Here is a 288,358-nt window from a genome sequence, read left to right as displayed (position 1 = left end):
AAGAGGGGGGCAACTGGGGAGCATGTTTTTTTAGGCATCCATTTTAGGAATAGACATGACACGCCCAAGACTCCATTACTGGTATTGACTAGGTATCTATTTGCTAAACGTTATCTATTATGCCATACCCAGATGTCTAGCATGGCTCCTGCACTATAGCTCCCATAGCCACTTGCAGTATAGCTGCAGCTCCCCCTGCTAGCCGTGCTGGGCTGTACTTGCAAGTCTGGCTGGAAAGTCCCTTCAAGTGTAGAAGGCATCTACAGGGTCTCAGCACTTAGCCTAGCCGTTCTCCGAGGGCCACACTTAGAAGGCAGTGAGCTGTGGCAGCTGACCCCCCCTGCTCCTTGCCACCTCCTCTGGAGCTGCTGGAGTGCACAGAACAGGAGCAGGAGCAGAGTGGTGTACAGAGCACCTCAACAACCCCCATAGTGTCGTATCTTGCTGTGACATCTCCTGGGACACCATCAGATAGGCAGAGATTGAATTTCTTCTCCCCCCAGATCCATATCTTATTTTCATACTAAACTATTCTCCCTCCAAGAACATTGCTCACATGCACTTCTCCCCGTAATTCGAAATTTTTTCTTTCCTCTGTAAATCACACGCACAATGCACTATAGAGCCCCATTTATGAAAACAAGATCTATAACGAAACCCTCTTAACACCAGTAAATCTTCTTTTAATGAATTGGGCCTGTAGCTTCAATTACGAAGCTGGGCTGTGACGGCTGCTGAGCGAGCCATGCCAACAACAACACCGAGGCAGATCACTGTCATAAGGGTGTTAGGAGAGTCTCAGGAAAGGCTTGGACGCTCCCTCTTTCCCTTCAAGCACTTTCACATCTGCACTGCATTATATCCCCGTCCAGATGACTTCGCTGGGATCTCCAGTGTTCTTGGGAGTATTTACATTATCAGAAAAGAAACCACTAATTTATTTGTTCAGTCTTCCACATAAATATACCCATAGCCCAGTGTGAAACAGCTCACATTTATCTGGTTTGCTTTGTTTTCAAATGGACCTACCCTGGATTTGCAGTTTTACAGTGTGTATAAAGAATTAAACTCTTTAATTAGATTGTAAACCCTCTGGATCATATTTTTACTGGTTTTGTGCATGACATACCATCAGAGACTACTCTCCTTCAGCATTATTAGAAATACAGCAATGCCAGGGATCCTGCGGGAGATGGATGGGCCAGTTACAGGGAGGGGCAGACCTAGTGGCTCCCACATGGACAGCTGATGTGGGGAGGCTGAAGATACTATTTCTCCTCTCCCTTGGGTGGTACATTTGGGCCATCCATAAGACAGAGTGTTGCAGAACCCTATTTTTCCTTCTCTGGCAGTGAGAAATTGCCAGTGGACACTGAAATAGCAGATGCTTCTATCCCTCTGGCCTTGAGCACAGAGAAAGGGGCAAAGCACAAAGTGAATGCTCACCCTCAAACCTTCCTGCCCTCCACTGGGACCAGTGTTGATGATAAAGGCGCTGGGCTGGCGGAACCTGATTACTTGCTCCTGCTCTGTGCAGGATCTCAGATTTCCATCTTTAATGTGGAGACCAGAATGATTTTCACCTATTCTTGTCATATTGATGCCAATTACAAGCTTTTCTTGCTACTTGCTTCTTCTGTTGGCCTCACAGAGTAGCTCTCTTGAGCTCAGTATTGCAGAGGACCTCTTTGGCCCCATTTTACTTTTAGACCGCCTGCACTTGTCCTGTTTTCTGTCTTCCTGCAGCAGGCTGAGTCATGTTGATTTAGTGATGGAAGATCCCTTGATGGAGAAATGGGAGAAAGGAATATTAAAACAATAAATTTCACTTACTGGAATGCTTGGCCTAGAGACCCCTGGTCCTGTGGGCTTTCATCACTGGAAGTGGATGCTGGTCCAAGTTGAGCTAGTGCAGCACATAGGCACTCTTGAGTGCTGCAAGGTGGACTGCAGGGTGGGGTGATGTCTGGATTGATGACAAAACCAGACACCTAGCTTGCTAAAACGGTCGCTGAGCACCGAGGAGAACTACTAAGGCTTTTTTGTGTTGTAGTATCTCCTTCCCCTAAGTTATGTGGTTTATTAGCACTGGTAAAGAAGAGAAAGATATTGAAAGTATGAACATTTCCAACACAATCGGCTGAAATTGGGCTTCTACACAATGTTAATGATCCAGCTTTGCTACTGCTTTTGTTTCTGTGAAAATGGCTGGCTTGGACAGGAGTTTCAGTCAGAGAAATTTGAGGAATATTTCTCTGCAGATTTTGAGGTTTTCTTAAAAAAAAAAAAGGTGTTTTGGTTTGGTTTGTTTTTTTTACGGATCACATTCAAAAATTCAAAATTTCAAATAGGGTTACTGCAAATATGTATTTCTATGCATTCCCTTACTTTAATTCAATCTTCCAAAAAAATGTGATGAAAACTGGGACATTCTGTGGGAAATGTCCCTCTGCTTAGCCTTACCCCAGTCCCAAATTAAAGCACAGTCCTGCACAGTGTTGCTTGGCTGGGGAGGGGTGGCTGTGCCTGGCTGTTCACGCAGGTCCATGCTGGCTCCCTCCTCCGGGTGCTCACAATGCTGGAAGAAAACCAACAGCTGTCACCTATGTACATACCCAAGAGCTGTAGAAAGGCTGCAGATGTTTAAGCTCCTGAAGGGCCACAGGGGTTTGGGGTACGGCAGAGGAGAGGCGTGTGGGTGTGCATTGGGCATGGCCTTCTGGTGGCATCCACGTGATGCCTATGGTGCTTGGGAATTTCAGGATGAATATTTCCCCTGATAGCTCAGTTCCTGAAAAGCAGCTGGGGGCACATCAGTAAGGTCAGGCGTTGCTCATGAGTCAAAAATGAGACAGTACTAAAGCTCACTTTTTATATAGCAAACACTAAACGTTCAGGTCTGGAAAATCATTTTGCTGGTTTAGACTAACTAGTAAAGGCCCCAGACTTGTGGTCAGCTGTATGACCCAGGAGGGGATTTAAGGGGAGGGTGTGACTGAGAAAGCAAGAGAAAAGCCCCTAGGACTGCGGCCAGTTTTAGTTAGAGGAACTGCTTTGTTATTGTATTACAGCTGCATGGTGTTTTTAACTATAAACCGTGCTTCAGACCCAGGCTGAAATGGGCTCGGGTGCTGCAGTGATTCATACAGCAAAACAATTTACAAATCCCACATGAAGCAGTGTTTGAAAGTCCTTTGAAAGCATTGTTTGGCCAGCAGCAGGGCTCTTTTCAAGCTCTAGTCTGGCTGCAACTCTTATTTCTAAAGATACAGCTATACAAACAAGTAACTGTGGGGATGTGCATTTACATCACATCATGTTTCCTGCAGCAAGGTCCCATTCACAACTTGTGGTAAGCCAAAAGTTGCCTAACCACTACGGGAAATTTGCTCCAAGGCAAGAGGATGCCTCTGAGAAGTTGCTACTAGCAGCTACACTGACACTGTAAATCCACACCTCCACTTCATTCAGAGTAATCTGTTTGCGTAGCTGTACCCTCCGTTACTAATACTCTTGCTAGAGGGGCAGTTTCACGACTGCAAGAAACCGCCATGCAGGAGGTACATGGGGGTGTGCTGAGTATTGGAAATGGATACAGGTACTCGAGCAGCCAACGGGGAAAGAGAAGTCCAGTGCGTCACTTTACAAGCCTCCTCCATCCATTGCTTGGAAAATTCTGGCTAGTGGGGTGTTTTCCAAATGAATCCTAATCTTGACTCTCACAATCAAAAGTAGATGGGCTGAGTTTGCTGTCTGCTCCATCAGACACAATACAGTAATTGGTCACGCCAACAGTGCGTGGAGCTAGCAGGAATCTGCTGGAGACACTTGGAGCCTCACAGGAAAACGGTTCCTGTGCTTCTGATGAGCTTCTATGGATACTGCATGGCCTGGGTTGGTGGAAACCTCATCTCATAGTGTGGAAAGACCATAGATTCAAAGCAGACTTCACTTTATGGACTTCATTCATAGACATTTTATCTGTTACCCTCTTTTATAGGAGCAAAAGGGAAGCTGTGCGTGAATGGGACAAGGATTATACTATTAAGTCTATTCATATTGCCTCACAGCTAAGATTTCTAGTGCCTCTAATTCCCTAAATTAGTGACGAGGTTAAATAATGCCAGAGAAATATGGGCTAAGGTTGGAGCTCCAGCCAGCCAATATCTAGGTAATAATTTAAAGTGTATTATTCATGATCACTTTATTAATGTTCACATTAAGTCATTATAATTCTTTCAGTACCAATGTCCCTGCTTCACATGAGAGGTGTTTAATATTAGCTGCTGTTCAGCCCTTTCCAGCCAAATAAAATCAGTCTTAGTTCATTCTGTCTCGCTTAGATCAACAAACATGGAACATAATGAACTCACCCTGCTCTATGACTTATCTTGCCAGGATGGGAAAGGGAATGTACCACAGCAAAACATTCCCCAGTGCTTTCCTTTGAGAGCACACAGTCCAACTCAAGCAAGGACCATGGCAGCGCCATGAGATACTACACCCTCTGCACTCCTCTGTCCGCTTGTACAGGACAGCCACCGTGCCTGCCCTCCCCACCGCTGGCTGCTTTGGAAGGCAGTACGGCAGCGCAGCAGGTCCTGAGGTTAGGCTGCTTTCCAGAAGGGCTTGAGGAGGGATATTCCCCAGCACCAACCTCTCTCCTGCCCTGTGGCCCCTGTGCAAGGCATGAGGTGGCTGCTGGGTTGGAGACTGTGTGAGCAGCCCTGGTGCTGGGCTGGTGACATGGGAGGTCCAGGCTCTGCAGCAAGTAACGGGAAACCAGCTCACCTCTTGAGTGAGTCCCACTCATAATGATGGAGATGATAGGAAATTTTGGGTATGGCCACCCTCGTCTCTGTTAAGAGTTTGAAAGTGGAGCACTGGGAATGTTTTTGAATTTTGAAAGCAATGCCAAGAACAAAACTGTAGAATAATGTCAGGTTCTCCTGATTAAATCTAAAATTTTCCCACTATTATTTGAAAATTAGAAGCAGACAAAACTATCCATCATGTTATAGATAACTTGGCTGCAGAAATATGGCATCAGCATATGCTGAAAAGTAAAAGCTAACATGATTAGTAGACTATTAATTCTAGCAGCAGCCTTGCCTGTAGAAAGTAAGGTCTTCAGAGCAAAGACCAGCTTTTCTGTGTATCTGTAAAGCAGGTGGCATAGGTCTGAGCATTAGACTAACAGTCTGGCGTTGCAAAACTGGCAATGACCTTTGAAAACGTTGGCCCATCTGAAGAGTTGCCAGAGTCTTGTGCTTCTATTGATCCAAAGTGTGATATCCCTAAGTTTCATTCCACCGAGCTGGTTAGGCTGACTTGGATCTGGCATCCAGATAGGTCCATCCAAAAACTAGGTTTTCAAAGCATATCACAGCTCCTGGAGTTCATTAAAGCTGTGATTACACAACTGGTAGTTGGTGCTCTACGTGGTGCAGTTTGCATGATAATGCGTTGGACACTGGCCCTCCCAGGTCTCCCAAGCCTCTATTTTTTGGGGGTTGGTGTTTCCCAAGTGCTTTAACGTAGCAGCTGCAAATACTCCTTTCCCCATTTGTGAAGGGAAAAAAAAAAAAAAGGACTTGATTAAAGACTGTTGAAGACTTGATACCTGTTCGTATGATTAACCCCACTGAACTGCAGTGCTTTTCTTTTCCCAGGGAAAATGGGAGAAGAAATTACATTCTGCTGAGCTTTGGCAACATTTTGGCAGGGGAAGATCCATAAAGAAAACATTATCAGCAAAGGTTTTGTGAAAAACAAACTTCCACATGACTTGATCCAAATAGTCCCGATAAATCATGTTGAATGTTTTCTATGCATCCGTGGAAGGGTATGACAGCTGGTGTCTCCATATCACTGCAGCCTGGGTTAAGTTACAAATTATACACATACCGTCCTCTGCCTGCCTCCTTCTCATGAATCCAGCTTGGCCCTTCCAAATCAATTTGGCTATAGCATTTCCTGGCCTGATCTTTAGTATTTTAACATAAATAATGTGTGTTGCAGTTCATCTGTCCTAGGATTCTCATTTCCTTGGTGGGATCCGTTCATGTTCCCTTTCCTGGGAAAGGCAGCAGTTTCCTTGTGGTGAGTGAAAGCTTGCCACCGCGGCCGCTCTCTGCCGAAATAGTTGTCCCTTACCCGGGAACATGCTGTGCTGTGCAGCTCCCAGCCGTGCCTCCTCTGACCTCCAGAAGCCACCCCGTACCATGGCGCAGTCATGGGAATTGTGACAGCCAGAGCAAACCCACAGGAGACCAGTAGACTCTTTCCTACCCGTGACCTCTCTGTCATTTTGATGTCACCACAATTCATTAATTCCAGCAATTTTTATGTTAAAAATCTTGTTTACAGGTGAAGAGGAAGATCACATTCTCCTAACTGAAACCTTAACAGTAATTCAGCAATCACTGCTAGTCTAGATCTAATTGTCACAGAAAAAGAAAGAATAACAGTGCATTTAAAATCATTTCACCCACTGAGTTTCTACCCCTTTTCCTGGTGTCAGGCTCACCCTTCCCCTGCTCCTCCGTGCCCTGAGGTGGATGGTCTCAGTCTGATGGTGCTAAGGGGGGTGTTGCAGCGAGTCAGGGGCGTCCGGAGTGTTTTGTGGGGAGGAGTGTGGTGGTCAGATTGACGGTGTCTCCTTCCTCAATCTAAGATCCACTTGGAGTCATTTTGGTAAGTTTTCTAACATGTTTTTTTACACCTTTCTCTTTCTTCACCAGGCTGCAGCTCCGTATTTCATCAGAATTTACTATATGTGGTGCCTTTTACGTATGTTAGGTACTATTTCTTTGTTCTCTTTTTTGCCCTAAAAGCAGTTTTGTCCAGCTCCACTTTTATTGAACTGACTATGGGAGAGATGTTTATAGCTGTGAGATCGCCAGTGCCAGCCTGTGCCCCATCTCATCCCACGATGTGCCATCATCCCATGCCTGTGCTCCTCTGTGCCTCATTCTGTGTCTCCACTTCTTGATGGCTGTTGTAGCAGACCTGTCCTCCACTATGCTACGTTATTATGTTACTCATAAATGTCTCATTCTGTATAGAATGACTGCTATCTCTATAAAAGTATGCTTGTACTATGCAAAGATATACAAAAGTAAAACAAATTAGCTTTGCACACACGGTCACTTAGAGAACTTGCTGTCACAGCTAAATGAAGCAAAACAAAGTAAAACAAAGCTGCAAGCAGGTCAAGAAAAGTTCAGACCAAGCGCAGCCCGAAAGCCTCAGTTCTGAGCCCTTACAAATTCGGTGCAAAGCTTCTGGCCTGCTCCCGAGAGGGGCAGCGCTGTACTCCAGAGCTCCATCACTGCGCCACACTCCGCTCCGCCTCACGGGCAATAGTTTTTCAGTGCCTCGCCCCAAAACCAGAGTGCTGGCTTTGGAGCACGCGAGGATGGATGACAGCGACACGCAAAGGCAAAGGCAACGGCACGTTTCACGCGTTATGCCAGCCTGGGCTTGCTTTTTTGATTAGCTGTTTGAAAGCTGCTAGTGGAGAAGTGCCGTTGTGGGTGATGGAACAGGTATCTCTCGCTTTTCATCTCCTGAGCTCTTGAGCTTCTGGCCTGTTTTAACAGAGGCAAAGGCTGGGTTTGACTGCCCAGCTGTGTCCCAGCAGGCCTGGGAAGGTGTACCTCCTCAGGCTTGCCCTGCTTGCTTCCAGGAGAGAGCAAAGCACTTCACGTTTGGCGTGGGCAGCTTGTCAAAATCCTTTTATTCTCCCTTTCAGACACGTCGTTTCCCAGGTAAAAAACTCCCAAGAACTTCTGGCACCACTGCATTATATTTGTGTCCTTTAAAGAGATTCGAGTGGCCGCGTCTGCATCAGGCTGGCTTTCACCGAGTTGGAGTCACGGGGCGCTCGGCGCTTTTAACCCAAGCTGTCACTAAGTCTCTTGCCCTGGCAGTCCTGCTGTAATAAGACACTTAGTGCCGCCGAGCGAGGAAAATGCCACTTCTGTTTGCAAAACGGACACACTTCCCTGGGTAATAAATGAAGCGAGTCACTGTCCGTATGGGCTGGCAGTTATCTTCTGCTCCTTGCTCCTTGATTTACTGTGTGTGCGAGCAGCTTAGCACATCAATATTGCAAATTAAATACCAAGCGGATAGTGATCTTTTGAGTTCGCATCTGGGAAGGAAACAACTTCCAAGCAGAGCTTTCAGCTCCCCTCTTCTTCTGTTCAAATCATGGCATGCAGCTGATCAAACAGTGCTTGATCAGTGATTTTCATGTGGCTCCAGACTGCAAAGTCTGTTCAGGGCTTTTTCTTTTCTCTCTCTCCCTTTTCCTCTCTCTGTTTCTCTCTTTCAATAGTTAAATTTTACATCAAAGGCTGGTTGGAGCTTTTACACTAGTATTACACCATTCACTGGTTAAGTGGAAGCTGCTTAAAATCCTGCGTAATTACACTATCTTTGCATATCTGTTTTCCTCGGTGGCCCTTGTGGCACGTGTAATCTGTGTGTTTCTTAGAACTATTGGGGCCAGGCACAGTTTAGCCAATGAAAATGCTAATTAGAATGGAAAAATATATTGTATGCTTCCCACATGTTTAGCTCTAAAAAAATGTGAAAAATCCTTAGCCTTAACACTCTAAAGATGTCAGATATTTCTCTCCGATGATGTCTTGGGAGCCCCAGTAAGCCTCAGCAGAGAGACATTATTTTGTTAATGCTGCCCCGATAATTAGATCCACGTGCACGCACGATACACCATGAGCCCTGCCTCGCTTTTCAGCTTCTGGCCTGTGACAGTGGTTTATGTTGAACTTCAGGGTGTGTTTTAAAATATAAAATAACACAAAAATACGTCTACTAAATATTGAAGCTACCAAATGAAGCCTCCAAGCTACGGAAGACCACTACCCTCCTGTGCCTCCTTGTTTCAGGTCCTGCACAGTGGCAGAGCCTCTGGTTCCACAACCAGATGCTGCATCTCCTGTAGGACCTCTGTCTCACCCAGGGTACAGCAGGCTACCGTTAATTAACCAACAGCTAATCAAGAGATTGGTTTCATCCCGTTCCTCAGAGGGTAACCCGGTGCCTTGGGAACTGCTCCCTGCTCGGCCGAGGGCAGGGTCAGCCCACAGATCCGGCAGCTGGAGCTCAGCAGCAAGTTGCCATCACCCAGGGGAGCCGCTGAGGATGTGGCTGTCCTCTCGCCTTCACCAGGCATTCCCATCCACCCCAACAGACCTGGCTCCTGCCTCTGTGTCATCCTTCCTTCCATCCCGAGGGCAGACCCTGTCGATCTCTCTCTGTCCTTCACTTCCCATGAAAGGCAGGATGCTGCACCCCACTCATTGCCACTCTGTTGGCAAAGGACATTTGGGACCCGAGGAGGGACCGTGTGCCTGGGCACAGAGGGACTGTGGGGCAGCCCGCCGCTGCTCGGTGCCTGCAGCAGCAGCATGGCCACCGCGGTGGCACAGGTCTGGGGCAGCGCCATGCAGCAGCGAAGGGGCAGCGGGGCAGGCTCGCTGCTGTGGCACCTCTGGAGCTTCGGTCTCTAACAAGCGTGTGAGAAGTGCAAGTTGTCGGAGGCAAGAGGGACCCTTAACTTGGGGAATGTTCTGGGGAGGGTGTATATCTGCAATGGCAATGCCAACCTGCTGCTCCAGCACATAGCAGTAGCTAGAGGAGGCTCATCAGAAAGGCTACAAGGAAGATTGTTAATGTTTACAGTGAGCTGAGCAGTGTATATTTTATTTTAGTCTTGCTCTTGGAAATGGGTTGTCAAGCATTGGAACAGGCTGCCCAGGGAAGTGGTGGAGTTGCCATCCCTGGAGGTATTTAAAAGACGGGTAGACGTGGTGCTGAGGGACATGGTTTAGTGGTGGACTTGGCAGTGCCAGGTGGATGGTTGGACTCAGTGATCTTAAAAGTCCCTTCCATCCTAGACAGTTCTATGATTCTGTGATTCTATGATTTTATACTGCGCTCTCTGGGACACAGGACCCCTTGCGATGCCAGCACTTCACTACCGACCATTTCTGAAAGACATGGGAGGTGAGACCACATCGCTACTCACTGGAGGAAGGGCGCACTTAGCCCCTTCCTTTTGCCTCCCTCCCTGTACCCCGCGTTGTGTCCCTGAAGCCACACGTGTGCCCAGGAGCCTGGCTCGCCGCTCTGGCATCAGTCGGTAGTGAAGAGGCACACGGGGACGATTTCCACCACACGCTTGGCGTGTGTCAGGACTCACCTTCCCTTCCCTCGGCCCCAGGGCTGCCGTGGAGACACAGAGTTTATGCTTTACTGCAAGAGGAGGGGATCCTATCCTTTGGAGGAGGAGAGCACTAAAACATAAATAACTGCAGAAAATGAAAATTATGCTAAGAAAACAAGTCCAAAGGTTTAACCGTTAAAGTGGAAAAATAACATTTCATAAACATGATCCTCCTAATACTGCATAATACACTGCTCTGTGTCACGCAGCGCAATAATTTCCTGTTCAGCTTCACTTTCTGAGCAAAACCAGAGCTGAAGATTGGCAAGCTCTGGCGGGAGAGTCGGGGCTCTCCCCGCAGCCCCAGCCGCCTGAGAGGGCCTGGTTTCTGCTGTCTTACACGCGGCATAAGCCGGTTCAGCCACCGGGTGATCCTCTTGAATCACTTTTTAACCAAGTCAAGAAGACTTCTATGGCAACAGCCTTGTTTGTGTGTGAGTAATGAAGGGGATTTCTAGCGAAGTAGTGAAGGGGGAGGGAAGAGAAGACATTTGGCCAAGACTGCTTGCACAAGTAAAAACCAGATTTCCTCCACATCTTGCTTCAGAGTAAGTTTTCGGAGAACCAGACCTCTATCAACATGTGATTACCATTTGCTTTCTCTACAGATGTCTTTTTTTTTTTTTTTTTTTTTTTTTTGTTGGCCATTGAGGGATGGCTGTTTCTTGCTCTGGGCGAAGCCAGCTTGCTCTGCAGACTGGAGTCCCCTCACATCTACCTGCTGCTGTGTTGGCAAGGGAGACCCGGTTCCCGCTCAGGGTCTGTCCTCCCTCCGCTGGCTCTCTCCTTCCCCCTCTGGGAAAGGAGGGGGACAAAGACCTGACTTTCGCAGGTTGTGCAGCACATCCTGGTACCTGAGGTGTGAGGAGGTTTGTTGATTGTACGGGGCTGAATCCAGATTGTTTTTCCATTTTGATAGAGCTATATTTAGGCTGCCCAGTAACTGCATCCTGGACTTTCTAAAATAAATCACTGCACAAGGCCCTGATTCAGCGGCCGCCTGTGCCGGCGCGGAGCCCTGCCGGCCCCCGGCTTGCCTGCAGTCTCCGGCGGCTTTGAACAGCCGCCGGCAAAGATCCGGTTGCAGGTTCAGGGTTTAACAAGTCTCTTCTCCTGTCCCACTCTGCCCTGGTGTCCTGCCTGCCAGCTGCTGACCTGCACTCAGGTTAATATAGCTCTGGAATGAATTCAGCTGAATTACAGATTTGCACCTAGGCCGAGCGGCTGCAGCTCCTGGGATGTTTTCCTATTTTAACCATCACTCGATACCCATTTAGATTTGTGGAAAAATAACTGCCCTCCTTCGACCTCTGTAGGAAACAAGTCAAACAAAACAATCTCTTCTATTGCAAGAAGCAGAGTTTGGTCCCAAATCTATATTTTTATCCCAGGGATCCGGTTATAAACTGAACCAAGGGTAAGGACTGTAATTTTCATAAGTTGTTCTGTAAAAATTGGAGAGCCAGTCACAAGGAATTTTCTCCTTGCTCGATGAAGACTTTTTTCTTTATTATGGGCTGGACACTGTGGAGCTAGTTAGAAATTTCAGTCTACAGGACTTAGGCCTGAAGGCTTAAATATGAATTCCCCCATATTTCAAAAGTACAAAGACCTGATTTGGGCCTGTGCCTTTTAGCCGCCGATAGCTGGGGTTTTAGCCACACACTGCCACTGCAACAGAGAATTCACACCGAGGAGTTTGTTCCAACTGTCTTTTCTGTGAAGACTTTTCTGTGTTTCTGTACATCTCGCTGGCATATTTCTCTTACGGACTAGCTAGCGATGCTCCCGGCCTGCAGCATCATTCAGCGGGTTTTGTGGACCAGGATCCCCACTGGGCTGGCCAGGCAGAGTGCCAGCGGCCGGGCTGGCCCCACGGGGGGCTCATCGCAGAGCGGAGTGGGGGATCTCCGGCGTGAAACTGAGTTTCATACTTAAAATGTCAGCCTTGAAGACAGCCACATTCTCCTTTATTTACAAGTCATTTGAGACAATGTTAGTGATTAATTGGCTGTTCAGTTTTTGTGGTTGAGATAGGATTTTTATCAAGCTTTCAGTCAGACAGCATTGAAATGGAAACATGCAAAACGTCTTCACACACCGCCCCCCCCCCCCCCCCCGGTCTATTCCAGCTCTGTGTCTCTTCTCATGCTGAAGTGTAATTGCAGTCTCCTTTTACCAGACCTCATGTAGCCTAAGTGCGTGTGGGTGACATTTATAAATAAAAGGTATCGTTGCTGTGGTCATGTGAATTTTGAACAGCACGCAGCTATTCACCGGGGTGCAAACTTGCCAAAATCAGGCAATGTGAACATCTAAAGTTCCAAAGAATGGTCAAAGTCTACCAAATTGCAACACTTCTCATAAATAAAAACGCTCCAGTGTATCAGCTGGCAGGAATTCAGTGCCTAATCTGTCCCATCATTGACTGGAGTGATAGGGACACTGCCGTTGGAAAGATGCCATTCTGCAAAGCTATCACATCTAGTCTGTAAATTAATTCTTGGAGATTTTCAACAGTTTTGTCTAATCAGCTTTTTTATTGTTGTTTTCTTTTTAAGAAATCTTGTGACTTCTGCTCCAGTGATCTGGCCAGACCCAAGGGTGAGGGGCTGAGAAGCTCCAAATCAAATCAGATGTGAGAGCTAAATAAATTGGGGGGTTCTTGGCAGGGCTTCTCAGAAACATCCAAACAGATGTAAAAAGAGGCACAGAAGAAACAGCAATGCCTCAGCTGCTCCTAATGAGAGCCCCAGCAGGGAGCTGGTTAATCCTGCTCAGGGGCTTGCAGGCTCCTGGCAAACCGAAGGAGAACCCAAAAAGGCAGTGTCAGCACATACAAGAGTTAAAATGGCTCTTACCAACCTTGTGAGCCGCCACCGCGTGCTGCTGTGGAACATATCCCACAGCCTAGCAAGGCTTCGCTTTCTGTCTTACGAGCTCTTGTGCAGTAACCATGAAATGGTCAGTTCAGCCATTTTTGGCAGAGCTTAACTAGGGAACATGCCTGAGAAAATGCATAGAGTGCCGCTGTCACCAGTGTGGCCTGTGCTGGCATGAAATTCAAGGTACAGGAAGGATTCAAGAAGAGTCATTTTCCAGTGGTGCCAGGTCTGGTGGGGGGTCTGTCTTGCTGTACCGATGGTGCCAGAAAACTGGAAGGAAAAAAAAAAAAAAAAGAAAATATGTCATAAGACCCTCCTCAGCAGAAAGGGTGCTGCTGCCCTCTGAATACGGGCTGGAAAAATTCCCATGCACTTCGAGTGCCTGTGGTTATATTAGTCATGCGAGGATGAGAAAATAGTCTGCGCCGGGGGCTAGGCTGGCGGTGGCGGGGGAGTGGGATGGAGCTGGCTTCCCCCAACTGCTCCACCTTTTCCTTCCCAACCGACACCGAAAGGAGGAAAAACCACTGGCAAATATGCACGGCAGCTCAGGTCTGAAAAGTCAGCGGGGCAGATCCGTTTCCGAAACCCTGCTGAGAAGGGCATGAGAGGAATACACGCACCGGGTATTTTCCAGTCCTGAGAAGCGGTATTTTAGCAACTATTTTGAAATGCAAACAGGGAGAGGTTTACTGTGTAACGTTTCCTGGGTTTGAGGTAATCTTTGTTACAAAAGCGAGTTGTCACTTGTAGATTTTGCTTCATTCCTGTTTAACCAAACTCCAGATTGCCCACATCTGAAATACTCCTATTTTGCGATTCTGTCATTGCTAGAAAAATAAAAAGAGAACTCTTGAGTGGCATAAAAGCTCTTTTCTTGCCTTTTTTGGTAGAGTGTCCTACTACAATAATTCTGTCGAAACACAAACAAAGGGCACTTTCTAATTGCTAAGCAAAAAGCAAAACTAAAACACTAAAATGCTCAGTGGGTTAACCCTTGCTTTAGAGATGGTATTTCTGAGCATAGTGTCGTGTTGTTGTACTAGTGGTAATGCTCTGCAGCTACTGTCGTGGTGAGGCTTGAAATGCTGATATCCAGCAAGCAGGTAGAGAACTAAATAATAATATAAAAAATTCATTTTTACATTATTATTTAGAATGGAAAAAATTATTAATTTTTTATGGAAAAAAAAAACACAAAAAACTAACCAAAGTTTGTCCTTATTTTTGTTGAAAACCAGGCATTTGAGTAAGCAAATTCTACGTATAGGTGCTGTGGCTCACATATTTCATGCCTATTCCAGTGCAGGGGTGTAGCTCCCGTGCTGGGGTAAGCCTCGCAGGGTGCCCCAGCGTCACTGCCTCCTAAGCTGGAGGGGCTCGGGGGGATGAGAGGGATCCAGGGGAACAGAAGCACAGGGCTTAATCCAACAGCACTTTAAGAATGGCAAAACTTAGAAGATTCCGCTTTCTTGTAGTTTCTAGGGGTCGTCTCGTTTCATATAAAGCCAACACTGTGAAAACTGAGTGGCACTAAAAATGGAATGTTCCCTGGAGGAATCAGACTGCCTGGAAAAGTGTTGGCCACCTGTAGTAACAAAAACAACACGTTGCTGTGCTGGTCCAGGGGTAGTACCCGCATCTCTGAAGATACCCCATAGTTAGGAGACTTTCCATGTACCTCCATGTTCTTGACCAGAAAGGAAGGGCCAAGCATGGACATAGTGGACCACAGCGGTATGCAAGGCGAGTCACGAGCTGCCACGAGGACGAGCAGATGGCCAGAGGTAGGTGTTTAGTACATCTGTCTCATGGTTTTACAAAGTGAATTTAAAGTACCTATATAAGGAGCAGCCGAGGTACTTATAATCCATTAAGTTTGACAAGGAACATTACTGGATATTGTATTCTCTCATAGTGGTCTTGCTGGGGTTAGAACCACTGTTGTAACAGCTATTCCTATTTCTCTTGTTATCCTTGCTAATCACCATTTAACTGCTCTCTTTCTTTTTGGTTGGTTGGTTGGTTTGTTTGTTTGTTTTTCCCCTGCATTTCTTTTAGTTAGTACTTGCAGCATCCTGTGGTATTGGGGAGGAAATTTGGACATTAAGTTTCACAGCAGGAAGAAAGGTCACTGTAGCAGTGAGAAGCAGCAAGAAAAGAGACAACATATATCTTATTTCTCGCTGCCTTGCCCTGGGTGGGCTGGTACAAATTATATCTCCTGCTAGACTACAAAAGGCAGAGAGGAAGCACGCTAGATACCAAGGGATTTAGCTAATAGGAATCAAAACGCGTTCATATTAATTGCTCAGTGCTCAAATGTGTTAAAAATATCCATATAACAATAACAGTCTATGTCATAGCTTATGTATGACTTGATATTTCCAAAGACAGTTAAGCAACAATTCTTGCTGAAGTCCCTGACAGCAGAGGACAGCTTGTATGCACACTAAAATGGATAGCTTGAATGCAAATAGACGTTAAATTTTCTGGCAGAAGTCCCAAACTCAGATCCAAAACTTGGGGAATTGATGAAGTTACGCATCCTAGCAGAAACTTTGGGAAAGTTTATCTTCAAGGAAGGCTACATTTGCTGAGAGTTGTGGTACTGCAGCCAGGGGGAGCATCTACAGATACAAAGCAAAAGAACACCAGCACAAAAAAAATGCAGGATATGAGCAGATCTCTCATATCAGCATGTTTTGTGAGTGTCCAGAATTGCTCTACATCTTTCCTTGTCAAAGTGTTGTCTCACTCATGTTGAAAACAGTAAGAAAATAAATTCGAAGTAAAACAAACTATACCAAAATTAAATGCTTTATGTCAGCAGTACTACAGCATCACAGAGGACATATGTTTGAATCTCTGTATAGTTGGACACGGCATTGACCTCCTTTGGGGAAAAAAAAAAAAAGTAAAACCCCTTTCCAGATAACGAGACAGCAGAGCAACTTGTTATTTGGAAAATGTTTTCTCACTGTGCCGCCGCGTCTGCAATGGGTTGAGCTAATCCCCAGTCCTAAACACGAGCAGGATTGATCTTGGCTGAACTTTGTGGCTCTAGTCTGTCACGCTTAGTGAGAGAGGAGCCAACAGTCCCTAAAATACCCCTTTCCCCAAGCCGCTGGGCAGTTGCCCTCCATCACTGGTGTGCCCGGAGAGCAGCAGTCCCGCTCCTCGCGTGCCGAGCTGCTGGTGCCGGGGCGAGAGGAGAGCGCTAGGGACCGTACGGCAGCTCTGCACATAGGAGGACTCCAGTGATGAAAAGTGACTCATCCAAATAGTTCAACTCTAGTTGGCCTTAAAAATAAGAATCAGGGAAAAGTATAAGAGTTCATTAAACATCCCAGGTTCGTCAGCATAGGCAGCAGTCCAACTGAGCCAACTTGGTCAAATCAAGGGAATGCAGCACAAGGGCTTGTGTGTCTCTCCAGCCTGCGTGTGCAAAGTGACCAACCCAAACTAAGTCAAATCAGTTTACAGCCAGTTAAGAGCACAGCACTTTGAAGTTATGTTGGTTTAGCTAACAGACCTTTGTGCCTTAACAGGACTTGCTCTTCTCAAAACATATGTTTGAGACCTTGAGAAATAAATCTGAGAAACTATAAAATGGTTAGAATAAATGTAGGTCTTCTTGGAATAGTTGCATTCTCTTGTGTGCCCCTTTGAAACATTTAACACCTTTACAACCTTTTCTGTAAAGTTTGTGGAACTTTATGGCCCTCATTTTTAAAGTTGTTGAAGTCTCTTTTCTTAGGGAGAGTCGGAATCCTTTCTCTGCTTCGCTTCACACTGAACCTGCATCAACTCTATTTGGTTTTACATTATTCCTTTCAAACATGACCCGAGCCCAGTCCAACATCAAATGAGAGAGAAAAGGTCAGAACCATAAATTTTTGACCTTGCTGGGTGAAAGCAGACAGTACGCTCAAATCCCTGTTACTAATGGTAACTATACTTCATGGCAGTGCAGGCAATGCTAAAGGGCACCAGCAATGACATCTTTCATCGCTTGCGCTAAAATGCTCTTCACTTACTGCCTCTTGCATGGGGTGCCAGTGAAATGAGATGTAAATTGATCTGTTGACAAACAGGTTAAATGTCAACACCCACGGTGATACGTTGTTAGGAGTAAAGGCACAAGATACTACAGAATTGTTTAAAAGGGGCAAGTGCTGAAAGGTGAGCAAAGTTGTCATCGCGGTTATTTACTGTGTAAGTACCATGGTTTGACTGGTTGGCTCTGGTTCAAGGCAGCCCTCTCCCTAATCTCCCTTTTCTTTCAGTCAGCCTCGTTCCAAGCTGTGCTGCTGTTTGTCCACATCCTTGCGGTTCCCCTGCTAGTGTTGCAATGCCAAAGGAGGAGTTAGAGGATGTACGCGGAGGCACCGAGTCCTCTTGGGACCAGTGATGGGGGACTAAAATGCCCTCTGTTTGCTGGAGGCTGTTCTGAGGGGTGGTGAGAGCTTCTGATAGGAGATGTCAGATACTGCGCTACTCGGGGCAGCTATTCGATGTAACACTCCTTCTGTGTGCTCTGACTTGTTTGCTTTAGAGGGAGGCTTTTTAATCACACTGGTATTTATATTGTTTTGCAATGTTTTTATTATTATTCTGCATCCCTATGCAAGGCTTGTGCTAGGCACAACTTAATCAATCCAGTTATTCTCATTTCCTTTTCTACTGTGAGAAGCACCTCGAGACACTGAGGGTTGCTACTGAGAGAAGCAAACTGAAAACCTCCCTTTATATGATGCTGAAATACGCTGTGTTTTTCATGGGGAAGGAGCCAGAGTGAGTGACTGCCGCTTGTTTCCACTGTGCCTCGGGCAAAGGAGGAAAGGTGCTACGGAAGTATGTTAGGAACATACACATACAACGTGATACTCATGATTGACTTACTATCTTCCAGGCAAAACAGTTTAGAAGCAGGACAGCAATTAGGCAAATGACCCATTCCTTTTGTAAAGCTGTTGTTACTGTGTTACATTTAATATACAGTCATGGCCCCATGTCCCTATTAAGGTCTGCCATCTTGGGTGCTGTGTAAGCCTGGTAATGTATATAACGGGCAAGATTAGACTTATTCCAGTCAGTTTTTGATGATTAAATGTTTTGATGGTATATTTTAATGATGCACATGGAGAAACTACACCACGAAAGGATGTCAGTATGAAATAGCCAAAGGGAAAAGCAACTTCTAACGAGATATGAGCAGCTCTGAAATCACAGGGTTTCCCGTCTTAAGCTGATGGATTTGTCACTTCCTCCCTTGGCTCTTTCCCAAATGTAGATGCCAAATGAAACAAAAACAATAATTTCAGCTGAAAATCTTCATAGATAATGACAAGAATCAGAAATCTCAATGCAGAGCATTAGGAAAGTATCTCCGTGAAAATATAACATCAGTAGAAAACTTATGTGTCTTACTAAAACAAGAAAATATATTAAATAATAAAAAGAAAGCATGACATGTAAGGTCAGCGGGAACTTCTGTAGAAACAGGGCTGGGTAATGTCTCAATCAGCCATCGCCTCAGATGTTCCTTACAACTAATCCTGAAATAACTTCTTCTTCAGTTAGAACAATGCAACTTTGAAAGGGGAAACCAGGGGAAAAGTGGGAATTCCTGGCACTGAAGAAAAAACAATACATATACTTGATAGTTTTTGTGCTTCAGAACAGATTTTATTCGGTGCAGTAATTAGTATGAATGCAGTGTTATTCTAAAGAGATTTTCAAATATGAGGATTAAATGGTGGTTTGAAAACCAATAATAATCACTTGCATTCTAGCATTAAACCAAATAAAGCTGAAAGATCAATGGGAAGGATCTAAACTTTGAGGCCATAGGGCAGAACCTCTCACCTCGCTCCTGGGGAAGCATCTGTTCCCTAATGTCAACTTCAGGCTTCATTCTTCCATGGCCATGGCTTCTGGCTCTTCTTCCACAGGAGGTGCCGGACTGCGAGTGTGATCCAGAGCAGTGGTTCCTTAGTCCCCCATAGAAGAAATAAGCTTCATGGAAATATCCCAGACATACTGGTGCCGAGACCTACTCGTTACACTACATGGCAGCTTCCAGTGCCCTGCCTGGCCTGCTCTCCAAGCTCTCTGCATCCTGTTTTGGATGCGTTCTCCAACTCCTCCTGGCTTTCTGCTTCATTTTGCATTTTCCCCATGTTATTCTTAGGGCTCCTTTGTTTTGCTCTCTAACCAGGCAGCTCCATCTGGCTCCTTCTAGTGCTTATTCAGTTTCATTACTTCTTTCTGTGTCCCTCAAAGAGCGTGAGGTAGGAGCATACCATCATTGGACAGCTCTCTTATTGTTTCAAGTAATAAGAAAGGGAGTTTATAGCTCTTTTATATGAAATTTCTTGCAGGATTTCAAAATTGCCCCCCTGCTGTGGTGCTAAAATGCTCTCACTCTACCTCAGGCTATATATTCTTGCCTGCCCCTCATCACAAATGGCTTCATCCTACATTAAGGGCAGTACCTGGAACCTGGCCATCTATGGGATGATTGAGTGCTCCCTGCTTCAGTATCGCATCAGTTTTGCTTCTACCTGCTCCTGCTTCTCTTTCTCTTTTCTCCATGCTGTGAGCCTGACCTTGCTTTCTTTGCCTGCTCATCTCTCCTGTGCCTCCTGGTCCGGTCCTGTCTCTTGCCATAGTCTCTACAAACCAAGTGACGCCCTTGCTGGACCTTCTCTCCAGACATCTGTGGAAGTCCAGGGTCTCTCCCATCTTTCCTGCCTTCTCTTCTGCCACTTCTTGGACCTCTCAGCAGTCACATGACATCTTTTTCCAGTTCCAGTTATCCATAGATGCAAACTTAATATTGTCTCTCAAACCCAGTAACAGCAGTAAATATTTATACTGTGTTAGCATCTTAACTGGTATTTAGGCTGTATTGAATTGCTGTACAAACTCAAAGGGAAACGATCTTTGGCCTGGCAGCAAAAGCTGCAGAAGGTGGCTTCAGCAGAGTGCCTGGGGCAGCACCTATCAAAGGGCGCCTGTGCCGTACCGCAGCACACTGCCTTTTCAAGCGGGAACTTTAGAAACTTTTGTGTACCATAAATTTACAGTCTGCATGCTGCTCTCCTGTCACTGGGTTTCCATACAAATCCCAGCCAAATAACTCAGACTGCATACTAAACATTGGTTAAAGAACACCACCCATAACATAAACTTACATAGACTCCTGAGGTTACCAAAGACTTAACTCCTCAGAACAACAATATTTAGCAGCTCTAAGACCGCGGTATGAACTTCCCCAGGAAATACCTCGTCACCTTCTGCCCTCAGTATAAACTCTGCTTCTTTGATGTTACCTTCTCTTAAATGTATAATAACATGTGTGTATTGTTAGAAAATTCAAATCATTGTGTACACTGGAAGAGAGAGTAAAAGAAAGCAAGCACATGAGGAGCTAATCCCAGCGGGGACCTCAGGACGGCGACATGCTCAGATGCGGTGATGCAGTGTGTAAGTTTAGGTGTAGGCAGGGCAGAGTAGCTGAGTGACTTGCAGGATGAAGCAGTGACTTGATACTGATGTGGGAAGGGACCCCACAAGGTCCGACTCCGGGCTCTTGGCTTGATGGGTTTTTGCAATTAAGACAAGTTGCCCCATATCTTCCTACTCTAACAGGCACTATTCAAAATCAGACCGTAATAACAAATGCAGCGGCATGTACCACAGCCTAACCCTAGGGCGAGGGTAGAGATAACATTGTTCCTGCGGTACTCCTCTGCGCTCAGCTGTGGCCCAACGCAAGGCTCCTTCACGATGACAGTGCTGACTCTAGGACGTGATAAGCTTGCCTTTATCGGTGAAGTCAGAGAATGTTATTAGCAAATGTATATGGACTCTGGGTTCTGCTATAGCCTATGTTTGTATAGCCATTTCTGACAGTTAAAGATGTGCTAAGTTTCCTTGACAGAAAACAGACATTTTAATAAAATGGCTGCCATTTAACTACAAACTCCTGGGCAGAGCTCTATGAGAAACAGTTCCCACGACCTTGGGGGGGGGGGAAGAAATGTTTGTCTTTTAATAGGGCTCCATACTGTAAAAAAAATCCTTACTCTGCAGTATACAGGCTTTTTCAACATAACCCTAACAATGCAAGTCCTGAGGAGCTGCATAAGCCATTTGCAGAAATGTACTGCAAATTTCACTCATCTTTACTTTCAGAAAAAGAAACTTTGAAATACTAGTTCAGAACAATGAATTCAGAACAGAGAATGAATCAGGTTCTTCTGTAATGCATCTAATTTCATTGTGTTACACATTTTAATCCTGAAATGACAATTACATCGATTTACTCACCCCATTTAAGCAGTTGACTGCTAGCCTTGTGTATCTGGGAATTCTCGCTTCTATTCTACGTGGGTTTCATTTTGGATCATATCTAAGTTCACATTTAATGTATTTATTTTTATTTAAAGCATGTTTTACAAAAGTAGCGAAACCCAGCTGTCTTTATTCAGTGTATTCAGTTCATGCTTAAGGGTCACCATCTTAAATTAGCTCCTTATTCAATGTTGGTTGTTTATAGGCTGCACATGTCACTGAGCAATTGTAAGAAAAGATTTATTTATGAGCTGCCCTACCTGGGAGTGCTCCCCAGCGGCAAGACAAGAAGTGAGCAACGGGAACTGAAGTTGCAAAGGAAGTTACACCATCTGTCTCAAAAGCAAGACACAAGTGAGGGACAAGGAAGGAATGAAAAGAGGCATTCATAAAAAGCTGATTCATCATTAATCTGCTTGCACTCAAACACAGACAACAATAGCTTGTTTTATGATAAGGTACTGCCCTTCCAAAGCTGTGTTCCACTTTGGGAGGGAGAGCGTACTACAGGCAGTGAACTCGGGGTGATTGGCTTCATTTCACCAAAGAGCCCGTGTTGAAACTCCACTTCTTGTTTGTGGTTGGCACACAAACAAAATGTATGTTCTGGGGCATGCAAGAAAGGAGAGAAGCTCCACAGAGTCCACCTGGAGTGTTGGCTCCTGAAAGGCTGTCCATTGACTAAGCTGGATGGACGGGGTGCCCATCCCAGCCCTGCTCACGCCGCCTGGACGCGACATCTGCCGTGTTGGGCAGTGTTGGCTCTGAGCCCACCGAGGGTCCCTGCTCGCCCCTTCAGCAGTGTCACTGCCCTTCCACATCTCCAGCGCAACCCCACGGCCTCATTTATGTACATGTTGTACAGCCTGTGGTTCTGTGCTGCCACCCTTTACAACTAGAATTCAGCAGGGGTAAAAATAACAGCAAATTTCTGTCTCTTTCTTGCACACATAAATATAAAGAGAATTTTGAAGTAAAGGTGCAGCATGGTCCCTTCTACCTGGCTTCTCTGGCAGGGGCTTTTGCAGGCGGTGTGCATTACCTTGGCGTTTGGTTTCCTGAAGAAGCAGCAGCCTTTCTCGCGATCTCCATGAGCAGGATGGGATGCTGGGCCCTGGGCACAGACCCCACCCCAACGTACTGATGGGCTGCTGCACCCACGGAGAGGGACCCCATTGCTCCAACAAAGGCAAACACCTTCCCAGCTGTCCTCCTGGCAGAGCAGCATCCGACCACGCTTGAGTCCTAAGGTTCTGGCTCAACCCATCGCTTATGCCTATGTAGAACAAGACTTGAATATGCACATAAGTGCCCACACTGTAAAGTCAGAGGAGTCTGAGTGGGCTGAAGTTTTTCTTTAGGCTTCTAGCAGCTGTGGAAAAAAAAATCCCTGTAGAAAAAAAAAAAAAGGCCTGTGCACTTTTTGCTGAGCCTGCTTTCCAAAGGAAACGAGGCTCACGTGGTTGCACTCTGCCTGTCGGACTCCCTTCCTCTCCTCCAGCCAGTGCCTTCCCAGCTCATGTGCCAATGCAGCCAGGTTGGAGCAGGATGAGGGTCCCAGAGAGGGCCTTCCCCCCCATCCCTTAAGACCTGGGGGCTGCACAAAGGACAGAGACCCAGGTCATTGCCTGTTCTTGGGGAAAAGCCCCCAGTGAGTGCTCAGCAGTTATCCACTCCATTTAGATCGCCTGTCGGCAGATCATGGTTATCCGTGCAGGTGGACACCTGAGATTTACACCAGAGAATATCCATTTCATTCATGGGTTGTGACAGGGGAAGGGGGAGCTGACTGGACTTCACAGGGTGACACCAGGCTGCTCAACTGCTGATTAAGTTGGATTTTCTGTTCAACAGGGAGAAAATCCCAGCATTTTAACAGATTTTAATTGCGGAACGAAGCAAAACCGAAACAGGGGTCTCCATTTTTCATCACATTTTTCACACCTGAAATAAGAATCACTGGGGCTTGAGGCTTTGACAGTTAAAACATAATAATATTGCAGACGTTTGTTTTTAGAGAAGGAAGCCAGGTAAGAAAATGGCATGCACGGGAAAAAATTTCTGGCTTGGTGTGTAAATAGCAAATACTATTGATAGAACAAAATTCAGGAGAAGGGAAGCATGAGAGGATAAGCGGAAATTAAGACCACAGCTCAGGAAAAGAGATCCCATAAACAACTAAAGTGAAAAAAACCCCAAAAACAGAATGAAAAGAAAGTGGAAAAGCAAAAGAAAGCTGGTACACAGCATTGCTGAGTAATGGTCCATGCACGTACCATGAGGTGATGCTAACCAGCAGACCATGTGTAATTCAGCCAATTAATTGACCTGCGTCAAGTCTGATATTTCTCCTGGCTCATCTCTAATACGTTGCAAATGGCAATGTATGCCAACTGCAGTGCAAAGTAAGTACCAGTGGTTATCAACCTATGGCTTACAGACTATGGCTTGTAGAAAGTAACAAAGAAAAGGAAGATTATCATAACAGGTTTCAACTAGCTAGAAGGTTCCTCTCTTCAAAAATATCAGAGCGACTCAAGCCATAAGGGGTTCAAAGACAGTGCAATATATAATTCCCAGTGGTGGCATCATCTGGTCAGTGTCAGAGGATGGCTCAGTAATCTGGTAAACACTGATGTACAATTTCCATGTAGCCAAAGATGAGGTTTTCTGATGACCATCTTTACCAAAAACATCAGGAGAGAGCAGAGGCTGCTCCAGAGTTTGCTGCTGCACCTATTCTGTGTCATCAGTCGTCATTCATCACTCAGCGCAGGCATTGCAGGAGTTTTTATGCTCACATGCAGTAACTACACCTGGATGACAGTAATGGTGCCAAAGTGAAAGGAGGGTATATATAAGGCACAGTCTGCTTACTGGGGTCTATTCCCTTCCAATTAGTGTCTCTCTGAAATTCACCTGGTAGCCTAACATCAGCAGATATAGTTGTACTATCCATAATTAGATGTGGTTTGCTGATATTACTATATTATAGTAAAGTATAATAAATGATATTCCTAGCAGTGCACAGTGCCGCTGCACAAAAGAAAATTCAGGAACAGTACATTAGTGTCTCAATGACATTCTGACGAGCTGTGACCTCTTTAATAGGAAGGCTCATTACACACGCTAGAGCTGCAGAATATCCCCCGCTTCCTTTCTTTGGTCGTGACTCCATTATGTTCCTGTGAATAGCTTCACACAGTGAAGAGCTCAGCTGAACAGAGGGCGCTTTTCTGCTGGCCACTTCATGGAGACACAACCACAGCCGCAGCTGCAGGACAGAAGAAACCTGGCCAACCTTTATCTCATTATTGCTGTAATCCGAATGCCGCCTCTGGAGAATAATTATGTCCCTAATATCTTTTTAGCTTGCACTTTAAGCCTTGATCTAAGCATGTTTGTAAACTTAAAAGGAAACTTTTGAAAAGGTTAAAAAACCGCTTTGATTACACCCTGAGGTGGAATGGGCTGCACAGGAAGGTGAGGCACCCAGACACAGAGGCCTGGGGCATTTATTACATACCTTCACATCCCTTTAGGAATCTGCACTTGCTCAAATTCATCCGGATGGTACAAACAAGGACTTTGTAATAAATCCTGTTATGTTTCTAGCCATACCCCTGGGACTTCGCAATAGTATGGGTGTCCCAGTACCAAAACTAGAAGCATGAGACACAGAGGGCAGAGCAAATATGGGAGTTCTAGCCCAATTAGTCCCCTTTGATCAAGTCATGCTTGAGTAGACAGCATTTCCTTCCCCCCTGCCTCTGTCTTGCACCTTTCATGGATAAATTCACCCATGGCTTTAAATAAGAGGTCGACATCCCAATTTTCTTTGAGGCGTATGTCTCAGCTGCAGTTCATATAGTATATTCCAGAGGCGGCTTTACGTTAGCAAGTTAGAGCTCCTGTTCACAGTGGGATTTCTGGGTATGGAGTTCAACACAGAGGCCACACTTCCCAGTACTTAGTTTCTCTAGATATTCTTCTGGGTTTAGGTTTTTGGAGTAGAACCCTTCTGCAACAAAATTTGTCCATCACTGAGCAAAACCAGATTCTAGTCAAGACTCAAAGGTACTAATTATGGAGTAAACACTGGTTAGCAAATTGGGGTGCAGGACTCCAGCAGCCACCTCTTTCTTAGGAGACCCTCATTTGCTGGAGGCCACAGCACGGTGCACAGATAAGTCCTTTTGGAAGGCCCTTCCTGCATCTTGGTGAGGTTCCACATCCCTAGGGTTTGTCAGAATTAACACAGAATAGGGCCTCCACAGGCTTGGACACCTCAGTAATAGTTTTCCCAGCCAAATCAGAGTGTGTGTGCGAGACTTGCACAGCAGGATCCCCCAGCACACCATCCTACAGCCATGCCCAGGTTCCACGTGTCCAACACAGGCGGTTCACATGCTCCACCACTGACCGGCTGTGTCTGCAAGGCTGGGTCATGAAACAGAAAGGGCTGTGGTGGCAACGCCACAGCCTGGAGTTATGCTGCCCAGCAGAGACTTTGCACAAAACCAGCAACCACGTTTCGTATAGGTGCATAGGCTCCCATCATACTGTAAAACATTTCCTTCATGGGATCCAACATAGGAATGCCTCATGTGTCAGAGAGATCACTACTGGTGTGTCTCATAGCCTAGTACATTCATGTTGATAATACAGCCCGGGAATAAAAGATGTGCTTCATCCTCGTCAAGGCCCCACGCAGCACCTCAGGATGCAGCAAAGTTAATCCCTACCACTGCTCTTGCCAGAGAAGACTCTTTTTTCCAAAGAGCAGAACCCTGCTGCTGGTGCTGAGGAGCTGGCCCAAGAGTTGGTTACAACATTAGGAGAGTGTGTGTCCCTGTGGCTCCTCTCAGCTTCCGTCAGCAGCTCCAGAGCCCTGTGAGGAAGGTGGTGAGGCAAGAGCAGAAGCAATGAGGCTTTATTTTTCAAAACCAGGTTAATCGTCAGAGGCAGTGATGAGAAAAAAATAACATAGCAGCTTCCAACTTGCATACTAACTTCTACTCTAGCTACTCTTCAATGAATAAGGAAGGTCTTCAGAGGTCCATCCAGGGGACTTGTGCTTTGATAATCTGCTCTATTGTGTTCCCCCAAATCCCTTTCCCTCTGTAATCAGATCATCGGTCACTACAAAGGATCAAAATTGCCACATATAAATACTATTCTCCTTGTGAGAAACTAACATCTGACCAAAGACTAACAGCGTGAAATACGTTTCTTGTTTTTGCAGTAAACCTTCATGTCCCTTGTTGTCGATCCAAGTTCATGGAGGTTTATTTTCAAAGCAAATCTCTTGTTTTCATTCCACCAGAGAGCTGTTATAAAGCCAACTGTTGTTACTTTAGAGTATAACTTTATGGTTTTTTTTGTCTAACTGCTAGAAGCAAATGGTTTTCATCAGGTAAAAAGTCATTGTATATGCGCATTGTATAGACAAGTCTTGGACACAACAAGCAGTTAATGGTTTTTAATTAAATAGAGTGAGACAGGACACTCAAGGAGTGACCCAGGGATTACTTGTAGAGGAAGTTTCTCTCATGACTAATAGCGACTACAAATAAGATGGGGTATTACAATAAAATTCAACTGCTGACAAAAATATTAACAGTAAACGACGACAGAGCTTTCATCTGGGACTAGGAGAGCATCTGGAATATATTAAGACTGTAAAATTTCCCTTTAAGTATGGATTGCTAAAGTTAAAGCCAGCCACCCAGAAACTATGGCACTCAGAGTAACTCAATATTTTTTTTCATTAAAAATTACTTAGGGAGATTTACATCTTCCCTTGGTTGACATCGTGATGTTCTGCTTGTCCAGACTTTGAGTCCTGAAAATATGTATGTGATGAGAAAGAATGGAGAAAAAAATGGTCTCGGATGTGTCCTGCCTATATTCATCTGGGAAAACAACCCCAGTTCCAGGCGTCCTTCTGCAATGCAATCAGTCAGATGCTCTTTGCCACCACTCTGTGCAGATACCCGCAGCTTATTAATACCATATGTGAGGTTGATGCATTATGTATCTAGAGATACAGTATAAGCACCAGATATTGACAGAGATAAACAGGACAGAAGTGGGATGGGCTCGGAGATCATTCCAGAAAACAGAAAAGTTTGCTTTAAACAAAAAGGCAGTGTGCTAAAAGAAGGATGAGATTGTAGCAAGGTTCTTATTTCCCATCCTCCTTTCTCCCTGTTGCCAGTTCTCGTGACATCTCTCACTGCAATCTTGTCTTAATTTAGACTGTGAGTTCCTGGAGACAGAAGTTATCCTGTAACTTGTATATATTGCACACAGTACAAGAAGTGCTCTTGTCTTGTCTGGATCCTCAAACAGTGTTTGGGAAGCAACCGCAGCATAAACAGGGGAGCTGGATGCCTAACAGCTGAACTCCAGAGCATGCACAGTGCCCAACGGGCAATGGTCCTAGGAGGGGACTCAGCCCCCCACTCCTGTAAAGCCATACCAACTGGTCTTGAGCCACTACATATTAGAAACAGCTAGCCCTTGGGTACAGACCCCCATTTTCAGAGTAAAACCCAGGAGATGACGTTGGTCTTCGCTACATTGGGAGCTCCCAAAAGACAAGCCAAGGTCTGTAGAACAAATTGAGAGACAGGGGCTGGCTCTGCCCTCCTGCCCTCAGCAAGCTGGGCCAAAACCCACAAAGCTCCTCAGAGTGGAATTCATCTCACCTCCTGGGAGGCCCCAGATCATGAAGATCTGGGGTAAATGGTTCTTCTTCCTTTTTTTTTTGCTTGCTCTAGTAGGAATGGAAATAGGAAGGACTAGGTGCTAAATAGTTACCTTGCAGCAGCTAGTGTTGAGTAAGATGAGGTCCATCCACTGCGTTCAGAAATCAGCCCTGCCAAAGAGCTTTCCTCCCCTACGTATTCCACCCTGAGAAGCTTCCCGGCTGTTTCTGCAGGAGTCTTGGCAAGGTGAGTGCAGCAAAGCTCAGCACGTGATGCAAGGGAGGCCTCACTCCGCCATTGGCATAGCAGTGGTAGGTCGCGTTCCCCCTTGGAGCTGAGCACCCCGCAGTGAACGACATGCACAAATACAGAACAGAAAGATGGTCAAGAATAAAAGCCAACTCACTGGGTGGCCTTGGTAAGCATCTGATGTCTCAATTGAATATTTATGGATTTATTTCCCCTTATGCATGAATAGGTCAGGGGTTTGCACGTCTTTGCTGTAAACCTTCAGCACAAATCCTAATGCTGAGGTAACAACCCATATCCACAGATCAAAGAACTGTGTTGGGAAAAAGAGGTGAATCTTCTCTCTCCTTTTCTTCCCACCACCCTCCAGCTGTCCTTTTCTCTTTCTTCTGACCATGTATTTGTGTGGCTGAAACATTCAAAAGTAGCTGTGGAAATACGATCAAGTTTTTCAGAAATTTGGCAGGGAGCAACTGTCACAGACTGGCAGCACACAGGATCTGAACTCTGATGAGACAGTAGCTACTTTTTTGGCATTTAAGAGGGAGTTTTGAAATGCCAGCCTGCAGTGTTAAGAAGGACAAAAATATCCGTATGCGTCTTCCAGCAGGGAAATCTGAACCTCTTGATCTACCCCACATCTCATCCCACCAAGAAGTTGGCGAATATTATCAAAAAAACAAAACACAGGGAGAAAGTCTGATCCTGGAGAAGTTTTGCAAGGAGGGAGATACAGATATATCCTGCCCTGAGCACCAGTCCTCACCACTTGGCCCCATTTCTGGGCATGGTAGTAAGGGGGTGGCGTGTGTGTATGTGCAGGAGACAAAGTAGGGGAGCTGGAATAAGCTGCTAATGTCCTCAAATTTTCCTTCCTATCAGTAAGCCGTTGCTGCTCAAGGCAATGAAGGAAACCTGCCAAATACAACAGCTAAAACCAACACCCTGAAAAACATAATATTTAGGGAAAGATGTGTGTGGTGGGGCCAGCTAGCACCAGCTGCCAAGTCTGCAACCGCGAGAGGCCTGGGGCACAGGGAGGTCTCCGGGAGAGTGCCCGTTGGTGGCCAGGCCCAGGACGACCCTCTGGCTCCTGTGCAGGTATGAGACCATGACCCTCACAGCTGATGGACAGTCCCGCTGATGGACAGTCCCACTGATGGTGTGGGCAGTCTGACTTCCCCTTCCTTCAAACCACTCGCTCTTTGCAAATGGAAATGCAGACAAATACTGATGCCAACCCCAGGGTGGCATGGGCTTGGCGAGCCATGGCTCAGATGAGGGCTGAGGTCATCACTCCAGCAGCAGCTCCCAGGGCGTTAGCAGGAGCTCAACGTCAGGCTGGAGCAAAATAAGGGCTTAAGGAAACCTTGGACCTACCAGGGTCTCCTGGGGGTCCATCAAAGAGAAATAGGGAAGGAGTTCTCCCTTTCCAGCACAGCCCTGGTAGGATTGGTGCGATGCAATTTCCTTGTCTGCACTTCAAGAGGGAAGTTGGGAGGGAGCCACAGAACAACACAGCGGTAGGAAAAACCTCCTAAGTCTTGAGAAGACAGGATGTGAAATGGGCAGGGAATTCCCTTGCTTTGATGCCTTCCCTATACACATACTTGGGGTCTAATTTGGGGCTCCATTGAAGATCTTTTCCCCTCATCAGGCTGACATTGCCTGGCTCCCCTGCTGGGAGATTTTGGCTGAGGAATTGGGTCTCACTATTAGTGGGGTGAATCTTGCTCTTTGCTAGTGGCAATTAGTAGCTTGGTTCCCTGAGGATTCACATGACTCATGTGAATGAGTCTATGCCTATGATCTCAGGTGATAAATAACTAGCCAAAACTTTACTGGCTAAGTGCCTAACCTGCAGGCTGTTTGGTGGTCTTCTGTCCTTAAACTCAATTAAATCCATGGCTTTGGGGCTACGTGATGTCCCCATCAGCTACTTCTGTCAGCCAGCCTTGCTGTCCTTGGCACTAGGGTCTGCTGAGAAGACTGAGACCTGAGGCCAGGGTGTGCAAAACCATTAGCAGTTTGGGATGACTAGTGGAGGTGTCTTTCAAAAGATGTGATCTTTGAAGCATCCTAAGCACCTGGTTCCTGGAGTCAGGCCTGTTCAGGTGTCAAGCAGAGCAGATGCATATCCAAGGCCTCAGAGTCACTGGTGTTCATGCGAGCTCTGCAAGGCTCCCACCCCACAGGACAGACCCTGTTGTGGCACAACAGCTCCTTTTGGTGAAGGTGGTGCTACAGCAACAACACAGTTCACTGCACCTCAGAAAAAAAATTAACCCACTCCTTTTTGATAGCCATCTCAGTCCAAAGAGTCATAAAACAGCTTGTACTAACTCCACAGCAAGTTCTTCCGAAGAGACGTCCTGAATTTTTCTGTATCTGAAGGCCCTTTTTCCCTGTAGGGCTCCTGGGAGCCATTGCAGTTGTTCCTGGCCTCGCTTCTCTGTGCAACTTCTATTTTGCGCAGGCTCTCGCTTGCCTGCTATGCCTGCGTTCATTTTTATCTTCATGCCAGGCTTGAGCTGTGGCTCATTGTAACAATATTTCCTCATAAGGCTGTGCTTAAAAAGTAAGGAGCTTGTATTTGTTGGTGCTGGGTGGCGGCATGTGAGGCTGCACAAAGGAAAACAAATGTTTGAGATGTTTGCGAAGGTGCTGTCATGAGACAAAACAGGGCACTGGGCCTGACATTGCTACGTTTACTTGTGCTTGGATGTACCAGAGCCTGTTCAGTCTCTGTAATAACACTCCCCCGGGGAACTTTCCATCACCTCCCTCCCCTCCCGCCGGCTCTGCTTGCCACCAGGAGAGAAGATGAGGAGATTGGTCCCTGCCTTGGAAAGAGTCTGACCAGCCATTGCCACCTTGCAAAATCAATTTCTTCAGCCCCGTTTGTCACACGGGTGACACAGATGGGAACACCTGAGCTGCTTGCAGCCACGCAGGGCTATGTTCACCCTCCTCCGGGGAAGCGAACCACTCAAACTCCACAGCTTTAAACACTGTAGACACTTTGTGCTGGCTCCAAGCCATTAAACTATCCCCCCTCTCCATGGAAATAAGGAGACAAATATCCCATTTACTCAGTTCAGTTGTAAAATGGAAAGTGAGTTGTAAAGTGGAAAGACAAAGCTCTGTTTCTCAGCCTTCCTCAGAAAGCAGCTATCTGTCCATCCAGGAGAAGTCCTCCCCAATACCACCCACCCACCACACGCCCTGGTGAGCTTCCTGAGAGCAGCATGTCCACCTTTGACAGACACTCTCCGGGCTGCCCATCCGCATACTCCTGCCAGGGGGGAGCAGAGGCAGAGATTGGCAAAATGGATTGGCCACTGCACCTAATTAAGCTTGCTTGCTGCTTATCCAGCCTGGTTTGGAAGCAGAGTTTAAAACCTGTTTGCGTGGGAAATCTGTTATAGTTATGGAAGCTATCACTGAAGTTACGCAGAGCAGCAGGGCAGAAGGTAAAACAATATTTTATTCTTAAGTTAAAGCACTTTCACAAGGGTAAAATAAGTAGTCTGCTCTGGCTGCGACTTGTGTAAGCAAGGGGTGCCGGCGGGGTGGGTTTGTAGAGCCCCGGTGTCGGGACTTTCTCCACGCCTGCCGGCGGGGTGGGCATGCTGCACCATCGGGACATCACATCACCCAGGGCCTCGTTCACGCTCCCTGTCCTCTGGAGACGCTGCCGATCGCTCTGGGCCAAGGAAAGGAAAGGGGAGTATTTCACTGGCCAGCCAAAGCTGGGGAAAAGGGCTCTGTTAAAGCCCTCAGAATATAAGACCTCTCTCCACATATCAGATTTACAGCTGTGAAGCTGTGATTGCTGGAAACATGGTGCCTTCTCATACATAATTATGAGTATGAGCTGGGAAACAAAGCACTACCCAGGTATTTAGGCAAAGGCTTTTTTTGAACTTGGAAAAGCTTGCTACTTTTGTGACCATCTGTTCTCTTCTTCTTTGAAATAACTGAAAACTCTCTCAGGCTTTTAGTTTTAGGGTTTGGTATTTCTTAGTTTCGCCTTCTTGTTTTTCCCTTCTAAAACTTCAGTACTAATTCCCCCTAGAAAAAAGACATGCAAAGGAAATATGCTTGGGGAAGAACCGTACTCTGAACATGGGAAAGTGAGGTTCCAGGAGCTGAAAGGACTCTCCCCAAGCCCTGTAGCTAGTCCCAAACTGTAGAACCAAAGGAACTTTCAAACCCCAATCCTTTGTCTTAGTTGTGATTTTCTTGCAAGTATTTGGGACTCAGATTTCAAAGTTCAAGCTGGGTTAATCACAAAGAATGCAGCTCTTCCTGCTCCACATACAAGGGCGTAAGGTAACAGCGGCTGTGGTGCCCACCCGGACACCCCGTGCATCTGCACGGGTTTCAAGTAACATCTGGTCTTTAAAGTCAGTATCGCACATACAGATTAATGATTATCTGCCTGCTGACCTGGCTTCCAATCAGTTCCACTTTATTGACTTACCCCGGGCTCGACAATGGTTTGTTAGTCTTGCCTTCGTGTGTACATAGCAGCCCTGTGGTGATTATATACTTCTCTCAGTCTTACTAACCAAGGTTATTAAGGTACTAAGGACTCTGTTAATTTGGGCTGCTGTTAACAGCCTGCGGACTGCATCCTAGATGTGATAGTTATGAGAGTGGGATCAAACTCCGCTGTGTGGGAAGTTCCCCATAAGGAGAGGTTTAATAATGAGACGCTGTCGCGTTTTGAGGAGAACAAGGGAATGGACCTGGGAGACTGTCAGAACCTGCAAGGATGCCGGTCCCTTGGGCCACCATCAGAGACTGTACAGCTGCCTGTCTCCGGCACCCTGGCACGGCGCCTGGGACTGACCCGCAGGGTCCGGCCTCTCCTCGGTGCCCAGCGGCAGAACTGCTCAGGGCCGGCGTCCGCCCCGCGCATCGCCTCGGCGTGCGCTGCCCCTGCCCTCGGGCTGCCTGCGGGATGGTGGGTGTCCCAGAGGCTCGGGGAGAGTCTCACCTGTGCGGCAGAGCTACCCGCCTGGCTGGAGGTAGCTAACTTGTTTGGGAAAGCTGCTCCCGGCCGTTCCAGAGAGCTCATTCCTGGAAACAGATAATTCAAAACATTTGTCTGGAGGATGGTTCGTGGGATAACCACAAGCATTTGTATCACGGGGCAAATACTTGAGGAGCATCCAGATCAGCTATTACCAATGTTATTGTTTTCAATCGTCTTTCGGAGGAGTCCCTGGGGGAGGCTGTGCTGGGAAGCGGCGGGGAGGACTGGGGCACGAGGTGCACCCCGGGCTCATGGCTCATCTGCTCTTTCCAGACGCGATGACCACTGCGAGCATGGATGCAAGAGCTGGGGACTGTGCGGCAGATCCTCCAAAGGTTTGTATTTTGGGAGGTAACCTGCATATGAGGAGAAACAAGAGCCTTTTATAAAAAAATCATGGGAATCAAATAGCAGCTGTAAAAACGAGAAACTCCAACAGTCAACAAACAGAAAATTACATTTCCCCTCATTGTGTTGAAGGGGCCAAGCTTCCAGCCAGCTGGGGAGGAAATACGGAGTTTATATTATTTTCAATGTCAGTGATGACCAATGTACATATTTCCTGTCTGGCTCCCTCTGCAGATTAACAAAACTTCGGCAAAGAATACATTTTGATTTCATTTCATTTCATTTCATTTTCCTGTTTCTGTGGGGAGAAGATGCACCCCAAGCAGAGCGGTCACAGAAGCTGTGACTGAGAAGGTGCCACAAGAAACTGAGCACACAAGGACCAAACAAAAAAGACAGAAATGCCCGTGATGTTGAAGCAACACAGATCTGCCCTGTACAGCTCTGGGTCCAGACAGAGCCACAGGTTGCAGGCGCGTGTCAATGTTTGTGGACTTGCAGATAAGCATATGTCATTTACTCACAAGCCCAAAGTTTTTCCAACACATGCATTGCCATGCAGAAAATTACCTCCCCCCAGTCATAGAATCATGGAATGGTTTGGGTTGGAAGGGACCTTAAAGATCACCTAGTTCCAACCACCCTGCCATGGTCAGGGACACCTTTCACTAGACCAGGTTGCCCAAAGCCCCATCCAGCCTGGCCTTGAACACCTCCAGGGAGGGGGCCTCCACAACTTCTCTGGGCACCCCGTTGCAGTGCCTCACCACCCTTATTGTGAAATTTTTTTTCCTGATATCTAATATAAATCTACCCTTTTCTAGTTGAAGCCATTCCCCCTCATCCTATCACTACATGCCTTTGCAAAAAGTCCCTCTCCAGCTTTCTCGCAGGTGCCCTTCAGATACCGGAAGGCCGCTATAAAGTCTCCTTGGAGCCTTCTCTTCTCCAGGCTGAACAACCCCAACTCTCTCAGCCTGTCCTCATAACAGAGGTGCTCCAGCCCTCGGATCATCTTCATGGCCCTCCTCTGGACCCGCTCCAACAGGTCCATGTCCTTCTTGTGCTCCAAAGCTGGAGACAGTACTCCAGGTGGAAATGTTTATTTCAAGTTTCAAAGCGTTCACATGTAAACTTAATTTATTAAAAGAAAAATTCTTTATTCTGTCTCAATGCTTGCTTATCCAGTCTGTGTAAGCAGAAATCATAGGCCATACTTGCGGAGATTTTTTGGTTTCTTCCTGTGCTCCAGCACGGGACATTTCAGCCTGCTGTGGGCAGAAACAGACCCCACAAGGCCCTTGGCCCTGGATGACGGCTGACATCCACACTGCTTTCCCCTCTGCTTCCAGCATCCCATGATTGTCAGCACTGGGCAAATGTGCACATTCAGCAAATTGCCAGTGAGGTGTATGTAAAATGAAGCAGTCAATAGTCATTAGCAAACTGCTCAGCACAGTGTGGGCTTCCTGAAGCATCATGAGGAATAGTCAGGGGTGCAGGAAGACCCCAGGCCAAGGACCCCAACATCACAAGCATCATATTCTCTCTGGTTTTCAGACAATCTCACCACAAATAAAACTGTTATTATCAGCTCCATCTGCCTGTCCAAAATTACAGCTTTTTGGTTCCTAATTTAAGGGCACCCCTGCTTGCCCTTCCCCTGTGTTTGAGGCATGCTGGCTGCTGGATCTCTGGTCTTAGTGTCTTGGAATAAATGGCAGAGCAGTCACTACCCTGTTCCCTGGACACGGAGTCATCAGGGAGCATTTCAGGCACCAGAAGGCAGAATATTTCAATATTTCTTCACTTGAGAGACAGGAAGAAGCATGGAGGAACCTCTGAATGAGAAGAGCTGGATTTCACCTATTGTAAATCTTCATGAACTATGGATGTGACCTAACACAACCGCTCTCACTTCTGTAACCGGACAGATTCTGTCCCCTGCCTGAGCTATGCTGTGACAGGAGTCCTGTCCCTCTGCCGTTGTGTGCTTGAGCATCTGTCACCCCTGTAGAATGGTCTTTTCCCTGCATCTCCCAGGGAGCTCTTGGGGGGAATGCCCAGGGCCACTGCTGCACAGGCGTGATGGGTGATGGCCAAGAGTAGGGGTCCAGGCTGAGGAAGGTGCTCCAGGAGGTGTTGAGAAGTGAGAGCACTAGCTAAAAACCAGTCGCTAGGAAAGAGACAGGGATCTGCTGTGGGAACAGCTATGAGGCTTGTTGGCTCCAGGGTCTTCCAAGCCCATTAACTTCTGGTGTGGAGCAGGCTCATTTGTTTACCTTCCCGGGAGATGAAAAACAGAGTGAGATTTTGCAGCCCTCAGATTCCCTGAATTTTTTTTAAGATTTTGATTAATCATGAGGCGTTTTGGCAGCCTCCTCGGATACTCCATAACCCCTATTTAATCAGTCACCGTCTAGTGCTTACTCTGTCTGGTCTCAACTGGCATGGCTTGACTGCACAAGGGGACTGGTGGGCCTCAAGGTGCTGGTGAGGCAAGCAGCTGGCTCCACTCAGGGTCCTTGCCAATAGCCCCTTGGTTTCTGTGAGGGGAGACCTCTTGACAAACGTCCTTACATGGATGTAAAACATGGAATGACCTTAATTTGTATTTGGTGATGTTGCGGTTGGCTTGTAGGGCTCAAGGGATAAAAAAGATCCAGATTTCATGGACCTGGAGACCATCACCGTTAAAGATGGAAAATTATGCCATCAGTATTGCAACTGTGAGAAGTTCACAGTATCACAGTATCACAGTATGGTAGGGATTGGAAGGGACCTCAAAAGATCATCTAGTCCAATCCCCCTGTCGGAGCAGGAACACCTAGACGAGGTTGCACAGGAAGGTGTCCAGGCGAGTTTTGAATGTCTCCAGAGAAGGAGACTCCACAACCTCCCTGGGCAGCCTGTTCCAGTGCTCTGTCACCCTCACTGAGAAGAAGTTTCTTCTCAAATTTAAGTGGAACCTCTTGTGTTCCAGCTTGAATCCATTACCCCTTGTCCTATCACTGGTCGCCACTGAGAAGAGCCTGGCTCCATCCTCATGACATTCCCCCTTTATATATTTATAAACGCTAATAAGATCACCCCTCAGTCTCCTCTTCTCCAAACTAAAGAGACCCAGCTCCCTCAGTCTTTCCTCATAAGGGAGATGCTCCACTCCCTTAATCATCTTAGTTGCCCTACGCTGGACTCTCTCCAGCAGCTCTCTGTCCTTCTTGAACTGAGGGGCCCAGAACTGGACACAATATTCCAGATGCGGTCTCACCAGGGCAGAGTAGAGGGGAAGGAGGACCTCTCTCGATCTGCTAACCACCCCCCTTCTAATACAGCCCAGGATGCCATTGGCCTTCTTGGCCACAAGGGCACAGTGCTGGCTCATGGTCATCCTGCTGTCCACCAGGACCCCCAGGTCCCTTTCCTCTACACTGCTCTCTAACAGGTAGCTCCCCATCCTATACTGGAACCTGGGGTTGTTTCTGCCCAGATGTAGGACCCTACACTTTCCCTTGTTGTATTTCATTAAGTTATTCCCTGCCCAAATCTCCAGCCTGTCCAAGTCTCTCTGGATGGCAGCACAGCCCTCTGGCGTGTCAGCCACTCCTCCTAGCTTAGTGTCATCAGCAAACTTGCTGATAGTACACTCAATTCCCTCATCTAAATCATTAATGAATATATTGAATAATATGGGCCCCAGTACCGACCCTTGAGGCACTCCGCTGGTTACCGGCCTCCAACTGGACTCTGCCCCATTAACTACGACTCTCTGGCTTCTCTCCTTCAGCCAGCTCGCAGTCCACCTAATTATCCGGTCATCCAGTCCACACTTCCTCAGTTTAGCCATGAGGATGCTGTGGGAGACCGTGTCAAATGCTTTACTGAAGTCAAGGTAGACCACATCCACCGCTCTGCCATCATCCATCCACCTCGTTATTTCCTCATAAAAGGCTATGAGGTTGGTCAAGCATGACTTCCCCTTGGAAAAGCCATGCTGACTGCCCCTAATAACCCTCTTATCCTTGATATGCCTTGAGAGGGCACCAAGGATAAGCTGCTCCATCAGTTTCCCAGGGATGGAGGTGAGGCTGACCGGTCTATAGTTACCCGGGTCCTCCTTCTTGCCCTTTTTGAAGACTGGAGTGACATTTGCTTTCCTCCAGTCCTCAGGCACCTCGCCCGTTTCCCAAGACTTGGTAAAGATGGTGGAGAGTGGTCCAGCAATGACTTCAGACAGCTCCTTCAGCACCCGCGGGTGCATCCCATCCGGACCCATGGATTTATGGATGTCCAGGTTGCTTAACTGGTCTCTGACCCAGTCCTCATCAACTAAGGCAAACCCATCCATTGACTTGACTTCATCTGGGGTCTCAGCAGAACAGGACTCCTCAGGACAGCCCCCGACAGAGTAGACAGAGACAAAGAAGGCATTCAATAGTTCTGCCTTCTCTGTATCTTCTGTCACCAGGGCACCCACCCCATTCAGTAGTGGGCCTACATTGCCTCTGGTGTTAGTTTTATCTGCCATGTATTTGAAAAAGCTCTTCCTGTTGTCTTTGACCCCTCTTGCCAGGTTTAACTCTAAGGAGGCCTTAGCTTTCCTAGTTGCCTCTCTACATCCCCTGACAGCAGCCCTGTACTCCTCCCAAGTGGTCAGCCACTTCCAAGTTGTGGAAGTGTTGCCAGATTGGTTATAAAAGAGGGGATTCACTGTCCCCTTCATCTCCTTGAGTGTCTCTGCTGTGCCAGGTGAACAGATGATGGCAGACCCCTGAGCTGGCTGTGACTCCACTAACAACCCAGTGCAGATCAGGACAGGACTTTTGAAGCAAAGGTCTCCATGTGCCATGCTTTGACTGGGATCACAGAAGAGTTTTGGAGGATGCGAACTGGATTCCTTTCAAGCAAGTGGGAATGTACTCCAGCCATGCACCCAGCAACACAGGGGCATTCTGTCCATGGGACCACATCCAGCCGGAGCAAACTAAGACCCCCTTGAAGGTGTTAGTGTGCAGGCACGGCCCTCAGGACAAACAAGTTCCACTCTACAATTTTGCTCCTATTGGGCAACACTGAATAGAGATAATGTTACATAGTCAGTACTGAATTGGTCAAAAAAAGGGATACCTTTTTCTTTTCCCCTCTGTATGGAGTAGGGTTTGTTTAGTGCAAGAAGGTGCTGGCTGGCACTTCTTGTTAGCAAAACACCTTTCTTGTGTTTTACTGAGATGGCAAAGCTGCTTCACAAAAGTGAACAGAAAGTGCAAACATGACTCTGGTTTGCAGAGGGACGATTTTTCTTATACAGAACACATGCTGTGCTTTATTTTTCCTTCTAAACCTTTCCTTGTCTAAACCAGGAAAAATTAACATTCTTCTTTCCAAGAAATCGAATCCCAGGAGTATGCCTAAAGATGTCACTTTCCAGACCTTGGGTAATAATATAGGCCACTGATTAGCTGAACAAAGCAAAGCCAAGCATGTCTGGAAAATCAGGATAAGCAAAAGTTGGCACAAAAATAAAAAGGAGAGCTTCTATAGAAGAAGAAATGTAAGTGCCATTTATTTTATCTCTTACAGTATAGCAGCATTAAAAAATGTACGATTCACTGCTGCTTCCGAGTCTATTCGGAATCATCACATTTGGGAATGTTTGGTTTCCACCTTCACCACATATCCATTTCTCGATTTCCTTCTGTGATGAGGACGGTGACTGGTATATGCACAGTATCAGAAGCGTCATCTGGCTCTTCTTCAGTAACTGAAGCACATTTTCCTACCAATCTTCTCTGTGCATCAGCTGCCACCATAGGGGTATAGTCTTCTAATTACCTGTTTACAAAAGTAACTCTCCTTTTTTTTTTTTTTTTTTGACAGCAAGAAGCTGATAAGCAGGTTCCTTTCTGATGTACGGCTTGCAGACCCTGGCTGACTGGTGGTGTACTTAGATGTTAAGCACGGAGTCCAAAGTATATAGCGGATTGCATCATCTTAAGACTTGAGCATTTCCATGTGAGGATGACATAGACATGGCTGAGAACAAGCAAAGCTCTTATGAGGAGGTTCAGTAGGTGTAGTTTGTAGACTTCCAGAACAAGCCCAGAAAAGCCAATATCTCAGTAGAATGAAATATCTGTGGAATCGTGTTTCTGACACAGTAAATGACAAAGCTTACTGTCATGTATGTTTCAGCCAATGAGTTGAGTATTCAGTGCTTTTCCCGTACGTACCAAAGGCGGTCTATGCACTGCACAGGTATTTGCAGGTATCAACAGATTGAGTTGTTCCTTGCCTATCTTTTAATCAGGGACATGGGTTTCCTCTTGAAGCGCAGGTGTTTTTCAGCGAGGCAGTGATTTTTCAGATAGATCCTTCTTGCATAACCCTTCAAATCCTATCATTTTCAGACATCAATTTTCCTAAAAAGAAGTGCTAACCTTCCTGATAGCCTGATAGTCACTCAAAGATTTACCACAGATGTCATAGCATACCTTGAATTTTTTTCAACATCCTGTATGTGTCCCAAGTCCTGATTCAGCATTAGGGGTCTTGGTTCTTTTCTGTAGTTTCTGCTGCTAATAATGTCTTAGAAACGAGTTTCCCAGAGCAAGGTCTGTGGTGGTGCCATGCAGGAACATTTTCCTGTCATTCATGAGTTCAGCCAATGTCCCTGAGTTTTGTGTTTGGGAATTCTCCAGCAAGTTGCGTGTACAAGAAAGTCTTCTGCTGTCTTTCTTCTCTGTTCCAGGCAGTAGGCAGTCATATCTACACACTGTCATCAGATTTTAGGTGCGCTACAGTCATCATTCTTTCTGCCAGTGATAAAACAATTTGTCTCTCATTCATCATTACAACTGAATGACATGAGAGTAGTAATGATGCAATCAATGAATGAGCAGCTGAGACAGTTGCAAATTTCATGTTAAATGACATCTAGTTAGTCATAAAAAGGCTTGTTCAGATAACCAAACATTCAGTTAACTGCCATGCAGGCAGCTTGCTGTGGGTGTGCTGGGATCCCTTTTTCCCACAATCGCTGAGTTACCAAACAAGTAAAGGACCATTTTCTTTTAAGATTTCCTTCATGGAGGTATTTATTAGCTAAAAAAAAAAAAAAAAAAAAAAAAAAAAAAAAGGGAATATTAACATCTAACTGCACAAAACTATTATCCAATTGAATACTCACACACTCTCTCCTCTGTGAAACACTTCTGTTTATTCTGCAGCTGTCAGAAATGGGATAGGCATATGTGATGTGAAAAATGCTGAAGGGATGACCACTCAGTTTTCCAGATCAGACCTGGAGCTGGTCCACACAGATGTGTAGTGAGACTCTTGTAGCCAAGAGTCATACAACTGGCACTGATTTTTCTTGAAGAACGCTCAAGCTTCTGGGACAAACTGTCCACATGTGAATTCAACCACCACAGTGGAAGAAATTATTCCCCTTGTCTTATTTGCTGCTGTCTTTGTAGTCTTGTAAAATTTGTAACAGTCATCTGTTGTGGTTTAGTCCAAATTGGCTATTGGGGACCTGGGGAACCCCAGATGGGACCAACAGATGCTCCCCTCTACCCCTCTTCAAAGAGAGAGGCAGAGGAGGGAAAAAGACAGTTTGTTCAGCAATTTTCTTGTGTCCACCTTTAGATATGAGAAACATCAAAACTGTGCTAAGCCAGAGCCATTTAAAAACTCTGAGGAGCCAGTGGAAAATCCCTAATGAGTAATTTGTACATGTGTGAATTTTGGTATTTTGATGCTGCCATCTTCCTTCCACTGCTGGTACACAGCACGGTAACTGCACTGCTGGGTAAGGGGAAAGAAACTTGGACCAGCGAGAACAAGAAGTAAGAAATACGCTGTTCAGTCCTCTTGCAGCTCCTGCTCTACAAATGCTGCTATGTCCTCTGTTTAAAGGTTGACGATACTTTTAAGGATGCAGCAGCCTAAGGTCCCTCGTGTGCTGTGCTGTCACTTTCTTTCTGAAATGGTGAAATGATGAGGAGAGAGTAATGATCCTCAAGCCTTCGAAGACTGAAAATATCAACTTTAATACACCATTGAATGTTTGGGACTTCCCTGAAGCTGACCTTGAACCAGCTTTAGCTCCTCAGTTCCCATTTGTATATTTGTATCACGACAAACCAGCACACCAGAGTGGCTCTGCAGCTCTGATCCTGGTTAACACATCCAATAAAGGACCTGAAAGGGCGGGGTGGGGGGTTGGGGTTTACTTCTATTTTAGATTCTTGGAAGGGTTTGCACCTTTTCATTGTGTGTGAGGGGGAAGTTTGCAGAACAACAGATCCATGATTCCTAGATCCAACCACTTCATTAAGAAACTAGAGGTGGGATTCAGGTCATGGATCAGGACATTTGTGCCCACAGGGGATCTAGGTGTCTAAACCCCATTATGGTCCTTAGCAATCTAGCCAATACACCAGTGGAGTAGGCAGTCATTTTGACTAGACGCCTACATGTGACCACCAAAGGCTCTCCAGCTCCTTTGATGTAGTAGGAGGATCTCATACACCTTCACCTGTAGACATCCCTGCTTTTAGGTGTCTGGCTCTGGGGGCTGAATTCCACCCCAGGATTCACAGCTAGATCTTGCTGCCTTTTGTTGGCAATCACCGAGAGGGCCTGAGGCTGGAGTACACACGCTGGCCACTGCGTAGCATCTTGAGGTGTGAACACCCATGTTCTCATAGTCCAGATTCGCTGTCCATGCTCATGCTGTCACCCCGACAGACTTGTAGTTACAAGCATTGAGTAGGTAATGCCATAGTGTAAGATCAAGAATAAGACCATCAAAATCTGGACCTCAGCTTGTGGATAGTAAGTTCAAAAGTCCACGGAGAAAACTGGAAACAAGAAATTATCCTTAAAAATTAATAAAATATGTCACCCACATTAAACAGGCAGCATAATACATATTTAAATACATCTGATAGACTGTAACTAGATGGAAAAACCAATTATATGTTCTACAGAACTGAAATGGAGACCTGGCTGGAAGTCTTCCAATGGAAAGATTTTTCTTGCAAAACGCTGACTACAGTTAACTGTCTTGAGGATACTTTTGGCCTTCAATAAAAAAAAAAATCAACTGATGAAAAAAATGGAAATATAATTTTAATAACATTTAACATTTTTCTATTTGGATATCTTTGTTCTTTTTCTTTGTATTATAAACTATAACCTCTTCCCAAGAGCTTATTTCAATCAAAGTCTTCATTTTTGTTAGCACAAGATGTTTTAACCATCTTGTATTTTTTCACAATTAGGATTCATTTGCAATATTCATTCTGGAATGAAAGAAACTTCAAAGTTGTAAAATGGTCTCTGCAGTGAAAAATCTAACTCCTGGTTTAGCTGTTATTTTCCTCCACTGAAATAACCTTCCCTTACTGGCTTGTTCTTTTATTTATATGAGAACATATTTCAGCTTTTTGAAAGCAAAGGACAGTCGTTGATAGGACATTCTTCTCACACCTTACAATATATCTCTATAGGAATGCAAGCAAATTTTACTTTTTTGATAAATACCATGTACCTACAAATAGTTATATGATAAACATGTGTCTAAGTAACTCAGATTTTTGAACTTTGCCAGAAGGTTTGAAAAGCTACATTTATTGAATTTATATTTAATTTTTCTTTTATTTGCTCATCCCTAAGACTCAGGCTGAAAATTTCTGCAGTCTATACAGAATCCCTAATGAAGACAAGCAAAAGATTTACATTTTTTAATCATGTGTCTGGATATTCTTTTTAATTTATGGGAATAGTAATGAAAAAGTATGCCCCCAGGACATGCACAGAACTTCTTTGACAGTACATCAACAGGGACTGCATATCTGAACATAAAAAAATGGAGAAAACAACTGCTTGACAGATTCCAGGGGAGGGAAGAAAGGGAAGAAGCCAAGGAGAGCTGGCATTGCCTCAAAGAAGTGATAGTAAGGGCACAAGGACAAACATCCCAATTAGGGTAATGACTAGCTTGGCTAAAACAGTGGGCTTGGGTGCTACAGGGCAACAAAAGAAGTGGAAACAACATTGTGTGAATTCGGCATAAAGTCTGAAAAAGAAAGGCAAGGCTGAGGCAAGAAAGAGGCAAGAGCAAAACAGGAACATCTCAAAAGGGGGCATGGCCATGATGGCTTTGCAAGTGGTGGTGGCCTACAGCATTTGGGACACTGACTTCGTACAGAGAAGTAGCATTGTTATTAGACAAGCTGATATGGCTGACAAAATGCATGAGCTCTTGGACATGCAGGTCCTTCCTGACGAGATAACAAAGAAGATCACAGGACACATCAAGTAGTAGCTACCAAGAGACATCTAGAAGAAGAGGAAGCCATTTGATGGATACACTTGGAGAAGGAAAAAGCCAAGAAATGCCTTGCTTCACAGCTCGCCAAGGTTGCAACTGTTGGCAAAAGACTTAAATTTATTGTACATTTTTTTTTAGCTGTCTTTGCTGCAACCAGGTAACCAGGGTGAACCATACTAATGAAAAAGAGGCAAGATTTTGGCCTTTAGTAGTTAATTTTAATCCTCTGGGAATTTTTTAATCAATACCAAGGAAATAATTAGCACTCAGCATGGATAAGTCAAGAAAAGATTTCTGAAATAAAGTGCATTTCATCCTGTGCTGAGGTAGCAGGCCTTGTGGGCAAGGGCAAGCGGCTTGACTTTAGCCAGGCACTGGATGCTGCATCTTGCCATTTTCATAAGCAAGACATGGAAATGTGGTGGTGACGGAGGGAGTGGACATCTTTGACAGCAGGCTGGACAAACATCCCTACAGAATGGGAAAACTTTTGTAGGAGTGTGAAGGGTACCTTCCCCCCTGTTTTTCTATGTTTCTGTGACTTTGTATGCACGTAAATGACTATTATTACCTGGGTTTGCATTCTGTTCTTGTCCTGCCCTGAATCCCTGAAGTTGTTTTTCCTTGTCTGATTGACACTGAGTTCTCCATTGTGCCTGTTGAATTCTATCACTAGTGTTTCTTAGTTCCAAGTGGCATCGAGCTCTGAGAGCCTCTTTTGCCAGAGGAGTTTCTTTTTTCTTTAAATTAATTACATGCAATGACACAAGGCAGAGAAAGGGAATTGTTATTTATCCCTATTTCGCAGACAAGGGAAACCAGACTCTACAGAACCCATAGCAAAGCTGGTAACTGAACCCAAATCTCCCAGATCTCCAGAGAGTATCTTATGTGCACGACTACCCTATTAATCCTGAGGGCAGGACAGGCTGTCACGAACCATTGATAAGCCTCACGTCAGCAATTGCCATCTTCTCTCTTTCTCAAGGTAAGTGAGTACAGGAGTGACCGGGCTGAGTGTGAATTGTGAAAGCCCAGGAAATAATCCTGGGGCTCAACCAGCCCAACAAATCCAAAGTTTAGATCTCAGCATTGCAAGCTAATGAGCCTTTCAAAGCTCCCCTCAGGTTGTCTGGAGCCACTCCCCAGCCACAGATTTAATTCTCTCTATACACTCTGAAAAAATGTAGTCTATTTAATATTCTACCCACAACTTGGCTTCGGGCTACTTGAAGCTATTGTTAAGGGTTTTTTTCTGGTCTGTTAATTATACCTGCAATTGGCAAACTACCATTTCTGACGTAAAGCTACATGTGATGTGTCCCCAAGCCAAATCGCATATGATCGTAGGCTGGGAAGCTAGCAGCTAGCAGCCAAACGCAGCAAAAACTGAGCTCTGGAGGTATCCCCTGAGCACATGTAGGCAGCAGCCAAGACAAAATGAGAAGATGCCAGAAGGGCAGATCCTGAAACGCTTATTTGGTTTTTAAGGCAACCCTTTACTCAGGCAAAATTCTCATTGGTTTTAGGGAAGTGAAGGCTTTGGAGCTCGGCTTTGCAGTGCTTATAGGCAGACTACTGTGAATCCAGAAGCCCCTCTGTGCTGCCTGTTTATGGTGGAGATGCTAACACCAGGCTGTGCTGCTTCTCACCCCACTGCATGGTGCACGGCACCCTGCCCCAGGTGCGGGCGAGAGTCCTGGGGATGACAGGACCAAAGCCAGTGCGGAGCCTTGATCTCCTGCTATTTGTGAATTCCACATGTACAACAGCCCAAGGTGACAGGGAATTTTCACTCAGTGCTTCCCCATGTTGCCACGGTGATGGATCAAGTGAAGCCCACCACTATTGCACGTCCTGCGTAGTCATGCTTCACTGTGGCCAGGTGGACCAGCAGAGAGGAAAAGGGTATGGACTCAAAGCTGGCGATGAGGTAAAGGGCAGCGCACCTCTGAATTCATACATTTCCCTGGGAAACCACCAGATTTGGCCACCAAGGTCTTTCCCATGGGAGAGAGAGACAAACAACCATGTCTCTCCTCCCAAGTGACAACCAGCCAGGAAAAACACAAGGATGTTTGTGAACCTTTCTCTTGCAGCCCACACCGGGAGGGACAACTCGGGCCTAAACAGTTATGACTTTTAGTGAATGCAATGAGAAACCAGAACAGAATAAAAACTAACCAGAATGGAATAAAAAATATTTTCATTTTGCAAAGCCTGAAGTGAACATTTTTTTTACATTTTTCACAATTTGTGGAATGTTTTCGAAGTATTTCAACTTTCTGGTAGTTTAGCTTTAGGTTTCTTATTTGCTGCCAAATATAATAAACTAAGTGGTGGCCACAGAGTAGCACTTTTCCCTAGTTTTTCACTTTTCCCTTTGTTACCCTAAGCTTTCAAGACATCATAAAAACGTGAAAGTTCTGAAAATTTAGAGAGCAGCAGAAGGAAAATGAAAAGCAAAGTGATGAGTGGGGAGAAGAATAGGGGTTATTCAAGAAGAAAAGATCAACGGGTTCTGATCCGGCAAATGGGCCTTTTCTCAGAAATTGGAACAGACAGAATAGGAGATCGGAGGGCCACTCTCACTTAGTTTGTGTAGCCTCTGACTCCACTGGCATATATGTTGTGGAGAGGCATGAAACAATTTGTGACACAATATTTGTGCCTTAATTACAAGTTCATTTCATGCCATACTTTGAAGAAGTCTGAGGCAACTTCATTTGGCCAATTAGTCTGAGACTGGGGCCTGTGAAGCCCCTTATGTAAACATATCAGAGACAGTGCAATCCGTTTCCTTCTTTGCACGAATAAACCTCTTTTTTTTCTGTAAAATTTAGAACACTGAAAGAAAAATTGGCAAGAACAAGTCCCTTGGTAGAAAGGCTGCTTTCTACAGCTACCCAAAAGAAGGTGTTTTACAAGCAAAACTGTAAAGTCATATAAAACAATGCTGCGGCCCCAACAACGAAACAGGGGGTGCACTGGCTTTCCACTTGTGCAGTGGCAAATTGATGGGGAGGGGAAGCCCAGCGATGGCTGGACCAGCAGCAGCCAGTGTGGTGGCTGTGCCGTTCTGGGTGGTCCCTGGTGGGTTTGGGGACCAAGGCTAGGCAGGCACAGCTGGAGGTCTCGCAGGGGACTGGACAGTACGGCAGTGCAAAGCTGTTTTCCCAATCTGGCATCTGTGACAGGGCTCAGGCTCAGGCCCAACTGCATACTTTGGTAGTAAATTTGCAAATATAATATAGAAATATAGATTTTTAAAAATGTATTTTATCTTTTTCCTGCCTGCTTTAATAAATTACTCAGCAGAATGTTTTGTCTGTAGAAAATAATAGAAACTTGACGACTGCTTTACTTCAAAAACTGGTCATTCCCATGTAAGTCTTGCATGATGCAGGATGGAGTCCGCCATGATCTGGCAAACAGCAAGAGAAGGGGAAAAGAAAAGACATGACAAAGGAGTCAGCATATTTGAGCATTTGCCTCTTGCCGAATGAATCTGGAGCAGCAGCATTGCTGGGAAATAAAATAATGTAAGAGAATTTACAGGGCAACATCTGTTTCAGTGTCAGAATTAGTGAGGAAAAGGGGAACTCAGGTACACCACGGGGATTTGGAAAATCTGAGATTACAAGCAAATGTGTCATTCAACGTCCTTTATTTTCTGTTTCTTGCAACTTTGCTCAACAGATCAAAAGAATTTGAGTCCAGCTAAAGAGCGTATGCAAAGCTTAAAAGTATTATGGTACTCATTATCCTTCATGCAATCCTCTTTAATGATTTGTTCTGTGGCCATATACAGGATCACAAGTGCAATAAAAGCGGGAAATGTTGAGTTAAAGCAACGGTCTGGCATAGTGATGTCATCTATACAATAAACAAATTTCAATGCAGAGCTATAAATATTCTTTTTATCGTAATCTTGAATTGATCCGATACCAGATGTATACACACTTCATGAAAATTCCTTAGCTTTGAAGAAAGAGGACAGTAATATGCAATATAAAGTTGGATATATTTATATGTTTGCTTCTCATGGGTAATATATGTTACAGGCAAGAGGGGACAGGGCCCTTGTCCTTCCTGCAAACAACGCCTGTATCTCTGTGCCAAGCACAACACGCTCCCGTGAGCACGGAGGATAAAAGAATCATTCTGGACTGGTAAAGCTCTCCCCAACAGCAGGCAGGCCTCAGAGGCACAGAAACATCTTTATACGGAACGTTTCATTTACTGGATGAGAGAGATCTGTTCTAGTTTACACAGGGAAACGCCCAGGTTCAAAACGCTACCTGTCCCCCAGCACACCTGAGCTTTCCCTCCGCGCGATGCGAAGAATGAAGTACACATTGTTGTGAAACATCACATAAACGTACATCCGCTCTGAAGTAGCAAACTTGGGCAGCTAAATCTGTCCTTTTGTCCCAGGCCTCTTTTTAATTCTGTTTCTATGAGATATTTCTGTCCAACAGAAGCTTTTACATTATAACAATTGCATTTAAAAAAAAAACAACACAACCCGTTGCATCAGTCTTGGGGCTGGCTCAAGCCAATGAGAATCTTTCCATTGACGTCATTAAGCTTTTATTCAGGCTCTTAATCTGCAATCAATCAGCCCTTAATATTATTCCACGCAGAACTCCATGCCTTCTTTTGGTGACAGAAAAAAACAAGACCAAATGCTCGTCCCAGCTACCAGCGCTGGCAAATTTGCCTGGGTCACGATTACATTTTCAGTGAGCCTCAGTCAGGAGTTATCCTGACGTGCACTGTTTTGCCGTTTCTCCTTTGTGTACATTCCTCTAGCTTCATGTTTTGGCTTTCGTGCTACACTGGACTGTCCCTGCTGGGGAGCCCGATCTTGTGGCATCCCGAGTGCTGCTGGGGACAGGCAGCCTGGGCCGTGGGCTGGCTCCGGGGGCACGCCGCGCTTCCCAGATGCAAGTTCTGGGATGTTAAATCCTCCTGCGGTAGCATGAGGTATTTACTAACAGTGCTGAGAAGCTGCATGAGACTGTCAGGATAAAAAGACCTACAAACCCCAATCTTCCTTGGCCTCTCTCAGTCAGTCCATCTCGTTAGCCTTTCCATCTCCCGTGGCTACGGCCACAGCTGCATTTTCTCGTGGGGTAGTGACTCTGTACAGGCTGCCACAACAAGGAGCATCCGTCTGGGGGCTCTGATGATAGGGACTTTATCTCTTGTTATGTTCTGGTGGTCTTTCTGGTATATCTTCATCATATGTCTTCTGTTAAAGGACAGGGAATGGATGCCCAGCTCTGCCCCTGCGGGGGCGGTTGCATAGGGCTATATACTGCTCACTAAATGTCACCCCCACCCCACCTGGGACTATGGTGTGGCTGTAACTGGGGTGAAATGAGTTTCCTCATTTAGCAGCAGAAAAGAACAGGCAAAAAGGAGGAACCAAAACATCAGGCATTGTCAGAGGTATCTGAAACATGGTCTGGGTACACTGGACATTGAGAGGTCACCTGGAAGAAGAGTGACACAAGGGAAGGCTGCACCCCAGAGATACGTTCAAGCACAGGCAATGTGGAAACAACGCACAACAGCGACCACAGAGGTGCCAGAGACTGCAAGGTCACGGGTGGGAATGGTGGCCTGCTGCTTCCTATTACAGCTACATCACTTACACTTGGAAATCATTCAACAAAGCCTTGGCCATACTTGCTTCAGTGCTTAGGTGTCCCTGAAAGAATAAAATTTAACGAGCAACCCCATGAGGTCAGAGAACGGGGAGAGTGGCTTTAACCTTACACTTTAAAGGGCATGGCATTCAGGATTGCTCTTGGGGCTTAGGACAGCAGAGCCACAGGTACCCACCTGTACCCGAAAATGTCAGAGTCTTTTCCCAGTGACTAAGCTGGAGACCAAAGGGGCAGATTTAGAAGAATACAGAGCACCCAGATCCAGACTGCAGGTCCAGAGCGCGTCCACATACCTAAGGTAGACAGGAGCAGAGCAGGCACCACTTCCAGGTCTCTTATTCATTCACATCTTATTCATGCTGACTCCCTCAGTCATGCCGTGGATTGAGGGATGAAGTGTGCACATTTGGGACAGGAAGGGAAACTATCGTGGGACAGAGAGTTGCAGGGCTCAGGGCTGGTCCGCCCTGCTAGCAGAAGGTAGCATTCTCTCAAACCAGTGAGCAAATGTTGCCCAGCACTGGTTTTGTCATCCTGGGAGGCAGAAGTCCCCCAAGGGCTGAACTGGGGGTCAGCGAGAAAGGAGAGGAGCAGCTAAACTCAGAAGCACGCTTAAGGTGCTGACACATCTGGGTGAGGGTAAAGATGGTCTGGGCTCTCTCACAGTAGCCTTTTTTTTCTAGGCAGCATGTAGGAAACGGGTCATGGGCCTGTCTAACCTTTCACTGGGAAGAAGTGCTGCAGGCACTCAGAAGTAAACACCGGTTCTTTCTGTTCAGTAAAGAACCTTGCTGCATGAGTAGCTCCGCTACAATCCCAAAGATTACATACTTGTAACCTAAGACTTAATTTGTGGTGAAGCCATAAATTAAATTATTCTCGTCTCTCATCATTCATGGCTTCTGGGAAGATATAAGCAGATACAAGTCACAGCTAGAAAATGAGGAGTAATTGATGGAGCAGCCAGAGGGCTTTGTTGTAGCCGCATTCATTTTGTGCTTGTGAATTATGCCAATAATAGCAAATATATTTACACACGTTAGTAGCACATTCAGGATAACCTCTTGGTGTATGTAGTATGTGTGGGTACTCTGATGCTATATATTCTGCAGTGATATGCTGTATCAACAACACGCATCTCTGTTTCTGAATTACTGCTGAATATTCCAGGTGCTTTATAAGACTGAAAGCCTTTGCACTATAAATCACAGGAGAGCAATAATTTTAGCCTTTCACAATGAGAAAGCTTGTTCTAGAAAACCTTTCCCTCTCGAAGGCCCCCTCTTGACTTTGGGTGGTTTGGGCTTGCAGGTCTCCCTATTTTTTTTTTTCTAGGCTAGAATTTACAGATAGGAACTAAAAAACAGATCTGTCTTCAATATTTACCACAGGTGTGAATATAATACAGCACTAAAGTAATGGGGCAGTGAGACCTTCCTTTATGCGGCTTATGGCCACAGGAAATTAAAAAGTTTAAACTGAGGAGGGACAAAATATGCTATGTGCAGAATTGTTACTTGTTCAGTATTGCTACTCTGAGGCTGCAGGGGACCTGCTAACAGCCGGGCTGCTGTCACAAGGGTCCTGCCATTTCGGGTGTCCTTAGAGACTTACCATCTGGACATGCAAGAAATGCAAATGTCTGTTCACAGGACAGAATCTTCTTGCTCACAGCACCTCAGGGGAAAGCAAATGGAAAATATGAAATTAATGTAATTGATGACTCATAGAAATCGAGAGGAAAAAGTATCCGAAGTAAGTTATTCTACAGAATATCATGATTTTAAATCAACTTGATTGGGTCTGACTGACTGGTCTGTATTCAGAGGTGTGTCAGTCCCACAGCCAGAGAGGCCAGCCTTTCTTCAGCATTGTAGAACCATTAAAAATGGATGACACCCTGATTTTCCACCCTGATAGTGCAGCTTGGCCAACTTCTGCTGAACGAATCTTCTAAATAAACAGCTCTAAAGCGATGCTGATTGCGTTGGTGCTTGAGCCTCTCTGCTCGAGAAACAGCAAGCTGTCAGAAGCAAAGGAGAGGGACCACAACCTGCCTGGGAAAGGCAGGAGGTCTGCGATGGATGGCCGGGCAGCCCGGCATGGGAGGAAGGCTGCTCTGCCCACCCTGAACCTGCCACCCTCAGCAGGTCTGTCCCAGTTTGCATTAGCAATCAGCAGTTGCTGGAGTCAGCTGTATCATCCAAAAGCTTTTGAGAAAAATCGTGGCTGGAGGTCTGCAGACAACTGCTTTGTTTCTGACTCACTGACTAACTGGAAAAAGGAGAAGAAAAAAATAATCATCCATCTGGGTCAAACAAAGGAGGAGGATTAAGAAGCAGTGCCTAGGGCGCTGGTGTACCTGGACAAGCATTTCCGCAGAGGGGATTAGCACAGCCGGGCTCATGAGCTGACTTTCCAGCTGATTAGCTTCCCCTGGCCCCAGCCCCCTCGGGTTGGGACACCTGCAGAAAGCTCCCGGAGCACCACAGCCGAGCGTCTGCTCTCTGGCTCCAGGAGGGGCTTCTGCCTCTGGGTGGAGGAACCCACCAACCCGGGGCAAACTACAACTCGTCTTGACCCAAAAGTGGTGGCAGGGAGGGGGACAGGCTCTTTTACTGGTACCGCCCAGCCTTCTGTTCCCAGCCACCAGAAGGTAAATTAAGGAGGATTGGGTTTGTGATGTTATTATTCTGGATAAGTGCTACTGACGTCTGGGCAGCCTTGGCTGGCAGCGCTTTTGGATTTCTGTTCTTATATTTGTATATATTAAGCTCAAGAAAAGCAGCTGAGGCCACAGGCTAGGTACTTTCAGCAGATCCTAGGGAGCAAAAAAGCCAACAAATCTATCTAATAAAAGTTCCCTTAGAAGGCGGCTATCTCAGTGCGCTGCCCTGCTGCCCACCTGCAGCACACCAGTGCTGGGCGATGCTCGGCAAGGAGGGGATGGGGACTGATGCTCGGGGAGGAGGGGATGGGGATCGGCACCGCTCCCTCGAGGCGGGCTTCTTCCTCCTGCAAAAGGAGATGGGAAAGCAAGGCCAGCCCTGAAAAGCCGCGAGACTCCTGCGGAGTCCGCAATCGGAGGCCACTTGTTGACCCCTGCCGAGCTGTGTCTTAGGTGAGTTCTCGGCCTCGCCTCGGCAGGCACCGCGGCTCACAAAGGCACGCTATGAACTCGGCCAGCATGTCAGCCTGAAGGCAACCAGCAGGGAAACAACCCCAGGTCTGTTTTTTTCACTCTATCTAAATATATGGGCAGTGACAGGTGTAAAATTACACCAACCAGGCAATAATTCAGACCTGTTTGAGTGCCAATTATGTGTCTTTTTACAACGTTGGGCCTCTGCCTGAACACATCGTTTAGGAGAAAAATATGTTGTAAAAGTATATTCATTCAAAAGAATGCTGTAAAAAATGATTCCTAATATTGGTCTCACTTTTTTAATCTTCAATCTTTTTCTCTACTCCTCCCCTGCTCTGGGATAAATGAGCTCTGAATGCCCTGTGTTGCGTGCACAATCTTGTAGACTTAGCAAATAGGCCATCGAAAGTAAATATACATAAATCTTAGCCATGTATGGTCTCCAGCCAGGGAAAATGACTTCCAGAACCCAGAAAGATGACCACCCATTAAAAAAATGCTGGACACTATTATTTTGATGTCAGGGACTCAAGCTACGCAGCACGTGGCAGAGTTTACAGAAGAGGAACCTGCTAATTGAACATGGTGGCTCGGCGGGCAGAGCAGCTTGCCACCCGGGGCACATGGTCAGGCTGGATTATGCCCTGGTGCCAGTGGTTGCCACCAGAAGTAAGAGTTTAGCCTGGGCTTTGTGATTTGGTTAATAACAACTGAAAATGAGGTGGAGATGGTGTATGAATTCATTTGCCCACTTCATGAGTGGAACCACTGCTTGCTCTGAAGCCTGGGGACTTCTGTGGCCCCACCAGCCAACCCCTTCAATGGAAGAAGGCTCAAAGAAGACAGGCAAGGATAATGAGCTCATGAAACTCAGAAAAGCATGTAGGAAGTGACCACAGCTGTTGTAAAGGAATCTGAACTTATCTCAAGGCGAAGGGGAGAGGAGGGTGGTCTTTGCTTTAGTTAAACAGCTGTATCAGTTGAGTGGGCCAACTGGTTGTGTAAATGGCCTTCCCTGAAATAATCGATAGGGAGTATTATCTCCCTGAGCCAGCCAGACCTGCATGGGGGAAGTGTATTTGTGGCTCAGCCCAACACAGAGTCTAAAAATTAAACAAGCAACAAAATGAACCCTGAGGAACCTTGAGCTACCTTCAGCCAGTAATGGGGATCATGTTTGTATTGCCATCCAGCTTTATGTTGCAATTGCTATACTGTGTTTGTGTTGTGATTTCATTATGTTGCTGTATCGCTCTGTTAAATCAGAATTCCATGCAATGTCAAACACCTACAAATAAGTAAATTTGATAGTAAACATCAAACCCTCCTTGTGTGGAACATCTAAAAGAACCTGGTCAGAGGGTATTGGACTCTGACAGCTTCATGCCTTACCCTCACCAGGAGATAGGCTTACGAATTGATTTCCTAAGCCCTTTGGAGCACATCACTCCTGCCAGTAAAGCTGATTGCACATTCTCTGTAGAGGTTATCACACTTGGTGCCACTGCAGCTTCCAGTATTTCCCTGTAATGTCCCAAACTGCGGACGATTAAGAAAACTAATGTGAAACCACAGCTTCTTTGCAAACTTCCCAAAGCATTGCACAAGCTTCTAGAAACCCTCTCGCCTTCACACCCCAAGTTTTTATCCAGGACCTTCTCTCCCATTTCCTTATCCCTCAGATCACTCGCACTCAGGTATTGGGACTCAAATGAACAGAAAATAATGTGTGTTTATTATTTGTCCATGTTCTGTACAGCTGAAGAGGGAAGGCTGAGCCCTTGTTCTTGAGCAGAAGCACGCAGGATGATTCAAAGCACGCCCATGCTTCTATTTACATATTTATAATTATATTGCACACTATTGCAACATGTTATATTGCAGTATTATAATAATATAATAATATCTTTGAGTAATTCTTATTATGACCTTTAACTGTATATTTTTATCTTTAAACATGTATGTTTATCTTTTTCAGCCAACCAATGGAAACACTAGACTAGAACCCAGAAGCCCTAAAATAGTTGAAATGTACCGAATGTGCATGGAAGTGCTTTGTCTTGTGGCAAAGACGTATTTATAAGAAATCATTTCGCACATACAGTTATGTTGCTGATAGACATAGTTGTCTTTTGCTGACGCTGTATTCCTCAGTCTGTGGAAGCTGTTTCTTTCCTTACAAGCCCCATTTTAATAACACTTCAAGCCATTTAAAAATCTGCACTGCAAGCACAGTCAAGGGGTGCAGAGCAGCGTAGAAATCCGGGCGAGAAGAACACAGCCAAGTCTGGGGCTCGCACAGATGTTTCTGTGCACGGCTACGCATACTGCTATGATTAAGAGGTACCCCTTTTGGTAAAGGAGCTGCAAAGCAAGACTCAAGGGTTACACATTCCCATGTACGGGAGAAAATGCACATTTGTTAACATAAAGAAATAATATGCACCAAGCTTCAGACACATATTCCCGGGGTTGCTAGCTTCAGCTAACTCCCTTTAAACCAAGGTGTCTTGCTGTAGGGCTTTTTGCATGTGAATTCATGACAAAGCCTGATGTACCCACTCCACTTTGACCTTCTCAATATCCTCCTAGCCTAGGGCCACCTTTATCCTTTCTTAATTTACTCCCAAAGCCCCAGTTCACAGCAACCTCATTTCAGCCGGGGATAATGAGATGTTTCCTGAACTTTCAGGGTCATTTTTTACCATCATCACAACCGTTCCTTCCCTCTCACCACCATTGCCAAAGACTGAGCTGGAAGTTCATCTGTTTAGACCAATTTACATTTCAAACTCAGATCAACCAAAGCAGCAAGGCTAAAACAGATTCAGTGGAGCAATCAAGCAGTGAAAGAGGCTGCCCTTCCGCACGGGAGGAACCTGCCTGTGAGGCTCATTTGCTCTCCCAGGCGTTGCAGAGGGAGGTGGGGGGAGAGCTGGGAGGTTCCTGGATTTGGGACGGTTACGGTTCTTAGGACTCCAGTAGGTTCAGATTTAGCAAATTGTTGGGCAGTGGTATTGAGCATCTTTTAGAAACCTAAATAAATACAGTCAGCGTAATGGTCCAGTGGTTCTGAGGCAGTCAGCAATTAATGGTCCTCTGGGGGAAAGCCTGTGGCTAATTGGTTTATAAAACTGATCAAACTGGAAGCAACATCAAAAACCAGATTAGGAGAAGGAAGCAAAGTGCACCTGTGAAAGAAGATTTAAATTACTAGAAGAGGGCAGCAAAAAGACTGCAATAGCTTCTTGTCTTACCTGTCTGCCTTGGAAAGGCCAAATCCTGCAAACACATTGCCACAGATATATTCTGTAGGATGCCCCGGAATCTGCTTGGATCTATTTGCAGGATACCCCATGAAATAATTATGTGCTTCGGGTCTGTAGAGAATACTGCATTGGAGGCAGTACAAACTCTGAGGAAAAATGCCTTTTATTCAAAAGGGTTTGGCTTGTTAGTGAGATTGGGCCAGCAGATGGTAAATACCAGCTTGCAATAAAGTATAATGCAGTTTGCTGCAGAAAAATGTAGCATAATTTAATATGAGGGCAAGGAACCAATCACCCAAAGCAACGAGCAGGGAAGGGATTGAGAGTATTATGGAAAAATCCTTGAAACCATGAGGCCAGTGCACAGCTGCAGTAATAAAGTCTCTCATAAAGTGGAAGGGACTGTAAGAGAGGAGGACTTAGTGTAGATGGTGTTAGTCAGAGCCCCATCTGCTCTAAGCCCCGCACCATGTAAGGGGGCTGTTAATGTCTCAGAGGGCCACAGGGCAGCTCAGGGTGAGGGCATCTATTTTACCACTACTTGGAGGAGGTGACCTACATGGAGGTTCCAGAGTCCTGCATGATGCTGTCCTACAACAGAGAGGGAAGTAGGCATGGAGCTGAATCCAGGTTTGTAACTGTCAGGTCTTCAAGTCCTTACATAGACAAAATTTCTTATATTTTTCACGTTTTCTGCTTGTTTAGCTCTAAATAAGACCTAAGTAGATATTTCACTATTTGTGTGACCAACCTGCTGCTCTGGACATTCCCCGGTGCCCTGACGCTAAGCAAACATCGTACGGAGGCGCACCAGGGAGCCAGCACCCATGAAAGCTTCCCACCATCCTTTGCTGAAAACTACCTGCCCCCAACAAGCCTTTCCAGAGAAAGCAATCATCCTCCTTGAATTCTACAAAACCTGGGGTAGGTTTGTCCAGAGAAATATGGGGAAATCTCTGAATATTTTAATACCATTATTCTGATTTTTTTGGCAAAGTTCTTTCTCAAATGACCACGATTTTCTGATTTGTCAGGCAAAGATTCATTTTAGATCTGAAAGTCAAGCTGTGGTTCCCCTCCTTGTGTCTCATTCCCAGCCCCAAGCAGCCTGCAGACCTGGCGACGCCCCGTTACCCCTGCGTGGTGCACGCCGTTGTACCCCAGCCCTCCACACCGGGGACCGTCTTTGTCTTCTGTGGGATTGCAGAGTGATGAATGAGCTCAGAATCTGACTGAGCAGGTATTGATGAAGTTTAATACTGTCTTGGGCCAGCCACAGTGACGACCACTTGATAGCTGAAGAAATGATTACATTCCACAAGAAACCGTATAATTAAACCTACAGGAACCTCCACATCAAACACAAGTATGTGTCACTACTCCAGATGAAAGTACACACGAGGCATAGAAGGGGGAGAGGTTTTACTGCCTCTCCTTTTACAAAGGCTTATGTGTTTGAGAAAGAGGCCAAGCAGCCAAGGGGAGCTAGCAGAGAAGATGTAAAAGAAGCCCTTGAAACAAAACCACCCCAATAGTGCAACATAAAAAGCTATGCAAGAAAGAAAGAGCATCTGACTGGGTTAGAGGTATAAGAAAAGAGATTATCCCCTTTTGTCTGATTTTTCCTGTGATTTGTGACAAGGGCATACCCTTAGTGCATTAACAGAGGTACATCAAAAGAAATACCTTCCTCATCACCACTTTTTCTTTTAAAGAAAATAGTCCACTATTCTTTCATTTGGCTAAAAGCTTAGGGTCAAAAAGGACGAGCAGTACTACTGCTGCCTGAGATGCAGGAATGCAACTCAGCCATCGCACCACCAACACGAAAAAGGAGCATGTAAAAAAAATTCTTGCCATTGAAGTCACTAGACCGGTATTTTGATTTCACACATGGAATATATCTGCTAAGGAAGCAGATGCCAATTTTATACAGTCAATCTTTAAAGTAAAACCACACTTTAAATAATGAGGGAGTGGGGAAGTGCATCAAAGATTGGAATGAAACTTCACGTTACCATGAATAAAGGCTAGCAGTGCTCTGGATGCCTTCAGAGCTAAATCTGTGTGATTTTCTCATAAATAAGTTAAGTGAGCGCAATGGAGTTATGCACACAGTAATTCACTTCCCACAAATAAAGAAACATGAGGCACCCCTAACCCTCCCACTCTCCTGGACACAAGCCCAGATACCCAAGCGCAAGTCCTGCTTCTGTGTCAACCGGCAAAATCTCAGAGCCACTCTTCGCTTGATCGGCACCAGGCTTACAGCATTGAGTTGAATGACTGCGTTTTCACCAGCGCTGTGCTCTGTCCCCGTGGCCCTGGGACATCCTGGAGTATATTCCCCATCCCTTTGGGCAGCAGAAGTGAAGCTGTGTTATGGCTCTGCAGCCACAGGGTGCGGGTGAGGGTCCTGTCCTGGAGGAGCGTTGGGGAACGGTGCTGTGGGAAGGCTGGATGCACTAGCCTGCTCCCTGCGAACTTTGGCTTCACACCCCCTTCCAGGCCAGCTAGACCTAGTGGGAAATGGCACTCAATCTGTATGAGCGAGATTTGCCTCAGGAGAGGGGAGAGGTGAGGGATAGAGCATGCCAGAAATTATGATCAAAACTGTGAGCCAACCTGGATCCAAACAATTTTAACTGGGGACACTCTCCGCTAGAAAGTACAGCCCTAATGTATGCTCAGTTGCAGCTGCCCCAACTTCTGAAATGGGAAGTGGGCCAGCGTAAGTGACCTCTTTCCCTGTGATTTTGTGAAGACCACAAGATAATACTTTAACTGTTATATTTTTACACTGTGTTCTACTAGTGACTTCCCCTAAAATAATGAGACAATAACGGCAACATTTAAGGAAGTGTAAAATATGATTTGTTTTTAAACTGCATTTCAAAAAAATGTTAAATCACTTTTTCCAGGTAGACTTCTTCTGACTTCCTCTTCTGCAGATAATTTTGAAAATAGCTGGGTTTATTCCTGTTCAGAACACACATTTTTAAACACCCGTATTTCCTGCAAAACAGGAATGCCGAGGTTTGATGAACCGAGCTCTGAGTGACAGCCCAGGCTTTGCAGTGAGGGGACATCCCTTCTCCGTAGCCTTGCTCAAGACCTCCAGGACAGCAAAGGGAAGGCATCAGCCATGGGAGCTCCATGGAGTCAAATCTTTCTTGTCTGCATAGCATGTCTCCATCCCATTATCTGTAACAGCAGAATCCCCTTACAGAGCACACATGTGGGCTACCTGGCCGTTGCGGTAGGTAGCGCACAAACCCAAGTGAAAAGGAAAGCCCTGAGGAATGTCCAGCCTGAGCAGAGGGTACCACTGCTCACTGGCAGTGCCAGCCGGCTGCCCTGGTCCCTGGGCTGCATCTGAGCCCTCTGTACATGAGCACTTTCATTTGGACAGTACAAGTTGCCACCGTCGGTATAGATCCTCATCTGGAGCAGGATCACGCCTCCGCCAACTAAAGCAAAGACAAGGTTCAAGTCATGCAGGCTGGAAACAGCTTTCTTCATGAAGCTGCTAGAGGAGGGCAGCTACACCTTTGCCTGCTGCCCTCAGCCCACCGCCTCCACCGCGCTGCTGAGTGCCGCAGCTCTCCACTTCTAGCCAGAGGGGTGCCGAAAAGGCAGGAGGAGGGCTGGCTGTCACAGCCTGTGCTGCAGGAAGGCTGAGGGCAGGACTGGGGAGTCCCGCCAGAGCTACAAAAACCTCCTCCAGGCCTTCTGACCCAATCTGCGGTCTGTCTTTTGTACATCCAGAAGTGCAGAGGGGTTCAGGCACGGGTGAAGGATCTGGTTTAGACATCCGCATGCCGGAGGGATGCCTCCCTTCCCACCTCGTGCCGTCTGAGTATATAGTGGGTCTTCTCATTAACTGTGGGAGAAATCCTTGGGTGCCGCCACTAAAGCTCATTACAGCTGCCAGAGGCAACAGAACCAGTCTTGCGGTGAGCAGTTAGAGCAGTTTCGCTCCACTCTGCCTCCAACACATCATCATGGCCCGGTCAGATATCCAACAAAAATGTGCGCCTGAATGGGATCCCTACAGAATTGGCAGCCCCTAAGAGACTTTTACTTTATCAATGTACTTTGGGATAATTACCCCAAACAATTTTAAATTAGGCTCAGAAAAATACCTCCACCCTTTATTTTAACTGCAACTGCTAATTTGTAGCAGTTCTTGAAACAATGGATCCTTGTGCCTGTAAGAAACTTTGATCTGGCATGGGTCCTTTCCTGAGGAGGCTCCAAGAAGAAGAAAGAAGCCCAATTCATTCCAGGACAAAACAAAAAGCTCTGTTCTTAAAAATCAGCACTACATTTAAACTCATTTTGAAACATCTGCATAATCCAAGTACAGATCAAAGCCTGGATGCCTGAAAATATTCCCCCGACGATGAATGTAGGATTACAGCGACTCCATACATCACACGACAGGTGGTGGGATACCGAAGGATCACATTTCTGGAGCCGCTCAGGATGTGTGCCAGGAGGAATTTCACACATGAAACAGATCAAGCAAAAACGGTCTTGAGCTCCGCTTTGAGCAAAGTAGAAACCTCTCGGTCCTCACCTGGCTGCTGCCGCAGGCCGGCTCTGGAAGGGCCTCCGGAGCCGGGACCTGGGCCTCGGCGCTGGACTCTCAGGCTGTGATGAGCAGGCAGGGACCTGGCTCCAGATCAAAGCTTCCCGGGCTCATCTGGGCAGAGCACTGGAGTCGAGGAGCTCTCAGGTACAACCCGTGTGGAGCTTATCTTGGGGCGCTGCGCTGACTGATCTGCAAGTTACAACAGTTAAGGTAATTAAATTGTTTCTTGTCGGTGAATTATAGATCCCTTTAGGCTGCTGCTGTCAATGATGACAAAGATAGTGGTTACTGTTAATGGAGCCAAGGTTGGTAACAAGCTGCCCTCTAAGGAATGTCCCACTTCAGGGGCAGATTTTCTTAGGCAATGTTCAAGAAAGAGAGATTTTCTTTATGTGGGACAGAAATTCCAGTGCCATCACAGTACATATAACAATGCATCCATATATACATACATTCGTGTACATGCATAAAAATAAATCTTGTATATATCTCTCTATATAAACTACATACTTACATATATTTGCAGTTATTTATATAAGGCTTTTCCCACTAGACTGGTTCAGTGCAAAAGATATCTCGGGTAATGCTCTTTGCATTGAATTTGATTTAGCTTTCGCAGCAGAATGATGAAAAGATAATTTTCTTTAAAATCTTAACATATTTTGGACTCTTGTTTAATTTCCCTTTTGTGGTCTACCCAAGTTGCTGGGAATGGGATTCTGTCAGCGCGGGATGTCAAGGGCACTGTTCTCATCAATCACAATCCCAGCACACTGCCCTGGAGAAGAATGTATAAGCGTTGTATTGCGTAAGCATAAACCCTGTATAAGCAGATTTAATGGAATCATCCCCCTGGCGTGAACACATACTCATTCATCGTGTGCTGTAAACACAAATGCAGTCTATTTACTTTACCTGACTCTTATCAAGGACTTTGCGGTTTGCAGTGAAACTGTGACCATTGTGTAGAAATCTCGGAGGAAGAAATTCTCTTCTCCCAGAAAACACACAAACAAAAGTCTATGTCCTCCTTTATTTTGATGGGATGGCTCTGCCCTGCAGCTGACCTCCCACACTCAGCTGTCATCGAAAAACATAGTTGGGAAGCGATGCTGGTGTGTGTACCTGGACTGGCTTGGGAAGCATTTCTGAACGCGACTCACTAGACATAACTATTGTTAGGTCACTAAATGCAGGTTGAGGGACCCAGGCTTAAAAACTGGCCTTGGGACTGCATGTTACTTCAGTTAGAAACAAGAAGCCAGTGTCATTAAGAAGAAATGAAGAAGGACGTTCACAAATAAAATAACACCCTTCAATAAATGAGGAAAATGTGTTGGCTCCCAGACAGCGGCGTGCTCTCCAAAACAATTTCAAGATAATGGCTCATTCATTAAGAAGTATTGCTCAACAGCACCGCAGCAAGGGTGATGTGCAGGAGTCAGAATCACCTTTGTGCTGGGGCTGGGGTCTGGGAAAGGACCTGCCACCTCTTCCCAGAGGGCTACCGGCTGCCGTCCCCGTGATCACGGCAGAGCAGAGGGTACCGTACAACCTCACGGTATTTTGAGATGCAATGTCCCTACTAGTCAGGCCTAGAAACCCACAGCATAAACAGCCCTGCTTTTTTAATGTAATATAAACAAAAGTGATTTTCCGAAGGATCTGCACAAAACTAATTATGACTGTATTTTGTACTGGCTGTGATCTACTGTTTTGTATTTTTTGATAGAAATTTTTCATACTAGGACAATATCCAAGAGACTGATTTATTTGTAAAACTTCATACAAATGATTAAATATTAGATAAACACAATTATCTCTCAACTAGCTTATAAACAGATGCCTCGGTTACTGCACTGCATTCCAGGCCCCAGGGACATGAATCTCATTAGGCAGTTTTAACCAGCCGATATGGACAACCTTATTAGGAAAGGGGATTGTCATGGCCCTGCTTGTGATTTCACTTTGGTTGAAGGACTTTTTGACAACTTATTCTTGAGGAATAGTTGCCAAAAAAAGCCAGTTTTAAGATATACTTGAAAGAGAAAATGAACAAGAGACTGAGAGAAAGAAAAAGAGGGAGGAAGAGGGGGGAGGAAGGAAGGAAGGAAGGAAGGAAGGAAGGAAGGAAGGAAGGAAGGAAGGAAGGAAGGAAGGAAGGAAGGAAGGAAGGAAGGAAGGAAGGAAGAAAAGAAGGAAGAAAAGAAGGAAGAAAAGAAGGAAGGAAGGAAGGAAGGAAGGAAGGAAGGAAGGAAGGAAGGAAGGAAAGAGAATTATTAAGTATTCGCCTTTTATTTCCATATGTAATTGATGAGCAACAAATTTAACTGCACAAATGTCATTGGAACACCTTTTGGGAAACGGAGCCCTACCTAATATCAGTCACACTGGGGCCTCTTCTGATCCCATCACAATTAGCGAGTGGCAATACTTTGCCTGACTTAGCAGGAATGGAGAGTAGCCCTCATAGAGGGAAGCATGGACTTCCCCACTGTGAGGGGTTTCAGAAGCTAGGAAGCCCATCTCTGCCTGTAGGTTGGTTCAACAAAGTATGAACTGTTTCTGTTCTTTTGAAATCTTTCTCCTGCTTTTGCACCCAAAGGCCACAGCCAGGCCTGAAGCTCCTTTTTTGAGAAGAGCTGCACAAAGAAAGATAAGAACAGGCCTAATTTTGTGCCAAAATGATCTGCAGCAACAAACTGGGGCATGGTTACAGCCATATTTATTGGCATTCCATCACCATGACTCACGTGGGATTAGCTCTCAAAGCAGAACAATGTGAGCTGAAGAGGTTTACACTTGAGGGATAAACAGACAAAGGAGATGGATTGAGGATCCAACCTGCAAGAGATCAAATTTAGGAGAGAATTGGTGCTGTAAATCTTTGTTAGTTACTGGGATTTTTCTTTTTTTTGTTTTTTTTTTTCCTTCCTTCCCCATCATTGAGGGTGAGTTTCTTGGTCAGTGATGCTAACCTTTAGGAGTTAAGAGTATTGCTAACCTTTAAGAGTTAAATGTGCAACAGCAGTTTACCCTGCCTTTGTGCAAGCTAGGTGAGTGTACTTCTTTTTTTAACTTGCCACTAAGTCAATCTGTGACTATTCAGTGACCAAAATGTGACAAAGGATTAGGCCATGAAATAGGCTTTATCCCAGAGGATTTTATCAGGGTTTTAGTGAGAGGCCACTACCAGATTCACAGAGTCCTCCAAAGATCAAGCTCGTATGAGCTCTGAGCGTGGGACTGCTTGCCATATAGGGGCAGTTGATTAAAACCCAGGTTTTCATGCAAGAAAGCTTCTGGCACACCTATTTTATCATTAGGGTTCATTTAAGGTCTGGGGAGCAGTTGCTGCCTTTTGAGAATCCTACAATAACTTCCCATATTTCCTTGAGTCTGCATTCCCAGGTGTTGTATCCTCCATCTCCATTCACCTCCTACCTACTGGAAGCTACTGGCAAGTTTATATAAACGTAGACACTGTTTTACATGCAACCTGCTTCATTTCTTTACGATTCAGCTCATTTCAGTTAAATGGTGCTAGAAACTGGTGGCTCGGTGTGCTGTTAATGGGGCAGAGCTCCAGTTAGCTGCTGGTGCAAGCGCAGAAAAAAACAGTGTCCTGTGAAACACACAGCTGGATGCCAGTGACACCCAAAACATGCTGGAGATAGAGCAGATGTCAGTGGCAGGAGGAGCAGTAAGGCCAGACATGCGGATCAGATGGCTTCAGGGGCCACAGCCCGAGGGTCTGTCTGGGTAGAATGGATAAAAAAAACAGCTCAGAGAAGAGCCAGAGCTGGAACTGCAGTGGGGTGAGCGATGGCCTTCCTGTTTTGTTGTTACAAGGTGAAGTGCCACATTAATATAGTTGTTGTGGAGGGCAGCGCATGAAATGGGATCGTTTTACTTCAATTAGTAGTGGGAAGCATTTCACTTCTTGGAGGTCCCCTTCTCTCCTCCCCTTGCACCATCTCCGAGTGTGATCCAGACTGGATTCCAAGTGGCAGGAAGAAAGGAAACACACAATTATTGTTTTGCTTTGCCAAAGCTTGAATAGATTCCTTCTAAAACAAATGAAAGCTTGTTTAACTGGCCTGGGAAACCTGAATGCATATGATGTTATGTACTGCCCTCTTTGTAACTCTGTCACACTGGGAGATTGTTATAGCATAAGACAGAACAATATTATTCCAAGCAGCCTGAATTAGAAATCCCAAAGGCTGTATTACACTAAAAAATCTGTGGTTAATGTCAATAGTTGGTCTCTTTGCCTTACCAAGGTAGGGGACATCAGCCTCCTAGCACAGCATCTCGTTAATTTGTGTATGGCTGTCTTTCTGCCTCTGCCCGACTCCCAGCTGGTGGCTGAGGCTTCAAAATATTTAATGCAGGGGAAACTCAAGGCAGTTGATCAGAATCTGGAGTAGAACAAAATTCCTGACACCATGCTTGTAATTTGCCAGTCCTTTCCACTCCCAGTCTGGCTGGTGAATTAGTAAGTGTTGAAAAATATCCTCCTCACAAAGAAATGATCTAGCAGTTGAAGATCTGCCACCAGTAGCCCAGGTGCTGCTTTTCCAGACGTGCACTTCCACCCCGAATGAATCTAAATTCACTTTTAGAACCAGTTCTTGATCTGACTGTCCTAAATATCCTGGTGTTCCCCCCAAATTTCTCAATCTTTTACAACAGCGCCGAACCTTAAATGCCTATGATATCGTGCCTGTGGCTAAGAGCAGCTTCTGTACAGGGTAACGGGCAGACGCAGAAAGGTGGTTACAAATCACCTTTGCCACCTTTGCTAATCCTTTTAGCGCAGTTCTCAGCCTAGTTTGGCTATGTTTGGCTCTGCACCAGCTTGTGAGAGCAAAATAGTTTGCCAACTGTGTCTTCAAATGTAGTCCATGAAAGAACTTACATGCCATTCACTTACAGTGAGGTTCCAGTGAACTTACACAAGACAAATGTGGTCTTGCCACAGTGGCAAGGCATAGAAAATGCCTTGAAAAGCTGAGAAGAAGTAACCTGGCTTTACTGCAGACAAGCCATGCTCCCCAGAGCATGTAGATAGTAAGGGTGCACGAGTCATGCTGTTGCTACAGACCAGTAGGTATTTCTGCCTTTGTGTTGTCCTCGGACATGATCCTCTAAAGGCTACAATAGCACCAAAAAGTTGGACATTATTGTCGTGGAATTTGTGAGAAGGACTGAGAACATGAGAAAGGCCATTTTTTCTTTTCTTCTTCTGTCTTCAAAAATATATTGGCTGAAAGAGACAAGTAGGAAGACCATACAAGTATGGCTGATGTCCATTTTAAGACAGATGAAAGCTGTGAAGGAGCAAACAAACTCTAATGGTTACTGCGAAAATGTTTAAAACTAAATTTAAACTGAATGTTTCTCTTTTATAAAATAAATTGAGAGACTTCAGTCAGCCACAAGCAGTGGAAGCAACTAGCTGAAGAGAGCTACCGCCGTCCAGAAGACATACCCAGCATCTGCCAGCGTCATCAACGGAGGCCATTTCCGGAGAAGGGCCCTGTTTTGGAGGTAGATTGTAGCTACCTGAAATGCTTTTATGAGTAAGTTTTTCGATGTTTTTTACACTTCTCATTTCCTCCTGGGAACAGGACCAAAAAGGTTGAAATATCACAAGAAAAGCTGGTTTTGCAGGGTTTTTGGCCGCTGCCAGAAGTCAGAGAGCTGGAAATTTTTATGTGAGAGAATGTTTTACTGGTTCCTCATCCGCTGAAATATAGGGTATATGTAAATGCTAAATAAACTTTAGCTTTTAGTACTTGCCTGAACCCAGACTCTGAAAACTACGAAGATTACCCAAACCCTCTTCTGACTGTTCATTTTCTATTGAGGGGGGAGTGAGAAGAGAACAGAGGCTTGGCCCTAAAAATGGATGCAACTGACATTACTCTCAAGTCTCACACTCTTTTACAACACCCTTTGAAGAACACTTAATATAATTCTCCAGTGCTTTGGTTCATCTGGGTAGGTTAGAAACCAAGACAGTTCAAAACATTCCCTCCTGTTCTGTTTCTAATAACTTGTACTTTGGAATAAAAAATAACTCAGTGCGGTGATTAGGTAATCTATGGAATCAGTGTATCGTTGCATCTTTGTTTGAACCGTGACTGTGGGGAAACAAACCTTCATGGGCCAGGCCATCAGCCAGCTACCTGGCTTTAGGAAGAAACTTGCCTTGGGCAGGCTAACCTTATACTATGTACTTACTAGGTTACTTGCATATTTTTCTGAAACATCTGGTATTAACCACTGTCAAAGAAGAAATTAAATATGATGACTCATTGATCAAATGTGGGAAATACAATGTGATTAACGTGCAAACGTTTCCCATGCTAGCTTAGTTTTGTGACAATATTTTTAATACTGAAAAACTCTCAAAAGTTCTGCAAAGCTCCTTCCCTTTACCCAACTGTCTTTCCCAAAAGAGAGACAGACAAGGCCAAAACAGGTCCTGCCCGAGCTGAGTGCTGACCCTGCTCATTGTGCCAGCAAGATCCTCCTTTTCCTCACGTCTGGTTCTCAGTCTATCATTTTCCTCAGGCCTGCGCTAACTGTGACAGCAGAATGAGGACAAGGATCCAATCTTCTGAGAACATGTCTAGAAATGAAAATCTCCCGCTTTCTATTCTCTGACTTGGTTTGCCACATCACCTTGTGAAGTCATTCTCAGCTGAGATGATGGCACTTCCATTCAAGGTTTTCAGACCAGTTTATAGACTCCCTGTGAATGTGTTTTCGTATTCAAAAAATAAGTTAACTTAACAGGAATTTTATGGGGATTGAGTAACAAGACCTGGTTATTTACACGGATAGGAGGTAAAACAGAGAAATGAAACCCCATGCTCAGGCTCATGTACTGTGGCATTGGCAGAGAGACGGCAGATGTCTCCTGAATTCAATGTTAGTCCGCAGCCCTATTTCCAGGTTTCCAGAAAGTGTCTGTGAGTTAATGAACCTGCTAGCTCTTTGTGCATTCCCGTCATTTTAGCTCCCTGTCTTGATACTTTCTGCTGTGTTAAAACAGCTTGACAGCTTGACAGCCCCAGTCTTGAAGTTGGAAACCGAGTGAAGCCAGTGATTGTAAGCATTAGACAAATCTTAAAATGCTCCCCTATCATTACACAGAAAGGGAGCTGCCACTTGCTGCTCCGGCAGTTCTGCCATATACGTGGATACAAATGACCAGTGCCAGTGTACAAAGGTAAATGCCACCTAATATATCTTAGTCTACAAGGTGCAGGCTTGAGATAGCCGCCTCAATAGATGCACCACTCCTGACAAAATACATGCACATGTATGGACAAAGAATTTATTTGCCTAAAGACTGATGCCAGACTATCTAATTGCCTTGGAGGCAAGGCTCTTAAAATCAGCAAAAATTCCAGTCGTACCTGGAATTTTAAAAATATGAAGGAATCACAAGACCCCCATTTGACATTAAAAGCTCTCTGAAGAAGCTGGCTGGGCATAACGTGGACTTGCTGAGGTACTCTGCCTGGAGGGTGAAGGCCTCAGGACAGAGAAAAACTCTGACTGCAGGTGGGTCAGGCGGGACGTGGTATTAGGGAGTTCTTGGTGGATTGCTTTCATGGAATCACGGAATCACGTGGATTACATCCACAGATCACCTGGATTTCATCAAGGTATACCAGGAGGGATGTATGGAGGTGTCCCTAGGGCACTTCTCAGCTCTGTGCCCAGCTCACTATGGAAAACCTTGTGCTAGAACCCTTGGGCTTTCCTACAGGGAATCTGCTGTAGTGTTTCGGGAAGCAAAAATATAAACTGTTATTGCATCTTTGGCAAAAGTGAGAAAATGTATTGTTAGGGCTGAGTAAGCTTCTGCCTTGCTTATAGTCTACAGGCTTGCTTTTTGTTATGGTTCAACTCCAGCCAAAGCACACCTGAGACTCTCAATTACCGTAATTAATATTATAGCAATGCCCCAAGCAGAAATTAGGTCCCCACTGAATAGTATGCTGCCCAAATGCATGCAAAGATGGAGTTCCTGGCCTTCATAACTTGCAAGTTGAAAGGACAAACAATGGTCAGGTTTGTGGGATATAATAGCACAGACAAATCAAGGGAGGAGGTGGTGATAGATGCATGGCTTGTTAGCTTCATTTCTTTCTGACTCATTTGCTTATGTTACATAAACCTGGATTCAGAGGATGTCATGGGGAAAATATTGTTGAAATAGGAGACGAGAGGGACTATTGGAACTAGAGGAAAGGTGGGGGCAATTCAAGCCTGTTGGTGCACTCAGGACCCTGACAGAGATGGGGGGAGATGGAAAACAAAGGAGCAAATGACAAACAAGAGGAAAAGCTGAGCTCACTCATCCAACAGCACCAGAACAAGAAACTGATGGCTTCTCTTTCTTCTAAGAGATCTTTACTTAAAACAATGCTGGGTACGAGCCTTTCCAGTTTCTTTCTTTGCGCAGTTGCTAGAAGGAATCTGTGCTGGCTCTTCTGGCCCGGGAAAAGAACCAGCCAGGGAACTGTGCAGCTTGCCTCCTCTGAGTGGCCTCCACAGAGCCCTGAACCAGATTAGCCTTGAAAGTGCTATAGTAGCTGGCGCAGACTCTTTTGGTGAAGACCCTCACAGAAAATCAAGCAGTCTCATTACTTTTGGGCAGAGAAGCCAGGCCTGTCTCTAACCCAAAAGCCAAGCCAGCCTGAGTCAGCCCAAAGCTTTTCAATAGGGCAAAAAAACCCAGAGAGAACCAGAGGGTCAAAGTCTTCTACCTGCCCAGTTCATTAACGACCCATCTCAAGACTTGCTGTCAACTTTCCAGGCCCCAGAGCTCCCGCTGTCTCAAAGCCACAAGTGCTGTTGGCTCTCTTCTTCCCATGACCAACTCATTGCTTTACTGCTTAATGTTTTAAACATACCAGGGAAAGCATACGTGGTGCTAACATTGCAACTGTTGTTTGTGTGCAGGATCACTGCCTGGGTAAGACGTATCTATCCTTCTCCAGGGACAGCAATCCACTGCAAACCATCTTCAGCGAAAGTATCCTTTACATCTGATTCCTTTTCTCACTCTCCTCTAATTTCAAGGTATCCTTTCATGCTGAACAGGTGGCAAATGTCCTTTGTTACTTTGCTTGGTACATCACTTTTGCGTAGCAAAGTTCATTTACATGAGTCCATATGCTTTCCTTCACTATGTGGCTATGAGATATTTCTAGCGTCTTCCCAGAACATGGCTCAGCTGAGTGTCTGATGCTCCAACTCAACATTTTAGTTTTGAAACTGTTTAGCAGTGTCTCTTTATAATTATGAGACTTATTTGGTGGCTGTCACCATGATAAATAGTGCTTTACAAGACTTAGTGTGAATACAAACCACATGAATAGCTTCCTAGTTTTATCAGGGTTTTATTGACAAATGATTTCCAGAGCTTGTTTCTGACCCTCATCTCATGGCAAACAATGGTGCCTCCCTAAGCCAAAGTTTACCCTATATTAAGGTTTGTCTGCAGCTACAAATCTAAAATAGGCAGATAAAAAATAGAAATGAGCTAATTTGCCAGTGTTTCTGTATTTAAACTTTCCTCTCCTTTGAAGTAAATCCACAGGTATTTAATAACACTGGCTTCCAGAGAACACAAGTATTTCCCCAGATAATTGTCCTTTGGAAACCTCTGCAGTAACTCTTTTTTAAGACAAAACAGGCAGAGTGGCAGGGCTAACGGGAGAAAGAAAGAAAGATCAAAAATGTTACCAGTTAGACAGCAAGGAACTAACAGAATCGTGCAGGAAAAGCCTTGAGGCTCTTTTTCCAGATAAACTAAATGGCTGGAGCCATAGTTACTTTGTCCTTTTCTTGGGCGTGGGTCATGTAAATCTGAAATGTTTGGGACATAATGGACATCTTGCACACATGCACTTCAATAGCATAATACATATGTAGTAGGGCGGATACTAACCATAACTATGCTTGCCGCACGCTCATGAGAGCAGACGAAAAGTCCTGCCTTGGCACAGTGCACACAGGAAGAGTTTCTGGGCATTAGCAGCCCAGCTAGCTACGTATATTTGCCTACATGTTCCGTTCTAAAATATAATAACAATTTATATTATTATGATTTCTATAATATATCCCATTATTTTATAATAGCATTTATCTTAATCATTTATATTATATATTGGGTTTGCTTTCCGGGCGTAAATCCAGAAATCCTGGAAATGTAGTCAGATTAAGCCACTACTAAACCAGCTCGATTAAGAGGTTGTTGACTTCCTCCTGTTGCCCGTTGTCCCAGTAGTTATATCTGGTCTAAATGGATGGAAAAGGATTCTTTCCCACTGGTCCCTAAGCGGGCAGGAGTCCTGTGACACGACTAATCAACCCCACTTCCCTCAATAAACAAGTCAAATCCTGCTACGTATGAAAAACAACCCCATACCTGGCAGAGGTTCTCTTCTCCCCTGCAGCTGGCGTTGCAGTTGGTTGGGTCGCTGATTACGAGGATGAGATAAAAATATATCAGCTACAGGAAGAGTATTGGCACCGGGTCAGCCTCAGCGCATGGCTGGAGCTTTTGGGGTCAGGGAAGTTGCTCAGCCCTCCCTCCCAGAAGAACAACAGCAACCAGCAGGCAGCGAGACTGCCAGTCCCCAGCTGTCCTTCAAAAATGAACGCCCATGCGTGGACTCTCCGTAAAGGGTTTTTTGCTTTCTCCCCACTGCAGGGAGGGGGTGAAGCGTTTAGAGAAGGAAACAGCAGGCACTCAGCACTGACCGCAGGCTTGTGCAGGGCTACCGCAGCTCAGCTGACTCACTCCCCGCTGGCAGCCCGTGCTGGCAGCCAGGCGGAGAGCACAAATTGGCCACTGACCCATTTGCAGAAGGGCCGGTGGGAACTGCAGGCACTCACTCGTCCTGGTTTGGCCTGGGCCGACCACTGACTGGTGTCAGCTCTCAGGGCGGCACATCCTCCAGCTTACTCCTCCCTTTGGTTTGTAACTCACTTCATTTTGGGTTGACACTACCGCAGGGGCTGCCCTGTGCGAGAGCAAGGGATGGATAACGCCAGGAGCACAGTCCCAGTTTCTGCGGTGGTGTTTAAAATAGTTCCCGTGGACATGGAAGTAGGACTGGGCTCAGAGGATGCTCTTGGGTTTGAATATGCAGGAAAGGATTCTTCGGAGAGAGAAATCTGCCAGTCTACCTTGGTGTTGTTCTACTGAAACCAAAGAGGAATTGGCATTTTAATTCCAGTCATGGCTTCTATACTCTATATTAACTCTTCAGATTTTATGGCAAAAAAAGAGGTTCAGTGCCCTAATTTTGATCACACTGCCATTGCTGTTCCTTGGCACGGGTCCAGAAATGCATGTGCAATTTTTAACTCTATCTACACACTCGTTACTATTTTTGGATTTTAAACAGTTTTAGATAAAAAATACATTCTCCATCCACCTTTAAAGAAGGAGTTAGGAACTTGTTTGTGCTGTCTGCCTGGGCTGGTATCTGGATGGAATATGAGTCTTACATCTCTTGAAACAATGTCTGCTTTTGATATGGTTGCTAAATCTGGTTCTTTTCCCTGTTAAATCTGGCTGCCTTGATGGAGTAATCCACTCTTCCACAGGCCAGATGACTAGAAAAGCTGGTTATATTTTTCAAGCAGTTCTCTTTTGGGACGATCAGGTTACGGTAAATGCATTGTCAATTACGCAAATAAAAGTGTATTTTATCTTCAAGGGCTTGGGATTTTTTAAGGTAGCAATTCTAAGAAGTTGCAGAAAATGTGAAAATGATACCATATATTAGTAGAGGCCCACTAAGATGGTTAAGAGGCTGCAGCATGTGACTTACAAGGAGAGGCTGAGGCAGTTGAGTTTGTCCAGCCCGGAGAAGAGAAGGCCAAAAGCGGGGATCTAATTTCTGTCTTAACTACCTATTGGTAGAGAAGATGGAGGCACATTCTTCTTAGAGGTCAGCAGCCAAAGAGGCAATAGAGACAAACTACAAGAAGGAAATTCTGATTAGCAAAAAAATTCTTGAGGGCAGCCAAACACCAGAACAAGTTGTCCAAACAACTTGCAGAAACTTCATCCTTGCAGATACTCAACACTCAACTGGACAAGACCTTAAGCAACCTGATCTAATATTGAAGTCAGTCCTGTTTTAAGCAGGGCATTAGACCAGATGACTTCCAGAAGCTCTTTCTAACCTCAATTGTGCTTTGATTCTATGGAAAATATTGTAACTAGTTGCCAAAGCAGACACAAGGTGACAGGTATACCAAACTTGCACAAGGAAAAAGAAACTAAATTAATTTTCATTATGTCAAGTAGTTCTGCCAATTTAGGAATACAGCCTACAAACGTTATCTTTATTATAAAGTTATTTTATCTTCACTGGTTTTATCTGAGATGCTGTATGTGACAACCTATGCCTGAGGGTCCTGAGGTCCAGCAGCTTCCCAGAGAAGCCAAGATCTTTGCCAAATTCTCATCACCAAATATCAGAATAATTTCTCAATTCTGTATCACAGTGGTTACAGAAAATGCTCCTGAAGGACAGGTTTTTGTCTTTCATTCTGGAATGCGTAGATCTCTATTCAGTCAATCACAGAAGCTGCAAGGTTGGAAATTCACTGGGCTGTTTCACAGGCTTCCAGTGATATGTCTGGGTAGGTGAACATTTTGCTTGCATACACCCAGAAACGGTGACTGCCTCCGTGAAAGAAATGTGGAGAATAATAGTCACATTGTTCTTGACTAGAAGAGTCATAGCTGCAACACACCCTGCAGCTATGATAAAAGAGATATAATTGGGGATGAAATAATAGAACTCAGCTCTGTCTTTATCAACATAGAGAATTAAATGCTATACGATCATTTCTCTCTCTCTGGGGTATGCTTCAGATGTGGGGTTGGACCAAATATGTGGAATAACTCAGGTTTGAACTGACAAGCAATCACAAATTTAAGAGTTCAATATGTGAAGTAATTTCAAACCTACTCCAAAAAATACAGGTTTGGGAGGGGTGGGGTGGTTTTTTTGGGGAAAACAGTTATCTGTAGCCAAATCTGAGTTAAGCATTTTGTCTAACTCAAGTTGTAGTCAACTCAGAGAGACAGGCATGTCTGGATGTCAATTCACTTTATTCACAGATATGTATTGAAGAATGTGATGGTTACAACTGGTCTGAATGCCCCCCAAAGGTTTTTGTTCAAGAATGTTGAAAATTAAATATTTACTTTGGAAATGAGGAAATTATTTTGATTTTTTTTTTTCTTAAAAAGGGTGTTATTTCTTTAAACAGGAAAGTTTTTAGTTAATAATTACAAAATTAAACATTTAGCTCTATTTCAAGGCAAAAAAAGAACCTCAAAGAATTATTTTGCATTTTTTTGGTTTTCTCTACAAAACAGAAAAACTTTACCTCACTGATTTCCATTCTACAGGTCCAGTGCCACACATGTTGTGGTAGGGTTGAGTCAGTATTTACAAAGCAAAAAAAAAAAAAAAAAACTTCTTAATGTTAATAAGCTGAAGAATGTGATTTGTTAATTAGTAGTATTATTAATCTGTAGCCTTATTTAGCATTTCCTCAAAATGCCTGTGGTTACAAATATTTCATACATTTTAGGATAGTGATTCTCCTCTTGAAACAGAATATGCTACAGTTTGGTATTTCTATTCCCTGATTTATGATTCTATTTTAAATTTAAGAGTCATCCAGTCATGGAAAAAAAATACTTGAAAGTATGAACACACAACACAGGCAAACATGCTGAAATGCTCAAAGGAAGCTGTTTCAAAGAACCAAAGGACTGAAAATTATTTGTGCAAGGTATTCCACAAAGAAATTGCATAAAAAGTAAAACTAATAACATTAAAAAGCTCAATTCAGATTTTTTCTCTCTCCAAAAATAATGGTAAATCCATAACAAACAGTTCAGCCAGCTCTACACTCAACTGGGGTCTGATCCAGTCATTATTTTGGTACTTGAAATCAAAAGGGATTTGATGGGAATGTATGATAGATTATTTTCTGCACATTTTTAATTGGGTGACTTCTTCCCTTAAAGGGTTGCTAATTTTTCACACATGTCTCCAAACATCCTCTGCCAATATTAAATTCTGCTCAGATGGATTTTCAGTTAGAGAAATATTTGGCAGTTACAACTCTTTGGCTGTAATCCAATAAATCCAGATGGGAGGAGCCAGCAAATGGAAATGTTTTATGTAGATAGTATGTTACTTCTTTATGCATTCAGATTTACATATTCTTGGAATAAATAAAGTCATGAACTTTCTTTCTTTCGGTTCCTTTTTGACTTTAAAAAAAAAGCTGCAGTAGCACAGAACCTTTTTTCCTCACCTTTGCAGCTTCTCTCTCTGGTCTTCAGTCAACCAGAAGCTACCTGACTGTATTTACTGTTGCAAACACATCTCTCTGCCTTTGTCCATCTTACTGTATACAACTTGACAAAGGCATCTTTAGAAATGAAAAGTGATTTGGTCAGATGGCTTGAATTACCCATAGTCTTCTTAGGCAGTATCAATCTTATGAAGTAGGTGAATGCCTTAGGATACTATATCCTCTTTAGATATTCCCTCTTTTAATCTTCTGAATAGGGATTTGAGAGAAAGAGAGAGAAAGCATTTGTTAAACTTATTTGAGAAATAAAACTCTCCAACTTTGGGTGAATAAATTAGAGACGCTCATTTCAGAAAAAGAACTGGGATTTCCAAGTTTGTAGATGAATATTTAAGTATGCCAATAATGAGCAGTTAAAATAGTACAGTTGAGCAGAGCAAGGCAGCTTTAAAAGGCCCCAAATGGTTACATTTAGATTCCATGATTTTATGAGCGATTATTTTTGCCACAGATTTAAACAAAGTCCATTTTCTTCCAGCCTGCTGAAAAAAGTCACTAGAAGAATGGCTTGTACCATACCACTGATACCTCCTTCATGCAATAATGTCAGGGGGCAGACATAGGTTTATTGCTAGAAAGCTCCTGTAAGTTTAACTAGTTCTGCTGCAGAGACAATTGCATGTATGCCTGAGTTACTGAGGACATGTTCACTACAAAAATCTGCATAAGTTATTTCTTCTTTCAAGTTCTTTTTTTCTTTCTTAGTTTTTTGTGTCTCCTGCTAGTTTGGGCTTATTGGGGCAATTACAGAAATTAACTAACGTTCCCCATTCTAAAGGTTCCACAGACAGGGCTATGGCAGAACTGGAACTTCTATTTCACAGGAAATTCTGACATTTTGAAACATATCCAGGTTTGGACAGAAAAAAAATAGAGAATTTGTAAAGTCCTGTAAAACAAAATGTTCCAAAAAAGTCACATCAATAGAAACATATCATTTTGTTAAAATAATAATAATAATAAAATCCATTTAGTTTTTTGCTTGTTTGTTTCATTTCAAAGAATAAGAGCTCTTCTGAAAAAGGAGTAATAAATAAGAAATATATCATTCCAAACCTTTATAATGAGCCTTCATTAAATTTTCTTTTGCCAAGTATGAATATTTCCAATATGAAATATCCACCTTGACATACTCCTACTGATGAATCAGCATTTTCAAAATGGTAAACATTAATTTAGAAAATGTTTGCCCAGCACTAGGAATAGATTAGGTAGCTGCTTCAGAGTATTCTTTGGTTACTGTTTTTTTCTACTATTTTTTTCTAAAAAAACCTGTAAACATTATATAAGTTTTCTCCACATCTTATACTTAGCATACTGGGCACCTAAGCTAGCAGTGCTGTCGCTTGAGGGTCACCTGTCTCTATAGGTCTGGAAAGAAGTCTGCCCTGAAATCACCTCCTGGGCTCTACCCAGAACATCTTCACCTGCAATGCTGTTAGCAGCAGGCTGCTCCTTCCCCACTTTGTGCTTTTTTTGTGCCACCTTGGCAGCATAAAAAGGTCATACAATAGTTGAAAATAGAACTTCAAGTCTCCACCAACTTTCACAACTGCTCATTTTCACTCAAGTTCAATTGTTAACAAAGGAGAGGGAGACATGACAACAGTGGATGTCTGAAGAACAAACTTCCACAGTCATTGTCCCCATCAATGAGATGTATATCTAGATGCTTTCTTTCGCCTTTGGCATTATTTCCACTGGGAAAAAATAACTTGGTAACCCTGCAGAAGTACTTTCATTATGATACTTCAGTCACTCCTAGGTTATCTGAATTTTCCCCCTTCACACTTCTGCATTTGACGATCTGCACACAGGCAGCACCATGAACCCCATCCATTCATAGATGCCAGCACTGTCGAGAAGTGGTATTATTCAGTGTTTTCCTCACTGCTTCTAGTATAAAATATAACATTTTATGGCTCTTTCATGGCTCAGTTGTGAAGTAATGAAATATAAATATACTCTCATCAGACCGGGGAGGGTTATTTGCTTTAGTGGGAATGATTAAGGAGAATATAGGGAGCTGGACCTGGGTGTAAAGATAGCTGATAATGCTTTGTAGAAAACCAGAGAAGCACAGGAAGAAGATTCAACCCTAATGTAAGAGGATTCAGTTTCCAATAAACTGAGCTAAGCCTGCTCAAGCCAGGCCAAATCTGTGAACCTTTCAGCAATCCCATCCAAATGCGTTCACTATATAGACCTGTGCAGCACATTTAACTTCCCTTGACTTGTGATGTCTTTGTTGCAGGTACTGGCTTTTTTTATCGGTTTTGGACAGGCTTCAAGATCATGGATTTACAGATTATTTGAACACACTGAGATATTTTAATTGGCTAAAATGTAAACATTTTGCATTTAATGAAAGATAGCTTTAGAGCTTGATTTTCCACTGCCTTGTATCTTATGTAGCCTCAGAGTGCAGTTTTGCAGCTCACTGCTCATAACCTTCACATGACAATCAGCCCACTGAGCTTTTAAAAACCTTCTGCTGTGTGACTGGTTCTGCTCTGGCTCTTCCCTACTGTCACAGCAACATGATGGAGTTCAGAGTTAATGCAACTGGTCTCCAGGGATTTTCCCAAGCATAGGTACTCCCTTGCTCATCTCCAGTAACCAGACTTCGGAGTACATCAATGAAGAGATATTTGTTGCCAGATCCTGCTGTATTCCAGTTTGTTGTTTTATTTTTTTTCAACTATTCTAGCATTTGGTAGGACCTCAAATGGCTGAAGAAAATGAGAAGCAAAACCAGAGCTTAAAGTACCAGCATCTTTTGCCACAAACCTCTATATCAATCACAGCTTGTGAGCTGTGAGCTCACACCTCAGCATAAATCTGGCAAATTCATTTCAGCATATGCTTAAATTAAAATCTCCAACTGTAACTATTTTATTCTAAGTATTACTACTGTATTCTTTGAGAGTTCTCAAGTACTTGACTAATATGTTCAACTGTGGCCTAAATAAGTAAATAAATAAAATACAAGGGAGAAAACAATTTGTCCTTGATTTGAGGTGCTTTCACTGTTGGTTTGGAGAATGTGTTTTATCACTAAATAATTTCTGATCTTTGCAAAATTATTATTGCTATGGAAATTACTCCTTGACACAGTGTCAGAGCTGGGATTATTATGTTTTCCTGTTTTGCTGTTGCTTACTACCAGACACAAATCTTTGGCAACAATACCTTCAGGGCTGGGGGAAACATTTGTGAAATTGTGTCAGCATTGCAAATGAACTTACAAGCATGTCTTTTAGAACATTTTTTGTACCTTCTGCCTTACTGCCTACAATATAGCAGCAATATTCTGGATCGCTTTGGAAATGTGTGCAGTGGTTTTCACACAAACTGAGCTTTCAGCCGAATGATACCCTAACCTCCATTTTTGTGGTTGTGAAATAAAGTTGATGGCCCATATTGTGTTTTCTTTCTAATCTTGCTTTCTGAGTCATGTTGTAGACAATCAGTGAATATATAAGAGCAAAATCAATTCATATTAAAGACAGTATTTCCATTATGCAGCACTTTGACACTGATGATGTTTTTCTTATGAAAGATCACAATAAATCACACAACAAAGAATAACTGCTAGGTCACCAAACTACTCGCCATTTCACTTGGTAGTAAACAAGAACTTGCTTCACAAAATCTGTATTCCTATTAAATTCCTGCCTTCAAAGTTTTATGTAGAACTAAAAGAGGTTGGGGGGTTTCATTAGGAGACAAAACATCTCTGTTTAGTCTTTTTGTTCCTTTACGAATTCAGTTTGCTGAAAAAGCTCTGAGTTGTACAGAGTGTTACTTGTTTAAATTAGGGCTTTCCTATTCAAATAACCTTATTCTATTTCTCTGAAAAGTTGCTTTAGGCAAGCCAAAAATGGGATCTTTATTTCACACAGATGAGATGTGAACACACTGGCTTGGAGGAGGATGGGTTCCATGTAGCTTTTCTGACTACAAACATGGCAAGTGAGACTGCAAATATTTTCATTCTTGTAGGCAGAAGTCACTCTAAGCTCAGTTTCGCCTTCTACAGTCTTATATCTTTTGATGTGGATTGCCTATAAGAAGTGCCTCCACTTCATTGTTTTCTGTTTGTTTTTTTTTTTCCTAGCCCCTCTCATAGTTGTTGCTAACACATTAGCATAAGAGGGAAAAATAAAAAATTAAAAAGCTATTAAACTGCAGGATCCTAGTGAAAGATTGCAAGAAACTCAGACTTTTCCTGGGAGTGCTAACATGATTCATACTGTATGTTTGTATGGCATTGGCAGCCATAAGACTCAGGAGGGATTATTTTAAAAAGGTGTCTCTTTTCACATATCTTTAAGTATTTGCAATTGTGGGTCTTCATGGGAAGTCTGTGTTTAAGCACAAGAGTGCCTCAGACAAATTATTATTGCTAGTGAATCACTCAGGACCATCCATTTCAATCTCCTGTCTTCAGCCACAATGACTCTAGCTCCAGCTCATGAAACCAAGACACAGCTTCATGCAGAGAATATTACTGGATGTTTGAGTAGCGGCCACAGCTAACGCCTGAAGACAATGGGTCACAGATTTCTGATTCATTGAGCCACAATGAAAAAAAAAAAATTAAAAACTTTCAGTTGTGATTTTTCCGAGGTGTTTTGTTTCATGCTTAAATTTATTTAACAGTTTTACAGCTTTTTTTAAAAAATAAGCCAAATATAAAATATAAAACTGACCTGCCACTTCCAAATCCAAATAAAACATTTCACTTAAAAATATCAGAATTAAACATTTAATGTTTCTGATTCTTCCCCTGCTATTTTTGCCACTGAAACAATTAAGAAAATTAGATTGATATTCCCAAATGCTCTTGTCCCCTTGAATGCAACTTGTTTAATGACTTGACTACATAAAATAAAATCCTTGTTACTCTGAAGTAGTCCAAAGCAATCCTTTCTTTACAACTAAGAAGTTCTGCAGCAAAAGGACTCACAGTGGGCAGACTGCGCTCATACTACCCATACAAGCACTCAAATGTTGCGCACACTGAAGTAGCTAAAGCTCTAATTGTAAATGTTTGCAAGTAAACACCTTGCTTTCATACAAGGCTTTCAAAAAGGTTAACGTATGTTAAGCCTTTGTGAGTGAAATGCTGAAAGGACTTGTGTTTGTATTTACATCATTGTTTATAACTTGAATACTCCCTCAAAGCATTGGAAACATAAGCAGACCCATGCAGAACACCACCTGCATGGAATGGCATATGGATGAAACAATAAGCTGGTAAGCTCAATTGCACACGTGCGAGGACTTAAAACAAGGACTGGAACCTTCAGTGTCTTCCATGTGGGAAGAGCCCTGCATGTAAATGGACTGAGACTGATTTTGCTTCATCTCTTTTTTTCATGTGTCATTCCAGAAAGCAACAGCAGGCTACAAACTCACTACAAACTCACCCCAGCCTGCTGGGGCCTGGGAGGCTGAGGAATTCCTTTTATGTCTCTTACATATACCTGTATTTCAAAGCAATTAACAATATAGATGATAGTCTTCATTGTGCCACAGTCACATTGCAGGTAAATGACTGCATCACTGTCTGCACAGAAGATGTGGACCTTTCTGAAGGCACTGGGATGCACTTGAGTGCAGTGCAGTATTGTCAAGGCAAGGCAGTACTTCTGCAATATCAACATTAAGTTCATTTTAGACACTACAGACTGTGCATATTTGATGCCAGTGACTCTCAAAATTCTTACAAACAGCAAACTGGGATCGTTAATGGTGATGTTTCTTGTTGTTATGGAATTATTATTTCTGTTCCTCTTGCATGTTAACTTTTTCACATTTTATTATCTGCTGTAAGATTGTTAGATGGTACTGGAAGCCAAAGTTGAGGAACAGAGTTCAAAACTCCACATATTATTCTAGAAGCCCTATTTATTTTAGTAACTATGAGCTCCACATGAAGACTGTCACATCTTCACTTTCATGTGAAGAAAACTCTGTGGCAGACAGGCCTACTGCCTTTGCTGAAATCCATATGGCAGTGCCAGCTACTTTCTGAAGGATATTTACAGAGGCTTTCAACTTTTTCTTAATGTTCTTCAGATGCCGTCAGTAGCCGAAAGCTTCATTCAGAGTGACCCTGTGCTCCAACATTCCACTGAGCTCAGTGGTTTGGATACAACCTCAGCTGACCAACTACAACAGAGTCTTGCTGAATTTTGTGCACTGATCCCAAACAAAAATGTTTTTTTTTTTTTCTCAGGTAACAGTGTCTTATCATTGAGAGATATGCAAACAAGCAAGTAAAAAGTCAGTTGATTTGCACCCAAGAAACACCCAGTAGAAACCTATGAGCATGTGCAGAATAGAAAATAACTGTAAGCCCAGCATGTCAAAGTATCAGATGTACAGTGCATAAATTATATAGTTAATCTGATTCTGCACAGTAAGTGGGTTTACTATGGGCTGTGCAGTTCATCTGGGCAACATATGCTCAGAAGGTCTAACACTGTGGAAGTACTGCATACTTTGTGGAGCTGATCCGCAATGCACAATGAATGTGTCTAGGATTTCCAGATATCCAGCAGCCCAGGCAGAGCTGCTATTCTGGTAAGGCTGTTCTAGACAATTGTCAGCATTCTTAAATTCTGCCGCAACAAAATTACCAGGAACAAAAAAAGGACATATCTCGTGAAAGCCAGATGTACGGTAGGTAAGAAAAATACAAAAAAATTTCCGTTGCTATATATTTCACTTTTATTATTGACGTTACAGCAGCGCCTCAGACTGCTTAGTCACCTCCTCAAGACCTATGAGACATGTTTATAGATGAAAGTATCAAAGCATACAGAAATAACTCAATAACCTACAGTGTTAAATAAATGTCAAATAAATAAGTTAAATAAAGTTAAATAAAAAGCTAAATTACCCCCCCCCCCCAAAACTTAAATAACATAGAACACCAGTTCTACATACAGTTCCTAAGCAGAAATACCTGGTACCATTGTCAGACCAGGGAGAACGGGATAGATCACTTCAATCTGTGTGATTCCCATGCACTCAACCTGAAGAAAAGTATGTTCAGTGGATATCTGAGAACTGAATTAGTTCTGCATACAGCTGTGACCATTCCTTTTTCAGTATTCTTTCTCCTTTAGAACTGGAGTTACTCACTCCAGTTCTGAGTAGGAAGTTCCTGAGAAGTTAGGTGAGCATGGTAAGCAGGTCACTTGAAGACTGCATGTTCTGGGCCAATAACCCCATTCATTCACCTGGGATTCCTTTTCCTTCAGACACTGTATAGTGTTACTGTGCTTGGTATTGATTGCAAGGGCACTTGACATTTGGTTGCTGTTGTTTGATGAAAGCAGCTACTTACAATGCTTCCTCTGAGGAAATCCATTTACGTATATGGACTCCTTTGTACCTGTGCACATGTAGGTGATATGTTCTGAAACCTACATAAAGAAAACTCACAATACGCTGTTTAGGTGTAGCAAAAATGTAACTAGCTGTTCTTGCTTTGCTAAACATTCACTCATAACTTGCAATTCAATTCTATCACCTGAAATAAAATACTTGAGAACACTGTAAACTAAATGTCAGCTCTCTTTCTTGTCAGAGAAGATGCCTTTTCCAATCAGCAGAATTAATCAACTTATCTTACTTGAAAAAATTTTTTTTTCTGGAAAACTCCCAGAGAGTCAGGTTTTTAAAGCAGTCTTACAGAAATTCAATAGAAAATAATATGGAGTGATTAAAATGGAAAGGACTGAACAGTGGAATATAAATCCTGATATAAGACTCCAGATGTTTTAAATACAAAGATTTTCAACCCTGATATTCATCCATGTTATACCAACGATATGAACAAGCAGAACCAGAGACCAGCAGTAAAGTACAAAAAGTATATTTCTATACTGTGCATGAAATTGAAAACAAATCATACTACAGCATAGTTTCTTCATCTTTTTCCAAAGCCAATGGCTTCATGGTAATACAATTTAGGTGATGAGCATGCTTGGATAAATGCCACGCGGGCCACAAACTATCTACTCCACCAAAAGAAACTGCTGTCCCAGTTTATCCCAGCTTCCTTTGCACCCCCCATTTTCATTTTTTTCCAGTGCAGTAATTACAATAGCACTGACAGGAGTCAGGACTTACTCCAAAATTCTCCATAGCTCCTTTTAGAAAATACATAGGCATATACATTGAAAGTATTTCCTGACAAGCAAGAGATCTTTTGGGATTATGTTGCCGTCCTCTCTCCCCACCTGCCCTTTCTCTTCCCTTTATTTTTTGTTGCTTATGAGACGGATGGTTATTATCAGTTTATTATTACTGTTTTTCCACAGACTTTCTCAAATGTCAAGTGATCTGATCTGGAGTTCAGGCCCATAATTACACTGGACCAACTCCAGGAACTCGTAAATAAATCGGTGGTGGCTGCAATGGCTGCCAGAGCTCTGTCATCCTGCTCTTCTGAGGGTGGACAAAGGCTTTGGCTCTTTTCTAAAATTCTACACTTGCCCCAGAGTTTTTCACACCTTCTTTTAAAAGGCCCTAAGCTTCCTCAGTCTAGTTTGGCATAGCCTTACACAGGAAGGGAAAGCTACTAGCCTGCCACATTGTTGAATATGTTCATTTAGAAAAGCAGCTGAAATGTAGATTGTTTTTGTTTTTTTTTCCTCTTTTCTCTATATGTGGAAACCTTGCAGGAATAGACATATTTCTGTCTCTCTGCACTGGCCTCTTTGTTGACATTAATAGTTTACACTGGGCTCCACGGTGAGGTACATCTTCGTCACAGTGTATCATCGACTGTGCTGAGCTACAGAGGTCAGTTCCAAAGCTTGGCAAGAAAGTTCCTTAAGTGGAGTGATGTCTGGATTCAAGATCATGGATTTAAACAGACTGGGCACAACATTCATTCACAGACCTGGCTTACTGAAGTCTGAGAAGTCTACTAGTAAATTTGAATGTAACTTTCAAGACTGTTTCTAATCATATTAATGCATATACAGCACAGCATCCGGTTACAGAATGGAATCTCCACCTACTGCAGGCTTGAACTTAAAATGACGCTACAGATGTTTATCTTCTGATACCCTCAACACTTTTTCCCTAAAAAACTTCAAATAAACTACTCAAGCACTTAACAGGAGCTGATTCAGGATAAACTGGTTCCTTTCCTTCAGCCTCAGCTGCAGTTAGAACTAGTCCCCATGTCAGCCATCGAATGGCACAGATGGTAGCACAGATCACAACTTGCACGACTTTATCTACAGTGGGTTTGTACCAGAAGCTAAAATAATTCCCGAAATCAGAGCTAATCCTGAGTGCAGACAAGACCTCAGACTGCCAACTAGTTCCAAATGTTTTTAAGATGTGAATACTTGTATGCTGCCAATGAGACTGAGATGACCAAGTCTTTTCACACAGGTCACTCAAAGGCAAGCAAACAGTAACAGTATTTCATCGGTGCTAACTTGGTTCATATTCATAGCAGTCACATAAAGGTGAAAGTTGCTTTATAATAAAAGTCCTTTATTATAAAAGTCCTTTATAATAGGTTGAGTCATTGTGACTTCTGCAGAGTACTTTTCAAAACAAAGGAAGATACTTCATGGAGTGAAAAAACAATGAATTCTTTGCAAAAGAATGTCATTTCTTTCCTATATCCCCCCCAGGGAACCCCATTGTTTAAACAAGCATTTGCTTGTGCCCCAAAGTACAGATGTTTTTGACTCCCATCATAAATCAAACATGTTTGTGTCTAACGCATTAAAAAAGTGGGGAAAATCATCTTTTTAACTGACATGGATTAAGATGGTTGGTCTGACCCAAATTATACTTCTTTATAATCTTATTTCTTTCCTGGTTCTTCTGGGAACAAAAGATTCAACAACATCATTGTGCCTCCCTCAGAATTCAAATCAATCTTTGACTCATTTTTAAATGTAAATTTGAAATAATCATGCACCTCAATCATGGATTAAATTTGCAGGAGAAAAATCTCTGGCAGAAGATGGCAGGGACTGTGCCTAAAGCTAAATCCAGACACATCAGTTCTGAACTAGGGTGAAAACAGCGTTCTTGTTAAATGGGTTACAGGTTTTCAGTTGTAAAAGTTCCACCAAGAAACCATTGTGGTATTTGAAAACAAATAAGGACAGCATCATGTCAATCACAACAAAAGCAAATTTAACACTTCAATTACTTTTTTCTCCCCTCCACTCAGACAATTCTCTCAGGCCTGTGTTACCGGGCATTTTTCACAGGATCAGAATTCCATCTCTAAACCTTGACAATTCTAATAAGAAGGTGGTGCTGCCTCTTTTGCCTCCCCCCCCATGGAAAGGGAAGGCCTTTGATAGTTTCAAACAGGCATGTTGGACAACAGGACAAATTGTGTTGAAAGGCAGCAGGATAAACCATATTTTCAAGGTCACATTTTTAATCCAAGATTTTTGACCTTGCTATGGTTTATTTTTCATCCCCTTTTCATGCTAGCTTTCCTCCTCCTCTCCCTCAATCAGACTGGAAGGACACACCTATGCTTTCTATTTGATGTGGGTTTCAGGTATCTGCACAAAGTAATTCATAACCACTAGGCAAAAGGCATGTGCTCACACCACATCATTATCCTGCAATTAAGAGACTTCTGCCTGCCACAAAGCTTTAAAGCCCAGCAGTGTTTCAAGCTAAGCCCTTAGTATTCAGTTCTGAACGTATCTAGAGCACAAAGCCGCTGTAGTGCTGCAGACAAAGATATTTTGTAGCATAACTCATGAAATACTTGTTGGGTATTGATTCAAAAGTTTAAGGTTTGCCTCATCTTAGCATGTTTTCTCACCTTAAGATTTTCTTCTGCTTCTCTGCACAGACTTCATGCAGATATGGAGAAGATAGCTCTGCTCTTGAACATGCAACTGAATGGAACACCAGCATCTATTCTGTTCAGTTCCATGTGTTCTTTACTGAAGTTCTCAGGTTTAACATATTCTTTAAATGAGTCCCCTTTTGGTAATACTCTATGTGGTATGTGCTGTAATCATGTTTTAAGTTACTTTGTAAGATCCAATCAAGTGAAGCAGGGCTTGAATTCTCCATGTAATACGCTTAGAAAAATGTTTATCTAAAGTAAAAGATTAAAGTGAGAAGAAGGTAAAACAAAGGATGCTTCTACCTTCTGGGCTGCTTAATGTCAGAAAATTTGAATGTTCTGTTTCCCTTTTACTGTGTGGACAAATACCTTTGCTGCATCACTGAGGTGAGGTATATACCATCGTAATGGTATGTCCTCCATCTTCCTAACAATACCTCAATTTTAAACAAGCACATTCAGGAAAAAGAAAAAAAAGTTTCTCCCTTTAAATAAAAAGTGGTGATGTCTTTCGGCTTCCTCCAGCTTCTACCCCATGTGGTTCCAGTATAAAAAGAAAGCAGGACATTCATTGAATTGTTCCTCTAGACAGCCTTGTCCCCAGTGGCTTCCCAGGATCTGCCCCAGCCCAGCAGGAGCAAACTCTCCAATTTGGTCAAGATTGGCTGGAAAGGTTGTGTGAGTTAATAAAGAGAAAAAACCTGTAACGCCTACAGAGAAACACTGTCCAGAAATGTTGCTAATGCAGAAGCCATCCATATACTTACGCTAACATGTGAGTAACGGTGTTGAGCCTTGCCTAGCTCCTTTGCTGTACTGGAGCTCTCTCATTGGGCCTGGTCCTGTTTAAATAAATAATTAACCATTCTTTGAGCCAGCCATGATGACAGGGACCCAAAAAACTGCCACCACATTTCAAGACATTGGCCAGAGAGGCCGGCATGGTTTGATGAGGTGGAAGGCCCAGGTTCAGGCCCTGGGTACCTTCACACCTGTGTGAGTGTGGGCTCCCGAGGCAGCAGCAGGACACCTCCTCACACTCCCCGGCCCGCAGGGGTGGGAGCAGAAAGCAGATCTGCCGCTAACCTGACCGCCAAGGCACGGATGTGCTGGGACGCTGCGCCGTGGTACCCGCCACCCGTGGTACCCCCCACTCCCCGTGGGGCTTGCTCGGGGAGAGGCGCCCCGAGGCCGGCGCGGACGGTGCCTGCGGCAGGGCCTGGCACGTCCCTCAGGCCCCCACCGGGGCCCGGGCCCCGGCCCCGCACGGCCAAAGGCTGCGGCCCAACGGGACGGGGACAAGCTGGTGCCGCCACATTACCTCAGCCTCACCCCGCCACCGGTAGCCGTTACCTTCGCCAGGGACTCTGGGCAGGTGGCTCGACCAGCGCGAGTCACCCACGAACTCCCGACCCCCGCCCCTCCGGGCCGGGCGCGGCCCCTTTAAGGAGTGGAGCAGCGCCTCCAGGAGGCGCGCGGACGCGGGGCGAACCCGGGCTGGGGGCGCGAGGGGCGGGGCTGCTGTGAGGGGCGCGCCCCGCCCCGCCCCGCCCTGTCCCGTCCCGCGTGGGGCCGTGTGGCGCCGCGCGGCTGTTGGTCCCCGCGCGCGGCCGGCCGGGGTCGGGCACGGTCCGCTCCCGCCAGGGCGCTGAGGCGAGGGGCGCCGCCCCGCCCCGCCCCGCCGAGGAGGCGGCCGCCCCCCGCGGCGGGGGCCGCGCCGCTTCCCCCGCCCCTCTTCGCCCCGCCGGCCGGAGGGACGGACGGAGGCAGGCCGCCCGCCCGCCCGTCTGCCTGCCGGAGGTTGTGGCTGCCCCCGAGCCGCCGGTTGTGAGGTGAGCGCTTCCCCGCGGGAGGGTAAACCCGCGCGGGGCCGGGGCGGGTGCTGCCCCCCGGGGCACGGCTGCAGCCTTCGGCGAGGCGCCGCGGGCTGCTCGCTCGCTCGCTCGCTCTCCCGCCCGGGGAGCGGGTTTCCGTCGCGAAGGTGCTGCACGAAACTTCGCCGCTCGCTCCCGCCTCCCCGCCCGCCGCGGGGCCGAGTTGTCACTCTGGCGCTGGGCTTTCTCCTCAGCGCAGCAACCTGTGGAGGATGGAGGGCTCGCGCCCCGCCGGCGGTCCCCGCCGCGGCTTCGCTCCCGCACGGGCTGCGGCAGCACCTGCCGTCGGGCACAGCGCGGCGGCCGAGCGGCAGCAAGCCGCGCCGCGGCTCTTCGCTTCCGTGCCGGGGGAGGCGGGCGGCCGGGGGCGCCGCGGGGAGCGGCCGTGTGTCCGGTGGCGGGGTGCTGTGGGGGGATGTCCTCGGAGGCGGCGGGAGCAGTGAGGTGGAGGCGCGGCAGAGGGTGCTCTGCCATTGCCGCGCTCGGCGCAAAGGCGGCTTTGCAGCGGGGCTGAGAAATTTTTTGAAGGAATTTTGTCTCTTCTTTCAGCTGGGGGAAAAATGGCAGCGGCAGCAGTGTGTACGTGTGGTGTAAAGAAAGAGGGACTTTATGATGCTGCTTGGTCACAGCACAGTGGGATACTAGGAAAGGGTGACAGAATCAACAGGGTACTTGTTTACTGATGCACGAAACCTCTTTGGCCCAGAGCCCAATATCTGTGTTCAGGAGGTTGAGTACTCACCTTCCCTGGCTTAAATGGGTCAGCAGTGGGATTGCAGCTTGCCATGACTTCTTGTCCGAACTCCAGAAAACAATGATAAGTTTAGGAAGGGGGGGAAACAATGAGGTATTGTGATTATTAGGAAAAAAAAAAAAAGAATATGCAGAGCTGACTACTTAATGACACCTTTAGATCCGTTTTACTAATAATGCTTCTTATAGTCTGCGCGTGATCGTGGATTATGACTCTCTTAAGAGACACTTAAGTGGTCTTGCAAAGACTGAGGGTACTTGAGTTTATTACTTGGCAGGGGGCAGCAGCATGAGGCCTGGGAAGCAAATAGGAAGTGAAAATTACCGTTTAGTTTTGATGCTGTTCTGGGTCTTCGACAGTTATTGGTGTCAACATAGCCTGATCTTAGCTCAGATAGCATCTCATGTGCTGAAAGATAGAACTCTTATCCTGGTAGATATGTAGTGCTTTTGGGTGTGTGAACAGTCTCTCTGATAGCTTATGGAAAATGTTCTGAACTAGTCTGGTTATTTTTATCACAGCAAGTGTGTTTCTTTAAGAGTAAACCCAACTGTATCATACTGAAAAATGTTTTCAGCCTGTAACTATCTTAATCTCGTGTTCAAAATGAAAACAAAAACCACTTGAAAATGGAAACCTCTCTTGACTGATTCATGTGGCTAATGAGGTTGTGACAACAGAACTGTGTGCAATTTTACTATGTTGTGGTGTCATTACCTCTGATCCGAAAGTGCAGTTCAAGTTGAGGATGTGCTCTCCTCTGGCTTTGCGTGCTGCCCTGTGTAACAAACGGTGGTAGAGGTCCAGCCTGTATTTCCAGAGAAACAGTCCTGGTTTCTTGATGGTCTGCGTCAAGCCTCCACGAGGCAGAGGTGCCTGATATGGAGACAAGAGGAAGGAATAGTGGTAATGTGCTCAACTCTTGAAACACAGGTTTGCCAGCAGTGCCTGCCACAAGAAATGCTTTCCTGGTGGGATGTTCAGAGGCTTGATATGTCATCCTGTTTTCCTGTGCCTCTTGAGGCCCCAATAAAATGGTGTTGGCCTTGTCTTTAGATGCATCTGGCCATAGGTAACAGCATGGTGAGGTGCACTAGAGTAGTTTGCACTTTTTCAGTTCTGCTTTGCTTACATGTCTGAAGACTTTGTTGGATGTTATTGTATTAAGTGAGATGCACTCAAAATTTTTCTTTGCTATCCTGATAGGAAACACACTTCAGCTTTCACTTTAAAGGAGTTGAGTGTTAATTATAAGACTTAAAGAGCTGTATGGTATGGATGTGCCTGTAAGTTTATCTGGCTGTGATATTGTTATTAACCTCTCTGATACAGGCAGGACCAAAATGTCTGTCCTGTGTAGAAACTTCTGAAGTCAACACAGGAAAATCATGGGCTTTTCAGAAATAAAGTTCTGAACAAAATTCCTGTCTTCAGGTGAGTGTTAGCTCCTGCTAGGTGCAGCCTGACTGTATTCCCCTGGGGGAATCATTTCGCACTCTTTTGTTTCCCTAGAAAATTTATAGTTCCCAAATGCACTGCTCAGTTCTGTGTGGATGCAAAACATGCTGACTCATATGTTAAACTGTTTGTAGCCCTGCTCCATGTAAACACAAGCACACTTCTAAAATATTTAATTTGTAATGTCCTCTGTGGAGAGCTATCCCCACAGCTCCTGGCATAATTCCCAGAAGCAGCAGATTCTGGGGTACTGGGAGTTTCAAAGGCCATTGGTGCCTGGTGGGATAACCGTCTGAACTAGTTTAGCATAGTTTATCCTGGCACTGGGACAGTTCAAACTGAACAGGTATTTAATCTTGCTTAAAGCAAGTCTGCTTTGAACAATACTTGGTATGTTTATAAACGTTTTGGAGCCTGTTGGGACATGGCTGTCAGGAGATCTACGTGGTAGGGAAATCTTTGTTATGGCAAGTCAACTTTGGTGGAGATGTAACTCCTAACAATTTTTAAAAAAAAACTTATCTGTGTGCAGTCGTGGTAAAATCAGGAATAAGCTATTTAAAGATTTGTTTTCTTAGTTCCTCTGTGGCAAATAACAGCACTAATTTTTGGGGGAAAGAGCTGAGTTTATATCCACATGTTAAATGCTTGTTATAAAGAACTCAGAAAGATGGACATTCACCCTCCCACGCAAATACTCTGATAGGTCTTTTAATTGACAATAAACTGCAACGTATGATTTGACTACAAAGAAGGGGTGTGGAACCAAAGAATGATTTCCAAGTGCACTTATTTTGTCTGTACCTGGTAAGTACAGCATTGGAATGTTAAGATAAATACCTTCTCCTTTAAAGCAGTAATTAGGTTAGTGGAGACTAATTCATAGGAACTAGAGTTCCTTGATTTTTTTGTGTGTTTTTTATTTGGTTTTGGGTTTGTTTTTTGTTTAATTTATTATTGTGATCTTGGTTGAAAGAGTAATCCATTATGGTAAGTATGGAGAGTAATTTGGGAGAGGTTCAGTGCAGGTTATGGATAGTCCAGGTCATTCACTTCTTACTTGCTCATGTAGGTTGACTGTCAGTGTATTATTACCTGTAGTTGGTAAAACGATGTTTGCTGAACTGTGCTAAGCTTCACTGACATCATAACTCATTCCAACATCCTGCACTTGGTTTGAGCTTCCATTCTTACTTTTTTCATTTTGAGAACAAGACTTCAGAGATACTAGAGTAGCAGGATGCGCTCTCAAAGCTGGATAAATCAGGGTAGCTGAACTGGTTCAAAACTCTGGAGAAAAAGCTCCTGGTGCAGGTGGGGCTTTAGAGCTCCTGGGGATACAAACCGTCACTCCCTCTGCCACAACATGGCAGCACTTGCAGTTGCTCTTAGCATCAGTGCAGCTGGAAGAGCAAATCTGTGCCCTTACCTTTACAGATGGTAAGATTTGAAGGTAGCATACTTGTTATTGCTTTGCCTGTAGGAAGGACACTTAGCATAATAGTATTTTGGTACCAGAAGCATCTTTTCTGGAAGGCTATACTTGTTTTCCTTCTTTATTTAGTATATATATTCCATTTATATGGGCAATTTCTTAGAAATATGGCTTAATTCACAAATGGATTTCTCTACTAAGTCTTTATCAGAAGTCTGAAACTGAACTGTACAGATGTGGAATTTTGTGCTTAGGTGTGCTGAGAGATGTACTTACCATTGTCAGAGTCCCATTCATTACAAGACAGAATCTTGCAACCCGTATTTCAAAATCCTCCTTTCTATGATGGCTATTAGTGTAATTTTTCTTTGTAAAAGCAAATGAGGTTAAAAATTGTGCCTGCATCTGTTATTGTTGCTATGACAGTTGTCTTTGTCCAGTTTTAACTATCATATTTTGAATAGCTCTTAACTGGGATTGTAACATTAATGGCTATGTGCAGAGGAAGTAGAAGAGGAAATCTTTCAATATTGTCTCCTTCTCTCAGTCAAAAAATGTTTCTTTTGAGTTATACTGTTTTTAATCAAGATGCAGTGGGTTGATACATTCCATTACTTTGTTTTGGTGCCTAGCATAATTAGGAGTGGTATGGTTACGGCATAAAGTAGTAGCCAGTTTGTTAGCACTATTTAATCATGGTTTGTCTTGAGCAAGACAGATGGTACCACTGATACTGTGCCTCTGAGACTTGAAAACTGGGAAGATCACTTGAAATAAGGTGATGCAATTTTTGTGCAAAGTCATGTACAAAATTGTGTTGTCTTCAGATGTCAATTGTGAAACAAGCAAGTGCTCCTTGCAACATGCTATATCAGTCATTGCATAAGCAGCAGCAAATAAGTACTATCCCTCTGTCTAGGTGTAAGCAGTGGCATGTATTTTCTTCAGGTGCCAACTTACTTTTACACCAATGTGCAACACTCATGTAAAAAAAAAAAATCTGTAAAATAGCCCATGTTTATTCAAACCCTCCTGTCTAGCACACTGAACATTTTTCTCTAAAGTGGATAGCTAACTTCTGCGTAGTCAGTGTGTATATTAAGAGTTTGTATATGGCTATCTTCCTGATGCTATCTGGAAAATACTGTCAGGAGAGAAGTTTTTTTATATGTTAAATGGCAACATGTTGGTCTGAGTAACACATTGTTAGAAACTGTTGGTGGTAAAGTAGCAGCAGTTTGGAAAGCACTGTGACCCTAATCCAGACCTGTTTTAAGCGGTAACTTCTAATACAGTCTTGTATGGTTTAGTCCAGTTGGAGGGCCAGCTGTCTATTTTGGAAATCAGACTGCTGCCTTTTAAGATGAAAGCCATATTTTTGTGAATATGAACTCTTTTGTATCTGCTCGTAGTGCCTTGTCTGAGGGAAGGAGCAGCTGTAGCGCATTCGCGAGACCTGCGTTTGGCTGTTGCTGCCATTGTGTTGTGTGTAAACATGTACCATTATTTTGGATCACATAACAGCCTGTTCAAAAGGGTCTTGCATTCCCCAGCTGTTCCACAACTTTTCCATCCCTGAGCTTGCCAGCTGCTTAATACAGGCAACTGTAGCTGCATTTGTTTCTCTGGTGTTAAGTATTAGCAGAGATAAAATTGACTTCTTGTTAAATGCTAGGTGCTGCGAGCCCCTCTCCTGCTTCTAATGGACTTAAAATTAGACTATTCTTACAATATCGAGGCTGTCAGAAGTTTTCTTTGCCACTAGTTGGTCAGATTGCGTAAAAAAATAGTACTTCCTTAGATTTGGCACAAATATGAAATACAGTGGTGTTTACCTATATATGTACATCCACAGCCTGTGGTATTAACTAGTCCAAAAGAACAGGAGTATGAAAAGATGCCCCTTAAAGCCATGTCAACAGCTCTTTTGTTTCCCCACTTCTCTGTACAACTTTCAGTTTAAAAAGGCATCCTCTGCTCTCTTTGTCAGCCAACGCTTTCATTTACTGATTCTTGAAACGAGTTTTATTTCAGTGGTGGCACTGCTCAGATCAGATGTTGAGGAGAGAACACGGGCTCTGAAATGCCTTGTATCTGCAGTGAGTGCTCAGTCCAGGTGAGGGACCATAGACTAAGCCCTGCTTTCTGGATTTTTCCATCCAGCCTGGTCCCCCCATGAAAAGGATAGGAAACATCCAGAAAATGTCTTGTGTGGCTGAACTCCTCTTTTCTGCAGCAGTGTATCCATAACTATCTCACTGGAGATACAGAAGTTAAAAGGCAGACTGTCTTTGTAGGGTGAACTTCAATGAAAGTTTTGAACAGAATAAATTCAAACACCTTTGGAAAAGGGAGATATTTCTGTTAAAAGGCTAAAGTTGCTGTTCTAAACAGTTAGTCTGTTCTACAACGTCAGTTTGAAACTTTGGGTGAGAAGAAGCATGTACTTGGTTGCTGCAGGAGATTGTTAAAGATAGTGATAAAGTTAAGTTTTCAGAGGCTTGAGCTGGTTTCATTAACTAGTATTCCATAATCAATACAAGGGGATAAATCAGGCATTTGCTTGAAAACATATTTAATGCAGTTTGCAGTTAAAGAATGTAAATTTGAATTTTCCTGGTTGTGTGAATCTTTTCATGGTGAAGAAGACTGGAAGGGGAATGACTTGTGCATTTTTGCTGTTGGTAGCAGAAAAGGTTGCCTCTGCCCCTACTTGCCTATTGTAATTGGTCTGAAAACCCTGTTATTCAGAGAGGAAATTTTCAGGTCACTGTAGATATATTTCTTTTTTTCCTGTTTTTTTTTTTTTCTTTTACCAGGCCTACTCTATCCTAGCTTGTTGCAGCTTTCATGTTCATTTTAAACATCAATACTACCTAAATTATGCTAATAAGAGGATGACTGGCTTAATAATAGAGCATTGCTCTGGAAAAACGAAACAAAAACATAAAAGGAAGTCTCTTGATTTAAGGTAGCATATTTCAGGATCTGTTTTTCATATCTCCAAAGAGCTGAGAGTTTGAACTTTTCCATTCTGATGCTAGTGTCTTAAAAGAAGTTGAAACACTGACGGTCTTTGGTTAGACACTTGCTCTTGTCTTCTGGAAAATTATTCTTTCAGACTCAGTGTTGGAGTACTAAATCAGTATTTGTCTGAAATCATAGCAGAAATACAGGCTTATAGTTTGAAATGATCACATTAGATACGTAGTTACATTAGCTGATCAAAATCATAGATATTAGCTTAAAATGTGTAGTTAATACAGAAAATTTAGAAATGAATGTGTGTTCTGGATTTAATAACTACATGTATGAATGGTTCTTTAGAAAGCAGGTAACAGGGGTTCTCATCCAGAACAGCAGACTGTCCATGCTTCAAAAATAGTCAATTCAAATTCAGACAACTGATTGTGATACTGAGGGCAGGGAAAGATGGGTGGGGAATAGAGAAGAAACATCTGTCACGGAGAAGGTGAGGGAGCATGTCTTTTTCTTTTTTTCTTTTTTTTTTTTTTTTTCTTTAGGGGTGCTGTTAATTTATAAACCCCTTTGGAGTGAGTCTAGAGAATGGACATAGAGGAGACAGGGAGGAATGAAATTTGAAAAGTATGAAAGTAAGGAGGTGTTGGTTTGTCCTCAGTTGAGCAGAGGAGGAAGACTGTATCTGATTAATAAGAAGTGTTCAATTATTAAAGGCTTTAGGAGAAACAAATATTTATTTCTCATGGAAGGTGGTGGGAATGGTAGAGTCATAGAACGGTTTGGGTTGGAAGGGACCTTTAAAGTTCATTAAAAAGTCAAGTGATAAGACTTTAAATGGCAGTAAATAGCTAAACATGTTTAAAAGCAATGGGGAAAAAAAGAACAGTTTTCAGAGGTGGGTGAGAAAGTAGCCCCTTCTTAACTAAGTTGCTGGAATTTCTGGACAGGCATAAAAACAGAGCATTGAAGAAAGTTTTTTGTTAGGTGTTTTTTCTTTCTTTTTAATCAAAGGTTCTGCCAATGTTGTTAACTTGGCTTAAATTTGCTCCATCCCCTACAGGGGAAAATACTTATTTTAAAGTTTCCTCTAAACTTAAATTGGCTGGGAAGCGAATTTAAAGACATGTCTATGTAATGCATTCCAACTCCAGGAAAACTGACAACTATAAGGCTTAGTGGAGGAGGAGAAGACCCTGTGGATTGCACAGAAGAGCAGCATTTCCAGCAGCAGGGAAGTTGCTATTCTGAAAATGTAAAGTGAATTAATCTTTTCAACCTTTGTTTCCTTTTGCTGTTGTTAATGGTTTCTCTTGCACAGCTAGTGGTAAGTGCTGCTTTCCCTGCCTCGCTTCCATGACTATTCCACTGCTCTCTGAAACTAAAAATTATAGTATGTGTTAATTTAAAAACGGAAATAGAGCAGCAGCAGGTAGAGCTGCTTCCCCAAGCTGCATGTTGATATGTGATGAGAGTTGTCATCTCTAATTTTGGCAATTTGAGTTGTTTCTTTCCAGGTTGGTCACTGCAGCTTTTACTGTGGGTTGTCCTGCACGCTGGCCAGCTTGGGTGCCTGTTATCTCCCAGGTTGCGCAGATCATGACTCTGCCCTGTATATAACTGATCAGCCATGTGTACGGCACCTCAGAGCCTGCTTACACACAGTTGTCTCTATCACTGGAAAGATTCAAAGGTTCAAAAGAAGCTTACTTAAGCAAAAGTTGCAACAATGAACAAAATTACAAAAAGAAAACAAAGTATATTTACTGAGACAATATCTGTCAATAAGGATCTGGCCTAGTTAGGCTGCTGCTGTTTGGGTTGCCTGTTATAGTTACTTGTGTTCTGGATGCTGTGCCTTGTTTGTGCTGCATGTGAGGCTGCGCTCTCATCTGTAATCAGCATTTAGGTGTTACCTGCTAAAAATTAGCTGTTTCTTCTAATTTACTCCACAAGAGTGCTTAGCTCATGTATTCCTGATTAGAACACAGTGTTGACTTTAGGCTTAAATTACTTTAGAGTATTTTGTCATTTGTGGTTTAAAGCATGTAGTGTGACAAATATTACTTCAAAGGAGTTTGTACAAAACTTGATCCTTGCAAAGCTTAGAGAGTAAAGACTCTGCAGAACTCTATAAACACCCTGACCATGGGATTGCACCAAACCTCTTCTGGGTGCTCTCTCCAGTGCCTGTCTTCTTCCTTTCTGTTATATTGTAGAGTATCAATAGTTTACAGACAAAGGATTTGTTTTTTCTTAAATACACTTGTTTGTCTTATTTCCATAATATTTGGTGCATGCTTGAGTTTACAACTTGCATGCAAATGCCTATTTTTGTATTGTTTTTGTGGGTTGGCAACAAAGTCATTCTGGCTTCCTACTGCAAGCAAAAGCCTGGAGTATGGAAATAAGTTGTTTATGTGGATTCCTGATATGGAATGCAAGTTTAATTCTTCTAGCTTGAAATTAAATTATGTTAAATAAAATTAACTTTGAATTTAAGTGGCACTGAAGCCAGCTAACTTCCTCGGACTTACATTAATAAAAGCTAACTCTAACATAACTAACTACTGCTAGGTATGTATGTCAGGTTCTTAAAACTTGCGGTTTAAGAGGGGAATACTCAGCTAATACATCTGTAACAAACTTCATGTCTGAAATGCACTGTGTATCATACCCTGCTGGGATAGTACACCCACAGAAAACTTGAAGGGATTTGTGTAGGCAGGGAGATGGCAGATGAAACATTCCAGGTGAGATACAAATTTCCATTCCCTGGTTTGGGAACCCAATCTGCCTTCCAGTAGGGAGCTAGGGAGCTGTGAAAAAGAAGTTACCAGTGATTTTATTTCATCTGACCTACATGATCTTTCTGGGCTCCCAGGAGGTGCTTGCCAGCAATAAGCTGCTGAAATCAAAAGCAAAACCCTAAAAGGCCCATATATGTGTGTGAAGAAAGGAAGCCAAAGACCAGAGTGGTTTTGTGCTGAACTTCAGCCTGGACGAAAGATCTTTCCAAATGCAATAAAGAGAGGGGACACCTTAAATGCTGTCTTTGAGAATTGTGATTACTGGTGAATCATAGAATAGTATTGGTTGGAAGGGACCTTTGAAGGTCATCTAGGCCAACCTCCCCTGCAGTGAGCAGGGGGATCTTCAACTAGATCAGGTTGTTCAGAGCCCTGTCCAACCTGATCTTAAATGTTTCCAGGGATGGGGCATCTACCACCTCTCTGGGCAACCTATTCCAGTGTTTCACCACTCTGAGTAAAGAATTTATTCCTTATATCTAGTCTAAATCTTCCCCCTTTTAGTTTGTCCTGTTATAACAAGCCCTGCTAAAAAGTTTGTCCCCATCTTTCTTATAAGCCCCCTTTAAGTACTGAAAGGCTGCAATGAGGTCTCCCTGGAGCTTTCTCTTCTCCGGGTTAAACAACCCCAGCTCTCTCACAGGAGAGGTGCTTCATCCCTCTGATCATTTTTGTGGCCCTCCTCTGGACCTGCTCCAACAGGTCCATGTCTTTCCTACACTGAGGGCTCCAGAGCTGGATGCAGTACTCCAGGTGGGGTCTCACCAGAGTGGAGTAGAGGGGCGAGAATCACCTCCCTCGCCCTGCTGGTCATTTTTCTTTTGGTGTAGCCCAGGATACGGTTGGCCTTCTGGGCTGTAAGCACACATTGCCGGTTCATGTCCAGCTTGTCATCCACCAGTACCCCCAAGTCCTTCCCAGCAGGGCTGCTCTCAATCCCTTCATCCCTCAGCCTGTATTGATACTGGGGGTTGCCTCAACCCAGGTGCAGGACCCTAGGCACTTAGCCTTGTTGAACCTCATGAGGTTCACATGGGCCCACTTCTAAAGCCTGTCCAGGTCCCTCTGGATGGCATCCTGTCCCTCAGGCATGTCGATTGCACTACTCAGCTTGATGTCGTCTCCAAACTTGCTGAGGGTGCACTCAATCCCACCATGTCATTGATGAAGATATTGAACAGTACTGGTCCCAATACGGACACCTGAGGAGCACCACTTGTCACCAATCTCCATCTGGACATTGAGCTGTGGACCACTACCCTCTGCATGTGACCATCCAACTGACTTCTCATCCACTGAACAGTCCACCCATCAAATTCATACTTCTCCAATTTAGAGAGAAGGATGTTATGAGGGACCATGTCAAAGGCCTTACACAACTCCAGATAGATGACGTCTATAGTTAGTCCTTTGTCCGCTGATGTAGTCACTCCATCATAGAAGGGCACTAGGTTGGCCAGGCAGGACTTGCCCGTGGTGAATCCATGCTGGCTGTCTCGAATCACCTCCCTGTCCTCCATGTCCCTTAGCATAGCTTCAAGGAGGATCTATTCCATGTTCTTTCCAGGCACAAAGGCAAGGCTGACAGGCTGGTAGTTCCCAGCATCCTCCTTTCTACCCTTTTTAAAAATGATTGCAATGTAGATGTCATCTACCTTGACTTTAGCAAGGCTTTTGACACTGTCTCCCATAACATCCTCATTAGGAAGCTGAGGAAGTATGGGCTAGATGAGGTGACAGTGAGGTGGATTGAGAGTTGGCTGCGGGACAGAACTCAGAGGGTTGTGATCAGCGGCACAGAGTCTAGTTGGAGGCCTGTAACCAGTGGTGTCCCCCAGGGGTCAATACTTGGTCCAATTTTGTTTAATATATTCATTAAAGACCTGGATGAGGGGACAGAGTGTATCCTCAGCAAGTTTGCTGATGATACCAAACTGGGTGGGGTGGCTGACACCCCAGAGGGCCGTGCTGCCATCCAGCGTGACCTGGACAGGCTGGAGAGCTGGGCAGAGAAGAACCTAATGAGGTTCAACAAAAGCAAGTGCAAGGTCCTGCACGTGGGGAGGAAGAATGCTAGGCACCAGTGTAGGTTAGGGGCAGACCTGCTGGGAAGTAGCTCTGAGGAGAAGGATCTGGGGGTCGTGGTAGACAGTAAATTATCCATGGCCCAGCAATGTGTTCTTGTTGCCAAAAAGGCCAATGGAATCCTGGGCTGCATAGGGAAGAGTGTGGCCAGTAGGTCGAGGGAGGTCATTCTCCCCCTCTACTCTGCACTGGTGAGGCCACAACTGGAATACTGTGTCCAGTTTTGGGCTCCCCAGTTCAAGAGGGACAGGGAACTGCTGGAGCAAGTTCAGTGAAGAGCAACTAAGATGATTAAGGGCTTGGAGCATCTGCCTTATGAGGAAAGGCTGCGAGAGCTGGGACTCTTTAGCCTGGAGAAGAGAAGGCTGAGGGGAGGCCTTATTATGGCATACAAGTATCTAAAGGGTGGGTTGAAGGAGGATGGAGCCAGGCTCTTTTCAATGGTTCCCAGTGACAGGACGAGGGGCAACGGGCACAAGTTAGAACACAGGAAGTTCCATTCAAATACACGGAAACACTTCTTTTCGGTGAGGGTGACAGAGCACTGGCACAGGCTGCCCAGGGAGGTTGTGGAGTCCCCTTCTCTGGAGATTTTCAAGACGCGCCTGGATGCAGTCCTGAGTAATGTGCTCTGGGGAATCCTGCTTTAGCAGGGGAGTTGGACTAGATGATCTCTAGAGGTCCCTTCCAACTCTGAAAATTCTTTGATTCCGTTTCCCTTTTCCCAGTCACTGGGGATGTCACCTGAATGCCATGAATTTTCAAGTATCATGGAGAGTGGCTTGGCAACTGCATCAGCCAATTCCCTCAGGACCTCAGGGTGCATCTCGTCAGGTCCCATAGATTTCTGTATGTTCAGATTCCTCAGGTGGTAGCGGCCTTCTGGTATCTGAAGGGTGTCTACAAGAAGGCTGGAGAGGGACTTTTTACAAGGGCGTGTAGCAATAGGATGAGGGGTAATGGCTTCAAACCGGAAGAGGGTAGATTTAGAATAGATATTAGGACAAAATTTTTCACTATAGTGGTGGTAAGTCACTGGAGCAGGTTGCCCGGGGAAGTTGTGGAGGCCCTATTCCTGGAAGCGTTGAAGGCCAGGCTGGATGAGGCTTTGAGCAATCTGGTCTAGTGGAAGGTGTTCCTGGCCATGGCAGGCGGGTTGGAACTAGATGATCTTTAAGGTCCCTTCCAACCTAAATCGTTCTATGATTCTGTGATCTGCCAGCTCTGTTCTGCTGCCTTGTCTCTGGGGGCAGTTTCCCAGGAGGTTCTATTGACTAACTCCTTGAAGAACTGGAATTTTGCTTTCTTAAAATTCAGGGTCCTGATTTTACTCTTGCCCTGACCGATATCCCTCAGGACTGCAGACTCCACCAGTGCATGATCACTGCAGCCCAGGTTGCCTCCAATCTTGAAGTCACCAATTAGCTCACTTGCATTAGTGACCATCAGGTCCAGTGTCACCTCTCCTCTGGTGGGGCTGTCTATCACTTGGCTTAAGAAGCTATCTTCCATGCATTCCAGGAGTCTCCTGGATTGCCTACAGCTCGCCGTGCTATAGGCATGTGAAATTCCTAGAGTAATAAATGAATATACTTTCATGATGCAATAGTAGACAGTATCCTTCTAATAAAACAAATGCTACTTAATTAAATGTTTCTTATGCAAAGACTGACATGAGAATTTATAATCATGCTAGTCTCTGCTGAAACAAAGTGAGTAATCTTGGTGTTACAGAAGTTAGTTTCTTAAGGAAGTCCTGAAAAAAACCTTTTCCATGAACAAGTTGGTATGAATTGGCATTCTTTCTTGCACAGGAAACCACAAATTCTTATTGTGGAAAACTTCTAACTCTTGTAAAACAGTCATTAGTTTTGTGTATTAAAGTTGTTCAGAATGTTCTAGGGTTTTTTTTGGTGTGGCCTCTAGAGAGCTGCTGTAAGATATGCTACTCTTCTGATCAACAGAAGATCACTTGCTGAAATGTTTCCAGTCACTTGTACTCACTGTGTGTGCTACTGGGGCTTGGATACTTGTCAGATACCTACAGGTCGAGACCATCCTTATTCATCAATTAGTTTTACCCTCTCAAGCCTCTAAGTATGACAGTTGTAGCAATTCAACGTGAACCCTGTCTTAAATACAGCAATGTGTTTGATGAGTTGCTTTGTTAGGGTTTCTCAAACTGGTGTACTTGAAACTGCCTGTGGCGGTTGGGTAGCTCCCGGATCAGTGCCAGTCAGTGTAGACACGTGGATGCATGCACATGTGTCCACACACACATACATAGATACGGGTGCTTGTGCATGCTCCTTAGCAACACTGGGCCAACACTTGTGTGCAATGTCAATGTGACTTGCATACCACTAGTGTGTGATACATGTACTACAGGTTGGGAGGTTCAGGTGACTTGAAAAATTACTTGTATCACTTCACTGAGACAATATTGAACTACCTCTTTTTCTTTATGCCGGTCTCTTTCTTTATGACATGGTCTTCCTAATCTATATAGATATAGATATTTTTTTTTTTTTTTTAAATCTGTATTCTGGATTTCAAATGATCAGTTTTGCAGACTTCACCTAAGGTCAACCTCCCTTTCTTAACTGAGAACTGCATCCTGAATTTGTTCCTTTCAAATACACCATCAAGAGTATAACTCAAATTACACAGCACATTCTTTTTGTTTTTCTTTTTAATGAAAGAAGAAAGAACAATAGGTGGAGATGTAGCAAATTACCTAAGGTAGCAGTGATAAAAGTGATTTTTTTCTTTGCAGAGCAGGCTACTTGTTTGAAACAGATTTATCACATCAGCTTCTGTAACGTTTTATACTTTCTGCTATTTTGGAGTGTTAGCTGGGCTCTCAAGTACTGGAACGTTATTGCTGCTATTTAAGGCAGGACATCTGTCATGATGTGTCTAGAGTCTGATTTCCCCAAGCCTGAACAATTTTTGCCTTTATACTATACCTATGTAGCTGTTGCTCTTTCTGCAACCTGAAAATACTGCAAATAAATAAAGCTACAGAGAGGTTAAATGACTCTTTGAAAGTCTGTGATTTCTGAGAGCAGGAACTTGCCAGTAGCTATGTCTTGTGTTGTTTGGACAATGCTTTGGCAGAGTTTTAAGAATTCGCTAAACTAGGCCAAATTAACTTTCCTTTCTGTTCAATTTCCTTTCTGTACTGGAAGAGTGCACGTAAAATAAATTCACACTTCTCACAAACAGTGTTAACACTGTCTCCTGCTGCACACACCGAGGCTTCTGGGATCCAGCCCTAGCAACATCCTGTTGGTGTGTTACCCTCAGCTTGCTTCCTTGCATCTGGAAACCATGGCTTGCATACTGACTTCCTTGGACTTTGAGACCTTTCCCTTGCGGTAACCTCAGTGTTGGCTGCCATTTCAGTCATAGTTTATGTCCCAACAGCTATTCACTTTGCACACTTTTATTGTAAATGCTATTTACAATATTATTACAGTATGATTGAATATTCCCTGTACAGGATAATGAGGTTACTCTGTGGAGCTTCAGAAGTCATTTCCAGAAGGGGTAGACTTTGCAGGGTAAACCAGAGAAATTATTTCCCTTCTTCCCCTGAAACCCTACTCTGAAAATTTTGTTATAGAGGAAATCATAATGAGCTTTGAAATCTGTATTGCAGTTTTCAGGCCAACTCTTTATGTGTGTGTGGCTTTGCAATATACCATTTTTGGGATGAAGTTTTATGAGTCTAACAGCTCCCTACTCCTCCCATTTCCCCCTTTCCTTCCTGCTGCCATCTGTATGCCTGTGCTGATTATTTTGGGGTGGCTGTAGTCCACTCCTTCAACTTTGTAAGCTGCTTTGTCTCTGGTTTTCATGTGTGACCCAGCAACCAGTGTTCTGCTGTGTTAGTGAACCAAGGACGCTCTCAGACCTCCAGTGCATGTGGGAGCCAGTGCAGTGGGGATCAAGCCAGCTGGGAGTGAGAACGGAGTAGGAAGTGAGTGTTGGTGGCAGAAGGCTCCTAGATCAGCTCCTGACTTTAGAGCCTTGTTCTTCATGCTGGTGGGGCAAGGTGAGTCAGAGTCAGACTGGACAAAAAATATGTGCTCTTCACAGTTCATTTCATCTAACATGGATCCGTGTATGAACATGGGTTTTCCTATTACATATCTCAGCTATGATTTGACGTATCAAAAGCTTTCAAATTGAATGCTGAAGTAGTGTTTATTTGAAGCTTAAAATGCTGGTATTGGATTTTTTTTCCCCTTTGTGTTTCTGGCTCCTTTTCCACATTATTTTTTTTTAAAGTTGTTTGTTTAAAGGAAACTTTACACTTTTCAGGGAAAATCACAACTGGGAAAGGCCAGAAACTATTGCAGTTGCGTAGTGTTGCTTGGCTCTGTTGGACTGTAACTGTGTATGACTGTTATTAATCTAAAATTGCAGATCCTCTACTTGTCCATCAGATTGTAAAGATGCTATGAGAGCATCTAGCGTCTTTTAAAGACAACATGAGCTGCTGTATTTCGGAGTTACAATAGTCATGGTGACAGCACGTCTCTTCTGTACTGGGGAGTAAATTAAAGAGAATGGGGAAGAAATGCTGGGGATGAAGGAGATTTGAAATAACTATATTTGGGTCAATACAAACAACATAGGAAGTTTTGGGAAGTTTTGTTAAACTTGGGTTGAGTACTTAAAAGTTTACTAGAGAGTAATATGTGCTATTGAAGCTGACGGCTTTGGCTTGTGATCATCAGTGAAGGCCTGCTTTTCCACCTAGTTTTGCAATTGGGGATTTGCTTTGGCACAAAGACGACAAGTGTCTTGTTTGAGTTAGCAGAATACAAGTGTCTGGATGGAAACATTCCCAGCAATGGTCTGATTCCTAGCCTTTTCTGTAACTGCTCAATAGTGCCACCAATGCATATTTGGCAACAAAAGAGTTATGACAACCTGCATAAACTCCAGGATTTTTTTAATGTCTCAAAACCACTTGAATTTAGGGTAAAAGCCAGTTATTTATAAACATTGGCTTGAAACAAAGTAATTGGATTTAACAGGACAGCTTGGTGGATTGTCAGTTCCAAGTGTGCTGGCTTCCTAGGAACTGCCAGCTGAGTTTAACAAAACTATTGCTTCTGCCTGCTGAATTTGTAGCATCACTGGTGCAGCTTGGTAAGTTGACTGCCAGTGACTGGCCCTGCACACCTACATCACAGTACAGGAGTCTTGTCTCCTAAGACATCATCTTCTAGACCAAGATCTCCGGATTATTGCTAAGTTTTGTTTATAAAGGACACCTGAGCTGGCTCTTTCTGGCTGCTGCAGGTGTTGAATTGCCTCAGTGTTTGAGAAAAGGCAGTGCTGTACTATCAGTACCTTTTCCAGGATAATTCATATATACATTTTTGACCAAAATAAATAAGGCTTTATGTTCTTTCACATCTTACAAAACTTTTGCTTGTTATAGAGTAAATTGAAGTATTGGAGTTAAAGTAAAAAAAAAAAAAAAAATTTGATTTCTCGGTTCATTCTGGTACCTTCTACTGTGCAAAGGGAAGACTCATGGTTGTGTTAAGCTCTAGGCTTGGGAGGGTGTTCTGCATTACAGGTGGATGAAATCAATTTCAGAGCCATCTGGCAATGCGCAGGGTGTGACTGCTTGACTGTGTTGAACTGTACTTGTGTATGAACAAACCTCAGTCACAGGTTTCATTTTGAGGAGCATCCTGAAAAGATTCTCATTAATTTTTTTTTACATTATTGTTTGGTGATCTTATTGTCCAAAGTATTACATAATGCAGATCTGAGATGTAGACTCAAAGTTAAGGTAGTATCTCCATAGCAAAGTCCATGTTGTTCAGAGATGTTTCAGTGTTAATTGTTAGCAGAGGTGCTCTCACTGCTGAGCTGCAAGGTTTGTTAGCTGAGCACTGCTTACAGCACCCTAGTTGTTCAAGTGCTATTTCTGATGTCTCGCAGCACCAACATATTTAACGTAATGGATGTGACATGGAGGATCCTTATCTTGAAATGTGCTGCTAGAATTTAGTTGGCACTATTTGGATTATGGTCACAAATATTACTTTATATTTTCTCCGGATTTAATTACACCATGTATTTGTTTCATTCTATTTAAATAGTGTGCTCAAATTCAAGGAAAGGGAAGAAAACAAACACTTTGAGCAGAAGATCTGATATTATTTGGTTGTTCGTGGCAACCTGAGTATTGTGGTTTGGGTTTTTTTAATCCTCTTAATAGCTTCTGTATTGAGTGCTGTTGTTTAGAACAAGCATGTATTTGTGTGTGCACCTGATTCACAAGAATCACTCTTATGTTCCAGTTGTCCTAGGCGCTTGAGAGTCTTGCTGCATCTTGTCTGCTGCCTTTGCCTCATTTCTGTTTCTTTCTTGTATGGCACTATGCATTTCCAAAACCTTGGGGAGGGGTTTTCGACTACAGCTCTCGCTGTCGTGTGTAAGTCTTCAGTCTTGTTCCATAATTGCTCAGTGAAGAGAGCTCTCTCAATTGTTGTTGAGGAACCTGAGATGCTTGGAGGCATTGCAGATCAGAAGACGATTATAGTTCTGTAAGAGTTCCTCTGTTCTCCAGTGTAGCATAATGTTGTCACTAACAGGTTTGAGCATTTTTGAAAATTCACACAGGTGAACAGAAGTGCAGTAGGCTACAGGAATCCAATATGTCCCTAATTATGTTGTCTTGTTAGAAAAATATCTTTTTAAACTTTAGGATTTGTTGCATTTATTGAATTTGTTGTAATGAAATTAATTTCATTAATGAGGGTGATATTTTCAGTCATGCTGTCGCAAGATGCTTAAGCCCAGGAGATAAACCTAAACACAGGGAATGTGTCTTGAATACATTAAGACATGATCTGAATAGGCCAGTGCACGACCTACTGGTTAATGACCATGCAGCATTACTCATGTCCTTCTGCCTTGTCTGAGAGCGCTAAATTTTTAATATTCCTTCCATTTATGAATTTTGCCTTTCTGGAGACTGTAATTAGTTGTGACTGTTATCTTTGGTAGGATATTCAACTGTTTCTACTTTGGATGTTATGGTCTGTCATTGGTCTGTTCTTGGGTGTTTGGGTGTTTTTCTTTTCTTTTTTTTTTATGGCTGTATGTTCCTCCCTAACTTGCTAGGAAGTCTTCGTTGCTTGACACTCAGGCCATGTCCAGTTGATCCACATAGCCCCAACAGCCAAGATATCTTGTGTTCTGTTGGAGTTGGATGATGTGCTTCTGCATTTTAGCATGATGTATAAAATAACCTGACCAGGAGAGATGACTGTGGGAAAAAGGAGAGGGAAATATAGGATTCTGAATTAGGTGACCTCTTGCTAGTTTTAGGGAAAGAGCTGCTGGAAAGCAGGTATACTTTTAAGGGTCTGCTTTTCTATTTTATGTCTCTCAAGAGCTGCACAGCTTTATTTCTCATTTAAAACTTTTGGGGTTACTCTGTTGCTCCTGGTTTTATCCAGATACGCAAAGCAATTTTGCCATTGCTGTGCTGACCCACTGAATTTGTAGTAATTGCTAGTCTAGCTTGGGCAGGAAATGCCAATGTTTCACTACTATCTCTGCCAAGCCCAAATTTGAGTCCTCCTTTGTAGAGATGTAAAAGGAGCATGTGCTAACACTCCTGCACAAAGCAAATCTTACAGTAAAGCCGAATGTAACTGAAAATCTGAAAATCATAGTTACCTGCCAGATTTTTATAGTGTGTGATATGTGATGGATCACATGGAGACCAGTTTAATGGAAACTTGGTCTGTTGTACTGCTGCAGACTTTGAAATCAACTCTCATTGCCCAATTCAAGTGAGAAGGCTTTTATTCAGCAAAGACTTGAAATGCAATTTGTCCTTCCCTCCCTCCCCCACTTTTTATTTGTATAGGGCATTCCTGGACTTCCTACTTCCAACTTGGCTGGCCAAGAACTTGGAATTGCCAACCACTCCAGCACTTCTACCTGTGCCTGACCTCTACCAAATCTTCTTTAGCCATATTTGCAGTATCTTTGTTTTCTGGCTAAAAGAAAGCATGAACATCTTATATATATTCCATTTTTAGGTTTGTGCACTGCTCAATAATTTTGCTGGAGTGGGGCAGCGGTGTGAGTTTGGAAGGAGGGGGTAAATTATGTGAATGATATTGTCTCAGCAAATTTTGTCTCTACAAGTAAAGGGGCCAAAAAATAAAAGCTCTTGCAGACTAATTTGAAAAACTTGTTGTTCAATATTGGAAAATTATTACATATAGAACTGTCTTTTTAAAGATTTGTCTTTTTTTTAATCCTTAAAGTGAAGTAATGGACACCTGTCTCTGTTATCCATTTTGTCAGCGCTGGCAAGTTTGAAACTGCAACTGTTGCTTGTGATGAGCTGGAATTCCAGTGGTGAGACTGCTGTCGGCTCCCTTGCTACCTGCTGCTTTCTCGGCTTGATGCAGCAAGTCTGTTCCTCTGCAGTCCTGTGGTAAACAGTTGTGATAACTGCCACTTCTCAGCATACAAGAAGTTCAGCATCTTTAAAGCAGTGAATGTGTTATGCTACTAATGGCTTTGGACTAACTAAATTAAATGGAGACTGAGCAGTTCCTCATTTAAGATGTGCTCAGGACCTTGTTTGTAAACCCTTTTAGAGATGAATGATGCATCTGATTTTCAGTATTTCTCCTATATTTAAGTGCTGAGGGAGACGGTGAAGTATCAAAATTGCCAAAAGCAGGTGAAAGCTGATTTGTTTTGGAGAAAGGGAATGCACTCTGGTTTGAAGGAACGATTCTCTATACCTTAGTGATTGGTATTAACGCTGAAATTTCAGGTACTTCGAATGCCATAAACTTAAGTTACCATAAGGAGGTAAAATGGCAGCGAAAAGAGTTGGAGAAGTGAGAGAAACTAGGCAAATCAAAGTTACCTTATGGCAATGAAGTCTTGAATATATGTGTTTTTTTGAAGAGGTGGTTAAGAACTGTAATCTGCAGCATAGTCAAATGTGTCTTCTGAAGAAAAAAAACCTGCTATTATTATGAAATCAGAACATGGAGATGTCTCTGATCCTGAAAGAATGTTTCAAAAAGTTCATTTTGAGAACTTGGAAGACAATCTAATGAGCATACATGGAAATCTGCTCCATAGTACTTACTAGCTTGGCAGCAGTCATTGGTTTAAGTGTTACTACTCGACAAGTCTAAGAACATTATAATTTGGTTCTGCAGCCCTTTCAGATGTCCTAAATAATCGATGCCCCTGCCAAAGGAGCTAAGAGAAACACTATTGGAACCAGCTCTGATGTCACATTTTAGTTGTATAGGAGCTTATTAAATAATGAAACCTTTAAATTTAAGATCATATTTTACTTTGGCTAAGATTGGCATTTATTTAATTACAGGTGTGCTCTACTTCTAGGGGTTTTATGAGAAAATTTTGAAAGTTGAAAATGTTCTTGCTCAGATACATGATTGAGAATGGCAATTTACTGCAAGTCTCATTAGACATCGGTATTTGCCTAAGTTAGGATACAAGTTCAAGATGGACTACTGTGACTTGAATCAATGGCAGCTGGTTTACAAATGTAAAAGGAATCTTCTGTTTGCCAGGTGTATCTTAGACAAAGCTGTTGAAGTTATTTGAATGTACAGTCACTGAAACCTGTACACAGTGTCCTGTGTAGAATTTAGACTATTTGTCACTGGGATACCTACACTCGTACTGTCTACAGCATGTGGCAATCGCTGCACTTTACTGTTTTTAAATTGGATTTGGGGGATGAACTAGTTTATGCAGCTAGTACTTGGCTTTTATTTTCGTATATCTAATTGATATGTAAAAGATGAGGAAGGAATTCAAGCTGAAGATTAAGGAGTGAGTGTGCCTAAGAGAGCTCAAGCAATATGATTTTCCCTCTGAACTCATGACTGAAGCTCTAACTACAGTACATGTTTCTGGCCACTGTTTCTGTCCTGGGGCACTCTGTCAGAAGAGATTCTCCCCCCTGTTACTTCCACACTCACATGTCAGAGATAACTCTCAATAAGAGTGCATGTTGCAAATATGCACAATGCTGATTTATAACCAAGGTCTGACTGAGTAGAGCTGTGCGAGTGCAGGGTAGAAGTCACTCAGATAACGTAAAACAATTAAAAAAAAATCAAATTTACCCTTTATATTGTAGCCCTTTGTCTGTGTTTCAGAAAATGTACTTACCTGATGCTGGCTAACCGGCAAACTGAACATCTACCCTAAGCATGTAGGTTATGAATTTGCATGGAGTTGGGGAAAAGCAAGAGGGCACATATCTGTGCAGGGCAGAACAGAGATGGTGTCTCTGCACTGCAGTTTCTCAAGTGTCTGAAATGGGGAGGTCTGCTCTTGTTCAGATGCCTTCCCCAGCTGTGAGGCGGGAGGAGAGAAGTGTTGACTGAGTTTGCCAGCAATGATAAGCCCTCCAGGTGGTGATCACAGTAAACATGCTGTGAGAATCACAGTCCTGCTTTCCCAGGAGTTACATGAGGCAAGGATATACTTCTGTCACTTGTTCTGTTGGAAGCTTCTTGCTGCTAGCAGCTAAATGTCATGCAAAGCAATCAAACTATGGCTCTTCCAGCATTACTGGTGTTCTGGCTTATGGTACTTGCTTCCATTTTCAAAACTGAATTTTTCAGTGTAGACAGACTGCTTCACTCTGAAAATGTAACACTTTATCACAAGTGCTTCTTGTGTTGTAATAAACATATGGAACTTTCCTCTACAACAGGAGCTGCATATCGTGCTTGCTTTTTTTCCCCCCACTGTTTATTCAGTAGTCTGCCAAACAGCATAGATATCTTCTGAACAGATTTATGCAAAACTGACAAATCGAATGGTAATGATGTTACTTCTGTTAAATTCAGACTCTTCTATTCTACTTACACTATTCATGGCTGTATTACTGACTAACATGGCTGCTATTGGCTACAATGAAGTACACCACAAAATTGCTCTCTTAGACCTCAGCTATAATTTGAGACAGCTACCTTAAAATAAAGAACCTAAGTCCATAAATAAACTATAAGCAACATAAACTTTTTAATAGCAGAGACAGTTAGCAAGCAACTATGCGAATCCCACAGGACTAGATAATCTGTACCATAATTATGTTGTCCACTAAGTGAGTAAAACTTCCAAACCTTAGCTCAGGAACAAGACCAGATTGTTTGTGATGTGATTTCATAAAACAAACAAGGAGACTAAAAGCTCCAGGGGCTACTTAAGGTTTTGCAGATGGGTTAATGGCTACTACTTAATTGTTTAAAGTATGTGTGAGGAGATACAGGGCAGTAGTAGAAAGAACACCTAAGAAAAAAACTTACTGTTAGATATGCGCTGAATTTCTTTACCAATATAGCGGTGTTTCCAACAGGTCACTTTTGTAATCTTCTGTTCAAAATAGCCTTTAAATGTTGAGTGAGGTTTTTGCTGCTTATTCTGCTAGATAATACACGTTGTTAGATATTTTCTGTCTGCTGTATTCTAACTGTGCTAATAAAGTGAACATTTGCTATGACATTTCTGGTTCTGCTTTAGTAATATTAACACATACCTGTTCTGATCCCATGCATCCTATCTAATTCTGCCACCTAAGACAGCTGTACCGATAGAAGAACTGGGAAGAAAACAACACTTGCAGCAGTCTAGAAAAAAATGCTGCCCAGAACACAGGTGTTGGAGGAGAGATAGCTGAGAAGAGGTGTTCAGCCATGGAGTTGGTGAACTTTCTAATGGATTGTCTTTTCTGTCCTTTGAGGTAGCCAGCCCCTAACAGCAACAGAGGTACACCTGCTGCACTGAAGATCATAGGAAGCTGTAGCATCCCTTTGGGGTTGCCTTAGGAATGGTTGTGCCTCCTCCCTTTCTTGAGAGAAATGAGATTCAGCTTTTGAGGACATCTTATCTAGGGAACATCCTGAAGACTATGTCTTGCTTTTTCCTTGCATACTACGGATACAGGAATTTGCACTTGTTCAGATAAATCTGCTGTGTGATGCTCCGCACCCAAATACAGAAAGAATCACAGAAACAGCAGCAAGTGGTGATCTTGTTGAGCGTGCAGACTTGTAGAAGGGAAGGCCCCTTCAGTGCCTGTTCCCTGTTACTTCCCTTGTACTGGAGCTTCCTGCAAAATGGAGGCTTGTCCTGGGGCCTCCTGCCTCAACACGGATCCCTCTGTAAGCTTCATAAGTCTCTGACTCAAAGTCACTAGACAACTTAGAAATTTGGGTGATGGGAGCCAAAGACTTGTCCAAAAATGGGTATTCTGTGGAAAAAATTCCCTTCCTTAGGCACATAATCTAAAAATCTAAAAAAAAACCTAAAAAATTGCTCCAGTGAGTTAACATGAGTCTTGGTGCCTTTTTAACTCTTAGTTATTCATCCTCACCAGACCCCTGTGAAATAGGAGAGTTCTTTCTATTTTGAATGATGGACTGGGAGCTGGATTATGGGGGCTAGCTACTGTGTTCTCACCCACATGTACGAGCTTCCCCCTTTGCACCTCTCTGCTTTTTTGACCCTGTATTGAGTCATCTGTGTTTAATGCATAAGGAGGCAATTGAATTATTTTTATCGTTGCTGGTCTGAAATGAGTCAGTGCAGGGTCAAATATGTTGTGAAGAAGGGAAGGGATAGAGTCACGCAGCCAGGGAGAGGAGTGGGAATCTGGCAGCCAGCAGCTGGCTGAGATTGCCGTGGAGCCACAGACCAACTTCTTCAAGGTCACACAAGCTTCTGTCAACAAGAAATTGAAACCATCTCTCTTGTGTTATAGGGTGCGGACCGCAGGTCTGTCACATGCAATAACTGTTAGGAAGTGGTTTTAGATTTATTCTACTTCAATTTATTGTTTGCTTGCAAATATTGATATAGGAACTAATAGATGCTTTCTAGTGTATGCCAAAATCCAAGCCTATTGATCGGGTCATAACTGGAGATCTTCATGTGTAAGCTGGGTGCATTCCATGAGGAATACCTAGGTACCTTCAGGTAACTTTCCCTTAGAAATTTGATTTTTGTATAGACAGTGATCCATTTATGTTTAAGGGCTACTGCCCTAATAAAGATAGCTCAGGAATTAGTGTCTGAAACAAATCCTTATGTGGTATTATATTGCCAGTAAAAAATAAGTCAGTAAACAGTTGCCTGATAACACGCAATCTGCAGCATGACACTTTATCAATTGTCTAATACAATATTTAGAATGGACTATTCCAGGGCACACAAAATTTTTAACAGATGCAGCATTTTGAGCAGTGTTTCTTATCAGTAAGGCAGTGCTGAAGGTAAAGGTCCAAGGGTAGAGCTTAGGTCATGTATTGTAACATCAGTTTCTGTGCCTTATTTTTTGTTGGGATTCATTTGGGAAGGAATAAACTAGGAAACTTCTTTGAGTGAAGAGATTAGAGCTCTGTGCTCGTTATGAAGCTGTCTGCTTCACTCCCATGTTTTTACACAGTCGTTTAGAAAAAGGACTATCCAAAAAAAATTCTGGACATGATTAAATGTAACGTATGTGCATTTTCTTTACACAATGCAGTACAGTTAATTCAATTTGAAGGGCTTTCTCCTGGTTCTGGCAAATTTTCTCAAGCTACCATTTGACTTAATTTCTGTAGGGTTTTTTTTACTTATTTCTTGAAACCAAAGAAAGCTTGTTGCAGTTAAAAAAAAAGAAAGGGGGGGAGGGGGGGACACAATATTGGAGAAATCTGTCTCCAACAATCTAATATATTGTCTGATGTTTTTCTAGGAACAAACGCATCATGTGGATTTTTATGTAGGAGGATTTTTAGACTTTTAATGGTTGGGTGTTAGCCACAAGCTTCATGTGACATGACAAATGTGGAACATCTGTGTACTGATGCACACCACTGATCTAAAAGTCGTTCCCCCACCACATGCATTGAATTAAATACAAGAATTCAGGGAAAAAATAGTTGGAAGAACACATTCTGTCAAATACAATGGCAAGGTTCTGTTGTGCAAGCCATCAGAGCTCCCTCACACACTTCTCCATGCACTTCTTATTCAGAGGTATATCTAATGTGCTCTATGCATTAACTGTTGCCCCCTTTGGACTGGGAGAGTGGTATTGTGCTTTCCTAGTCAGTGGCAAACTATTTTCTGGGTAGAAATTACAGTTTAGCATAAGGGATTTCTTGATATAATTCCTTGTCTAAGTGATGTATGGGCTGTATGTGAGGTAAGTAGCTGGCTGTGTTGGCATACTTGAATTGGAAATGAAGTGTGGCTGAGTGGCTTTGACCAGGATCTCTCATATTAAAACATTAATCTTATTCATAACTCTGCCTGAAATGACCTGACTTAGCGACTGATATCCTGGTAAATCCTGAGTGCTACTGTTTGACTCCATGCTATAACTGGAGTGATAGTTTTTGGCTATAAAATGACTGTGATGTGTAAAAGAAAAGCAATTCTTATGTGTAAGATCTGACTTGTAGAATTCTGGACCAATAGCTAGGAATCCCGGTTCTTCTAGATTGCTTACCAAATTGCATGAAAGGTGCTGTACTTCATTACGACTGGTATACTTGGTGGTATCACCTCGGTCCGACAAGAGAGGCTGCCAGGTGTAGATTGCAGGATGCAGTACATCCAAAAAGCAGACTTCAGAATGCAGGTCACATGTTGAGGTGGAATTCATTGTTGGTGTGGCAAGAAGCTCACTGCTGTGCAGAAGGTAAGTGTGGTAGCTACTAATAGTCATGTTCCTAATGACGCCTGTATTTCAAAAGTGGCCTGAAACTTTTTATGTTTAGGTTTGAACACATCATTAAGGAGATATATTTTTTTTTAACATAATGCAAAGCTATTCTTTCAGATTTTGTCATTACAGACAAGGATTTATTGAATTCTGGTACTCACAGCTAGAAACCAGTCTTAAAAACTCAGTTCTTACTTTCAAGGTTTTCTTCATAGACTTGAATCTGGGAGCACAAACATAAAGAACCTTCTTTAGTTGATCTGAACTTAGTTTCAAACATCTGTCTCTGAAATGAATTCTGAATACTTCCTTCATACATTGAAATTATGATAGCTGTTTTCATGCTGTACTGTACTCTTTTTGAACTTAATATTTGTGAAGCTTTTAATACCTTGTTCAAAAGAGATTTCCCTTTATAAGAGCTTCTGCTCTAGACCATATGTAAAAGCTCTTGTTCCAACATAGCCACATACACCTGCATTTCAGAGGCACTGTGCACAGACATTGGAAAGCTTGGACGCTTTGAAAATGTCACTTCGCTTGGAAACAGCTTCTGAATGATGCCCTGCATTTAAAGGGGGCGTAAGAAATGGTCTGAAGTAAAGGGAACATCTCTGGGATTTGTTGTCCAGAGTCAGGTGCTTAGGAAAGGTGCTTAGGGAGTAGACAGAAATAGTATACAACCCCTAAATAATTTGGGCATCTGTTTTAATTGTCCTGTTCAGCAATGCTGTCTTTGAATTTGCTAGACTTTCTTATTGCATAGTTTTTATCATAAAACTATAGTTAGCTGGTAACAAAATGCGGATTCTTTAATTGTTAATGTTGAGGGGCACACACATGTTTTTGGGTTTTAAGTTGATAGTTTTGAAATGAACTTAATTTTTATTTTGGTTTTAGTTTTCTTTTCAAAAGCTGTTGGTCAAAACCAACCAGCCACTCTCCCACCCCAGTTTGCCTGGGCTCTGTAAGAGACCACCACCCCAGCTGACTCTGTAAGCCCTGTGTCTTTAGTGAGTGAGGATCCATGAGGATTTTTATATCGCATTTCCAGCAGACTTCTTGTCTTGAGTGCTGGCTACAATAAGTACATCTGAGCAGCAGCTCCGTCCACATGCCCTCCGAAAGTCTGATACAGAACCTGGGCTGATCTAATTGTGATCTGTTTGGTACAGGACTTGCCTAAGCTGAGTGTTTCTATTTGAAATGTTTTTTAATTGAGCTTTGTAAAGCTGTAGTTAAGAAACAATTCTGTACATCCAGAATGTTTAGGTGTAAAATTAAGCTCGTGTTCAAAGTAGTTAAAAGTAGCTTTGATGTAAAGTACTTTATGTAGACACCACAGTAACTTCACATCCGTAGAACAATTTAAGTAATGTAGCTTCTTTTACACATGCTACAGTTGTGTTAAACAATTGAGAGTAATCCTGTGAGGCCCTTCTGACTTCAGTCTGTTTTATGGCATGAAAGTGTCCTTCAGAGTGTCGGGAAAATAATTTGCTATTTTTTCTAAGGCTTTGAAGGGATGTCTCATGTCTTGAGTCTTTATTACACTAGAGGTCAGTGTATGACGGGAGCTTCTGTGAGGTGGTGTAGAGTTTCTTGCAGAATCCTATTTCATCAAATTTGAAACCAGATTCTAAGAGAAACTGTAGCCTACTACTGTGGAAAAAACTTCACATTAACATGTCTTATGACTTTCTTGGCTAAAGGGCTTTTTTGAGCTTCCTGCTTTTAATTCTCCTTGCTTAAGGAGTATTTGGCACGTATCAATAGCATCACTTTAATGTGGTAAACATGAATATGCGCACACAGTTTTTCCAATGTGCACCTCAAACATTAATCTTGCATTGCAATAACATGACTTTTTGGTTCAGATATGTTTCTATATGCCATGTTATTTATAGGAGTCATCCTTAACTTGTGCACTGTACTAACTAAGGACATGGTGGGAGAATTGCACATACACCTGTTATTACATGTGTAGTTGTCAAGTTCCTGGGCACTGAGCTGGTAACTTTCAGGCGAATTGGCTTCACTTTTGGGTGTTGAGGGAAGTATAGTCAGGCATGATTTATCATGATACTTGTAGTGATTGTCACCTCAGCGGGTCATCTTCAGTTCTCCGGAAAAGTAATTTCTTTGAACATCTGGAATGTACAAAAGCAGATTGTTTCTGAAAACATAATTGAGCAGGGGGACTAGAACAGATGGTCAAACTACAAGAGTGTTATGTGAGGTCAAATGGGAGAGAAATTCACTGAAGGAGAGTCCTGCTGACTGGAGCAGATTACATCACAATTTAAGTAAGATGGTGGAATAGGAAAAAACAACAGCAGGGTGCGTTTGAGCTCTTGAATGTGTTTTCTAAGAGGACTGGCTACAAACAAAAGTGCCTGTATCCTGTTACTCTTGTGTAGGGTTCTTCCAAAATGCCTGGAAAGCAAGAAAAATAAGAACATGGGATGTTAAGAGTTTACAGGCTAGCAAAAATATAGAGGGTAAGTGCAGGCATAGACCAGAATTTTGCTGTTCTAAGTGATTTCCAGTGTTCACCTGGACCAGTGAAAGTCTTTGTGGCCTTTCTTTTTGGTGGGGTTGGAAGTGGGAGGGAACACTGTAAAAGCATAACCAGCAGTCTGAAAATCTCTTTTGCACTTGGTTGCTGCCCAGTATGTTTTGTTACGTGCCTCTGGAGCATTAAGAAGGATGACACCTCAGTTGAGATAGTGTGAAGGAGGTGTTAGACTCTGGTTTAATTGAACTCTGTGTGAGGATTCCTGGCTTCACAGGAAAGTTGTTGCACTCCTCTACCTCTTTCCCAGTTTTTTCCAGGCTGCGCTTTTTTTTATTCTCTGTAAGAAATGAAGATGTACCAAGGCTGTGCAGAATGCGGCCTTATCAAAACATCTCTAAGTTTTGTGGTGTCAGGCTTCATTGGGTTGTTTTTGAAAAGCCTGAGAAGATGATGGCTTTGCAGAACTGATGTGATACAAGTCATAAAGCAACAAACAAAGAGTCCTAAACATTTATTTCCTTTTCCTGTCCTTTTGACATTGGAGGGACACAAGCTTAATTTTTTTTCTTAATTTTTTGGAAGTTGGAAATGGGAAAACAACAGCGTGTGGTTTGCCATATTCTAGGAACTTTAGGCTAGTTTCCTGCCTGAAATACAAAGATAAATGTGGGTAGACTGTAAAAACTGTCTTCGTGAAAATGTGTGAACAGCTGCGTAACATTCGGTAGAAGACTGAATTGCTGCTTTATCTGTTCCCATAGACTCTAAGGTAGTCTATGTTTAGGGGTTTGCTTGTCTTATAAAATCAGAATTTTTCCCAACGTGGGCAAAATTCCTGTCTTATCTATCTTTCTGTCTTTTCAATGAATTATTTTTGTTTTGACCTCTTCACTAGGTGCTGTTATTAGTGTCTGATATGTTCAGCAGCTGTAGTGGAAGCAGAACAGTGACATGACTGGTCTTAACAGTTGTTGCTCTGGTTGCGTAGGACATCATGACTTCATTTTATGCCTCTTTATAGATTAAAAAACAAAGTTTAATAAAGCAGCTGTGAAAGTGAAAGCAGTATATTTGGCACCTAAAATATATATGCAGGTGAGCTGAACCTTACCCTGCAAGAATGAAAAACGTTGGTTTAGATACCAGCTCTACCTCTACAGGAGGGAGACAATAATCTGTTCAGCTGCACAGACTGTTTCATGGAGTCCAGGTCTGCATTGGAGAACTCTTCACTGCTCTGTGGAAAAAAACAACTGTGTTGGTGGTACAGAATAGAGTAACAAGCCCACATTTGTTGATTATTGTGGGTTTTTATGAGTTCAGGGGATTGGCATCCTAAGGACAACGTGGTCCTGGATAATTCAGCTAGTTTAAAACAACCTAACTTGGATATTGCATCAACATGAATCTCCACATGGGCTAAATCACCCTGTGGGAAAGCAATTAGTGTTACAGACAGAGACAGATATGTTTTCTGTTTGCCAAAGAAGAAAATAAAAGCAGTTGTACTTCAAGGTGTGGGGATAAAAAATCAGGCCACGTGGCACATGTTGCCCACAGAGCTGGACCTGATATGTCGATTTCTCTCCACTGGAAGAGGTCTCAAGTCTGTCTCCTGATTGCTGTGGTTCTAGGAAGAGAGCTGGCTCTTCCAGTTGCATCCACTGATGTTTAAAATTAAAGATTTTGAGGGTAATAGTCTTTTGGTAGGTGCTGCTGTTTTGTTGCTGTCTTCAGTGATGCTTGACCTTATTGAAAGGTGTAATCCAGACTACTTTCTGTGAAGTGGTTAAGTGAAAGCTCAGCATTTCTAGAGAAACTGGAGTTCAAGAATGTATATCTCATGTTAAAGGCTCAGATTGTAGTAACTGAAGGGCCAAGTTCCTCAGGGTTCCTATCAAACTTGCAAGACGTCACTTTCCTTGTGAATATAGCTGCAGTCCATCAATAGCTGGGCTTTGAAAAGTGCTGTTGCTTGTGATGATGATCTTGTCTATATCAATGGGCAAGGTAGCAATATACTCTAAACTACTTCATTCCCTGTAGTCAATCAGGTCATCCCCTTTGTGCAACTGCCTGGTAGTTCTGAAGTTGTTTTCATATCCTGGGATGTGCATTTGTGCTTCTTACCCATACTTTTTTGTGTTTATTTCTTTTAGGAGGAGGACTGCCTATTGGATTGTGAGCCACTTGGACATGGTGATGCAGATCTACCTAGAGGGTCAGGCCTGGATGGTTGGGATTTAAGGTGAGCCTGTGCTGAAAAATGGATATAGATGTGAACCATGAACTATGGATTGTTTGGTTTTTTTTTTCTCTTTTCTGGAGTTGTTTGTACCAAATATTCAAAGAAGAATATGTGTGTGCCTCCTAGTACATATGTAGCATTAATAAATGCAGTGGTATAATAGTTAAGATCCTAGAGTTGCCTTTAGGACCTTCAGAAAAGCTGGCTGGTATTTAAATACCTAGGAAGTGCTAATGCTGTTTTAAGAAGAAATTTTATTCAATATGAAAATAACAATGACAATAAGAGTTCCCAAAACTTCATCTCAGTATGCACTGAGAGGCAAGAGACATCTGAGATGGATCTCCTGTTCCAGCCTTTCTATCATTCTCTCTTCCAACTCTTGCATAACAAAATAGCTTCAGCCATTCTAGACTATGGACAATTCCTTAAAATGTAATATTTTAATTAATTACAGATCTGTATTCTACCTTTCATGTTGTCCACTTTTCATTTTGCAGACTTTTGGTAATATATTTGCAGTTAAAATTTGATTCAGTTTTTTTTCAGTTCTTGGTGATGGGAAAGCATTTCTCTAAGCAAACACAAACCAAAACCAAAAGGGACCTTTTTTCATGTGTAAGTTTGTTTAGAAGGTTCTGTCAGTCCCATAAAGGCAGAGCTCCCATAACTTGTGTAGTGTTTGGGATTAATCTTGCTCTTGTAGAATTGTGTGATTTTTGTGAGTGGAGAGATGTGATTTCTTGGACATGATCAGGAAGATCTCACTGGTTTGTATCAGCAAAATAATATATAGACGACCTATCTCTTAACTTCCCTAAAACAGAACTGATGTCTAATTCTGGCCATACTGCCTGGAAGGAGCTGTCATCCTACTATTTCTCTCGCCACATGTAGCCTGTTTTTTTCTCGGAGGTATGGTAGGCTCTATTTCAGTTATTGTTCGAAAATTGAGAACTGTTTTCCTTGCAACTTGCCATAGCTTCTGAAGGTTGAGGGAACACAGTGCAAAGAGTGGAAATTTAAATAAAAGCTTAATTTGCTGGTTTTAACTTTTTATTAATAAAGAAAACCAAACACGTGAGGGACTTGAGACAGTGCTTACTCTTACACATGCTAGAGAGCTTGAAAAGTTGGAAGGGCTTGCAGTAGAAAAGCAAAGCCTGACCTTGATTCCTGAAGATTTGGGTTTGGAGCATGGTCATGGAAAAAATGGATTGAATCTCAACAATTCTGAATTAAAGCTTTTGTATAAAATCTCCTCAAAAAATGTTTACAGCAAGCATATTCACATCACAGTTATTAGCTGTATACTTTCTGTCCAGTGAATAATTTAATGAAGGTGAGCAGAAGTAGCCTGCTCTTGCAAGACTAAAGCATGTCCTGAAAATTATGTAAACAGTCCTGTGAATTTAGGTTTTTAAGGATAATATGTACTTAAATAACTTCTTCCAGCAAAGACTCAAGTAAGTTGAACCTCCAGAAAATTTCTTGCTGAACTTGCTTCTTTGTATATACCATCATAAAATGGTTGCAACCTTCAGAAGATGATGCTGTCAGACCATGTGGATGGATATTCTGTCTGTATTTAAAAAAAAAGAAACAACTAAAATTCATGAGGATTATTTTAGTAGACAATTTAAACAATCAGAGATTGTTAATTCTATGCAATTTACAGACTTAATGTGATTAAGATAAGACATAGCTGGTCTCATAACTAAACCACAGGCTATTTGGATATATAATCTTCAGATGAACATGTTTAAGTTTTTCCACAGCATCTTGAAATATTATGCAGTATTTACTGTGCCCATAACTGGCTTATAATATATATTCAATAAGCAATTACATTGTCTCCAGATTATCGGACCGTAAAACAATAGAAGAAAATTGGTGATTTCTGGAGGTCATGACCTAGCTTTCTACTTTGTTGCTGGAATTGCATCTGGGTAAGACAGTTGACTTCAGAGGCTCGGAAATGTGCGGGGCATGATCAGATGGGTCACATACTCTCTTTTCGTAGGACTCCAGTAGACACAGTTTATGAACAGGTGTTTTGTTTTTTTAATTTACGATGTGTTGGCTTTGCTAGCAGCATACCATTTATCATGTACTACCTGCATTGTGTAACTTTCACAAAAGACAGCAAAGCCAAGGCTTCATGTGCAAGTTCATGTGCTGTCTTGTTGGACACTTTAGCAGCCCTGCTTATATATATGAAGAAACATGCAGTCTTACTTCTATTACAGGTTTATTTTTGATTACAGAAATTTCAGCCAACTCTTGCTGTCTAGCATAGCTTGCAAAACAGAGAATTGTTTCATTTCTGCAATTAGGTTAGAATTGAAACACTGGGGATGTCCAGTTTTTATAAATCCCCTGTCAGTGCAGCAATATCCTTCAGGTTAATGTCACATGTTGAACACCTGTGCTGTGTTCTCTCTAACCTAGCCGGAAGCTTCCTCCTCTCTCTTCTGAGGATAAAGGCAAAAACATTTATTTCCTATTTATTTTCTCAGATGTCAATAAGACTGTTCCCCTATACTATGGTTTCAATTCAGCTACCTTTCTGAGTACTTTGTAAGCTGAATTATTAATGCTTGTACTGTTTTAAAAAATAATGCTATGCACAACCTCACAATCTCTTGCTGACCCAGAAATTAATTTGTTTTGCTGTTTTGAGAGCAATTTGCTTGAACTTTTGCGCTTTACTGCTGCAGAAACATAGTACTAGACTTCTTGCAAAAGCCAAGCTTACAGGGAATGTCATTCTATTAAAAGTGGTCTGCTCTTATACAATGTATGAGAATACTTTTGTTAAAATGTGTTTGGCGTAGTACCTGTTGTGCCTAGTGTTCTCTGGCAATATTACTCATGCTCGGTTTGGCCGAGTGGAGTGTTGGAAGTGTTAGTGTTGGGTTAGCTTGGCATCTTGTGTAAAGAGTGAAGGTCCTCAGTTATGCTTAAAAGTGTACCATCTCTTCACCTTCTACCTTGTTGGTAAGGACTGGTCTTTTGCGATTTTCTTCATACAGATCCTCTCAGGCTTTGGGATTGTAGTACTTAAAGATATACTCAAAACTGATTTTTTGTTTGTTTAGAGCACTGGGAATTTTTAGTAAAGATTGTGCCAGGTGAGGAAGGGTGGGATAGGGACAGGGCAAAAGCATCTTCCTTACTGCTGCATCTCTTACCAAATTGATAATTATTGGTAAGAATGGAAGTTATGCCCAATGTCACTCTCAGAACTAACATGCGCTTGGCCTGGGCTCTTGCCAAATGTCCTTAGCTATTTATTATGGTCAACAAAACATCATCCTGGTTATTTGAGAGGTGTAAACTTTAGATGAAACCACTAATCCGTTCAGTCTGACATCCTTTCTGACACTGAATGCTTCTTTCTGTAGTAAGGCTTTTGATGAGCAGCCTGTCCGCCTGGGTCATTTCTTCCTAATTTCCATTCAGTGAATGATTTCAGGTTTGTTTCTAGGATCTGAATTACTCATGCCTCTTTCCAAAGCTTTTATTGCAGTGTCCTACTGGAAATGTCAGAAATTATCATCTTTAGGAATATTTTGTTTCCCTCAAACTGTAATGTCTCAAGAGTGTTGGTGTGAAGCCATGCAAAGCAAGAGAAGGTCAAGAAATCTGAGAAGTGATGACTCAATTGTATTAGCTTTTGCTAATTTCTTTGAATTGTGGATTCTAACTTCATTAGTGGCTCTATAAACCCTGGTGTTTGAGGCTTGCAACTGATACCTTTTCTGAAAACAGAGGGAGGGAGGAGAGGGAGTACTCGCTTTATTTCAACAACCACAAGCAACACTTCCAAAATACACTTGTGGTTTTATCGCAGAGTTATGAATCTTAGGTTATCTAGTGGTGACTAACATGGTGAGACAGTAGCCTAATATGTCCATGCTTTATTTAGAAAAGGTAGTTCTTATCAGAGACAAGGAACACCAGTGTTTCATTCACTGTGCTTGCTGAATCCCCAAGTATAGATATCAAGTCTGTCAGCAGTTCATGCTGCAAGATACAGAAACTCGCCTTTCAGGATCTGACTGCAAGTTCATAAGGATTTTGCAGTACAGAAAAAAACAGACTGCTCTCCCCCTCCCCCTTCTCTCCTTCCAAATGTACTTTTTAGGCTGTCCTATGGTTTGATCAAAGTTAACGAAGGGTTGTGATATCTTTTGATCAGATAGATTTTTTCACTTACATTATGGTGGATTTTTTTAACACTGTATTATCTCACTGGAGTGGTGGTTCACAAATACATTGTAACAGCTTTCTAAATTCTACAGGCAGAGCCTAGATTTTACCAGTCATTACATTTAGAGAATGCTACAGATTAAGAAAAATATGACTTTTTCCTCACTGTAGAGTTTATCCTGTAGAGTCTGGATGTGTGGCTTCAGTAAGACAGCAGTCTTTTACTGTTCTGCCTATTTAAAAATAAAATGGAAGAGCAAACCCTCTCTCACAAACTAGGAGATCCTCAGTTTTGGGAGTGTATATAGTTTGCATTGAAGATAAGCTGGATTGGAGCGCATAGGCTTTGACACAAAACATGTGGCTTTATTCCCATAGACAGGCAGTGCAGCTGAACTGGGGATTACTGAAGTCTGTGGGACTATCCTCCCTGACTTGCCACCTTCTCATCGATTCAGAGTGTAGTGAATTGTTTGGCCCTGTGGCAATAACACCAACTGTAATATGCGTCTGATAGTGAAAGAACAAACGGTTTGTTCTCCCAGAAAGACAGAAAGTGTGTGTGGTTTTTTTTTGGGGTTTTTTTTTTTTTTTGTTAAGAGAAATAAAAAATCCTCTGTGGGTCATTTTGGGCTCTCACAGAAACTTGAATATGCTAAACGACTGTGATTGCCTAGCTGAGCCAATAGGGATGGCCAGGCACAGGCAACACTTTTATCCCACGAGAGGGAGGAGGGGTGAATGAGCTAGAAGATATAAGCTGAAACAAAGCCATGCTGTCTTTCTGAGTCATTCGCATACACTGGATGGGTAAGGCTTCCTGCTTCCTGGGACACAGAAGTGGGGTCATGATTCTAACAATGGATACTGGTAAGCCACTTTTTATTGAATTTGTCGGTCTCTTTTTTTCTGGGAGCTCTCTCCTTGCCTCCTCCCCAGCTGAAAAGAAGATATCTGTAAACTGGGAAGCTGAACTATTAAATGAATACATGCTTACTCCAGACTTCCCAAGCTGAGTGCACTTTACTGTGTGTTACACTGGTGTTATTTCTTGACTGTTACTTGTTGAAGCACATACCCTCTCTTGCAATGCAAGGTCTTGTTATCAAAAGTGTGTCTGTTAATTTGTACTTCTGTCTTCATTGGGACAGAACTTGTGGTCTGAGAAGTGCATGATGCCTCGCTCTGATAATAGAGTTGATAGTCTCTGGAAGATACCTGCTAGGTCTTACACTAACTCTAAAGAGCTAGTGGTGAACTAATGTATTTATTGGCTGTGGCTTCCTCTGTGTACAGAAATTTTGTACTGGGGAGTAAGAAGGAGAAACTGCTGTATTTCTGTGGTAGTCAGTTCTGCTTTGTGTGTTTATAGCCAAGGAAGTCTATGTGAAAAAAGCACAGACTGGATTTACTTTTTTTTTTTCAAATTAAATGCGAAAGTGAAATCTTTAACATAGTTCCCTGTGTGATAGGCAGAACGAATGCAAACAGCAAGATGTAGAGTTGGTTTCTATAAAAGAAACAAGCAGTCCCATCCCTGCTCCTTGAGAAGGGGGTGTGTTTCCATCTCATAACTTGCATCCTTCAAATTCCACAGTACTAAAAAGACCTCGGATTTTAAATGGTTATGGATAGGGCATAAAGCACCAGTAGTTGTGCTCTGGCAGCATGCTCACGGCTGCTCTTTCTCTTACCAGTTGCAAGCATGCCTGCTGCATTTTTAAGAGCTCTGTTGAACTTTTGTCAGCAGTCGGTTCAGCTACTTTTTTTCTCGCAGTGCAGAAGCATAATGTGACAAATTCTACAAGCCATGTTCAAAGTGATAAACTTATTTGGGCAGATCTTGCAGGTCTGTTTTATCTGCTTGTCACAGGCTCAGTTTATTCCGTGCTAATGAAAAGCTCACTGTCCCCTGTGCATCTGGATTGATACAGTTAGGCATTTGCTAGGGCCTAAAGGGAAAACTCTGTGTCTTCTTCCAACCCTTTGACTTCTTTGAGACTTCCAGAAGGTGACCCAGCTGAGTTCTTCATGCACAATTTGGAGGAGATGGCAAACCACTTCATTTAACCCACCTACACTTAACTGAAGTTGCTTTGTCATCATCTGTGTAGGCAAGAATGAAACCAGTGACTCTTTTTGTGTTCAGTGTATGTTACCTGCTTTGCAAATCAGTTAAAGCACAGGCCATTTAATGGAGATGGTAAAATTTAGTGCAATCTCAGACAGGAATAGAATGACATATGGCTGACAATTTTCCATTACATGGAGGAGGAGGATTTTTTGTATTTTGACCCTCTCATTAGAGTTGTTTCTAGAAGAGCCAAATTTCAGGCCCTTCTTAAATTAGTTTGAATATTGAGAAGTGGCAATCCCCTTCTCTCCCTGCTTGTACAAGAAGGACTGATGCTTAGATGGTAGATGTCATGCCTGGTATTATAGGAGGATGCCCTGGCAATGTTCAGGATTTACGTGCTCGTGGGAGATATGAATCCAGGCTTTGCCCACAAGACACTTCTTCCCCTTTGAAGTACCAGAGTTCCTATGCTGTACTGGAGTAATTTATCTCTTTGTTTTGGAAAGACTGTGGAGAAGTTAATAATATATCGTTTAAAAAAAAATAATCTTTTATTTGCATATACTCATGTACTTGTGTTGTGTGGTTTCTTTGCACTGTGAGGTGAAACAGAAAGATAATGCTGCAGGAATTGCTGTGCTCTAGTAGTCCTAGTGGTAATTTTCAGAGTTACGTTCATAGAACCATAGAATGGTTTGGGGTGGAAGGGACCTTGAAGATCATCTAGTTCGAACCCCCTCTGCCATGGCCAGGGACACCTTCCACTAGACCAGGTTGCTCAAAGCCCCATCTAGCCTGGCCTTGAACACCTCCGGGGAGGGGGCATCCACAACCTCTCTGGGCAACCTGTTCCAGTGTCTCACCACCCTGACAGTAAAGAATTTCTTCCTAAAATCTTATTTAAATCTACCCTCTTTCACTTTAAAACCGTTACCCCTTTTCCTATTCCTACACTCCCTGACAAAGAGTCCCTCCCCATCTTTTCTGTAGGCCCCCTTTTAAGTACTGGAAGGCTGCTGTCAGGTCTCCTTGGAGCCTTCTCTTCTCCAGGCTGAACAACCCCAACTCTCTCAGCCGGTCTTCATAGGAGAGGTGCTCCAGCCCTCTGATCATCTTCACGGCCTTCCTCTTGACCTGCTCCAACAGATCCGTGTCATTCTTATGTTGAGGGCTCCAGAGCTGGATGCAGTACTCCAGGTTGGGTCTTAAGAGAACGGAGCAGAGGGGCAGAATCACCTCCCTTGACCTGCTGGCCACGCTGCTTTTGATGCAGCCCAGGATACGGTTGCCTTTCTGGGCTGCAAGCGCACATTTCTGGGTCATGTTGAGCTTCTCATCAACCAATACCCCCAAGCCGTTCTCCTCAGGGCTGCTCTCAATCCCTTCATCCCCCAGCCTGTATTGGGGGATTGCCCCAGCCTGTATTGGGGGATTGCCCCAGCCTGCATGCAGGATCTTGCACTTGGCTTCAGAAGATTCACATGGGCCTACCTCTCAAGGTCTCTCTGGATGGCATCCCTTCCTTCCGGCGTGTTGACTGCTTGACACAGCTTGGTGTCATCAGCAAACTTGCTGAGGGTGCACTCAATCCCAACACCCATGTTACCAACAAAGATGTTAAATAGTACTGGTCCCAATACCAACTCTTGAGGAACGCCACTCATCACTGGTCTCCACTTGGACATTGAGCCATCGACCGCAACTCTTTGAGTGCTACCGTCCAGCCAATTTCTTATCCGCTGAGTGGTCCATCTATCAAATCCATGCCTCTCCAATTTAGAAACAAGGATGTTGTGAGGGAAAGCGTCAAATGGTTTACACAAGTCCTGGTAGATGATGTCAGTTGCTCTTCCCATATCCACCAATGCTGTAACCCCATCATAGAAGGCCACCAAATTTGTCAGACATGGTTTGCCTTTAGTAAAGCCATGTTGGCTGTCACTGCTCACCTCCTTATTTTCCATGTGCTTTAGTATAGTTTCCAGGAGGATCTGCTCCATGATCTTGCTGGGCACAGAGTTGAGACTGACCAGCCTATAGTTCCCCAGGACTTCCTTTTCTCCCTTTTTAAAAATGGGGGTTATGTTTCCCCTTTTCCATTTGGTGGGAACTTCACTGGACTGCCACAACTTCTCAAATATGATGGATAGTGACTTGGCAACTTCAGCCGCCAGTTCCCTCAGGACCCGCAGACGTATCTCATCAGGTCCAATGGATTTCTGTACCTTCAGGTTCCGCAGATGGTCTCAAACCTGATCTTCTCCTACAGGGGGCAGTGCCTCATTCTCCCAGTTCCTGCCTTTGCCTTGTGCGACTTGGGCAGTGTGGCTAGAGTACTTGCTATTGAAGACTGAGGCAAAAAAGTCATTGTGTACCTCAGCCTTCTCCATATCCCAGGTAACCAGGTCTCCTGTTTCCTTCTGGAGAGGGCCCATGTTTTCCTTAGTCTTCCTTCTATCACAGATATACCTGTAGAAGCTTTTCTTGTTGCTCTTGATGTCCCTGGCCAGATTTAATTCTTTCTGGCCTTTAGCTTTCCTAACCTGATCCCTGGCTACTCAGACAATTTCTCTGTATTCCTCCCACTCTACCTGTCTTTGCTTCCATCCTCTGTAGACTTCCTTTTTCTGTTTGAGTTTGTCCAGGAGCTCCTTGCTCATCCATGCAGACCTCCTGGTGTTTTTTTCTGACTTCCTCTTTGTTGGGATGCATCGCTCCTGAGATTGGAGGAGGTGGTCCTTGAATATTAACCAGCTTTCTTGGGCCCCTCTTCCCTGCAGGGCTTTATCCCTTGGTACTCTGTTGACTTGTATGGTTTGTAAACATATATTTTGGAAGCTCCCAGTTCCTTAAGAAGTCTTAAATTATAGTTCTCAGCTTCTTTGTGGGAAAGTGATTCTAACTACCTGAAAGGAAACATTGTAATACAAGGATTTATAACAGTGAGTTCTACTACTTCTCAAGTCTATTTAAGTTACAGAAAAAATATGCACGCAACTCAGTACATTATGCCTTAATCTGGGACACAGAGTTTATCTGCTTGGTTTTGCTCATCTTTTAAAGCTGAGCTTGCTGGTCTTGCAACTGTTTGCTTATTTCAAATTGTATGTTTGCATTACAAGTCAGGGCTGATAATTTTTTTTTTTTTAATGGGCTTCAAATTCTTAAGCTGTTTTTTAACAGAACAAAACTTCTGTCCCTTAAGATAATTCTAAGAATACTTGTCCACTTGCTTCAATTTTTATTAAATGCATTTTGTTCTGCTGCATTTTTTTTCAGCTTTTAATTTCTCAGGAGGAGAATTAAAAAAGTTTTAGATGGGAGGAGTAAAAGGGAGAGCTGCAAGATAGAGTTGACAGTATAATTGGATTTGAAGCAGCTACAGCTGGAACTGTTGCAACAGCTGATTTGATCCTTCTGAGTTTCAAGAGCTATTTATGGTAGATTAGCTGTATCAAAGCTCTACTGTTCCAACCATAAAAGGTTGGTCCTATGTGAAGTTGCCACACTGCATTTGGCTTAGTCCTCCGAGGTTGGAGAGCCTATAGCTTTTTATGTGGATAAATCCAGTGATGGATGGAAATACTAAAGGCAAATCAAGGAATAACATTGTTGAGGACTTCAGATGGCAACGAACTCTTAAAAGGAGATTTTCACTAATAAATTTTTTGCACTAATGTTTGGAATCAGCACTTGGATATAGCTCCTGCATATTTACTGCATTTGGTGAACGCATGCTTTTAGGAAAGCACTGTTCTAAATTTATCTGACTTATCTGAATCATCTTGACTGCACATGTACTTGCCAGCCTTGCATGTTGATATTTGGTAACTTTTGTGAAGTCGTTTTTCTTAGCGGATGAATGTTAGGTCCTTTGAAAAGGGATCTTAGCTGAAGTGAGAAACTTCTCTAAAACAAGAATTATGAAATTCCTGGCTAACGAGAGCTTCAGGCATTATCAGTAACTATTTGGAGAAGACTTTGACCCCTTCTGCTGCATTTGTACCTTCTTTCTTTCCTCCCTTGCGTAAAGGCAGACAAGTGGATTTTTTACAGGATTCTGAAGTAAGTAGCACCTCATTTGGAGAGCTTGCACGGAGTCGCTTGAGCCAGTTGTTTCAGAATATTTGTGGCTTTGTCAGGTTGAAATGTGAGTGGGTTTATTCCAGCCTGTGCATGCCAGTCATTCAGCCTTCCTTAAGGCATTTTGTGTTTTTATTCTCGTGGTTTTGCTTAGAGGATGAGTTCATTCTGCTATGAATGGAAAATCCTGTCCCTGGTTGGTTTGTGTATGAGGTCTCTTTCTTTTCTTTTTCTGTTCTAATGTATTAACCTTAGCCACAGTTCTACAAGCAGCTATAAGAACACTTCTATAAAACCAAAAATTTTCAGTAGTAATTTTCTCTTGTGTTTAAGAAGTTCTGTAAACACATGTGAATACTGTTGCATTGGATAACAGTTGTATTTTGAGACCTGGAGTGTTCTGAAGAAAGCTTCCTCCAACTTTCCATTGTCTTATTTTTAAACGTTACCAGGACACAACATGTGAAAGTTACTGGCACTGTTTTGCTTTCCCCTCCTGTAGCAGTATCAGCTGTTAAACTGGGGGAGCATAAGAGGCAGGGGAGTGGGAAGAGGAGGTCCCTTGCTTCAGTGATGTTCCAGGTGTTCTATTTTAATTTCCAGAAACACAAGAATTATGTCCTTGCCAAGGAAATAAATTTTCGGATTTTAAGTTTCCCTTTCATAAACTAACAATTTAAGTCCATCTTCCATTTTCTTTGGATTACAAATCTATTTCTCTGTCAAATTGATCTAGAATTTTTATTCTGAATTATATAAACCTGTGTTTTAGCCTAGAGAAGACCAGAAGACAGAAGATGTCTAGAGAGTTACAATTTTAAAAGTACTTTATCAGTTTAGGAATAGAAATATTTTATTGGAATAAAAAACCCCGTATGTTTAGTCTTTCTCACACAGACCATGTTAGATATACATTTAAATACTCAACTCTATCTGCATATTTTGTAGGAGATTGAATCCTTCTACCTGCAGAGGCAATGTTAGGAAGAAACTGCCCCATCGATATCCTCCTTAGATAGCCTGTTAATTTTTGTCTTGGATTAACAGATGTGTACTTCAGTTTGACACCTGACTTTAAAATGTTTTTACATTGCTTCCAGTAAAATTAATGTTTTTAATAGGCATCTTTTTTTATATGATCTGATTGTTTTTTTCTTTGCTACTTGCATTTTAAAAAGCAGGTCAACATAAATTGCTCCACCATGTTAGCATGCCTGTGTTGTGCTCCTATAAACCTGTCAGAAGATGTCAATGCATTAAAACAGACCACAAAGACATCACATATGGAAGTTAGGTACCTCAGAGTCTGCACAAGAGCAGGAAGACAGTTAGAGCTCTTAACTTGAGTTTCAGGCTCAAACGCACAAAGGGTGTAATGCAGGAAACGATTGATGAGAAGTAACAGTATCAGCTCTTCTATGTGCAGCAGATGCTTGAACTTGTTGGAACGGGTAAACTTCCCTCCCTGCTATCTCTGGGGTATTATTCAATTTAAGTGTTAATTCTACCTCTTCCAATGATGTTTTTCTTCATTGCATTGCTAAATTATATTCTTGGCAAAAACTTCCAGTGGGAAGGAGGATTTCAGATTTCTAGGAACTTTATTCAGAAAGACTGTAGCTTTGTACTTGGCATTTCTTTGCTAAATTCCTAATATTTGATAGTTTATATGGGATAAAGGTAGTGAGGACAGGCCATTTTTACTTTTTACATGGAAAAGAGAGATTACACTGTATCTGTACAGGGAACTCCCCAAAACTGTCTCGTTGAGGAAAAGTGAAATGGCAGTACACATTTCTTCTTCACAGCGAGTCAAGGTAAACTTGGAGATGGGGAATTGAACCATTTATGACCCAGACAGGTTGGAGGAGTCTTTTGCCAGTTTTCTGTGTGGAAAGGGTACATGCATTATCCTGCATACATTGTAACACATGATGAGCTGATTTGTGTTGATGAAGTGGTATGAAAGCTGTTTATAGTCTCAGTACATTAGTTTATGCAAAACATTATTAAGAACGCGTAGAGTTTGTGGGATTGGGTTTTTTTTTAAATTCAACATTGTCATTTTCCTTGCTTAGAACATGTTCACAAGACCTGCTCTTGTCTATGAAACCTTTCATATAATGAACATAGGGAAAAACTGCACAAGCTTATTCAGTTTAAATTATCATTGTTGAAGTTCACGTTTGTTCCCCAATGTGTTGGCTGTTGTGCACGGCTATTCCCCTATAATTTTAAAGAAGCAAAAGGTCTGGAATAGTTTGCAGTAACAGGGTGCCTGAGATTATTCACTTTGCAGAGACATCATGGTTTGCAGTGTTTCTTGCTGAATGCATAGGCTTCTGTTTCTCCAGAGAAGCCTCCATTTGGCATAATGGAGGGAATAGTGTACTCTCAAAGGAAGCAGGGGGCAAAATGCTCTCCTCTAATTAATTCACTGGTTTTGCTACTTTCCCAGCTGGGCTTAGTTTAGACTTAACAGGCACATTGGAAGGTCATGATTTTTAATGAGCAAAACATGTCCTAGTTGGAATCTGCCTTAAGCAGATAAGAATGCATTGGGTAACTGGTGATAAAAATGCTTCTGATGTCACTTACTCATGTGGTGGTGTGTTGAAGGGAGCCTTTCAGTAGACAGGGTAGAGCAATTATGCATTAAGTCTTTGCTGATTTATTTGGATTTAGTTGATGGGATGGTCTCTTTTTGCTCTGATGATGCCAGCTTTAAGAGTTAAAATAATAATAATAATAATAATAATAATAATAATAATAATAATAATAAAAACATAATCTGCAAAGTAAGACTTCAAAGCCCCAGATTGAAATAATTCAGTTTTCTGGGGTTGTCTCTCTTCAGATGTACAAAAAACCACATTATGATGAACTTGGACATGAAGCATCATGTATCGCAATAATTAAAGCCAGGTACGTTTCTAAAACAACTTAAGGCTCCATCAGACCATTACACAGGAAGTGTGTAATTTCCTGACAGAACTAAACTGTTTGATGCTGAAAGCTGCCATGCTGTTACTAGTGGTCTGTTACAAAGGAACTGGATTCAGGTGTTGGCCGAGAGAGTGCATGCCAAAGTACTGTAAGAAGTTAATAATACTTCCATGGAGTTAATGATTGCCAAATGTGCTCCTCCTCATGGCTTGTACCTGTAAAACTCTTGGCAGTGAGTAAAGATCTGCAGGATTTCATTCTCGTTCCATCATATCAGTTTTAGATTTAGACAAAATTACTGTCTATTCTCCAAAATAAAACAAAGCTAGTACTGTCTCCTATTAGCTCGCTGCAGCAGGAGGGAGGAGTGTAGATTAATGTTTCAAAACAGTTGCACCAAATGATCTAGGGAATATGCAAGTCATATGTGCTTCACATGTGACTTTTTCAATCTTGCCCTTTCTGACAAGAAGCCCAGTTAAGCCTTAGAGACAGCTAGAATAACTCTTAGAAAATAATTGCCCCAACTGTTTATTTAGAGTGAAAACCAGACAGTTTTTCAATGTTGTTTTCCATTAAGTGCCAACTGGCCCCAAAAACAAGGTGAGACCCTACTGGAAGCAATGTTTCAGGCAGCTGTTGGCACTCCAATGGTGACTAGGGGTTGGTAATGCTAACCCTATAGCCACAAGTTAGCTCTGGGACTTGAAAGACCTGGGTTTACTTTGGTGACAGTCATCATAAAACTTGCCTGCCTTCCATTTCCAGTAAAAAAAACTTGCCTGATTTGTTAACACAGGCAACTGGAGCTGAACAACTGAGGCAGTTGTTGCTCCAGCAGCATCACATTTCACTTTTTCTTCCTCTTCATTGTGAAGACAAGTAGCTAATTTTTGCAGTGAGTAAAGCTAACCTTGAATGATATATTTCTTATTGTAGTTAAACCATCCAGAGCATATAACTCACTTGAAAGAAACAGACTCAAGGATTCAATGTTGGTAATTGTAAGCAACATGATAAACTCCTGAAGTTGAGGGAAATGAAGCTTAATGCATGCCTTAAAAAGCCTAACTAGAGTTAGTTTATACTAAAACTACTTCAAACAAAAACATATGCCAATTCCCTGAGTTGCACTCAGTGAAACCTGTGTGAATTGTACAAGCTGACTTTAAAAACACAGCTCAAACCCCATCCTTTCATTCTGATCCGATAGTAAGGGTTGTCTATGGAAGCAAGGTATCTTTACGTTTATAGCTGGGGGTTGTGTTTCACAATGGGAAACTTAATTTTGTAACTGTAAAATGAACTCAAGTCTTTAAAGGCTGCATTACAGTTATAGGTTTAAATACCAAATTCTCACATTGAGGTTTCTCATGTTTTCTTACTTCCATTTCTTATTAAATTATCAGTGGGGAAACAGTAGGAAAAAACCCTATACCTTATAAAATAGCATGGAATACGTTTTGGTCATAGAGCTATTACATACTGAAATACTCCAATTATCAGTATAGATATCTAAAGGCATGCTACAAATGTAATTGTGGCAGACGCAATTTCAACATTGTCAAAATGCATTTTTCAGTTTATACGTGCAAATATTGGAGCTACGGATGTTTAAACAATTACTTTGTTAATATTTGGGGTGGGGTGAGTCCTGCCACTCAGCCATTTAAAACTTAACTGAGCAGTTAACACAAAAATGTTCCCGTACCTCTGCAAAAAATCAAGAACATTCCACTTTCATTCAACCTTAACCAACTGTACTGAGAATGAACAAAAACCATGAGAAGTTTTTTTGTGGTCAGTTCTGCTTAGATAGCAATAATCTAGAATTGTGCTTCACCTGGTTACAGTTACTTTGTACCCAAAACACTAGTGAATCAGAACACTTCTGGAAGAAATGTATTCTGCTTGCAAAAATTGTTTGCATTTGGTGTGTGGACATCTTTGACATTTTTTTCCCTGTAAAAGTTTCTAGAAAGGATAAAAGTCTTTTGGCTTATTCAGAGCATGAAAGACTAACTGAACTAACCATTGGCCTGTAGGAATCTACACCAATTCTTCATCTAGCTACTGATTGTCATGTGTATTTGAAGAGTGACCTGTTCAGCCAGAGATCTCCCAGAGATGGAAATGGGATATTTAAGCTGTAGAAAACTTGGTTAGGTTAGCTCTTTGAAAGAGTAGCAAAGAATGGGTTGTCTTGAAGTATCTCAGAGCTCAAAAGATGAGATTTGATGTTCACATGTAGCATATTGTGCCAGGTAAGAGAAATAAGTGTTCAGCTCAGAGGACCTCTGGTAACTTAAGAGTTGTGAAGGTAAAAAAGGTCCCATACCAGCAAATGGTTGGCATTGCTCTTTCTGACCAGAGGCTGGAAGCCTTTGCTGATCAGTCATTAGATGAAGTCACGACCCTTTATGTGTAAGGGTTCTGTTTAGGTGGGCACAGGAAAAATGATCTATCCTGGCACTTACTCAGAGCCATGAAGGCTTAGTTTTTCCAGTGTTAATCATATTTCTGGCTATTTGGATTATGTATATTTGCTGGCTGTAATGATTCGTAATGGTTGAGTCAAAGGAGAAAACATAGCATCAACACACTTCAGTCCAACATTTTGTTCTTTGAGCTAGTAACGTATGTCAGATGTATTAACTAGGAGGATTTATAGCAATTACTAATTGCAGAAAAACATACCGTCATTAATAAGACTTTGTGTTCTTCATAGCTGTCCTGGTTTAAACAAGGAAGGTCAAGATCACCCTTGCTGTTTACTTGCTTGTAGGCCGGTGTTTAGGGCTGTCTTGGTGTGGGTTCAGGTTTCAGGCTGGTGAGTTTCAAATTCAGGTCTCCCCATTTCTTTTGGAAATACCTAGGCAATTCAGACACCATTTGATAAAGCCAGTCACATTCTTTCCTACTACTGTCAGGAATCATGGTTATTGTCCACCTATGTTAGACACGCGAACACACCTGCTGCATCATGTTTCTGAAAATATTTAAGACTAGGGATACCAAGTTCTGACTGCTTTAGGCAGCTGATGGTTTGGATTGGCAGATGGGAATAGTGGAAGTGGTAACCTCACTTTAAAATACTGGTTTAGTAATCCCTCTCATTCATTGTTCCATTCCCAGTTTCCTCCTGAACCACTCTCTCCCTCTGTGTCAGCTGGCTGGATGGCCACACAGATCGGCGAATTGCTCTGTCTGAGAACTTTTTTCCCCTTCCTCTCTAGCCCCGTGGGTTCCCCAGTCCCATTATATACTTGCCTCTGTGCCATGCTTCTGAAAGACCATCGTGGCGCCTTAAGCCTTAAGAAGAACAGTCTTCTACTTGAAATTAGTTAGTTCTGCACCTTTCATTTGAGATGTAAGTAAACTTTTGTCTTGAATTACGAAGGCTTATATACTGCCTGTGCTGGGTTGTTTGGACCTAAGTAAAAACATGTATAAGTAAAAATAGAGCATAATTTTGAAGTGCAGGTATGGCAGGCTTATGTTTGATATCACAGGAACTTTACAGCTTGATTGAAGCCAGCGCAGAAGTAGCTAGTTTATAGTGAAACATTAAATGGATGAGTATTTCTGAATTAAACCTAGGGCCAGTAATTGAGTAGACTTTTGAGTGACTTGCAATTGCCTGTGATGATGCGAGACTGAATGCAGACAATGAAATGTCATGACAACACCACTCTGTGGAAGTAATTGTCAGGGGAAAAAAGTGACTCCACACACATTCCTCTTAGCAAACACTTTAGATAAATCAAGAACTATAAGAACTATTAGGCTTAGTCGCCCTGGCTTGTCTTCCTGTTGTCGCAAGCCACCTTCTGCAGCAGGCGACTTACTCCCTATGCAAGACTTTGGAGGGACAGAGAGAGAGGAGTGAAAGCTGGAGTTGAGAGAAACTGAGGATTAGGGACCAGGCTTTGAGACTGAAACCTAGAGCTGGTTTCAAGGAGAACCAAGGGAAGTGCTTAGAGAAGAAGAGCTCTCTCATGCTTTTGTTTTTACTGTCTTGATTGGATAAATGGGCTAGTTTAAACAGGATCTTCGGGTCACCTCTCTACTGGGAACAGACAGGGTTTATATACCGGGGTAATAGTATAAAATTTAATCTGAGTATTGCATCATGGGATTACACCCTAGGAGGTGTAAATGACTAGTTCTCAACATGACTTCACTTACATGTCGTGTACCCTGACAATGCCTCGTTTGGTACCTCAGAATATTTTATTCCTTATTAGTATCTTTGATTCAGCAGCTGTGAAATGCAACCTGCTGATCAACTGCAGAATGTAACAAATGGTTTGAGTTTAAATCAACTCTGGATTGATTAACACTAATGTATTGCATGTGACAGACAGTTGAATTACCAAGTAGTTTTCTGGTGTTTGCATTGCTTCCATGAATCTGTATTTTTGTTCCCCCTGTTAGCAGGGGAGCAAAATTTAAGAGCCATTGCATGTTCCAAGACTGGTAGGCTAAAACCTAACCATGAAAGTCAATGCAGCTGAGATGCATCCTTCTGCCTGCAAAGGGATGCTTTACTGCAGCTCCTGCTGGGCAGACGCGTGTGAATCCCTGTGACACAGAGGAGTAATTTTGTCAATTCGCTGGGGGTTAAGTGTATTCAGTAAAGTACAGTAAAAAAACAATGTAGTTGGTGGTATTGTTCTCATGGCCATCAAGCTGCACTCGCTGTGGGTGGTCTAGCAAGGCAGACAAGCTGTAAATGTTTGGAAATATTTACCTAATTCAGGACCCTGACCCTGGCCAACATGGCTGTATATCCAACGAGAGTATCAGGTGCCAAAAAAAAGTGTGTGTGTTTTGCAGGGCAGACTTGGTTTGGGGTTTTTTCCCCTCCTTTTGGAGCTCTCAGAAAAGCAAAAATTGAGCATTTAGCTCAGACATTCTTGAAGTATTTCAACCTTCTGTTGTATTTAAAAATAATAATAATAACAAAAAACCCATTCTGCTTCTAAAGGAGATCTCTTGTAAGTGAAAGGTCCCCCTTCCCCCTCCATCACAAAAGCATCTGTCCCTGTTAGGGAAAACAGGCAACTTGTGACTTTGACAATAGTTCTTTGTGTTCTGAAGATGTAGCATAAATTATTCCCTCCCCAAAGAAGGCTGGGAAAGAAAAAACAAGACCAAATAGCCTGGTTTCTCTACAGAAGCAAACCAGAAATACTGTAATTCAACCACAGTGATGCTGTGCTTACTGTACCCTGACCAGTGTCCAGGACTGCCTGTAGTACGAAGCTTTTCACCAGGTTTTAGTAAGAATTTACAGTTCTATTCCCAAACACCAGTCTCTGGCCAGAGCTGTGGCCTGGGAGCGAGAAGAAGCATCAAGTGAAAAATTGCAAGTGATGATGTTCTGCAAAGCCATTTTATTTATGGTACTTCATACTTTCTGGACTGGCCAACAGGCCATTGTATCAGTCACAATTTTAGCCTTTCCCTTTTTAAAACAGGATCATGATTCCATCCTTCAGGACTTCTGACCTTTCTTCTTCACTGTCTGAGTTGCTGGTCTCTATTTTCCCCTCCCTTTCCCTTCAAGGATTATACCCTTTTTTATTATGTAAGTTATTCTTTATCTGTATTTCTCTGCCCTTTACTCCTGCTAACTTTGAGTAGTCTACAGGTTCCATTTGGAGACACCTTTAAATACTGCATTTGCCAACTGAAGGATCTATTTAAATTCATTTTGTTAGGAAATCACAAAAGTAGTTCTGAGCTTTCTTGAGCTGCCTCTCTGGTGACAAGAGAAGCATAGCCAAGGAATAGATAAGAGAAATGACAAATACTATTTGGCTTTCTAGTTTTGCTTTCCAGTTTGCATGAATATTAGGAGGAAGCTTCTAAATGATCGACTAAAAATGCACCTGGCTTAATACATTTAATGTAGTCTTAAATTTCACATGCCTTACAAACTGTTTTGTAAACATTTGTTGCCCAATCTGCACTATGAACTTTTATTGAGCTTTCCTTTCAGAACTGGAGATGCTTTACATCTGTTGATGTACATATCTGTGAAATACAGTAATGTCCAAGCCAGTTGTTTAAAACTGCAGCATTGTCACAGTTCTGAAAAAAATAAACAACTGTTAAACAAATTATGCATTCTGGTACAGAACTGTTAATGCCTCTTGGTAATAGAATAATGTGTCACAAACTTTATTTAGCTGTTTCAGTGTGCCAGTTTCATCTGACTTGCAGCACTTGCTGAAGCAAGCTGACTGTGTGAAATAGTTGTACACAACTTGTAAACCCTTTGTGGTTTGGGCGACTGTTCTCTCACATTGGAGCAGCCTTTAAAGGGATGGTTGTCATGTGCATGGCTTGTAGGAGGAGAGAGCCTGGAGGAGATACGGGAGAAACAGGTTTTATAGCCTGGAACCAACGAGGCCTGTGATGTTCATGTCCAGCAGACAGATTAATAGGCATCCTTAGCAGTAGCCCTCAGATGTCTGCTGTGTCTGTTAATCTCTATGAAATGATGTAGCTGCTTGGACCAACTGCAGGCTTGATGCACACTTTCTGACAGCATAAAATCGGCTTGTATAAATATGCTAAGGAAGCGGCAGGAACAATGAAACCTATTTGAGAACTGACATGCCATTGGGTTTTCATAAATCCCTTCAAGTGTAATGCTGGCAAATGAATATTCATAAAGTGGGCTATTAAAATTTTAAGAGAACCTTGAGGGGGTGATGATGTCAGACTCCAGAGTTAATTATAGAGATGGTAAAATTCTTGGCTAACTAGGCTGAACATGCTCTTACAATAGTTTTTTCACAATACAACAATCAGAGGGAGCCACAGCATTGGATGTAGGTTCTGAATCTCTTAATATATTCCCTGAACTGAAAGTCTACCAGTGTAGAGAAGAGGAAGTTTTTACATCCAGCTAACTGGGAAATAAATCAGCTTCAAGTAGCTGAGTTGCTGATCATTTCTTTTGTGCTTATTTTTGTTACAGAATTGGTCACAATTTCTGGCTTGCCTGCCATAAAGTACCCTGCTGGGCTGGGAAGCATGTGATGGCTTTCTTGAAAATTGCCTGTTGTTAAATGCAATCTGTAGCATTCGCTAGGCTTATTATGGGGGATACTAATACTACAGTAACATTACTTATTCAAGGTAGTGATCAGTTTTAAGGATTGTTGCTTTTTTTTAGAGGCTTCCTCTCAAGAGAGTTATGAAAAGTGTCTGATTTCTGTTTTGTAGGACAGCAGTACTTTATAATGCTTTCAGAATTGCTGAGGGGTTGGAGAGAGCTACAGAGGTCACAGTTCTAGTCCCATTTGGCAGAAATGAATTGAAAAATCTCTAACTTTTGTTGGTGGTCAGTATACTCTTATTTTTCCTATTGCATGTTTTCCACAGTATTGATCGAAACTTTAGAACAAATGCCAAAGCAAATCCCTTATATATGTACTACTAGTGGTACGATAGGCAAAAATATTGAACAGGATCCTAGCTAACCTGGAATCAGGGTAGTTAAAGTCCTAAATTTTAGGACCTTACAGAAATTAATGTTACTGTTCCACTTCAAATAAAACATACTTCTTTTCTTAAATAGAAAGGGTGAAAAGAAAGAACAAGTTACTGTGTTTCTTGAATCAAGATCTGTAACACAGAACCCTTTTAACAGCACAACCTGTAGGAGAAAGAGGAATAAAATAAAACTTGGAATTTTTTTTAGGTGTGGTGTAGAGTTAAAATCTAAACCAAACCAAACTAGTAATTTGTTTTGGTCAAGAAACTGGAACAGCTGATCACCCCCTTTCTTTTGCCAGAGCAAGGAACAGTAAGCACTATAAACATAGAATCATAGAATATTTTGGGTTGGAAGGGATCTTTAAAGGTCATGTAGTCCAACCTCCCCTGCAATGAGCAGGGACATCTTTGACTAGATCAGGTTGCTCAGAGCCCCGTCCAAGCTGACCTTGAATGGTTCCAGGGATGGGGCATCTACCACCTTTCTGGGCAACCTATTCCAGTGTTTAATCACTCAGCGTGAAAAGTTTCTTCCTTATATCTAGTCTAAATCTTCCATCTTGGAGTTTAAAGCCATTACCCCTTGTCCTATCATAACAGGCCCTGCTAAAATGTTTGTCCCCGTCTTTCTTGTAAGCCCCCTTTAAGTCCTGAAAGGCCACAATAAGGTCTCCCTGGAGCCTTCTCTTCTCCAGCCTGAACAATCCCCTCTTATAGATGACAACATAGATGAAGCAGTTCTTAAATCCCAGAAAAAAAACTGAAAACAACTGCCAATCTCAAACCATGCTAAATAGGATTCTGGAGGTTTGGGAGGATTTAGAAAATTGTTCCCACTTGTTTTAAAGTTGAAATCTTTCTTCTTAAGACGAAACTCTTCAGCAGTCTGTAAATCTAACAGAGATGCTGCATGGCCATAAAAATGCAAAAAGTCCTAAATTTTGAAATATAATTCATCAGAAATAATGCTCCCAAGAGCTCTCATCAGCTGGGAGAGTGCAACAGGAAATCGCTAATGTCTAGTGATATGTGCTGCAATTTTGAGAGAAGGAAAATTAATAACCTCAGCTTTCATCAGCCCTTGTTGTAAAGTAACTAAAGAGGCAGTGTCTGCTTTTGGGTGTAAAACACAGGCTGCCTTAGGAGTCCTCTGAGAGGAAAACATTTATCACTTACCTAACCTTGCAGTTTGTGTGAACTAGTAACCATGAATACTTCTACACTTGTTGCTCGATCTTGAGTCTTTTTACTACAAAGGGACTTGTATCACAGAAACTCTTTCCCCCACCCACCTCTTCCTGCTTTAAGCTTACCAAAGATGCTTTAACTGTGTGGTCTCTCTGCATGAGATCAAGCAGGAGAAATAGAAATACACGTTTGCAAGATGTGTTTCATGATGGAAAACAAAGTTCAAGACTGTTCTGGGTGGGAGCCTTTTGAATGTAACTTGCAGCCAGGCAAAGCTGTGTTGATTGCATCTGTGCAGGAGACAGCAAAGCTTTTCCGTAGCAAATTAAGTTTTTTAGTAGGTATTTCCCCTTCTTTCTCCCATTGTTCAGACTTCTAGATGAGGAATCTGCAGATGCAGACCACGCCTGGCTCAAGAGATTCTTTGGGTACCCTCCCAAGGTGAGCAGTATCCACAGGCCTAAGGACTGATATAATTAAATCAACCATCCATCAAAGGATGGATGCAAATGGGTTCTGTCATCGAAGCCAGATGTTTCTGTGAACGCTGTGGTCTAGAAAGGTTTGCAGTGAGAGACTGGCTTGGTCGTGGTCCACCCAGCACCAGTGCTAGGCATCTGCAATGAAGTGGACATTTTTTCCTCAGCTTAACAGCACTGAGCCAGTGCTCCAGGAGGAGCATAGGGGATAATCCAAGCTGAAGGTTGTGCAGAATGTGAGCTTTAATTTCTGGAACAAAATTTTTCTGAGGAAGATGAAAGTACCTTTAAATAGATACCTCCTCTTTCTGTTTTACTTTAATGCTTTTTTTATATGGTTCCTTTATCTGACCTTGGCAATATCTGAGAGGAAGAAGATGGGGAAGAAAACCTGAATGGAACTTGATTGAGCCTCTTTTTCCAAAAGAAAAAAAAAAAATGCTGAAGATGTGGTAACTTCCAGAGCATTTGTTTAGTGTGAGAGAAAGCAGAGTAGAGAAAGGAAATGCAAGCAGATCCTGATGTTGCACTTGAGGTCAGGTTATAACTTCAAATTCTTGCGGTCTCCTCTTCTAACTTGGTCTTCTCTGCCACTGATGTTCCTGAGACACCTGGGAGATAGGAGTATCAGGAAGATGGCTGGCCTCAAGTTTTGGTTCTGTTTATTTTTGTCAAAGTGGGCTGGGCAGTGGCTGTGTAAAAATAGTCTCTTCTCCCTGTCTGTGGGAAGAAGGGGGATGTGATCTCAAGGAGCCATCTTGCAGGTATTGCAGTGAACAGACAAGCACTGAGGCCAATGTGTGAGCTGAATCTTACTCCTGCGTTTTAGTACATTGATGGTGCCCAATTTGAAGTTTTATGTCCAGTCCTTTGTCAGCACTTCAGTTAGCTCACTGTCCCCTCTCATTCATAACCTGTGCTGCCTGTGCATTTCGTATGACTGTGCTCTCTTATCTGGGGCCAGTCCTTGCTCTCAAGAGCAAATACACTGCAATCCTGAAGATAGCACTGTGATACAGGCAGTGAGAGTCCCAAAGAGTACAGTTGTGTGAGCTTCAAGCTGTGCAGGATTTATATGGAGCTCTGGTTTCTGCCTAAAAGCAGATACTAGAATGCTCTTTACTTTAATGATTAATAAGCAATTACAAAGCATTTTTGTTTGTTTGTTTGCTTGCTTTTTCAAACCGTAAGCTCCACATTTGTTTGTTTGTACAGGGACAGTTAGAGGAGCATATGGCTGTATTGATTGTGCAGAGCTGCCACTCATTTTGCCAAGTTGCTGTTAGCTTGCATATGGCCAGGCAGCATTTATGAAAAAGCCCTCCCCTGCCGGCTCCTGCATTGTTTCCAAATAAAGGCATGTCTGAAAGGGGAGTTAAGCCTCCAACTGCCGGACCTTAAAAAAAAAAGGACCTTTTACCCATAGATTGAAAAGAGGCAATTTATCTGCAACAAACTGTTCCTTATGCATCCCCCCCTTCCCTTTCTCAAATTAAGTGAAAAAGTTGCTTTTAAATTTGAATCATGCAAACTGGTTATTTTACACTCATGCTCTGTGGCAGACAGTTTAGGAACCTAACCATCAGCCCTAATCACCTCAAACTTATTAAAAAGTCTGATCAATCTATTTTTTTTTTTTTTTTTACATTTAGAGCAGTTTAAATAGAAAATGCTCATATTCCTGGAAGCTGAGCTTTAATAAGTGAGCCTTTTCTTGCGTATCAACTCTCATCTATGTGATGAGTGGAGAAGCTAAATGGCTACTTTATAATGCAAGGTAGCAGTTTGGGTGACTTTGTTTTTTATTATTTCTTAAGGCAGAAGTACTCTTTATCAGGGTTTAATACAAGTTTGAAGTGACATAATGGTGTTTTGCTGTGTATGATCTAAGGACATAGCTAACATGAGGTTGTTAGGAAGAGGTAATTTATTAGACCAGCTGGTATGGGGGGAAAAAATGAGACAAGCTTACAGGCACACCAGCACTTCATCAGGTCTGAAATAGAAGCAGCAGATTTCAAGGTTAAACAGAAGTTACGAAAAACTACTGAGTTTAATCAGGCATGCGTTGAACTGTCAAAGAAGAGCTTGCTGGTATGATATTCCTTCAGTGGAGGGGGAAGAGTGAGAAGACAATTGTTTTTCTCAGTATCTAGAGGAATTAGGAAATTTTAGTTCTTTGTCTTCTCTTTGGAAGGCTTTATTTTTGTGGTATTTTTTGAGAATCAAGATTGCAAGAACAGTCATTTGTAGACAAATAGAGTCGGCTTTATGTAAAGGAACTTAATCGGGTAAATCTGGTTTCAGGCATTCTTTGTCAGCTGGTTTCCATCCTTAGCCTACACTGCTAACTTAAGAAGTTACCTAGTAGTCAATTTGTAGTTGTAAAGGTAATGGCAGAAAGAAAAAAAACACCACTATTGTTTATTCTTTTTTTAAAAAAGCCCAAAGTATTTACTTTCAAAATCAGATCAAATCTATTCTAACAAGAAGCCCTGAATGCTAGTGGGTTTTTCAAATCTATGATTTTCCTCAAGCAGAAACAAAATTTAGAGTTGAAATATCAGAAAAACAATTTCAAGGCTTTGCAGAACAACAGATGCTTCACTTCTGCTGCTAATAAAGTTGGCAATGTGCTGTTTTTAAGCTTTGAATTAGGATGTTGTATCAAGGTGGTTGTTTAAATACACATCTGATGATGCACTGTCAACATATATTGGACTGTACACTGTGGAAAGCAGAAGAAAATCATTTGGCACTCTTTTTCTAAAGCCGTTCACTATTTTTCTGTAGTGCTGTATCCTAAAGTGATTAGTATTATCACTTAAAAGCAATGTCAGATCGCACATATTAAAGTAGAAGTCATTATCTTTGAACTTGCTCATCTGACTTCTTTTTAATGGGTTGTCTATACAAATGCCCTCTAAATTACCAGCTGTATATATTAAAAGTTATTTTAAAGTTATGATACCTGACTTTATCATGCAAAACTGACTTTCAATATCAATTATAATGCTCAAAATGATTGATGCTTTTTGAGTGGAGTTCTGGGAACCAGCCTGGGATGTTTTGTTTTTGTTTTTGTTGTTTTTTTTTTTTTTTTTCCCCGGAGTCCCATTGCTGTGTGTTAAGAGGACAGAGCTGTTTACTCAGCTGTGCCCCGTTAGTACTGAAGGGGCTGGATAGGTAACACTTGCATTTAACCCAGTCTGTGAGTAGGTGGAGGAGGTCAGAAAAGCTTAATCTAATATAGATAAACTACTTACCACGAAAGGGGTGCTAGCTATAGCTATCATTTGTCTTTCTCTGCCAGAAGCCAGCTTCCTCCAACCTGCTGAACCAACAATCTGAAAAAGTTATCATGTATTGAGAGCAGTTTAACAGCAAGTAGGGTATATTGAGGGAGAGACCACAGTGTCTTCTATGATCCTTGTTGTTGTAGGATATGGCATATCTGTGTCTCGACTTCCTTGAAGGCAGTTTTACAGAAATTTTCAAAGATTAAGGTATGTTAAAATACCCCTTTCACATGGTGCTTCAGTCACACAAGTCTTCAGTCGCATGGCTAGCATTGGAGTCAAGGTTTTTGTGGTTTTCTCTCAATTTTTTCCAGATATTACCTGTGATTAGTTATGAATGCCCTCCACCACTATCACTTCAGTAGTAGTACCATTGCTTTAGTAACCTATCTCATGGATATCAGGAGATTTCCTGAAAATCTAATCTGGACACCAAGTCACCCCAAGACTGGTCTTGAGGCATTAGATGGCCTCAGTATGGCCTCCGTGTAGAAAGTTCACAGGGAAGCTAATCTTAGAAACTACGACTAATATATTTAAATATTAGTCCAAAAAGGAGTAGCAGCACTAGGCATTCAAATAATGTTTGATGTGGAACAAGTTACAGAAAAACTGTAATCTAACTGGAGCATAATGGAGTGTAGTGGCTCAGCTGTAACAGATATGGGCTTCGTTTGTATATTAGCTGCACATTGTATAAATAGCTTTTATCCATGGCAAAGGTAGCTAGCATGCTCTATAAAGTTGGAATAAGAGCACTTACAGGACCCCATCTTGATGCATTAATACTACCGGAACTTGGAAAGAGAATAAACTGGCAGAACACTTGATGGGATTAAAAATAGGGAGGGGAAAAAATGGTATTTGTAGCAATTCCAGTAGATGGAGATGAATCTAACCATATCATTCCAACATAATGGGACGCAAAATCTGTTCTGTGTTCTTCTTACCATCTTATTGCCAAATCCTATCCCTTAGTAAGGATAACTGAAAGGAAGTCAAAGTCCTGCTGCAGTCTCTAAACTTGAAAACTGAAGTATCCTGTATGAAGCCCACATTTGCTTATTTTCTTCACAATATAAGATACTAAGGGAAAAAAAAAAAGAATGCCTATGAACAGGAGCAGTCAACCCTTTAGATAAGGAAATAGAAATAAAATTTAAGTTTTATTTTTTGGGGGGGAATATATTTGTTACAATATTTAACAATGTGTGTTACTGGATGTTCTTTTTAAGATATTTGCCACAAAGTAGTAAATGTGGAACACCCTCAGTGGCACGCTTCACCCATTAGGAAAAAAAAAAGTGCCCCAACTAACAGTTTATCACTAACACAAACAACTGCTTGACTTTTTAAATAAAACAAGGCACTGATCTACACTTATGTAGATTCTTGGCATTCCTGGTGCTGATTCACCTTGGCATCCCTTAGTCTTTCTTTTCTCTTCCCTGCTTTTCTATGTTTAGAAGTCATTTTTCAAGGTTACTTACCAAGCTACCTGTCTTCTGCTTCTCTTTGCTTCCCGATTATGGAACAGAAAGATAGGAAAGGTGAATAAGACTCACTTAATCAAAAGTTGTGTTTATTCTAACAGAATTTTTTCTTTTAGTCAATAGATGAAAAAAATCTTTAAAAAAACCCCAACCAAACAAACTTTTTTTTCCTCTGAACCTTTGTAAAATCCACTTTCTATGCAGATGGTTTTTACACACACTCAGACCCTTGAAATAACAGAAACTGGATGCTCTCATGCTGTTCCTCATAATGACTGCAAGAAATACAGATAATTCTTGGCAAACAAAAAGATCCCAAAAAAGCAACTAGTTGAGAACTTACGTATGCCAAACTGTTTAATAGAATACTTTCACACACAGAGAGACACACATACACCCCTCTCCTTGAGGGAAGAAAGTGAGAATTTGACTATAAAAATGAAATTATGCTTTCCAAGTGAAATCCCTATATAGTGTCCTCTCTAGGAGCAATCCTCTAGTTTTGTTCAGTCTTCATTAAATAGCATTCTAATGCTCTGGATCTCCTTGGATAGGATTTTGTTATTTCACTGCATATTGTGAGCTAATGCAACTCCTGGACTTACTCCAGCCAGTGCTGTCTTGACATCTAGACTCTGGGTATAAGCTGCTGATTATGGTTTCAAACTTCCCAGGAAATAAAAATAAAGAGCTGAAGAAAATGCTGCAGCTTTTCACAGTGATCTCATGCATGGCCACATGCTGTCAGGATGTTTAAGTTTCTTGTATTGAGTTTTAATGCAGGCATACTTTCCATGGGAGTTTAAAATACTGCTGTAGTTTGACTTAAAGCCATTGGCAAGCAATACACTTATAAGATAGTCTAAATGTCTTGAATTGTAGCTTTGACTGAGCTTTTTTGTGTTTAGTTGACTATTTAAGACTTTGGCTTTTTTTAAGGCAAAGCAAGATGTATGCTGAAGTGCAATACAAATTGTTAAATCATTTATTTAGAGAAGCTGATGGATTATCTAGCTCTTCAACTGCTTTATTTTATTCATTAGCACTTATAAAAATCAGGCCAGGTGTAGAAAGGCAGTGAGGAAAAAAGCATCTTTCTTGGACTTCAAAATCCTTTGTGTGGAATGTTGATATATAACGTAATAGTAAATGTGCCAATAGTGCTGGTGTGCCGAAATAAAGTAGTTCCCAAATGCGTCCTGGAGGCTCCCTGCTGTTGGGGGAAGGACTATTTTCATGCTATAGGAATACCTTTTTGCAGACTCCGTGAGAATGCCACTGTGCTGACAATAAACTAGGTGCATTTCAGTAAATTTCTTGTGTACTTGTCCTGTACATGCCCTGATAAGGTGCTAAAGCTCATGTACAACTGCACTTTATTGCTTGGATCACAAACTGTGGGTTCAGCCTTAGCTGTGGCTGTGGGTCCTGTGGGGTTGATGGAACATTTTCACAATGAAGCTTCTCAGGGTCCATGCACCCCAAAATTCCCCAAGGCCTGTTGACATCTCATTGCTCCTGAGAACTGCAAGGTCCTTGATTTGGAGAGTGTGGTGTGAGTGGTGAAGAGAAGTCTTGCTGTAGAACTTGCCCTGTTTCCCTGCTGGGTTTTGCAGCCCATCCTAAGCTCAGTCCTCCTGCAGCACCTAAATGTGTTCCTGCTGCCTTGTCTGAGCTAGCTGAACGTTTAGCTCAGCACTAAGCTGCATTCACATGTGACAGGCCCCTAGTGACTGAGGATTTTGTAGCATCACCTGGCACAGGGCTGTGTCCCACTGTGTCCTGCTGACTAAGAAGCATTGTACTGCGAGTATCTGTGATTTAGATGATAATGCATTATTCCTCAGCAGTGGTTTTGCCTCACTTTTAGACAAGTACTATTGTAGGTATATTTTCAAAACCTGGGTTGTAATGCCTGTCTTGCAAGGACCTAGTCCAGCACCCTTTCTGTAACTAGTTGTTAGTGTACTACTATAATAACCAATGGCCATCAAGACATCTTGGGAATCCTTCATTCTTTCCAACTACAATTTGTTCAAGCTGCCTGTCTTTTCCTTCTTTTAAGGGATGTCTCTTTTTTTCCATTACACATGCCTGGTGCCTCTCTTCAAACAGCACAGCATTTCTTTGGTGCTATTAATGGGACAAAAAAGTTGACTGATGAAGGAAATTTACCTGCAAAAGAAAGATGCCCGAGACTATCAGCATGCTTACACTGTCACCCTACAGTTGTTGGCCTGCTCCATAGCATACTGCTGAAATTTTGTGTGCTCTGGGTTGATTCAGCTCTCACAAATGCACATCCTTAGTTTCCCATGTGCATGTCTCGCATAGTAAAGGGGAGGGTAAGGATCAAGTCTGCTAGAATGGGCAGCCCTTTACTGAAACTTCCTGGAGAAGGAAAAAAAAAACCCTGCTCAAGAAGGTGGCCTGGTTTGGGGAGGGGGTGGAGTGGAGTGGGTGAAGAGAGCCTTTGGTGTGGGACTGGTTCTCTAAAGGGACAGTCTGCAGTGGGAGGTGGAGAAAAGCCAGGGGAGAAGAGAAGTAGATTTGGAAATGCTGAAGAATACAACTTCAGTGGGATTACCCATAGGATAGGGTATAGGAGGAAGGTGGAGGTATGCAGAAAGCAGCAGAAGTAAAATCAGAAGAGAGGGATTGGCAAGGATGAGAGCTAGGAGACTAAAAAGAGTAGAGCTGGGAATGGCAGTTCTAGTCTCAGGAAGATGTGTGAACTTTTAGGGCAAGTACAGCTGAGCTCCTCCTGTGGCAGTAAAAGCTGTAGTGTGGCAGAGCACTTCTTCCCAGACATCACACAGGCATCAAGGTTGCACCAGCCTTGGGGGCTGTCTTCTGTATGTTCTGAGGTGGCTTAGGGAGGCTGGACTATAACAAATCTCTCAGCTCCTCAAGCATCTGCCCTTGTTCTTTCATTTGTAGGCTGTTTTCTCGGCTTACTACATTTCATTTGAACAAAGTCACAATGTTTTGCTTTTGAACTTGATCTGTACACTAAGGGAAGAACACCTCCCTGTTACCTCACTGAAACCCCATTTGTCTTCTCAGTGAATGTGTGCCTGCAGCACGTAATTGTTGATTCGTGGTAGATGTGTTTACTGAGGCCTGGGGTGGCAGTTGATTCTTGTGAGGTCACTGGAGGAAGTGGCCTGTTTGGGGGAGTGTGTACGGGAAAAATTCTTCAATCTTGATTTAAAGTAGAGTTATTATGTGAACAATTACTCTGTTCTTTCAGCATCACGTTTGATATGCATAGATTTTGCTGAAATTATTTTTCTACCTTGTTCTTGAAGAATTCAATGAGAACTTTATTTTCTAACTTGGCGCCAGTCAGGTATGACTGAGTACAATAACTGTGCTTTGTTCTGAGCAATGAAAAAGCCATGCTTCTTTGTGAGGGTGGCTTCTCTACCACTTAGGTGTCCTTTTGCATTTAGGGTATTCACAATACAGACCAAAAATGTTAATTCTTTTTTCCTTTTTTTCCCCATCTTTAGCACAGTGGAGAAGATACTGCTGTATTTCTAAACTGTCCCAAAAATTCCTTCCTGAAGCCTGTCTTTTGGAATTCTTAATGTCTGTGAGCAAAGATGGAAAATGAGAGTGTTAGAATGGAGAAAAGTCAACTGTTACTTTACCTCCCATGTAAAATTAAGACTAAAAAAGTGTAAAAGCATTTGTTAGTGTGCAGTTACATAAACAGTCCTAAGTTAACTAACTGGTGTGAAATAAGCAGTCACCTGTGGGGGTGTCACTGTTTTTTCTGGATGTGCCTGAGTTACTGAGATTCTTCTTTTAACCAAGAGGAGAGACAGTGTTCCCCCTAGTACTTTATGTTTGTCAGTGTGTACTCTGAGAGACTAGAAATGAATGGGTGAACCCATTTCTTCTAGCAAGTAGTGCAAGCCCAATAGGTTTTCTCTCATCCTAGTGTGGATGTCTGTGAAGTGTGACCAATTGTCATAGTTCAGGGCTATCCTGACTTCTTCCTAAAACTCTGTTAACAGATCTAATGCACACGGACCAGTCTGTCTCATTCCTAGCATGTTTAGTTTCCTACAGCATTTGTTATTGATATTAGATAGTCATAAGAGCATACTGTGCTGCTGATCTAAGCAAATTGGACACAAAGTGAATTAGCTTATTTTAGGACTAGTTGTGTGTAATCGTGTCTGACTGGCCCTTTTCTGAATGTGTGTGCCCTATTTCTTTGTATTAGTGAAGCATGTGTTGGGTGAGAATAGAATTTTAGCAGAAAATCAGCAGTTCTGAGCCAAGATCTGTGTGTGCATCTGGGCACAGCTTCAGCCCAGAATGATAATGACTAAGCTTACAAACTGTCAGCATGATTCCCAACTGCATTTTTTAACATGCAATATTTAAAGAGTAAGTTGGCCATATAGGCTATCACTTTCAATTGTAATAGCATGAACCCCAGGTTCATTGCAGGAACAGGACCTAAACTGTGGTAGTTTGGTTTCAGTGGGGTGCTAATCACAGTTTAGTTTTACTCCCTGTGTGTTAGAGATTTTTCTAGCTGTGAGAATCATTTGGTAAATGTGTCATTACATCTAGTAGTACTAGGTAGGCATTTAAGCCTTATAGGGTGGTGTCATTTATCTAGTACTAAGGAGCTGTGATATGGAGTTTAGAAAATGCAAAATCTATACGTTTCCAGGGCAATGGGCAGGATCCTCAGTTTGCTCTCCAGTGCCCTCCCATAGACCTGTGTTCTCTGTGCCTGTCCGTGATGACCAGGGGCAGTCTCTGCCAGCCCTCCAGCAGCGTGGTCACTGGGGATGTTTCATTCAAGGCAGCAAAGTGCTTAGAAGATTGGATGCTAGTTTTAGAAATATCAGGGTGCAAATAACATCTGAACTGTCCTGTATTTTATTGTTCAGTGCCAGACGCATGGGGGGGATGAAGGACAGAAATGTGCTGTCTGTACTGACCCGTAGGGAAAAGGCCACTCTGAACGTCTCCTTCGAGGGGGCTCACAGCAGCGCTGCAGGAGGAGGTGGCCCGTGCTGCTCTTCTCTGTCTGCTGCCTCTAACCACAGAGCGATCTCGTGGCTTTTCTTGCAGACTCTATGCTGGGAAAGAGGATAGGATGGTGTCCAAATCTAGCATTTTGAAATTACCTTGGGAGAGGTACAAAGGAAAAACTAGTCTGAATCACAAAAGAGGCAGTGAGCAGCAGAAGTGGGTTTAGTTTTGTTTTTTTGGTTTTTTTGTTTTTTTTTTTTTTTTGCCAGATAGCTATTTTAGGTAAGAGTAAATCATTATTTTTGAAGCCATCTGTCTGAATTGCAGTGAGTCTCCCCATAACTGATCAAGAGTGTTAAATAATTGAATAGTAGTGTTCAAATGAATATCCGTACCTTGCTTTCATCTAGCTCACTTGGTTCTGGTGCTTGACAAGTACCTGTCTGCTGTCTTGTATCTGTGAAGGTGGCTGTTTATACCCATGCTGCTGGCCTACTTTCAAGCAATTCATGCAGTGAGAAACCTGATTATTTTTTCAGTCTAGTGGTCCTAAATGTGCTGTGGTGAAAACTGTACCTGAACTTGCTGCAGTTTCACGCTGCCTGGGGTAAAACTGAATTATGTCTCCCTCAGCTGTGAGCTGTTGACTAAGCTTAACCTCTCATGTAGAAGCAGCGAGAGTTCCTGACCAGCACTGATCTTCTGAGATTCCGGTGGCTCTGCAAGCACAGGGATGGCAGAGCAGTGTTACAGCTGTTGAGGAGGGCTGGCTGAGCCCCCTGTGCCTGCCGAAGGGGTAGGTAGATTCCAGCCACAGCTGCGCTGCCGGCTTGCAAGGTAAACACTGGGTTGACCTATAAGCCAGCCAGTCAACTCGCGTGTGGCCTTATTAGGCAAGCCGCGGCGGCGGTGTCTGGGGACAGAACATGCTGGATGGCAGCGGAGAGCGCACAGCCCAGAACAGATTCAGCCCAGACCCCGGGAGATACGACCCAGTACTGCGGCGCTGACAGTGTGCTGCCAGGGAGCTGCTGCTGTCTGAGCCCAGCTGTCAGACTGAATTCTGCTTGGCAAATACCAAAAATTATGCTAGACGTGGCTTTAAAAAAATAAAATCCTTTTGTGTAAATGTTAATAACTGTAGTTCTCTTTCCTGATTTATTTTTTGTGTGCTTTGTTATAATCTTAGGATGCTGGTTCACACTGTCATTCCATATTCTGGAAAGCTTTGTGGTGGCCTTTGCTGAGAAGTGTGTTTTCATTCCTTGTGCTGCCTGCTTTCAGAAACCACCTGAACTAAGATGGATGAATTCTTTTTTTTTTTTTTTATGACTTCAGGACTTGTTTATTATTTCTTCTTGTGTAGTTTTATGCCCTTTATTGGAAGACTGTTTGTTACTGGCTAAAGCAATGATCCTGCTCCCAAGAGAAGGGGAATATTGGCACCCACTGCCTGTGTGCAGACCAGGACTTGACTAGGTTGCTTCATACCCACCTCATAAAAACTGACTTTTACATGGAAGAGGGCTTTTAAAAAAAAAAAGTCTGTGTATTTTTCCTTTAGTAAAATACCCACAGATTTAGACAAGTATAGTACAAGCAGGTACTGTGCAAGCTTTCCTGGGCAGCTCTGTGAAAGCTCTTCAGATCTGACTTGCAATTAACTTGCTATTAGTGATTGGTACCCTCCTGAGCAGCTGGCTCATTTGTGATTTTTGCAGGGGCCTTGGAAGTGTATGAGGGCAATAAAGAGAAAAGGCCGTGACTGCTATGAATTTTAACCTGTTCTCTAGAGAACAGGCTCCAGAACTGCAGCATCACTGTGCTAACCACATTTTCATTCCTCATGAATTTTTGCTTAGCCATGCTGGATGCAAATTAAGCCTGGTACAAGTGCTTTTTCATAGTGACATTATTTTCAGTGACAGTACTTGTAGTTGAGCTGTCCTACCTTGACCATCAGCTCTTGAATAAAGCAGATTCTTTCTCTATTTCTTTTACTAAATATTTAATTTTCTGAGAAAGCATTGCAATGTGCTATAAACATGATGGGAGCTGGGGTCATGGATTTGTTGTCTGCAAGGTTGCTATCTGCCTGAGGCTTGAAAATGACAGTTATATTTCAGGGTAAGTATGCAGGAATATGATGTGGCCTATGAAATGTCACATCACAGTGGTAAGCAAAATTAATGTTTTCCTTAGATGACTATCATGAAGAGCCAAAGAACTTTGTTATAAATTCTTCCATGTGGTATGTGTGCCTCTCTCTGCTCCCTTATTGGGCTTTTATACGCGTGCAGAGATAACAGTGCAGAGGTGTTCAAGATCAGCTGGGAGAAAACTCAGTAGCGTGGCTGTGCTTTTGTGTCACTTAACTGCCTGAGGCCACTTGCTACTCCAGGCAAGGAGACAGCCTTGTGCTGGTTGTATTGCACTGTGGAGGAAAGTTTTCGTGAGACTGAAGACACTAGAAGTATCAGAAGATGGGGAAGTTAGTCCGAGAAACCCTGGCCACTTATTTGGAGGGCAGGAGTTTTGCAAACAGTCTCTCCCAACCGCAGTTTAAGCCCGTGGTCATTGCAGCAGCAAAGCTCTCATTCACTGCAGCAATAAAGAAGAAGCTGCTGCTTGTGTCGTGACTTCAGTGAAAGATGTCCACAGCTGTGGCTAACCCTGTGCCTTCAAAATCTGAACAGCAGCTGTTTTACAGTGAGCTGTGGTGTGAAATGCTCTCAGATACTGTTCTTGCTAGGTAAAAACCCATGTCTCCTCGATGTCCTTGGGCTGTTTAATCATTTAAATTGTATGTACCGCTGGGACAGGAGTCCCTTGTTTCCAGCCATTTGCGCAGTCTGTGCCTAACCCTGGCCCTGCGCACACCTGACATCTTCTCTTACTGTTTCAGGCCCCAAGACAAACAGGTCTGACTCAGTTTGGATAATGTGCCTCACTGGTATATCTGATTACCACATGCAAGAGGAGTGTGTGGCCTTTGAATTTCCTTGAAGGAGCTAGTCTAGACTGATCCTACTCCTAAAGAGGAAAACATTGAGGATCTTTAAGTATGCTACAGTCTTGCCATATGGTGTTATGAACAGTGATACGAGATATAGAAATGTCAGGGGACATTATCTTCACGTTCCTTATTCTGAAAATGCGTTGCAAGATTGAAAGGTACTGAAATCTCCTTTTAGGAGATTTTTGAGTGCTAAAATTAATGACTTGAGTGAGATTTCTTTAAATCTGAAATAGGAATCCAGAGACTGAAAGGGTTTTTAGGGCATGCGTGGGAAAAATATCTGTTGTTCTCCCTTTTCCCAGAGCACATGAGTAATTACTCAGTACAAAAAGACCATCCATATTCTTTTAACACATCTGTCATCTTGTCCTAAAAAACTTAGTCCCTTTTATGATACTTCCTAATCAGCTTTTTTCATCTCTTTGCACATGAGCTGTTTTAAAGTACACCATATAGATAAACTTCAGCACTGCATCACCTGAAGACTTGTCCAAAACTTAATCACTAGCCAAAAAGCAGAAATCTTGCTAGGATCATTATTCAAAAACTGTGACACAGTGCAAGAGGGGGGAAAAAAAACCCTAAGTGAAAAGGATTAAACTTGCTTCGCACGAGAGGGATGATACCATGTCAGGAAACTATTCTGGTTTAAAAGTCTGTACAAATGGCTTCCATTTAGAAAATGAGAATATCCCTTGCCTACGTACATGGGATTTGGATGAAGAAGAGAAAACTAATTGGCATTGCCAACCCAGAATACATACTGTGTTTGCAAGCTAGGATGCTTGAACATGACTTGAGATAACTTTCTGTTAAATGATTATGCTACTGAAGTAATCTTCTGTTACATTTTTGACCTGTCCTTTAGCTTTGGGCTAAATTATTTCTTGAACACCTTGGCAGAAATTGCTGGAGAGTGGGAGGAACGGGAAATAAAAAAAGGGGAGGCTCTTCTAGTGCCTTGCCACTTACCTTCAGAAACACATGCCTACATGCCAAAAACTGACAGGGTGGCTTGCGGTGGGCAAGTAGCCTGGAGCCTGGGAGGGGAGTTGAGATGGAGTGACAGAAGAGAGTGGTCTGGTTTGGCCCTCTCTTCTGACCTTTATTCCTGTGGTCATCCACAGCATCTCAGATCTTGGCACAGTTCACTTTGACTTGATGTTCCAAGGGCACTCTTGTTATCCAGAAGAGCAGCAGTGGAATAAAATTCATGAGCTCCTTTAGACCTCTACCCATGAAGTGTGGATGAAAATATGATTTCATCATCTTGTTTATACAGTTCATCTCAGTTTTCCATGCTGGTCCGGCTCCTGTTTGCCTAAGTAGCATATTTGCTGAAAGTTTCTTTGCAGTCATTGTGGTTTTTCTTTCCTCTGCATTCTTGATTTTTTTATTTATTTCATTTTTAGGCTTTCTTCAAACAGCTGTCATGGGCTTCTTTGATTTTTGTTTTTATGATAACTGCAAGTCACACAAAGTATCTAGTTCTTCTTATCACAGAGGAACATTTCTAAATATAAATTTAGAAGCGATCAAAATTCAGAAAGACTTGATCTTGGTGGGACCTGATTCATAACTCTTCAGTGCTTTGGGGTTGGCAGCCCTGTAAGTTGGGAACAGTTTTGCAAGTCGTTTAAACTCCAGCTTTGATTACAGTGATTAGTTTTGCCAGACAAAAGGAATATATTTTCCTTCTCTTCCTGTGGGAAGCTTCAGAAAAACATTTAGCTGCCAGCTGGTCTTTCACAAGCAGTCTCAGATTTGAAATGTATGCATGCTTAACCTCTAGCTCTTTGCCCAGATGACTGCAAACGTAACTTCCAGCTGGGCTTGCCCCCCTTTCTAATGGCTGAACTGTTGTTCTCTCTTTGTTTGCTTATGTTGGAGGCTGCTAATGCTCAAGAATTAATGATGGCAGAGCAGGACAAGAACATTACTACCGATTTGTAACACAGCCTTGATAATGTAGTTTGGCTGAGCATACTTCTAGGTCCTGGAGACTGGATCTCTTTGAAGGACAAAATACTCTTCCTCCTTCCCTCATCAAGTATTTGGAGATGGATTTCTCTTCTTCTGGGAAAGACTTGCTCTTAAACCTACTGTTTCCAAACAGGCAGCAAAAAGCTAAATCTAAGACTTCTTTTCTTTATACCATTGCTTGACCCTGCTGACTTGCTGTTTTTACCAAGGTGTCTGCTCCACTGCCAAAGCTGATTAAGGGACAGCACAGAGACCTGTCTTGCAATAGGTGATCCCTTTTTGATGAAAAGGAGGGAGTCAGTTACCTTTCCTTGATGGAAAGGAGTTGTCAGTTACCTATTTTCCCAATTATCTGTGTGAACTGCATAGCATTGGTGTAATACTCTAAGGCTCCAGCATCTCTTAGCATTAAGAGTTTTAATATTGGAAGCAGTGTTGGCACACACCCTTCATCTTGAAGTGAAGCTGAACAAACTCTGGGGTCACAGAGACTGCACAGTAGCAGTTTCAGTATTAACAGCAGTGACATTAATGTGAATTCATAGATGCCATGCACAGAGCAATGACTGGTGATCACCTTCCAACCTAACACAAAAAGATCTTGAAGCTTTGTGAAGACCTTGATACAGATGTTCCTTTTATTGGGTATCTTATTTTCCTCTATAATAATTCTCTTTGGTTCCGTGAGATGGCCCCTGTATTCTTGACCTGCCAGCTGTAAGTAGTAGAGAAAGGAGTTCTTGCATGAAAACCTATCACAGGTATTCCTTCCCAGGTGGTAGCCACAGCTGTAGGAGAAACTGACTTCTTTCTGTGCTCTGTGAGTAGAATTTGAACAGCACAAGCAAGAACCCGTTTAAAATATACACATTTGTGAATGACGCACTAGAGTTTTTCTGCAGCTCTGTGCTTTACCTTCTGTGGTTGTTCACCAGACAAATGGTGAGGGCAAAATGTTCAAGATGATGTAGAGCAGAGGAATGTGGGAGCCTGTCCCCTCCCTCCACAAATACAAACACACCTCTCCTTCTCTGTCATACAGGACATCACCAGACACAGGGATGACAATTGAGCTGAGCTCACCTCCTTTGTTAGCCAGAAGGGTTGATCCCTTTCCTGATCATAAGATCTTGTGTCTTTTTCTTTGTTCTGACACCTCCTGAAAAGCATACCCAGCAAAACTAAAACAGAATGTTTACTACTAGTTTAGTCATCTGACTGGGTCACTAGGGAAGCAGGACCTAGCAGAGGTCCTGCAGAGAAGCAGGTAGGACTGTCTTTTTTGGCAGCCATGAGCTATTGCATCAGCTCAGCTGTCGAGTCTAACTTCTCCTTCAACCTTGCTAAAGGCTGCAGCCATGAGATTTATTGAAGAAGTGCTATTTCTCTGCACTTTCTGAGAAACAGTTCCCTTATTGTGTACCAGATGAGTTACAGGTGCTTAAAAATGCCCCAGATAATAACACCGCTATTCACAAGATCAAGTAAGCAGTCTTCACACAACCAGGGTTTGGAAAGAAGGGACCTTTTCAGAACTGGGCATCTCTTTTATTGATACACCCACACAGACACCGGTCCAGAATGTTCCCATTAGCTGTTTCCAGCAGCTTCTTTGTTATTTCTGCAGTGTCTTGTTTTTGTGTTTTAAGCACACCTGTACTTAAGTCTAGGCCACAAAGCAGATTTCCAGGTTAATGGGAGGTTTGGACCAGTGTTGATAGAATCCTTTTTTTGTTACTGCTTTTGTATTTACTAGGCTTGAGTACATGTAGGCCGTCACAGCTGGTCAAGAGAGCAAAGCAGTGTTCAGTTTGTGTTCTATGGATAGTGCTGTGAAGTGGTTAGAATTAAACACAAGAGCCAGTAAGGTTACAGGCACAGAAAAAATGTGGTACGTACCATCAGATATTTCTGACCAGAAAATATCGCTTGGTTAGTCAGAGGCTTCAATGCCACGTTCCATGTGTTGGGTGACTCTTGTTCCAGAGTGCTCTTTACCGTTGAAAGATCTGCTAATAAAAAGTGCATCAGTTAGGGTGACTCCAACATTATTTGTGTTTAAAAATAAATAAATGAATACAAATAGCAGGGGCATTAGGCAAGATGGAGCACATGTTCTTCTATCCATTGCAAGGACTTGGTAGCATGAAAAGCAGTCTTTTGATGACCTAGACAGGCTAAATATAACTTCATGGTGAGCCAACAGAAATTAATAGTTTCTTGATAGATTATAGGACTAGAGAAGTGATTGTCCTACTGTCCCAGCACTGGTGAGGCTGCACCTTGAGTACTGTGTTCAATTTTGGGCACCACAGTATAAGAAGGACATTAAGGTGCTGGAGAGGGTCCAGAGAAGGGCAACAAAGCTGGTGAAGGCTCTTGAGAATAAGTCTTATGAGGACCCGTTGAGAGACTTGGTGGTGTTTAGTCTGGAGAAAAGGAGGCTGGAGGGGAGAACTTACTGCTCTCTACAACGACCTGAAAGGAGGTTGTAGCAAGGTGGGCGTTGGTCTCTTCTCACAAGTTACAACTGATAGGACAAGAAGAAAAGGAGTCAAATTGTACCAGGGGAGGTTTAGGTTAGACATTAGGAAAAACTTCTACACGGAAAGGGTTATCAAAGACTGGAACAGGCTGCCTGGGGAAGTGGTTGAATTGCCATCCTTGGATGTATTTAAAAGCTATCTAGGTATGGTGCTCAGGGAAGTGGTTTGGAAGTGGGCCTGGCAGAGTTAGATAGCAGTTGGACTTGGTGATCTTAAAAGTCTTTTCCAGCTGTAACGATTCTATGATTTTCCACTTGTGATTAAGCAGCCTCTTTCACAGCATCGTTGCTTATATTTTGCCTGTACATAGAGGTTCCCAGCATGGATCTGAATCCTGTTGTACCAAGTATCATAAAAACAGGTAAGAAAAGTCAAGAGATTCAGTCTTGTATTTCTAGACTATCATTTCATGGTCCTGACAGCCCCAGCCTTGGGGTGAGTTTTCTACTGACACTACTTGAAATCTTTTTTAAGGGAAGAAGTCTGTTGGAAGGAAGCTAGTAGGCAGTTACTGCCTTTGGTTGGATGGGGTTGAATGCATGGACCTGTTTCAGTCACATATTTAAAGCTTCTTTGTGTGTGTGTGTTTAATAAAAAAATATGGTAGCTAGACAGTACTTTTGTGCAATTTTACACCTTCTGTCTCAAATTAAAATATTTGGAGCTATGGTGTCTGTTCGTAAATCCCTACCCCCACCAGTAATTTTGCTCATATGTTATCCATAAATCTTGTCTGTTTTAAACATTCCAACTAATAGTTAGGCAAAATGTTTAGCATAATGATATGATTAGCAGAGTCCATTTTTTTGGCAGGCTGGATACTGTTTTTTTAAGCAAGCATTGCAGTTTATCCTGATTAGAGATATGAAGGAATTATTCGACTTCTTGGAGGGGTTTTGGGGGGTTTGGTTTGGTTTGGTTTTTTAATATGAGGATTTAGGGGTTCTGTATTTATATTGTGGGAGTATAATATGTGATTTGGCTGGATCTTTGAAGTGCTAATATTATAAATCTCCCAATCACCATTGCCCAATCTGTTTTAGCATTCATGTGCCTAATTTCTGTTTGTAATCTGATTACTGCCTTGAGCTGCTCCAGCTTGCAGCCTATTGCTATGCATTTACTGTACTCCCTGGGACGCGATAGCCTGACAGCTCCAGTCCTGTGCTATGAAAAATCTCTACACGATATTGCTAAGACAGGCCGAGGGCTGTGGCTGGTTGAGAATTAGCTGCTATTGTAGTTTCTCTTTGCCGAATCCTTTGTTTGTGCAACCATGTTCAGAAATCCTTGGATCTCCAGCTATTTGGGAAATGTTAAATACTCTGAGGAGCAAGGTAAGAGTTCCAAGTAGGTAGAAGAAAATGCCGTTCATTTGTGTGTGTTTAATCTGTCTTGTATATATGCATGCATGTGTAAATATTGTTTGAATGGATCTTCTGCAGCTACAGTAGCTACTTTAGCAATCAGTATGCAGTTAGTCACCTAGGCTATTTCATTATTTCCTAAAGGACACTTTTGAAAGATCCGATTAGATGGATCTTTTAATTAGCTTAGCTTGCCATGGACTTAGGGCCTTTAAATATACTAAGTAACACTGGAAGGTTGCATCTACTTCTTTTTTCTTTTATATTCAGCAGTTTTAATTTCCTATGTATTAAATGATGGATAGTGGTTATATCTGGTAGTTTGTACCTAAGAGGGAGGGGGACTTGACTGAACAAATGGTTAAACTTATGAGCAAGTTTGATTTACACTTCGGTAAATATACTCTTAATTTTAAATACAAATATTTAAAATTGTTTTTGTGTGGTTATAAGCATGTTTAGAATTCTTCAGTGAAAGAAGGAACAAAATGTTGTTACAAAGATTCTGTGTATCGGGTACTGTGAGGGTGGGGTTTTTTCTTTAAATTAACCATTAAATTAAGACTGTGTTAAACTGATGTTTCTCTTGTGGGCATATTTATTTTCTTTTGAAGCAGAGTTGTTTTACTTTTTCTCCTGTGTTTGTATTTCATTTTAAGACTTCCATATTGTAGTAAGTTTCATTGGACTTTATTCCTCCCACATGGGGTTTAATTTGAACAGGAGGAAATACATAAAATAGCAAAAGTGTGTAACAGAATATAATTGTCTGGTTGGGTTTTCTGTGGCTGGGGGGGGCGGCGGGAGGGGATGTGGGGAAGAGGAGCTTGCCCCTGTGAAATACAGCAAAGTTTTATGATGTTTTGGAGGTAGTATAGATGTGTTATGTATGAATGTTACTGAATGTGTTTAATGTGTAGCAAGAGTCAGACTGGGTTGTGTGCCCCCTCTTAGCAGCCCTTCTCCCAGCAAAGCAAGAAAAGCTGCTTTCTTCCCTTCTCATATCCCCTCTCCAGTTTTGGCTTGAGTAAGGAGAATTTCTCTGTGGTCTGCTTGTGGTTTTCATGGTGGACAACTCTTTTAGTGCCAAAAACTATAGGATGGGTTATATCCCTTTAGAACGGCTATAAATTTAAGATATGCCTGGTTCTGATTATCTAAGCTGATACTGAGCTGTGCTTTTTAAGTTACTGCATACTCTTCTCACAGTAACGTAAATCTGGCCTTTTTAGAGGATATTTATGACATGGAGTATTTTTTTTTAATGTTGTAGTGTAAAATATAATGATTTGTATACCATTTGTACTGTTTTTCTTATAATATTCTGTTTTGGTCTAACAAGATGTTTCTGGGTAATCTGTGTGCTTTATTCTCCATTTACTTGGAAAGAGAAAATGAATGTCAACAAAACCAGGAAAAAGTTGCCTATTAAAGTTGAAGAATGCTATTAGCAAAGCTGTATGAAATCTGCAGTGACTTGTAGCAGATGCCTAAAAATGCCTTTTTGCACATTTTAAGCCTCTTTATCAAGCTGTTAAAATGGTCAGTTTTGTTTTTACTTTTTCATTTTTTTAAAAAATCTGTTTACCTGGAGAGGTGGCAGAAAGAAGTGGAAGAGAAGAGGGTGAAAAGTTTTGAAAGTCATAGACAAAAAATACATTCTCTAAATTAAGACCCATGTTGTCAGCTATAATAAGTTTCATTAAACCCTTTCTGCAAAAATAAGAAACATCCTACCTAGATTTTAAAATATTTTGTATAAGCAAAAAATATTTTTTTGCCAGGTAGCTCTTTTTTGAAATAGTTAAATCTCAGTTCTGAGGTAGACTATAAAGTGATGTTGCTGCTTTCAAATTGTTCTAAACGCCAGGTTGTGTAATATTCAGGTCTGTCTCTGAAAAATAAAGTGAACACTGCATCAGTGACCAATTGTTTATTAATTTAGGGTCTTGGGGTGGTTGGCTTAATACAGGTGGGGAAGGAAGGCAATTTTTACATTGGGAATAAATTCACGTGTTTTTTCAACAGCAGTCACAGACTATGTGCTTCCCTGCTCCCTGGCTAGCAGTTCTCTAGGGTCTCTTAATAGCATCCTCATTGTTGAATGGAGGGAGCCAGTAATTGGAGCACTGGTCTGCCTTGCCAATGGTCATTGTTTAGACCCTGTGATGATGCTCTTGACTGCAGAAATGAAAACGTTAAATCTGGGGGAGAGAGAGGAGATTGCCCATCGCTTGTTCTGGTTCACAAAGGTTTGGGAACTAGTGGCTTTGTAATATGTACTTTTTGAATATAAGGCTGCATCTGACACAGTTTTGCTCTCAGTGTAAACACCTGTTCCTCTCTGAAAGTAAGCATGTTCTAAGACTATCCAGAATAAAATGGGAGCTTCCAAACAGTAGACAACCTTCAGAAATATTTCTGTCATGGGTGGTATAAGACTGTTGTTGCAACAGATCCTCAGCTGGGCATCTCTGACTTCTGCAGTGAATATGCAGTTTTTGTAGTATTGCTAGGCTGCAGCCAAAAAGGCTCTTCCTGCTTGCAGCATTTCTTATTTGCAGAGTGCTTCATACACATGTCTATCACCCATTTTATAAGCTGGGAAACTGAGCCAAAAGGTTTAAATGGTAGTCACAGGCTACACTGTTACACCATGGATTAGAACATGGCAGTTCCATAAAGTGTTGACGCTTTTGATATGTTTACTGTCTTTACTCATTTTTGAAAGGCTTTGGTTTAACACCATCTTGGACATGCCACCTTATGCTTCTTTGACTAGAGGGAAGGCCTTTGTACAGTCTTTTCCAGTGAAAAAGGACTACAATTGGAGACTGTAACCTAGTTTCCTAAAAGTTCCCCATTTATTAAAGTATTTTCACTATGGTGTGTTTTTTTCGTTTCACAGATTTTGACAAAGAAAACTCAGTCAGATTTAAACCTTCACGATTGCTCCAAAGGAAGAGAGCATTAAGGTAAGGTCCAGTTTTTCTTGTCCAGTGAAGATGACTGGCTGCACGATTGTAACTTGCAGTCATTGCTTGAATCTACGTTTATTCTTTTGTCAGGGAAAATGATTATTGGTCCTCTCGCGGGACCAAGCTTTGGCGTAAAGCAGATGCTGTGAACAGGTATTTAAAACACCAACTGCCTCTTAAGTAATGTGAAAATTTATGGCTGGCATTGCTAAGGGAAGAGTCCTGCTCTGCACTGAGCCTCCTGCCACTGCAATGCCCATTTTTCCTTGTATGGAATGCACACAGTGCAGACATTTAGTGAACCAGCTTGGGAAACTGATCTGTCTGAAAAAGAAGGTGGCTGAAGTGGATGAATTAATTATACAGACATGCAGAGAGCTTTGTCAGCACATGGGAGGGGGATACTGCAGAGATGAATGGAGAGGTGACGTTACTGCTTCCTTGCAGGGCCATGCTGCCTCGTACCTGCAGTCTTAGGACACAGTTCCACAAGGCTGAGTAAGGGGATACAGTTCACAGTTAAGCAAGGTGGCAGGTCACACTCCCTCTCATCCCATTGTCACTCTGACTTCTTTTTGGTATCCACCTTTGCGCTTGCTGGACTCATTCACAATGGCATGGAGAGGAGGTCAGGGAGTTAGGAACTGACTCTTGCCCCAGGAACCAGCTATTTTGTTGGCTCAGCTGCACAGGAAAGAATACACCAGCCTTAGGCACCCAGGCTTACATTTGCAAGCATCTTTTCAGTCATCGTACACCTTCTGGAGCGCACGTGATTCCATGCCATGTTGTTTCTTAGGTACTGTAGAGATATGGAGGGAATAAGTGTACAGGACACATTGTGTTATGGAAGTCAGGTAGGGGAAAGTAGAAATGAGAGTAGTAGAGAAGGATGTGACTGTAGAATGGATCTTTTACGTAAGAGTCCAGGGAAGGATATTCTACTGGAGGCAGAGAAAGAGAAGAAAAATGAATGCCAAGCACCTAGCTGGCAGGTATACAAGTAGATTTCCATGCATATGTTTCAACCACAAAATCTCATTATATCCCATAGCTTTAATCCAGATGGCAGGGCAGCGTTACCAGTGGCATTTGGATCAAACTTCTCCTTGCTTTTGGGCATGTAACTAGGTTAGTGGGACAGCTATTTAGAAACTGTGTGCTGCTGCAGCAGCAGCAGATGAGGTTTTCAGCCTGGAATCCCTGATGTATAGAAGCAGCCCACACTTACTTTGGAAGTTGCAAGAGCGGTATAACTACTGAGACTGTCAAATACTCTGCTAATGCCACATTATACGTTGTTTTTAAAGAAAAACTGTTGAGGTTGTGAAATATTGTTGCCTATGTTTTAATAGGAATCATATGAATTCCTGAACATTGAAGAGAATAATGAGTTTGTTGGGAACCTGAGGCCAAACCACACAAATTCTGTGTGAAACAAACTTGTGGGACCTCATGCTGTTGATTGCATTTCATGAACCATGATCACAGGCTATATTTCATGCAAGCAAAAGAGGAGAGATTCCTCTTTCAGTATCCAAATTGAACAGGGACTTAAAGAAGAAAAAATTATTGCAAATTCTGATTTTTTATTTATTTTTTTTTTACTATTTGGAATTGTTTTAACATCACTCCAGCTCAATATAGATTCCTAATGAATGTTCTTATTGAATACTGTGACATGTCCTAAATATACCTACTTTCATTTTTAGAACTAATTTTATATATGTATCTATAAATACCCGATTGTTTGGCTTGACTGTATCATCTTCAGAGCAGTGCTGTCTCTGAAATGTCTGTGCAAGTGAAAGCAATGTAATTGATACATTGGTTTAAAACATTGTTTCTAACGTGCAAATATTTAAAACAAGCAATGCCACCTGCAGCTTTCCAAGAGAGAGCAAAAATGCCTGTGAAGGAGGAAAACTCCTCTATTGTGGATAAAATAGTATATGAAAATCATTAATAATTTAAAAATAAACAAGTGAATAAAAGTTGATTGTCTGTCCAGAGGGAAGTGGAAAATGGGGGCATAAGGGAAACTGTGAAGCGACTTTCACAAAGCAGATAACCTGTGATGCCATGTAGCCCAGCAAGGGTTAAGCTTAAGAAGTTTGTGGTTATTAAAAGAATTTTAATGAAATCTGCCAGTGAGCAAAGGTTGGAAGCCACCCTCAGTACAAAGGAAGAGGGAGCTCACATACAGGAAGAACTGGATGACCTTGAGGAGTAATAGAAAAAGGATGTAATGTAATAATACTAAGTGCACAGTTGTGCATTGGGGGCTGATAAATTTTTCTGTCACTTTCAACTGATGAAAGCAAAGCCTTGGCGTATTAGTTTCTCATGCGGGATTGAGCAACCGATATAGTGTAGTTATAAAAAGGCAAATATGTGGTAGATCCCAGCATTCATCTGGCTAGTAATATAATAATGCTTTCTCTATTAAAATTACTATTTTTATAAGACACAGCTAAGACCCAGGTCTGGAATAAAGACTGTCCAATTCTGGACACCATATACAAAAAAGATGACTTAAAACTGGAACAGGTAGAGGGTGTTTTCACAGATAATCAATAAAACTGAGAGCCTGTCTTGAGGAAGCTGAGTAGATGTGAAAAACTTCTCTTAAGAAAAATAAGTAAGGTAACTGGCACAAGAACAAATGGATGGAAACCCAGAGAAAGACATTTAGACTGGGTTTAGAGGGACTCTGGCTTCAGAGTCTCTGGAACTCCCTGGAGCTTGGAGAAAGGGGCAGGAGTAAACCTAACTAGTTTACAGTATTTAAAAGTTTGTTGAGGATACACAAGCAATCCAATAATACAATTCTTTTTAGAACCAGTTACTGCCAGTCCTGATGCTGTATGATTTGACCCTTGGAAATTCTTGTGGGACTGAGGCATACTTAATTTAAACAAGGATTTTGCTGTATGAGTGAATGTTTTTCTGTACAGAGTCCCATGTTTATGGAAACTTAAGGTGCTGCACTGTCACAAGTGTTATGGAAGTAATTGGAGATGCTGCTAAATAAAGCCCAGGTATTTAAAAGTCATGAGCTGTGTCCCTCAGCACTTTTGAGACCAGTCTTAAGTAATCAAACTGATTTGAGAAAATGAATTTTGGGTTTGATTTATAGCCCTAGAACAATATTATTCACATTTCTCAAACTCATCTTCAGCCAAAATGAGAAGAAACTGCTTTCAAATGGAAACTGGGAGTTTCTCCACCTAGGGGTTCTCCAGAAGCTGTGTCTGTAAGAAAGTAATATATTGTGAGGCTAACAAGAATATTGAGTGTTTGCAGTGTGGGGTTAGGCATATAGAAACGTGTAGTTAACTGTCTGAGTCTCTGCCTCTTCTCAGATAACACACATACCTATTTGCTTGTGGTTGCTGTGTGCTATTTTTTTATTTTATTTTGTTGTTTGTTTAGTTCCATTAAAGTGTTTTTGCCCTATAAGGATATACAGTTTTCTGTAATGGACAGCTTATTGCAGCTCTTCATTTTCTATTTGCTGTTTTCTGTAGTGACTAACATTGCTTTTCTTGGCAGCACCTGAAGTAATTTCAGTAAGTGCAGTTGTTGGAGACGATTTGCAGCAGGTGGCATGGTGCCCAAATGTGACACAGCCCAGTTTCTTTATTGTCATGTCAAGGGTTTTATTCTCTCCTCAATGTCTTCTTACAAAGGAATATTATTTATAAATGATAAAGAGGCAAATACTTCTTGGAGTTCATGTAAAATGTTATTAGTCATTATATGTTAAAACTCTTTTCAATGAGAAATGTTTGGGGTTTTTTTTTTACTATTTTTTCTTTTCTAACCAAATACTCTTGATGAAAGGGTGTTCAATTATTTAAAAAGCCGTTTAAAACCTGTCCTAAAGAAGGATTTTCCAAGAGTAAGGCTGTGCAATATGTCTTATCAGAATGACCATAAATCATATGGCACATCACTACCATGGCAAAATGAAGGCCTGGGATCACTGTGGGGATTTCTATCTGTTACACCTGTCTACACAGTTTACCAAAGGTTTTAAGACTAGTTCAAGTTTTCTTATGCCTGATTGGGATAGTTTAGAAGTCACAATGGAAGAGTACAGCAGTTCTCTCTATTTTTAATAATTGGAGAGAAAAATCTTCCACAAGGAAGAACACTTCCTCCAAAAAGTCTCTGTAGACAGTATCTACTTTAGAGTATTATGATACATACATTTTACAGTTAAATTTTTTGTATTTAATGAACGTATTTAAAGAAATATTTTGTCTTATCTAAATGGGCATTTTTGCTGTTTTGAAAAGATAAGGTATAAAACTAAATGATCTGCTGCTCATATTAGTGTATTGTAAGCCATATAAGATTCAGAGATCAGTGCAGTAACAACAATAGGGCAGTCATACAGAAGGCTTCTAGGTGGAGTGTACATATAGTACTGCATTTGATGAAATATGTTTTAATATTTATGGAGAATCATTCAATATAGATTATTTCAAATGTAATTGCTAGTAGAGCATTTTGAAGGTAGTCTCCGGTCAGTAATTTAATGCAAAAATGTGTCACAGTCAGTTCCAAACAAGTTTCAAATTATGTTAGGTTTGGCTTCGTGAGTTTCTTGGGGTTATTTCTTAATTCATTCTTATGGAAAATATTTTCTTTGGTATCTCTGTTAGAGTATCTTGCAGTAAATTGGTTACATCTTGGCTTTATTTGATTTGTAGCAGAAACATCCACAGTTCTGTAAACCAGATGTTGCTTTCAGTTTTCAGAAGGAGTTCTCATTTGAAGATAAAGAAGAACTTGCAAACAGCACAAAGGATATTGATGCCAATCTCTTAGCAGTACTTCCAAAAGGTAGGTAAGGGAGATGCATTATGAACACAAGTGGTAATTTAACAGCATGTGAAGTTTAGTCTGTGCAAGTGCAAGACACAATTAAAATCTCTTAGGCACAGATGTTTTGTAAATGAGTTTTCTTTTCCCTGTGAAGTATGCATAGGGGATGAAACAGGGGATGAACCACAATGCTGTTTTACAAGGCCTTGCTACATCCCTGCTTCATAAAGTTCAGCTTTGTTTACCTAGTTTTCAATAGGTTAAGAAGTGGTTGCCATTCAAAACTTCAGAGAGGTTTCTTAGTACAGTTAGATTAATCCTGAATACTAAGTTATTAACTTGTCTTGTAGTCGTGGCTCTTTCCAGTCCCCTTCAGTGGTTGGTAGAATCACTGGGCTTGCATGACCAGCTGACTGCACGCTGAATTTTAGTCTTGCATGCTAAAGGACCTGCCTGCACTACATATGGGGTTTGGGTTTTGTTTTGTTTTGTTTTGTTTTTTCAACTTCTCTCTTAGTCTGAATAACTTAGGAAAAAAACAGCAGTTCCATCTTTACCTTTTGACACAGTTGAGGTAGAGGGAGAATTAATTATCTTGAATTATTTAGAGGAAATAATAATAATCTGCTTGAAAATAGTTCTTGACCGGTAAAGGATGACATTTGACTGAAGGACTACGTGTAACTAGCATAAAGGTGTTCCCTTCACTCAATGATGTTGTGGATCTCAAAACTTTTATTATAATTGTGTGTGTGTTCTTATGGTATTTTTACCCTTTTCGGACAAACTACCAGATTAGATGCACTAATCCCAACATAAAGGAACTGGTTTGCTCTTTTAATGTTGCTTGTTGCAGAGTTCCTTTAGAAAAGAGCCCTTCTTCCAGCATAATATTTAAGTAATATTTAAGTGATGTGCTTGCTTTTGCACAATGATGGAAAAGAGTGATATGCATTTATACAATACAGACTTCCTAAAAGCAGTAGTCAATAAGAATACATAGTCCCTCATTATTGCATATCCTCAGCCTTACAATCATGCTGGCCAACAAGTTAATTGTGAGAGCCTTCACTTGAGAAACCTTCTCTGTTAAGTTGCTTCTCAGTGAATTAATTTCTGTTTCAAGATGTCTCTATTTCCTAAGAAATCATTCTCCTAATAAAGATATCAGATTTGGTATGTACCAGACTTAAGAAAAAGTTAGCAGTGGGAGCTGATGGTTACATTCTGAGGGGACTACTTGAGGCCAAACACTTTCTGAAAATCCAGGTTATTTGTCCCATCTAGGGCCTGACTTTGATCCATATTTGCACTTGTTGGAAATTGGAGGAATATATTTTATTTTCAACTGATGCAGACTGAACTGAGGTTCAAAGAGTCCAGCTGAAGTCTCACACATTGCTGCCTGCAGTTAAGTGTTGAATATGTTGGTATGCCTCTGCTTGCACAAACAGAAGATAAATGTTTCTCCAGCCTGGTTTGTAGACCATCATCTTTCCAGGTGAGGAGAGGAGGACATAGGAACAAGGCTGGTAGGCTTCACTGTTGTGTTAAATTTTCCTCTAAATGAAAATGTATGTACCTGCATTGTGGTGGTTATTTACCATCTCTGAGAAATTAAGCCTCTGTCAGGTAAACTTTTGATCCACGTCTATTCAGGCTTCACAAATGTATGTGCTCACTCCCTCCTAGGGACTTTTGGAAGGCTTGATTTAGTTTTTACAGCTTCTGTATTTTAAAATTAAAACTATTGCCATAGGCCTGCAACTTTATCCACATGTATCCCCTCAGCTCTTACCAAAGAGGGCTTTCAGCAAAAACATATTTCTATACTATAACAAATGTTTCTGAAAGATTTCTGAATTCTGTAAGAAACCTTTCACCTTAATTTAAGTTTTTAAAACATTTTTATAAGGTGCACTCCAAATACACTTTTTGTTTTTTATTCTGTGATGAGATATGGAAGAATACTGCTTTTGCTAAATGCTGGTATTATTAGGTAAATTTTGCTTAGAAGGTCTACAGTTACCAATATTAAGATGCCTCTTGACAGTCTGCCTTAGAGGTTATCCTACCACAGCATCCTGTTCAACATCCTAAAATAAAGCCTGAAGTTCAGGGCTGTTCCTGAACTGTGGCAGTTTGTTCTGTTGCCCTTAACTATACTGACCAACAGTGCTTACAAAGTGTGTTGGCATGAAGTAGCTTGGATAAGGAGCTTTTACTGTGAAATTAATTATTTTAAGCTTCTTAGTCTTTTATTGTGTGTTGAATCAGATCTTTGTGCTACTTTCTAGGTAGAAGAGTTATTATACTTTAACTCTGTCATGAGTGTCTTTGAAATGGTGTAATTTCTGATGGTCATGTGAAAAAACATCCCATGAACAGATGGGAAATTGGCACCGACATATTCAAATTGCATACTAAAAAAGAGAAATCCGATCCCCTAAGCTTGCAAGGGCCAACCAGTGTCCTTGGGAATGAAATTTCTTCAAGTGGCTTTCATATTTTGAAGTCAAATATTTTATTCAGCAAAAAGAAACCACTAGAGTAGAAGACTTCCTGCATTTTATCTTCTTTATTTGCTTTTTTGTGCTGCTTTTCCCCACCTCTCCAGAAGAAGAATATTGCTGAAACTGCTTTCACAAAAAAGCTCTGTAGATGTTGGCCAACCTAGCTGAAATTACTGTCTGGAATCTCAAGTGTGGAAAAAGTCTAAGGCAGTGCAGAGTAGTCCCATGCTATTTTTGTCCCATCTTGTTTGGGAAGGTGTTGGAGAGATGCTTCATGAGGCCAGTGCTCTTTTTAGGACTGCAAAGCAGTGGTACAATCTCTGGAACTTCAGCTAACACGTAGCAAGAGGGTGTTGAGCTAATGCTGCTGGGAGTTCTTTGGATGTTCCACATTTCTTGTATGCGGACGACTTATAGTCAAGTTTCCTTTTTTGGGGGAAAAAAAAAAGATGATTTAGTATATGAAGCTATGCTTTAGAGCTTTACTAAAGCTGTGTAGAAGACCTGTTCTCTGATCATGGTTTTAGGGACTGTATAAATCGGTGACTAGGGAGAAAAATGATCTGGATTTCAATGGAATGTGGTTTTATTAACTGTGAGCTGTGGAGGCCTTTGACCTGTCTGAAGTGGCAGAAAAATTATGGGGTTTGTTTTGACCATTGTATGTATGTATAGCTGACAGATGGAAGAGAAAAACTGCAATAGCCAGAGGAACAAACTTAAACAGAAGTAGATTTGGCAGAGGTGAGAGCAAAGTATTTATGAGAAATCATTTCCTTTGGTGTGAATGTGAGATGAAGGCTGGATTCATATGAGTAAGTTCTCTGTTTAATAAAGTTCCACTGCTAGCACAGCTTGAGTAGGCAGGGCAGCAGTGGGAACTGTTCATCCATTGAGAGAAAAGTCTATGAAAACACAATGTAAGGGTTCATCTTCGCTTTGGTGTTGGTTCAGGTGCAAATTTTGCATTGCCCAAGTCCAGTTCCCATCCATCTCCAGAGATCTGTGCCTGGAGCCGTCTGACTTTCAGTGTCTCTCTTGCACTATCAACCTGGTCAGCAACATAGGCTACAATCTGCTTTGCTGCAGATGCTGAAACTAGGTATGGAAGAGGTGTCCCATGGGTTAGCACTGTTAAGTAGCTGCATACTTAGCTACTCTGCACTGCTAGTTGCATCAAATGTATTAGATTTTTTTTCATGGCGTGATCACAATCTGAGCTAACCTGGCTTTAGAAATCAAAGTGGATAGCTTGAGTCTGGTTTCTGTAAAAATGTAGACTAAAGGAGTTGTTTTGGAGGGTGGCCCAGTTGATTTCTTTCCCCTGTTAATCCTTCTCAGTAGGCACTCATCTGTAACCTCAGACACATTCATTCATTGCTTCTCTGAGTAGTCATGATCAGAATACCTTCATTCTTACTGATCCAAGACATTTTACCTGGAGACCTAGTGGCTTTTCAGCATATAAGGGTTGGCTGGATGAGGGGAGAGTCGTAGATGTCATCTACCTTGACTTTAGCAAGGCTTTTGACACTGTCTCCCATAACATCCTCATTAGGAAGCTGAGGAAGTATGGGCTAGATGAGGTGACAGTGAGGTGGATTGAGAGTTGGCTGCAGGACAGAACTCAGAGGGTTGTGATCAGCGGCACAGAGTCTAGTTGGAGGCCTGTAACCAGTGGTGTCCCCCAGGGGTCAATACTTGGTCCAATTTTGTTTAATATATTCATTAAAGACCTGGATGAGGGGACAGAGTGTATCCTCAGCAAGTTTGCTGATGATACCAAACTGGGTGGGGTGGCTGACACCCCAGAGGGCTGTGCTGCCATCCAGCATGACCTGGACAGGCTGGAGAGCTGGGCAGAGAAGAACCTAATGAGGTTCAACAAAAGCAAGTGCAAGGTCCTGCACGTGGGGAGGAAGAATGCTAGGCACTAGTATAGGTTAGGGGCAGACCTGCTGGGAAGTAGCTCTGAGGAGAAGGATCTGGGGGTTGTGGTAGACAGTAAATTATCCATGGCCCAGCAATGTGTTCTTGTTGCCAAAAAGGCCAATGGAATCCTGGGCTGCATAGGGAAGAGTGTGGCCAGTAGGTCGAGGGAGGTCATTCTCCCCCTCTACTCTGCACTGGTGAGGCCACAACTGGAATACTGTGTCCAGTTTTGGGCTCCCCAGTTCAAGAGGGACAGGGAACTGCTGGAGCGAGTCCAGCGAAGGGCAACTAAGATGATTAAGGGCTTGGAGCATCTGCCTTATGAGGAAAGGCTGCGAGAGCTGGGACTCTTTAGCCTGGAGAAGAGAAGGCTGAGGGGAGACCTTATTATGGCGTACAAGTATCTAAAAGGTGGATTGAAGGAGGATGGAGCCGGACTCTTTTCAATGGTTCCCAGTGACAGGACGAGGGGTAATGGGCACAAGTTAGAACACAGGAAGTTCCGTTCAAATACACGGAAACACTTCTTTTCAGTGAGGGTGACAGAGCACTGGCACAGGCTGCCCAGGGAGGTTGTGGAGTCCCCTTCTCTGGAGATTTTCAAGACGCACCTGGATGCAGTCCTGAGTAATGTGCTCTGGGCAATCCTGCTTTAGCAGGGGAGTTGGACTAGATGATCTCTAGAGGTCCCTTCCAACTCTGAAAACTCTGTGATTCCGTGACAGCCAATGTCAATAGTATCTATCAGTATCTATGAGGTAGGAGCACTGGTATTGACTACAGCAAACTTCCTGGATATTTCTCAGCAAAACTGAAACCCTGACTTAGCTATGCATGTAAGTTCTTGCAGTAGAGGAAAGAGAGAGAAGGTGTATCTGACCTTTAAAAGGGTGGTGTTTAAATAATATTTATCTTCTAATTATCTAGACAAATGAAGTCTGGTAGGGAAAGAAGCTGATAGATTTACTTCTGCAGTGGTGTGGAACAGTGTCTACTAGACACTCCTGACTCATCAGGCGTTTGTGATGGCAATCTAGGGCTGATTTAGCAGGCTGTAGGCTATAGCTTGCTTTAACTTTTGATCCCTGGGTCAACAGGATCAGACACCCAGAGGTGCATTGCATCAGAATAGGTGCGCACAGGTTTTAGCACCACCTCTTTGCCAAGGCAATGATGGGGGGGGGAAGGGAGGAGGGTGGTGTTAGGCACACGATGTCCCCCTCTCCCCTTGTCCACTGCATCCTGTGTCAACTTAGATGGTTTCTCTTCCTAGTGGTAAGAAGTCACACCACACTTGTTTATGTAGCACTCACTGCTCCAGTGTGGTTTGCAAACATCACTGCTAGCTGTGCACATATATGTATATATAAAGGGATTACTTCATCTATCATGACTCCTGTTGGTTCACTACTATTTTGTTAACTGTGACAGCTGTCTATTAGCACATAACACTACCAAACACTTTAGGGAGAGAGAAGGAAAATATGTCCAATTAAAACTACAAGGGAAAATTAGCAAAGTAGAAAGTGATTAACCATGCAGGAATATCGTGAGGGTACACAGTAATTTTCACTCCACCAACCATGAGTCACTGAGATTCTTGGGATTTGCTCAGTATAAAGGAGTGGAGAAAAGTGAGGAACAGGGGACACTGTTTCTCTTTAAACATAGTCAGTCCCCAACCTTTGTAAGCAGTAATTCCATACTACCTGGTTTTGAAACAGGTTACTATTGCATGTAAGCTTGACCTCACCTAATCAAAATACAACTTGCCCAGTTTATACTAGATCTTGAAAACTACTAGGATGGTATAGCAGATTCTGGCTTAGCCTGGAAATACCTGGAGGGAGGACTCCTTCGTGTTTGCACCTATGTGCCTAGTGCACTTTTGACAACACAAGCTTAATAAAATAGGAAAAACAGAGGAAAATGTTTGTTCCTCGACAAAAACTATTTCAAAGCTCTTAACTTTATTTGACTGTTCCTTCTTATTCTAAAGCATTTTAGCAAGTTTCTGTGAGTTTCTGAAACTTAGTAGCTTATAAACTGTATAATCTTTTGTTGTCTCAGTTTCAGAATTAAGAAAACTGTTTGAACCAAACAACCAAGATTTTTTGGAAATGAAAAGGTAAAAAAGTCTATGGCCCATAAAACAAAACACACAGCTTGTTTTGTTTCCTCCTCTTAGAAACTCTCCCCTCAAATCTTCAAAGATGCCTGATTGCACATTTTTCACTTCTTTTTCAGAAAAGAGAGAATAGCTAGACGCTTAGAGGGAATTGAAAATGATACCCAACCTATGCTTCTACAAAACTGTCCAGGATCAGTCACACACCGTTTACTAGAGGAAGATACACCAAGATATATGCGTGCAACTGATCCATACAGTCCCCACTTAGGTAAGTAGTATATATTAGTCAGTCTTGCACTGCGGAATTACTTCATGTTTACTAACCTATCATTTGTGCAGTACATGGAGAAGAGTTTTATAGGAGAGCTGTTGTCAAGGTTTTTGTAACTTGCCTCTTAGTTCTCCAGTTGTCTTATTTGAAATGATGATTATCCATATTGTTTTAAAACAACAATAATTTTATATGAGACTCTTAAAGAATTATAACTAATACACATTTCTTAATCACTTGTATGTGCTTTTGGAGACATAAGTGCAGAAATGGGTCTGTAGTCACTAGTATACTTTGATTTGTAAGAAAATGGGAAGCTTATAGTTCACTCTGTGACTGGTGTGCAGGGTGCTTGGAGTTTTTGGGATGGACTTACTCATATATGTTGGACTTTTGACAGGAAGATCAAATGAAGAGGAGGAAACTTCAGATTCTTCTGTAGAAAAACAACCCAGATCATCGAGATACCGAGCAGAATTCACAGGAGGTAATACAGAGCCCTTGTATAGTACAGGAAACATGGATGTCCAGGAACTGGAGTCAAAAGCAGAAAGAATAGCTAGGTACAAGGCAGAGAGGCGGCGCCAGCTAGCAGAAAAATATGGATTATCTCTTGATTCTGATTTGGATTCTGACTACTCGTCCAGATATACACGGGCAAGGAAAGATCCCGACAGCTTGGAAAGAAAGGGAGCGAAAAGTGAAAGGCAAGATGACGAAAACAAGGACTGTGGCTCTCTATACTTGTCGAGGACTGAGTCAAAGGAGTCAAAGAATGTGATTTCTGAATCCAAAGAGTACTCCAGCCATGAAAAAGATGTTGTTCCAGATAAAGAAGACCTCTCAAATGAAAAGAGTGATAGAAAAGCAGATGATGACAGTGCCATTAGACAGGCTTCTGACCGTTCAGCAACCTTGGATAGTTCTGTCTCCCTTTTGCTTTCTGGACAAGAATCTTCCTCCTATAACGAAGTGCCAATATCACCAAAGCAAACCCCCAGAGAGTCCCTTTCTTCACCAAAGCGGGCAGCATCACCAATCCATTTGCAGAATGACCAGCCCTTGCACAGTAACATCAGACAAAGGTAAGCATGATTTTTATTTGTTTGTATGTACAGTAGATTCCTTTATCTTAATCACCTTCTGCAGCAGCATCTACAATATGAATGTATTTATTACCCTTGAAGAATGTATTTAGTGGCTTTGAATGTCTCAGGCTAGATTGGTTGGATTTATTGAATCACAGAGTGTTTCTGACAAAAGGAAGTGGGTACCTATTTATATGATTAGATATACCCTTGGTTTCACTTTCCATTTATAGAATTTATGCTAAAATTAGGCCATTTGCAGGGAAAGTGGAATAACTGATGTCTAAGATATTTACACAAACTAGAAATTGAAGAAGTTATGGTTCTAAATCTGCTTTTTTTTTTTTCATAACCTGTTAGAGCAAACCTTTAACCAACTTGTTTCTCAGTGAAGATTTGAATAGCTTCATGACAGCTTTTGCCAAAATAAAACAGGTCTCAGAGTTAAAAGCTGAAAGTTAAAATAATAGTTTGTTTTCCTGCTGTGAAAGTGTAAAAATTCTTTTGAATTGTGATGGTTAGTCTTCCAGATAATATCGGGATATGTGTGTGAAGGGGCAGAGCGGAGCATTAAAATTTCATGCTGAATTTGGAAAACGTAGCCTCCTTCATGGTATGCTGAATTACTTCAGATTTGACAAATTTAGTCCAGTAATAGGGTAACCAGATTCTTCCAGCAGGGAAAAAAAATAGTTTTCACTAGTTTCACATTGCAGTTTCACACTGTAGTGCAAAAACAGGCTGTCAAAGTGTTATGGTGACTGAAAACAATGCGTGACTAAAAATTTTTTAAAAGTATGATTCTCTCTAACTGTGATTCTTTAATTTCTAGATAGAAAGTAATAAGTATAAAAATTTAAGTTAAAATGTTGCAGCTAAAAATGATGTAAATTGTGATGAGAACTTAATTGTAAACACATCTGCATCATGCTGAGCAGTGCTGACTGTTTCTAAAAGACTGAACCGAACTGGCATAAACGGAACCATTTACACTTTTTGGCATTTTTTTGCAGTAGGTTCAGAAACAAGCTACCTTGTCTGGACTTCTTTATCCTTCCCATCAAAATCACAAAACTTGATTCTTATTTGTTGTGGCCTTTCTTATTAACTGTCATCAGCATACCTTAAAGTTTGAATGAGGAAACAATCTTCCACAGTAAATGTTAACCATCTGGTGGATTGATTTACAGTTCCTGTAAACTGCTCAAATATACTTGGCCTTATTTTTTGTTTGATTTTATTGCATAGGACACACCAGTAGTAGTGTCTTCAGATGCTTTTCATAGCTTTTCATTATTCAGGTGACTTCTAATCCTGCTCACCTTCTTTTGCATGGATATGTGGTATATGAGCTATCATTGGACTCTCCCATGTAAGCCAAAAAAGGAATATTGTCATTTCAAAAAAGCCATAAGAGGGAAAGTAAGTCAACTAAGTTATTTCAGGCTCAAAAATAACTTGTCTCTGAAGCAGTCCCAACTCAAATACTACAAAATGTTATCCCTTATCTTCAAATGGTCAATTTGAGATAAATCTCTTGGCTAATCCAGTTACTGATACTGAAGCAATGGACCTTTGGCAACTTGTTTTCTTTGTTTTAAAAGGGGAAGGAAGGGACAAGGTTTTCAGCCTCAAGAAAGCAAAGAGAATAGTCTGTCAAACTTTATAGCCAAGAATGTGTCTGCTGCAGTGTAAAAAGGGGGTTTATCTTCTTTACTCTCATAAATTAATTCTAGCCCCTGTTTCTGTGAGGGGAAACCAATGAAACACTGGACAATGAAATGCCCTATAGGTTATCTCTTCCAATTCAGGAGAAGCTGTGCTGCACAAAGCATTGGTGGGATGGCAGTTGCCCTGGTGAAACAGTGTGCTGGCTATAAAGAGACACCTGAATCCACTCATTTACAGATTAGCCTTTAATGTGCAGAAATCAGGTCTCCTTACAAAGATCTTTCATTTTTAGCTAACAAGTGCTCTATAAACCAGCTACAAGTTCAGGCTGAGCAGGCTGAAGGCATTATCGAATCATTCACAAATTCCAGCTGATTCTTTTTAAAGCTGCCACTTCTGGCATTACCTATTTAGTATAATAAAAGTTGGGCAAAATAGAAATAATTAAGGAAACAGTGTTTTTAACGGGGGCATATTTTTTCATTTGTTAAAAGTTATATGTCCCTACGAGATCTAATGCTGTGTGAAACACTAAGGGATCAGCTGTGTTTGGCAAGCACTGGAGACAAGCACCTGCCACAAGGTCTTCCTTTTTCGTCTCTGTTTTCAGATAATGAAATTATAAGAAAGGTCCATTTTCAGATGGGTTCTGATGTTAGAACAGTTCCAGAGTTTAACCTCCATCCCATTTGTGTTATGGTTGTTTTTGCTTCTCTGTGGTAGTGCCATAATAACAAATGAGAGACTGGGGCAAAAGCAGCAGGAATAAGTCATAACTTAATACAAATTGCTGACTGCATTATCACTAATTTCAGATTATTTCTGGACAAGGCTTGGGTCACTATTTGCGTAAAACAGGTTTCCCACAATTACTTTCTGTCTTACCTTTTGAAGGAAATCATCTGCACCCAGTAGGATGTGGTGTAGCTCTTACAGCAGCCAAGAGTTTAAACTTAGGATTTGGTCTCTTGTTTGAATAAGTGTGTAGGCAGTAGGTGGTATTTTAACGACCAAGTTGCCAAGAGCCCATTCTTCATTTTAATACCCCTGACAACTTCCAGTGCCAGTGCATACTCACTGGTGTGATATTGAGAAATTTAAGAATAACCTTGCAGAAACTCTTGTCCCTGTTTCTGAGTGGTAAAGAAGTCATCGTCTATTTCCATGCAGTCTTTTTAAAGTTACTGTGTGGTAGTCTCCTATAAGGCTATTTGCACAAGCAAAGTAAGGACTGAAACCAACCTTCCAGGTGGCTGCTATTTTGAAGTTAGGTCCACATTATATAGGTTGCAAAATTGGTTTTGTTAAATTTAAATTTGCTGAGTTCAAATTGAAAAATTTGATAAATGCAGCTTGTTTTGGAATGCATATGAAAGCTTTGTGCCTCCAGTCCTAAGACAATTTAATAATTAATCCTATTAGCCATCACTGAAGACAACAAAGTGCTGAGAAGGTATTATTTGACATTGTCTTCATGTGGCTGCTGAAGTGGCAGATTAACTCTGAATTCAAAACATGGCTTGTGTTCTTCTGACTGCTCTCTTCAAAGGATGAATGATCAAGTACAAATGATTGCAGCTTAGTCCATGCCCACTATAAAAATGTGCCAAAGTACACATTACGAGACGAGAAGGAAGTTTACTTGCTTCAAAGGAATTCCAGCTACTGGGTCAGCTCCTGTGAAAGATTTTTACCTTCTATTTGGTCAGTTCCTTTAGGAATTCAAAAACATTTGGAAAAACAAAAGGTGTTTTTAACAGGTGGTGTTTGACTTTGTTCTAAGCTTGATTTGGATAAGGTGACAACTGTAGGTGAGTTCTCAAATTTAAATTTATTTGTAGTAAGTACACCTTTATCTTAAGAACAGTCATTGATTTGACCTTTTTCATATATTTTTGTTAAAAGACCAGCTAAGAAAAATTGAAGTAGATGACCTGGAGCTTAACTTGGGATTTTCATCCCAAATGGCTCTACTGCAATGCGAGTTTTTTCTTTCAGATGTAGCTGTAAGAAAGCAGCCTGGCCGCTAGTCACCTCTGGGGAGTTTGTTTGTAAACATTAATGTGGCCGAACAGTCTGTGCTTGCAAATTTAAAAGTATTTGATGTGATCTACTGTTGCTGAGGGACTGTAGATAAAAGATGGGCATTAGGAAAGGATTTGAGAAACTGTATGTAGGGAGTCTGCAGGCACCCTTTACTGTAGGGCCTTTAAAAGTTGCAATGCTCTTGTTTCTTTTTATGCTTTCAACTCCAAAATGGTTATAGAATAAACTCAAGAAAAGATCAAATTGGGGGTTACTTTGTTTCTTAAGCTTCTCCTTTCCCCTGTCACCAGCATGTTTTACTTGAGATAACTGGGTTTGCATTTCTGAAGTTTTTGTGATACAGGGCTACAAGAGGAGAGAGGGATTCCAGCTGTTCCTGAGAATTTCTTAGGAAGTATGATACAGCCATCTGACTTTCTAACTTCATTAAATTCATATTACTTCTTTGTTTTGGACCCAGTGGTCTTTATCACTTTAACCCACAAATTAAAGGAATAGTTTTAGCAACTTTTCCAGCTGTCCTTACATAAACCCTTCAACTCACCTGCAATGGCAAATGGCAAAAATAAGATTGTGTAGTTGCTTTCACTTCTCAAATTCTGGACAACGTACACTTGGTAAGGTTACCTTTGTAGAATACTTAACATTCAGAACACTTTTTAGATATTTGTGGAATTAATATGATAGTTTGTTTTCACGGTTTATCACCTTTCAATTTGATTAATGTGCTGTCCTTTTATTTTCATGAGCAGTCCTCTCTAATTGAGTAATTAGAAAACAAAAAAAAGCAGTGGGGAGGGAAGACTGGGCGAAAAAATGGGAACATGTGTTGAGATCTCAAAAATTACCTGAAGTTCTGTTTTCTATAGTAGTGCAGGGAAGGCAAAACCTGAGTGGTTTCTTCAGAAAGATTCAGAAGGGGACACACCTTCACTTATCAGCTGGCCCTCCAGGTATCATAAAACGCAGCTGTGTAGCTAACAATCAGACTACAAACCTCCCTTTTCTTTCCCTTTACTCTGTCTTTATTTAACACTTGCCTTTAATTTTCCTTTAACAGCAGCAAGTTAGAAAGTGTTGTTTATTGTGGATAAACAGTGATTAAAACTTTTCTGAAGCATCTGCTTTTATTGTAACTTAAGACCAATTGTATTTTGATGAAGAAGTACAAATGACCCGAGCTTCTTCCACAGCTACTATCATTCTGGCTTCCACTAATTTTTATAACTTCTTATTTTATCCCACTTTCTACTCTGCAAACCAGCAAATTTTTATTCCACACACCAATCCATCTTAGCATTCCCTACAATTAATTCCTTGAATTCCAAAGGAGATGATACAAGAGAATTAAAAAAAATATATATTGAAAAGTAAAGCAAGATCTTGATCAGAGCGAAAAGCAGCTGCTTTCTCCCAGTTTGGTAACATATACAGTTAGCCCACCATGAGAAGCATTGCAGGAAGACTCTTTTCCATGTTCCTGATTAAAGTAATTCTTTTAACCCAGTACTAACATCAGTGTGGATGTTCTGGAGAATGCTTGGTACATGTAGTTTAAAGAATCACTTTTTCAGACTGAATGCTCTTTCTGTGCTTAAGTAACTTTGAGAAGTTTCCCTGATAAGTGCACCAATCCTCAGAAATAAGAAACACCAAAATATTAGGAAGGTTGGTGTTTCAGATAACTTTGGATATCCTGACTTATTCTCTTAGATAATTAGTTTGCCTTTTTTTTCCTAAATCTTGCTTTTTTAAATAATGTAAACTCCAAAAAGTCTGTTGGTAGCAAGCCTGGAATTGCACATACTTTGAGCTGGATTACTTTCAAATAAAGAGTTAGTTTCCTATTGTACTTGAGTTTCTCTCCTTCTTCGAATTAGAATAATTTTTTATACCCATTTGGGAGGGGAGGAAGTACAGGGCTTTCATTTTTAGTACTGCTTATACAGTATTTACAAACGCTTGCCCTGTAACCTATCTGAACTCTGTGGCTGTAAAACTGTTGGAGAGCTTACCTGCAGTTGTAGTCATAGAGCAAAGGCTGTCTCTGGCTGCACGTGCTTGCCTTCTGTTAGTGGAATTGCATTAAGTGTCTAAAAGTAGAATAAGACTCTGTTTTGCATGGATGTTACACAAGTCTAGAGGTGTTTCTAGAACATACACTGAAGTAAAGGTAACTTTTGGGAACATTCCTGTAAGTTTTGCATGTTAGAATGGAATATGAAATGTTTTAAAACAGAATGTTGGTGTTGGGGTTTTTTGTTTTGTTTTAGTTTGATTTTTTTTTTAAATTCCTTTTCTCCCCTGCAAGCCCTCTGAAGAACAACAGCCATGCCATAGTTTCTCTTTGGGCTTTAACGCTTGCACTGTCCTTATTTTTTCTCCCTTACTGAAACAGGTTGCGCTACATGTAACATTTTAGACGTTTTATGTGATACACAAAAGCATAAGTAAAAAAGTCTCTGGCAAAACATCTGAAGGGCTAGGCGGAGAAACAACATGGTTTTTCACCCCTTTCCCTGATGCAACAGCATCTTGATATGACATAGGCTGTCCAGTGTTTAGACATCTTCAAAAATCTGACTACATATACGATTGCCAATAGAATTTGCAATTTCAGGCTGAACCCAACACTTTGATAATATAAAACAGTTTTGATCATCTTGTTTGTTTCAGACTAAGGGTATGTGCTGTTTGACAAACACAGTTGTGACCTCATGGGAACATGCTGTATGTTTTCAGAGCTTGCTCAGTTACCTTCTCAGGAGTCATGCATGTTCAAGGGCCTGTGAGTCACTTGACTGTCTTTGAGCAATGTTACTGCTAAGATTCGGGGTGGGGTGTGTGTGCATCATAAGATTGCTTTCTTTTATATATTGATTGCTTTTTATTTTAATACAATATTGCTCTCTGTACCCACAGTAGGTGTCTGTGTTCTTTCCTAGATTGGGTATTGCTGTTCACAGCTCTAATCCTTTTTCTTTCTTAAAGAGTAAAAGTTAGAGAGAAACTGGTGAAAGAGGAAAGTGCTCGTGGAAGCCCTGAACTTGTCACAGACACAGTATCTCAGAGAAAATCCCATCCAGTGCCAGCCCACTACGTGCCTCTTCAGACAGAAACGTCTGCCTTTGATAGGGTTATAAATCAGCCTGTCAGTTCAGTCCGCCAACCAATACATGGCTATATTCAGCCTGCTGGCGTTGCTCACACAGCTCAGCTGATTGCAACAGAAGAACCAGCAAACATCTCTGTTGGCAGCCTCCTCCTATCAGACAGCGTTAGCCTCTTAACAAAATCAGCAGCAGCCACTGCATCAGAGAGTGAAAAGGAAGAGGCACTTGGTTATGGAGCAAAGCCTAATGAAGAAGATTCCTTGGAGGGCGAACAGGCTTCCAAAGGCAGAAGACCAATTTTGCCATCTGAGATTCGCAAGCAAGGGAAGAACCATGAAGGCCTCTTTGGAGAATTGGATAACCCCATGGGGAGTTCCTCTTTCACAAGCAAACTGAAAGTTAACTCTGAAGTTCAGAGAGAGCTGGAGTGCAGTAAGAGGCAGGCTTCTGAGCAGCAGTTTAAGACCCCTGAGAACATAGAAAGGAGTGAAGCTGTTATGTACATACAAAGTGGGTCTGTATCGCAGCCTGCCAAGGCAAAAGCTCCCGTTCAGAAAGTGTCGACAGCAAAGCATAAAGTCCTGACTCGCTCCATGTCTGACTATACTGTGGCCCCTAAGTTAGAAGCTTTTAAAAGTAAGGAGACCATGGAAGCAAATGCACCAAACGGTGAGATTGGCATGGTTGACACAAAAGTCTCTGTTGCCCAGCTCCGCAATGTCTTTCTGGAGACTGCTAATGCCAACAAGAAAACGGAACTGTAGGTGACATTTCAGACATATTTTCGTGTGAAACTTGCACGTCCTTGGCAAAAATTACACACACTCAACATCAGTTGTGTTCGGCACTTAAAGCACACAGCTTAGCTCTCACCAGTGTGTATTGGAGGCTGGGATGGTTTGAGTCCTGCTTTTGTGCTTCTGCTTGCTAGTGCAAGTTGTGATGTGGGGTAGCTGGAATGTGTATGTCTGCGCATGTTACCAAAGGAGCATGCAGAGTGATCTTTAGTAAATTGTTGAGATGCTTACATCTATGCTTTACTTTTCTCTTCTATTTTCTTTTCTATGCGCTTTCTATCATGTGGTTTAAAAGTGAATCTCGGTTTGAGATGTCAACGGCAGGTAGCACTTTGTCTGCCAATGGTGACCGTGAAAGAGGGCCACGAAGGCCGAGGCGCTATTTTTCTCCTGGTGAAAATAGAAAGACTTCTGAGAGATTTAAAACTCAACCTATAACATCAGCAGAACGAAAGGAGATGGATAGGTAGGCACGTACATAGCTCTGTAGCATTCTGGTGCAGGTAAACATGAACAAGCTTGTGAAGAGACTTTGTTCGTTTATTAGCATAAACATTTTGCAAGGCTGTTGTTTTTCGTCAAAAACAATGAAGTATTTGTTATAGCTGCTTAGAAAATAAAAACCACAACACCGACGACAAAACCAATTTGTTGCAAATCCCCCGAATGTAAAATGGTGAACAGTGAATCATCATAAAGTATTATAGCTGTCTGGTTCTGTCTAATGATAAATGCTTTTGTCTGTTTTTATAGAGTTTCCTTTCAATCTGCTCTACTTTATCATTTACTTTTTTTGTAAACAACCAAAGCTACTTATTTTATGTTAAAAGAGCTGGCAGCAAATCTTAGACTTTTATCTTCTGCAAGATGAACTGGAAAACATTTTACTTTAGTGTATTTAAGTTTGGCTGCAATTGCTTGCCTTTGTGCTTTAATAATGGATGTCAAAGTGGAAACTGTTGAAACTTGAAAAATAGATACAGTTTTCCTACTATTAAGACTTTTGTGGTCCTGCTACCTCAGATGGAGTTTGAATAATTTTTGATGTCTCATTTCCAACTAACTTCTTTCTGTTTGATAATTTTTCACCAGGTCAATTTTGAGTGCAGAAATACCAACTGCTGAAGGTATGTTACTATACTGTTTTCTAAGGAAAAAATAGGAGCAAATGGATTTGGTTTTGTTTTGTTTTAACTGAAGAACTATTTGATAATGCAAACAACCTCCATTTGAAAATAACTATCATTACCTGTGATACGTTTGAAGTACCGCTTTTCCTTGGGCCATGTCTACTACAGACTTGATTTCAAATTCATTTAAGTCCAAAAGTCTGTCTATGGATACCTAGCTTCATATGGGAGGCCAGGGGTGGAATGACTTGACACTTTTCAACACGGTTCTTGGGGTTTTTTTCTGATTTAGACACTAAATAAGCTAGTTGGTGGGAAAAAAATTACACATTTTAATCAGTGGTCTAGGACTAATAACTAAAAAAACCTTTACTATAGTGTGAAACTGATATTGGTAACATGTTTTCTAACTAAGGAAGTTGCGAGATGCTAGTTATTAAATCATATAATTCAGTCTTCCATCTTGCTTCTCTTTCCCTCTTGTCACTCTTGGCAAGTCTGGCACAAATTAAGTAGGTAATCTCACGAGTAGCTAAATTTAGATTTAATGCCTTATGTTATTTGAAAGCTGATATTCTGTGCAGCTTTGAGATGCTGGCTCTTGGATCTAGAGGATGCTGATTTCAGCTCGTAAGGATACCACTTGAGCCTCTGAAAAATGGGGACACAAGGTGGTAATCAGAATGACCAGCTTCCAGGAGGGACCAGCTTCCAGGAGAGACCACTTTGTATGGTCAAACTAGTAGAAAATAGCTGTTTTACACAGTAGGATGAATACTGAGCCATAAGACAGTCTTTCAGTCTAATTATTTTCTTAGTCTATGTGTTATCATAGCACTTGACTTCAGTAAAGCATTTGACACGGTCTCCCACAGCATCCTCATGGCTAAACTGAGGAAGTGTGGACTGGATGACTGGATAATTAGGTGGACTGCGAACTGGCTGAAGGAGAGAAGCCAGTCGTAGTCAATGGGGCAGAGTCCAGTTGGAGGCCGGTAACCAGCGGAGTGCCTCAAGGGTCGGTACTGGGGCCCATATTATTCAATATATTCATTAATGATTTAGATGAGGGAATTGAGTGTACTATCAGCAAGTTTGCTGATGACACTAAGCTAGGAGGAATGGCTGACACGCCAGAGGGCTGTGCTGCCATCCAGAGAGACTTGGACAGGCTGGAGATTTGGGCAGGGAATAACTTAATGAAATACAACAAGGGAAAGTGTAGGGTCCTACATCTGGGCAGAAACAACCCCAGGTTCCAGTATAGGATGGGGAGCTACCTGTTAGAGAGCAGTGTAGAGGAAAGGGACCTGGGGGTCCTGGTGGACAGCAGGATGACCATGAGCCAGCATTGTGCCCTTGTGGCCAAGAAGGCCAATGGCATCCTGGGCTGTATTAGAAGGGGGGTGGTTAGCAGATCGAGAGAGGTCCTCCTTCCCCTCTACTCTGCCCTGGTGAGACCGCATCTGGAATATTGTGTCCAGTTCTGGGCCCCTCAGTTCAAGAAGGACAGAGAGCTGCTGGAGAGAGTCCAGCGTAGGGCAACTAAGATGATTAAGGGAGTGGAGCATCTCCCTTATGAGGAAAGACTGAGGGAGCTGGGTCTCTTTAGTTTGGAGAAGAGGAGACTGAGGGGTGATCTTATTAGCGTTTATAAATATATAAAGGGGGAATGTCATGAGGATGGAGCCAGGCTCTTCTCAGTAGCAACCAATGATAGGACAAGGGGTAATGGATTCAAGCTGGAACACAAGAGGTTCCACTTAAATTTGAGAAGAAACTTCTTCTCAGTGAGGGTGACAGAGCACTGGAACAGGCTGCCCAGGGAGGTTGTGGAGTCTCCTTCTCTGGAGACATTCAAAACTCGCCTGGACGCCTTCCTGTGCAACCTCATCTAGGTGTTCCTGCTCCGACAGGGGGATTGGACTAGATGATCTTTTGAGGTCCCTTCCAATCCCTAGCATACTGTGATAGACTAATATAAGTTTGATTATTCATAAAAGGTTGTTTGGATAACTTGAAAGCACATGAACTGTCCTGAAGACAAGTCTTTTGTGCTCAAATCCTGTTAAGAATTTTCCTCCATGCAGTACATATAAGTACAAGTAAAGTTTACGCAATTTGGTTCATGATAAATCTGTTAAAAGGGAGTAAGAGCCAGATTATTTGCTGGTGCTGTTCTTGTCTTAGTAAAACATAATTTTTTAGGAGTTCAGAAATCATTTAGTCAAAATAAAACTTGCATCTAATATGAGCTTGATTCATTACATTCAGCCTCCTTTTTTTTTACCTTTTGTGTAGATGAGGAAAAATTGGATGACCGAGCCAAACTAAGCGTAGCTGCAAAGAGGCTGCTCTTTAGAGTAAGTATTAAATTTTCTTAACAGAAGACTGAGTTAAACATTTCATATACAAGATGCTGAAGAACCCAAAGTGCATTAGAATGAAGTGTAATGCAGTTAACAAAGTCCAAGCTACATAACCTTTTTTTTACTTCATCTGACCTACCGACACAGTAGACCTGTTGCTCTAAAGCCTTCTTTAAGTACGTCATTTAAAGAGATGTGTAGTTAGCTTTAATTCCATGACGCCTACTGTGCAATTACATCCTGCTTCTAAGTCAGAGATGGGTATTTGGGAAAATTACTACTAGAAAGAAAGTACTGTTTTAGAACTTTTCTTCCATGGTTTTAATTATGACCTGTGTCCTCTTAGGAAATGGAAAAATCATTTGAAATGAAAAATATTCCTAAACCACCTACAAGAAGTTCAGCAGTAGAGAGAAGACTGCGGCGTTTGCAGGATAGATCGCATACACAGCCAATTACCAGTGAGGAAGTGGTCATTGCAGCTACGTAAGTCTTGTACATATGTTGATTCTAACTTTGGTTCCTGCTTTTAAAACTGGGAATAAGTTCCATATATGTGGTGTTTACAACTTTGTAGCAAGGAAAACATTTATCATTAAGGGCCAACTTCCTTTAGAACCACAGGGGAAGCTATACTGAAATTCCTTTTTAGAAATAGAGGGACTAGTAAAGCATAACTTGTATGAACTGTAACTTGGCAGAAAGCATTTGAACCTGTAGATTAGGTAAACAGGATTAATCTTAGCATTGGTTTGTAACTCAAATGAAAAAGATACTTTGCCCTGAGGAAAATCTGTACAATTTCTTACTGAATGTATTTGTACTGGGGAAAACCTTTTGCGCTCTGAAATCTGAAATGTACTTTGTGGAAATGCATTTCTTGCACTCTGGTCATACGTCATGAAATTTTCCTGAAAAAAAGGAAAGTCATTTTTTGGGAAAATTAAACAAAGGTTGAATGGACATTCACCTAATGATCTACTAAAAGATAGCTTGTGTTATGGGTAATGAGTAACTTCAAGAGACAACCTGTTTGCTCCTCTAGGTTTTTAGTTCTTTCAAAGTATTTGAAGTTATTTTGCAAAGGTCACAGCAGATAACTCAGTTAATTAGAAATCATTGCTGTTTGTTTTTTTCTGTTTTGTTTGGTTTTGGTTTTGGTCTTTTCTGTAGTTAACACAATGTATTGCTTTTCTTAATGCTTTTTTCTTCTCTCTCCCTGTGAATTTTCCCTCCTTGGCAATTCTTTAAAGTGAATCTACCCCTGCTTCACGTTCTGTGAATACCCACACAGTAGTGACAAGAGTACCTAGCCCCACTGTAGTTAAGAGCACTGTACAACCTATCAGGTACTGGGGGGGATAAACATGCATGTTACATGGAGCACAAGATTCCTCAATAGCAGATGCATCTTTAAAGTCTTGAATGCCTTTTCAATGTGTCAAGTCAATACTCGTTTCAAGAATATTTAAAACATTTCTCAGCTTCATTTATGTTTGCATGGTAAAACAATGCAGCTTTCTTTTTATTGTCAAGCATTTGTTTTCAGGACCTTTCTAACTACACTTACCTGTTCTAGAAGCATATTCTTCTTTGTGAAAGAAATGATTTTGCATGTAAGCAAACCTAGAAGAACCCTCTTTGCTCTTGTACTTTTGTTTGTACAGTAATGTCATCTTGAGATGAAAATACAAAAGCTGGGTGCTTGATTTCACAAGCAGTATATATCCTCTTTGTCTGTCTCTACATATATTTTTTTTAGCTTGCAAAATTAAAGGAAAGATAAGAAATTGCACCACCTATAGGTAAAGTTGCAGAATACTGTTTGCCTGTTCTGAATGAATTTTAGCAGAGACCACGACAGAAAAAAAAAAAAAAGAGAATACTACTAATTCCATAAATGTGGTTGAATCTAGCCAGAGGTGAATAAAATATATTATTGTAGAGACAAATGCAGTTACAGCTTTTATGAATGAATGTGTCTGCCTTCAGCATTGGTCAAACAATCTTCAAAATAAATAGAATATATTTCAAAACTATTTTGTTGTTGAGTTATCCCAGATAAAACAAAAGACAGTTTGAATTCTGTTCTGCTTCAAATTAAGAGACATCACAATTTATGCTAACCTAAAAGCAGCACTAACTTGGAGTTTAAATACATCTTTTAAATGGTTTTATCATATATGTTCCACAAATTATTTCTAATAAAACTGAATTTTACATAAATTGCACTGTAGGACCCGTGTTTGTTCTACAGCAGGCATCTAAATGTCTGTCCATAGCTCTGTATTCTGTATAAAGAGATTGGTCTGAAAAATCTCTCATCAATCTTGAGTTCCCGTTTTTAAAAAATTGTTGTGTCCTAATCAAATGAATTTGTTAATGAAAATTTAACTTTTTTAAATCTTCAGCTGTTGAATTACAATTCATCATGCCAATGTTGAACCACTGCATAACCACCTAGGCTGCTATATTACATTGGCTATTGTGCTTCACGTGCAGTTCTGCTGCTTCTATCAGGTTGAGATTTTAAAATTTCATAACAGCTTCATCAAAACTCATTTCCAGTTCTGTTTCTTCAGCTTGCAGGCATCCGCACACCAAAAAATTTTAGCTAAAGAGGAGATAAGAGCAGCTAAAGAGGCGATGGGGCAAGATCTGTCTGATGAACCAGATTCTTCCACCTTAAGTTTGGCAGAAAAGATGGCTTTGTTTAACAAACTGTCTCAACCAGTATCCAGGGCCATCTGCACAAGGAGTCGAGGAGATATTAGGCACAGGAGAATGAATGCTCGTTACCAGACTCAGCCAGTCACTCTTGGAGAAGTTGAGCAGGTGAGTGCAATCTTAACTCTTTTTCATTTGTTTCTTTTTATTGGAGAAAACAGCTTCATGGTAAGATGCCATAACAGCTGGCCTTTTCTTTGCTCTGAGCGACACGCTGGGGTCATGACATATTCACAGGAAAAAGCTTGTCAGGAAGCAGTCTTCTGACATTGAGGAACTACATCCTCTAAAATGTTCAACTTCATTGGTGTGTTTTTCATTTTTAAGTAATTCAACAGTATATGATCTTCCTGATTAGTGTGTGCTGTACCTTTAGCAGTGTCTTGTCTTTTCCAGTAGAACATTACTTGTCTTCTAAAAGTAAATTCCTGACCAAAAGGATAAAAACTGTGACACATATCATCATGCTTTAGATGTATTTTCAGGGAATTTTTGAGGTTTGTCATGTGGAACTTTCAGTCTCTTTCTTGAAAGCACCATATATTTCCATTATTTGTCAGGACATATCTGTCATTTTCCTTTGGGAGGGGGTGTTGATTTTTATTTATTTTTTTTTCCCTAAAAGCAGAATACTTCTGAAATTCAGAAAGTCATGGTCAAAATGAGCTTATTTAATATGTGCAGTGGAATTGGGCTTCTTGTTCTGGAATCCTTCATATAATTGGAATTGAAAAGGAATACCTTTTCAGGGAAGTTTGATCATAAGATATTTCAGCAGTGGTCTTTCAGAGCTGATGTTCCCAATAGCAGAAACATCAGTCCCTTAGTATCACAGCTTTAAAAGAAATCACTTTAACAGTGAAGGACAACTCCTATGTATGCTTATTTCTAGGGATTTGGACCTATCTGAGTGTTACAAAGTTCCTACCCTTGTCTTTCTATATGCTTCATTCATTATTATACATTTTCCATATTATAATTAATAGAATAGTGAGAAGGCAGGATTTCTCTAACCATATTGGTGCAAAGCTGTACAGATATATAATTGTATTTTATGCCTACTTTACTTAAGCATGAAGTAGCAGTAAATATTTAGCAAATTAATTTTAGCAAGATTTCCAGACCTTTCGTAGTCCTCTTTCCATTCACGTTCCACATGCCACCCACTGTCACAGCCTGGCCTCTTTAATGATTGTGTTGCTAACTTGTTCAAGGGTCAGGAAAGTGATCAACAGAAATGGGCTGAAGCAGATGGGAAAGAAGCTAGTGACAGTCACAGTAGTTTGCCAGACTTTTACAGAACAAACTTGCTCTTAAAGCAAGGAAACACAGAGGAAGCATGTTTTGTCATCTCTGAGCATAGCAAAAGAAACCAGAGCTGGCTTTGAACCAAGTTCAATGGGAGTGTATTTTCAAAATGGCTTTCTATAGTGAACTGTTCATTTGGAGTGTTGGGATGTTTTAAGATGCAGCTACAGTTTTTCTAGGAAGAAGCAAAAAGAAGGTATAAAAATCAATAACTAGAGGTTACATTACCAAAATACGTAACTGCAAATGTAAATAACTTGTGATTAAAGCTGAAATCTCTTTGCTGACCTCTACATTTCTAATTCTGATAGATGCAATGGAAAAAGAGTAAACTGGTAACTATTTTCTTAATCTTTCTTTGGAATCTTTGAGCTAGCTTAGTAGTCTTTGCTCTGCTTTCTGATTTGTTTAATGAATGATTGTGTTGTCCATGCTTTATGGAATTTGCATGTGCATTTTAAGTTTTCGGTTGATTTCTTCCTACTGGTGTGATTTTGTCTATTCCTTTTGCGTGCTGTTCACTAGCCCTGCAGTTTAAGAAAACAACAAAAAAAGCCAAACAAAAAACTTCTCCTGATGAGTATGAGGGCATGTTTGTCAGTGTCTTTCATAGCTTTTGTCTCCTCTGGAGAAGACAACACCAAGCTCTGCATTTCAGAAAAATTGTGCATCTTAACTGTCTCTAGGAAAACTTTATAAAATTATTATGTTGGAAGAATAAAAAAGATAAATGTTCCACTGTAGAGGCTGGCAGAGCAAATTTGGAGTTTTTTTTTAATATGCTTATTAGATTCAAATACTTGGCTCAGAGACATACATGACAGCCAATATTTGACATTTGAAAAAGTCTTAGACTAACAGTCCTGCATGAAGGTGATTTATGTGGCAGAGGCATCAAGAATGTCTGCTCTGTGTAGAACAGCACGGAGGAGTCTTTCTGGCGCTGAGCTACCTCCAGAGCTGGAAGCTGCATAACCATATCAGAGCAGAGCTGTGCCAAAGCTAATTAGCCCTGCTGAGATGCACAGTTGATTAGCCTGGGTGCGTGGCATGTCATCCTGTGTCTGGAACCTGAACTAATTTCTTTCCCCAGTGTTGCACAGTACCTTGTCAATCTGAAGCTTTTCATGGAGCTCTGACACGTCATGTTGCATGCTACACATACACCTTTTATTACTGAAGATGTTGCTGTTGACATGCAGTCGTTTCTTCCCTGGGTGGAATAACCTATCTGGAGCCAAATTATGGGGGCATTGTTGCTCTGCTTATCTGTTTCTAGTCTATATTTATAGAGTACTATATTCATACGGAAACACAGCTCTGAAGAACTGACGTGATTAGATTGTTTTCAGGAAAGGGTGATTTCAGACCTTTTAAGTCTTTTTTTTGTTTGTTTGTTTATATTGTTGTTGTTGTTGTTCATAGGTACAAAATGAAAGTGGAAAAATTACTCCCCTGTCAACTTCAGTTGCAACATCAGTTTCAACGATGACATCTGCCCTTTCTCCGCTGTATGCTGGAGACCTGCACACAAAAACAGCTACTGATGGAAGCGTGAGCACTGCCACAAGAGCTGATTTGAGATTCCACTCTTCAGCAGAAAACTCAGACTCTTCAGGAAAACGCACACAGAAGTCAGAACAGTGGCAGCCCTCGATGGAAGTGCTAGAAAGCAACAGAGCATCAAAGAAGCATGAGGAAGAGAGAAAGAGGTTTCTAGCACATGAAGCTAATGAAATCACAAAGTACAGCTCCTTTGAGGAAGAAACCACACATCCTGTTCCTGAAAAAACAGGAGACTACCATAAAGAGACGACATACAGCTTCCTGAGGAAGGGCAGCATGGAACTGTTTAGTTCACAAGCACTTTTTCAGCCTCTTGAACAGAAAGAAATCGATACTCACATACAAGGTAAATGAGAAGTCAAAGAAGGCCAGTCCTTCAAAGAAAAGATAGATTTGGAAAGTGTTATGAAAAGCAAGACTTTACAAAGAGGTGCAGTTTATACACTTGCTTTTGGTGTAGTCTCGCTCATCAAACAATGGTGTTTCTCTAGTTTTAAACATCTTCATTTCAAGCATTATCAAGGCTGGTTATTTTTCCTTTTTTTAACACTGCTTAAAGGTAGAGAAATACCTGTGAAAACTTAAATTTTACAAATACAGTATTCTCTTTGTTATTCTTTCAGTTCTTCAGCCTTTAAAGGTGGCTCAGTTTTATTCAGATTTTCTTACTACGAAAGAAGTGGTTTATATGCTGAAGTTAAGATTTATCCTTTTCCATTTTGCCCTTGCCCCTGCCCTCCAAAATGCTGAACAAGCTAAACTTGCTGGTTTGGGTCAAGTGTCTGCTCTTAATTGTTGCTTTCTTGTGCCTATACAGTTATGTATTTACTATATATGTACATATATAGCTAGTAGTGGATAATTTTCAGATAACTAGTTTTGCAAAACTGCTATTATTTTCTCTTCAATGTGGTGATAAAATATAAATCGAGTAGTTCTCAGAGCAGTTACATTGCTATATGCAAAGCATAATTCAAACTTACCCATCTTTAAATAAAGTGCTTCAGAAATAATCAGTCTATTTGGTTGTTGCATAAAGCTTTCTATTCTGTTGAATTTAGAAGGATGTTGTATTAGTTTTCTGTTTTATTGTGATGGGGTACAGGGCTACAGTGCCCTGTAGTGCTGGAAGCACTTTTGTCTTCGTCCTGTGAACTTAATTTATTTTGAATTTAATCGTCTTCTAACAGGCATAGGGAGGAAGGTATAGTTCTGCCTGTATTCCTCAAAAGCAGTGTCCGTTCTATCCAATTAACTTTCAGTGACTGTAAGGTAGTGGGAGACTGGTATAAAACAGGAGCATTTGGGTATCAGAGATGTGGTGTGCTTGTAGAATTTCAAAAAGAAAAATGAAGATCACTTATGTTTCCTTAAGGATTACTGTACTGGTGCATTTATCTTTCATAAGGCAGTTTTTCCTGTGCTTTAATTGCTGCTTGCAAAAAAGCCCCCAACAACCTCCTAGAAAATAATACCTTTCTTAAGCTATTAAATGTCCTCATAGTATGCTACTTATGCATTAAACTGCTTTTCCAATAAGTTAATTTCTTATTTAAATTTTGTCTGCTTCTCTTCACCCACTCTTTGTTCCCCTCTCACTTTCATCTGTCCATTTGTTTTCCTGTTGCTGTGATGACAGGAGCAGCAGTTTGTGCCTCATCCGTATGAAGTCCAGAATTGTGTATTGGACGTGATATTCTGTGGCTTCATGTGAACTTCAGTCACAAATGGCCAGTCTATGAAGCAGATAAAGTTGCATGGTTAATATTTGTGCTGTAGCTCAGCCAGAATTTTTTTCGCTGTTAGGATAGCGTGTGTTTTGGATGTTAAAAACCAGATTTGCTGCATCAGTGTTAGTAATGTAAAATATGTTTGAGAATGGCGCTAACTCTAATTCAGCACTTCTCTTTTGAATGGGCAGACCACACGGAACCTACTTCTGAACTCACCAGCACATCAGCAATGAGGACAGTTTCACAAACTGCAGCTGCAGCATCCTGTAGACTACAGGAGCTCTCTGAACAATTGGAAGGCAAATTTTATAAGAATTCCTGTGAGATGTTTTCCGTTGGAGAGAACAAAGCACAAACAGCTGAGGATGTCCTTGATAATTCCAGCAAAACGATGTCAATTAAGGAAAGGTACTTAAATTTCACTTTTTAAAAATGATCTCTATAAATACGGTTATTAGACTGGTAGTATAAAATGAAGCTTTAAACCTTTTTCTGTAAAAGCTAAGCTGTGATTACTAGGCTTTATTAGATGTCAAATACTAACAGCAGAAATATGCAGCTAATCTGCCTGACATGCTTATAAAGCAGATGGTGGTGAATGAGAATTACTGTTCAAGAGAACGTGATAATCTGATTTTGAAAGAGCCACCTGAATAATCAATAAGTAGTTCAGAAAATGAAAGTTGTAAAAATACATGTTCTAGTTATATTTATACTGATATAGTCAGTATACTTCCTCAGGTTCTGCTTTCAATTACAACAGGTATAATGCGATTATTTTTTTAATAGCCAGTTTTTTGTTGGTCTATGGGAGTCTTTTAAATAAGCTGAGTAGATAGGGATAGACTGTGATGTTTCCCTCTCTACTTCAGAAATACGTGGTTGCCATTTTGACTCTGGGAACTTACTATAGGGATTTTAAAATGGTAGTAAGTTGGACAGGTTTCTGGAAGTATTAGAAATATTTTTCCAACCCAAGATCATTCTGATCTGAAACTACATTTTAAGTGCCCTGCACTTGGGCAGACAGTAGGAGTTCACAGCTAGAGCTCCAATAGCTGCTGTAGTACTTGTAAAAGTCATTCTAATGTAGTTTAAACTTTGAGAGTATAAACTCAGCCCCAAACTGTAAAAGGATCTGGTAGCAGTCCAGTGAGTAAAATTACAATTGTTTGCTTCAGGTTGACAAATAGGCCTATTTTTGTTCCTCCTTTTTTTTTTTCAGTGAAAGCAGAAACAATAAATAATAATAGCCATTTGATTAAACTTTCACTGTGTAAAAGAATTTCCTCACTTGGTGAGGTGGGTGTTATATTAGGAACTCCTAGCCATTTCTTTTTAAACAAGATTTCAACGCATGCTTCTTAAATTAATGTATTTCTAGGAGGTATGTGAGTCATCCTCATTTACAGACCATCTCCACTCCCTGTTATCCCCTTAACATAAAGAGGCGGTGCAGGGACAGCTGCCACAGCTGTGCAGTCTTAGTCCCCCTTCTGAAGGATGTACTTACCTTTTGCGGTTTACTGTTGTTTTGTTTAAAGCAACCTTCATCCCTCCCATCCACCTTCTGTAAATATGTCAGCTGTCAGGGCAGATAAGGTTTAAGACTAGTAACTTCTGGTTTATAGGTGGTAAATGATCTGCCTTCTCTGATCCTGGTGGGGAAAAAGAGGTCGGAGGGAAGATCCAAGTATTAGCAGCTGTTTCAGTCCTAAACTTGATGCTTCAATTGAGTTGATCTCTTGAGGAAATTACGTTAGACTGTCAGTTACACTCACGATCTGGAATCGCTTTCATTAGGCCTCCAAGACTGTCTAGTCGGTCCTAAAGCTGACAAAAGAAAATACCTGCTGTCCTGTCAGGAATTTGTATATTCTGATTCCACAAACATCTGTAAATGGAAGAGCTGGTATCAAATGTTTTAGCTTTCCAGAATACCACAGTAGTATACTTCTTGGCCTAGAATTAAAAAACTACAACCAGTCATTTTCTTTTGTTCAGATTTGGCTATAGCTGATGCCAAGTATTCATAAACCTCAAAGAGCATTTCTGCTAAAGATTAACTTATTACACTTTGGATTTATTTTTTTTTTCCTTTTACATTCACTAACTTAATCTTCCCATCCAATGGATTTTTCTGGCTGTGTCAGACATTGTTTCACCTTATGGAAGAACAGCTTTTCCACAGATGTAATGATATTCTGCAAGATGCATGCATGCTGGTCTGGATGAAAGTGATTTTCCACAAGGACTAACTTCACTGAACTAACATTATCCTTGTGGAGTGAGTGCATACCTGCCATTTTCAGGATTACCTGTATTATATGGAAGAATGAAAATCATGATTTTTCAAGGAAGAAAAGACACCTATTCTCTCTTCTTCTGCAAACAAGCGGCTTGGAGGTGAGAGGGAGCACAGGCTCATATCTTTGAGTAATTTTGGCTGTGTTTTGTTCTAAGCAGCCAGGGCCAATCCACTGATGTGTTATATATGAGTGGTGGAAACATTTTTTTAATTGTCTTGCCTTCACGAAGAGGAATCTCTTGGAGGACTTTGAATGGAGCATCAGTTGCCTGTAACTACTGGTCTTTGTGCGTTTATGGAGACCAAAGTTGCTGGAAGGACACCGTATCAGCTCTGCTTTAGAATTTAGCTGCATGCCACAATCACCATTAAAAAAAAACCTACAGATAACTCTTAATTTCTGTGGGACCTCTTACCATCATTTGTTCCCTCTCAGGAAGAGCCCAGCCTAAACTTAATTCTCAAACTTCTTTGATGTATGGACACCAGAGCAAGATTTTCTTATGTAAGCTAGTTGCCACTATAGTGAATTTATGCACGCTTTAACAGTTGGCTTCCTTTTTGTAGTTCCATATCTCATATTGGCTTCCAGGATTTCTGGTTTTGCTGAAAAGAATTGGTCAAGTGCAGCCAACGGAGTACTCATGAAAGCCAAGCCTGTGTCCAGTTTAATCTCACTCAAGCATAATACTAGCGGCTAAGATACTAAAATATTGCCACAGAAGGAAGATGTGTCATTTTTGACATTTTTTGCCGGGACTTTTGCCAAGGGCTTTCATACTATGCTCCTTGTTTAGGCAAAACCATTGTTCAAATCTTGTTTCTATTTCCCTTCAGTATTAATCCAACATTTTGCTTTCAGCTGTGAAAGCTTTTGCTTTGAACCCATCCTGACACCTCTGGGATGACAATCTTTCTATCTTGATGGCAGATGTTCTATCTCAGTAGCAGGTGAAAGAAGGATGCAGAGCAAGCTGTGAAAGATAGGCAGATGTATAAAAAGCTTTTTCTTTCAAGAAAAGAGTAAAACTATTTTTTTCACATTGGAAAAGGATCTTTTTGAAGCAAAAGCAGTATGAACAGAACTGTGAAAGTGAATACTGAATGATTGTTCATTATTTATCAAAAGCGGAAAACTAGAAGTAACAAATCCAAAGGTCCAAATCCAATGATTGCCTTATTTTTGCAGACTTCCCAAAGAATCAACTGCTGTCTACTTTGAGCATCTTTATTCATACCAAACGGTGCTCTCCAATTCTTGCTTAGTCAGGGCACTCTGAGTTTATTGCTGTTTCCATCGTTGAAAACAAATGCATGGCTTTAGGTTTTATACAGCGGTGAAGTTTTCGACGGCATACAAGGCAATCGTTTCATTAAGTGGTGTGAAATCACATTCCTCAAAACAGACAAACATGTTCTCACTCTAGAAATGAGTTTTTTCATTACATATAAAAGTGAAGAGTGGAGGGGTAGCATGAATCCATCCTTATGACAGAGGAGAAGACAAAGTCTCCAGAGACACAGAAACTGTCCTAGAATCATAGATTTTCTCTTCCTGATCAACCAAGCTCTTGGGGGCAAAGGTCTAGGGCAAAAACCCTGCAGTAATGTCATGTAAAAAAAAAATAAATAAATTTTTCTGCTTGCTATGCTGAGCAGCTATAGACAATTTTAACAACAAACCCATCTTAGGCTAAAGCTGACTGAAACACCTTCCAGCTTTAATTGTCACTGATCATTTCTAAGCAAAGCTGACCTGAGAGAACATAACTATTGAAGATAATTCAACTGCGTGGTGGCAATTCAGTCCCATCTTGGTCTCCTCCACAGTTTCACACATGCATGGATGCAGTCCAGAAGATTAGTTCTGGGCAGTGAAATCTTGTATATGTTCTGGAAACAATGACCATGGCCTCAACTCCTTATTGCGAGTCCTTCTCACCCCTACATCCCTTGCTGTGAGGTATGAAGCAACCAGGCAATGTGAAGCCTGCCAGCACTGCCTGTCTGGGCAGGAAGAGAGGAAATAAGTGCTTTCTTGAATACTAACATTCTTACTGCCATTGTATTCTGTGGATTTACTGTTTTCTGCATTCTCAATTTTTCTTAAATGACTGCTTTAGGACCAATTGGTCATCCTTGAATAAGTCAGTAGCTTTGTTGCACCCCCTGGATTTTTGCAGGAAGCAACTGCCTGAAACTTGGCTTCTGGGTAGACCTATTCGGTCCTACCCTTTCTTTCTCCTTAGAGTTTCAAGATAAGACTTACTGTGAGGTTAACAGAAATTGCATCTCTAAAAGGAATCTCTGTATCTTCTGGTCAAAATAAGTTGCCAACACTTTAACTACTAAACCTGTTCAAATATTAATAGGGTTAAGGGGTTTGTATAATCCTTACTGTGAAATGCTCTAGATTAAAGAAAGTTATGTAGTAAAACTTAATTCAACTAAAATGAAAATTATTTAGTGGACCAATGCAACTGTTTGCACAAGTACTGCAGATGCACATTTTTATGGATTACTAGGAATGATTTCTGAAGCTAGAAAATCCATACAAATATTAATTTCTGAGGAAGGTAAGCTGAAGTTCATGCCTGTGTAGACCTCATACTCCTAGTTGACTTCCCCTACCCTCAAAACTAATCACCTCAGGGTTTGGATGGACAAATAGGTTCTAATTCTAGCAAAATAAATCTACATGCTGTCCCCACCAGAGTCAGTGTCCCTTTGTGCTATATTCAGAATTTTGCTCAAGATGAGGAAATAGCACTTTTAAAAGATCCTACTTACACCTGAGATTAGTGGTAATCCACATTTTAAATATAAGACATCTTTCAAATGAGTTGAATCTTGCAGATAGATTTCACAGCTTGGTTAGCTTGGTTAGCACCAAGTTACTAGTGCATTAATACTACCAATTTGTATCACAGCAATGCCTGAGCTTAGCAAGGAGATACTAAGTGATCCCTAGGAATCTGTTAGTAACCTCAGTCACTGGAGTTGTAGTGAAAGCAGTAACAACTGCAGTGAAAGCAGTTGTCATTTGTTGTGCCTGATGAGACCTAACTGGTGGGTGCCTACTGAACAGACCTCTTTCTTCTTGGGTTTTAAAGAAGGTAATTTTTTAAATCTTTTTTTAATGCGTACAATAAAGACCAAAGGTAGGATTCATCTTATTAACTTTGGACATCTACAGCGTAATCATCCATAGCTGAACTAGTCACAATCTGTGCCTTATCAACAGAAGGGGGGGAAAAAAGCAGTGATTAATCTAACCTATTTATGTCTACTTTAGGATTATCTGCATTGTACCTTGGTCTCCCCTGACTGTGTTGGCAATTTCTACTGACTACAAATTAACTGGGGTGCCTGTCTCAGATCTAGATGTCTGTGTTTTGACAGATGATTACCATTCAGCATATTAAGTAAAGGCTTGGTGTTCATTTGTGAACTTTGTATAAGTGTATGAAATGTAAATAACTGTAGGTAATGTTAGAAAACTTAATTTCAGATTCTCTTGAATGCAGCATTAGTGAAACAATAAAGGTAGCTTTTGAGGATAACAGGAAGTAGAGTGTTTAAAGATACCTGTTGGCATGGTTGTTCTTCTAGGTTGGCATTGCTGAAGAAGAGTGGTGAAGAAGATTGGAAGAGCAGGCTCAGCAAAAAGCAGGAGTATGCAAAAGTGTCTGTCACCGATCGTAGCGCGCAGATGCAAGAAGTTGAGCAGCTGTTGAAGAAGGTAACTCTGTCCTTGTTTGGAAAAAACATCTTGCTTGAAATGCTTCAGCTTTTTGAAGATGCATCCAACTAGACAGGCATGCCTAATATTAGCTACTAGCTCCTGCTATTCCTCTTGTTGTCAGGCTTGTTTAAAAAAAAAATTCTCACAACATGAGAGCTCTTTAAATGAGAATGTGTTCACTGTCTTGGGACATGTACTATTGGTTACAGTGTCTTTACAGTGTCTTTTAAGCCTTTTTCCCCCCAGTGAAATTGGCCTGAGACTTTAAGTTCAGGTGTTTTCTTTGGTGTGGGTGAGCTTGTAAAAAAACTCGGATTCCTAAAGCTGTGTTGTCCCTGTGCATATACATTTTTTTGAGCAGTAATTTTGAATCCTAGAAACGCTGAGGAAATGCAGGTACCAGAGCATTCATGAGCCATTTGGCTTTTGGTTATCTTGCATGATCTTTGGTGTTTGTAGGTAGCCAAAACCATCTGGACAAGGATTTTATCTGTCTTGGCACTGTAAGTGAATAGAGTGGGAGATAGGTGGAAAAGTGTAGAGGAAAGGGAAGTTCACATTGTTAGCACACTCTAGCTATGTCTATACATGAATAAGTTATGTTGCTCAGCAGGCGTGGATCTGTAAAGCAGAACAATTACTGGTGAGGACCTGCTATCCATTCCATACCTGCTTCTTTTGTTTCAGGCTAAATGTAGTCTGCTCCTGTGGCCTGACTGCCCATTAGCAGCTGTGGTGTTACATGGGAATCCAGGAGCGTGCTTCAAGGCTTAATTTCATCCAAAAGTCTGTGCATTCTGCAATAGCACAGAAAGTGAGGATGACTGGGAGATTTGCTTCAAAATGGATTGCTGGTTCAAACTACAGGACTAATGTAGACTTGTTTCTCTTCTGAGTCTCGTATTTTGAAAATTAGTGTCAGATAAAATATGCTGTTTCAAAAGCCTTTAATTTTTGAAGGAGTATTTTCACAGAGGACAAATGAAGATAAAATTTGTGTTATAAATTTTACTAGTGGGGACAGTAATCTTTGGATCCAAGCATTTACTTTTGAAAATGCTGCTTCTACTAAATAGTATAGACAAACAATAACAAAAAGTGTTCTGTTCCATCAGTACATTACAAGGAAGAAGTTGTTAGACAGTCTGTCATTCTTGAAGATAATCTGTGCCTGAACATGTGACTCATCAATGATTGTGTGTTAACTGGACAGAAAAGCAAGAAAGCTGCTTTTTGCAGTTTGGGTTATGGGCTTTGTTTTGATTTTGCCTGATGGACTTGCTCAAAAATCCAGTTGCTAGTTTGAAAGATGTCCTAAAGCAAAAATAGTTTGAGCAAGGAAAGCAAAATTGTGGTCACATTTTTAACAGGCTGGTCTCCAAAGTGACAACTGTTGAGATCAGATAACAAATGTACTCCAGCTAAAGACAATTGGGTTGAGAAAAACCTTTAAGCAGCCGCCAGGATTTAGGCAGAGACGAAAATCTTTGTTCTCTCTTCTCATTCCTCAGCACCCATATCCTCCCTGCTGCATTACCATGTGCAGCAACTTCACTCAACATAGCACAAGTTAGGCTTTTAAAGCAAGTAAGAGAGCATGACATGCTTGAAGGGTACAAGCTTTGATGTGACAATGCTAGCAGTGGGAGTTTTGTGACACTGGGTCACCCATGCTGTTGGTTCATGTTAGCTCTTGGCTATTTAGAGCCTAAATCAAAGGATTTGCATGACTGCCAATGGGTGAAATCTTGGCTGTATGAGAAAAAATGTTAGTGTTATTAGATACACAACTCCCTGAACTGTATAGATGTTTGTGATGCTGATTCATTATGTGATAAATGATAAGTAATGTAAAGCTTCACTAAGTTGACCACACTGCTTATAACACACCATGTCAGCTGCCCTTAAATCTGGAAATACTATTATTGATAAATAATCAATGTGATCACGATTATCATTATCATTTATCATGAAGCAGTGTGCCACTGAAGTCTCTATTTGTAGAAGAGCTTTGAGACTACAACGTACCTAAGAATCTTTGTGCTTTCAGTTGCTGGATTGCAATAAAAATGCAGGAATTGTATTGATTACTGTGTTTTGAGCTAGGTAAAATACAATTGCCACACATAGCAGTCATGCATCAACAGCAAAGGTGTGTAAACTTCTGTCATGCCCTGTTGGTTCAAAATAATGCCTGAAGTTTTTAGTTGCAGTATGTCACTCCTGTTAATGCAGTCAGACACCTTTTTAGGGTTTTTTTTTGTGTGTGTGTCTTTTAAAAGGTTATCTAACTTGTTCTGGAATTTTAATTATTGAAGCATAGCTGTATAAAATAGTAGTTACGAGAGTACATTTAGACTTCTTATAAGCAACAAAAGTTGAAAGACTCATACTCTTAATAAAATAGTTACATTAAATAGTATTGTTTAATCATTTCTAGTCAAAATGCTTCTGCACAGTTGTCTGCATGGTGAGATATTTCTCCAAATGTGTTATAGTCATTTGTATGTAGGCTAAACTGTAGAAAAACCATAAAATTCATGGAAAAGCTGACAGAGCAACCTCAAATGGGGAAAAAAGGGAAAAAGGAATTAACTCAGAAGATACAGATGAGGGGAGAAGTTGAGATTTACTTGGAGGTTTAGCATCTGTTTTGATGATTGCTGGACATAAGAGGACAATTTGTTGGAAGCTGTCAGACTTGAATTATTTATACGTATGGTAAAACATACTTGGACGATTCAAAAAATAGCTCTAACATCAGGGGAACAACTGTACACTGAGGAATGTCTTACTGGAAAAAAATCCTTTTTATTTGGGAAAAATATTTTTGATTTAATATATTTGTATTCATTGTCCTACGTTGGATGAAAGACTTCCAGTTTGTTAGGTTTTTTCATGGGTAGAAAATTTAACTAACTTTAAAGTCTTTCCTTAGTATCAAAATAGTAAGATTTACTGGAATTAAAATTCCTATTTTATAGTCAGCCATTTTTAACAGAGAACAGAGGCACTGATTAATGTGATTACCAGCTGCATTGCAGTCACATTAAAGCAGTGAATGACATTTGAAATGCACTTAATTCTTGTAGCAAGTTCAAACTGCACCTCAGCGCTGGTGTTAAAGGCTAGGACTGAACAGTCAATTCAAAATTACTCAGAGATGAAGTGTGTGAAAAGCTTAAAGGGGGTAAGCCCTTAACAAGTGACATTTAGGCAAAATATTAGTCTCTTGCTGTGGTAATAGTTTTGTCCATTTCATATATGGCATCCACCAAGTGCTCATATCCAGTTCTAATCAAAGCTGAAACTAATGATTAGGCTTCCTTTTGAGCCACTCTACCAAGCTGCATTTACCTATATTCTGTGCGATGTTCCACATTTGCTTTAACCTACAGAAAGGAAGAAGAATTATAGATGATAAAGCCGTGCCTAATCAGCTTTGGGTAAGCCCAGCTCAGAGGCAGGGGTTATTTGTAGGCTTTGTTTAGAATGGTGAACTCACCTTCGCTGAGGGCTGTGAGCTTAGCAATTCCCTCCAGATGGCTTTTGAGTATCCCAGTTTTAGTAAGTATTCTTTCTTTTCATCCAGAAAATAGATGGCTTGTCATTTTGCAGTGTCTGATGAAACTGGCAGCATAATTGTTCACATTGTGGTCAACATGGTTCATCTATTTAATGGTGCACGAAAACAGAGACATAAAAATTATCAGCATATGAAAAGTGTATCTTCTGGCTGTGCTGGTTTGTTCTCTGTTAAGTTGTAGCGATAGTGTTACTAACTTGTGTAATTCCTGCATGGAAAGGCGTTGGTAAACATGCTGTTGTCTTATGACAACATTTTTGATCTCTGGCTTTCCAATTGGGAAAGCATTTTCAGAAGATTAAAAGATTCAGGTTTACTTCATTTTAATAAATTAAGGAAGGTGAGTTATTTCCCCCCATCTCCATTTCTGATAGTCCAGGTCTTCTCTAATTCCTTTGCTTTGCTTCTGTCCTTGTCATAGGAACCTGTGTATGCTTCTACTTACTCTCCTGTTATACCCGCTGTCCATAAATTTCATCCTTTTCTACCTATTAATCAGGTGAGCAAAAGTCTGCACAATTTAAATGCTTAACAATTTCAAGTAAGCACATTTTGACAGGTATTTTTTTACACATATAATCCTCTTAACTGATTAACCAGCTTAGTAAATGTTGCTTTAAAGAAACGTAGTATTATGCCACTATGCTGTGTACTCGTCTTCAATATACGTTCTGCTACTGTTTCTTTTACAGTTGCATTTCTAAAAATTCTGTGTGTTAGACTAAATATAGGTGAGAAAGTAACTGAAGGAGAGATTATTGCATTCATTATAACACTGAAAACTTGCAAGTTGTTAAAAGGAGCAATATGTAACTGGACAGCATTTATTTTAGTATAAAATGCTGTGTACCCTGACTGCTCTGTAAGTAATGCGCATATACAGTGTAAGACATAAAATCATCTAATTTATTGACTGTAAAAAACAAGCTCCATTTGTTCAGAGGTGACTTGCCTATAGTGCTTTTCCCTAGTCCCTGTCTAAAGGATTTTTGCCTTGGCACATCCTGCTTCCATTCTCTGACTGTCCCATCTTCCCGCTTCTCTCTTTCTTCCTTTAAGGTCTGTAGTACTAGTTTGAAAGAATCAAGCTCTCTGATTTCTGATGAACGTCATCCTTGGAGATGGAAGGTGAAATGCTGTAAAAACTTCCTATTTAATTATTGGAGGGAGGAGTAAGACAGAAAATTACATTCAGATTAAGATGCACATTCCCAAAGCATCTTGTGGCAACAGAGTTAACCTTGTGTTTGCGTGGAAATAGAGTTCTGCTGCTGTTCCAGTAAATGTTAGAGAAGCTTCATGTGAAGAGTTCCTCAAAATCATGTCCATACCTCTGCAATTCCATCATAAATAATTTGAAGAACTGACTTTTGAAAAATAATGAGATAATGAGAAATATAAACTTTCTTTAACTAGAGCTACATAACAAAGTTTTCTTTGAGCAGAAGTAAAATACTGGATCTTGATCTGAGCAAACAGTACCTGTTTCGAATTATCAGAGGTAAAAAAAGCAAAGGCAGGAGCAGGCAAAGAAACAAGTTGAAGAAAAACATGAGAAAACAAGGAGAGTTCACTGGAAGGTCTTAATAGATCTGTGCAAATCTAATTCTGATTTATTACACCTCCTCGTCCCTTGCCTCCCAGCTCAGATCTGTGGTTGTAGTATTACAAGGAATCCATTCAGTTCTTCGTTCCCACACAAAATACAGTACATGTTGCATGTGGGGAGCATTCTGACCAGCATGCGTAATGGCAGTGAATCCAAAGGGCAGATACGCACTGCTAGAACAGAGGATGACGATTATGGCAGAGGCTATGGGAACTGCAACAGAAATTTTGACTACTGATATTTACTGTTTCTGCATTCACATCCATAGCTATTTTGGGGAATGATTATTTACTCTGATATTTTCTTTTTAATTAAAAATTAAATTGGGGGCTAGTAACTGAAATTTGTTAGTGTTACCTCTTCTCTGTAAGCTCTGGTTTTAATATAGCTTTATTAGTGTTTACTTCAGATAACCTATTCATTTTGTTGTAACAGTTCACCAGTGCTATGTATCTAGAAGGTAAATATATAGTCTAACTTAATAACATAATACTCCTCCAGTAGTGAGAGGAGGTCCTTCAATGGACTGTTCATCCCATTTGTCTTAAAAGGGGAACACCCAAAAAGCGTTCATCTTTCCATTGACCATGGTGAGCTACATCCTGCCCTCTTAGAAAGCTTCTTCCTTCTAGCATATTATCAAGGTGCATACAAATTTGCTTGTTTTTTTTCTGGCACAATTAATTGGTTTGTTGTTTGTACCAAACACAAGTTGAGTGTGTTCTATTTTGCTGAAACCACTTTTGAACAAGAAGCTGTGTATTTGCAATTGAGTTTTCTCCATATAACAAGACCCATTTTAAGTTGCAGAGGAAAGCAATGCAGAAATTTTTCCATACTTGTGCAATTGTTGAATTCTTATGCTTTTGTCTTAGGTGTCTAAACTAGAGAAGTTACTTGTATCAAAAAGCAAATAGATACTCTTTGGATTCTTCCTTTATATAATTTATAACATTGGTTTTAAATGGATCCCCCTTTTGAAAAATACGTTTTTTATGTTCGTGCTTGGTTTGGACTCCCCCAGGTAGGGGCAGTCTTGATCTTCATCATAGAAAACCATTACTTCACTTATTTCTTGCATAAAAAAAATGAAAATAAAACAAAGCCCCAAACAACAAACCAGCATGCTAACAATGCTAAAATGCTCCATTGTGTTCCTGTGACCTAAAGGTCCCCCTAAAGGGGACACTGCTTGGACTGGAAGATTATAGGGTACAAAATGGAACATTGCCTAAATGTGGGCCATTCCTTACCATGAACTGATGCTGCGAAAGCAGTGGAGTCCCTGTGCATACCCTCAAGAAATGTGTGGCAGTGCTAGAAAAGACCAATATCATCATCCAGCCTAGCCAAACAGTGGAAGAAAACTAAGCCCTCTTTCTAACTTTTCTTGCACCGAGTCTATAACTCCTTCTCAGACTTAAAAGAGAAGTCTTTATTCTAAAGCAGTCTTTATTATAAACTGTCAGCATACAGAAAATTTGCTGCAATATTAAGTAATTTTTCATGTGTAATTATTCTCACTGGGTAAAACTTAACTCTTAACCCTCTCTTTAGTAAAAATAAATACTCATTTGATTTAATCTGAGGTAGATTTTTTTTCAAATCTTGAAAAAATATTTTAGCCCTTTCCTGAAACCTTTCAAAATTGTCAACATCCTGGATAGAATTGTAGAGCTGGAAATGGATGAGCTATTGCAGTATGGATTATCTGTTCAGAACAACATTTCCACAGGAAAATTTCTCATCTTTTTCTGTCTTCCTAATTGGCTGGGTTTTGCTTGTTTCCCTTTTCAAATAACATTTCTTTTAAAAGCCTGGTTTACCAGATTTTTCTGATAACCATTTTTTACCCATCTATATGATTATTTCTTCTTTATCTTCATCACTCTTCTGTATGTTGATGTCATCCTGAGGGTCTTCTTAGCAGAACCATATCTTTTTTCCATGTGCATGAAAACATTGTGATCAAAGTTGGGATGAATCAGATCACTGTATGGCTCTTTTTTGTTTAGAAATAGTTTTTCAGTCTGTTAACTAGTTTGCCGCCTGTAAGCTGCACTGATATTATTATATGGCTCAAAAAAACCCCTCAGAATGTCATCTGTGATTAAGTCAAATATATTAAAGAAATCAGAAGTAACTGTGTTAACATATTTAATCATACTTGATCTCATCAAACTTACCATTTTGATTAAAGCTGTTTTCCATAATGTCATGTGGAATGACATTAATTACGCGCCTGTGCTTTGATTCTTCGTTGATTGTCTTACAGCAGTCTTCCCATGAGTGTCTGGAACAACACACAGCTTGTGTGACCTGTACCTACATGCTTTAGTTTTACTTCTGAATATTGCCCCCATCTGAGCTTTTCTCAGTCCTATACATTTTTCCATTTTCAAAGGCGGCTTTTATAATTTACTGCTTATGTTTGGGGCATCTCCCATTCCAGTTATTTAGAATCATAGTATCATAGAGTGGTTTGGGTTGGAATGGACCTTGAAGATCATCTAGTTCGAACCCCCTCTGCCATGGCCAGGGACACCTTCCACTAGACCAGGTTGCTCAAAGCCCCATCTAGCCTGGCCTTGAACACCTCCAGGGAGGGGGCATCCACAACCTCTCTGGGCAACCTGTTCCAGTGTCTCACCACCCTGACAGTAAAGAATTTCTTCCTAATATCTTATTTAAATCTACCCTCTTTCACTTTAAAACCGTTACCCCTTTTCCTATTCCTACACTCCCTGACAAAGAGTCCCTCCCCATCTTTTCTGTAGGTCCCCTTTTAAGTACTGGAAGGCTGCTGTCAGGTCTCCTTGGAGCCTTCTCTTCTCCAGGCTGAACAACCCCAACTCTCAGCCTATCCTCATAGGAGAGGTGCTCCAGCCCTCTGATCGTTTTTGTGGCCTTCCTCTGGACCTGCTCCAACAGATCCGTGTCATTCTTATGTTGAGGGCTCCAGAGCTGGATGCAGTACTCCAGGTTGGGTCTTAAGAGAGCGGAGTAGAGGGGCAGAGTCACCTCCCTTGACCTGCTGGCCACGCTTCTTCTGATGCAGCCCAGGATGCGGTTGCCTTTCTGGGCTGCAAGCGCACATTGCTGGGTCATGTTGAGCTTCTCATCAACCAACACCCCCAAGTCCTTCTCCTCAGGGCTGCTCTCAATCCATTTCTTCTGATCCTTCTTCTGGTTCACTTCATTTTAGGAATTTCTCATTTATCTGAAAGAAGAGATATCAGTGAATACATAGATGTATTTTTCATGCTAAATTAGGATATTTCATTGAATGTAAACACCTTTGTTGTTGAATAGTATTGGAGCTGTTGTCTTCCTAAGCTTTTATTTATTCTTTATATACTAATTCTTCTTTCGGCTTTTTATCGGGGTCTTTAGTTCCCCTTATCAAAATGTCACAATTACAAACTTGAGATCTATTCTTCTTTCATATCTTATTTTTTTTTAACTTGGAAATAAAATTTGCACTTAAAAGCTTGTCAAGTTTTACCTTTCTTGCCATATTTTCTCCCAACCAGAATGTGCTTTGACCAACTCATTCCTCCATAAATGCTGCCATTTGGCAATTCCAAAAGCTTTCTAAAATATACCCAATTACCAAGTGTATTTTTTCTAAAATTTCTGTTGACAGTTCTGTTGGCTTATGTTAGTTTTTCAGCTGTAGAAAATTATTCTTTCCTTTAATGATCACATATAGTTTTGTTTTTCACCAGGCCTCTTAGGACAAATTAAATGGGCTAGGAATTGCTTGGTGTCTATTCCGTTTATCATTTTTTTAGTTCATTTGGTCATTAGTAGACAAAGGTGGGAGTCTTCATGCATTAGGAAGAGATCTAACATGGAATTGCTCCAGGTTTTGTAACATACACATCCTGTCTGATTTAGTTGTGGAGTTTTTTTAGGAACTCCAAAGATATTTTGCCCAAGGGAACAGCTTGAAGTCTTCCATTGAAAAAAAAAAAAAAAAAAGTTTGTTTATGCTCTTAGACAGCTCTTTTGTCCTTTGACACAGGTCCAGAATTACTCATGATCTTTCTTACATTTTATAGGCAAAGTAACTAACATGCACACTTTGCAGGTCTGTGTCTTCAGAATTTCCAGTAGCTCTGCAGACTCTGAAGCTTCAGGTATTCACTGGAGACAAAATTCAAAATTAAGCCCCCTGTCACTTAAAAAATAAAAATAAATAAATTGAAAGAATCCTTATGACTACTTGCTGCCTCTCCCTCACTTCCCCTCATATTGTAATGGAAGTCAGCATCCTCACAAAGTTAAAAGTATTTGTTTTGTGTATGAAATGTCACTTGTGGTTTCATTAGGTATTTATTAATTTCCTGCCCAGATCTGGTTTAATATGTTGCTGTGGTTTTTTTCTGCCAGCTGTTCATCCCAGAGGTGGCTGTGCTGACATTGGAAGGGGTAGAGATTGGGGGAAGTGAACAGAGATGACTTCCAGTGTTTTTCTTTAAAGTATTCAGAGGCTTTTACAGATGAGGAAGCAATATTGAATAGACTTGCATCTTGTTATTTCTATTTAATATTTTGGAGTTCTAGGGAAAAAGCAGAGGTTTTTATCTTGATTATCATGACTTGCAGTCATAGTGTCTGGCTTCCCACCTGTCTTTCCTAATAAATTGAGAGCAAGCGTTACTGCAGAAGGCTGCAGAGATACATGGAACTAGAGGGAAGGAGTGGAGGGCTCTCATGTCCTAGTCTTTGTACAAGCCACTTCTTGGCTTGTCTTTACTCTTCTGGCAGATGGCTAGTGCTCCTAGCTGAAAGCTATGAAATCTCTACTTCAGTGTGTCCCCTGCAGTCACAATAGTTTTTTATAAAATGACTGATTTATTTAGCATGTTTGATTTTAAGAAAATAAGAATATCTGGGCTTATTTCTCTTCCTTGTATCTTGAAAGAAGAGTATTTACTTTATGTTCATAAGCTTTTGCATACTTTTTCATTTCCCCTTTGTGGTTTTATGAGCTAGAGCTGTGCTAAAGCTTTAGATTTTTATGTGTTTTTTCAATTCTAGCAGCTAGGTTGTGAAGAAAAATACCAAATAGAACACAACTTGGAAGTAATTCTAGAGTTGACAGTCCCACACACTAAAAATATTTTCATGCTCAATTTTTATGCAGTATCGTCCCTGAAATGTTGCTACTTTTTTAAGATAAGTGCATTGAAGCAATATTTCTTTGGCCTGACCTACTACAGCAGAGTACATAAATTCAGTTTCTTTCCTATTTAATGTACCATCATCAATACTGTGTTAGGACGGCACAAAGATAGTGCTCCTATCTGCTTCTAATCACTCTTGGCTGCTTCCCTCTAAAGCAACTGAGGAAAGCTGAGAGTGACCTAAAAAAAAAGGGGGGGGCAGATGATCACAGTCATCGGAAAAGTATTCAGTAGAGCAAGCTGACATAGAAACTAAAGCGAGCAGCCTCTGGAGACATAAGGTTGCTAATCCCACCTGGAGAATTGAGTTACTGCAAGAGGCTGATTCAGAAATCACTGACTGAAGTTACACTTCTTCCTTGTTATTCCCTGTGCCACCTGCAAATTTACACGCTTGAAAACATCTGCTGAAAGTCAGTTTAGTGATCTCACTAGTATAGCAAGCCGTGCTTCAAAAGAAGAAGGTCTGGAAAATTACATCATACGTGGAGTAAATGGTTTGCTTTGCTTAGAGGGATGCCATTTGCCTTGGCTGGTAGTTTCAAGAGAAGGTCAAAGAGCATAGGCCAAAATCTTGTCTTCACAGTATAACGGGGCAGCAAGATGATGAACCTTCTCAGGGTCAGGGTCACTAAGCTGTGTCTGTGACTTTACTTCAGTAGGTTGTTCTGTTCTCTCCTCTCTGCAGCTGGCAGTTGAAATGTTCAGCCAGTCTTTTGCAGTCTTTTGCTTTTCCTGGTCAGTTTATCTATTTTTAAACATATCTCTCTCTCTCTTCCCCCCAAAAAGCAGAGAATGGCAGATAACCAAGAAAGTCAGATGACCATTGAAGAAAGGAAGCACCTGATTACAGCTCGAGAAGAAGCCTGGAAGTCCAAGGGTAAAGGAGCAGCCAATGACTCCACGCAGTTCACTGTAGCTGGTCGAATGATAAAAAAAGGTCAGTGATGAAATGATCCCAATATAAATAAGCCACTGCTTATCTGTCTAGTCAAAATAAAGTCAAGCTAAAACTATGCAGAAGCAGTATCCATGTTTAGCAAGGGGACTGTTTATTTTCAACTAAAGATCATATCATGAGGCTGTTCACTCAAGCTTCTTGTGGCCTTTGGTATTGATCCATTTTGTTCTGCACTGTTGCACTACCATCCAGTTATTACTGGGCTCTAACTGGTGGTAGTCAATCACTTGACAGTCATATGTTTCGTTTTTCCTTCTAATACAACCCAGAGGGCACAGTTGAATTATTCTTTCTTATTTACTCTTCCTTTGAAAACCCAGGTGCACTGTCGAGAGAAAAGTTGTGAAATCTAGTTGTTGCTATTGCTGGCACTTCCCCCACTCCTAGGATCACTGGGAATATTTAGCAAACACGTGTTATTTTTATGGATGCTGTTTTGGACAACAACCTGAAGTGTTGTGTTTGGCTGAAGAAATCACTGAACAGATTTCTGCATAGAATCAGGGAGTAGAAATGACAAGGGAGCAATGTTGACATTTTTGGGATCTCTTGAATTCAGTCGCTGTTTCCAGATGCAATCATTCTTCTGAAGTGGACAGGAGTCTCTGAAGGCTATACGTGGTAGAAATACAGCTGTTCACGCAGTGCGCCTGGGATGGTGATAGCTTTGGGAAGAAGGCAGCTAAACTGATCTCTTGTGTTTAACGAATACTAAACTTTGTTTTGTTAGAACTTGGTTATTGAATGCAACAACAATGAATCTTGAGTTAAATGACAACCACCAAAAAAAAAATCATTGTGGGGTGAGGGCAGTATTGCACCAGGAAGTAAATCCATTTGCAATCCAAGCCACATTCTGTTGGCAGATAAACAGATACATGGTATTAGGAATGACATCTTAGTAACATATTTTAGCAGCTCCTTACATTGTTTTGGTACTAGAAACACCAGTGGTCAGTGTTTAAAGACTAACCTGTTTTGGAGGATTGCCAAGAAAAAGTGTTCAGTTGTCCACAGACTGCTTTTTGAGATTTTTCTTTTGCCAAATAGATTGGTCTTTGAAAGGAATAGAAGGTGATAGCATTTGCTCTTCTTAATGGGAAAAGAAAAATACCTTGAAAGGATCTCTTTAGATGCTGCGATCATTCCTTTGGAGAAGCAAGGTAATCCAGTGACAGTGGTATCAATAAAAGTAGCCCAAGTGGGTTTTTATTCAGATGTGTGCTATTTTTGTTGCCTAAAAGAATAAATTATCATGATGAGTTTTTAATTTAAGAGATGATGAGAAAGCAATGCAAAATTAAATCCTTGTTTTATACATGTGAACAGATGCTGTACTTTAATTGCCTCTTACAGCTGAAAAATTTTCAGTCCTAATTGGAAGGTGATCCTTTACTAACATCTGAAGTGGTTCTCAATGTGGTCTTGTGGATTAAATCCTGGGAGAGCTGCTTAAGAGCTGTGTCCTCTCAAATACGTCTTGATGAAGGCTTTACCGGTTGACTTAAAACCTGCTGGAATTTTTAGTCTCTTAAGTAACAGGGAAAAAAATTGTTAGTGGAAAAGCTACTCAATTATATTCTAAATCTATATTGGTGTTTGATAATTATGACTTGCTAGGAGTTGCAGTAAAGATAGTGGAAACATGCTTAGTATATATTCTCCCAGCATGATATCGGTTTAATCTGATCAAAATTAAGTAAGGCCTTAAACTTATGTGGCTCAGTAATTAGTAAACTATGGCTAAGTGGAAAATAGATATTAAAGGAAAGTTTAAATGTCAGTTTCTCCATTTACTGAAAGTCTAGGCAACAACAGGTAATAGATGCAATTCTTTGCTTCAATATGCTTTTCTACCTAATAAAAAACATGAAACCTATAGAGTGCTATTTCTCTTCCTGGAGCAACTTAGATTCACATGAAAAGAACTGAACAAAAATAATCTTATTTTATCCACTGGGTCCAGAATGAATTGCTTTATGATAGTTACTGAAAAGGAAGGAGGAGAGTACAACAAAAGGGGAGGGAGTAGTGCCTGATATGGTGGGGGCTTCCATTTCTACTTCCATTTCCACACGTTCTTAAAAATGCAACAGGGCCCAAGAATTACTCCTTAATCCAGAGACAGCATTCACAGATCAGATGCATCCTGCTATGTGTATTAATAGAAATGGGTTTAAATTAAAAAAGGGGAGTGAGGGTGTGGTGGTTGTGAAGGTGCCAAGAAAGATCTTGGTAGTTTCCCTGCTAACTGTATCTTTTTGTTCAGAACAGTTGCAATTTTTAAAAATGTAGCTCGTGGTAGAACTGGAGACCAAAATGTAGACCAAGTGAACTGCTGCTACCTGGAAAACAAGCAAAATGACTATTCAAGAGAGAAAGCATATATCTTGTGTAGCTTGCTTACAGACACTTGGAAACAAAGCTTTGTTCATGTGAATGGGACAGTTTCTGCAACTGCTGTTGATTTAAGGAGCACACAAGGCAGTACACTCTTCCATCCCTAATACAACAGTTGTGGAGGCTGGGGTAGTGTGACGGACTGTGGGAAGTGGCCAGACTCATCTGCTTTCCCTAAATAGCTTCCTCTGTCATCATTGTTGGAAATGTGAGCTGACCCAGGACTGCATTCCTATGTCCTCTGTTCTTATGCAGGTCTGGCTTCTCCAAGCGCACTAACACCAGTAGCATCCCCTTTCAGTAACCGGCAGAAGTCTACCACTCCAGTTACAAAACCCTTGGAAGGTAAGGAATAAAAATGGCTGAAATACATTTGGGCTTTTTTATTTCCTGTCAATTAAGAAATTTTACTTTCTGGTTTGCTTAGAAATTGAAGCCAGGCCTGATATGCAATTGGAATCAGATATGAAGCTTGACAAGCTGGAGTCATTCTTGGGAAGGCTGAATAACAAAGGTTGGTAAAGTTACCAAAGGTAGCAATGTATCCACTCTCCAACTTCAGTAAATCGCTTAAAGTACCTCTTAGTTAAAATATCTGGTAATAGAAACTGCATATTTCTTTGTTCAGAATGCACTTGCTGATCACACTGTTTATTTTTGTGATTCAGTCTTTGCTAAATTTTGATAAAAAAGCCTTATGCTATTGTATTACAAATGTACAATAAAATAAATCACAAATGCCAAAATAATTTCCTTTTTCTACACATGATGTACGCATTCTTCTTGAGAGGAAAATTTCTTAAAACCACACAGCCAGTCTGAACCATATTGCCATATACAGTGAAACAGCTTTAAATGTTTTTTAATCTTATTAAGATCGATATAGGACACTAAGGTGCTCCCAAACACAATACATTCACCTTCCTGCTTTTTTGAAAACTCTCTGTAGCAGCTCATACAGTTTCCTTTTACAGATTGCTGGCTACTTATGAAGCTGTCTAGGGTTCTCTGGTGTTTCCATCTCATATGTCTGTCTTCCATTTGTAAGACAAAAATCCTATTGTAATTTGTAGAGTGTGAAATACCACAAACAAATGTATTCATATTTCAGCAGAGTAGGCACTAGCATAGGATAATGATTGTGCCATACTCACTAGTCTGAAATAGTGACTTTTCCACTTGCAGTTCTTGTAGATCTTTTCAAAGGAAGGAATTATGTGGTTGGAGACAAGATGGAATATACAAGACCATAAAATGCTTATATCATCCTACCAAAACAACTCAATTTTGCTAGTGCCTAACTTCTATTCAGCCGTATTTCCTAAACATTTTGTGATGAAGATTATTGCATATCAGTAGCAGTTACAGCCCATCTTTATCGTTCTTTTCCAACACTTTCCTACCATCTGTCCTTCAAATTCCATCAATTTAAAAAAAAAAACACAAACAAAAAAAACCCCAAAACAAAACAACACCACCACCCCAAAAAACCTCCACCCCAACTACTACCAAACAAGCCACGTTTACCTGTTCTAGAGTTAGAAACTCTAGTATGATTATTTATTTGGTGAGGTGTTTTTTTTCCTGCAGTTGCTGGGATGCAAGAGACAGTGCTGACAGTTACAGGAAAATCTGTGAAAGAGGTAATGAAGCTGGATGATGACGAGACATTTTCCAAATTCTATCGCCATGTGGATTTCCCTTCCTCCTCAGTGCCTTTGGACCTTGATGAGGACTTTGATGCCATCTTTGATCCTTATGCACCAAAGTAAGAACTATGGGTTTTTTCCCCATTGTTTTGAATGCAGATGTAGGGTCGGTGGTCAAAATGCTCAGCTTTAACTCATCTTGTAGATGGCTTAGTACTGGGCACGTCCAATTCTTCTACGCATTTCTGAAATCACTATTCTGCCTGAATCAAGGAACTGATCCCGATTTCCTAACAAATGTCACACCCAAAATCAAAGCAAATCTCTTGTCATTAGATTATTCTGATTCGGAAAATTAACTGTTGATTATTAACACTGCTTGTTTTTCAGGTTAATATCTTCTGTAGCAGAGCACAAACGTGCAGTTAGGCCTACGCGCAGAGTCCAGTCCTCAAGAAACCCTCTGAAAATGCTGGCAGCAAGAGAAGATATTCTTCATGAATATACTGAACAAAGACTGAATGTTGCCTTCATGGAGTCAAAGAGAATGAAAGTAGAAAAAAGTAAGCTAACAGTATGATTTGTACAGGACACTGTCTTGCTATTTTAATTCAAAACAAAACAAAATAAAAAATCCCAACACAAACCCACAACTGAATGAATGGAACATATCCTCTGAGGGGCAATAAATTGATTGAGGTATAAGGTTGAATCTAGGAGGTCTGGAGAGAAGGGCGTGTGTCACTTCATCAAGGAAAGCTACCTACAGCTGCCTCCTGTGCGTAGGTTTAATTATTTATTTTTAGCACAGTCACCTTGTGCAGAGAGAGAGTGCCACTGCACCTGCAGGGTGAGGACAGGAGATCAAGGAAAGCAGATCTAGCGTTATGTTACGCTGGCAAAAACAGATAAACTTTTGTTCAGGTACACTGGCCTCAATTTTGGGTCCTAGTTTTCTCTCAGAAACTGGAATTAGCCTTCTTGACTCCAAAAGATTAATTTCCATAAAGGATCAGTGCTGTGTGGCAGGGCTTTGTGTTTTACTTGTGATGTTGCTTTCTCCTGACAACCAGATGGACAGCAAGAGACTTGTAAAATTTATTCAAAGGTTTTTCAAGTCATTTTTACCATTTTGGGTACAAGTTTTCCTTATTAAATTTGAGTAAAGGTAGATCATCTTTAAATGATGAAAACACTTATTATATGTGAAATACTTTGTTTCTATTTGATGAGAAGCATTTCCCTTCCCTGAGTTATAAGTTCATACGGTGCTTTGTCTTTGTTGGAGAAATGAGCAAAAGTAGCCAAGAATTTAGGCTTTAAGTTTACAGTAAAATATGACTGATACTTTGAAATATAAATGACTGTTGCATTACACTGGCTGAGATGAATTTGAAGGGAATTTCAGTTAATTAGCCTTGGCTACTGTGCTGTCTTTTGTCATTAATCAATCATAAGGCATTGAAGAGTTACACAGTACTTCAAAAAAGATTAGATAAGACATGTTTCCTAGCAAAGTTGGTATTTCTGCCAAACAACATAATTCTGGCACTGACAGTTTACTCTTGGATGATATCTAGAAACTTAGGTACTACTAAACCCACAAAGCTTTTGGGCTAGGAGTTAATCTGGGTTCAACCTATTTTGCTGTTGCTATTGAGAAGGAGAAAAGCTGGAAATAATGGGGGGAAATAATTTTTAATGCAATAACCAATTTTTTATAATTTTGTCCTTTCTTTGTTGTTTTTTTTTTCTGTGTGTGTGTGTTTTGTCCTACTTCTTTTGTACAAGTGTCTACTAACTCAAATTTCTCAGAAGTAGCACTTGCTGGCTTGGCAAGCAAAGAGAACTTCAGCAACGTTAGCCTGCGGAGTGTTAATCTAACAGAGCAAAACTCTAACAACAGTGCTGTGCCATACAAGAAGCTAATGCTGCTGCAAATCAAAGGTATGCTGGAACTGTGTTTACTTTCCATACGTAATAGGCTAATTGTAACATATGGGAGTTGCTACCACAGTTGGATGCTTAGCTTGTTCTAGATCTCCAGTTCAAGATTTGTGTCCAAAACCTAAAGGAGTAAGTGAGAACTGTGTGACAATTGCAAAACCTTACGAATATGTTTGTATTGTGGCCACTGGTGTGTGTTTTCCACGGAGGAAAGAGAGTATTTCAGGAATTCGAGCCATCTCCTGTGGAAATGTTTGAATTGTCCCATTCTTCCAGCGCTCAGTATAACTTGGAAGTACATGACAGTATTCTTGCTCTACTTCTTCTTACAGTGTGTAATAATGTATCTGATTCGGCAAAATAATAGCTACTTTTTTGGCAAAGTAAAATTCTTAAAATTCTTAAAACAAAAGATTCTGGAATTTTGCTGCTGTCTGCCATTTACTTAATTAATTTCTTTCTAGAAGGACAAAAAGTTGTTAAAGCAGAACAGTAAATGATGGAAATATTAGTTGATAGGAGGAAATGGTTTTTTTTTTGCTTCCTGTGAGTAAACGCTTTTTCCACAGTAGTAGTCTTTTAATTCTTCTTTAATGGTCTGTTTCCATATATTTTGCTAAATGTGCTAGGATTGTTTGTATTTCATTCAAAACAAATTAGATCTTGGCATTTGATAGCAGTAGTCAAAGGAATATAATTAGCTTTGTTTTCTCTTTAGGAAGAAGACATGTTCAAACAAGATTAGTTGAACCAAGGGCCTCATCACTGAACAGCGGAGACTGTTTCCTGTTGTTGACTCCACATTTCTGTTTCTTATGGGTAGGAGAGTTTGCAAATGTCATAGAAAAAGCAAAGGTTAGTACTAGTTGGGGTTTTTATTATTTATTTTTAGAACTGTCACAGCATATGTCTCTGATGAACTGAGCCTTGGTGCCAGTTGTCTCAAAAAGTGGCAAGTAACCAATAGTCAGTGACAGGTAGATATGCAGGACTCCTGTAAATATGTTTTAGCCTGTGCAGTGAATGAAAGCTGATGTAGGAGTGTGTAGCTTGTGAAACTGCAAGAGAAAGAGGATATCCTCAGGAAACAGATTTGTACTCAAACAAAAAATAGTCTGAATTGCAGGATGTCCTTTTTATTCCCATGTTCATGAAGATCAAGTCTTGTTTTAAAGCACATGAAAGAATTAATGTATTTCTGTAACATTTTGTCTAGCATGTTTATTTACTGCAACAAATAATAACCATTTCTCCTGCTATTTGCTCTATTATATCCTATCCACTTTTGCCTTCTCTCTGAACAAGATATGCACAAGTATTCCAAAGACTTAAGCAATCCTGTTCAGATAACTGTTAATCTCTTAGGCTTCAGAACTTGCAACTTTAATTCAGACAAAGAGGGAACTTGGTTGTAGAGCTTCTTATATACAGACTATAGAAGAAGGAATAAATACCCATACCCATGCAGCCAAAGACTTCTGGAAACTCCTTGGTGGACAGACAAATTATCAGTGTAAGCATTCTTACAGTTACAGTATCTGATGTTTTATCACAGTAAAATAGTTGAGTCGGTTCTATTTGGTAAAGATAGTTGGATGTTACATTTTTTTATTATTTTTGACAATCTTTTCCTTAAGCTGCTGGAAGTCCTGAAGAAGATGAAATGTATGAATCCGCAATAATAGAAACAAATTGCATTTACCGCCTTGTAGAAGATAAACTCATTCCTGAGGATGACTACTGGGGAAAGGTGCCAAAATGTACCCTGCTACAACCAAAAGAGGTATCGTGCCACTTACTGCTCCTGTGGTAAGTGCAGGAACATACAGCTGATAATGACTTTCAGTAACTGCGAATACTCATGGAGAAGCTCACTGAAAATTGGGTCCTCTGTGTTTCTGAAAAGGTTCTGAACACTTTGCTATCTAAAGCATGCTGCAGTTCTCAAGAAATTAGAACATGTTATCTCTAAAGTGAAATACTATATTAGGAACTGTAAATCTTTTTGTCAACAGTGGCTCACTCCAAAGTCATGAAGTGCAAAACAGGTAGCACTTCAAAAAAACAAATCAAAATAAAAACCTTTTTTCCCTTTCAAGCATTTTTATTTCTAGCCTTAGCAGACTCTTCCCTTTCAAACAACCATTTCACCCATCTAAGTATGAATGAGAGAAGATTTCCAAAATAAAGATACAATGCATTTTCTTGAAAGTATTCAAGTTGCTGCCTGTTTGCTGAGCCAGTTACCCATGCTGTATGTTTTGTCAGCCTTCCCCGGTTGCAGGACAAACCATAGGTCTAAATGTCAGTGAAAGCTGCTGTAACTGGACAGCAATCAGTCATGCAACTGAATCAGGTTTTTAGTAATAAGAGCACTCTAATCTTCTAGTGACTTAGCTACCACCTAAAGATATAGCTTATAGCATTCCCTTGCTATCCCATACATGCTTCCAGTCATCCTCAACACTTAGATGTCACAGTGAAGACCACTGCCCTGGCCTTACTTGCATTGCAGTGCTGGTTGTTAGTCACTGCAGAAACTCAGATATTTGGAGGAGTTTGTGTTCAACGCACTGCCACCTTGCAGCACTAGGAAACTGGAGGATCAGGGTATCATCTAACCTAATGGTAGGTTGTTTTTTTTTTTGGTTTGGTTTGGTTTTTAGGTGCTGGTGTTTGATTTTGGCAGTGAAGTATATGTATGGCACGGAAAGGAAGTTACTTTAGCACAAAGAAAAGTGGCATTCCAGCTGGCAAAACACCTGTGGAATGGCACCTTTGACTACTCCAATTGTGACATAAATCCTCTGGACCCAGGAGAATGCAATCCCCTCATACCCAGGTATCAAAGCTCGAGTTTAGTCTCATTGAAGAAATTTAGTTTTCTTGCCCTTATTTCACAGCGTTTAATTTGATTCTATTTGTTTTGTTCCCTTTTGCAGAAAGGGACAAGGACGCCCAGACTGGGCTGTGTTTGGCAGACTCACAGAACATAATGAGACCATACTGTTTAAAGAAAAATTTCTTGATTGGACAGAGCTGAAGAAACTCAATGAGAAGAATTCTAGTGAAACCCTTCACCAGAAGGTGCATATAAGCATGCTAGGTATTTCAAACTAGATGACCTAGCTGGGATGAAAGCCAGAGAAGCTTTTTCTCAAGGATCCAGAGCACTTTTTGTCTTGCGGGCTTTGACCTAGGGGTCAGAACATCCCCATCAACAGTGAACCCACAGAGTTGCTTTATATTAGTGCTGCGCAGCTCTATGAATACTGCCAAGGTGGCTTTGACAAGGCATCAAATGATGCCAAGATACCAAAGTACTGAAATATGCAGGAGTCAAACTGTTTGAGTGGAACTGTGGGGTAAGAAGAAAAAAGCTATGCTTAAAGAAATCTATTCTGTGTTTTTTGACAGGAAGAATCCAGATCTGAGGCTAAACCATATGATGTCATGCTAATGGTAGCTGTGCCCCAAACGGCTGTAGGCACAGTCTTGGATGGAATGAATATTGGCCGGGGCTATGGACTTGTAGAAGGAGAAGATGGGAGGCAGTTTGAAATTATCACTGCTTCTGTGGATGTCTGGCACATCCTGGAATTTGATTATAGTAGACTGCCTAAGCAAAGCATAGGGCAGTTCCATGAAGGAGACACATATGTGGTGAAGTGGAAGTACATGGTGAGCACTACAGGTTAGTGAACAATTGCATTTCATCCTGCTGAAACTTGGAGAAGTGCAGCTTAAACTGCTTCTGTTAGTGGTGAGATCCAGACCTAGGCTTCCTTAGATGTGAAACTGTTTTAAAGGTTAGAAATGCTAATTTAACCTTCCCAGACCATTAAGAAGTAGAGTTTATTATTTTATTTTGTTTAAAAGAAAGCGTTAAAAAAACACCTGTAGTTATTTTTCATACATCAAATGTAATGCTGTCCATCTGTCCTTTTACCCAACAGTGGTGTTTTATGTGTTCTCAGGACAGCTCATTAAGTCAGAATTGCGCACACAGCTTAACACCAAAATAACTAGGCAGCTGGACTTATGACAGTGGTCTAAATGTCTTGCAAGAGAGATAGGCTTAGCAACAAGGAAAGCCTTTGCTGGGTAATGGAGAATAGCAACAGTGACAGGAAAAGCTCTTGCCAACTCATTGCCCTTGCTGTCCTTTTTGCTGTTTCTGGAAACCCTTTGCTATGGGTTTCAGTCTCAAGTGGAAAACTTTAGCAGTGTTCTGACAAAGAGCCTGAGAGCAGCAGGTAAATGTTGAGAATCAGTCAGCTTGGAATGCTCATTAGAACTCTCCCTTCTTGGCACTAAAATAAGAATAGGTGGCTTTTGTGGTAAGTAAAATAGAAATAGTCTAAAAATGATTGTTCCAAATAGGAAAATATTAAAATTGGTTGAAAGCAGTGTAACAGCTATACAGCTTCAGGCTTTTAGCCAAAAAATGTAGGTAGGTCTTATTCAGGATCATTGAGTTCAGATACTGGCAAATTCAAGAAAAATACAAAAGCTTGAAAGTTTTGGGAGAAGTGGGAAACGCTAATACTGAACTGTAAACAGACTCCTAATCCAAATGGATGAAAATGTGTTCCGTCACTCCAAAACAGAATAATTTTTTATGTAGGAAGCATTTTATGGGCTGAATGTACATGTAAGAGTGAAAACCATAGATTATAGAAGTGACTAGTGGTTTGAATACTCTCATCTTGAAAAAAACAGGATGCTAAGTATTTCAGTTGGATGCTGCTCAGCACTGCTGAAATTAAGGCAGAAGTTTTAATATTTTTTTTATGGATCTGGTTTAAAGCTCTTGGGTTTTTCTAAATCTTTGATTTAATTATATCTGCTTATTCAGTATTCACTGGAAAGAGTAAAATATTCCATAACCGGTTGCATTGTTGAACTTCCCTTGCTTTAAATATTATTTGCTTACTGTAACAACTAAATAACGATCCTTTTAAAAAAAAAGAGTTGCTGCTAACCCACTTTCCACATCAACATGAAATACTGCAGTTAATTAAAAATAAATAAACAAATAAAACATACCTAATCCTAACTTTTTTATGACTGCAAAATACCACTTTGGTGTTCTTTTGTTACATAGTTTTCCTTTCTAATATCACTTTACCAAGAAAGATTTTTCTTTTATGCCTGTAGCTTTCTCAACTGTTGCAGTTTCCAGTATCACTCAGCAGCCAGCTACTCTCCTGCTGCCAAAGAACAGTGTGTAATGTGGAAAATGAGCCATAATGCACTCTTCTGGTAACATGACTGGACATACCATTTCACATGCAAATTGGCTCAAGTGATGTCAGTTATTTTTCTCTAGATAGTACCAGTTGTTTCTACATCTCTTTCTCTGGCCAACACAGGCATCTCTGCCTGTGGGCTTACATCCACCAGATGAGACTGCCAGTTTTGCACAGGGACATACTGGCTTGGAGACGTAATGTTCCTCCAATTGGACATTTTATCTTTCCTGTTCTGGATGGGATAGTGCCGAGCTGGCAGATGAGATTAAACCACGTGCTGTTTAAACCTATAGCCAGACTACTTAATCTTCAGCGTGTGCTTTCTGTTTTGCAGTTGGAAGCAGGCAAAAAGGAGAGCAACAAGTAAGGGCTGTTGGAAAAGAGAAATGCGTGTATTTCTTTTGGCAAGGAAGGCACTCCACAGTGAGTGAGAAAGGGACATCAGCACTGATGACAGTGGAACTTGATGAAGAGAGAGGAGCACAGGTGAGCTTCCTGCAGACCTAGGTGGCAGTCCCGGTAAGACTTGCCTGTGCAAGTAGCCACTAATGGTAAATGCGGATTATCTTTTTTGCCTCCTCTCTTTCTGTAAAGGTGTTCTTGCCAGTACAAATAGCCAGACCTCTAAAATTACTTTTGGCTTTATTCCAACTTCCAGAGACACATAAGGTCCTTTATGGATTGTCATTCCCAAATACCCCTTCTAAAGGTGGTATTTCTCAGCATGGCTGAAGAAGAATGTCTTCTCTCTTCTCCCTGCAGGAATAGGTGAAGCACAGTTAAACAAATTTGTGCCTTCTTTTCCATACATGTTCAGATAACAGGACTGTCTTCCTAGTTCTGAGAACATGAGAAGCGCTTTCTGCCAGGCCAAGGCATGAAGATACATTTGATATTTCCAATTTGTTTACTCTGTAATTATGGACTAGATTGCCTCGTTTTGCAGAGACTCTAGCCACTGCAGGTGCAGCTAGTTCAAAGCTCAGAGAACAGGCTAGCTTGCTTTGTCTTTAGGTGGAGTTAGGCTTTTCTTGCTTTAGGCTTGACTGTTACCAGAACAATAGAAGGAATGTTTAAAGTTTGTTTCTGTGCCTTTACAATGCTGTAATTAGTTTTTTACAGCAGTGTAGACGTGACCAGTAAGACAGAGGAGATACACAAATACACTTGACCCGGTGTGGGATGCTGTGCAACATAGCTGATTTAACAATTGACTATATCAGTTTCATAATCAAAATTCAATTTTTAACGAGCAAAGAACATGCTGTACCAGTTTACAGCAAATTGTGAACCTACTTCAATTCCTACAGTATCTCATAATAGTTTCAAAGAATATCAGACAAGATGGCCCAGTCCTGTAAAGGATTAAAATAATGGTTAGTTTAAAATAATTTAAATTAAAGTTTATTTGCTATTCCTTATCCTCTGAAACTCTTGATTGTTGGATTTCAAATAGAGGTTTATTTTAATATGCAGGTCACATATGAAACCCATTGCATGCTGATATATACGGTAATTTAATCAATAGTCAGCAGTTGTAAAGTACAAGGAAAGCCATCTTCATGGGTGGTCATAACTATATAATTTTAAATAATCCATAGAGACTAGTCTTCCTGAATCTCTACACTTGCTTCATTTTTTTAATGAAGAATGGTGCTTTCAATTTCCAGGTACAAGTGCTGCAAGGGAAAGAACCACCATGCTTCCTGCAGTGCTTCCAAGGAGGAATGATTGTGCATGCTGGAAGAAGGGAAGAGGAAGAAGAAAATGCACAAAGTAAATTATTGTTAGTTTAGAGCTTCTGCCCCAAAATCCTTTTTTACCTATTGTGAAGTGCTTTGAGTTCAGTCTTAGCTACCATACTCTGTAAAAAAAGGAAATGAATGCCATGAAACACGAGGCAGCTTTGCAATGCTTTGTTTCAAGGTAGTTTGTTTCTTCTTTGAGCTTTGAATGGATTTTGTCACCCCAGAGCAAGCTGACTTTATTGTATTGATACGCATATAAATTGTTCTAGTTGCTTTTTAATTAAGCAAAGTGCCTGTTTGCTTTAAAATATGTTCTTTTCTACATAGCCTGGGCAAAAGAGTATTTTTATGAGCAGTTGTGCTCCAAGGAGAACTCTAAGCTTTTGTTACCCATTCACTACTTTTTGCAACATATTCCTTGAATGCTGTAGTTGAGGTAGGAGAATTTCAATGCAGGTGTAACTTGGAAATGTCCCAGTTCACATCTGAATGTGACCTCCTGTGCGTAAGGTGCACAGGGGAAGAGAAGCTGAATAGAAGGAAGTATTTCTTTCCTTTTTTTCTTTTTTTTTTTCCTGCATGAAACAGACCAGAAACTTGACTCTTCTGCTGCGTTAAGCTCTTCAGCTCTTAACACAGTAAATGTGACTCTTCAAGTCACTCTCGTAGCAAGGTTTCATAAGGCATTTTTTCAACAACGGCGTTTCTCAAGTAGCGTTAGCCAAACCTGATGCTTACCTACTTTAATCTGTGACAATATAAGCATGCAATATGTGAAATTCATCCAGTAAGAGAACAGCTGTTCCAGAGCAGAGGTCTTGAATTTTCAATCCCATGTGACTGTATAATACTGCTGCACTGTTCCTGTTTGCTCCAGGTGACTGGAGGCTATATTGCGTGCGAGGAGAAGTTCCCAATGAAGGAAACTTGCTTGAAGTAGCATGCCACTGCAGCAGCCTGCGTTCCCGGACATCCATGATTGTCCTCAATATAAATAAAGCTCTTATCTACCTGTGGCATGGGTGCAAAGCACAATCTCACACCAAGGAAGTAGGAAGAACAGCAGCCAATAAAATAAAAGAACAGTGAGTGTCTGACCTATATTTTGGAGATGTTTATACAGGCTACCAATTTACTTAAAATAGTCTGTCTTGGAGAAAATAAAGCTGTCCTCTGAGTACAACTGCAACATGTGCATGCTTGGTAAGGAGGAAGAATGAGGGTAGTTGATTCAGTGGAGTGGGGAAAACACGTGTTCTGTAATCACTTTCACTTAGGTCAAATGCACTTATTCTTCCTAATGTACTAATTACAGTTGCAAAAAAAACCCAGTCTTTTTCCATTTGGAGGGAGATGCTCAATATCTGAATAGCAAACTAAATCCCAGTTGATAGGAGGATTAGAATCAAACCTCATGAATAAGAAAGAGGAAATGAATTTGGGAAAGCATGCAAGGAGGACAGCATTATTTACAAAACCAGGCAATGAGAATCCCTACTTGAGAGCTCATCCGAGTATCTCCTCCACTTTGGGTATGTGATCAGAAATGGTATGAGAATGGTTGCTGAAATTCTATATCTTGTTTATTGATAATTTGTGTCATAATTTTCAAAAAGCCTATGTTGACATGAAGTGTGCAATGAGCCTATAGGGTGTTTTGGGGTTCTAATAACGCGAGTGGCCAGCAGGTTTTTGTTAGCTGTGTTCAGAGCGGGAAAGCTGGGTTCACTCTCTTTCTTTGTGTTTTGTAGATGTCCGCTGGAGGCAGGGCTGCACAGCAGTAGCAAGGTGACGATACACGAATGTGACGAAGGGTCAGAGCCCTTGGGATTCTGGGATGCATTAGGAAGGAGAGATCGAAAGGCCTATGATTGCATGTTGCAAGGTAGACCTGCATTCCTGGATCTGGTGCTCACATTTTACTATACTGGTGTACAGTACTGTGAGATTTAATGTAAAGCTTTTGAAGAACTTCTTGGTAGTTGAGATGATCCCTTCAGAGAGATGATTCCAAAAATCTACTGAGTTAAGTAATACTGTTCTAGAAGGAAAGTGCTGGAAAACAAAAGTGTTTCATTTTGTTCTCTTCCCCTTCTGCAGCCCCTCTGTATTCGTGCAGCACAGAGCAACAGTTAACACTGTTACAAACACATTCTGCTTCTCTTCTGAAGGGATTTAGGAGGCAGTTCTGCACGCATTCTTGTCCGATCTTTGCTTTGAAACTGCCAGCAAAGGTAGCAGGGGGATTGATTTACCAAGTGGAAAATCTGTCAGCTAAAAAGTAAACTCTGAGATGGGCTTGCTTCACTTAAGTTGCAAAACGGCCAGTTATGAAATGGCTGGTAGTAACTAGCCAGGATCATATTCAGACTGATGGCAACCAGCCTTTTAGCTCACGTTCTTCACAGCTGTTGCTAGTCCCCCAAGACATCTGGTCGTCTTTGTTGATTTTTAAAAAAATCAGAGAATTTACAGTTACCCTAAAAGTTGATTTTTTGTTTTTATTTTTCACATTCATCTCTGGCATTCTCTATAGGAAATCTTCTTAATTTTTGTTCTTTAAAGATCCTGGAAAGTTTAATTTCACCCCCCGCCTGTTCAGCCTCAGTAGTTCGTCAGGAGAATTCTCAGCCACTGAGTATGTTTACCCTTCAAGAGACCCTGCAGTCATCAATTCCATGCCATTCTTGCAAGAGGATCTTTACACTGCCCCACAGCCAGGTATATGCTTTAAAGTACTTAAGTAACAAGAAAACAGATAACTGTATCATGCATTGGGCAGTGATTCAGTAACTGTAATTGCTTTTACCTTGATTTATCACAGGAAGATGTGCATGTGATGCTTATACAGCATTATGCAATAGCAGTAATTTTCCCGTGATAAAGATGCTGAGAACTAATCAAACGTACATGTATCCCAGAAGCTTGCTGTAAAAATACGTTGTTTATATTGGAGAATCTGAGTTCAGCTGAGGCTCAGCTGAATGAATAACAAAAAGCTTTGAAATGATCCTGTCCTGATGCTGACAAGCATGTAAGACGAGGATTGTTTAGGGAATTCCAAGAACTAACAAGTGGCTGATGATGGATTTGGTACTTTTTGGCTGTGTAGCACTGTTCCTTGTTGACAATCACCATGAAGTGTACCTGTGGCAAGGCTGGTGGCCTGTGGAAAACAAAATTGCTGGATCAGCTCGAATCAGGTGGGCTACAGACAGAAAATGCGCCATGGAGACAGTGCTCCAGTACTGCAAAGGTAAGAGATTGCTGTGCTGGCTGTTCTGAGTGTTTCACACCTTTCCATGCCTTACTGTCCCAAGCTGAAAGGTACTCAGGTCCTTCCCCAATGGCAATGATAAATATCAGGGTATTTGAAGATACATCCTCCACTCTGTCTTAGCAAACCATTTGTGTAGTAATGGCATTGTTCCCAAATTGCCAAGATACTCTGCTGACTCAATTCTTTATTTCTTTTCTGTGTACCCACTGTGGGAGAACAGTTCAGACATTAGATCCCTAAAAGTGAATTCTGAGAACATAGCCTCTTAAACCTGAATGCTTTCTGCCTATCTCCTTTTAGATTTCATAAGCTTCTGTGTATCAAAAGACTGAATGAAGATACTTTTTGCTGATGTTATTGGGTTTTGATTTAGTGGGGGAGGTAGAAAGACTTTGAAGATCAAGAACAAGTCTCGCACGGAAACAGGTGGCCATTGGAAATGCTGGAACGCATTTCTACAAGACAGAGTTATTGCCACTCAGCGTGCAGTGAGTGATTCAAGCTGCAGCTGATGATCATGTACACTGACCAGATTATTTTCTGCACTAGTAGAGTTTCCTTGAGACACCATAATGCTTTCCTCTCACTTCATCTGAGGTTATGTGAGGCTGGGAACAGACTTTACATCTTCTGATGGGGGATGAATAAAGAAAGGTGTGGGGCTACCATCCAGGAAAGAGGGCATAAGTAACAGCCATGTTCTGTTAGTTCAGAGCAGTTTCCCACTCTGAATAAGTCACTAGGGCTTAATTGATGCAGACTATGCCCTCTTGCAAGGAAAGCCAGATTGCTTATAGACCTTTAGATCTCACGATGCCACTGATTTCTTCTGTAGCAAATAAACTTCACAACTTGTGACACAGCTGGTGGCATCTGTCATCTTCTCCTACAGATGTTTGTATATTTGAAGAGGGAAAGCAAATACCATTGTTGGATTCCACCCTTATGAGGATAAGCCAGTCTCTCCTCCCCAGTCTGCAGGTCAAATATGAGTAGGAGCAAGTGTTGCATTTCTACTCAGTTGTCTCATGTCACAGAGGGGAGCTAGTAACACCTGGCAGGAGACAGCTGAGAACCAGTACTGGAGACTCTGAAACATGACCTTTATTGGATTGTATTATAGCTCTACATGGTTCATCCTCTGGTGTCCCTGGCACTGCCCTGCCAAACATTCAGGGCAGTAATTGGAAGAGTCTTTGGCAGTGACTGCTGAATTCCTAAGGAGAAGGCCAGTTACTTGTCCTTCCCTGCCACCCAGTTTTTGCAAGTGAGTGATAAGGTGCATTTTGCTGAAATCATTTTATACAGTGTGCTTCACAGTGGACGTGAAAGTCAGCACAGACGAACAGAGCCCCATGCAATGAAGTGCCCAGAGTTGCTCAGCAGGCTAGTGAGAGAGATGGAAATAAGATCCTGGTCTTAGTGTTCCTGATGGAGTGCTGTAATCTTCTGGTAATGAAAATCATGTTTTCTGGCCCCAGCAGAGATGGAATCAGATACACATGCTGAGGTTTGGATACTTTTCCAGATTTCTTGAACTTCATTGAGTTCGATGATGGGAAAAGGGATTACTACCTTCTGCACTGGACTGGATTTGCTGCATCTGAGTTTGATGCACAGTGGAAAGTTCTTCAGTGACTCCTCATGGGTCTCAAGTTTAGCATATGTATCGTAGGACAAATTTTTTGCTGAGTGCTCACTTCTTTACCGCTGGCCATAACTTTGCAGCAGTTGTGGCTTCATCCTCTTTGGTATGGGGTAGTTCTCAAGAGCTTTGGGTTGTGGTTGGATAGGTACAATGCAAGTTTGTTATTGCTAAAGACCAGTTCTACTGGTCTACCAGTTCTATGCTAAAGCTGATGTGAACTTCTTTAGCGGTTTTTTACTGTTCAGACTGTGCTGTTCTGGTGTTCTATCACTTTCATGATCTGGGATTCTGTCAACCACTTCAAAATTTCATTGCACCAAGCTGTCAGGGCTGACTAGCTCTTACGTTGTTACTTATAAAAGTAGAGAAATTGAATTTCAGGAGATACCAATGCTGCTGCAACTGTTTTGACTACCAGAATATAGTTGAGTGATCAGAAGCATTAAAACACTTTTCTCTTATTTTTCTGTCTCCATTTCTTTCCTCACCTATGTCCCTCACCTCTTCCCTCCCTCACCCCCCCTTTTTCTTTTTCTTTTCCTGACTTGCAGTGTTTAATTACATGATGGTATGAAAGAGATTGATTAGCAACTCTGGATATCCCTTGAATATACCTAGCAGTTCTCCTTGTGTATAAATCTTATTTAACTTGTCAAAATGCCTTGAAAGTTTTTCTGTGGTTTTATCTGCTAAATCAGCAGTCTGCACAGCTGAGCTGCAGACAGCTAGGAGAGGGAAGAATCTGGTTTACCCTTCAGTGATTCTTATTGAGGAGATCAGCTTGTGCTGAGGGCAGAGTTCATGCAATGAAAATGTTTATCTACTTACATGCAAAATCATCTTACCTATATGGAAACATTAGCAATCACCACTCTCCTTTTATCTCTTGGCTGAATTACTGACAGTGGAGCAGTGCAACTAGAGCAGATTCACGCATACTTTTTAAATGCAAAGTTTTTAAGTGCTTGTTTAATGATTCACGGTAGAATGAACAAATAAACCACGGTGAAAATTCGTGGCTTAAAATCAAATATTCAAATGATAAATCTCCTGTATAAATTGTACAGTCAAAGCACTCACATTCTGATACGTTTGTTAGATGACTCCACAGAGCTTTTACCTCTATTATCCAGAGTTTCATGTGAACATATTCTCTCTGTTCAGTTTGCTCCCAACATCTGATGTAAAGCCCAACCTGTAATATTCAGGTTTTGCAAACCTAATGTAACAACGATTTCCACCCGGGCTCTCCATTTGCATTCAGCACAGGTATTGCATCAGTTCCCTGCAGTGCTCCTCTGCCGTGGGGAGGAGGAGGCTGTGTTCTTTTAGACCCTCCTGCCTGACATCCACATGCATGAGGTGCAGGTAGGGGCTACAGTAAAAAACAGGGTCTTCTGTCATGGATTTATGTGCTCTGGAGGAAATCTTAATACATTAAAGATGCTCTGATATTGAATGTAGGGAATAACAGAATTTTGCAAGAAGCAGTTCTTAGGGAAGCTATAGCCCTCTGAAGTAAGGTGGTGTCATGCTGCTCTGTTAGTTTCACCTGATTCTGGACTTTGCAACATCTTCAGCTTTTCCATTGCCTATATGGAAGAAAGATTTCACTAGACTGAGTTGTTTGAATCCAAGGAAGATGAAGGTACAATGGTTTTTTTGAATGATAGCTCCTCCTACTCCCTGACTGCCTGTCTACCTCTTTCCAATAATATTTGGAGTTTTTCAGTGATTTTTGAATCCTTGAGGCATGAAATAATTCAATCAATAGGGCCTTTTTTCACCTGTACTTGGTATAATAACTTTAACCACTCAATCTAATACTAATCACTCCTAGGTAGGGTTATGTCCATGTCCTGTATGGTGTGCACACATACATGCTTTAAAGAAGCAGAACTGTCTTTGAAAATCATCAGTAATTACCATCCAGCTATTGCAATACCTCTATTAACTTTCAGATCCCATTCCTTTGAATTTGTAATAACAAAAATCTGATTGTGTTACACCTCAGTATCCCAAGTTAAGAACAGTTTAAACTTTTTCACTTCAGCCTCCAATCTTAAACTTTATTTGCTGCTGGCAAGACACTTCTGCTGAGCATACCAGAAGGTTTCTTTTACCTGAATTTGGCTAATTTCAGACCAGTACACTCTGCTTACTCTATTCTAACTCTGTTTTTGTAAAATGAGAAATACATTGCATTAGGAAGTGACAGTGAGGGATTTTCAGCATTTTGATCTTTGTGGTCAGATACTGTAAAAGGCAGATTTAATAATATTTAAAAACATGTTAAAAAAAATGCCATACTACATTTAAAAAAAAAAAATCCTGGTAAAATTTATTCCTACTGCCTTAAATTACTTCAGCTTTTCAGGAAAGAATCAATTCAACAAGCTAACGAGGTAGCTTTGGATAGTGGGTGACATTGCAAAATATAGTACCGTTTGTAATTTCTCTCTTTTTTTTTGGTATTTTGACTGTTTTTAGGAAAAAACGTAAAGAAGCCCCCAAAATCCTATCTAATTCATGCTGGCCTAGAGCCTCTGACCTTCACTAATATGTTCCCAAGTTGGGAACACAGAGAAGACATCGCAGAGATAACGGAAATGGTAAATCTTTTCATTGCACAGACTGTTTCCTATTGCTAGTAATTGTGTCTTGTGATGTCAGTAACATTGCTTGTTTGTGCTGTCAAGCCCCAAAATCCAGAGGATGAACTTACAAAGTACAGTTCAGGAGTCTGCACAGGAAAAAAATAACAACATAGCTAAATTCTGACTGGGAGTGTGGATATCAGAAGCATTCCTGATTGCTTTTTCGTATAACTTCTCATATTCTTTTTCGTTTAAAAACAGGAGGAAAGTGTTACCTGAATCCTCTGTTAGAAAGAGATGTACCAGAGTTTAGCAGAACGGCTGTTTCAGTCATGTGAAACAGGCAGCAACGTGCGGTTCTGGTCTGTCCTCCAGGCTCAAAGTGCAGGGGAGCAAAATGCCCCCTCCAAGAGCTCCAGCATTGACTTCCCCACCTGGGAAGTGGAGGCACAGCTGAATTACATATGACTGCTTTAAAACTCTTCAGCGAAGGGACATCTCAAGGCAAATGACATTTTCTGCTTTCTAAGTCTTCTGCAGCCATTCTTAGGGGAAAATGCTGGCTTCATGGCTAAACACAGAATTCAGCCTTAAACTGAGATTCTGAGGCTACAGGATGTCCTTCTGCTGAGTGCAGACAGTTTTTTAGCTGTGAAATTGTTATAGGGCAGGGCTGCTCGCCTCTGTGCAGACCTGGATGTATAACTTTGTGCTGCTTGGGCCAGGCAGTGCAGGTTGATCCCATGCCATCTGCACACTGCAGCGGGAGCAGTTGGTGGTTTCAGTGTTGTGATCCTGTGTTCTCTGCTTCCCTTTTCTCCCCACAGGATGCTGACGTTTCCAATCAGATAATCCTTGTAGAGGACGTGCTGGCCAAGCTGTGTAAAACGGTGTACCCACTAGCAGATCTCTTAGCTAGACCTCTGCCTGAGGGAGTTGATCCACTGAAGCTTGAAATTTATCTTTCGGATGAGGACTTTGAGGTAAGGAGAGAATGGGCGCACTGTTACTCTCTGCATGTGTGTCTAACCGTACTGTGAATTCATTTGACAGTTTTGCTAGTTATAAGTGTTTTTACTAACGGCAAATCCTCTTGTTTTAAATGCAGGTTGCGTTAGAGATGACAAGAGAAGAGTACAATGCACTGCCATCTTGGAAGCAGGTTAATCTGAAGAAGGCAAAAGGACTTTTCTAAATTGTGTTTATTGGAGTGAGCACTAAAGGGATGTCCATTTTCACGTTCTGTGCCCTTTAGAAGAATTGTACCCCACATTTACAAAATAAATAGAAATACTCTGAAGTTATTAGCAACTACCTATCTGGAGGCATGCAATATTTTAAAAGGCCAAGAGAACTCTTTGGAAATGGAATTCAATTTTGACTCTTAAAGGTAATACGTTTAAGCTCTGCTCTCCTATGCACTTAAACAGTAGTTTCTTGAGCTACTGCAACAGGTGTCCTTTGGCTATATACAATACTTGCCATTTTTGTTTTGAAGAAGTTCTCTTTGTAAAGTGTTATTTTGTTAGTTTGTGGATTACAAAGAATTTATATTTATATAAACACATAGAACAAGTATGTATTTAACAATGCAATATATATATTCACTTTCAAGACTTTCATGTCAAAACTACAGAAAAGTAGCTGGATGGCAGTTGCTTGTACTGAATTAGCTATACCACCACTATGTATCTCTTAGGCATTCTGAAAAGTTTCTCTTTGCAATAGGTAATGAATTGTTCTCAGTGCTGCTTCAGGTGCTAAACTGAACAAAGCGTTTGTATTTATAGCATGGATTTCTTGAGAAACTATGCGAATCAACCTTTATACTTTATTATCCAAAAATGTATAGTGCCTTGTTTTTTGTGTACAGTTTATATACAAAAAAAAAAGATTGGTCTGCATTTTGAAGATGGCTTAGAACAGTCTCCTATGTTACTTTTATAATAGTAGAAATAAAAACATCTCAGTTTCTAATACTTGTTGTAAACATTAAACATGTCTTTTGTGATATAAGAACTGAAAGTAAAAGCTTCTGAATAAACTCTTAGCAATGCTCTGACTTGTCATTATTTTGTACTGTAATCTGTACTAAGTCATTGGAATCTTCCATAACGTGGTATTTTATCAAAATATTTTAACCTTAGATATCTGTGAGTGTTGTACAGAGTTACAAATTGAGAAGCAGATAATGTAGAAAAAAAATCAATGTATGAGATAGATAAAATTGGTTGTGCAACACTAATGCTGAATGTTGGAACAGCCATACAACTCCTGTATCCCTTGGGTTGCCCTGCTTTATACATGAAACCAAAATTATTATGCTGGTTTTCAAACTTTGGAAAAATCTTTTCAACCTTTGTGCAATTGAGAGTAAAACTTGAACTGAAAATGAGTATGGCATCGTGTCCATTCTTTCAGTAAGCACCCGAGTCAAAATCATTTTCATTCAGCGAATTAAGATATTGAATAGAGTAATCAAGTAAAAATTTGTTTGAAATGTTTTTCAGGCATTTGGCATTTCTGTAACAACTTGTGGTGTTCCCCTGTGGTAGCCTAATGGACTTCACATTTTCATTCCTGCCAGCATAAGTTTCCTTCTGCCGTGCAACAGTTCAGGGCTCCTCCTGCCTTGGTAAAAAGCGATGACCTGCAGTGGTGCCTGTTGCTGCGCTTGTCATTCTCTCAGGCCCAGGGAAATGAAGTAGGATCTTTGGATGCGTGAGGTGGAGATTTCATCAAGATCTGCAGTAAATATTGCTCCATAGTTAAAATTAATGTTGTTTTGACAGATTGGTTAACAAATTGTAAGCTAGACTTTAAGTAAATAAACCAAAAGTCTAGAAATACACAAGTACTATTCACCTGACCTGAGATACTACAGGTGAATTTTCCGCACTGGTGTATTTTCTTTCATGACTGGTTTCTGTTAAGAACTGAAAATAAATAACCCAAGAAAAGGGTAGCAACAGTATTCAGAGCCAGGATACTTCTTACATAGCCTCCAGCAAAAAGATGTCTGATAGTTCTGATAGGACCTGTCAGAGGTCCTCAGCTGTGTCTTCTGCATGGGTGATACTCTTCGTTTTAAAATGTGGACTTTGTAGCAACAAGTTTATTTTTCAAGCACTGAGAGGTTTCCAAAGTCACTGCTGTATTCATCTAAGTGTTTTTGCACCTATGTATTTTCTTCTTTCACCCTCGCTGGTGATAAAATCAAGCAGGAATTAAGTTTTGTTTATTCATGTTCAATCTGTACCTTGGGGGTAGCAGGTTCCTCTGTTTTGATTTTCCTCTCCAACAGAGAGCTAATTTGCATAGTATGATTGACCTTGTTTTTCCCTCTGGCAGGGTATTATCATTTGCTTTTGTTTTTTGAAAACGCCGTCAGTCCTCCAAGTGCTGCTGAAGGGCAATTTCCACACACCCTGAAAGCCTTTAGAATCTTAGCTAAAAGCCAAGCCAAGCTTGGTCGGGGACCTGCAGGCAGTGAAACATAATTCAGTGCTGGCAGCTCTTGGAGTCGCCGTAATTTTTGCACAATTTGATATCTGGAGTCTCAGTTCCAGGAACCAGAACCCAGAACCCAACTTCCTACTTAAGTGCTTTGCTCCTAACGTTGCCTAAGAAAGCTTCAAGGTTTTGCAGAAAATAATTTTTTTTGTCCTTGATATACGTGTTATTTATCAAAATGCTTTCCTCATGTGAAGCTGACGACAGAAACCAAGTCCGTGTAAGGTCCCAGACAGAACTGTGGGTTATGTTTTAATTTTCTGCACCTTCCACTGTGGGAATGCCATTTATGGTTGGAAACTGGAAAGGGACGTTAAAATATTCTTGACCTGTTTTTACAGCCCTGCACAGGAAATGCAGCTGAAACGGGGTTTGTGTCTGGGTTACGGGCAGGGGGGTTGTTTGCTTCCTTGGGTTTTATCTAATGTTGTTCCCTTGTTTCAAATAGACCCCCAAGAACACATGCAATGTCTTGGGTGAATTCAGAGGCAAAGTATCTGGTAGAGGGACTCTGTCTGTGAAAAAGGCAGTACCTTGAACATGGCATTCTGCATTTTCTACCAGTCTCACAGCTTCCAGGCCTTGAGCCATGATTCTTGTCTCCTATGGTTCTAAACTGTTCGATCCTGACTTAAAAATACTGCTCTTTGATTACACAAACATTCCTGCACATGTAAGGATTTGTAAGCAGTGAAATGGGCTGGAAACGTGAATACATTAGTATGCCAAAACAGCAAATAAAACATTTTGTCTGAAAAATCTGCAGCACGTATGCTTCAGCCAGAAGAGGAGGGAAAATGGAAGGTAGGTAGGGGGAGAGAAAAAACTAATCTCTGACAGTTTGGGAGAGCTTGTTTCTGTCCACCACCCTCCCACCACTCTCCCAAAAGGGTATTTAGTCAAGCAGGAGTTGTGGACCCATGTGCACAACTGGTGTAAAACCTGATTCTGAGCTTCTCTGAAAGCCTGGGGTGCTTCTGTGGGAGGGGGCAGTGGCAGCCACAGAGTAACATCCTGCGCGGTGGGGCTCGAGGCTGCTGCAGTGGAGTCTGCATGCTGGAGAGCCCTCTGTGACCAGTCTCTGCTACTAACTCTCTGTCTAAATTTCCCTTTTGCCTTTCAGATAAAGTAGCAGATGAGGAGAAATAGCTCAAATAATAGCATTCTCCAGCATGCCTGCTTCTCGCATCCCCCTGTCTGGAAGCTAAAGCAGGTTTGCAGTAATAGGTCATTGCTGCCCAGAAGTAGGAGAAAGCAGCCTGTACGCCCAAGTCACCGTTCAACCATGTGAGGCCCACGTTCACCTGATGCACTCTCCCAGTGTGTTGCTAGAACCTGATGCTGTAAGGAATTTCCTTTTGGGCACAGGGTGAGGATCGTGCTCAGCCGCTCAGTACTGGCTCCGGGGGACCCCTTTGCTTCTCACAGGGCAACAGCGGTTGACCGCACAAGGCTGAGATGCTGCCATGAGTAGATGAACACTTTTAACCTTCTTCCAGAGACTGAATGTGTGAATTGATCTTTGATGGGGATGAAGGAGGTTGGGTTGCAGTGCTTGAAATGCCAGGTTGGTTCTCCCTCCTCTGGTCTTGTATTTATATGCCCTGTAAGGTTAGTGTTGATTCTCTGTTGTTTTCCTGTGATTGATCAGTGGAGTAAGATGACCACCTGGAAGAACAGCTCACTGTGACTAACTCCTCTTTCTGCTGTGTCCTGGTTTCAGCTGGGAAAGAGTTAATTTCTCTTTCTAGTTATTGCTGTGAAAGGAATGTCAATAATACCTGTTGGTTTTAGTTGTTGCTAAGTGATGTTTACATTATTCAAGGACTTTTTTATATTTTCCCATAGAAGAATAGACAGAAGGATGGAATGGCAAATGAATATTCCATACCATAGATGCCATGCTCAGTATATAAATAGGAGTTAGCTGCAGGGTGGGAATCCGTGATCACTGCTCAGGACAGTGCCAAGTCATCGGGCAGTGAGAGTGTCTGGTGGTATTATTATTACTGTTATTATTCCTTTTCTGATATTGTTCTATTAAACTGTCTTTATCTCAACCCATGAGGTTTTTTTCCTTTCCTCTCCTTTTCTCCCTCCTCTCTGTTGGGGGAGAAAGGAGGGGGTGAGGGAGCTGCTGTGGGGTGGGGTTAAATCACAAAGTGCTGCTATCCCAGGGAGTTAGTAGCTAAAACTGCCTGGAAACAGTCTGGAGAGTCAGTGCAGTTTCCTGATTCATCCTGGCTCTGTGGCCAAGTTTTATTAAAACCTGTGAGTGTGGGGTAGTGTTGTCACAGTGTTAGTTTTTCTCTATCTAATCCACCTACCCTGATCCTATAATAATAATACAAAAAAAAAAAACCCAGCTAAAATATTTTAATAATATTTTTCCCTTCACAGTAAGCCTTAGCATGTGAGCTGTACTGGCTTCTTGCTAGCAGTATTTTTCTGGGCGCCGACTTCTGAACTTGGAGGTAAACAAGTGCAAAAAAAAACCCTCTCCACGGTCAGAGGCACAGCCCAAATATCCAAGCAGTAAGTACGGCCAGTCCCAGAAAGAAAAGGACAAAGCAGCAGCTCTTCCTGCCAGCGGGCTGGAGGGTGATCCCAGAGACAGTGCTGGTCAGCCACTGCCCTATCTGTGAGAGACTCCCTGCTCACACACGTGGTACCTGCCCACAGCGTGATACCTCTCTCCTTCAAAATCAGCATCTCTCAGTTTAGCAAAGATGCAGGCTGCAAGGCATCCCACTTACTTGGTCACTCGCAGGCAGTCTTAAATCCCCCCATTTGGCAGCCCTGGGACCTGCTCTGTATCAGGGATGTTCCGTGTGGGATTTTCACGTTTGTTTTTGTGAGACTTGGGGGTAGATGGGGGTAGTATGCAGCCAAGCAGCAGTATTTTGCCAGCCTTGCAGTTGGTAGCCCTGCCTCGTGGGGAGGACAGCCCTCCTCCACGCTCCTCTGCACTCTGCGGTGGCCGACAGCAGCACGGACTGGGGGCCACTCATGCAGGGACTACTCCTGGAGCTGGAGAACTGCTGAAAAAGCAACCCTAACCAGCCCGTAAAGCTGCATGCTCTGGGGCTGAAGTAAAGTAAATCTTTAAGTCTGGCTTGGGCTTCTCCTAAAGCGCAGTGTATTTCAGACGAATGGTGAAAATGAGGAAGCACCATACACTGTGTGCACACTATCATCTTTCCTGCAGCTGAGTTACTTCGCCTTCGGGTGCTCCCTGCCCTTCATTCCTCGGGGAACCAGTGCAATGTGCCCGAGTGCCAAGGCAGCAGGCACACAAGGTCTGCAGTGGGGACTGCATCTTCACACTCTTCCATGTCAAATCTTGTGCTCTCCATACAGATGTGCAGCTCAAGGAGCAAAGATGGCCCCATCCTGTTTCTACAGCCACAGTCATAAGTAAGGGCGGCCCCATGACTTGAGGTCCACGTGCAGTCCTGAGGCACTGAAAAAGCAGAAAGCACCAGTTGCTCTCTTGGCAAGACCACAAAATGCCACTGGTATAAAGCTTTGCAAATCACTCCTGCTCAGTGTTGCACTCAGACTAACACAGGAATATATTTTCACAGCAAGTATCAGACTCTGGACAAATTTCTTACATCCCGTTGCTAAAAGATACAGTATTTACACAAAAAAAAATCCCAGCTTTGTTTTCTGCTCTGTCATCGCAATAAGCAACTGGCGCATTTGAAGAAAACTTTATCTTCTCAAATAGGAGGTAGAGTCGGTTGTAGAGATTCATGGTAAAAGCTACTGAATGCATCTGAGGTCCCTGGCTCTGCTACAGGTGTCTGCAGGCACAGAGTCCAGGCCCTGTGCTGGCAGACCCTTGCAGTCATGCCCTTCTACACTTGTGGCTCTACCAGTCCAACCGAGCTGGAAGGGGCCTTGAGGGGTTATCTATCCTGGCTGCCTATGCCATGGCTGCAAACATGACCTAAATCACCCCAGACTTCTGCTCTCGCCTCTGCAGGGACCTGTCCATGGAGCTACCCACCAAGTTACTGCACCAGAGAAAAGTCCTACAGCACATGCAGTGCTGGAAGAGCAAAGGGAGGCAGAAGAAAGCAACCTGTAGTGTCCCCATTTTCGGTATTACTGGCCGATACCTGTTCAGCCTCAGTTTTACACTCCCATAAAGGGCGGTGGCTGCTCAGCTGCCCCTCTGCAGCCTGTGGGGTCCGGGCTGTGCTAACCAGCGCATTCGTTTTCCAGTGGCAGTTGCTATAAGAGCAGCAGTCTGATATTTAATCCCTTTAATTTAGAAATATGCTGTATAAAACAGTAACTGTTTACTCGTGGGGCTATTAATTGTCTTTATGCAGCCAGTAAACATATAGTAGCCTCAGTACGATCGCTACTCTTGGTAATGGTGACTTGCTGTGAAGAAAGGCACCTGCTTCCTAGTGCCAGAAATTCGATGCTGCGTATAATAATGCTGTTGAAGTGGTAACACTTTATTACTAAAGTGCCTCTGTTGTCACAGAAATCGTTGTTCATTCTATGTTTTATAAATTGCTCATGACTTATAGACAGAAAAGTAATTGATTTGGGTTGGTTTATTTATGGGGGCCCAGGCAATATTTTATCGTTTCACTTCTATAGCTTTTTTTGAACTTGTCATTTATGTAAATAGTTCCCAAGCAAAATCTCAGCTAGCTCTAATGTTTTTTTTCTTTTTCCAACTCTGACTGTTACCTTCATTTCACCAAAGTCTTACAATTTAAATATGTGGATGTTTTTTTAAACAATTCTAGCTTTTGTAATTTAGGAATATGATTGCTGGTGCCTTACTGCACAGTGAAATCCCCCCCTCCACACCATTCTTTCCAAGTGGTTTATTAGTGATCTGGGAAAGATGATTCTCTATTTCAGAAAAGATTTTCAAATTTTGGCTGCGGACCAGAAGTGGAACCGCACCGTACCACACCACATCAGTGGAATAAATACTAAGGAACATAGTGCACTTCACAAAAGGAAAACTACCAGAAATAGTCTGAGGTTTTGACTTTATCCAGAAGCCTCTGGTTTACTTTAGTATCAAAATTTCCAGCAAAACAGACTTAATTTTTGCAATGCTTCTTGATTTAGATAGAGCCGTGCATTCTGCCAACACATGACTGCTGGATGAGCGAAAAGTTGCAAGACGGACTTTGCAGAAACAGATGCAGCAATCAAGGCTGGGAGTGCCGCGAGGCACAGAAGGACCGGCCAAAATTACACAGGGCAGCAACAGGAACGAACTTTGGGAGCCCAGAGTCTGAGCAACAGAGGGACAAGTTGGAGCCCTTCAGGAATGACCTGTGAAGATGAGATCTTCTGGAACGCCACTGGTCTTGGTACCAGTTTGGACAGAATGGATACCACAGAAGAAAATCTACAGTTTGTCCTTAAAATATGTGCAAAGATTCCCTAAGGCGAGGTTTTTGAGGAGGACAAATTGGTTGGTCAAGAAAGATACCACCTTTCCCAACACACCTCACTTGTTGATGTTCATAGACCATAAGACCAAGTACTAGAAGGATATATGGTTTTGTATTTGAGGAACTCACCACAGCTGTCTCATTTCTGATGACACAGGACAGGCAGCAGTCTGTGAGAGTGTGGTAGCAGCAGATTCACTTCCAGGTTATCCCTCTAGAATGAGGTGGCCCTTATCAGACACGGACGAGTGCAAGAGGGGAGCTTCTGGAAATATACCTGCAAATGCAGCCTCCTCGCTTTGTCCTCTGAGGAATCTCTTATGGGTTTTTTTTCTTCCTGAAGGATATACTCCAAACATTCCCCTTTTTTAGCCAAACTCATTAAGAAAAGTAAGAAAACCCTTAAAGCAGCATTTCCAAAGAAGGGCTTGAGCCTTGCGTGGGGAGGCAGGCGGAGCCCAGTGAAGGCAGGCGGAGGATGTTTGCTAATGAGAAGGCGCCCCTGGTAGATGGGATAATGACTGAGCCTTCTTGGAAAGGAAGAGATGAGGAAAAACTGTTGGGAAAATGCAAGCACAGAGTGATTCAAATGTCTTTTTATTTTATATTAAAAAGTGGCTGAAGGCTGCCAGCCTTGCTTGAATTTAATAGCAGCTTTTCCTTGTTCCATGTTCACGCTGCATCATGTGAGCCACGGCCATGGGATCTAGCGAGGGCGGCTGACTGGGCAGATGACTGGCTGCTGCACTACACAAAACACAGCTGGTGAACGCTGTGCCTTCTGTTCACCATGAGTAGTGTAGGTAACGTGGGTGCATCGCTGTGCTCCTGCCCCGCTACCACCACTGCTATCTGGGACAGACACCCTGCTCACGCTGGACTGGCTTCATGCCCCTTGCTTGCCATGAGGATGTCATCCATGTAGAGGCTCACATCTTGCCTCTGGCTAAACCTGAGCTGGACGCAGGCAACTGTATTGCCTCAGGGGACTTCACCAGGGTGTGGAGGTGAGGCAGGGGACATGAGAGCTGCCCGTCCCTGGGGTGGACCAAGAGCCTCTCACTGCAGTGCCGGAGAGTCGGTGTTCGCAGGGCTGAGCAGCCGCTTGCTCGGGCTCAGCGCTGCCAGCCTGCATTTCCCTCTGTGGCTGGCCAATGGTGCCTGTAGTTAATTGCTGGGTGACTGTTAAGCTATGGCCACTGGAGTGAGCGCCTGCTGGAGCAGGTGCTGCCCGGCTGTCACCTGTCCTGCCCTCACACCGCTTTGAAGCCATCCTTCATCCTTGAAGGGATTGAGAGTAGTCACGCCAAGAAGGCCTTAGCGGTACTGGTAGATGAAAAGCTGACATGATCCCGCAATGTGTGCTCACAGCCCAGAAGGCCAACCATATCCTGGGCTGTATCAAAAGCAGCATGGCCAGCAGGTCGAGTGAGGTGATTCTCCCCCATCTATTTCACTCTGATGAGACCTCACCTGGAGTACCGTGTCCAGCACAGGAAAGACATGGACCTGTTGGAGCAGTTCCAGAGGAGGGCCACAAAAATGATCCAAGGGCTGGAGCACCTCTGCTGTGAGGACAGGCTGAGATGGGGTTGCTCAGCCTGGAGAAGAGAAGGCTCTGGGGAGACCTTATTGCGGCCTTTCAGTACTTAAAGGGGGTTATAAGAAAGATGGGGACAGGCTTTTGAGCAGGGCCTGTTGTGATAGGACAAGGGGTAATGGTTTTAAACTAAAAGAGGGTAGTTTTAGACTAGATATAAGGAAGAAATCTTTCACAATGCAGGTGGCGAGACACTGGCCCAGGTTACCCAGAGAGGTGGTAGATACCCCATCCCTGGAAACATTCCAGGTCAGGGTGGACGGGGCTCTGAGCAACCTGATCTAGTGGAAGACGTCCCTGCTCATTGCAGGGAGGGTTGGACTAGATGACCTTTGAAGGTCCCTTCCAACCCAAACCGTTCTATGATTCCATGACTCCTCTCAGTGTCGGTTCAGCCGCCCTGGGCTGCCGTTAACCCGCCACCGCCCGGTGCCCCGGGCCAGGCTGTCCCCCCGCACCCGGGGCCGCGGCCCTGCGGGCGCTTCACCTCCTTTCCCCTCGTCCTCCGGCCGGGCCTTTCCAGGCCTCTCCACAGCCCCCAGCCCCGCAGCGAGCGGCGCCGCTCGGCACCCCCGAAGCCCGCCTCAGCCCCGACTCCACCCGCACCTCGGGGACGAGCCCTCGGCCCCCCCTCGCTCGCCCTGCCGGAGGGCCCAGCCCGCTCCCTCCCCACCGCCCGCCGCCGTGGAGCCCCGCCGCCGGCAGGTGGCACCGCCGCCGCGCCGCCGCCCGCAGGGTCCGGGCGCCCGCCGAGCCTGGCGGGCCAGAGGGCGGTCTGCTGGCGGGGCCCTCCCGCGGCCGCTGCGCCGGCGGCGGCGGCGGGGGAGCGCGCAGCTGGCGCGGGCTGTGCTCGGTGCGAGGCGGCGGGGGCGGGCAGGCCCCGGAACCGTTCGCCCCCGCGGAGGCCGTAACGATTCACCGTGCGGCTCCCGAGGGGGTTTGTCGTGGTGGGCGACGTTAAGCTCTGCCCAGCGGAGGGGCCTGTGGCGGGGAGGTGAACCGCCGGCCCGCTCGGCTTCCACATCTCGGCGTACAGAACGTTGAGAGCCCAGAAGATGCTCCCGGGGCCGCCAGCTGCTGCTGCCACCTTCCCAAGGGCACCACCTCCATGGCATGGCCGCCCTACCGGGCCGACACCCCCAGGTTGGGGGGGCTATGGAGAGTCCCACGGCCTGGCTCTGGCCGCCAGCTGCCCGTGGAGCTCCACTACGAAAGGCCATTACCACACAGCAGCAGCCCCTCCGCAAAAGCCTTTAGCAGCTGCATCCGTGTCATCCTCCCCCCCCCCTCCCCAGCACCCCACCGTGGGTGTTAGAGCTGCCCTGACCCAACCCTCTTCCCACGCAGGCGATGCTAATCCCAGCCTGGGGACAGGAGCTGTGGTTCACATGCACCACGCTCTTCCATCCAGAAGCATGTGAAAGGGGCAAAAGCATCTTTTGGCCGTGAGGAGTGGCCCCTCGGGGACCGTGGCCCAGGGGACAGAGGAGAAGGGCGAGGACTGCCCTCCGTGCTGGCACCGGTGCCTCAGCAGGGGCAGTTTTGGGGTCAAACATTTTCCGTGCCAGCTGATGATCTGGTAGCCGATCTAAGCAAGCTAGTGCTGAGGTCCCATCCCTGCGGCAGCTCAGGGAATGGCTCCCTGGCAGACACAGGCTTGCTTTTGTGGTATTCCCTTCTCTGGGATAGGCATGGGGAGCATGGCCGCCCTCTCCCTTGGGACCCAGGAGTTTGGGCTGTCCGGGCTGTGGCGGTGCACGGAGCGCACCCCGAATGCCAGGCGTTAGGGAATTTGTGATGGCTATGGGTCAACGGGGTGTCTATGGGTGAAGTCCTGCCATAGATCCACACCACCCTCCTCCAGCCCCATCGGCCATGAACGCACAGGTTTGGTGGCTCTTTCTTCCCTACTCCAGCAAAATAATTGGCACACTGACTGGCAGAGCTGTGGCTCGCAGCTGGCACGGATCAGCCACGGCTCGCTGGCCCCAGGCACTTCACTTTGAATCCACTTGCTTGCTGTCACCCCTTCCTTCCCCCTTCCCTCCCAGAGCTGCACAAAGAGAGCTGGCAGGGCCGCCCGCCAGCCTGGCGGGGACCGCTCACCTTGCCAAGCAGGGCCCCCTCCGTGCCCCCTCCCTGCCTGCCACCCCCCCAGCTGCTTCACCCCCGTCACCATTGTGTTTGCTCGCCTTTGAAATTGGCAGGAGGCATCAGCTACACTCAGATGATGAAAAGAGAGGGAGAAGCACCTGCTAGCGTTTGGGGCTTGGGTTTCGAGCAGTGCTGTGCTGAATACATACACCCTTGTTTGGGTGTTCGGGGACAGAAGAGTTGGAAAGGGGCTTTTATTCCGCTGCTGAAAAATATTCAGCCAGATCACAGCACGGAGGTTTGCAGAGCAACCACTCCCGCAGCCCTCACCCCCTCCAAACTATTATTTTTAAGCACTTCATGTGCTGAATACTCAAGTATTTTTTATCTTGCAGTGGGAACACTGTTAGGAAGGGCTAAATGCACTAACCAACAGCAGCCTTCTCACCCCGTTACACCGGTGACAGCGTGGCTTGTCACCTGCACACATCACATCTCTTGAAAGCATTTTGGGACCACAACAATTTCAAGTTGTAAGATGCATTTTAATACCTAGGGGGAGACAGAAGGTCTCTAACATCAAGTGAGAAGTGATGGACATTTCCCATGTCCAGGACATGGGAACTAACAGAGTGAGGTTAAACTACTCATGCCGGAGGATTGTTGGCAGTTTGCTCCTTTCCAAGGCATAGATCCAAATGGGTGACCAAAACCAGGCTTGGACTTTCTTCTCTCTCGCTTGCTATGACTTTTTCATGAGGTTTATTACTATATATGTAGAGGGGGAGGGAGATGGGCCTTGCATGTTTGGCCTGAAGGAAGTAGTGGTTGTGAGCCCCGTACGGTCTGAGGCAGGCAGCACCGCAGGGCTGCCCATGCACAGAGAGCTGGTAACGACAGGCGGTACAGCCCGGTGTCGCACAGGCGTAGCAGTGAGTCTGACAGCAGTACTTACACATTCGGCTGGCATTGCACCTGAGCTAATAAGCCCTGGGTTTGTTAGCTTGGGCACAGCACTGCGCTGACATCAGGGGACCTGTGCTGGCTCCCAGCCCACCAACTGGGATGCCCCAGGGCTGTTTTCCCCGATTCGGGTGCTGGCTAAGCACAGACGACTTGAGGGCCAGGACAGCTACACCATTCAAAGTCTCCCTTCCTCACTTGTTGCAGCACTTACTAAAGCTGAAGGCCCAATAGTTCCTCAGCTTTTACTCCTGGGTACAAGAAGGGATGGCCAGGAATGGGTAAGCTAAGGGAAGGCATGAAAGCAGCTATAAATGGCTTTGTCATTGTGACCATGGTAATGCCCTGCCTGCCCACTCTTCCTTTTGTCCATTTTCAGACTTCAGACTTGAGAGCATCTTGCCTGAATCCACCTCATGGCTCCACACAGGGGCTAAGAGGAGGTTTTGGGGAAGCAATCACCACCGCTCGGTTCCGTAGTCGGCAGAGCTCCACTTGGTTCGATTGCTGGATTTTAGGATTGGAGTCACCTCATGCTAAAGGAGGCAGGTATATCAAGTCAGGTGAATTGTTTCCAAAAGGGTTTTCCCTCTCCTCTGCCTGTAAAGGAACCTGGGGAGTATGGCTCCACTATAGAGTGAGGAGGGAGGAATCCCACTGTCGGCATCTGGAGGTGCTTAAGTTTTCCCAGTAGCCCAGGCTGCGCACGGGAGGTCTGCCCTGAGCCCTTGCCTTTGCGGCAGGACTCCTCACTTTCTCGCCTAGAGCTGTGCAGGAGCTTGGGCTCCTCCTTCCCTCCCTGAGGGACTTTTAAGTCACGGGGGTCTCCACTAATGATCTCTGCGCAGGGCACGCCAGCCCTGGCTGCTCTCAGGCTGGCGGAGGCAGCAGTAGCTTGCCTTTACCCCGTAGTAACTAACTAACTACCTAACTCTAACTACTACCCTGTAGTTAGAGCTGTCGAGAGAGTTGGATTTGACCTCTGGCCTAAGGGGCTGCCAGGTCATCTTCTTGGCCGTCCGATGTCAACCTGCTGGGGCAGGAGGGGAACAGAGGGGACCGGGCTCACGCAGGGAGGGACTTGGGCAGGTGACGACTCTGTGGCATTAAGGTTATTAAGGGCCTGGGGGCCACATCACGTCAGCGGCTCCATGGAGCTGCCTTGCCCAGGTGTCAGGCAGCCGCGTACCGGGAGCGCTCCACGGGTTGAGTCCAACTTAGTAAATATTAGTTTGCAGGATCATTTGCAATCTAGCGAAATGTAAGCCGTTTCCTGCTAAAGAGCCATTTTTCTAAAAGCTGAAGGCAGTGAAGTTAGGAACGCTTACTCTGTGCTGGCAGACGTGATGCCTCAGTCATCAAGTGAGAAAAACCCCAAGGAAGTGAGAGGTGCAATGATGAAAGGCCATGAACAGCTGCTGAAAGTGTTCGTGAACCAGGAGGAACTTTGCATAAAGAACTAAAACAAAAATAAAGCCCAGTTTGATTAAATGGTTGGACTCAGGAAAGCAGGTCACCTCCTGGAAAGCAGCTTATGTAGGTGTGAGGCGATTCAGGCTATTTCTGAAGATGGAAAGTATGCAACAGCTTGCTGGCTAAAGCACAGGCCACCCCACTCCCAAGTCAGGCCACAGACTTCTAGTGACCTTTGGCATCGCCCCTTCAGTCCCTGTGCTCTCGGGGAGCAGTAATGTCCCTCTGCCTGGTCTCTGGTTCCAAAACCAGAACACACACAAGTGCACAAATGCACACACAGGCACACAAACAATTCCAAAATTGCTGAAATTCATTCACCTACACGAAAGCAATTTCAAAGGTGGAATTCAAAGGTGGTGAACCTTTCTGCTCTCAGTCAAATCGTGCCCAGAGCTCCATTCTTTAGGTAGCACAATGGCCAACACCACTGATGAAAAATACAAGCACTTGGCATCTGAAAATCAGGACACGTTCATTTTTGTGTCTAACCTTAAATGACTGCTTGGAAGTAATACCTGATGATCCCCCCTGAGGACCCAGGGGCACCTTGCAGGTCACTGTAGGGGTTGGAAACCTTCAAGCCCCCGGTGACCACGCGGGTCAGCTGGCGACGGCTACCGATCCTGCCCGTGTCAGCAGGTAGGCTGGAAAAAGAAAGGCCGTTTGCTAACTCACGGTCTGTCTCTGCGGCTTGCGAGAGGTGGGATCCTGGGGCCTGGGTGATCTCTTTGCAAAACGGCTGGCAGAGAGCCTGGATACACATCCTGGCTCATCTCTGCTTTCTCTGTAATTTGGCCCAAACAGTCGAAAGCAAATGAGGGAGGACGTAGCAATAATATGGGGGAAGCTGGAGAGGTCAGAAATGTGAGCAGGAAATGACCAAATTAGACTGCGCCTGGGAAAACTGAAGTTAATACATTTGGGGGAAATAATCTGAAACACTGCTAGTCAATAGGGCAGAGAAACCTGGAAAGCAGGCACGTCAGTTAGCAGCCGTTGCTGCAACGTGGGACAGGAGAAGGCTGTGGGATTTGGGGCTGCTCACCAAGGTTTCACATCGCAGAGCGAGGATGTGCTGGGGCTGCAACAGGGCTCTGCACCGGCGCTGCTGCAGTCGTTGGTGTGCACCTCAGGCCCGGGGTGATGCAGACAGGCTGGAGGGCTTTCAAAGAGCACTACCACAGATGAGAGGTGGGAGGGAACGGCTGGATGAGGAGAGCCCGAAAGAATTCAGCATAAACAACTTTTCCAAGTGATGACTAAAGGAGGAGGATATGATAACCCTCTGCAAGTATTTGAAGGCTATAAACACCAAGGGTGGCTCATTCGGGATAAGATTAGATGTAATGGGATGAATTTATGGACAGGAAAAAATGTGTTTTATGCAAGGACACAGGTACAAAATAAGAGAAATTGGTAGAGTTTCCCAAAATAGAGGTGGAAGTCCCCTTGGTGTGTACAAAACTGCTCTGGATATGACAAGTAAGCAAGGCCATGTGCTGTTGGAGCAGTCCAGCACAGGAGAAGGAGATGAGGTACCTCCTCTACCTTCAGGTCTTTTGCTGTGAAGCTTGCTGTTCTGTAGAAAAAAACAACTTGTATTGCCTTGCTTAAAATTCACAGCAGAAGGAAGCTGAGTACAAAAGCAGGTGAAGGACATATTGCTCATCATAATCATATTGCTCCCTGCTTGTACAACAAAGGAGGTGCGATGTCCTGCTTTACGTGGGTTTTGCTGGGGATGGCCAAAAGGACATAAAAAGGGATAGTTAGCTGCAGCCAGCTATCACCTGCGTCACTGGCGGCACGCCAGCAGTGGCGAGGTGATTTCATCACACACGGCATTCTTCCTGGAAATGAAATTCAAATTAAGTCAGGGTGATAGTGACAAAATGTTTCTCCTGTCCCGTGTCAGTTGATTACCCTCTGAGAAATGAGGTGAATAGGCTTTGCACATTTTCAAAAGGAACTTCCGCACTGGGCTCAGGGGCATAAAAATTCTGCTTGCGGTCTTGTTCGTGTTCTCAACAGAGACCAAGGTCTGGTTGGACCCCTTCCCATTCATGAAGGTAAAGAGTTCCTCATACTGGCACTTTTCCCAGCAATGGCTGGACCATTTTAGAGAGACAGGAGGCACATACACCGTTCTATTGAGAGGACCATCCTACATCCTGTCAGCCAACCTTGTGCTGTGCCGTCACATGTAAGATGTCCTAGCTCTGCAGGCCCCAGCAGTGGCAGGTCAGCTCTGGCCAGCACAGTGAACACAAAGAGCAAAAAAAGAAAAGGGGAAAAAAGAAAAAGACTTTCAGACAGATTTGCTTCATCTCACAAACGGTGAGGTGGCTCATGAGAGGAGCATGGATCCCTTCACGTCCCATCTGAATAGATACAGAAGTTGAAGTCACACCTCCTGCCTTTCAACACCTGTCTTGGATGTCCAGGGTCACTCTTTGGGTGTCATTTGTGGTCTCATGACCACACAGGCAACTCAGGAGCTCAGCTTCAGGTGCCCTGAGCTGTACTGCGAAATGACAGTCTAACAAGTATAGTACAAACATCCACTGTATTTATTTTCCAAATAAAGCTAATGGCCAGGCACTCTGTGATTTAAGTGGGACAGGTCTTTGTTAGGAAAAAAAAAAGTTGTGAGACAATTGAACAAATCTAGAAATAAATTTTCCACGCAATATGAGTGTTTGTCGGCCAGGTACCCAGTGGCCCAGTTGTAATTAATTTCTGGGCGTGCAGCTACATTTGAACTGGGCAAGGGGCGCTCCTGTTCCACCACTAATTTTTCTTCACAGTAGAAGTGAGAGACAATTTTTGACCTCATGTTTTATTCAGACCCTTTGCAGGCTCTGGCATTTTGAAGGAAAGATTCAAGACTTGGATCCAATCCTATCACCTGCTGATGGCTCTCTCCACTCCAGCCGGTGTAACGCTAGGGAAAAAAAGTTTTTTTTTTCATCTCTGCCTCTCTCTTCCGCTCCCACTCCCCTAAATCTGTGTAATCTGTAGAGGCCAGCGTATTCAGCGCTGCTCAGATCCTGTACTGTGGCTCATTAAAATGTCAGGCTCACCACTGCCGACCCAGGGCACTCCGTCCTATTGACATCAACGGACAATGAAGTTGGTGGGAGTTGGGGAAGTAGAAAAAGCCCACGACTTTATTTATGATGAGATTAGTGCTCCGACTAGCTTTAAATTATGTTAAACTCCTCTTGTGTCATTAAGCAGAGTTTTCAGGCTGTCCGGTCCAACACAAACACACAATTTCAATAAGTTTTCCTTTCTTGTGTGACTCAGGGAAAGAAACGTGTGTCTGACACTCACCCTGTGCTCCGGTGACGGGCTGTGCCAAGGCTTTCATGTTGCTGGTGATCGGCAGTACATGAGGAAAATGGATTTTTTCTGCTGTGTTTCCAGCTTTTATAATGCATCACACAAACGGTTTAATAAATACACAGTATAGTATAGTATATACACAGTAAAGTAAAAAATAAATCATTCTGAGAGAAGCCTGAGGTGCTCTGAAAGCTGAGCACAAAGCTGTCACTCCTCTTCTCTGGGACAAATCCCTTCCATCCCTTATTTTCAGACTACAGAACTGAGTTAGCAGCTACCACAAACTCAGTGGTAGTTTTATCTAGTTGAAACCCAGATCTTTTTCTTGCATACCTTATCTAACATATTTCTTAATGGGAAAACAAGACTGCTCACAGAAATAATGCAGAACCTGAAAATAAGCATTGGCCAGAGCTAAAATTTCAGTTTGGAAAACAGCTATTGCTGTCTGTCACCTTCCTCCATTTAAATGGATCTCTCTGCTTTCACATTTGGACAAATGCGTGCCTTTCCCATAGATGGGTCTTTTATATCCCCAAATGTGTCTAATAATGTTTCCAGTTTGATTCTGGAAATGATTTTAATGAGGACTGTCTCTCTTCTAATAAACCCATACAATGGAAGCTCATTAAATATAATCGAAAGGTTTCTCATGTAATAGATCATTGCAATATTTTATTGCATATGAGAGCGTAGGTGATTCTCAACCGTGCTAAACATCCCGTATGTGAACTACGCTATTACTGAGGAATTATTTTTTCCCCGGGTTTTCCCCAAAGAAAAGCAAAGAGTTAATGCTTCTGCTTCAGTCCTCATTTTGTGCTGCACCGGAGGTTTCTCAGGGGAGCCGAGGGGACCTGGCAGCGGCCGCGACTCGGGCTCGGTGCGCGTTGCCCTGAGGTTCGGTGCCGGTGCGAGGCGGCGGCGAGCAGCACTGCTGCTCCAGCACGAGCACGGGCACCGGCTCCTTGGGGAATTTTCAAGTAAGTGCTAAAAGGGGCCACTGCCTGTGTGGCACAAGGCATTTAATTAGCATGTTAAATACTCACATGTATGTGTCAAAACAGTGCCAGCTGCGCAGGAAAGCGGCGTAACTCACAGGTTGAAGGAAACAATCATATTTGCAAACATATTTTTATTTCCCTGGGTCAATTGTTGCCTTTCGAATAGTAAAGGGGAATCTGTTTTTCTGGAAGCAGGACATACATTGAAGTCCCTTATTAAATGAGCTGGCTGAACTGCAGCTGCTGAAGGCAATGGTGAGAACTCGCCAGCTTCTTTTGAAAAGCATCCTCTTGTTCTGGGCATGGTTTAGGCTCTGCAAGTTTATGGCAGATGCTGAACTCTCCCCAGGAGGGTAGGGGCACGCACTTCGGCGTACATCATTGCACATTTCTGGGACACCGAAAGGCTGCCAGAACAAGTTATCTTACTCCACCTGGAACCAAGTGAAAAGGAGATTTCTTTCTCTTTGATTCGTCAGTGTCTCGGCCAGATGAACTTGGAAACTCAACCTGCCAAATTCACATGGTTTGAGAAGGTTTAGATTAAACCTGTGGGACCTTACTGTGCTTTCCAGAGCTTTCACCTCACATTCTTCCTCTAGCAATCCCTTCCAGCTCCATCAGCCCGAGAGCCTGACACAAAAGATCTGAAGAAATATGCCTCAGTCCCAGTCCTTCAGCTGTCACCTGGCACGAAGCTGGCTCAGCACATGCACACTCATTTCTCCCGTTTGGGCTGTCTTCACTGGAGGGCCAAGCGGCAGCGTCCTGTGGAGGCAGCAGAGGGCAAGCAGGGATCTCACCTGGCATTGGTTAGAAACAGGCATGGTCCCACTGCAGCCTCTGTTGCCCTGAAAACATTTGTACCTGGATCATAAAATGCTCACACTTAGAAAAAAAAAAAAAAAAAACAAACAAACCACCCAAAACCAACAAAGAAACCCCTAAAGAAATAAACAAACAAAAAACCAAACCCATGACCCCCTCACCAAATTCTCTTTTAGAGATATTCTGTGTTGTGTAAGGAGTAGCGTGGACATTCAAACCGTGGGTCTAGGAATGGCAAAGTGCTGCTCCCCCAGTTGGATCATCACTGGTTAGGAGGAGCAGGAGTGCAGCCTCACTGGTAGGTCCTCTGGGGCCCCATGGGGAGGGAATTAATATTCCTTTGGGCATTACGTCTTGCCACGCTCCCTTCCCCGTTATTGTGGAGAGGCAGCCAAAAGAAAAGCTGCTGTCAGTGGAGAAGAGGGGCCTGCAGTGACAGGACAAGGGGCAATGGTTTTAAACGGAAAGAGGGTAGGTTTAGACTGAACATAAGGATGAAATTTTTTATGATGGGACACTGGAACTGGTTGCCCAGAGAAGCTGTGGATGCCCCCTCCCTGGAGGTGTTCAAGGCCAGGCTGGATGGGGCTTTGAGCAGCCTGGTCTAGTGGGAGGTGTCCCTGCCCATGGCAGGGGGGTTGGAACTAGATGATTTTCAAAGATCCCTTCCAACCCAAACCATTCCATGATTCTCAGAACCGCCTGCAGCAGAGTGCCAGCAAGGGGGGAGCTGAGGGTGCTGGGAACATTGCAGGATCAGGCTGGGCATAGAGATAAGACCCTGTAAGCAGCCTTGACCAGATGTGTTTTGGTCATCGAGCACTGGTCATTTGGACTCAATACACTCTAAAAACATATTAGATGACAAGGTCCTGGCTGCTGGGAGCTGAAGAAAATGAGAAGGCACCTGGGGAAATCTGGGATCAGCAAGAAAACGGGAGGTTGGAGACAAAACTGCAATTTTTAAATCCCTTTCTTCTCTAGAGTTTCACAGTCTACTAGGTTTGGACTAAGCTGACATGAAAGATCTGGTGTGTTTCCTGTTACACGTGAAAAATGACATACACACCAGTAACATCAATATTATTATAATTTTTTAAAATTGGACTTCACACATAATTTTTACTAAAAATATGTATTTTGAAATTTATAGTTCATCTTAGCCTGGCTTTCCTCATTGAGCGTGACCAGAGTTTTGGGAAGAGTGATGAGATACTGCATCTCCCAGGCAATGCCCATCGCTGCCCAGAGCTGAGTCAGTAGTGCCAACGTACCACCTGCATCTTTAATAATGTCAAACGGCTTCAAAACACTGACATCTGCTCATGAAGTTTGCAGTTTAAGTGGTTTCTCAGATACGCAAGTCAACACTCTCTACCTGGAACCTTGCTCGGAAAATGTTTGCCATTTCTATAGCAGGCATTTACTCACTTAGGAAAAAATTATCCAGAGAAAATAAGGGCTTTGCTGCTCAGCCAATTCTTACGCACACCACAAGTGAGCTCCCCCATCCTCTCTTTTCTCTATGTTGTCATGTTTCTACAAAAGAGAGACGTACCACGGCCATCAATCTGCTTGTGGGCTTTTACCCTCCCGCAGGAACTCTGCTTCAGTGCTCATACGCTGGCATATTATGTTTTATTTTCGCTTGACAACTCACTAGCAGAATACCAGTAAAACTTTGGGGGTTTTTCATTATTTAAGTAGGGATACTTATAAATGCTCAATAATGTAACAGGTCTTGTAAGGGGATTTCAATTTTCAACCAAATATCAAAATCCTTGGCAGAAGTTGAGTATTTCTTACAACTTAAGCAGGCCTTTTTAAAGCCTGACTGTATTTTATAATGTCTCATCTTTTTTTAATAGCTTTGTGTACATACTGTGGGGATTGGGCCGTATAATCACATAAAGACTTGGATAAAATCCAATCCAGATCAGCTGCTCTTACAAGAACAAATCAAACACGGTTGGTTGGGTTTTTTTCCCCCCTTTTCTCCAAAGAAGAAACAGGGCTGGAGCTGTGTCGGCCGCCAGCGTGTCAGAGGTTAACCCCGGCACGCCGAATCTGTGGTTAGGTTCATCCTTTACCACCAGGCACATTGGCCAAAAAGGGTGTGCATGATGCAGTCGTGCACACACATGCACGGAGAGAGGAGGCAAACAGCACGATGGGCGTGCATGGCCATACACCAAAAAAACCCCCAAACCTGCCCCATACACTGAAATGGGGCTGTTTGATGCTGAGGTGGTTATAAAGCCAGGCTGGAGGCAGTGCCCTGCTCACTCAGCAGCTCCAGATGTGTTCAGCGACTTGCCGAATCAAGCCCTCTCGGTGCTTAAGTAAATCGCAGCAGCAGCACCAGCAACCCCAGTGCAGATCTGGGGGGAGCTCCCATCCCTGCTCACCCCACGGCGGCTCTCCCAACCCCCAGCTCTGCTTCAACCCCCATACATGGTCCAAACACATATTTCTTCCTTATAAAACCACAGAACAAGACATTTGGCTTCTGTTACCAGAGGCCTGGGGTATAATTAATCCACCCTATCTTGCATTTTTAATTACATCTCCACTCAAGTATCCGAGTCTTTCACAATCTCAATACTTTTAAGATGCGGGGAAAATATTACAGCCCTGTTTTCACAGGGAGAGAGGCTGTGGCATAGAGACTCGGAGTAAGTAGGGCAAACTTCAGAGAAAACCCGGACCCTGACTGAGAACAGAACCCAGATGTACCCAGGGCTCATGCTTTGCTTTAAATACAGCACTAGGATCCCTCTGGTTCGTGATGCCAGTATAATGGTATTTCCTCTCCTGGAATGGTGCGTTCGGCTTTGGCCAGCACCCCTCTCTCGCTCTCTTGAAAAGTCAGAGGGAGAGAGGGAGAAAAAGGCCAGAGAAGCACAACCAAAACAATTACCGTTGTGCAGAGGACCTCCATACAAGGCGAGGAAGATGCGCAGGAGCGCGTGGAGGACTGCGAGGTGCTCTGTGCCTGAGGGAGCCATGGGCAGACACCAGCAGCATGGGGGTGGGCTCCAGCCAGCCTCAGGGCACCAGTGCTTGGCATCAGGGAATTCAGGCTCAGCCCTGGAGCTGCTTCTATTTTTCCCCATGTCCTGGAACAAACCGTTTAACATTTTGGGGTTTATTTACCCCAAGGCATTGGCTGCTCCCAAAGGCATTCTTAGGCCTCTTGTACGCAGGCAGTTTGTGCCCAGTACCAGGGGCATATGTCATGACACGTGTGTCCACTGTATGGTGCACAAACTGCCTGCATACAAGAGGTCTGCAGGCAACACCAGGTAGAACGGGAATGTTGGTCTGCCTTAGGGTAGGAAGGCTCTACAGAGGGGTGTGGACAGGCTGGATCAATGGGCCAAGGCCAATGGTGTGCAGGTCAACAAGGCTAAGCGCCGGGTCCTGCACTTGGGTCACAACCCATGCAGCGCTACAGGATTGGGGAAGAGCGACTGGAAAGCTGCCTGGTGGAAAAGGACCTGGGGGTGTTGGTCGACAGGCAGCTGAATATGAGCCATCAGTGTGCCCAGGTGGCCAAGAAGGCCAACAGCATCCTGGCTTGTATCAGATAGTGTGGCCAGCAGGACGAGGGCAATGATCATCCCCCTGTACTCTGCACTGGTGAGGCCACCCCTGGAACACTCTGTTCAGTTTTGGGCCCCTCACTACAAGAAGGACATTGAGGTGCTGGAGCATGTCCAGAGAAGGGCAATGGTGAGCGGTCCAGAGCACAAGTCTGATGAGGAGCGGCTGAGGGAACTGGGGTTGTTCAGCCTGGAGAAAAGGAGGCTGAGGGAAGACTTTATCGCTCTCTACAGCTACCTGAAAGGAGGTTGCAGCCAGGTGGGAATCAGTTTCTTCTTGCAAGTAGCAAGTGATGGGATGAGAGTAAATGGCCTCAAGTTGCACCAGGGGAGGTTTAGATTGGATATTAGGAAAAATTTCTTCACTGATAGGTTTATCAAGCATTGGGACAGGCTGCCCAGGGAAGTTGTTGAATCACCATCCCTGGAGGTATTTAAAAGACCTGTAGAGATGGTGCTTAGAGACATGGTCTAGTGGTGGATTTGGAAGTGTTAGGTTTGCGGTTAGACTCGATGATCTTAAAGATCTTTTCCAACCTAAATGATTCTATGACTCTATGATGAATGTGCTGTGAAGTCCCACCTTAGTACTGTGTACAGTGGTCCTGGCAGAGGTAACCCCTTAGTCAAGAGCAAAGCTCAGCTTCATCAAACCTGAAGACCCTCAGATACACAGCAGAGACAGAAATGCAATGTATTCTTTTATCAAGCCTTTATTGTTCCAGCATGACCTGTCTCAAGTGCCCCCACACTTGACTATGCAATGGTAAAACAACATTTACTCAAAGGAAAAAGAAAAAAAAAAACTTAAAAGACTTGAAAAATAGACAAGAAAATAAGTTAATGGGGCCAAAATAGACTCTTCAATGTGTTAGGGAAACACCTCTCAGAAGGATTTGAAAAAAATCTTTCTTTAACAGAGCTTTTGACACTGTAATTATGTCGTGGAGCTCTTCCAGTTTATCCTTGCAACCCACAGAAAAGGTCACCTTGTTTAACAAAAGTCTTGGTTTTTAGAAAGCCAGATGGCTTAATATTGGAGTTGGGAAGATGCACAGCTTTACTGAGGACACTGTTTTTGACTCCACACCTGTATTAGAATCACTAAAATGCAGGTACATTGCGTGCTGTGCTGTATGGTAGCTGAGCAAGGCCCACAGCCCAGGCTTGGAGGACAAAGACTGCCTCAGTAGTGTGGAGAAGGACCCTGTGGGCCCCCTCACCAAAAGTGGCTGCAGCAGTACGTCCTCCAGCCAGTGGTGAGCCTGCGGACGAGCAGGCAGGATACTGCCCATGCCACGGCAGATTTATGAACAGTGTGCCTGACACCCCCGTCTTCCTCCTGCCTGCCTGCCTTCCAAAGTTTCATGACCACTGACTTCAGCAAGAAATTAGATGAAGCCACAGCCAGCATCTCAATGGAGATTGTGCTGTGTTCCATGCACAGGTCTCAGACCGACTGTGGTGCAACGGTGGCATTGTGAAAAGATAGCCTTGATCTAGCAGGCACAGGTACAAGCACCAATGATGTTATGGCTATCAATAAGATCAAGCTACCCAGGATCATACCCAGCGTTCCCAGTGGGTTGCAGACACACATGTCAAACCAGATGCTGCCACACCATCAGCATTTTTGCTCACTCAGGCATGGCTGCTTGTGTCAGTCCTGCCAGACTGCCAAGCCATTGGACCATGAAGGAGGATAGAAATTAAGTTCTCCATGAAGCTTGGCCCCCAAAGAAGTGGCTCTTTAGGTCATTCCTCCCAAACACAGACTGGGAAATACAGTCACCAAGATTCCAGGTACTTTTTCTAGGCAGCTCTTGTGTTCCTTTGCCACTACCTGAGGGTTTAATGAACTTGGCAGTGGGGACAGTGGGTGCCTTAGGCACAAGGCCACGGGACAGAGGTGGTTCAGCCCTTCATCAGCAGGGCAACCCTGGGCTGTCAGCACCTGCCTCTACGTTTGGAGATGGGGGGGGGGGGGGGTGCCCAGAGCCGCATCACAGCCCAGGGCTGCTTCAGCTCGCTCTTCCCAAACACGAAAAATCCCAAAGGCATCCTCTTCTCTACTGCATCCAGATTCTTTATTGCCTCTGGATGCCCAGATGACCTTGCCTTCCTGACACTATGATATCCTTTGACTTGCACCTTTGTCTCCAAGAGGTTCTGTTTTCCATCTAGGCATATGCAGTGGCCTTAGAAATTTGTTTTCCATAAAGCCAACGGCCCTCTGAGAAAGCATCTTTTCCCACATCTGCAGGTCTTGTTCTCACTTTGAAATCTGAGATATACTTATGGTTCTGCTCCACTGCTTTGTACACATGTTAATGTGAATATGGGATTTCCATGCAACTTGAGACGGAGATTTCCTTTGGTAACCACATCCATGATCTGCCTGAACCCTGTAGCTTCAGGATCCCTTGGCAGATCTATCACCCATTTTTAGTTTGCACAGCTCTCTACCATTTACCCTCTTGTGCTCACGAGGAGCTTCCTATAAACATTTGTCAATTATCTCTGAAGTTCTCTTCTGCATGATGTCTATGAAAAGCTTTCTAAAGACCAGTGTTTGTTATTTACGATGCTAATTCTGTCTCCCTGTTCCCTCAGCCCCGGGCCTGCCTGTACTGTGAACTGCTTGGGGACCAGTGCTTGGCCTTTCTTTGGCACAGGGGGATGATGGTCCAGGATGAGTGATACTCTGTCACACAATAATAAAAGTGGTAAATAAATAATCAGACTAATGCAAGGGAAAGTACTTAGTGGGACACTGGTAGGAGAGATCAAGCAGTTCCTCTAAAAAACCAAGTTACTCCAAATACCGTCTTCCCTCACCCAAATCAAGTCGTCAGGACCTACACTGGTTTGACTGACCACGTTTGCCCTCATCAGAACCTGCTTCCCCACTAACTCTTCAACTTCTGATACTCTTCACTTTAAGAGCCCACAAACATAAATCAGTTAGAAGTAAAATTTAATTTACAACATCAAAAACAGTCACATTTGGAAACAGTCTAATTCCCTGATGCTCAAAAGCACATCACATTATAATTTATCAACCATCACATTTTTAATGATGTCAGACATTTGTCATAAAATCACCATTAAATTGGTATCTAATGGCTTCTAATAAATGTCAAAATGAACTTGCAGATGCCTATTTGAAATATATTAGGAGCCATTAAACAGCAATTAAAAGGAAGTTTCACAAATAATATTTTATATTAGATATGTCGCAGAGCCATGCTAGGAAGGGACAGTGACATTTTGAGGAGCCTCTGAAAATGCTCCCTCGTGCCACGTATTTCTGCAACGACGGACTGTGCACCTCCCCAGAGAGCAGCCCACGCTTTCGGGGCATCCAGAGCCCTCCCTGGCCGCTCATGATGTGGATGCCATCAATCACTGCTTTAAGGCCCCGCACAGACGGAATGTGGTGTAATGGCTTTATCCCCTCTCTCCCTTATCCCCTTCTGCTCCGGAGGCAGAAATATGTCCCAGACCCTTCCCCAGCACTGCCCTCCAGGCTGCTGGGAGGTGCTGGGGCAGGCAGGGACGTGGGGTGAGAGGGGAGAGCTGCCAGCATGGAGAGAGACGTTCATTGGCATTTGGAGGGTTCAGGCAGGGGAAGATCTCCCAGAGGATGCAGAAGATTTTGGGGAGGATGAGTGGAGAAGGGAGTATGAACAGCTATTCTCCCTCTGCAAGTGTGAGGTGAGTGCGAAAGAGGGTGACAAAGTTGGGTAGAGGGACAACCTGTGGCCACCTAGTACTGAAGTTTGCATAGGCACTAAACCCTGAAGTGTGCACGGTTTACTACTGACTTAGAGAGCTCACACCACTGGCATTAGCCACCATACCACCTTTTTCTCCAGTCCACATATTACCAAAGCTCACCCTGTGTGGTTGGCGCAGTCTGGTATGAGCACATGCTGGGCTCTCTTGGGAGGGCACTGAACATCACCTTTGCCTTCTGGCTCAAAGCTTTCCAGAAGCACTGAGAGGCACTGGTAGTCCATGCGATGCCCGTGTGCCCATGCTCCTTCTGCTCTGGAGCTGTGGTTTAAAAGGTGCATCTTATATACATTAAGTACATGTATACAGGTATATATGATTCATATAAAATATACGGCTCCTTAAAAGTATGCTGAGGTATGATGCCTATAGTTTCTCTTGCAGCACAAGGTTTACTTTCATCTGCTCTAGAATCGTAGAATCATTTAGGTTGGAAAAGACCTTTAAGATCGAGTTCAACCATTAACCTAACACTGCCAAGTCTACCACTAAACCATGCCCCTATACCTTGAAAATGACTGACAGACACATAACCTTTAAACATTAACAAGAATTTCAAAGTATTCACATGCCTATATTAGTCCAGCCACAGCTTAGAAATAGTTAAAAAGAAGAACTTAATCCCAGCTTGCTCCATTCTGATGTCAGGTTCTCTTAAAAGAGCAGCTTGCTTTCTCCCCCCCCCCCCCTTTTTTTTTTTTTCCCTTCACATTAGCCCTCACAAACAGGAGGGAGGGAGGGAGAGGACTAGATGTGACCATTAATTCTGCCGGGGCTCAGGCCAGTGCAGTGAGAATTAGGTAAGCGGGAGGCTGCGGAGCCCGATGGGGACAGCACGTTCTGGCGTGACCGGGAGAGCGAGCAACAGAGCAGTGCCTTGCACAAGTAGGTATCAGCAGCCAGTAATAGATCCATTGTGTCAGTACACAAATATGTTGTTATGCCCCACCTTCCATCCTATTTGTTTCTTACAGTACTATGGCTACTTTCCTCTCCCATTTGTGTAGCCGAGAACTGGTCCCGACAGAGAAAAGCAAGAAAAAATCCCCCCCTTCCCCACGCTCGTACTGTAAAGGACCTGTTTACACAACTGTGGAAGAGGGTGTGTATTTGCATATTAAATGGGATCAAGAAAATATGTAACATATGTTGCAAACAGAACTAATGTCTAAACACACATGTAAACCTGGGCTAACGGGTCCTGCCAAAATATTTTAACCATCTGTTTTTACTTAGCTGTTTTTGAACAAATTATGTTTATTATGTTAATTTATTTTACTGTCAACAACACCAAATGACAGAGTTGCCGCTAAACAACATCATTATATATCACATTCTGGCATAATACCAGCAGGTTTTTTTTAATGCGACAGGAATAAATGCATATTAAAATGTCAATTTGTTTAAAATCTAGTTCAGGGTGGTAAATACATCTGCACAAATTCATCGTGTTCCAACAGACACAGTTTGCATGGAGACTATTTAAAGATAAGGTGCTCGACAGGACAAGGAGAAAGGCAGGAGTGCAGCGGTCCCACCTGGGCTCCTGGCTCTGGCTTTGAGGAGGGGAAGGGAAGGAGCAAAGGGGAGGCTACTTTGCATTTTAAGAAGTTGTGATTAAACTTCCCACGAAGTCTATCTTCATTCGCAGCATCCAGGAAATGTCCTGTAGATGAGGAAAAACTGAAATTGAGACCAACCACAAAATAATAGTGATCTTCATCCCAGGTCCACATCCTATTCCCCAGCATACACTGTTTGTGTCCCAGCAGGAGTCTCTGTCCCCAGGCTCTGCCCCGGGGCTGATGCAGGGCAGAGGCACCCAGTGCCACAGGCAGCTGCTGCTGCAAGCCCACATCCAGCACGTGAGGACAGTGAGGGATGCTCTGGAGGCCCCAGCATCCTCCCCCAGCAAATAAGTTTCATGGCATCTTCTGGATCAGCTCCTCCCTCTTGCTCGAAGAATTCTCTGCCTGTTTCCCAAAAGCAAGTCTTTGTTTCAGCAGGATTTTTTTGCTGATCCCCCTAAGAAGAAAGAATTGCCTTCTGGAAGGTGAGGGTCCGTCAGTGGCTTCCTCACCCTCCTGGATGCCCTCCTTCACTGTCCACAAGTGCTGACCTGGCAAAATCATTCTTCTTCCCATTTCCAAAGTCAGTACCTGTTCTCCTATATTGGTCTGCTTCCCCCGGTCCTGTTCCTGTGTAGACGGTTGCTCACATCTCCCCTAACAAAAACAACTTTTTCTGCAAATAAGCAGTGCTAAACCCCATCATCTTCTCCCCTGCAGGCAGTGTGATCTCCTCTGGACACGTTTCCCTTCCACTGCTATTCATGGGATGGTGTAGGCTGCTTTTGTTGCCAGGTTGTAGAAACACAGCAACTGGGACACGGTTGGGCAGTGAAAGTGGAGCAAGCTTTTGGAAAAGCCCATGACGAGACCATGAGCGCAGGGATCACTGTCTGGCTGTCGTGAACCACCGCGCTTCCAACAGGTTGCTCCAGGAGCTGGAGGAACTCATGACATATAAGCCAGTGACAACGTGATATATGACAGGATATGGTACAACATAAAATACAAGCAGACCACGGTCCTGCAAAGACCCATGCGTGTGCGTAACGGTGCACATGAGCGGTCCTGCTGAGGCCCGAGGAGCTACTCCGGCGCAGATGGTTGAACACACGCACAAGCCCTGCAGAGCCAGAGCCCAGGAGAGGTATGGCCAAGAAGGAACTCTCCCACCCTGAGAAATCCCAACGCAGAGTAACGCTGCCTCTGATATTGAATCAATTAGCCGAGAAGCAACTAGTAATGAAATACGATATTGCTTTCTGGGGATTAAGGAGCAGGCATCTTGGGACAAGATTTTGTTTAAGACAAGGAACAGGCTCCTTTTGATTAACCTCACCCTTTAGAGAAGTACAGAGAAGAAATACTGTGCACATAAATATTTTGATATCTCGCTAACAAATATTATAAGCCATGCCACCTTTGTTTAAATGCCCTTCCCTGTCGTGACGAAGACTGTTCAGGCAGGGTGGTAAAGGAATCGTTGTTTATAGCGTCCACTGTAGCACCAGACTCTGTCAAGTGCAGCAGCGTGTGAGAGGCAACGCCACGCAGTGCAAAGCTTGGGGGAATTCCCCCTCCCCTCTCTAAATTCTGCTTTTATGAAGAGAAAGGTTACATGGTTTGTATTTCAGGAGTTCAAGTCCTGAGAAAATAAACCTCGGTCCAAGTACTTGTCCAGCGTACAACAGATATTCCATAAAATGTATGGGCTGATTTCACGCATATGGCTGCTCATTTTACAAGGGGATGATTAAGATGGTCATGGTTATGTTGGCTTTTAGTCCACAAATGCCTCAGCTGTTCTGGATTCATTTAAAATCATAATGTACCTCTGTGTGCAGAAAGTGAGCAGCCAGCACTCCTCTGCTCTCGCCGTCCTGCAAATCCAGCCCTTTGCTTTTGACGGTGTTTCCAACACGCTTCATTAGTCACTATTGACTTACGCGGTCCATCTCTTTCTTCTCGCAGCCTGCCGTCTCCCTCTGCTCTGGCACCAAAGGGACCCGTGGAGTGGGGAGGGCGGCCTTTGGGAAGAGATGAATTTTTATTGCAGTTTGCTGCCTTCCACCCCCCCTTCCTGCTGCCTTTCTTGCTCTTTGATATCTCCCGACCGGCATTGCGCAGCCTGCCTCCCGAGGGATGCCAGCCCGCCCTGCCCCGGCCTTCCAGCCGGAACGCACCGAGCTGCTCTGCTGGCACGTTGGAAGAGTAATTCGTTGAGAAGCGCTACCAGTAGGAGTGCAGTTCAGAAGTGCCTTTTCCCCCCTCAAGACTAAAACTTCAGCACTTGCACCCCAGCCCGAAAGAGAAATGTGCCTGGCGCCCATCCGGAGAACCACCTTTTCACCCCTGGGAATGGAGAAGGCTTTAGCGGTGTGGTCTGGGTGGGTGCGGCATCACGCGGTGGTAGTCCTGACGTACCCCATCCCCTCCCCGGGAGAGTAATTAAAACGGCAGGCTGTGACTCAAGAAACACCACCACCTTTTCCCACTTTAATCCGATTTCATCATCTCAGGCTTTTCACGCACACTCTATTTGATACTTCCTGCTTCAGAGTTTTTCTTGCTGCAGCTGCCCGGCATCCCTTCCCCTCACCCTCCTCCACATCTTTTCCTGTACTTGGTTTATCTCCTCCCTGTAAAAAGGAAAGGCATTTATTGCTTCATTCACATTAAGTGATTATCATGTAACAGAAATAAACTGCTTGTTCCTATATAATCATAGATCGCTTTGCAGAACGCAGGCTTCAAACAGCAGAGGTAGAAGTCTGCAATGTTTTCCTCTGAAGCAATCTTTGTTTCTTAAAAAAATCCCAGCAAAACAAACCCTAAAACCCGTAAGTCAGTATCTTCCCGCAACTGCAGCTGATTTCCTGTGTAAACTAAAACCATGTGATATTCCATAAATGCTTCCAGCTCTAAATTACAGGAAATGAAAACCATCATGGAAAAGGAAAGCTTTGGACTAAATTCTCAGATCAGATATCATTATAACTCCATTTCAGTCTGATTACAATTTGGCTGCTTTCTAACATACCTGTTAGCAATTAAAGGAGCTGATAACAGCTGATAGAGTGCAAAGTCACCCAGGGCCCCTCTACAGGACAGAGACACCTTCCACACACAGGGCAGTGCCTCAGAGGTGCCACAGCTGAAATCACGAGCTGAGGTTGATCAAGGGGAGTATTTTTATGTAGCCTTTGTGAAGGTCAGGCTCTGAACTTTCAACTGTATTAAATTGCATGTGCCATACACAGTCACGGTTTGCAATTAGCTGGCCCCACACCCACATCTGCACATATACGCGCTGTTTTACCATCAAGGGCTTAATGGCTGTGCAGCTCTTCATTGCTCAGTAACGTGTTTTTTGCAATAAGAAAGAAAGAGTTGTGCAACGGAATACGAGCCGGTGCTGGTACAGAACGTATACATTACAAAAACATATATATGAGGAACTGATCTCACCCCATCCCACCTGAATTTGGAATATATGCTTGGTCCTTTGGCAGCGGTGCTGTCTCCTGCTACTTAAAGCCTGAGCACTGCTCTAATCCCATGGAAAGCTGTGGGAGAGATGTAAGCCATGTTTGCATGCTGCTGCGATATCACCATGCAGTCTGAACGTACAGGAGATCTCCGTGTTTTCCCCATAGGTCCCTTGACAGAGAGCACCCACAGCCCCTCAGAGCTGCAATGAACACACTGCGTAGTCATCAGCCCTCTGGCTTTCAGGTGGATTCTCTGTAGCTCTGACTTGCTGGCAAGTCAAGTGGCCAAGCTGAGATTTATGGACACTTGTCCCAGTGTTCTCATCCCGTAAATGACTGCAGAAACGGGATTTTCATTCCTGTGACCAGCGCATTCTCTTCATTTCTGCAGAGTATCTGTGTCCTTCAAGGCACTGAATCAGCCTGGCACTGCTAAGAAATAGGTACTTCAATTAAACAAATTAATTGCAATGCTCTTGCACAATTTGTTAATTGATATGCTAGGAGGTTTTTTAGTTTGTTCAGCCAAGGTCATGATAATTTTCCTTTTGAATTGATGCGGTGAATAATGACCAGACGGAAAAGAAGTTGGGGCAAAGTACTCATTTTAAGGATGGTTCTTGGGTACACTATCATTCATTTCTTATTTCAAATGTCACAGGAGCAAAGCATCACTCCTACCATGGAAGGGAGTCTTGCTGGCCAATGCCTCCACGCCACAGTCGCCCTTTCAGATGTTTTAACCGTTGCTGTCACTTCTTCACACCTAAAACATTCGGGGCAGTCCCTAGCACCTCTGGATGTTAAATTCTAGGCTGTCCTGTTCCTGGTATTGTGAAAGCATTTCCATAAACAAGAGTATCTCAGCCATTAGTATATCATTCACATTTAGGCCTGCATTGATTTCTGTCTTGTTAGCAGAATGAGGCAGATGCTCCAGCGGGGCAGAGGGTCACACGTCCGATGCCAAAGGAACCCAGACAATTTGCACAAATGGAGGACTTCAGCCAATACTTGTTATAAGCTGTTCTTGCTGAACGTCCCAAATGAGAGGCTTCAGTGCCAGCAAAATCATTACAGTGAACAGCTTTGCCTTGTTCCCTACCCAGCAGACATTTCTGTTAGGGTAGGTCATTAGTTATTCCTGAGGTTGTTAGGTTATCGCATTGAATCTTAATCCATCTAATTCATCCCAGCACACTCCCATTTGTTTCTAGTGCTTGCCTTTTAAAATACCATTAAATCATGTCAAAGGCCTTCTCTGCACCTGCCAAGAAAGCTGCATGCATTCCCCGATTTTCTTTGCCAGGTGAATTCTATTTAGTATATTCCTGGAGAAGACAGCTCATTGCAAATCCTATTTCTCCTTCTCGTATTTCTCCTTCCCAAGCACGCTTCCTCACACGCATTGGGGGATTTTAACTTTAAGATACCCCTCCCGCTCAGCCTGGGCTCAAGTCAATCAGCGTTGTCCTGAACAGATGCTGGTGGGTTTCCATTGCCTCGAGCTGGCCTGGATGTCCCACTTTCTCTTGCTGAGATAAGAAGTTATCATGGGGAAGAAAGAAGAAAGTATTTGCCTTTGATAGCGAAATGCGAAAATAAAGAAATCCCAACAAAACCTGCCCTTCTTGTGCATAAAACCCTTTGGTTAAAAATTCTTAGCAGGATACTAAAAATAGAGAAACTCCACTGAGATCAGTGCACAGCTTTAAACCAAACATATAAATTAGTAAAGAAATGGCATTCTCAGTCCTAGAGAGCTTGTCGTGAATTAGACCAAGGCTTTTACAGAACAAAGGAACCTAAAAAAACCCTAATCTCACTTTGAAGGAAAAAAGTCTCTGATCACTCCACCTGCCACTTCTCTCTGTGCCAAGAAAAACTCGAGTATACACCAAAAATACTGAAGGAGAGTTGAGTGTTGCATTAAATTTATGTACCACTAGAGACTAGGGTTGAATGTGCTGACTGAACTTATTCTGATAACTTAGATGGGAAAAATCCATACTGCAAATCACCTTACTTAGCTTGGTTTAACAAGAACTACTTACCCAAGAAAGAAAAAAAACCCCGAGTGCTGATTGCTTGCTTTCTCACCCAAGAAGCGAGAAATACACACGGCCAGAGCCGGATAATTTTTTCTAGCTGCAAAAGACAACAGAAGAGGAAGGGGAGTAGTTTGTTAGACCAGGTAAAGGATTTTCCACAGAGATCAAGCAGGGTTTGCAGAGAGCTTGTGTTTGTGCGTGTGTCTTTGATTAAATGTTTACTATTGGTACGAGATTTGAAGGCTCACAGGGAACCAGGACACCCTGGGGTTGTGCTAATGGCGCCTTAGTCATCATGGGGAACCTTAGGGGGTGCGTTGGACCTTGTATTTTTGACTCGACGTCATTGGGCAAGGCTTCCATGCCCTTGGGCCGTACTGTGCCTGTTACCTTGTGGCAAATGCTTCTTTGCAGTCTCTCACCTTATGGATATGCTTACGCTGTGGATCTTGGTTTGGGGGAGTGGGCAAGGGGCCTGGGCTGGAGATGGGTGAAGTGCACAAGTGTGGGGGGCAAATGCGTTGCTGCAGCTGCATTCACTGCCAGGGATTATAGGGCAAAAGTCGCCTCCACCCTAAATTACAGTAGCTGAGGAGAGCAGACCCCTAATCTCACATGGCCGGGCCTTCTTCCCATACTTTTTCTGGTGAGACCCATGCATGAAGGTCTGATCTGACCTGGGGGGGGTGTGGGTGGGTGAGATTTAGGGAGCACCCTCGGGAGGACCTGGGGAATGTGGGGAAGGGAGAGGGTGAAGGGTGAAGCTAGAGAAGGGTCCTGGGGAGGCTCAGCACCAAAGATGGGCAAATTTGCTTTAATTAAAGATTCAGGACTTCGAAACCTTGCTGGGAAGCCAGCATGTCCGAGGGCGGCCTTTGCTGCAGCCGTGGTCTGTAGCAGCTTGGGCGATGCCTGTGCCCACACAGGGGTCTCCGCTGAAACTGCCAGGGAGGTTTCCAATTAGCACCAATTGAGGCAAGTTGTTTGGGGGGTTTTAATCGGGCAGACATGCCTCCCCTGGGAAGCAGCGTGAGACCACCCGCTCGCATTGCGTAAACCACCACAAAAAAACATTAAACTTATAGTAACCATTCTCAGTCACTACCAACCCACTCTAGATTTGAACCATCCACTGAAAGGTGAAAGGTTAATGTGAGCTAATTTTTTTAATCATTGCTGTAACATTAGGAAGAAGCTCTGTTAACCTTTTGGGGACTGCTGACTTACTGCCTGGTGTTCATTTGGCTGATCCTACGGGCTACAATCATAATAGGGTAGTTTCCCAAGAGAGCAAATAAAATCCAAGAGGTACATTTTTCTTCTCAGCGCTTGCCTGCTGTAACACTGAACCCTTCATTAAAAATGTGATAAGCCATGCAATATATTTTCCTGTGTATTATAGGCTTTAATCTTTAATGTTAATGACAGAAATGTTACCATTAGCAGGACTGTGTTTTGCTCCACACTTTAGACATTCTTTTGTAACCACGTTTTCCTGTCCTCTTTCAGGCAGATGGTAACTATTTCAGCTTGAATTCCTCTTTATATTAACATAAAGAGAATTTGAAAAAACAAACTAAGATATAACTAAAATAGAAGAACTTACGGCGGCAAAATGTCAAACCCTTTTTCCCTAGCCATGACCACCCTTTGACTTTGCTGTTACTAGGTGTGTGTCTTGAAACCGAAGTCAGTTTTGTAAATACTGCTGATGGAGAGGAATCAGTCCACCTCAATCCCCAAGTCATGCTGACTTGACTTGTGCACAAATCTTAGAGGACGAGTTATTGGCTGATCAATAGGAAAATTCATGTGTCTATGAAGCATGCAAAAGCCGTGTTGGAGAGTAGGCCTTGGTCCGACAATTAATAAGGTGGCTGGTAAAGAAGGAATTCCTGAAGTCTAATCCCAGCTACATGTTTCTCTCTGTCCTTTACACAAGACTTTGTAGCTTTTTTGTAGCTTTGACCTTTGTAGCTCTTAAATGCAGCTAATAGCACTGATGCTTGCTTGTATGTCACATCAGTTTTGTAAGGAGTTGTTAACTGCGTTGTATCTACTTACAAGGTTAGCATCGCATTTCACATACGGTTACAGCCAACACCTGAAAAATGCTATGGGATTAATCACCACACTCCTCAAGGTAGGAAAGCAGTCATGAAGAAATACATCAAACCTGAGGTGGGAACCAGGGGGTGGGTGCATGAGGAACATCGCTCTTATTTACGTGCAGGGTGCTGAGCGTAACAGGGTCCAGTCTGCCAATAGGAACATGGGAGGAATAAGGAAAGATTCCAGTCCTCACCTTGCTCCAGGGAGCTTTGCCTTTAAAAATCATCTTTCAAGCATGAGACCTGGGGCTGTGCAGGACTCTCCCACCACTGCCAACCCCTTCCTGCAGACAGTTCCTTGGCGGTGGCTGAGGTGTACCTGGGGCACCAAGGTGTGCGCTGGCCAGGAGACACCCTTGGACTTGAGAAGCCAGTCTGGGGGCAGCCAGGGAACAGTGATCTGCATGACAGACAGTGGTCTTCACAACTCATGAGCTTCCTGGTGGTACCAGAGCAGGGACAGGTTTTATGGAAGAAGATGGACATTTGGGTACTATGGCCTCCAGTGACTGTTGTTCCTTCATTAAGGCTAAGGAAGGGGATGGGGCACCCATGCGATGACAGGTGTTAGTGACACTATTGCAGGCAAGGACAAGTGATAAATTGCTGATAGCGGAGCAGAGGGGAAAGTGTCTTCTCCTGCAGTGGCCCTGCTTTCCTCTTCTTCTCTAGACCCTGGACCCATGGCCTGAGACATCTGTCTCCTCATGACACTGATCTGCAGGAGGAGGGCAAGCGCAGTTCCTCCTGCTTTGAATCATAGTTTAATCCTGTTGACATGGGCTGTATATGTTATCCTTGAAAATCCTTACATCTTAGCACTGAAACCTTTCTCCTGGCACCACCGCCCCCGGGAACGACACTCCTCCACGCCGGGGCTGTAATGTGAGTCTGAGCCATGGTGCACGAGGGAGCAGCAGGGCTGTGCAGGGAGCCCAGAGCTGTGTGCCACTCTGCATGAAGCTGTAGGCATGAGGACACCTGAGGTTTGTGAGCAACTCTTGCCTGGGCTCTCCCCGGCACTGGTGAACTGCTGGCGGTGAGCCTTCTTCCTTCTGATAGTGGGTTTAGGTGACAGGGACAGGACAAAGCCTTCCCAGAGACAACAGCAGAGGCAAAACTTGGTGAAACTCTTGAAGGCAGGAAGGCGTGGGCTCACCTCTACCTGAGGAAAGCCCAGCTGCTGGCCAGCCCCTTGGCCAGGAGCGGGAGCAGGACCAGGACTGCCCTGCCCAGCTGGGGGGAAATCCAGCTAAAGGGAGGTGCTGCCAACAAGCACACCAGTCCCCATGATCACAAGGCAATAACCCCTGCCGAGCTGCGTAAACATGAGCACAGGGCAGTTACCCCCACGAAAGCAGGGGCAGAGCTCTGGTGAGTGCCAGCATCACAGAATCACACAATCACAGAATCTCCTAGATTGGAAAAGACCTGTAGGATCATCTAGTCCAATCGTTAACCTAACACTGACAAGCCCACCACTAAACCATGGCCCTGACCACTATATCTACACGACCCTACACGATCACCTGGGCTGCTGTGGGTTATTCTGCAGAGTCAGGGGCCTGAAAACTAACACAGCCATCTGATGGGATGGGAGCGAGAACCACCAAGGAGAGCAATCCTCCCTACCCTGAGTTAACAGAACAGTGCGTCTGTCACAAGCTGCAGTAATCCAAAACTAATGGAGGACATCTAGATCTTTCACAATACATTAAGTCTTCAGAAATGTTTCACCTTAGTGCTACTAACAACATTTTACTGAGTTGGACCACAGAATTCATGTTTGACTAGTTTTTTATATCTGAAGTGTGAGCTCCGCTTTTGATGTCTCTACTTGCAGACGTGCATGTACGCTTACCCATAGCACTGTCTCCATTATATGCCTACGTGACCTTGGAGGGAACGCAAAAATAGGTAGACATGGATTATTAAGAGTCTTATTTTGAGAAGATGTTTGCACGTGTGCAGACATACTCAATATGTGTAATGAATTCTGGGGGAATAAGTAGACAGGTGTATTTATTTATCACTACTTATGATTACACACTCAAACCCAGGATGCGTCTTCCCTGTTTACCAGACTTTGACACTGGGAATATAGAAGATCAGATAAAAAAAACAGCTTCTCAGAGTATCAGGTTATGCTGAGAAATTTCTTCAGGAATTTTGAGATTTTTTTTCAAAAAGTTATTCGTTTGAAAGCAATCACAGCCACTTGCTCTGCCTTGGCCTTCCAGTGAGAGCATGTGAACCCCAAGGGCAGCAGGGAAGAAGCATCTGCTTCTTTGGGGGATTTTTCTGGGTTTTGGCATTTTTTTTGAAGTCAGGGACCGTTACTGCTGTACTGAATTTAATGTTGGCAGTAAGTGCAAATGAGATCTGAATATTAAATCAAACCTTTCCTGAATTAGGCTCGACTGAGATGGGACAGGTCTCTGACTTCAGAGGCCTGAGTGTCATTACTTCTGAAAACATAAGCCACTACAACCTGCCAGGCTTCTGCATAGTTAGAGGATTTTTTTTCCCCTGAACACCACACATTTTAGGCATTGATGGACCTTTTCTGCCTCTTATCTGTAATTTTTCCTATAGATTTTAAGCCCACAAAGCTAATATCTGAAGATCGGCAGCCTCATATCCACAGTCCTTTTCAGGAAAGCCTGAACTTTTCAAAATTCCATGTAAAATTCTAGTGGTAGCAATGCGTGAGGGCCGTAACTACCAAGGGTCCTGCAATACTGGGACAGTCCCAAGTAGCCATTCAATGAAAGGATGCTCTCATTAAAGCCTTCATGTGCCTGACCCAATAAATGAATATTGTTTCAATCTTCTATTTTCATTAACAGCTGTATATTATGGGGTTGACATCATAAATCTTAACAGCCGCTGAGGCTCTGTTGTAATTGATAGCATCAATGTTTTTCTGTCACTCGCACTTGCAGCTATTGTCACTGTGATCCCCACTACCATGTTTGGAGGGTATTCTACATTACACCAAATATTGACATCCTTTTCTGGATTTAAGCGGAATATTCCTTGCAACTATAATGCAGTAGCATTTAAATTTAGACGGTGATCCATATCTACCATAGCAAACATTAAATCAGCAATGGGCTTAGTTAGCACAAGGCGAGAAACTTTTGCCCTCCGAGGAGCTTGCAGGGCTCTTCTAGGGGAAGGGAGGGAAGCGTACGGACCCTCCTCATCGTCATCAGTTCTATTACGATTTATTTTTCTACATAAAGTTGCTGTTTGGGGGATTTTATCTGTATATTTCCCTGTAAATCAGTATGCACTTAAGCTCAGTAAATGATAACAATAAATATTAATTATAGGCAGTTCTGGTTTTATCACACCATACCTGTCAAAAGCCAAAACTTTTTACCTCATCCTTTACTATAGTATTGTAAAAGAATTACTCAGGTTTCCAATCTTTTACCGGACAGCTGAATATAAATAATCTCCCGTTTTTGTTCCCTGGACTCTCAACAGCTTGATCTCTGCTACTAATGTCTTCTTATGTCTCCAGTGGGAATAAAGCAGAAGACGATAATGATTTAATCAAAGACAACTCAAATGGTAGTTTTGCTGTGCAGACATAAACGGAGTTATTGGTTCTCTCAGGATTCCTTTTTAAGAACCATGAAAAAATTACTGCACTTAAGAAATAAGAGTTAATACACACTTTTAAGAAGTGTTTTTCTGTTTGAGGAAAGGATTGAAGTCTGATACATTATCGGTTGAATCTTAAAACATTCATGATGTTGTGAAGACAAGGTTTTTATTGTACATTTTATCTTCGCTTCTTCATTTATTCCTTACAGTGAAATCAAATAATCAGCAATAGCCTGATATTTTGCTGCTGTAAAATGGAACCGAAACAACCCATGAAAGTGGAAGATTGTTCAAGTAACGCGTGAACCTTTAGTGATTGAACCTTAACTAAGTAATGGACTATAGGAGGTACCGATCAGACATTTTATGTTACTCCAAGGTCTCTTTCTCTCATTTTAAAGTGCTACTGGCATAAAGAAGTATGGAGAAGTTTTCACACCATTAGCATTGTTGGACAGTAGCATTTTCAAAATGGGCTTCCCACAAGTCTTCTTTTCTACTTGGGAGAAAATAGTATGATCAAAGCTATCCTATGAAGGAAATCAGATACTACAAACGAGGTATCTCCTTACTGTCCAGCAGCAAAAATATGTGCATTACAGAGACAATTTATTTCAAGACTCCTTCCTCACTTTTTAATGGTGTTAACTGGAAATTACCAGGGAACTTCCAAGTGTAAATTTGGTCTGAATTGCTGGAGACTGACCAAATGAAAGGTGACTTGGTGACTTTAGAGTAAAAATAGTATAAGCAGCTTAAAGGCTTATAACTATAGATGAAAGATTATATTTTGCATGGGAGTTTTGCAGGCAACTCAGGCAAAAGTGTTCAGTTTCACTCACCAGTTTGTCACTTTCCATCACAAAAAAATGTATATTTTATGGTGAGAAACCTCAGCAAATAAAGATGGAAATGTTACAAGCTGCTGGAGTACCTAATTTTCTTTTAACCCTGTACTATTTTGCAAGTACTTTTTAGTTCCCTTTCTAACAAATAAATAAATGCAGACTGTGCTACTTAATAGCATTAAGAGCATCAGTCTGCTCTGCTGGCTGGATCTGGATCAAACAGTGCAGATCAAAAAGAATATAAATGTACCTGATATTCCAGCATATCCAGATATAAACCGCGTGCAATAGAAGGACTAAAAGGAAAAGAATGTATGTTGAGTATTTTTATTTCCAATGTTCCTTCACAGTTACTGGATTAACTCACCCTTCATCCCTTCTTTACTCATTCAGATCTTGACTCTTTTATCCTCTGCTGGCAAATTGAAGGTCTGCCTTGTGGTCAGAGGTCACTGAATTAATCACTTTAAACAAGAGCTTTGCTGAGGTTTCAGAATTTCTAGTGTGACCTATTTCTCCTTTCTGTTTTCCACAGCTTTCCCAGCTTTCCCCCTGTTGTTTGTAAAGGAAAATCAGTGAAATAAGATCAAGAGTCAGAAAGTGCCAGGAAACGAGCAGTGTTGTGGCCCAGCTTACAGGAAAGCGAGTGGCTCGTTTTCCCGAGCCGGGAGGGCTGGCTTGGTTGCCAGCATCTCTCCGGTGCCGGATCTGGCCGCAGCAGGAGCAGGAGGTAGCGGTGCACAGTGCCGGGCTGGCCGCTGGTGGACTTGCAGGCTGAGCGGTGCAGTCTCTGCAGCAAAGCCCTGGATGACAAGTCTCCTCCTAACATCAACACTGGCACCCACCCTTTAGTCCCAGCAGCTGCGGAGAGACGATCGTGACTCATTTCAGCCAACTGGAAATGTGAGATTCTTAATTTTACACCCAATGTAGTTTTTGAATTACCATTATATGAGCATTGGAGTTGCTTAGGATTTGGTGGTTTTCTTTGTTCGGTACCAATAGTTGCCTCTGCGGGGAGCAAATCACCAAAATAAAAGGAATTCTCGCCCCAGAACATTTTGGGAGCCTGAACTGTCACCAGAGAAGATGAATCACGAGGAATTCGTGCCTTCGCTGCTACAGAAATTGAGCCCCGGGGACAGCACTCATACAGCGGTACTGTTTGGAGAGCGGTCGAGTCTCTTCAGGGCAGACACGGCAGCGGCAGTGTGCGTGCACAGAAATGGGTGTGAGCTAAACTATCTGCAGGCTCTTCTGTACAGCAAAAATGTGTCCCCTCTCATGCACTGTACGTATCAGCTCTATAGCTAAGCGGTAGCTCTAAGGCAGAAGCTGCCGTCCTGCATGTCTCTACTGTAAACAGTGTTCCTAATATGAGAGTGCTGTGCGCACCCTACCTAGAGACCAGACAAAAAGAGGGTGTAGGTAGATATTTACTTTTGTAGTGGCTTATGCCACATGGGCAAGAACAAGTCAACTGGAAGAAAACCTGCCTTTTTTTTTTTTTTTTTTCTTCCGGTTTATTTTCCAGCTGAATCCATCCCCCTTTGCAGTCCCCCAGTGCAACCGCACAAATGGACGTGTGCTTGGGCAGGGTGGGCAGAGGGGGTTAGCCAGGGACCCAGGGATGTGTGGGCACATGATGATGTGTCCTTGGATGTCAAAACACTCCTACTGCCTGATTTATTGAGTTATCCTTTGGTCCAGAGGCTTCCCCTTTTGCAGCCATCTCCTCTCCTGTAACATGGTTGGGGGGGGGGGCGTGGGCAATTTCCATGTGCATTGATATTCCGGGGGCGTCACGGGAGCAGCAAATCCTTTGAAGAGTAGAGAAGCTCTTTCTAGCTGTTTCCCTTTGGAGCCAATTCCAACGCAAATCTGCAGCTGAACAACTGTCCAGTGACTAATGCAACAATTGTACCTTGACCGGTTGCAATATTGCTCTCAGGACTTTTGTATATACTCAATTTTCACTGAACCAAATAGGATTTAAAGAAAGCACTGTAAGATTTAGTGAAACGAGGGCAGTGCTTGGGAGCCAGGGCCCAAGTAAATTTTCCCTTGGGTTATGGTCTATTCAGATATAGGGAATGTACTAAAAAAAAATAAAAAGTATTTCTCACTGATACGCACAGGGCAGTTGATGTGGATGGGAAGAAAAGGGCCCTGTCTGCTCAGCCCTTGCCCCATCACACCCTCTCCCCCGCCGGCTTTGCTCTCAGGCGTTTTGCAAGCATTAACTGCCTTTAACTGGATTACTCTATTTTCTATTCCTTCGATCTCTGGTACACCTTGAAAGATTGCATTTAAAATGTAAAATAAAAAAGAACTAATTCCATTAACTCAAAATAGGTCTCTAATTGACCTCTTAATACGGTGTATTTAACATGACACCGTACCATTTTCATATGTAAAGGGAATGATTCTTAATAATTCAGTGCTTCTATTTTCATTCTATAGAATACATCTTCCGAGGGAGTGGGGAGAAAATTGTGAATTCCTGTCATTTATCACTCTGCCACAGAAATGAAACTGCAACTGCCACTGCCACGAAACGGTACATTTTACACCTGCCTTCCCATGCTTTGCTTTTGCAGTGTTGAACTCCAATAACTTATAGTTCTGATATTAATAAACATATTGGAAACATGTATGTGAACATACTTTTTCTTTTCAGTAACAGGAGGGAGAAGGTGTGGACAATCAGTGTTTGCTATCGCAGGATTCAGCTCACACTCACAATTATTCTGAGGAATAAAGTGTGCACAGAGCAGAATTAGTTAATTTGATTTCACATACGCAGCATCTGCCCCTGCCGCCTCCCTCTCCCCAGCCAGCCCATCCCCTCCGCCCCCGGGATGACACTTCGCATTTCATCTAAACCCTCTCAGATTAAGCGGGCGTGTAATTTACTCCCACAGTAAGGTCCATTGCAGCTGCGGAGGTGAGGGAAAGGGGAGTTTGTTTAAACGAGAACCCAATCCTTAATGTTAAACCTGCAGACCTGCGTGAAAGACCCTCTTGTTCAGGCTGTCAGCAAAGCCTTTCATTTGCGTCCAGACTTGCATTCATCGGGGGTCTGTGTGTGGTACTGACTGATGTTTTATTATTGTTTGGTAGATAAAAAAATATTTAAAAAGAAGAACAACTTAATTGCAGGAAGGGCTTTATATAGTCGTCCCAACGTGCTTCTCCCGCTGCTGCGAGCGTAGGAGGCATGGTATTTTTCTACCAGCTAATGCGTAAAGTCTGGCATGTTTTAAGAAGATTATCAAACTGTAGCTTTAGAAATCACCTTAAACATAAAAACAAATAAACAAATCAATAGTCTTTTGACAATTTCCCTCAGCTAAACTCTTTCAATATGCTATTTTTACTTGTATTACTCCTTTCTGCCTTTGGGTCCTTGGGGGGGCGGGAGGTGGGGACACATGGCAGCGCAGGCCTTTTCACCCAAATCGGGTATAACGAACCATGAAAGTGGGATACTTCCTCCAAAACCAAATGTCAGCTGCAGTTAAGGTGAACTGCCCCATTTTAAGAGGCAGCAAGTTACCTTGTGCTTCACTGGAAACCTCCGCACCAGCACAAGAGAGGGACCGGCAATGGAAGTGGGTCTTCACCGAGATGGAGTGTGACAGCTCTCGGGCCACCGGTGCCTCCTCATTCAGAAACAATTCGTTAGAGAACACACAAGGGAAAGCGTCATGCTCGGATCTGCAGTATTTCCTCTTCTCACGGGTTGTGTATTTTCCATAGCTGACAGTCTGTTACAAACCTACCTTCAGATGCGTGCCGACAGGACACGCTGGAAATTGTGCCTCCAGACCAGGGGATTTCTTAACCATAGGCCTCCGACATCTGCTGCACACTTGTTGCACGGCTGGAACATGAACAGAGCTTTTAATTTTGCTCTTTGAATTTTGCATTCCTGTTTTTAAATGCCGTTTGTGTTAACTTACGCCTTGCAAGCCCACAGAAGTTTGATGGAAAGGAACCTCTTCTTTATATGAACTCTCTGGAGTGCAATATTTCTCTTGGCTTAATTTTTCCCTCCTTCTAAGCTTATGTATTATCATCTGACAAATTGGATCTAATCTTTTCCAGCAAGTTATTTGAACACGTACTTGTAGCTGCTTTTAAGAACAGTACAGCTTTCAGATAATTTCATTGTTATTTTATGTGCCAGATGTGGCTTGTTTTCCACAGCTGGAGTATTAGAAAAATGTTGCATAACATCCGCCCATTCTTTTACAAACAGAAATTAAAATCTACAGATAAAAGATAAGTGGGTCCTGCAGAACCCAATACTGCCTTATTTCACTTGTCTCTTCGTGCTGAAGCGAGTTGAGGCTTGCGGTCACCTCCCTGCCAAAATACAAGCTCACGGCTCATCTTCCCTCTCCCTGGGCTTCCCCAGCCACTCTGCGTCTCTGCACTTCACTACTACGTTTGGCTTAACACGGCCCTTGACCAGAATTTGAAGCACCGAAAGAAACCCTTCTTTATTCAAACCTTCAAAGCAAGTTCAGTAAGCCTTTTGATTGCTCTCCATTGACTGGCGTCACCCACATTAGCAGATTTACTTTTGATATTTAGAGTTTCATTAAAAGGTAAGATGTGCCCTGAAGTTTATCCACGCTCTGTGCAACCTCTTTTTATTTCTTTCTTTCGGGAGTTATTACACAGAGGAATAGCTGGTGTCTCTAAGTTCTTATAAAGTGCCCTGAATAGCACCTCTGGGGGCTGTGGGATAAACCCACATAATAATAATCCCCCTGGCTTGGCACAGAGAGATGGTGTGTTGCTGGACTCTCAGTCCCTTCAAAGGAGGTTAAACGCAAACAAACACATTTAGCTCAGTGGGGCTCAAACAGGGCAGCCAACACGTGCATCCAGCTGGGAGCCCTGTGAGGTCTGGGTGACACTGACTTTCTTCAAAGGAAAAGACAGAAACAAACTGATTTTATGAAACCCATGAAAGCTGCCTTTGCAAATCACAACTAAAGAAATGGAGGTATCAGTTTGGCAGAAAGTTAAATTTACTCCCAAGCTCCACGATAACAGCATCGTGTCTGTCTTTGAGAACCGCTGTGAATCTGAAATGTGTATCTGTGCGCGCAGCACTTCCAGTGTTCATGAGACGGCATTTGTCACTGTGTGATCCCTTTGCAAAGCATCCTGTCTCACCGGGGTAGTGGCAGGGCTGCCATGGTCCATGTTTCAGTTGAGGAGAAGAGTAAATAGCCCAGTACAACATGCAAAGCCAGACCGTCCATAAATTACTGATGTGCCCAATCTGCAGAAATCTACAAAGCAGCATCCTTGAAACTTTCTGCATATTTTAACTTTTTAATTAAATACACGTTTTATGCATTCATGCCATAAGTACTTTATGGTCGCTGACTCTGCAGCCTTCTGGACTTAAAACCTCCAAGAGGTACTGTCCTGGTTTGGCCAAACCACAACAGGTACAAAAGGGACTACCCCACACATGGGAGAAGAGGGGTCTTCTTCAGATGCCAGGACTCGATGTCTTTCTGGTTTATTTTTAATTGTACAGATAGGGTAGATCAGGAATTCACAGACCAAGTCACTAGGGCTTCAAAAGGTTTAAGTGCAAGCTGCTTTGGCACTAGAAAAATATGTAAGTGCAGCCCGGACAATTCGGGGATGAGGTTGCCATGAGGGTGGGTTCTCAGCAGAAAAGGAAAGATGAGTTTTAACCAGACAAGTTCAATATATTTTAGCTTGTTTGGGCAATATTCAATGTCACAGCTCCAAGGTTCCCGGGGTTCTAAATTATTTTTCATCCAGGAATTTGGAGGTAGCCCACGGGGAGAGCAAAACAGAGGAATCATCTTGAAAAGGAAAGAGAGCTGCAAGTCTCCTTATTTATCAAAGATGTTCTTGGTGGCAACGTAATGAAAGTACCAGAAGGAATGGGGAGCGCAAGGAGGTGGGTATCACATATGAGCAAGAGAGGTCTGCCAGGGGGGTTGGAAGGCGCAGTCTGTGGCTCTACAGAACTCAAAACTGAGGCTGGGAGCTGCGGAGAGGCAGACTTAGGAAGGAGCATGACAAAGTCAGAATAGAGGAAAATTATTTCATTGGTACCAGTTTGGGTAAGACAGAATTGGCAGACTCAAGGTGAGGCAGAGAAGAAAGAGGATGAAGAAATAGGTTGCGCTAAACTGGATCACAAGGTAATATGCCATAGGAAATGATTCTGGTTGTGCATTTCTTTATATCTCCTTTACAATTCTATGCTAACATGTTGTATAGGTAGATCTTAACCTCGTTGGGGCTGAGAGCTGATTTTCCTAATTATCTCTGTTGGCTCTGCATCACTATAATTGAAGGGTTCTGCTCTTTTCACAGCGTGAGCTCAACACCAAGTACAAAATGTTAAAGAGGAGCCGATGTGCAAGCACATGCCGGGAGGAGGAACTGACAGCTCATGGTGCAGTTCAGCCACTGGCACAAAACCAGCACTCAGCTGAGCACAGAGCATGCAAGGCATTTCTCTGATTACATGATTTCTTAATATATATATATATATATATACAGAAGAAAAACATCAATGAGACTTCGATAGGACATTTCTTCCCCTGATCTCAAAGCACACTCCAGAGATGGTGGTATGTAGTCACAGTTAGAACGGGACCCTGAGAAATTCACCAATGTCTCTGCATCCAGATCTAGAGCACTGCAAACTTTTTGGGAGTGCTAGTTGGGAAGAGGAGGGGATCAAACCACTATTGCCCATAGCATCTGCCAACAAACGTGCTTCTTGTTATTAGAACCTCTCATTTGAGAAACCACATTAACACCTGAATGCTGCCTCATTGCATTGTGCAAAGCATTTCTAAGATTTAATTTCATGCATTATTCAGATTCATATCACTAACCTGCAATCATGCCGGTCAATAAGTTCTTTGATTTTGATGTTAACTTTGCAGTATCCCACTAATTAACTCTCGAGAGAATTACAGTTAATGCTCACTGTAGTGGAGCACTGAAGAACTGCAACTATTGCAGTCTTTTCAAATCAAGATCACTTGAAAAAATAAAATGTTTTTAAAGAACTGAGATAAAGCACCAGACTAAAAGAACAGACTAATGAAATTATTATAGACAGCATCTCCATTTTCATTCTGACCAGTACTTTGTGATCAAACACAACACCTTGCATGTGCTATACGACAAACATTTATTTTAAAGAAAAGTTCCACTGGGCAGGTAAGTACTACGCTGAATTAAAAGGTAACTCTCTGTTTCCAATAAAATTTAAAATGAATAACCTAGGGAAAATAATTGCCTGACTGCTGAGAAATGATACATAAAGCATGGCCATAAACGCATGGTATACTCTGTGTACGTATTTAAACGTTCCCTAGTTAACCCTGATTACAGCTTGCCACATCAACAAAACATCTGGTCTGGTATTTTTCTTACATTGAAACCTCTTGGCCAAGCAGGAATTTTTATCTCAAAAGCAGCTGAAACCTTTGTTTACCATCTCATAGGACACGCTGTTAGACTCTCGTACTGAAGATCTTTTTTAATGATGTGCTTGATGGGACTGAGCAGTGTATGTTCACCAGCTTTCACCTTCGCTATTAATAACAGCACAGTTCCTATCTGAAATGTCTTCTATAATTGTGTAATTACACACCTCATTTATCCAATTGTTAAGCCAAGAGTCTGATTAAATATTAACAACTGCTTGGTTCTCCTGGTGTCATTAGTTGGAAAGCAACCCTGTAATCTCAGGTAACACATGATGGTAATTATCCTTCACAGTCACACTTAGCTGAAAATCCAGCACAATCAGAGCAGAAAAGGCTGCCCAGCAGAAAACACATTACCTCTCTGTTCCTCCTTACCTTAATGCTCCCCGAGCCACGTACCGCGTGCATGGACTTTCCATGATAGGAAAGCGAAGAGGTACAGAGCACTGCAGAGGAGGGCACTGCCTGGTTTTCCTCCTCTAATCCCGTGCTGCCTGATGACAAATTGCAGCCTGGCTTCCAAAGTTATAATGTCTTTTTTTTTTTTTTACTTCAAGCCAAAGAAGGGCCAGTTTGGTTTTGCCCAAACACCCCTTCCCACAGAAAGCGAGGGGGAGAGCGGAGCAGCTTGGCTTGCAGACAACGCGAGAGCTGGGAACGATGCTCTTGTGCCTGGCCTTGCGTCAGAGAGGCGCGTGCTCTGCGAACTTCACAAATTATTAGGCAACCTTAGCTGAAATACATAAGCCAGGAGCAAGCTGCACTTCTGTTGCACCCTGCATGGAAGTATCACCAGGCTCCTTAAAATAAAATGTTGCAGAAGAGAGCATCAAAATGCTATAAACAACCCAAAGTGATGGCAAACAGATGTTTTGTTAGTGGCAGCCCAGCCTCTCCGAGAAACACGGTGCGCCGCTGCCCACAGCGCTCACCGACGACCTCAGGACCCCCGGGGACCCTGAGCTGTGCAGGAGGACCGGCCGGGCGCCCTCTGCCTCCAGGAGGGGGACCACATCGCGGAGAGGATGTGCAAATTGGAGACCCTCAGCCACGGACATGGAGGGATGCGTGGGGGTGGGCATGGCGGAAACCGATCCAGCAGATCCACCTTTCCCAGCTGCTGCGGCAGCGTTAATAGAGAACTGCCTGGAGCAGCGGGGCTTTCCCCCCGTTAACATCTTATTACGATGAAAGGAGCAGTTTATACCTCCCAGAGTTATTGCTTCCAGGCTGTCTGTAAACTCAGGTGAAACCTTGCATCTGGTTCAGGTTTGCAGCCTTTCTGTTGCAGTGGAGAGGACGGGGACCCTAACTCACGGTGGGCTTGGGGTGGGCTGGGATGGGGGACTTGCCACCCGCCAAGCTGGGGCCACCAAGCCACTGCCTGACATCTGCTGTGCACAGCTCCTCACCGCCGAGGTGTCGGGCACAGCCGTGCACGGGGCTGCGGGGGGGAAAAAGGGGTCGGGGTTTGTTCGGAGACCTCTCAGAGCATCAGGGTGGGCTGCTCCAGAGCAGGGGACGCAGAGGGGCTTTGGTGGCACTAGAAAGCCAGGTGAAAGCTCTGTCATCTGTAATACGGCGTGGTTTCAGCTCAGGCTCCCAGTACAGCCCTGGCGGGTGATGAATTTGAAATCAGATTTGCAAGATCAGAGTCAGAAATCAATAAGCTCCATCAGCTAGGATCTAGCAGCTGTCTGAAACAACAGGTTACAGCAGCTGATGAATACTTCAAGGTGGGGGAAATGAATTAAAAATGAGACCAAAATATGATCAGAAAGCGTGCTTTCCAGCTGCTAGCCCTACAGGAGAGCAAAACCCAAGAGAGATTACTACATCCAGGTATATCCCTTAAATACAGCTAGAGCAACCTCTTCAAGGGTGGATAATACCTTTATATGGTGGGCAGGTTACACTACGAGTTACCAGACAGCTCCTTGTTCAAGTTTTAGCTGCCCGGTTTTGTGACTCATAAAAGTGAATTATCAATTCCTGTACTCTTCCTGAAATCCACTTTAAACAGCCCACATCCGCCCCTCGGCAATAATCTTTCCGTGATACTTGCACCAGTTGTGTAAATAAAGGCTCCAGTGAAATACTATGGATACTCGTGACTCTCAGGTCCAGCAGGGATTTTTCTGGAAGCTGAGTAAATGCTTGAGCTCGCCTCCCCGGCGCGCAGCTCGCAGGTGGGACATGCAATAGGAGATGCTCCGGCCTGGGAAGCACTGGGGAACCCCCGTGCGGTCTCTGCATACCAGCACGTGGCAGAGGCCTCCCTCTCCGTCATTTTCCTTTCCAGCCGAAGCCATAAGAAATGGGATTTAAGCCAAAAGATGTTAAATACAGACAAGAAAGGCAGCAGAACACCACCGTGTTTGGGAGGCAGGGGTGCCCACTGTGGCAAGACTGGGGAAAGCGGAGTACCCTCCGTCCTCCAGGACCAGAGTGGGAGTTTCCCAACTTCTCCAGCGTGGGCTGGAACACAGCACTGGGACCTGCCGCTGCCGGGCCAGGCTGGGTGGGGAAGCCACCGACTTCACTCTCGCTGGAAGCGTTGCCCCAGAGCCTGCGAGGGGGAGACCCAGCAGTCTGTGAGAAGAATTAATTTGTCGTGAATTCGTAACACCAGCCAAGCACCTGCGTGGCTGCAATTCCCCCCATGTTGCACAGGTCACCCACGGAAGGAACCCTGCAGTCACCTGTGGACAGCGAGTGTGGAGCTGCAAACCCCTGTGTGTACTTCCCACCAGAGTCACGGAGTGAGTCGGGGTGGATGGGCAAATGAAGCCTTTGTGGTCAATGGATGAAAAGCATCTGAAATATTGGCAAGGACACCTGTTTCCAGCTCTGCTCCGTGGTTTTAGTGGGCTCCTAATGACTAGAAAGATAATCTCAGGAAAGGAGGCACTGACATGGCCACCGTTCCTGGAGAGGTTTCTCGCTCATTACAATCTTTGTGCGTTACACTAAATAAACCACTTAAAACTATGCCGTTGCTATTTAAAGGGATTATAACAATTGATCATTGGAAAACACCTAATAGGCCTCTGCTGAAAAGTCAAATAGAATACACATAAAACTAGATTTTTGTAGCACATCACTCGCTATCTTCTGTATTGTTGCAAGGAGTTTCACTGAAAAATAAAAGCACATGGAGGAATAAATTTGTTCAGTTCAGGCTGACCTGAATACAAGCCTTTTTTTTTTTTTTTCCTTCTGGCCTTGCACAGACATTTTACAAACAATTGTTTTCCGGAACAGTATATCGATCTTCACTGATTACTGATACTGATGGTACATGCCAGGACTCTGCTCGTCCTCCTGGTGATGCAGAGGATCCGAGAACGCGGTTGTCGCTCTGTAGCAAAATTGCCCATTTCCCCAGACAGACGTGACTAGCTGCTCAGAAAGCCAAAGCACGGCTGAGGAGCCTTTCAGAGGAAGCAGAGACACACCACCCTGAAAGATAACTCATGCTGCTTCTGCTGCCGTCACATCTGCAGCACCAGTCCTGGCAAGGAGGCGGTTCCAGCAAACGGAGACATATGATCTCGGGGAGCCACCTGCAACAGCCCACACAAAAGTGCTCCCCAGAAACCTTCCGGCCTCGTAAACCTCTCATGGGCCCCCGAAGGCCATAAATTCTGCAGAGCCTCTCACAACTGTTACAAAACACTTAATGTTTTCCTTCTGCTCTGCGGTTTCCCTGCCCGCCGTGGGGATCTCTGCACCCACCTGATACTGAGCCTGGCCGAGTATCGCTCCGTATGCCAAAACCCAGTATGGAATTGTCTAGATTGTCTTAGCTGATGTCCTTCTCGGTAAGACACCAATGCCACTTCCTTATGGCTTGATTTATTTTAAATTTAAAGGGGGGGGGGGGGGGGAAGCGATTGACGTAAGTATTTGAGTCAGATTTTCAATTTCTAATGTCAAGCTTTAAGAAATCGTTGAAACAGATTAGTGAAATCAGCTGAACTGAAGAATTTGAGCATGGGACAAGCATGACGTTTTTCTCCATAAACATAAAAATGCTATTTAAGAAACAGCATCCCAAGGAAGGAGAAAAATCTTGCAAGGAAGACGTCTTATCCTGTCATGTCAGAGAGGGTAGCAGGAGCAAGCACTGAATGACTTACTGAAAACAACACTGATTGGCAAAGCAAAGTTAACTCTTACAGGTAAGAAGGTGCAGGGACGCGGACAAACCCAGTTAGACTCTGCAAAGGAAATTAAATGGGAATGGGAATGTAAAACTGGAAGTGCCCGTATTCCGCCTGAAAAACATTTTTTTTGTACAGAAACTGGGAATGGTCAGCCTGTCTCTAATGCAAAACATCTATCAAACGAAGAGCATCAATAAGTGAGTCAAAAAAACCAACATAAAGAGGGAAAACCAAGCAATCTCAACCATTGTAGCCATTTTAGTCCATCCTCAGTATAGAACTATGATTTGGAAACATTTATGAATTCAAAAGATAATGAAAGACATGAAGGTCTGTATATACCCCCCAAAGTTGTCTACCCTCAACCTAATCTCATACCATTCTTCAGTAAGATGAGTGACCTTTTGCACAGCGAGGTGTGTTGGGTGTAAGCTGCCTGCACCTCACCTGAGAGGTACCATACAGAAAGTGGTTATTTAACCAAGTACTTTTGCCGTGGGCAGAAGAGGAAGATGACTATGGGCTGTGCTGAGATGGGACCCATCAGCTAAAGATGGGTACCACCGTTTCTGAAGGCTCAGCACTTCAAGTTATTTTATTTAATATTTTTTATTACCTAGGTAGGAGAATCCTAATGAAATTTGTGGATCTAGCAGAGTTAATCGGTATTGTAAAGGTGATGGGAATACCAGAATATTATGTTTGAGACTTAGGTGATTTTGTGGGTTGGAATATTAGAAATTGATTAAATTTGATTGCACCAACTCCACATCATGCACCTGAAGACATCTAAGTGAAACTGTAGCTTTCACATGGGGACTTCCTATTTGGTTATGACAGAGAAAGAGGAGGACTATTAGCTCATGAGACAACTACAAGCTACCAGAGCAATGAGGCAGTAAGGAAGGAGATCAGACTTTATGACCTAAGAAGTTTATTCCTATAGCTGTGAGCCTCACCCACGAACACTCAGGCTTTCCTCTACCAGATGCTGAAACAGCCCCATTTTTGCCCACTGCCCCCCGGGGGAGCTGCCATAACCCCCCCACCCGGCAGCGGCAGAGCTCCCGGTCTCTCCTCAAGCTCCAGCTCAGGGCACTCACACTTAACGCTGAAAAGAAGAGACAACAAAATAAACCCACACCAACACTTGTACTGTCTCCGAAGCTCGGCTGAGCCTGCAAGCCATCCTCGCATAGCAGTGAAAGCGATGGGTTGTTCTTCCCAACCTGCCACTGCCTCCAAAATCCTCCCCACCTTTGCCACCGGCACCCCAGGGCTCAGGGACGAAGGCGAGGGCTGCGTGCTCCCGCTCATTAACCAAAGCACTTCGAGTGTTGGAGTATCAAAGTGCAGCAAACTGAACTGTACATTGATTATTTAAACGTGAAGCCTGTATTGGATTTCACTAGCAAAGCATTTTGTATGGGATAAAAAGGATTCTGTTCCCAGCAACGAGTCGCGTTTTTCTTATTCAGAGACTGATGGATCCTGCAAGCAGCTCCGGCGGCGGCAACGCCGGGCCCGGGCAGGCGGCGGCTCGGCAGCGATGGGAAACGGTGAAGTACCAGCGGTAGGCTCAGCGTGTTCGTGCCTCCCCTTTCCCTGGGCACACATCTCCCCAAAGGCAAAGGGATTGCAGTACGTGCCCGCGGGCGCACTCCAGTCAACTTTGATGCTCAGCTTTACCACCCGGTAAAAAACCACCAGAGTTTTTGTTTGTTCATTTCTAATATTTTTCCCCAAAGTTTCTTATGCATTGAATGACTAGAAGGGATTTTGCTGGAAAGGGCTGCTGCACGCGCTCAGGAGGGGCATACAGCTAGAAGGGCAATAAAAAATACTGTTTGCCACAGCACATCTGAAAACCAAGCTGCTATTACATTTTCAAGGCAATTTCTCCAAGTGTATTTCAATCTTTCTCTACTTGAAAACCCTGAAAATACTTCGGGACCTGCTTGTCTTAATTACTTTCCCCAGACGGTCTATAAAACATCAGTCAATAACCAATGCCACAGGTAGGAAAACTCTGTGAGGCAGAAAAATCTAAAGCAAACAACGTATTTTTTAAGTCTACCAGAAAGAAATAACTCCGTGGTGGCCGTCCACGGCCAGTCGCTCTTCAATCAGTAATTTCCACTTAGCATTAGGTACTGCTATTCTTTGCAGAGACTGTCCGAGATTTTTTTTACAGGCTACAGGAAAGAAAATGACAATAAGGGATTTTTTCTGCTCCCTACCTAAGGCAGCCCCCCCCCCCCGGCCCCCGCCGCCGCCGCAGTCAGCCCCAGCACAGTGACGCTCTGCGTCACGCACCTCTGCAGAGGCTTTGCACGTGGGGTACAACCATGGGCGAAAGCGCAAACAGGAAGGGAGGAAAAGCTCCCCAGAGAATTTAACCCAGGTTGAGGCACCAGATACTCATTCCTTTTAATACCTTGTGGCAACTTTGGCAGATATAAAAAAAAAAACCCCAAACCGTACTTTTTTCAGTTATCTTTATTTGCCTTCATTGTTAGCAAATATCCCGCTCTGGAAATACTTTTGAATGTCTTCAACTTCTCCCTAGATTTTATTGCTCTGGTTCGGTACTTTCTGCAATTTGGTGGGTTTCAGACCAATTTATTCTAACTTGTATTGTAATTGCATACAGCAATTAACCTTTCTCCGTAACCACGTAAGTAAGACTACTCCTTTGTTTTCCTCTGTCTCGGTTAAGGCTTCTTGACAGAACTTCACTCTTCATCCCATAATTACTAACGCTCAGAGGATAATAACCCACCAGTGAGGACATTCACTGAAGTCCAAGTA

The 288,358-nt window shown here is 42.6% G+C and overlaps 1 protein-coding gene across 10 annotated transcripts; it reads left to right on the top strand.

The window, feature by feature from the left end:
* The first annotated feature begins 87,934 nt into the window (after positions 1 to 87,934).
* Positions 87,935 to 234,899, top strand: SVIL (supervillin). 10 transcript variants are annotated; one of them, XM_082498916.1, is made up of 40 exons: positions 87,935 to 88,048; positions 119,068 to 119,156; positions 163,279 to 163,345; positions 168,111 to 168,202; positions 174,877 to 175,028; positions 175,432 to 176,116; positions 180,706 to 180,789; positions 182,828 to 183,709; positions 184,042 to 184,212; positions 184,839 to 184,873; positions 187,178 to 187,239; positions 187,592 to 187,731; positions 188,499 to 188,594; positions 189,828 to 190,080; positions 191,592 to 191,615; positions 192,706 to 193,192; positions 194,768 to 194,987; positions 200,500 to 200,629; positions 204,640 to 204,717; positions 211,809 to 211,959; positions 214,636 to 214,725; positions 214,808 to 214,894; positions 215,971 to 216,148; positions 216,420 to 216,592; positions 217,821 to 217,976; positions 218,695 to 218,831; positions 219,342 to 219,489; positions 219,614 to 219,759; positions 220,643 to 220,818; positions 220,919 to 221,063; positions 221,394 to 221,670; positions 223,566 to 223,717; positions 224,902 to 225,007; positions 225,857 to 226,064; positions 226,731 to 226,864; positions 227,545 to 227,700; positions 228,092 to 228,235; positions 232,398 to 232,519; positions 233,332 to 233,487; positions 233,613 to 234,899. In XM_082498916.1, the coding sequence occupies exons 5-40, from the start codon at positions 174,929 to 174,931 to the stop codon at positions 233,697 to 233,699; spliced, it is 6,576 nt and encodes a 2,191-aa protein (XP_082355042.1). In that variant the 5' UTR covers positions 87,935 to 88,048; positions 119,068 to 119,156; positions 163,279 to 163,345; positions 168,111 to 168,202; positions 174,877 to 174,928; the 3' UTR covers positions 233,700 to 234,899. The 10 variants fall into 10 exon arrangements, with proteins under 10 accessions (XP_082355042.1, XP_082355049.1, XP_082355050.1 ...); XM_082498923.1 differs by lacking the exons at positions 87,935 to 88,048; positions 119,068 to 119,156 and adding exons at positions 129,492 to 129,513; positions 174,700 to 174,757; XM_082498917.1 differs by lacking the exons at positions 87,935 to 88,048; positions 119,068 to 119,156 and adding exons at positions 160,131 to 160,340; positions 174,700 to 174,757 and having other exon boundaries at positions 211,812 to 211,959.
* The last annotated feature ends 53,459 nt before the right edge of the window (positions 234,900 to 288,358 follow it).

Source organism: Vanellus vanellus, assembly GCF_965231255.1.
Source record: "Vanellus vanellus genome assembly, chromosome: 2".
Classification (NCBI taxonomy): Eukaryota; Metazoa; Chordata; class Aves; order Charadriiformes; family Charadriidae; genus Vanellus; species Vanellus vanellus.
The sequence above is the reverse complement of the archived record's forward strand: the minus strand, read 5'-3'. Positions and strand labels throughout refer to the sequence as shown.

Coding starts and splice junctions, on each gene's coding strand:
- SVIL (XM_082498915.1), top strand. CDS start 160,280: ATGTTCAGAAATCCTTGGATCTCCAGCTATTTGGGAAATGTTAAATAC. Junction 221,064..221,393: donor GTGAAACCCTTCACCAGAAG/GTGCATATAAGC, acceptor GTTTTTTGACAG/GAAGAATCCAGATCTGAGGC. Junction 223,718..224,901: donor ATGAAGAGAGAGGAGCACAG/GTGAGCTTCCTG, acceptor TTCAATTTCCAG/GTACAAGTGCTGCAAGGGAA.